The sequence below is a fragment of the Ochotona princeps genome, chromosome 5 (assembly GCF_030435755.1).
Source record: "Ochotona princeps isolate mOchPri1 chromosome 5, mOchPri1.hap1, whole genome shotgun sequence".
Taxonomy (NCBI): domain Eukaryota; kingdom Metazoa; phylum Chordata; class Mammalia; order Lagomorpha; family Ochotonidae; genus Ochotona; species Ochotona princeps.
The window spans coordinates 17018428-17306785 of NC_080836.1; the positions used below are offsets into that span (position 1 = coordinate 17018428).

The window sequence follows — 288358 nt, forward strand, 5'->3', positions numbered from 1 at the left end:
ATAGCATATAAAGCAGGCCAGGCTGTAACATCCACCTGCACATACAGAGGTCAAGACAGAGGGGCAGACCATGTCAGGTAAGGACCTAGCATCCACTGACACACATGTTCCTGTCAGTGAGTACATGAAACAGTTCTGGTTGTTGGCTAGGCCAGGCAAATCTGCTCCACTTGTCAGCAAATATGTGGGCTAGTTCCTCGCTGGGGGGAGGGGGCAGGGAGGAAGAGTTGTGGTGGTAGAGGGGGTAGGACCAGGCATGGCATGGCCAAACCTTAGCACACTAACATGTACAGGAGCAAGGATGGAGTGAGATTTATGTTTGGCTAGGCTATGACATCTACTGGCTTGCATGGGGGCAGACTGGGCAGGATTGGGCTACAATACCTGCCAGTGAGAACTGGGACTGGGGGTGGGCTGGGTTAAGCCAGTTTGGCAAAGGCCAATACAGGGGTGAACTATGCCAGACTGGATCAGAGCAACCACTGAGACGTGCAAGATATGTAACTAAGAGCCAGCATGGTCAGGGAACTAAGGGGACGCTCTGGCTGGGTCATGGTTCCCACTGATGAAGCGAGAGCTGGAATGGGACCAGCGAACGGGGCTGGACATGGCTGCAGTATACCTTGACATGGGTGTGGACTGGGTCTGGGCTGTGCCACACTGGGCTAGACTCCAGCACCTGCTTGTGCTCACAAGAGCCAGGGCGGGTGCTGGATGAGCTGGGCTAGGTGTTGGCTCCCATCAAATCACCTAAGAGCTGAGTCTGGGGGTGGGCCAGGCATGGCTGGGCTGAAACACCCAACAGTAAGAGCTGCAATGGGTGGGGGTGGACCAGTTGGGCAACACCACTGAACCTGCCAAGACAGGAAGTGAGACAAGTACCCACAGATGGACACAAGATCTGACACTGGGAGGAGACCTGATTAAGAAGCTTAGGGAACTCCTTTGTTGGGATGCAGTCCCTGCAGGTGAGCACAAGAATCTAGCCTGGGAGCAGCCCAGACCAAGTCAGGTTGCAGTACCTGCCAACATACATGTGGGTCAGGTCTGGGATCGGGCCAAGCTAGCCCAGTTCATAACACCTACTGGCAGATCTGAGAACAACGGCAGGGTGCAGGAAAGACAGGATTGGGCCACAACCCCAGCCAGTTCACATTAGGGTAGGGACTGGGGACCGTCTGGGCTGGGCTAAGCTGCAGCCCCTACTGGCAAATGCTGAGGTGGGGCAGGCCATCCCAGACTGGTCTACAATACCCACTAATACACGTGAGACCCAGGGGTGGCAAGTTATGAGCTCTGTGGGGGGCAGTGAGGACTGCCCTGCTGGGCCACTGCTCCCGCTGGTGAGCATGAGAACTGGAACAGATCAGGCTAGGCAGGGCTACAGAAAACCTTGGTCTGCTTGTAAAGTGGGTTAAAGGGAGACTTAAACTGGGCTAACCAATTGTATGCATTGATGCATGCATGAACTAGAGTAAGTGCAGGCTGGTCAGACTTGGCTGCAGTATCAGTTGACAAGTGCTAAAAATGGGAGCAAATCTTGTCAAGCTAGACTGTAGAACCATCTGGAAAGTACAAAATCTGGGACTGAGAGTGGGCCTTTTGGGGAAACTATGGGAACTTCTGATGGGCTGCAATTCCCACTGACGAGCACAGAAACCAGGGTTGGAGGTGAACCTAGCTGTACGGGCCTAAGTATGGGCTGGATAGTGGGGTCAGTTGGGCTAAGCTAGGCTGCAGCACCAATTGGTGTGTACACAAGTCGAGTGGGATGTGGGACAAACCAGACAAGTCTGCTGCACTTACCAGCAGGCAGAAGAACCAGGGCTGGGGGTGGGTCTGGTGGGGGTTATTTGGGGTTGCCCTGACTAGGCTGCAGCTCCCACTGATGTACATGAGGGCCAAGTGTATGGTTCCAGCATTGATTTGGGCCGCAGCATCCACTGATTTGCATAATACATGGGGCTGGAGACAGAATTGACCCAGCAACAGCAACCACCAGTGTGTGTGTGTGTGTGTGTGTAGGCTAATGTGGGTGACATACTAAGCCAGACCACATACTAGCTAACAAACACAGGAGTCAGGTCTGGGGTAACCTCAGGTGAGGTTGCCTTGGGGACCATCCCAGCTGAACCACTGGACTCAGAGCTCCACCCATGGGGAGAATCACAGGATTTTGGTCTGACCATGGAGTGCATGTGTCAGAGCTGTACCTCCTCAGTTGCTGAAGATGGTACAGTGGATGGCATGCCCAGATGCATGTGGGGAGTATGGCATTCCATGGGGCTTGCAGAGGCTATCTTGTACCATAGTAAAGAATGGCGGTGGGGGAGGGGCAGAACAAATTGGACAACTACCCCAGCCAAGCGTTGACAGCAGGTATCTAGATGAGTGGAGACTCTAAGATGGAGTATGTCAGCCAATGGGCCTTGGAAGGATTTCCTCATGCTTGGATCAATGAAATCAACAGCATTTCAGAACTATCAAAACGACTTGAGCAGTACTCTCAGAGCATGCTCCACATCAGGGACCCTGGGATGCCATCTTTCTCTTTCTTTTTTTTTTTTCTCATTTCACTGCACACACACACACACACACATACACTTCCCAGGTTTTTTTTCAACCCCTCTTGTACATATAGGCTAATGTTCACCTAAAATTTTTTTAAAAAAAAGTACCAGACCTCACACTGTCCATGCCAAGGCTGTCACCCGGATTTGTCTCTGGTCTGTTTCTGCTTCACATTCACCAGCCACACGTTTAACCCAGTCCCTACCTCCTCCTATAAGCTGTCCTCTGTTTTCCAGCCCCACACTGTTCCCCAGCCTGTGATGCCTTCTCTGCAAGCCCCTGTAAAAATCGTACTAACTTCCAGAACATGCTCACATGCCAGCTCCTGTCTGTGGCAGATTCCAGTCGCCTCTGTGACAATTAACTCCACTATGTTTCTGCAACATTTCCTCTTTTTTCTGTCCAAAATTTTCCAAAACATTGCCCGACACCAGAGGTAATTCTGGAAGCTTCTGAAGGCAGCCCCACAGCATGATGGTCCCACTTGAAGCACAGGGTTATGGCCAGTTGATGAATAGTAATACACCCCCACCTAATTGGCACATCTTCAGAGCATCGTTCCCAAGTTCTTCGCAACCTAAGGTTTCTGTGTTTAATGTTTCTAATTAACACTCTTACTGTATCAAAGGAATTTTTCAAGGAAAAGAAACAACAATTAGCCTTGGAAATGTTCACAGTTTGTTACTCTGTCCAGCACCATAAACACTGAGTTTTATTTTACTTTTTCCTGCTTTACAAGCCTTCTTGGTAAAATTTTGAAATCCTAAACCTCCTCCCCTAATGAATGGAAATGGCATAAGTAGTCATTTTTAAATTCTTCTTTCTTTGTTCCCTCTCTTTCCTCCAGGAAAGGCTACTGAAGGATTCGTAATCAAAGGCTTCCTCTCTCCTACATAATTCTTATTGGTTTCAAAGAATATGCTAGAACCTCCATATCTGGCAAACTTATCTTAACCTAGCTCCAAGTTCCAGAAACACCACCAGCAAACTTTTCAAAAGGGATTGTCTACGCCCTCCAATCCTGACTGTCACCACTTGCTCTCCGTTTTTGAATGAAGTTTAGATTTGTTTTTGCATTAGAAATATAGATCCACAGTGGAAAATTAGAAAACACAGATAAACTAAGGGGAAATAAAAAGTGTCCCTATGGGGGAACTGCCAAGCAAGTGAGAAAGAACATTTCTCAGCTCCACTCGCCATCAGTGAACACTTCTCACCGTTGATGCGTGGGACACGTCATTCCTGCCCATTTATGAAATTCACTAGACCACTTTCTGGCATGGTCCATAAAAAACTCATGTACACTCTTCTATACTCCTTCTCCCAGCAAGATTGAATGGCAAAGACAACAGTAACCTTGGATACCATGATTTGAAGAGGCAGAGTCAATATCAGTCTTGGTCTGTGAATCACCTCTGAAAATCATCCTGTGGATAAACAGCCAATGAAGAAACATCTATTCAAGAGAAGCTATGAAACCTCTGTAACAAATGTGAGGTTCTGTGATAGCTGAACCAAGATTACTCTTTTCATCTCCTTCCCTACCAAACCAGTGATGTGGAAACTTCATCACAGACATCTGTAGCCAGGAACACAGGGCAGCACCTCAACGATTCTCTTCCTGCCCTTAGCACTTTGTTGCCAAGGCCAAGCTGTCTTGGGCCATTTTCTGTTTTATGACAGAACATCAGAGAGTAGATAATTTATCAAGGACAAGGTTGTATTCCAACTCATGGTTCCAGAAATAAAAGAGCATGCCACTGAACTTTGCTTGCTCTATCGTGGAATAAATGAAGGGCAGCTTTTGTGCAACAGAGGAACCAACAAAAAGCTAAGGATGCCAAACTTGCTTTATAACTGCTCTCTCTGGCAGTAACAAATCCAGTCCCGCAAGCACCCCCTCCCAACCTTAACTCTTCCAAACTAACGACTTGCCTTCTGAACAAGACCTCGACATCTCTCAGCTTTGTTACATTAGGAAATCAAGCTTCAGCATGAGTTTTGATGGAGATAAACTATATAATCAAACCACAGTATAAGTTATAAAGGGTGGGCACTCGCTCCTTCCCAGTCCTCTGCCATAGAATGGAAGCTGTACCTTGGGTGTGGCACACTGAGAAAATCAGGGCTCGATAAGCCCTTGCCCTGACTCATGAAGCACCTAGGTGCCACACCCAATGCACAAATCCTAGAACAAAGATGTCATTCAAAGAAATGGTCGTCATTCCTGCCACGCCTAGATGCACAGCTCTGACTCAGATTTTTGCCTAGTGAGAGAAGCAGGTCAGAGAACAGATTATTCCCTAATCTCATTCAAAGAAATAGACTCCACTTGCAACAGAGCATGAAGAAGTTCAACCACAGTATATAATGAAGGTTGTAGTGGGGAAAGATTCAGGGATGTCATAAAGATACAGTTCAGAATTTTTTTGTGGACTGTATGCTAACTAGTTTCCGTGAGAGAAGTGAGAAATAGAGTGCATGGGGGGAACCCTCTGTGGGTCCGACCAAACCTTCACTCACCTCCCAAACTCCGTGGAAGCAGTATGACCTTGGCAACATGGCGGATTGGGAGGTCCCAGTCCTCAACCCACCACATGGACAGTAATTTACTAAGTGTCTGTTGGCATAAATAGCTCTGAGAGTACATCTTAGTATGATGAAGAAGCTGCAGCATCCATTGGAGCATAAAAGCTCACAGCAGAGCCCAGTACAGCAGCCTAGTGACTAAATCCTAGCCTTACACGCACTGGCATACTATATGGGCACTGGTTCCTATCCTGGCTGCTCCACTTCCCATCCATCTCCCTGCTTGTGGCCTGGGAAAGCAGTCAAGGACAGACCAAAGCCTTGGGACCCTGCACGCATGTGGGAGACTCAGAAGAAGTTCCTGGTTCTGGCTTCAGACCGGCTCAGCTCCAGCTTTTGTAGCCAGTTGGAGAGTGAACCAGCAGACAGAAGTCTTTCTGCATCTCCTTCTCTCTATATATCTGTCTTTCCAATAAAAAATAAAATAAAGCTTTTTTTGGAAAGGAAGTCAAGAATGAAGCCTCTTCATGTTTCTTCTGACACATGACTTGGGGCCGAGACACTGGGCTGAAGATACACCTCCGTATGAGTTGATGAACAAACTAGTGAACTAAAGAGTGACTAAATGGAACCTGTACTCCCAAATTCTGCCTGTAGAGTGAAAGCAAGCTTCAAAAGTGCTTAAGAACTCTGTGACCTTGGCTCTGGAACGTTAGAATTGAATGGAGATTTAGACTAGTGGAGGTACTGGCTTTGTACAGAGATCAGGACAGTCAAGGTACACCACAGGGATTTGCAAGCTTCTGTTCCAGTGATGTGATGCTTATCCAGTGGCCACAAGAAAACAATGCAGCTAAGACACACCATTTGTTATTTGTTTATTTATTTTTTTTACCAAATAAGCTCCCCAAAAAAGACCCAGGGAAAACAAATCCCCTGGAGAACAATGCACTATTAATCAGAAGCTTCGAGATGCAACCTGCTCAGGCAGCAGTGGAACCTCTTCTGCCATTTTATATTTCCTCTTTAATCAAACCCCTGGACGCCCCTGTTCTCCACGCACTGAGATTTAAAAGGCACTTTGATTAATGGACTTGATCAGTGTCCGCTCTTGTTGAACCTCAGTCCGCTCGTCTGTGTTTCACACCCACATTGCACCATCCCCTTTTATTACAAGAACTCAAGAAAGTGATGGCCTGCCAGACAGCTAAGTAATTTATGAAAAATATATTTTTGAAAGGAGAATGTATTAAAGCTTGAAAAGAACTCAGAGCCTGTTGCTATTTTAATTTTAACGAGGCTATGCAAATAATTAAATGTCAGGTCATATCGACACCATCAAATTTAGGAGAGTATAGATGGTATATAACCCCCCGAGGCCTAGAGAATATTAAATCAGATGTATCTGTGCCGTGAATCACACTTTGCTTTTGACACTCAACAACAGTATCGATTGGGTTAAAAATGAGCCAATTTCCAAAGACCTCTGCTTGCTACAAATGTTTCCATATATACCGTTCTTTCAAAAAAAAAAAAAAGATAAAGGGAAATCAAAATGAATTCATATATTTAAGCACTAAATCTCACCTTGGTCTTCCATCTTTCTTAAACCTCCGCCTCCCACGAGCCTATTTCAAATATTGACTTCGAGGAGAGGATGGATGAGAACAGCCAATATTCAGGGCCACGGTAATGGCTTCTGTTCCACCCACTCTCAGAAAGTTTAATGTGGATATTTACCTGAGCTTCGTTCATGGCTTTGCACACTTGAGTCTCATTTAGTCACCCCAATGCATGCTGTGTGTGGTTATAGTGTTCCGCATTCTAGATACGGTTGAGCGGTTGGCCTGGAATAGTAGTTATGTCTCTGTTAAAATTTACTTCAAGGTGACACTGACAAGCATAAGTGCTGGGCCCGGCGTGGTAGCCTAGTGGCTAAAGTCCTCGCCTTGCACATGCCAGGATCCCATATATGGACACCAGTTGCAATTCAGGCAGCTCCACTTCCCATCCAGCTCCCTGCTTGTGGCCTGGGAAAGCAGTTGAGGACAGCCCAAAACCTTGGGACCCTGCACCCTGAGAAAAACCTGGAGGAGACTGCTGGATCCTGGCTTCAGATGGGCTCAGCTCCAGCTATTGTGGCCACTTGGGGAGTGAACCAGTGAATGGAATTTATTTCTCTCTGCCTTTCCTTCTCTCTTGTAGATAAGACTTTCCAAGGAAAATAAATTTTACAAATCTTAAAAAAGCAGTCATACTTCATCATAGAAATTTCATGACCAATAAGATACTTAAGAAAGATAATAGACAATAAGAACAGAAAAATGTCTCTTTGTCCTTTTAAGTGGCTTAATTGCTGATTGAAGGAAATTCTTTCTAAAGAACGAATAACAGGTTACAGATGACAGCAGTTAAACAATGAGAACCAGTTTTGAAACCAGGTTGGTTATCTTGGCATCAATTCCAAGACTTGTCCTTTCATTGTGCATGGCAGACATCGCTAATCAATGACAGAATTACAGCATTCGGTCATCTATTCAATAAATATATATATATATGTATGTTGAGATCTTACATATCTGTGTCCTGAAAAGCATAGTTGAGGGGCCAGTGCTGTGCCACAGTAGGCTGTTTCTGCCTGTAGCGCCAACATCCCAAATGAACGCCAGTAGGTGTCCTGGTTAGGATTCCATACGCATGCCAGCTCATGTTTAACGGCCCCACTTCCCTTCCAGCTCCCTGCTTGTAGCCTGGGAAAACAGTAAGACCTACTCAAGCCCCTGGGTCATTACAACCATATGTGAGACCCAGAGGCTCCTGGCTCCTGGCTTTAGATCAACTATTGCAGCCATTAGGGGAGTGAACCAACAGATGGAAGATCTTTCTCTCTGTAAATCTGCCTTTCAACTAAAAATAAAATATCTTTTTTAAAAAGCATAACTGACAATTCAGTGGCCACGATAACATAAGTCTCTGCCCTCCTTGAAATTCCATTCTACTGGGAAGAAGGCATTGTCAAGAAACATGACATCAGACAGTGAACGGTGTGAGGAAGACCAGCTAGGAGCTAGGAGAAGGGATTAGAGTACGCCTTCCTCCTGCGGGCTGCCCTTCCCCACCCCAGCTGGGCCCTGGATATGGGAATAAATGCAGGAGTCCCGTCATTGCCTCACTTCCCAAATAGCTGGGACTGGTTCTAGCCGAAGCCAGAAGCTGGAAACTCACAAGGCCTCCCACATGGGTGGCAAGACAGTTTCTTGGGCCATCAGCACTGGTGGCTCCAAGAACCTCCATTAGCCGAAAACTGCCAGCCAGAGCTGAAGCCAAGCAAGAAGCCTGAGTCCTCCGATGAGGTAATGGCACCCTCACCAACATCTTCACCATCAGGCTAAGCTCGCATCGCTTCTAGTCTTCTTTCTAACTTTCAAAGTCTTCACTTCCTTATTGAGGAAATGAGATAGTTGATCCAATCATCCATAAAATTCACTTTAGATACTATGGTCAATAACTCCAACTAAACAGTGAAGCGAGGGTTAGATACCGGGAAGAGAGGGTGGATAGAGCACAGAGTGAGGTCATAGAACAGATAGGACAGAAATAAGACACAGCTATGGCTTCCTGGAAACGGAAGAGCCACAATCATCCCCTGGTTTTGCAAGCTGTGTCCTGTGCTGATCTCATCCTGAATCCTCCAATAAAAGCCCTCTAGTGTGAAAGTCTCAGTCCTACAATTGCTCAAAATCAACAACATCCCATGTGTCATCTGGAAACCTCAGAGCCACAAAGAGCTACACACAGGCCATTCTGAGTGCTGTGGGATAAAGGGGACAGGGTTATTGGGAATCCGGTGGGAAGATCCTGCCTGGCCATGGCGACTTGCTGACGGGAGAGCCAACAGGTTCTCAAGTTCCAGTGGAGAGAATTACAGGTTTGCACAGTCATAGTGGGTCTGAATAAAAACATAGGTATTTAAAGTGTTTCATATTTATGATTTTGCTTCACAGTGGTATTAAAAATCAGGCTCACATACACACATAAAAAGTTCCTTTTTCCCTTTCTGTGTTCAAGTCTGGGTCCTAAGCCTTAACACAATTACTTCTATGATACTGTGAGCCTGGATGATAAGCAACTGAAATTCATTATGCAGGTACAGAGTGCTTCAGGAACACCTTGTCTCCAGTCAGTGTGTGACTCCATCTGGAATTCACTCTGTCCCAGCCACACTGGCTTCCTGCTCCGTCCGCGTGTCTTCATGGGTCACCCCACTGCTGGGGAGTGCTGGCTTGGCTCTTGTAGTCTAGGAAGAGACTGGAGCAGCTTTTTGAGACCCTTAGGATTCCAGAACAGACCCATGGATATGCTGTTCCTCTCATTTTCCACGCACATAAGCAGTGATGTTTCTGTGACCCATGTCAGACCTCGGGGAGGGATGTGTATGTAGAAAGCTCCTCTCTGCAGAGAGAAGCACGGGGTATTAGACCAGCAGATGGACCCAACAACTGCTCATCAACTACATCACAGCCGCTGCCCATCCACCTGGAGCCACACGGGAAAGGGGTCAAACACCTGCTTCCTCCGGGAACCTACAGGAAGTGTCAGAGCAGACAATGTCTCTCCTACTTGGGTGTCACTTGTTCAAACAACAATTCACACGGCATGACTTTGACCTGGACACCGGAAAGCCTTGGGACTGGAGTCTACCAGCCAGGAAACTCAACAGTTTGAAACGGAGCACAGGGGGCAGGTGTCTGGCCTGGTTGGTTAAGACACCTGCACTCTACATCAGTGTCTGGATACACTCAGCTCCCCCTCCCGACTCCCACTTCCTACACATGCAGTCCTTGGAAGGCAGCATGTGATATCTCAAGGAATTGAGTCCTTGCAATTCTCCGGTAGCTCTAGATTGCCTCCCCAGGTCCTGACTTCAACTTGACCCAGTCCCAGGCATTTAGGGATGAATCAGTAGATGCATCTCTCTCTCTCTCTCTCTCTCTCTCTCTCTCTCTCCACTAAGAACCTGCTTAGTGAAGAAGCCTGGGTTTAAGATCCATCTCTGGCACTTACTACATGTGTAGTCTGACTTCAACTGACTTGACTGTATAACAGAATTAATGCCTACCCCACGGAGCAACTGTAAGAAACACAGCAGGCCAGCATGTGCATGAAGTTGTCCTGTGGGGAGCTGACTGATGTAACCCATGTAGAGTCTCCTTACGATTGCCGGGTAGCATGACCCACTACCATGAGGAGCTCATGGAATGTTCCAGTGAGGGATCACTGAAGTTACGCTGATAACACAGATGAACCTGCAGTCCTCTGGACCACCTAGTCCCTCCCTTTGCGACATAGCAACATCCTTACTGCTCTCCTAGGGAAATGACCCAAACTTCCATACAGAGACTGAACTGAGCTCAAAGTTCACCATCTGTGTAACTCTATAGCACATCTGGGATGGCCACCACTGGATGGGGCTACCTCCAAGACAGCAAAACACATCATCTATTCCCATTCACAAACTCAGTATGCATTTAAAGACAGCACCACAACAAACACCCCCACTGAACAGCAGTCGCCAATGAGAATCAGTTAAACCCCTCAAAATGGGGATTGAGGCAGCCCCTTTTCCCTAAGGTTGAGTCCCCAGCCCATATTGGTCGAATATCTTAGCATGTAAGTTATTCGATAAATACAGAACCTGGGAGACTAGGCTCTAGACATGACTCCTTTCGACCACTAGGGGGCAGCATGTATCTTCCAGTATAAACCATATTCAGGGACCCAGAACCCGGGAAGCTTCAACATCCCCACCTCCGCACCACACACGCCTCTCCAAACCAGCTGGTACTTGCATGCCAATGTCTGCCAAGGTTTCTTGGAGTCCCAGAAGAGGGAGACAGGTAGGAGAAAGTCATGCAATGTAAAGAATGTCCTTTATTCAGAGATAGCGTTTACTACTTTTTGTTATTAAATCCTGCTTTTAAAATGGATAATGGTACAAAAGAAAGAAACTTATCTGCACACAACACCAAGTCATGTGCAAAGCAAAGCACCAAGAGGGACGCGACATGCCTTCCTGCCTGACCAAATCTCTCAAGGATCCGATGGGTCTCTGCCATCTCCCTTATGCTCAAGTGTAAGTCCCAATAAACCTTGTCTAATGGTCTCTGGTCAATCTCTGCAGGTGAGCCCAAGAACCTGGGTTAGGGAGGAAAGCACTGGTAGCACTTACAACCTCCGAGAGGCCAGCTTGATATGTTGTGGGAACATGAAGGAACAAACACAGCAGCTGGTTCCACTCAGTTTTCTCAGATGCTCCAATGCCAAGATTGAACAAGGGATGACAGACAGCTGGTTGGGGGATACTAAGAAGGCTTCGTGAATGGGGCCTGGGACCACAGGTAGGTTCTTAACAAACATGAAGGGAAGGGCGTGCTTGACCCAAATCCAGTCTGATCTAACGCCCTAGTGGGAAGTAAGGGGCTGTGTCTTGGTTGTACAGGGCCCAGTTCAACATGCTCAGAACATGAGGCATGCAACAGCCCACAAGAGAAGGCACAAATGAGAGGCAGGAGGGCTGGTTGAGCAAGAGGGGGCAGTCTAGAGCCCCAGTAGCTGCAGCTGACTTCCTAAGCCACAGCTCCTTGTCCTTCCAGTGTGGACAACGGCCCTCACTCACTGGAGACTTGAAGAAAACAACGGGTGTGAAGCTCTCCTGTTCCAAGGACAGACCAAGGAGCCTAGAATTCCATTCTGCTCTTCCTGAGTGTTGGAGCTGTCATTTGCGTACCCCCAGAATGTGCACTAACATGATGTTGGATCGGAAACAGGGGTAAAGTACTCCGATATGGGTTGCAAGCGTCCTGTGTGCAATTGAAGGCACTATGTTGTCCTATCTGCACTTCAACTTACCTTTTAATTCCGAGTCCCGTGAAGATCCTTGTACTTGACTAGCCAAATGGGGCAAGGCAATTTAGTTAAAAGAAATATCAGGAATAAAGCATTTGTCATTTGGAAGGATTCTGCCGCCTCCTCAGATTGCCCAGTTCCCTGAGCATGTGTGAGGATCTAGCATCGTCCTCTGTGTGGAGAGGCCCTGAGCCAGGATGACCAGCGAGCTGTTTGATTGACTTCATGACCAGAGCTAAAAGCGGGAAAGGAGCTGTCCAACAAGGACAGGATTGTCATCCTGCTGGAAAATTTAGCTACCGCACTGGCCCCAGGGGACAAAGCAACTTGAGGAAAGAGACTGGCTCAGGGCTTAGAGTCTGAAAGGGTTGAACAGGTGGAGAAGTTTCTCTGTGTAGGTATCCTTTCCTGGGACCACTGGCTGTCACTGCAGAGCCTTCCTGCAGCACTGTGCAGAACCATAAGGCATGGGCAGCCATGGGAGATCAGCCCTGGGCATCCTGAGGGACACTGGTACCCAGGCCCTCCCGGAAGCCGGCCTCCTGGCCTTTTCCATGTCTCTTTTCCACTCATCTACAATTGTCTCCCCCACCACCAAAAAGACCCTTCATTTAAAAATCATAAAGGCTTATTTTTGCTTCTCTGAAAAGCAGAGCTATAGAGAAAGAGGATAAGAGAGAGTGAGAGAGCTTCCATCCACTGGCTCACCCCACAAAAGGCTGCAATGACCAATGCTGTGCCCGGTCAAAGCCAGGAGCACAGAGCCATCCTCTGCTGCTTTCCCAGGAGCACCAGCAGGGAGTCAGATTAGAAATGCATCAGCCAGGCCTCGAACTGGTACCAACATGGGATACCAGTACTGCAGGTGGCATCTTAACCCACCACTCCACAATGCTGGTCCCACAAAAGGACACTCTAAATAAAACCTGTTTCCTATTCTGGAGAATCAAAATGTTACAGGAACTTTCTCATATTAGCTCTTTTTTTTCCTTCTCCCTCTGACTGTAGCCAGTACAGGCATCTAATTCTATAGCTTATCTTTGGAGTGGGAAACCACTTTGGATTGCCACCGCCTGAAATCCAATTCCTGGTAAGAAGGTACCATCTGGTGGATGCTCGTGAAACTGCTTACATCCACTGTTTGAACTGGCAGCTCGCCTATCAGAACTTGCATGGAAATGTGACTCCAGTGACTGGCAAGAGTGCAGCATCCAGTAAGGGTTGATTCCGTTAGACACAGCACTCCATGTACCTGCAGCTCTTAGAAACAGTGACCGACATCAAGCAGTGTCTTCTGTTTGCAGTGTGTCTGTGTCACCATCAGTGTGAGTCCTTGTGCAACATCTCTGCCCTTCCTCTCTTGTTCCTCAGTGTCACGTACATCTACCCAATGTCACCTGTCTGTGAGGGTTGCCTCCTGGGAAGTTAGGGGAGCCATTCTTCATTCAAAGACTTAAGTTGCTCCACAGAGGACCCATTCATTCACCTGCAGAATCTTTTCCTTTTTAAATTTATTTATTTTTATTGGAAAGGCAGATTTACAGAGAGAGAGAGAGAGTAACAGAAAAAGATCTTTCATACACTGGTTCACTTCCCAAGTGGGTGCAACAGCCAGAGCTGAGCTGCTCCGAAGCCAGAAGCCAGGAGCTTCCCCTGAGTCTCCCACATGGGTGCAAGGGGGTCCACTGCCTTCCCAAGGCATAAACAGAAAACTGTATCAGAAGCGGATATGAACTGACACCCGTTTGGAATGCTGGCAAATTGAAGTTGGAGGATTAGCCCTCCCTTCTCCTACACACACACACACACACACACACACACACACACACACACACACACCGTTCTGCCATTGCCAACTGCTTTTCTCTGGAACTTGGCACTCTCAGTGGATGACTGGGTAGTCTGTATTGCCTGTGCAACAAGTGGCTCACCCACAGTTTCCTGAGCAGGGATCCCCTCCCACCTGGCTCTCCCGGGCCTTTAGCTCTTAGAAATCACCAATCAGTGTACCTGAAACTGTGGTGGACCCCTGCACTCAGCAGCAGGTGCTCCTGCTGGCTGGCTGCACAGGAAAGGAGCAAGCTGCAGACAGTGGTACTGGCTGGGGCAGAGTGTATGGGATAGACCCTTCTGCCTGAGCTCTGGAACATTCTGTGTCATCAAATTGCATTCTGGTCCCTGGATTTCATGAGTCATTGTATGTCATGACTATAGTGCTAACGCAGGCTCCAGGGTGTCGCACACATGCATACACACATGCACGCACACACACACACACAAACACACACACAGTCTGTCAGCAGACCCTGAAACCTTATAGCAGGCAGAGCTTACAGAAATAAAAGTCTCCCCAGATCCTCACCAAGGAGCACCGAGGACTACATCCCTACTGCCAAGGAGACCATGGGGAAATGGAGTGCCTTTGGAGACCAAGAACTCTGAGGTCAACCACCCCCATTTGGATCTACCACATGGGATGGAAGAAGCCCAGATCCTGCCTTGCAGGTTCCAAGGTCATCGGAACAACAACCAGGATCCCTGAGCGGTCCACAGAAACAGAAGAACAGTAAACTTCCTTCGGGACTAGGGAGAGGAGCTTCCTCTGGTCCTTGCCTGCTTCCAACTTTGGGTCCCCACCCCCTCTCGTAATAACCATCAGGAGCGCTCCAGAAACCCCTCAAAACAAACAAACAAACAAAAAATCTAGAATAGATAGAGAACAACAAGGAAAGCTTAGAACCAGACAGGAAACGGTCAGCGTGGATGCACTTATACCTCACTGGGTGGGACACAAAGATTAGTTACTCCTCACTGGGGTATGGAAGATTTCTCTGCACACCCCTCCTAAACATGCTCACCTAAACTGTTGACATATATCCTGTTAGAATTATAGAGTTAGACCACCCGAAAAACAGCCAGGTTCAGCGAAATCATGCTTCAATGCTATAAACTGCTGAAGACTAAAATTAAAATAGGCATGAGACAGCTGAATAGCAATCTAAGCCATTTTAAGGTGTATAGAATACGGTTGAATGTAAACCAAAATTGAAATGTCTATGAAGAAGTCACAGGTTGTGGTTGAGAACCTGCATTTTCCTATTAACATATTGGTTAATCAATACCATGTCAATTAATGCCATAATGTTGTAAATGGTTGGAAATATTATGTTGGGACTTTTAATTGATTGGAATGATACTGTGCCGGCTCTACCTTCAGACCAGAGATGGTCTCACCAAGAAACCATTGAACTTACCAGGACAATAAGATGCTGGACTTTATGCTTGGTAAATACCTCCAATGAAAGAATGTCAACTGAATCTGAACTATGGAAATGCAACAAGGTGGAGCAATCCGCCATGGGGGGAGGGTGTGGGGGCGGCGGGGGGGAATCCCAGTGCATAAAAAATGTATCACATAATGCAATGTAATTAGTTTTTTTTTTAAAAAAGGAAATGCAATAAAAATATATGTTTAAAGTCAAAAAAAAAAAGAAATAAAAGTCTCTTGTAAACAAAAACAGACTGAGGACTTCATGCTCTACATAGCATCTTCAGTCAGCGATGAGATAAAACAGCCTGCCTTGCACCTGTCTGAAGATTCTGGCAAGGGAGGCAGCTAAATCTCTTCCCCAGTGCGCGCGTGCACACACACACACACACACACACACACGGCAGCCTTTTTTTCATAGGAAAGATCATGGTGCAGGAAAAAAAATAGCTAGGTGTGTGAAGTACGGGATTAGGCAAAGGAGACCTGCTCCCTCCTGGAACTTTTGCAGAACAGAGGCAGATGAAAAGGAGAAACCTGGAGAGGCTCTCCACGATTGTGGCAAATGTGGCAGGTTCCTGGGGAAGCAGACAGCAGCAGAGTTTGGTGGGCAGGATGTTTACTGGGGAGTGCCCTGGGGGATCCACCCCTGTGGGAAGAACAGGAAAGAGGCAGGGATGTGGGTGGAGAGAAAAGTCCAGCTGAGATGCAGCCAAAAGCAGCCAAGGTCAAACCTGTGGGGAACTTTGCAGGCTCGTCCACATGAGGCTGCAAGCACCAGGCCTTTACCCTTCTGAATCCATCAGTCACTCAATGTGGGTCATACTATGAAGACCTCTACACTGAACTAGGAGCATCCCCATGGCTGTGAGCTGACAGGGGTCCGAGCACAGATGTGACAAGCCCCCTGCCAGCAGTTCTCCATCTGTAACAAACTCCTGGGCCTACAAGGTGGCGCTCTGCCGTGGGAGGGGCTTGTGTCCACAAGGAGATGGCATCTTTCTCCTCTCTCTTTCCTCTTGTCCTCGTTCGGTGGGAAATGGGTACTGACCTTCAGTGAAGGCAAATGAAACTGCCCCCTGAAAGACACGGACTCGGTAAGAACTGCGATGAACTCATCATATTCGTCTGGTTTCGAATTTTTTTCCCTACCTTTATTCTACAAGAGGCATCCGGGCCCAGCGGTGTGGTCTAGTGGCTAAAGTCCTCGCCTTGAATGCCCCGGGATCCCATTTGGTCGCCGGTTCTGATTCCTGCAGCTCCACTTCCCATCCAGCTCCCTGCTTGTGGCCTGGGAAAGCAGTCGAGGACGGCCCAAAGCTTTGGGACCCTGTACCCGTGTGGGAGACCCGGAAGAGGTTCCTGGTTCCCAGCTTTGGTTTGGCGCAGCACTGGCCATTGCGGCTCACTTGGGGAGTGAATCATCGGACGGAAGATCTTCCTCTCTGTCTCTCCTCCTCTCTGTATATCTGACTTCGTTATAAAAATAAATAAATCCTAAAAAAAAAAAAAAGAGGCGTTCAAAAAGATCATGGGGAGAGGGAATTAAAAGCTAATTTTCGTGTAAAACATTTTCAAATGCATGCACAGCTTTTGCGTCATATATATGTTTCCATGTGCTGCTGATGTATCCTCATACCGTTCAACTTTTTTGTTTGTTATCCTCTCTCCGTTTTCTCCGTGTTCTCCCACCTCCACTGCTGTGCATAAACAACAGACAGACTGGAAAGTAAACCACCCAGACTGCGATCGTTTAGCAGCCCAAGGCGTTATTCCCATTCCTGCTGCAGTCCCTCGGCTCACCGTAAGCGCAGTTCCACGCATTCCCCCTCCTCTGTACCGTCTCTATCACCCCCTGACCACAGCAGCCACACTGAGCAGCCAATGTCACCTCTGCTATGTCACTCCCTTGTTCGGGGTGCGCTATGTCCCCACACATGTCCAGTTCAAGGATAAGCAGTCCCGAAGAGCAGCGTAGATCAGAGAGAAAGGATGCAGGCCCTGCAGACCGGCTGTCTGCGTGACTTTGAGCCATCCCTTCTGCCTCTGTTTCTCCATCTGTCAAACAGCGGCAAGAACAACACAAACCCACCGTGTGGATTAGTCACTTAGTTACTGCACCTAAAGTGATTAGAACGGTGATAATAATGCTAGTAACATTAATAATTATAGTAAGCACTTGATCATCTTAGCACCAATACTACTTTCTGTATTCCTAAGGAGGACCAAACACCCAAGAACCTTGACGTTGAACAAATCATTTCCTGCTACAGCAGGGTGTCAGTCTCTGCTTCTTTACATCAAGGGTGTTGCCTCAATTTAAAGATCCTGCCTGTTCTCCCCACCTGCTGCAGGATGGAACTCCTCTCACCCTCGTCCCACCATGCCAGGTTTTCCATAAGGGCCAATCCTCTACCCGGTGGCTGTAACCCGGGGTCTCAATTCCATATCAACCTTTCTTCATCCTGTTGTATGACTAGAAGACGGGGCAGACTGAGGGGCTTTCATCATTGTGGGGGTCTTGTAGGACAAGAACAGGGGGTGGTCACTGAGCAAATCGATGTTGGGCACGGCCTGCTGTTGGCGGCTTTCCTGCTATTTGTCTTCCCATACTCTATCCCTCTGGAACTGTTGCTTCAGCTGAGGCCTTGGAAACACTGGCTGTTTCAATTTCCAGTTTAATTTGCCACCATCTGTCATGGCGGGTGAGTTTCCCAGAGGCCTGGAGCATACCTCCTCCCAGGAGTTTAGTTCCATGCCCCCATGCAACCTCAGGCAGAGGTAGTCACGCTACGAGAAAGGCCAAGATCATGATGGGAAGGGAGAGGGGGAGATGGAAGCTGGAAGGGGGAAGAACTGAGGCAGCCTCCAGCTTCCAAACTATTTGCCAAACCATTTTGCACTGAGAGAATGTTAGGGAGAGATTTCTAAGCATATGGAAAGCTAACATCCTTCCGGGGGGGAAAAGAAGTCTCTCATATAATAGTATTGATTCCTTCATGTATTAACACCTGTCCTGCCCACCACAGGTAGCTTAAAGCTAGATCATGGTGAAAGGAGGAACCAACAAAACATCTTCACATCCACAGGGGAACAAAAAGGAGGTGAGCAATGATATTTTTCTCCCAGACACACAAATGTTCAAACCTACAAGGTCTGGTGCCGTGGCTCAACAAGCCAATCCTCCACCTTCTAGCACCGGCATCCCATATGAGTGCCAGCTGGTGTCCAGGCTGCTCCACTTCCCATCCAGCTCCCTGCCTGTGGCCTGGGAAAGCAGTTGAGGACGACCCAAAGCCTTGGAACCCTGCACCCATGTGGGAGACGGTGGAGTTCTGTACTCCTGGCTTTGCCAGTTTGGGGAGTACACTGGGACATGAAAGAGCTTTCTTTCTGTCTCTCCTTCTCACTGTAAGTCTGCCTTTCCAATAAAAAAAAGAAAAGCCTGAAATGTTAAATCGATCACCACAATGTGAAGGAGCAAGGTGTCTTTGGAGCATCAGCCTTCATCTAGTAGATCATCAGATGAACCTACAGATTTTCATTTTGAGTACATTTGAAGCTGTTACATAGAGACACTGAGAACACTTACTAGGATTTTCAAGGGCTATAACATCTCTTTAAGAAGCAACCACCTGGACCTGGGGTGATGGCTCAGTGGCTAAAATACTCTCTTTGAAAGTGCCAAGATCCTATGCAGGCGCTGGTTCCTGTCCCCAGTTGCTCCACTTCCCATCTAACTCCCTTTTTGTGGCCTGGGAAAGCAGTCAAGGATGGCCCAAAGCCTTGGGACCCTGTACCTGAGTGGGAGACCTGGAAGAAGTCCCTGGTCCTTGCATTTTGGATCAGCTCAACTCCAGCCGTTGTGGCCACTTAGAGAGTGAAATCAGTGAACGGAAGATCTATCTCTCATTCTCTCTGACTTTCCAGTAAAAATAAATCTTTGAAAAATAAAAAGAGGTAACCACTTGTCTGACGATTTCAACCCTATAAAACCACAACAAATATCACAGAGGTCTGGCAACAGCATCAGGGCATCACTGTCTCCATCTATCACCAACTGCTGTGTGCCCAAAGGACACGGGATGATTCTAGCTCAAGTAAACCATATGCTCGCAAACACGGTATTAATTCTGACGCCAATTCAATCAGTTGGGAGTCCCTTTCGTGCTGCAGACAGCATTCTGAAAATGAATGCAAATAAGAGCTCTTCTAAATTCCAAGTCTGTCATTTCCCAGTTTGGCCTACTCAGCCAAAGCTAATCTTTCTTGTTAATGCCCTTTGGTTCTGTCCCTGATTAGTCTGATCAAAGGACATGGGCCCAGTTCTCTTGTGAACACGTACTAGTTTTGCTGCCATTTGGCACAAACACAACAGAGTCACATTGGATCCTGAGGGATGACCTCTACCAGCCAGCCTGGAGCCACTGGAAAAGGCTCCTCTCTACGGGTAGCGTGTGGTCCCTCATAAAGGTTAGTCCATCTGGCAGTTAAGGTGCTGCTTGGGAGGCCCACATTCTCTCTCAGAGGGCCCGGGGTCCAAGTCACAGCTCTGTTTTTTAATTCCACTCTCCTGTTAATGCCCGCCGTGGGAGACAGTAAGTGATGACTCACTTAGTTGAGTCTGCTGCTTGGAAAGGAGACTGGATTATATTCCCAGCCGTCCGCCTCAGCTTGATTCAGCCCCAGCTGCTGCAGGCATGTGAGGAGAGAATGAGAGAACAGGACATATCTCTTTCTGTTTCTTTTTTTCCCTCTCTCCCTCCCTCTCCACCTTTCACATGGATGAAATAAATGATCACAAAATACAAGTTTTATTGCAAGGTCTATCAGTAAAGAGACAGGAAGCAAAGTTCCAGTGTGTCTCTCCCACCCAGATCTGGGGCAGGTTTTACGGGTTCCTAGGCACAAGCTTAGGAAGCAGGAGCTGTGAAGGGGGTGGCTAACATTGGTTCTTTCTAGTAGACTTCTGAAAGGGCTCTAGCATTTCGGGTTCGGGTCAGGCTCTGGTCCCCTGGGTTCTGCAGGAAGGAGAGAGAGGTTAATAAAGGGTAAAAGCTTCCTCCTCTGCACGTGCACAGACTCTGAATCCAGGGCACCCACAGAGTTAGTCCAAAGCTGGTCTCCAGAACCCCTACACCACCTGCTATTGACAGAGCAGGGCCAGTTTGAGTAACACATCCCATTCTAAGAACTGGATGCATTCTCAAGCAAAGCTAGAAAAACAGCTAGCCAGAAATACCACTCCAGAAACAGTCAGGAGTCAGAGCCATGACACTCGAGCAGCAGACACCTAGGTCTGTAAAGCAGTGGTCCACAGCTGGGGCTGGGCAGTAAGGACAGCTGCAGAGCAACAGGCTGTCAACACCCCACAAGGACTTTCTTCTCAAAAATGTGGTTTTTCTCTTTTTCCTGGACACAGAGAAGCGTTGGGTTTGTCCCAAAACTGAGAGGATACCAAAAGAATATATCCTGAAGTTTGTATATCCATGCAACTTATCTTCCAGTCACAGGCCTGGGAAGCCTGAGTTGGGGATGTGGCAGGTGGATGAGATGGGGTTTGCAGATTCTTGGGGCTGCCACAGCACAGTAGTGAGTAAGTATTCCAGCTGCCTGCCCTAGCAGCTCACCACCAGTGGAGAAGTAAGGTCCTCAAAACTGGCCGTGGCAAACTGGCAGGTTCAGAATCCATTTTGGCAACAACATCTCAACAAAAAGACAGGACTGCAAGCTCCCCACCCTCCTCACCCCCACAGGGAAGACAGGTAGAACTGTGGACCTCTTAGCCTCATGTTGCTGGAGCAGCCCCACCTAACCTGACCTTGTGGGAGAAGGGCAGGAGTTCTAAGGACTTGAGAAAACCAATTAGATCACAAGATGGTGAATTACAATGGACTGAACAAAGAGGCTGCCCTGGTTGTAGGCAACTGCCTAGGTTGCCGTATACCTAAGGAAGTATTATACTACTGGGAAAAAAGTACCCAAGAGCTGGTAGGTATTCTGGACCTGGTTATTGCCAAATTTGTGTTAATTATACCAGTGTGCCAGCTTACTTATTATTCTTAATTTTTTAAGATAAATGGAGAAGGCAGGGTACTCCTGACTAGGACATGCCATCCAACTCCTAAGCTGGGGAGCTACAGATTGCTTGGGGAAAGAAGTATGGAGCCATATGGTGGGACCAGCGAGGGCATGTTTGACAGTGAAGAAATGATTTCTTCCACAGATGAGGCCACTGCACTCACAGGTAGGCAAGGGAGCTGAGATGGAGTGATTTAGAGTGAGGAAACTGGAGGGAATGATTGCGTCAGGCCAAGGCACACAAGGCATGAAGGAATGTGGGAGACCTGGGCTAGGCTAAATAGCATCATCCACCACCAGCTGGTGTTCGCAAAAGCTGGGGCTGGAGGGCATGCCTACCTAGGCTAGGCCACAGTCCCCTCCTGTGAGTGCCAGAGCATGGGGTGGGTCACATCAGGCTGGGCCGCAGCACCCACCAGAAGAACTGGATCTGAGGGCAGATTCTTGGGGGAATTGTGGGCTTGTCTGTGGGACTGTAGCTTCTACTGGTTTCTATGGTGAGCTGGAGGCGGGTAAAGCCAGGCTGGACCATAGACCTCATCTGACAGGAATCCACCTGATGCTCGTGGGGGCTGGGACTAGGAGAAGGGCCAACACGTTCAAGGGACAGGACTGAGGGCAGACTGCCAAGGAGGGACACTGACCCCACTGGCATGCGTGAGATTCAATCCTGAGAGTAGGCTTGATAGGGGAACTTGGAGAACTCTCACTAGTCTACAGCTCCCTCTGGAGAGCACAGGAGCCAGGGCTGAAGGTGGGCCAGACCACAACACCTACTGGCATGCAGAAGAGTCAGGACAGAATGTAGACCATGCCTGCTGGGCTGGGCTCCAACACTTGCCAGTGAGAGCTGGGATTGCAGGTGGGCCATACCAGCCTGAGCCAAAGCACCTTTCAGCACAAGCAAAACCTGGGGCTGCAACCAGGTCTGGCAGGAAACACTGGGGACTGTCCTGCTGTGCTGCAGCTCCCACTGGTGAATGCGAGAGCCAGGGCTGTGGTTTGACCAGGCTGGAAAAGCAGCAGCAGTCATTAGCATACATGTATGCTGGATCTAGGGATGGGCTAAACTGACATGGCCTGCAATGCCTGCTGGTGCTCATGAGAGCCAGAATAAGTGTAGGGCAGGCCAGGCTAGTCTGTGGTACTGCCAGGTCACATGAGAGCCAGGTCTATGAATAGGCCATGCTGAACTAGGTTGTAGCACCCATCAGTGAGAGCCAGAACAGGTGCAGGCCAATCATACTAGGCATGAATGAGAGTCAGGACAGGGGGCAGGCCAAGCCAGGTTGAGCTATAACACCTGCCAGTTCACCTGAGGGCTAGGAGTTGGCAAGCTGGGCTAGGCTACAGCACCAGCTGGCAAGTGCTGGGACTGGGGGCAAATCGTATCAGTCTGGACCACAGTACCCCCTGGCAGGCACAAGAAGCTGAGAATATGCCTGGCAGGGGAACTGTGGACACTCCTTTGCCAGGCTGTACCTATTACTGGTGAGCACCAGAACCAGGGCTGGGGGCAGGCCAGGTTGGACAAAGTAGCAGCAACTGTTGGCATACGTGAAGGCCAGGTCTGGGAGCAGGGCAGGCTGAACTAAGTCACAGCGCCTGTGGATGTGCATGAGCTCCAGATGGGATGTGGGCTAGGCTATGCTAGGCCAAATAGAGGCTGGAACACCCAAAAACCAGGGTGAAGGCCTGGTAGAGGTTATTGGGGATTGTCCCAACTAGGCCACAGCAACAGCTGGTATTCATAAGGACTGAGTCTTTGGTGGGCTGGTTGGGTTGGGCCACAGCACCCGTCATTTCATGTGAGTTATGGGGCTGAAGTGGAACTGACCAAGCAGTTGCTTTTACCAGTATATGCACTGGCTGGTGCAGTTAACAGACCATACCTCATCGTATACTGGCTGGCACACACAAGTTAACTTTGAGGTTACCCCAGATGAGTTTCTTGGTGGATTACCTGACTGGACCATTGGACTCAAACTCTGGCCACAGGGAAAATCACAGGCTGTGTATATAGTCCCATTTTGGAGTGCATGAATCAAGACCGGGCCTCCTCAGTTGCTGATACTTGTGCAGTGGACAGTATGCCCAGGTGTACATGGGGGACATAACGGACAGCTCATCTAGGTCAGCAGAGGACGTCAACCGCCTCATCAGAGAATGAAAAGTAGCGCAGGTTGGACAGTTCTCCTGGCCAAGCTCTGCAGTGTGTTCTTGAGTCTGTACATACACTTTAGTGGACTTTGTAAACCAGTAGACCTTGGAAAGATTTTCTCAACCCAGGACCAACAAAATGAACACCTCAGGGCTATTAAAACCACTTAAGTAACACCTCAGAACACTCTTTCTCACACAGGGTCTCTAGAGCCTCATCAAAGGACCATTCCCCATCCCTAGGTGCGGATGTTATTTGACAGTAAGGAGTGATCCTCTCCCCTTATTCCCTTGTAGACACAGGAGACCAAAAAAAAAAAAAAATTGTCACACCCACTTCCTCCATACCTGACCCTCTCCACTCTAATCAGAGGCCCACATGGGCATCAGCCCTCTCAACAAATAAACAGTGTTAAATAATAATAATAACAATAATAATAATAATAATAATAATAATAAACAGAGGAGCCTGGAACTTCCTCCTGATATCTTCATGAGCTGTGGGGGCTGGTAATAAAACTATTCCAGGGGCAGGCACTGTGGCATAGAGAGTAAAGCTGCTACCTGTGGTGCCAGCATCCCAGAAGTGAGTTGGTTCAAGTCCTGGCTATTCAATTTCCAATCCAGCTTCCTGCTAATTCACCTGGGAAAGCAGATATCCCACATCCTGGGGTCCCTGCATCCACATGGGAGATCTAGAAGCTTTGGGGCTCCTGACTTCAGGCCAGTCTGTTTTGTGGCAGCTGGAGGTACTACCGCTTCATCAAACTACTCAGAGGACAGGGACATCTGTGGACAGAAACACAGGGCAAGCCCCTGTTACCAGATCAAAGTGAAGTGGCATTAGTCAGGGGTCAAATTCCAGGCAATAGAGCTTCAGAATTGTGTTGCTGAGTGATCATGAACTAGGACAGGCTCTGTCAGTTATGAGAATGTCAACCTTATCATAGCCTTGTGTGAGCAACTTCCTGTTTCCATAGGTTGAGTGAACAGGTGAGCTCACTGCATACCTAAGCTTGGAGTATGCAAAAATGCCACTATTTATCAGTAGGTCAATGACAGAAAGCCATATTCAGCCACCGGGAGGCAAACACCTGCTTCTCCACCAATGTTCCATGAAAATGGTATGCGATCCATCAATTTCTTCAGCGGTTTTCCTGAATTACTTTAAAATCATGGTGTATTTCATCCTGCTTCAAGCGAAGTAGATGCACAAAGGTAAACATGCAAAGATTTGAAAAACAAATTGGATTGAGGAATTGTGCATTTGCTTCCTCTCATTTTCAACTGCAAACAGCATCTTGCGTTTCCTTCAAGTCAGTCTCACAGTTTATTGCCGCTCTCAGTTCCTGTGGGCCTATTTTCATGTCTAATGATACTCCTAATGGGGGTTTACTTGCCTTTGCCACACATTATGACAAACACAGCAATCCATTGACATTTAGGGGACCGCAGACAAATGGAGCTATGAAAGACTTCAATTGCACAGCGCCTCATTGCCTAGGGGTAATTGTGCTTTATTAAGCAGAGGCAGAGTTGTGACGAAGAGAGAACCACAGATAATACTAGGTTTCAAACTTGTGTTTTGAAGAAATGGTTAAGACAAAAGTCTGGTTGACCTAATGTGGAAAATATTATGGGACAGCATGCCCAATGCTGGCCATGACAATGAAAAGACATTAAGTGAAATTTAAGTAGGGACTCCACCCTCCAGGAAAAGCCATTTCTTTGTGGAAGAAAAATGTTTCTACATAGAACCATTAGAAGTGGCAAAAACAGGCAACAGTGCGAGAATATATGTGCGTTATGACTATATTATACAGACACATGCATGTGTAAATACACACACATATATACTTAAACTGAGAATTATCAAAACGGAAAAACTCATTACAGATCACTTTGGTCTCATGTCTGTAATCTCAAATATCAAATAAGATTTAAAAGGGTGACAAGTAATGCATTATCTGACTTTTTGAAGCATTGCTGAATAGTCAGGTAAAATCAGCTTCCTTATGCTTTAGTGCTTTACACAAAGAATGTTCTACCCTAGCCCAATCAGCCTGGTATATCCAAGGGAACACTACAGTGAGGGGAAAAAGATCAAGTTGACTGACCCATTACTATGAAGGACACTGCATATGCAAGATTTGTGCAAAGTAGAGATTTGAAGAAGGTGAAATCTATATAAATTGCCTTTTCATAGGCTCAGAATCAACAGAGCTATGTACCAGACCCTGTGTCCTCGGAAAGTCCCCTCTCTGCACTTTTTTTTTATTAGAAGCCACTTCTTTGTGTCAAAGTGAATTATATATAAAGTCAGATGTTTTGCTCATACTAACTTCAGAAAGCAAACATTCTGATAGTACATAGTTTTGAACAACAAAGCCTCTTAACAAGAAAGCTGTAGTCACTCATAGGACGTTGAGACTAGTTATAGGAGCCAGCATTGTGGCACAGTGGGTTAAGCCATAGTCTGAGATGTTAGCATCCCCTATCAGGGTGCTGATTCAAATTCCAGCTGCTCCAATTTCTGGTCCAGCTCCCTGCTAATGTTCTTGGGAAGATTGTAGAAAATGGACCCTTGCCACCAATGTGGGAGACTTGGGTAGAGTTTCAGGCTATTGCAACCATTTAGGGAGTGAGCCAGTGGAGGGCAGATTATTCTCTCTCTCTCTCTCTCCCTGCCTTTCAAGTATATTTTTAATTTTTTAAAAGATTTATTTTTATTGCAAAGTCAGATATAAAGAGAGGAAGAGAGACAGAGGAAGATCTTCTGTCCGACGATTCACTCCCCAAGTGAGCCGCAATGGCCGGTGCTGTGCCCATCCGAAGCCAGAAGCCAAGAGCTCTTCCAGGTCTCCCACGTGGGTACAGGGTCCCAAGGCTTTGGGCCGTCCTCAACTGCTTTCCTAGGCCACATGGGAAAGTGGAGCTGCCAGGATTAGAATCAGTGCCCATATGGGATCCTGGCATGTTCAAGGTGAGGACTTTAGCCACTAGGCCATGGCGCTGAGCCCAATACATTTTTTTAAATGACATGCTACAGTTGCCCCATGTCCTTGGAAGAAATATTGCTTCCTGTTACTTCTGTAGCTTGCCTTACCTGTATCTAATGAAGGCCAAAAATGATTGATGCTGTCTCTATCAGAACCAATCATTTTACTTTCTCACCTTGAAACACACACTGCCCTGTGCTGCGGGTTAGCATGTGCCATGGGTTAGGACTGTCTCCGTGCTGTGTCTCCCTACCCAGGGGTAGCATAATCTCACACCACTGAACTGACTTGGACTGCCAAGCAGAGCCAGAATTTCAGGTTTATCAAAGAAGGCACATTGAACCCAGGAAAAACTAAGGCCAGGCCAAGTCAAGCTGCAGAGGAGCTGCTCCTCTACAACAATCAAGTTTCTGTTGTAAAAGAGCTCCTACTTGCCCAGTTAAAGTCCTGCTACTCATCCTCAGCCACAGGAAACATTATTTTAACGGGTTTTCCATAGGAATCTATTCAGCAAAGCTGTACCTATAAAGGGAGTTATTCAAAGGATGCGACTTTGCACACAGGAGAGTTGCATGTGTAAATCCTGATCCAATGGTGTACTTTGGAAATTCAATATCCCAGACTTTGCTCTTTTCACAGATTCTGACACCATGCCTGTTCTGTCTTGTCCTCTCCTATGCACACATCACTTGCTTAAAAAGGCCTAGCCAGTTGTTTTTATTATTCAAATAATGTATGTTCAAATAATATCAGTTTAAGTCTGTCATCATTAAACAATCACATCCATTATAGAGAACATAATGCAACCACTTGTGCCAGAAAATTGTTGTTAACCCCGTAGTCCCCCTTAAGAAAAAGGCTTTTTGTGTCCCAGGAACACTTTCCACTTGATCTCAACAAGAAAGGTTAACACACTGCAAGGAGTTGTTTGTAAATGGTCTGGTGGATGAAAACCACAAAACAGATAATACAAAAAGCTGTTGTTCCCAAGACTGGCAGACACAAGGTCAGAATTCCTCTATGCATTTCATAATTCTGCAGGAAACTTACAGGATTTGGAGAACCCGACATGCCACTTCCCATCTGATAATGCAGTTCTGCTCGCCAGCGACGTGCCATCCAGAGTTCACCAGCCAACGTATTGATGACTGAATGAAATCTTTGATGACATGAAAACCATTATAAAGACCATTCCTTATGGAGTGTTAGACCTCAGCGTCTTGTTGATCAGGTAAAGCGGAATCGCCTCCATCTAATGGATGACACATCAGACACACACTCAGACGCAGCAGTGATGGCAAACTTTTCTTTTCCCAATGTTTGGACCACCTTAAAGCCAAGGTCTGCCACATCATAGAGCAACAGTCTCAGTCGGTACAATGTGAGGCAAAGGGAAAGCATGTAACATACTTTGGCCTTGTCAGAACAGTATATTATTTTCCAAATACTTAACAGCCTTTATTTGTATTAACCATGGGCAGCTTTTATCTCAGTCTGCAGTGATGTCCTCCAAACTCAAAGGAAGCCTTGAAGGGGGATGTTCTTTCAGTGCTAGCTTCAGGCGGCTGTTAAGTATTGAGTCCATTTTACAGACTTTCTAAGTTTACTGTGGAAAAAACACAGCACATGGAGGAAGGAACAATCTTGTATTTTCGGTAATGAGTAACTTCAGCTCATTTCTTTCCATTGTGATTTATGCTGTCACAGTCCACAACCATGAACCTAAGTAACCTGAACCATTTCCTTCTTCTGTGGTTCTCCATTCCTGAGTCCACAGACCTTCACCAGAGCTATGTGGAAATGGAAAATTACCTAGTCAGAAGACACAGTGCTCTTCCATGCAGGAGCTCACCTTAGAAAATATTTCAGGGGGGTTGGTGATGGTGCCCAGGTGTGTAAAGCCACTACCTGATGCCAGCATCCCACTTGGGGACTGGGTCATGACCTGGCTGCTCTGCTTCCAATCAAGTTCCCTACTCATCATGATGTGGAAAGCAGCAGAAGATGGCCAAAGTGTTTGGGTCCTTGCCACTCCATATGGGAGACCCGGATGAAACTCCTGGCATCTGGGAGCAAAACAAATGGAGGAAGATCTATCTCTCCCTCTCTCTGTAACTCTTTCTTAATAATAATAATAATAATAATAATAATACAACTTAAACAACAAACAGAAAAATCATTTCAAGATTTGGATACCAATGATCAGTTTTGTGTTGAAGTATTCACATAGCATCTGCAGGTTCAGCAAGGACTCAGTTTCACATGTTTGCCACACACTTTGCTCTAGATATGGAAGCAGTCTCCCCACATTTCTCTTGGCAAAGAACTAACTAATTTACATATATTATCCATGGGAGAATAATGGCATGGACTATGGGTATCTAAAATTATATCATGAATTAAAGATGATTATATGCCTATATACTTTAATATTGAAAAGGAGATTCATCTTAAGTTTCACTTTATTTTGCATTTAACTGCATCTTGTCAATTACCTGTGTCATTAAATACACACCAAAACCAACCTTAATGAAATGAAGAGAACAGGGGATGGTCATTGCGAGGCAGGGTGGGGGTCCAGAGGTGGAGCCAGGCTCGGACCAGAGAAAGCTCTCCTCCCTGGTCCCAAAGGACGTTTATTGTTCTTCTGTGTCTGCGGACCGCTCAGGGCTTCTGGTTGTCTTTCCGATGATGTTGGTTTCTGCACGGTAGTGTTTGGACTTCTTCCATCCCCTGCGGGAACTCCGGTTGGGGGTGGGTGACCTCAGAGTACTCGGCCTCCGAGGGCATGTGATGCTTTCTTCTACCCACAGTGCCGTTGCACCCTAGTAGGATGACAGATCAGTCGGGCAATGGGATCCTGGACCAGACTCTCTAAAACTGCAAACTAAATAAGCCTGTGCTCTCCATGAAGTTAGTTGTCCCATGTATTCCACTGTAGCAATTTAAACATAATACATTCCAGGACACAGAAAACACGTGCTCTTGCTTATTACTATACCCCCAGCACTTTGTGAACTTCTCTCGTAGCCAAAAAAACACCTTTACATTATTACAGTCAAGAGTAAACTACCAAATATGGCAAATGTGGGATCTAACTGAAATACCCTCATGTGTGGATTTGGGGTGGGGAGAGACATCTCGTGATGGATTGGAGGACTAAGCTGAAAATGCACACCTGTCGTTGCACCTCCTGCTAAAAGCCTCTGCAAACGTCACTGTCTTGGTCAGAAACGTTAAAGGCAAGTACTTCAACTTGAAAACTACCAATACTAAAGAATGAAAAATCATTTAAAACATTTTCTTCCTGCTACATTTAAAATTTTATTTGAAAGGTAGAGTTCCATAGTAGGATGAAAGGGAAGGAGGGTGAGAGAGGTATCTTCCATCCTCTGGTTCACTTCTCCAAATAGCTGCCACTGCTGAGGTTAAGCCAGGATCAAGCCAGGAGCCTGGAACTCTACCTGGATCTCCCACAAGGTGGCAGCAGCCCAAGTGTTACTGCTGTTTTCCCAGGTGCATTGGCAGAGAGCAGGATGAGAAAAGCAGCAGTGGGCACTCAGGTCACACATGATGTGGGAATTGCAGGGGCAGCTTGATGCCCTGCACCAAAATGCTGGACCCTGTTTGAGAATTCTTCTACTTAAGAGTTTAAGACATCTTTTCCTTCTCTTTGAGGGGGAAAAATACATCTTATTAATGCCCCCGAAGAACACGGTACAATTTAAACTTTTACAAAGGTGAAGAAAAATAGGAAAAACACATCCCTGTCCATCTGATATAACCATACCCCAGAGAAACACCAGTAGTATGTGAATCCAGACATAAAATTTCAAACGAAACTTCAACATGAGGTTTTCAAAACATATCTACAATTTAAGACCTGACTTTCTGAAGGACCATATAGCTAAATAAATACCAGGACAACCATAATCACACACACAAATTTGAATTTGTACCAAATATGTGACCTATTTTAAAAAGATACATAGTCCTGCCTGTATTCTAAGCATTCTTTTTAAGTATAGGAGTGGAAATTATTCCCACAAGTCCTCTTTTGATCCAGGTAATTTAACAAGTATTTGAGTATCTGCTATATGGTGAACATTGCACATTATCAAAAACTTACAGCAAAAAGCTTTCTTACAGAAAAAGGAAGAGAGAGGAGGAAAAGAGGGAGAAGATAGGATAGGAGGGCATAATCGCCTAGTGGCTAAATCCTCACCTTGCATGTGCAGGGATCCCATACAGGCACCAGTTTATGTCCTGACAGCCCCACTTCCCATCCAGCTCCCTGCTTGTGGCTTGGGAAAGCAGAAGAGGATGGCCTAAAGTCTTGGGACCCTGCACCAGAGTGGGAGATCCAGAAGCTCCTGGCTTTGGATTAGCTCAGCTTAGGCCAACGTGGCACTTGGGGAATGAAGCAGTAGATGGAAAATCTTAAAAATAAATCAATCTTAAGAAAAAAAGAGAGTGAAGGTAACTAATTCAGGAGTACCTCAGTGTGGTGGTTAAGATACGTGGGATGCCCAGAGCATTACTGGAGTGCCTGATTTTAGTTCCACTCTGCTCCAACACTCCAACTTGCTGCTAAGGTATACCCTGGTTGGCAGCAAGTACTTTGGTCCCTGCCACCCATATGGGAGATCTGGAGTTCTGGAATTCTGGTTTTGGTGGGCCCAGTTTCGGTTACTGGAGGTATCTGAGGAGTGAACCAGCAAATGACTTAAAAATTACAAACACAATACCCCTGAGAAGTTCAAAACTTTAAAAAGTATCTGAGAGGCAGAGAGAACATCAATCTTCCAGCACTCAATCCAAGTCTCCCCTATAAGTGCTAGACACCATCTGGGAAGGGCTGGTATTAGCAGAAAGATGGAGTCAGGAACTAAACCCAAATACGTCAATATGGGAGGTGAGTGTCTTAACCACTAAGCTCAATGCCTGTTCCTGATAAACCTCCTAATTGACAAAAAAATCCAGTCATATCACTAGAAAATGTAATGTTCAGTACTAATGAGATCTGAAATGATGCCAACTTAGCACCAATTTGCAGATAGATTATCAAAATGTGAAAGATTTCAAATATGCCCCTTGGTCTAGCCTAGAATATTTGAAACCCCGAAGATTATTCTGAATATGGCATTTTAGGAAATACTCTTTTTTATAAAATGCAAACCAATCTAAATAGACCCAGAGTGTTAGGGTCTTGTTATTACTTTAGCCTGGCAACTACAGTATCACCCATGACTTGGTCGTTTGGTACTTTCCTCTTCTAACATCAGGTCTCACGACAGAATGGGTCACAGGAGTTAGCATACATCAACAAATCAAATTTGACCACATCCCCCCTCACCCCAAAAGAAACTCAGTAAGTCAAATGCTATTCAGTGTAACCATAAAGAATTATTACCAGTAAGTCCTATTTTCCCATTACTTACATGGCCTTTGATCAAGTCACTGAAAATGTCTGAGCACATTCCCTTAACCATAAAATATGAGGTAGACCAAATCTGAACATTCCATGTTATTGATGCCTACTGTGTGCACATGCGACTACAATCTTAGAACTTAGTCACTGAGAATGACAGATATTCTACAAACTTATCTCTTCTGAAAACTAAAAGATCACCCTTCCTACAATTGTCAACCAGGCAAAACATCACTATTTACCCTCCTTTTACCAAAATCTTTGCCTTTCCCAGACAGATTTGGGTTGAGATTGATCTCAGCAGAAAGTGCCCTGTAAAGTGCTTTGGTCATGTCATACTGCACATGCTAATCCAACTATGCATATGCTACCCTAGGCACTGGTTCTGAAGACCCTGTTGTAGATCTCGCGCACACTCTTGGGAAAGGACGTAGGCTGCAGGTCCAGGATGAAAGCCTCAAGATAAACCCTCTAGGGATTGGCACAGTAGGTCTGCCGGCAGCCCCAACATCCCACAAGGGCACTAGTTCATGTCCCAGCTGCTTATAGCCTGGGAGAAAGCAGAGGCTCAAATCCTTGGACCCCTGCACCCATGTGGGAGACCGGAAGAAACTCCTGGCTTTAAATTGGCTCAGCTCTGGCCACTGCAGCCATTTGGAGAGTGAACCAGCTGAAGATTCCTCTCTTCCTTCTCTCTGTAAAATCTGCCTTTCAAATAAAATTAAATAAAGCTTTAATTAAAAAAATACGCTAAACAATCTTCCACATCAGTGGATGTTTTAAAAATGAGAGAAATTTTAATTGAGCATAACAAAATGAAAAGTTGAGACCGACACTCTGATATAGTGGGATAAGTCACTGCTTGCATGCTGGCACCCCATTATCAGTGCTGGTGTGAGCCCGGATGCTTCGTTTCCAATCCACCTCTCCTCTCTGGTACTGCACCTGGAAAAGCAGAGAAAGAAGGACCAAGTGCACAGGCCCCTGCCATCCACAGGGGAGACCCAGACAGAGCTCTGATTCCCAGCGTCTACCAGGCTGGGCCATCACAGCCACTTCAGGGTATTTCAATTATCATCATACAATGCTCCATCTCTGACGTGCAGTACACAATCATTTAAACAATGAAGATCTCAAAATAACTGAAAACCTTCACTGAAGTAAAAGAATTTTCCAGACTTCCAGCAGATTTAAAAAATTTAGTCAACGCAAATACGTACCTGACCCAAAACTATTTATTTTCAGGATTTGCCATGAAAGTTCTGCATTACATCTTGGTAAGAATTCTGTCATCATACTGAAGTAAGCTCTAAGACAGAGTCCAATTAGAGTGGGAAATGCCTCGTCTCTGAGCATATGCCAGTATTCTGGGTTGCATGTGGTGTAGTGAATAAACCCAGCAGCCACTGACACCAGGCACTAGGAGACTTCAGAGGATCCTCGAGAAGTCCTTGTGCACAGTGATGTGAACCCAGAAACCTCAGGGAGTGGGTTTGGGCCATGGAATTCGAGGCTGGACTTGAAGAACAGCAAAACACTCGGCTTTGTTAGTGACAGTGTGAAGAGGCATAGGATCCTTTATGATGATAGAAGCAAATTTTTAACAATACAAATAATTCCCTACTTCAAAAATTAAAAAAAAACCTTAACTTTGTAAGTGCTCTGGGTATTATCTTTAGAGTTAAGTGAAAGAATTAAGTTCCCAGGTATGCATGAAGGCATCTAAAAAGTTCATGGAAGACAACTTTAAAGATTAATTTATGTTAGTGCAAACAAACTTTGAAATCCATGAATACAAAGATACTCTCTGGAATTTCTCTGCAGAAAGTAGGTGAAATAAAGAACATTTCACCCTTACATTCCATGTTACTTCTGAATATATTTCCAGAAATATAAGGATGAACAGCTGTCTTGATTTGTTTATATAGCCTTAGAAACAAACTAACAAAGTATATTAGACATCTAAATCACCTTATCTATTATCAGAAAAAAATGATTACTTGCAGTACATTCTGTCGAACACTGTTTGAGCTTTAAAGTATAAAAGCCTGCTTTTACTTCTTAAAAACTAAGCACCAAGTTAGAAAACAATCAGCTCTTTGATTCTTATCCATTATCACTTCCCAACTAAAGTACTACCTATTAAAAAGGAAATGCAGCATATTTATTACTACAAATGTTCTACAGAAAAGGTTACATTCTTACGAACTACAAAAATTTATGTTACTCTAACATAACACCTTTATCTTGTAAACAAACTGAACTGCAGTCCAAAGCTGAAGGAACCATGCTATCACTTAGTACTACTACAATTAAAATTGAAGGCACGGGCTTGGCTACGTCTGGTCCTTTTTCAATGTACCCTGTTGAGGCTGCTCGACACTGAATTGTCACAAACCTACAACTGAAATTTGCATAAAGAGACGATCTATAATTACAAGAGGGAAATTAGGAAACAAGAGCATTACTTTTATTATATTATATTGTCCACTCCAAAAAAGCAAAGCAAAATGACGACCAGGAATTTGTGACATCAGTGTTTTCTTTTTTTCTCTATGTATGTATAATCTTGAAGATTTATGCCCTTCACGCTTTCACATCAAATAGTAAAGCATAACTCTGTACAAATATGGCCAGGATTGCAATCAAATGGCCTTGTAAGCCTGCCCTCATAGCTTCCTCACTTAAAACTCAATAATCCTAGGTGGACAGGATGTGCTTAGAACAATGTTAACAATATTCTACTGTGCAAGGGAAATGAAACCTTTACGGCCTAAGAGTGCAATTCTAGGCCAAACAATCTTCAAAATAGTACAGTTTGGGGAGATAGTGCCGTGGTATAGCAAGCCAATTGACTACCTGCAGTGCCAGCATCCCTTCTGGACACTGATTAGAGTCTGGCTGTTCTATTTCTGATCCAATAGTATTGGCATGGAAAAGCAGCAGAGGATGGTCCAAGTCCTTGGGCTCCTGCACCCATGTGAGAGACGCAGATGAAGTTCCTGCTTCATGGTTTTGGCCAGGCCCAGCCCCAGCCACTGAGGCCATTTGCAGAGTGAACCATTAGATGAAAGATGTCTCTGTCTCTCCCTCTTTCTCCACCTCTGACTTTCAAATAAATCAATCTTTAAAAAAAGGATTCATTATTTATTTCTATGTGCACAGAAAATTACAAGGACACATGAGATAATCCTAATCATGTATGTATTAATGTGAAAATTAAACAGGTGAGGGTGGGAGAGAAATTTACTTTCATTATTTAATCTTTGGTACTGTCTGAATGATTTTTTAAAATAATGTTCACGAAATATGTTTCCCAATGAAGAAAAAAAAAGTTTGATACTGTTATTACTATCATACAAATGTCTTTACTTCTATACAGGTAATATTGACAGAAATGACTAATAAAATGTTAAATAGCCAAATTAACTCTAAGTACAAACTAAAATTTATTTTTCAATTCTATTTTTATAAAAAAACAATAAAACTTTAATGTTCTATAATGGTATAACAACATTCTAACCCACGTAATTATCATAAATAACAGCTGTAAGTATTCACTGATATTACTGTTTACATTCTACAAAGCTAACACATCCTCCATTTTACCCTTCTATAAATAACTGGTAAAATTTTAAATTCACCAGAAATCTTCCACCATACACAGTACAGAAGATTTTATGAAACCTCCCTATTTCAATAGAAATGATACAAAAAACATACACAACGTAGAATTGTACTGCTTTTTGTAAAAAGAAAACATTAGATAAAGTAATTCAATTTTAATTTATTTTCATCATTTTTTCTTCATGATCCAGATATTTTAAAATGCAAAGAAAATTAAGTTTCCATGATATGTCAGGGACAGGCACTAAAAACAAAAACAAAAAAATTCAGACTGTAAATGAGTTATACAAATGAAAATATCAAATGGAGATCCAGTTATCAAAATGAATGCACTCAACATAGTAAAAGTTCACAATTTTTTGTACAGAGCACATAAAAAAGTCAGCTTGCTAACCAACTGTTGTGATTTAAAGAACTATTGCAGAAGTTTGAAGAAAATAGGTTTATTAATTAACTTATAAAGAGATTAAAGAGCTTGAAACAAGTATTAAAAAGAAGTTTGTGCCTTTATTAGAACTGTGTTGGGCTTTAAATATACCAATTTTGGTAATCAAATTATTATGGAATTTTTCTTTTATAAAGAAATGACACTACAGAACTGCAATACTGGTCCAACAGTCTTGTCTTTACTTTTCTTTTATAGTGAGAAACAGAATGCAGTAATCAAAAGCACTAGCAGGCATTAGTTAATCCAAGATAGAGCTTCGTAGTTCCAAAAGCACTTGCAAAGAAAACCACTGCTGGGGAGGGAAGGGAGAGGAGAGGGCAGCAATTTGTAATAACTGGAATCCCATGAGTTTGTTTCTCAAGTCTCATGAGGTTATTTTTTAAATTTATCCTTTACTTGGTCACGTTTTTCCTCAAATACTACAATTTTTCTTTGACTTTTTTCCTCAAAGTATAAAAAGTATGAAATATAAACAAGCTCTTGCATTGTACATTTAGAAATGTACAATTCAAGCATTATAGAGCTATCTACATACCGATAAATCCCATCAAATCTTGGATAATTCAATAATATACAAAATATCAGGGCACACAAATAACTAAAACCCACTTCTTTTTGTTACACATAAGATTCAAATATTCAATCTAAAGAAAAACACTTAATCATTTTGGCTCTCTTCTACATGTGCATGTTGATACACTTATTAAAATATTCCTGTATAATCATGTTTGGTCTTACTATTTCAAGTCAGGTTTAAAACCTCAAAATCAGCCATCCAGACAAAACAGGTCATCAGAAAGATTCTCTCTTCTCCACCTCCCTAACCCCAAGCACTATGAAGTCAATCTTATGACATGACACCGAACACTGGATTGTGGCGACAAATGCTAGGTCCAATTTCTTCATAATCCTTTTTGGTGTGGCACACTTGGTAGAACTCAGGCTGAAAACAAAAACAACCAAAAAAACAGTTTCATAAAGACAAAAAAAAAAAAACCTCACTTTTCAATATAGTTAAAAATGCATGCTTTAAACATTAAACCTAAATTTAAAATATTTAAGAATCTATTTATTGTACTTTAATAAAACAAGGAATTTTAGCAACCAAACTTAAAAGTCCACTATACATCTTTGTTAAAAAGAAGCAATCTACTCATTTCTTTCCCTAAGCCCAAAAAACTGTTTCTGAAAACAGACTCTGAAATTTTTAGCAATGGTTTGTTGAGTGTCAAATGTCTAACCTACTAATAATCTAATAAACCAACAATCTAAAGACACAGAATAAGCCTATCATGTGGGTCAACTATTCTTTATCACACCATACACATTTCTAGATCACCCTGACTGACTCAAGGTCTGATGAGTGTACAACACCACACTCTATTTTACCTCATTCTTAAAGGGAGAAGTTAAAAAATTGGTTATATGGCACAACAGAAGAAAACAACCTTTCACCATTCAATAATTCAGACAAAAACTCCTTTTACTACGACAAAATGCCAATATCTATTATGCCAATGCTATTAGACATCTTTTAATGGACTCCAGAATTTCGATTTGGAGACACAATTTTAGAATTTCATGGACTCAATTTAGGGAATCACACTATGTAATGAAACACAACTTTTATCTTAATGTGTTTAAATATCTACCAAAAAAAGAACAATGCTTTCTTTCTGATGACAATATTACCACAAGCTTATGAAAATTTTTCCTACAGATAAACTTAAAATATGGTATAAATGTTCATTCATTCAACAACTAGCAAGTTCAAAACATAAACATGAAACTGAAATGATTTTCAGTTTTCAAAATACTGTGCACACATTTTGCAATTTCTCATGTTGAATTTAAAGCATCTGTGTTGTTCTACAAATAGTGATATTCCTTTGTGCTAAAAACAAAAGAAATCAAAATTTGAGAAATAAGCTTCATCACACTCACCGTGGAAGCCAGCATTGATCCTCCAAACCAAACTGCATATCGCTGCATGTGGTGTGTAATGACTTGAACATCAATAGGTTTTGGCTGAAAAAAGGTAAAAAAAAAAAAATATATATATATATATATATATATATATATATATATATATATATATATACACATATATATATATATATCAATAGTAAGTTCAAATAACCATTTATATATTATTTACCCTTAAATATACAGACACAAAGATGATACTAATGCTATATACAAGTTAGCCTAAAAAATAAACAGCTAAGGTGGCTATAGAGAGGACTGGAACACTGTATAAGAAAATGGCCAGGACAGAACAGAATGCAAGGAAAGGAAACAATGAGTACACACTTTATACAGTTCTGGTTCTTAGAACCATGAAAATGTTTCACAAAATTAAACACAAATTACTTTTAAAATAGGGGACAGAATGTGATAAGACAAAGTAAAACAAGTTAATTGTATTTTAAACAGCATAACTTTGCTGAAATGAGGGAAGGGACAAGTACCTACTTGGGCACACAGTTTTGATGCTATACCCTCAGGCTGAAGATAAAAACTAAGCAAATATTGACAACTAGTCACAGTGGTGTATAGGAACATCTCTAAAACCATTATATACAAACTGCAAGACTGAGAAAAATTATACAAATATAAATAAATAAATATATATGTATATATGTGTGTGTATATATATATTATATATAGAGAGTGTGTTGATAACAGCAGTTGCACTATCAAAAAGCAGTACAAATATGGGAATTCTGGAACTGAAGGATGCATACATGCACACACTCTGGCTCTTCCAAGATGACCTAGACCCAGTATTCCTGAAGCAATCAACACATTCAGTGTCCCTATACTATAATATTCTCCACCAAAATGACTGCTTTAAAAAAATTGCTGATCCCAGGGTCAGAAAAGAAAAACTGTAAAATCATCCTAAAACATCTTGTTATACTCGGTAGTGTAGAAAGAATGGTGGGTCTACATCAGAAGTAGTCAAAAGTCACTTCAATGACTCCCACTAGCCAGATGTGAAAAAATACAGCATCACTTAATGCATTAACATATTATCACACAATAGTAATGACATAGTCCACGAAACAATGAGAAATCTAAAGTTTTTCTAAGTATTAATATATGAATGAGGGAAAGAAGGTGGCACTTCACAGGAAAATCAGACTAAAATGCATAAAAGGAATGATGGAATTTCTACAACACCACTGACTGCTACATTAGTATGTACTTCAGGGAACAATCACAATAGATGTTAAACCCAGCGGTTACAAGTTTGCTGAGAAACAGGATAAAGTCTGAAACTATCTTCCTGTAAGATTCTTAGTTAAATATAAAGGGAAAAAGAATAACTTTACAATAAAGAAACTGTCTTCCTGTAAGATTCTTATCTAAATATAAAGGGAAAAAGAATAACTTCACAATAAAGAAACCTAGCATACACTTTATTTTTTTTTTTGCTTTATTGCTGCTAATTTGTTTTTTTTTATTCATTGATTACATTGTATTATGTGATACAGCTTCGTTGTAGCATACACTTTAGTATGTATGTAACATAAGTTAATACACAGAAAAACTACATTTCTATTGATACACTACACTAAAAATGATACAACAGAAGATTCCCAGCTTCACCAAAGTGCATAATCTAAAATGAGTCACATGAAAGCAGTGCACAAACCCAAACTGAGAATATCCTACAACATAAGCAACCCAAATTAAAAACAACAAAAACCCTGTCACAGTCATGAAGGAACAAAACTTCCGAGTAACTGTTTCAGATTGGAGGAGCACAATAATTCAGACAGACCTGTGATCCTGTGCTGGATCCTGGACCACAAAGAAAAAAAGCCTGTATTTTGTTTACTTTTGTCGGTAGGGCATTAGTGATAATTGGTAAAATCTAATCTAGGTTCATAATCAGTATTATCAAAATGACTCTCAGTATAGAGAACTTAACATTATACTTGTAAAACTGTTTACTTCTGTTTTTGTAGGTAATCAGGAAGAGAGGTGAATGAATAAATAATGACTGGCGACAGATTCACTGTTTTGTAGGAAGCAGAGCATTAAAAATCAAGCAAACATTTCAAAAAAAGCCTATTATAACAGCAACTTACTGAAGTGCTGAAGTCAGGCCATTACAGTAACAGATCTTAAAACTTCTTTTTTTGTAATTATATTCCAAGGAGTAGTTTATTTAGATCTTATAAGGGTGAAGAACATCTGGCCTGCTGGCTGGGTGAGGCCTGAGAAATTATTTATCTGGCCCTGCCAAGACCACAGGACTCAAAATTTCATGAATCAGGGGCCAGCATTGTGACATGGTATGTCTTTATATGCAATGCTGACATCCCATATAGGCAATGGTTCATGTTCCAGATGCTCCACTTACACTCCTGCTTCCTGTTAAAGGCCTAAGAAAAGCAGTGGAAGATGGTCCAAGTGTATGGACCCTGTCATTCATGTGAAAGATCAAAAGAAGCTCCTGGCTTTGGCTGGGCCCAGAACTGGCCTTTGCAACCATTTGGGGAATGAACTAGTAAACGAAGTTTCTCTTTCTTTCTCTATGTAACTCTGGTTTTAAAATAAGTAAAATCTTATATTTGCAGCAGCACAATCCACAATAGCAAAGACATGGAAACAATCTAGATGTGCGTCCAAAGAGTGGTTAAAGAAACTGTGGTACATCTACTCCATGGAATAGTATTCAGCTATTAAGAAGACTGAAGTTATACTATTTACAACTAGGTGGTCCCAATTAGAGACCATTGTGCATTGTGCACAGTGAAATGAGTCAATCACAAAAGAACAAATACCATATGTTCTCTGTTATATAAGGAAACCAGCATGGAAAGCATAACTTCAAAAATCCAATCCATACTGTTTTTGTTTCGTTTTGGATGTATCCCATGTGTTTTGATGTTTTTTATTTCAGTTTTATTCCAAATACTCTCTTTTCTCTTGCTGAATTCATTGATGGCTCATGGATTATACAGTGGCATCATTTTTCCCAAAGGGGGGGAAACTGGCAAACCGGGTCCGGTGCAGTAGCCTAGTGACTCAAGCACTCGCCCTGCATACTCCAGGATACCAAATGGGTGCCAGTTCATATCCCAGCTGCCCTAAATCCCATCCAGTTCCCTGCTTGTGGCTTGGGAAAGCAGTTGAGGACGGCCCAAAGTCTTGGGACTCCGCACCTGCGTGGGAGACCTGGAAGAAGCCCCAAGCTCCTGGCTCCTGGATTTGAATTGGCTCAGCTTCAGCCATTGCGGCTACTTGGGGACTGAATCATCAGAGAGAAGATGATCTCTCTCTCTCTCTCTCCTGCTCTATGTATATCTCACTTTCCAATAAAAATAAATAAATCTTAAAAAGAAAAACTGACAAATCAAGAACAGACTGAATTTTAAGTTGGTATATTTCTTTTTTTTTTTTTTTTAAGAAGTCCATAGAGTCACTTTTCTGTGAAGGCGGCTGCGATTCCTTTTTTTTTTTTTTTAAAGATTTATTTATTTTTATTACAAAGTCAGATATAAGACAGGAGGAGAGACAGAGAGGAAGATCTCCCGTCGGATAATTCACTCCCCAAGTGAGCCGCAATGGCCGGTGCGTGCCGATCCAATGCCGGGAACCAGGAACCTCTTCCAGGTCTCCCACGCGGGTGCAGGGTCCCAATGCATTGGGCCGTCCTCGACTGCTTTCCCAGGCCACAAGCAGGGAGCTAGATGGGAAGTGGAGCTGCCGGGATTAGAACCGGCGCCCATATGGGATCCCGGGGCATTCAAGGCGAGGACTTTAGCTGCTAGGCCACGCCGCCGGGCCCAAGTTGGTATATTTCTAAATGCCCCTTGGTCAGATAAATTGCTCTCCACCCAATTAAGATAATGAAAACTCTTAGTTTCTGAAAACCATCAGCTGTCATGTAGCTGCTCAACAAGCAGCAAATTCTAGTGAGTTACATTTTACCTTTTAAAGTAATTTTACTTATCTCATTAGTCTTAGTTGTCCACTAACTTCATTCTTAGCAGTATTTTCTAAATAAAACGAAATATGCTTTTTTAGCAACTTATACTTTAAATCAAAGCTTTGCTTTAATAGTATTTAATAAACTAAAAAGTTGCTGAAAATTGGTCTCACATATGATATATATATATATATACACACACACATGATATACACATACATACACACATACATTAGATATCTGTTTTTAAAATTAGATTTTTTGGTATGAGGCTCAAATTTTCAGGATATCTAACAGAAAGATGATTTCATTTCACTACCTATTTGACTGCATAACTGAAGTCACTCTGTAGGAGTCGAATTGGCCTGTGGTAACAGATTAACCATTTAACAGCAACATCTTCCTAAACTCCTTTGTGGTCTTGCTATGATGGTCTTTAAAATTTGGTGTCCCTATAATAAATTTTGCTGCTATAATATGCCAAGAAAACTAGTAAGCTCTTTGTGAAATCAATAAAAATGTAAAAGACAAACAAAAAGACCACTCAGACTTTTAGAAATGCAGACAATAAGACTGGAATGACCCAAAATACCATGGATATGAAGCCATATCATTAGCCACGTTCCAGTAGAATAATTGATAGGTACTCTAAAAGTTGGCGAACATTTCTCATCCCCATTATAATAACCAGGGTACCCTTAACTTCCCCACCAATAATTTGGAAAACCAACCTTCAATCTACCACCGCTCAGTTCTTCACTTAATTTCAGCCTGGCATCTACAGTTCTTTTCAAATCTCTTTGTAAACGACGTCCAAAATCCCTGAACATGGTTGAACCTCCAGAGAGGACAATATTCTGCAGTAGTAGAGACAAACAAATCATGTTTATTTTCATAGCAAGAAAGATTTAAAGATCCAATAAATAGTTAATACTGAAATTCTATTTTATCACCTTTAAGACATTTAATATTCAATTATGAGTAGAAAATAAGCAGGTATTTTAAAAATGTAATCCTGAACAATTCTGCTATAAATACCTTGTAGAGAGGACGTCTGACATCAATAGGACAATTCTGAATTACTTCATCTACAACTTCTGAGATAGGTTGTGTAAAATCTGGATTAGCAAACTGAAAAATTAAATTATAGAGATCAGATCACAACTGACATCCAATCATAGCTTTCATTAATATATAACATGCATTTTACCCAAACTTTTTGAAGACCCCCACTCCAAACATTTTCAAATTTTATGCTTCAAAATAAACTTTTTATTTCCCATGAACTTTAAGAATATATTAAATATATTAATATATTAAAGTAAATATATTAAAACAAGGAATCTTTAAACAGAAGCACACATTTAAAAAACAAGGTTATGTACTGATGGGATATTGAAAAGGTGACCAGTCTTGCAGGAACATAATGCTATATTTCTGGAAACAATGGCTCAGAATTCACTACTTCAGCATTCTCAGTAACTTTAAAGAATATCTACTCTTAATGTGTATATTATATGACCATGGTATATGTATATGACAATATCATAACTACAATCCAACTACTTTGTAATAGCTACCACTCAAAGGAGTTATCTGTAGAAAAAACATGAATGATTCAGTATTTATTCATCTTTCAAAATGTGAACATTTTAGAAACATATATAAGAAAAAAGCAGGACTGGCTGCATGTTTACTTCCTTAGGAGAAAACAGAAAAGAGAATGAAAGATAAGTAGAGAAAAGTTCTCTACAGGATACTCATTCTAGATTTCTCCAAAAAACTCTCAATTGAGAGACATGCAGAAATATGAGAATGATTCTGGAGCAACAGGTACATGCATGTTATACAGATGGCTTAGAACAGATTTATTGAGTAGGTAGGGAGATTAAGCTGGAGGAAAAATACTTGGATAAAACAACTGCAGAACAAAAATAAGCTTACACATGATCTTTTTAAAACAAAATCAATGGGTAACACTAATACATATTAAAGAGGCTTTATGCAGATATTAAGGAAGACCTCCTTCCTTCCTGTTCATCAGTTTCCTAATCCATGCTGATAGAAAGTACAAAAAAATGCTAGTTTGGATAACTAAACTTGTATTTCACCTCTCTTGGGTTCTCATTTACAAATCAAATTGATCAAAAAAGATAGACAGGATCCCTTTATTTATTAAACTGATCTATAACTGAATTGGTAATCTTTAGCCTTAGACCAATTTTTTACAGTTATTGATTTTTAAATTATTGAATGCCTAGGTATGTGAGGCAAAATACATAAAATGTGTTAACTCAGATAAAGTAAAACACCACTAATAAAAGATTCTACTGATGTCTATGATAGTGAGAGAAAAGCTGCCAGCCAAAAACCAAGCTGAGGAATTTATATAACGAATTCTAAGAGGGACAGAGAAACAGCATAGAAATGTGGTGCACACTGAGCTGGAGAGACCAACCAACAAATACGCAGGCATGCTGGCACTGCAGGACTGAGGATCAGAGAGCTCAACTACGGTGCTAGCACCTCTCCATCCGTTTCATCCTGTCCTCACCCTATCCTGCCATCCTGCATTCCCTCCTGGGCAACTTTTTCTTGTTTGTCCCCCGCCCCCCATTACCAGGAAGCTGCACTGAAGCACTGGTACATCTTTTTCTTTTGACCTTCCTTCCCCTCCTTTCTCTTGTTAAAGTGAGACACAGTGGTAAGGTGTCATCTCAACAGTGACTGCTCCTTTTCTTTCTTCTTTTTAAAAAATTCACGTGAGACAGAGACGGGTGGAGCTCACTCCCCAAATGCTGACACCAGCTGGGAACTTAGTGTTGATGTCTGGAGCTCCACAAATAGGGTTTTAAAACAGAAACAATTACATTTTTCTATATGGAATTAGACCCTCTAGATTTCCTTCCAGGTTTTGTGTGGCTAAGCAGTGAATTGCAAGGTAAATACAAAGAAAATTAAGCAAATGGAACAAGGCAAAAGTATATGAAAAGGTGAAGTTTAAGAAAAGATGAAATCATACTGACTCAAGCATGAACAACAATCACAGGTATAATACCCTAATACTACTAATTTACCTAACAGCAATAAGTTAGTATGTGGAAGACTGTGAAGAAAGAAGTTAGATAAAAATTAATGAAGAGGAGGTTAACCAACTATTAAACATGGCCATATCAGTCTTTAGAAATCTAAGGTGATTACCAAGAACAATTGCTAACTAACAGCTAGTAGTTGCTTTGCAGAACACAAAGGAGAGGAGAGGGTTCTCGGATATTCAGCACTGTGCTGCAGCTGGCACAGCAGTTCCGACTGCAATACCAGTGTCCCATCCAGAGGACCCGGATTCGAGTCTTCACCCAACTTTCAATTCCGCCTTCCCACTAATGTAAACCCTGCAAGACAGTAGTGATGGCTCACATTCTTAGGACCTGGATGGAGTTCCCGGATCCGTGCTCCAGCCTGGCTCAGCCGCAGCCATTACAGGTGTTTAGTGGGTAAGTCAATGAATAGAATATCTCATTCTGTCTCTGCTACTCTAGCTTCCTCTTAAAGAACAACAACAACAAAGTATGTGCATACTTTGAGTTTTAAATTTAAAATCCGTCTAAATGCTAAAGCTCCAATATACTAATACAACCACCAGTCCTTATCTTTCTGTTACTCAACTCCTCTGCCCCAAATTTATAGCTACATACCAATTCACCATCTACAATCCCTGCCTGCATTTCTCACTATATGTAAGTAATTCAGCCTTCTGTATTTCCTCCTTCCTCCATGCTGTTAACAATCTAACATTTTTGCCTCATCAAAACCTTCTGTAGGGCAAAGGTCACAATCAAGTTTTGAGTACCTAACCTCTGCTGTGAATAGAGAATGGGTGTTCCTCTATTAATCAGACACTCCTAGTCACTTTCTCAATAATCAGAAGTCATTATTCTTCAGGAAGATTCCTCAAAAAGCTCATAGGAAACTAGGAAGAAAATATTCATCAATATAAAAAAATAAGCTAGTACTAAACTTTAAGGCTGGGAGTAGGATTAACATCAGTTAGAAAACAGTCCCCACCAGAGCAACATAAATTCTGCTAACTTGGAAGCAAGAGAAAACATCAAATTAATGGTGAAGCTTAAGTGCAAAAATAATGAAATTATTGGTGATGTATAAGGAGTTTATGAAGAGAACACGCCAAAGAAATCAGCAATTTACAAGTGGACAAGTCATTTAAAAGGGGACAAGAAAATGGTAAAGATAAAATCCACATCAGCAGATCAATTTGCAAAGAAAAAGCTAAATCTGTTCATGCCCTAATTTAAAAGGACCAATGACAGCAGCAACAAATAGCCAACACCACAGGCACCTCAACCAGATGAGTTCACACAGTTCTGACTGAACACTTTAAGGAGAGCAACTTGCTGCTCAGTAGAGCCAAAACTACTGCACAAAGATCAGTTACAGATTGGAGCTAAATTTTAAATGAAAATTTTAAACAAGTGAGATCAAGATCTTTGAAGCATTTTTTTCAAAGAACTGGAAAAGGAGATAAAGCAATCTCCCAGTATTCCTCAAAACACTATCAAGCTAATCAAAGCCATGTCTAACCAAGTGGAAGCAGTCCACTCAAAGCAAATGTGAATCAGCTAGGCCAAGATCATGGTTACACACTTTGGGAATGCTATAGGCATTTTGTAGGGAGGGTCAAATAATATCAGCTTATTATGACAGCATTTTGAGAGTTAGCCAAATATTTAGCAGAAAAATGTCCAGGAAAATTTAACCAAAATCCTTTCTACCTCAATATTCCTACTCATCCCTCTCATCAAACAGGGCAATCTGGCATATATTTCCTTGGAAAATCACCTTAAGTTACGATGTGGTTTCTTCTGACTTGTTTTGTCTCTCTTTTTTAATTGGAAAATGAGATATACAGAGAGCAGAGACAGGGAGGAAGAGCTTTCGTCCGATGATTCACTCCCCAAGTGACACAATGGCCAGAGCTATAATGATCTGAAGCCAGGAGCCGGGAGTTTCTTCCGGGTCTCCATGCAGGTGCAGGGTCCCAAGGCTTTGGGCCATCCTCGACTGCTTTCCCAGGCCACACACAGGGAGCGAGACGGGAAGTGGGGCTGCCAGAATTAGAACTGGTGATGATATGGGATCCCAGCATGTGCAAGGTGAGGACGTGAACCACTATGCTGTTGTGCCAGGCCCTTTTCTCCTACTCTTAAGAAAATAATTAAAGGAACCATTTTTCTTCAGATAAAAATGTGACAACAAAAAACAAAAACAAAAAACTTCCATGGGCATGATTAAATTTTCTAGGGCTTGCAATTCATTAGGGCTGAACCCAAAGGTAAATGGATGATAAGTGTCTTACGACAGTGTCTTTGACAGTGCTTATGAAACAACTTATTCTCTTTTAATTTCATTATCCACAAACTTTTTAAAGTCTTCTCATAAAACCCAATAAATAACTTCTCTCAATACATAAGCTTGATTCTACCTAATGAAAAAAAAAATACAAACCACAGACGATAAATTTCTTCAACTATTTCCCTACTCTCCTCCTTCTCAGCTGCATATCTACAACACATATTAGCTTTGAAATTTCCTGCACTGGAGCAACCCTTCTTTCAAAGAAAACCCTCAGCCTTATTCTTGTCATCAGCTTCTCTTTTGTTTTTAAGATTATTTAAATTGAAAGAATTAGAGGAAGAGAGAGAGCTGTGTGCTGGTTCATTGCAGGAGTAACCTGCTTTCCCAAGCACATAAGGAAGAGGAGCAGCCAGGACTCCCTGCACCCAAATGGATGCCAGGGCTGCAGCTGGTGGCATTACCCACTACACCGCAGTGCTGATTCCCGATGGACTTCGTACCAGCTCCCAGCAGCCACTACAGACTTTCACAAGTGAGCTCTAAACTTTCACTTCTGAGATACCAAGCTGCCCCATCACACCATTCTGCTGAAACTGCTCCCCTAGCCCACCAACAGCCCAGCTGCTCGAACACCTGAGCACTTCTCAGGTTTCTTCTATTGCAGTGCCAGTGAAGTAACCATCACAGCTTAACTGCCTTCTTTGAAACACTTACTTCTCAATTTTATTGCTACAATCCTCTGGAATTTTTTGTATTCTTATATTGAGCTTGTTTACTGTTTGCCCATCATGTTTATGTTTACCAAGACCTGATTTTTCACCTTCAGTCCACTCTACACCACTCCCTGTCCAATCTTTTTTTTGCCATGTATGTTGATGATTTTACACCCATCCTCACTGCAGTATACTTACCATAGTTAAAAACATAGAACCAAAGTGTTTGTTTCTAAATTTCTACAAATGCATATAATATAAGCTCATCTGTTTCTCCTCCCCTTCAGAATTCTTTTTGCAATAAATGGCATTTGTAGTTGCTCATGTTACAAGTTGTAACTATTTTTTCCCTGGCTCAAGGATTCAGCCTAGCCTAGCATCAGCTGAGGTGGCCACTTCCGGAGTGATAATCAGAGGAAGGAAGATCACTATGTTTCTCACACTCTGCTTTTCAAAACAAAAAGGTAAACAAACAGAAAAAAAATTTTTTTAAAGTGTCACTCAATATTTACTGAGTGAATAAACAATATGAAAAAATTAACTTCCTAGTCCTAGCATTTAATATCAGTTACCCATTAAGTTAAATTTCTGAACCCAAGAAGAATTTGCATAATTAATAGTAGACGTTTTGTTAATTTAATAGTTTTACGTTGCTAAAGTTTCATGTACATAGAAAATAACTGTGGTACTAGTCAAATATGCTATGGTCAACTAAAGCAAAGTTCTTGATATAATGTCATTTTATAGGAGATGGAAGTGGTGACTTTCTAGAATATTCCCCAAACGTTTTAGTCACATGATCATTAATTTTAAGGATCCTTTTCTTTGACTTACTCCTGATAAAACAAACATTAAAGAAACAAATTTCAGTGTCGCAAATCAAGACAGACACTAACAGTTTTGCCTGCTTCGACAAAAGCAAAATTCCCCTTGAAATATGAACATATTTTATTATACTAAAGAAAGTTATTGAGGTTCTCTCAGAAGATCTCCAAGTTGAGAGTTTCTGTCAAATATTTCAAAAACAATCCTATCCACTTAAAAAAAAATGCTTACCTCTGGATGAAAAAAGATTTCAGGTCCCAAGAATCTCTCATAACCAACATCAATGGAAAATTCTTTCTTAGAGATAGCATTGATTCCAGTATACTGCTTAATCCACTTTGAACCATCTGTGTCATACTTGTTAAATTCCTTTACTAAGTCTGGGCAGACATAACTATAGCGCTCCTAAAAAAAAAAAGCAAAAGCAGTTTTTCTTTTGTTTTGGGAAAGTAAACAAGGATGGCATATTATCAGTAAACTAGAGTTGAATGAAAAAGTATCATCAAAAAATAAGAACTCAGGAGAAAATTTCACATTAGGATATTGTCATATATTCAATACAAATCAATTGCTCCTCTACATATAAATTCTTATTCTACATATGGATAGAATTTAGCTTTGAAAAACTAAAGAATTGCTTTCTACTACTCGACACAATTTTCTTAAAACATTAGTGTTCTGTAACCTTTTCTACATAAAGAACTTTATGTCCCAGTAGGGAGAAAGCATAAATCATACAGAACTAAAAATATATAATGGTTGACACAACCATACAAACTAATTCTTAAACTTATCTGGAATAAATCAACCAGAGTCTAAATAGCAAAAAAAGGAAAAGGCTGAAAATGTAAATTATTCTACTTTACTATCATCTATATGGTTAAATTGTTCCAAATTCTGTTGTATATCCTAAGTAAAAATGTTCAACAGAAATATACTGTGTGGAGGAAGTCTGTCTTGGCAGTTAAGACGCCACTGGGGAAGCCCACAACCTGTGCCAGAGGACCTGGGCAAGTCTGAGCTGAGCTTCCAGTTCTGGCATCTCTGCTGCTTCTCCCGGGGTGCAGCAGAGGATGGCTTACCACACTGGACCCAGCCAGACCCAGACTGAGTTTCAGCCTCCTGGCTTTGGCCTGGCTTAACTCAGGTACTTCTGAGTACTTGGGTGGAGTGCCAGTGGTCAGAAGATTCTTTTCTGACCCTTCATTGCTTTCTAATAATGAAAAATGTAAACATTTATAAAATATATACATAATTCAAAATTCTGTAGGCTCCTAATTGCCAGCCTCTTCTTTCTTAAGAAAAATCAAGGACCCAGCATTTTGGTGTAGCAGGAAAAAGGCACTGCCTGCAATGCCAGCATCCCATATGGGCATCGAATTATGCCCCACCTACAGCATCTCCAATTCAGTTCTCTTTAAAGAAGAAAAAAAAATATTTAATTTTACTGGCAAGTCAGATTTACGGACAGAAAGAAATACAGAAAGATCTTCTGCTCACCAAGTGGCTTTAAAGGCCTGAGCTAAGCTGCTCAAAAGCCAGGAGCCATGAGTCAAGTTACAGTATCAGTTTCCCCGATTCTAAGACTTTCCCACCTGGACTGAGCCACACCACCAGGATTGCAGGGTCTCCAGCCTACAGCTAGGTGTCAGGTAACTTCTCAGGAATCAATTCTCTAATTAATGCCCTATCCTAATGCTTCTCTGGGGAACCCTAATGAATACACATTAAAGACTCTGTCCGAGATAGGTGCAATTAATAATAGTAATAATAGCAAATTATAAAGGGAAAATAATATGAAAAAATAGGCGACAATTTAATTTTATAATTTGAAGTATTCCTTCTCCAAAATCTTCAAAGTCTTCCTTGAAATAGATTTATATCTCTAGCACTGTTTTGTTTTTCAATTCCACAGATTACTCCAAGAAGTTGAAATGCTAATATGCACATTAATGTTTTTTAACATATTTAATTTTTATGCCAGAAAGTTACAGTACTTTGGGCAAACCCTTAGCAATTCCTTTCCTACCTAGGAAGGAGCCCTTTTGTCTTTATTCTTAGGCTTAGAAGCTATAAACATACAAAGAGAGGCAAATGAAGCTATGCCTAAAAGGCAGTAGTGGGAAGCAGCACTGTAGTTAATATAGAGTAAGCCACTGCTTGTGACACCAGCAAATGACATCAGAGTGCTAGCATGAGTGTTATCTGCTCTGCTTCCAATTCAACTATCTGTTAATATGTCTAGGAAGCCAGCAAAATAGTCCACGTATCTAGATCATGCCATTCATCTGAGAGATCAAGATGGAATTCCTGGTTCTGAGCTTTGCATTGGTCCAGACATGACTGCTGTAGCCATTTGGGAATAAACCAGTAAGTGGAAGACATTCTTTTTCTTTCGCTTCCAACTTTCAAATGAATGAATGAACAAGTCCTTTAAAAATAAAGCTAACTTAGTTTTTATATCTTCAAAATACAGATGCACTAAAATCCCTTAGTAATGGTGGTATATGATAAATCTGAAATAATGTTAGGTATTTTGATACTTTATATGAAGCACTAACATCATAAAGAGCTGTGCGGCATGAAAACAAACATGTATTATTACACTGTCTTCACATTTTTCATCTACTGCTATAACACCTGAGTCAAATACTGCCTCTATACACATACAACACAATGAATCAATTGCATCAAAATAATTTTTAACAAAGGAAAACTCTCAGGATTAAGATAAAGATTCACTGAAGAAACACAGACCCAAGCACATTCTCATTTTTATTAATAAACAGAAGAAACAATTCCAAAACTACATGTTAAAGTCATTTGATAAAATGCTTTTGTCAGTCCTCTCAAATATGAAACATAGACAGAATATGCAAAGAGTTGATTAATATCAGTAATTTATTCACAAGCAATATAAAGGAAAAAACAAAGGGAACTGATTTACAATTGGGAAACCAAAGACTATGCATTTTCTTAAGAATTGTTTTCATGAAAACATTTTAAATGTGACTTTTACTTTAACTAATAACATTTCTATCACCACTTTTACCTTCACTGCCTTAGCAGTTTCAAGCGATTGTTCTGGAGGGATTCCTACTTCTCGATCTCTCAGTAGTTGCTGAATAAAATATGTTATATCTCGTCCTGCGATTGGAATGTGTTTAATACAGCTGCCAATCACATACCCTTCAGCCTAGATGGGGAAAATAAAGGTCAAACATAATTTCAGTGTTTTGAAAATTAATACAATCTAAAAAAATTAATCATCAGTATCTCAAGATAGCACAGTGGTATTCTCAAATATTGCTTTACATCAGGAGAATGCTTTGTGTTTCTTGCAAGTTTAGTACTCACATTGTAAATAACACAGAACTTATAAATTGCAGATTATGGACAGAAATAGAAACTTAATTTATTCTCCCACTGTTAGCAGTTTACAACTATCACTGAAATTATCCAGTAACACAGGAATAATTTTAAAGGTTAAGAACAAAATGGTACACAGATTTGACAGCAAATAAGGTATTTTAAGGTTTTTTTATAATTTAAATTAAAACTCCAAACAATTCTACACTAAGAAATCTGACAATTAGCTCAGAGAGGCTTTAATTTTCCCAAAAAAGTAGGTAATTAATTACAAGACGGACACATTCCATGTACAATCGCAGTATCAAATAACTCAATTCTGCGGAATGGATTCATAAATTTACTGATCTGATTCAGAAGTGTAACAAATCCTGAGGCAAAATTAGAAATGTTACTGAAGATATCTTCATATGGCATTGATGCAGTATCAGAAATCAGTTATCCTTCTCAACCTGTCAATTTGTTTGCATTTTATTAATGAGTCAATTGAGATATTCAAACAATATAATCTACATCACAGGTGAATTTTGAGGTTTAAATGTGGATTTAAGGTTTGCAATTATTTTATGTACCAAGAAAGGAAAATAAGCTGTCAAAATATAAAAGGAGCTATCAAATGTTGAAGACATCCTAAATTCCATTATATTAAAACATCTCCCAAAGGCAAAATAAAACGCTCATGCAATGAAATTTTGCTTGGCAATAAAAATAAATGAAGCACTATATATGAATCTTGAAAAATGTTACGCTAAATATTAAAAAGTCAGCAGACCATGACATGTGATTCATCTACATGAAATGGATGGAACAAGCCAACAAAAAGCACGATAGTAGTTACCAGGAACAGAAGATAGAAGGGGGAGATGGGGAATGACTATTAATGGATATAGGATCTCTTTTCAGGGTAATGAAGGCATTCAAAATTGACTATGGTAATGGATGCACTTGTAAATATACTAAAAGCCAGTGAACTGAACATTCTAAATGGATGAGTAGTATGGCATATGAATTATTTCTTAATAAAGCTATTTCAGGGCCCGGCACCGTGGCCCAGCAGCTAAAGTCCTCGCCTTGAAAGCGCCAGAATCCCATATGGGCGCTGGTTCTAATCCTGGCAGCTTCACTTCCCATCCAGCTCCCTGCTTGTGGCCTGGGAAAGCAGTCGAGGACAGCCCAATTGGGACCCAGCACCCGTATGGAAGACCTGGAAGAAGTTCCTGGTACCTGGCTTTTGATCGCCACAGCACTGGCTGTTGCGGCTCACTTGGGGAGTGAATCATCGGACAGAAGATCTTCCTCTCTGTCTCTCCTCCTCTCTGTATATCTGACTTTGTAATAAGAATAAATAAATCTTTAAAAAAATAATAATAAAGCTATTTCAAAAACAATGGTTATGATCACAACTATTCCTGATATATCAGAAGAGAAGTAGAGGAACTAGGACTGTAATCCAATGCAGTCATCCTGAGGACGAAACTCTCAGCAGAATTACACAGAGGTCAGCTGAAATGAAACATGAGAATAACAAAGAACTAAAAATTCAAAATAACTTCTTTAAATACAATCATCAAGTAACAATCAACATGAATTCCAGTAATCATTAGGCAAAATTAAAACAGTTTGTCATCAAGAATTAGAAAGCATTAACAGAAAGAATGCTGCTTCTAACCAATGGTCTAATCTGACACAACTTTCCTTCTGCACTTCACTAAATATAAACTGTAAAGCACAATCATTAACTTAATACCCACAAGCTACTGAAGTTCATACACTTACAACTAATCATCATACAGTTAATACAGACACCAGTCACAAGTTCTGTTAAATAAAGGAAGGAGGACACCAAGTGGCTAATATGCCCACAAACATACATCCAACTAGAAAACAACTTATATTTAAGGAATGAGAGTGATAACATATTCCCTTTCCAGTTACCACAATTAATAATCTTCATTGTAGTGCAAACTTACACCCCAAAAATCTAAAATTTAATAATTTCAATAATTTAGGAAAAATACAAATGCAAAACAGCTAGAACTACATTATTTTAAGAGCTAGTACTTAGATTTTAAAACCAGTATTAATTTATGCAATTGACTTTTTAAAATGTAATATTCAGGCTTTGTTGAGTAATACTAAAACATCCTTACCACTGGAATGACATGAGTGACTCCATCTCCACTGTCTATTACCGTACCAGTCAATGTTCGCTCTCCTACTTGTCTTGAAGTCCAGGATGCAGCTAAGGCAAGAACAGCCTTGAAATATAAACATGACAAGCAAACAATGAAAACAAAAACAAAAAGTTAATATCCGTGGAAAGAAATTATCCAAAAAATAACTTTGTACAAATAATAAAATTGCTTACTTCCAACAGTTTATTAAGACAAATTTATAGTTTTGCTTTTGCTTTCAGAAGCACATATACATATCTTATACAAAGCTAAAAACCCACATAAAAATTAATACAATACATTATTGCTGGGCCCGGCGGCGTGGCCTAGCGGCTAGAGTCCTCGCCTTGAAAGTCCTGGGATCCCATATGGGTGCCAGTTCTAATCCCAGCTGCTCCACTTCCCATCCAGCTCCCTGCTTGTGGCCTAGGAAAGCAGTTGAGGACGGCCCAATGCATTGGGACCCTGCACCCGCGTGGGAGACCCGGAGGAGGTTCTAGGTTCCCGGCTTCGGATCAGCGTGCATCGGCCCGTTTCAGCTCACTTGGGGAGTGAATCATCGGATGGAAGATCTTCCTCTCTGTCTCTCCTCCTCTGTGTATATCTGGCTGTAATAAAATGAATAAATCTTTAAAAAAAAATACATTATTGCGCTAAATAGCTAGAACTTAAATTATATCCATAGGCACTGGTCAGCTACAAAGTTAGGTGAAAAGTACATAACCACTGAATAATCAGTTTACAGAAGGCTATAAACAAGTATCACTCCTTAAAAAAAATCAGCTTCAAATTATTTAATTGTGACATGTGTTTAGGACTGTGCATCAAGTAATTTAATAAGTGTAGACAACTCAGTGCACACTTTTCAAATACTACTACTGATTTGAATATGAAACAAAGTTGGTGAAAATAACACCTTTCAATAGAAAAAAAATGTGGCACATAAAATTGTTAAGCTTAAAACCTTAAGAAACTGACACGGTTTATTTTTTAAAAGCACTCATTTATTTGGAGGGTAGAGCTATAGAGAGAAATCTTGGATCTGTTGGTTCACTCCGCAGATGACGGCAATGGACAGGGTTAGTTCAGGTCAAAGCCAGGAGCTTCACCCACATCTCCCCTGTTGGTGCAGGTGTGCAGAGTGCTCGGTCCACAGGGAATTGGAGTGCCTTCGCAGGCCTAGAACTCTGAGGTCACCCACTCCCACTTGAATCTACCACATGGGATGGAAGAAGTCCAAATCCTGCCTTGCAGGATCCAAAGTCATTGGAAAGACAACCAGGAGCCCTGAGTGGTCCGCAGGAACAGAAGAACAGTAAACTTCCTTTGGGACCAGGGAGGAGAGCTTTGTCTGGTCCTTGCTTGGTTCCAACTTTGGGTGCCCACCCTCTCTCGCAATGACCATCAGGATCGCTCCAAAAACCCCTCAAAACAAACAAACAAACAAAAAATCTAGAATAGATAGAGAACAACAAGGAAAGCTTAGAATTAGATAGGAAACAGTCAGTGTGGATGCACTTATACCTCACTGGGTGGGACACAAAGATTAGTTACTCCTCACTAGCGTGTTGAAGATTTCTCTGCACACCCCTCCTAAAACTGTTCACCTAAACTGCTGACATATGTCTTGTTAGAGTTATAAGCCAGCCTAGACTACCCGAAAAACAGCCAGGTTCAACAAAATCATGCTTCAATGCTATTAACTGCTAAATACTAAAATTAGACATGAGACAGCTGAATAGTAATCTATAGCCATTTTAAGGCGTATAGAACCTAGTTGTATATAAAATAATTGAAATGTCAATGAAGAAGTCACAGGATGTGGTTCAGAACAGGCATTCTATTTTTTCCTTTTAACATATTGGTTACTCAATACCATATCAATTAATTCCATAACGTTATAAATTGTTACTGATGTTATGTCGGGGCTTTTAATTGATCGGGATGATACTCTGCTGGCTCTCCCTTCAGACCAGAGATGGTATCACCAAGAAACCGTTGAACTTATCTGGACAATAAGATGCTGGACTCTATGCTTGGTAGATGCTTGTAATGAAAGAATCTCAACTGAATTTGAACTGTGGTAATGCAAAAAGGTGGAGGAATCCACCGGGGCGGTGGGGAGGGCACTGGGAGGGGTGCGGGGAATCCCAGTGCCTATCAAACTGTGTCACATAATGCAATGTAATTAAAAAAAAAAAAAAAAAAAGAGTGCTCGGTCCATCTTCACTGTTTCCCCAGGCCATTAACAGACAGCTGGATCAGAAGCAGAGCAGACAGAAAGAGAACTGATGCCCTTATGGAGACTAGTAATACAAGTGGCCTAACCTGCCATAACAAAATGTCAGTCCCAACATACTTCAACTTTTTAAATAATCTAAGTTTATTATATAATCCAAGCCTCAAAGAAGGATATGAGCATTAATTTAAAACAGAGCTGGGCCCAGCACAGTAGTCTAGCGGCTAAAGTCTTCACCTTGTATGTGGTGCGATCCCATATGGGCGCCGGTTCTAATCCTGGCAGTGGCCCCGCTTCCCATTCAGCTCCCTGCCTGCGGCCTGGGAAAGTAATGGAGGATAGCCCAAAGTCTTGGGACCCTGTACCTGCATGGGAGACTTGGAAGAGTTCCTGGTTTCTGGCTTTGGATTGGCTCAGCTCCGATTGTCGCAACCACTTGGGGAGTGAATTAACGGATAAAAGATCTTCCTGACTCTCCTCCTCTCTGTATATCTGCCTTTCCAATTAAAAAAATAAATGAACCTTAAAAAAAAAAAAAGCTAGCCTGGCTTTATTTTACCTACCTGTAATATAATAATAGCTGAAAGGAACCCAGAAAGATATGTAAGATATCTTTCTAATTTTAATACATGTGCCACATAATTACTGTAAACTAAAGGAACTATACAGTATTTTGAAACTACTGCAATAGAAAATCCCATACTGACATGAGTCTTTAAAAAATCCTATCATGGAGCTGGCATGGTTGCACAGGTAGATTAAGTTCCCACTGTGATGCCAGCAACCCATATGTGCACCAATTCATGTCTCCATAGCTCCACTTCCAATCCATCTTCCTGCTAATGCCCCTAAGAAGGCAGTGGAAGATGGCTCAAGTATTTGGGTCCCTGCCACCCATGTGGGAGACCCAGATGGATTCTCAGCATCCTGGCTTTAGCCCTTTCAGAGGCAAAGTCAAATAAAAGGCAGTAAAGGCCAAGAAGGAAGTATGAAAAGATGTCCACAAAGTCACACACACACACACACACACACACACACACACACACACGGCCCTCCACATCAACCCATGTCTGGCAGCCCAAGTACTATGCCTGTGGTGGCAGCCCAAGAATCCACAGAAAAGAAGCGCCTCCACAAGAAACAAGTTTGATCAGTACACCATTATCAGGTTCACCCTGAGCACATGTTCGTTGCAGATGTCAAGGCCGACAAGCACCAGATCTAACAGGCTGTGAAGAAATATGGTTTGGATGGGGCCAAAGTCAATGCCCTCATTAGGCCTGATGGAGAGAAGAGCTATATATGTTCAAGTGTCTCCTGATAATGATACTCTGGATATAGTTAACAAAACCAGGATCATATAAACTGATTCCAGCTTGTTAATTCTAAAATTATGATTTTTCACCATTAAAACAAAAAAGGCAGATCACCTAGCAGGTATAGGTGTAGCAGTAAATATGCCACTTGGGATGGTAAAAATCCATATTAGAGGGCCTGGTTTCAATCTCGGCTTGCTTATAACTCCAAGTTGCTGCTAAGATGTACCTTGGAACCCGCAGGTGACGATTCAAATACTTGGGTCCCTGCCACACGACAGACTCAGACTGAATTCTGAACTACTGGATCTAGCCTGGCTCTACCCCTATGGATGGCATTTGGGGAATAAATTAGCAGACAGAAAATTCTCTGACTTCCAAATAAATCCAAAAATTTAAACGGAACCTATTATGTTTATAAATGTTACATTAAACATGGAAAGTTTTTTGCTATTGAAGCTGAATATCTGCCCAGTAATTATCACTCATCTGTGGTGTATAACCTGGTGTTAGAAAAACTTAAGTCTGATCCCAAGAAAATGCAGGCAGAGATTTCAGCTACCAATTGCGAAGCTAATTTAAAATCTAAATTGATTTTAAATCTTAGGATTTTATCTGTAAAAATTAGAACCAAACAAACCTACAATTAATAAATCATAAACTGACAGAGTATTTGTGTATGTTAGGCATTATATCTGTTGTAGAATTAATAAAAACGTAAGGGGCAGCTGTTGTGGAACAGTCATTTAAGCCATCTGTTAGGACCTGCGCATTCCTGAACTGGAAAGCCAGTTCAAGCCCTGGCTACACCACTTCTGATGCTCCTTCCTGTTAATGCATCCTAGGAAGAAGCCAAGAATGGTTCAAGTGACTCCTACCACCAATGCAGGGAACCCAGATGGAGTTCTGAGCTTACTGGTTCTAGTCTGGCACACTGCATTCATTATGGAGTGAACCAGCATATAGAAGCTTCTCCCCTCCACACTGCCTTTAAATTAGATGAAAATACTTTCTTGTTGTTTCTTAAAACCAGTAAAAGCTAAGTCCTGATACTAGCATGTAGGGAGAGAGATCTTCCCACATACATACACACACACACAATGTAGAAATTAAATAGAATAAAATATTACAGAAGGCACAAAGGAAAAAGGTCAAATACATGTAAAGGTAAGCCAATCAAAAAAGATTATGATACACATAATGATTACAAAGAATATGTGACCTGTGAAGGTCCTAGTATGAACATTCAATAAATATCCCCCCTCCCTTATCTCTGTCCCAGGAAAGCCCATTGGTTATTTAACATCCTTTAGCACTTTTATTTTCTGACAAACTATCTGTCAACTCCTCTAATACTGTTTCTACATTCTCAGTTCAGAAGAGAACTATGATACGTTTTGATCTTATGTTTTAAGCCCTTATGGAAAAAGAAAAATTTTCATGCATTAGGAACAAATAAAATCAGTTTAAAAGTAAGTCTAATTGAGATGAGTTTACCCCGTAGCACTGCTTTGGCAGTGTCCCACAAATTTTGGAATGTTGTGTCAGAGTTTTCATTTGTTTCCATAAATTTTTTTGATCTCATCTTTAATTTCTTCTCTGATCCATTGTTCGTTTAATAGCATATTGTTCAGCCTCCAAGAGTTTCTGTATTTCCTGGGGCATTTTGAATTGCTGATTTCCAGCTTCATTCCGTGGTGGTCTGAGAGGGTACATGGTATGATTCCTATCTTTTTGAAGTTATTTAGGTTTGCTTTGTGTCCTATCATGTGGTCGATCCTGGAGAAGGTGCCATGCACTGCTGAAAAAAATGCATAATCTGTGGCCTTAGGGTAAAAAATTCTATAAATGTCAACCAAGTCCAGTTGTTCTATTGTTTGTATGAGCTCTGTTGTTTCTTTGTTGAGTTTTTGTTTTGTTGATCTGTCTATTGTTGTTAGTGGGGTGTTAAGATCACCCACTATTATTGTGTGCATATCTATGTCTCCCCTTAAGTCCGTGAGTAATTGCTTCACGTAGCTAGGTGCGTTTGAATTTGGTGCATATATGTTCACAATGGTAATTACTTCCTGATGGATCAGTCCCTTCACCAATATATAATGTCCTTCCCTGTCCTTTTTGATGTGTGTCAGATTGAAGTCCACATCATCTGAAATTAAGACAGCTACCCCAGCCAATCCCAAAAGGTTAAATACCACATGTTTGCCTTAATTTAAGATGATATGATGTTATGTATAACATGTTATGTTTTGAATGTTATATGTTGTGTATAAAGTAAAATTGAAGTATAGGTGAGGTGGTCACAGAAGGTGGCTGGGAACTCGCATTTATCTTTAACATATTGGTTACTCATTACTATGTCAATTAATTCCATAATGATGTAAATTTTTGCTGATGGTATGTTGGAGCTTTTAATTGACTGGGATGATACTCTGCTGGCTCTGTTTTCAGACCAGAGAGGGTATACCTAAGAATCCGTTGAACTTGACTGGACAATAAGATGTTGGACTCTATGTTTGGTATACGCTTGCAATGGGGGAATCTCAACTGAACTTGAGCTGTGGTTATGCAACAAGGTGGAGGAATCCACCATGGTGGGAGGGTTTGGGGAGGGGTGCGGGGAACCCAAGTATCTACGTAACTGTGTCACATAATACAATGTAATTAATGAAGTTAAATAATAAATAATTAAAAAAAAAAAGTAAGTCTATATGGCATGGATTCACACATACCTTACTAGGTAGGACACAAAGATTAGTTACTCCTCACTAGGGTATTGAAGATTTCTCTGCACACCCCTCCTAAAACTGTTCTGCACTTCAACTGTTGACGTATGCCTTGTTAGAGTTATAAGACAGCTTAGACTATCCTAAAAACTGCCAAATTCAGCAAAATTATGCTTCAACACTCTAAACCGGTAAATACTGAAATGAAAATAGACACGAGACAGCTGAATAGTACTCTACAGCCATTTTAAAGTGTATAGAAGCTGGTTGTACATATGCTAAAATCGAAATGTCAAGGAAGTAGTCTCAGGAGATGGTTAAGAACTTGCATTTTGGCCCGGCGGCGTGGCCTAGCGGCTAAAGTCCTCGCCTTGAACGCGCCAGGATCCCATATGGGCACCAGTTCTAATCCCGGCAGCTCTACTTCCCATCCAGCTCCCTGCTTGTGGCCTGGGAAAGCAGTCGAGGACGGCCCAAAGCTTTGGGACCCTGCACCCGCGTGGGAGACCTGGAAGAGGTTCCTGGTTCCCGGCATTGGATTGGCGCAGCACCGGCTGTTTCAGCTCACTTGGGGAGTGAATCATCGGACGGAAGATCTTCCTCTCTGTCTTTTCTCCTCCTCTCTGTATATCTGACTTTGTAATAAACTGAATAAATCTTAAAACAAAAAAAAACTTACATTTTTTAACATATTGGTTACTCAATACCAGGTCAATTAATTCCATAATGTTGTAAATTGTTGTTGATGTTATGTTGGGGCTTCTAATTGATCGGGATGATATTCTGCCAGCTCTACCTTCAGACCAGAGATGGTATCCCCAGGAAACTGTTGAATTTATCTGGACAACAAGATGCTGGACTCTATGTTTGGTATATGCTAGATATGAAAGAATCTTGACTGAATTTGAACTATAATACCTGCAACAAGGTGGAGGAATCCACCGTGGGGGGAGCGCACGGGGAGGGATTGGGGGAACCTCAGAGCCTATGAAACTGTGTCACATAATGCAATGTAATCAATAATAATAATAAAAAAGACAAAAAAAAAGTAAGTCTATAAATTGTACTAAGGGACTATACTATTGTGACAAAGCAGAGGAAAATGGGGGGTAATGGGGAGGGAGAAAATGAGAGGAGGGATGAAAATCAAAGAGAAATACACAAAACTGTATTTTGGAAAACAATAAATTTTTTAAAATTTAAATCTTTTTTTGAATTTTAAGAATTAAGCTTAAATAAACTGAATTTGCTTACCTGCACAGCAATGTACAATCCTGGAACATTGAAAGACTCAAACATTATTTCAGCAGTATATTCCCTGTTTTCTGGAGTATTCAGTGGAGGTTCGGTCTATTGAGTAACAATTTTAAACAGACAACATCAGACTATTTTGAACTTTATAGGAAATTTTTTAAAGAGAAATAATTTTTCAAACACTATATTTAAGAAGCATTAAACAAAAAGTTATAAAGACCAAAGGAAATCATAGAGAATTCAAACAGATTTACACATACCACAAAGAAACTGAAACCTTGTATCATACTACACATAATTATTAAACATCAAGAAGGAAGGCAGGAGGAGGAATAAGGCAGAGGGAAAGGGTGAGGGAACCAATCCATCTTGTACATGTAGTAATGACTTTTAAGAGTTAAACTCTTCTGTTTCAGCTACATGACTGTCAATTTTACTTAGCAATCTCATAGGTTAGGTCACAACACATCCTACTGAGGCAACCATAAACTACATGTTTCACCTATACCTCATGATCCCTCAAACTGGTTTAAATAAACCCTGACACTGAGTAAGACTTCTGATCCTTACGAATCTGAAGTGACAATCCAATCCTTTGTAGTATCTCAAATCTGTTCATGTGAAATATGTGGGGAACTGGTGTGGCAGGCTTAGTGGCTAAATCTTTGCCTTGCATCCGCTGGGATCCCATACAGGTGCCAGTTCATATCCTGGCTTCTCCACTTCTCATTAAGCTCCCTGCATGAAGGCTTGGGAAATCAACAGAGGTTGGTCCAAAGCCTTGGGACCCTACACCCATGTGGGAGACCAGGAAGAAGCTCCTGGCTTTGAATCAGCTCAGCTCTGGTCGTTGCGACCACTTGGGGAGTGAAGATGGAAGATCTTCCTCTCTGTCTCTCCTCTTCCTATATATCTGCCTTTCCAATAAAAAAAAAAAAAAAAAAAAAAAAAATCTTAAAAAAGGAGACAAAAGTATTATGTGGAAAGCCAGAGAAAATGAAAATGACTTTTGATCTTGAATGCAATGATACTTTAAAAAGAGCAAAATTCACCAGAGTATAGGTGATAAAATCCGAATTCATTACAAATCAAGCCTTTATTACTGATTATTTCAAAAGCTATTACAAACTTAAGTACAATCTTTGGTAGTCCTACTCCTGTTATGCTTCAACTTACTTAGAAGAGTTCTGGAACTACAGTTGAGCAAAATAAATAACTGAGGCAGTTAAATTACAAACGCAAAAACTGCTAAAGTTTACATGGAAAAAAAAATCAGGTAATCATAAGTAAAATATACAAATAGCTAACAAGCTCATGAAAAGGTATTTAACATCCTTAAATATGAGGAAAAGGCCAATTAAGTAACAATTAAAACCACCAAAAGGGCTAAAATGAAAAAAGAGTGACACTCCAAATGTTGGATAGAAAGTAGTATCAATCAGATCATGTATTGTTGTTGGGTAAGAGGTACAATCCTTCAGAAAAAGTTCTGCCAAGTTTCCAACAAAAGAGCACTACCTTATTCTTAGATCTGCACATATATTTATAACAGAAATGAATATATATATATTCACAAAAATGCCTGTATGAGAATGTTCAGAACAACTGAAGTAGAACAGTGGAAAACATACAGCCCTGGTAATCCTCAACAGAAAAATGGATCCAGGGCCCAGTGCAGTGGCCTGGCGGCTAAAGTCCTCGCCTTGAATGTGCCAGGATCCCATATGGGCACTGGTTCTAATCCCGGCAGCTCCGTTTCCCATCCAGCTCCCTGACTGTGGCCTGGGAAAGCAGTCAAGGACGGCCCAAAGCCTTGGGACCCAACACCAGCATGGGAGACCTGGAGGAAGTTTCTGGCTCCTGACTGGATTGACGCAGCACCAGCCGTAGAAGTCACTTGGGGAGTGTATCAACGGACGGAAGATCTTCTCTGTCTCTCCTTCTCTCTGTATATCTGACTTTGCAATTAAAAAAAAAAAAATCTTAAACAAAAAAAAAGGGTAGGAAAAATGGATCCAGCGAGACACATGCGCTTAAGTACAGTTGATGGCTGTGAAAGGTAGTGTCAACAGCCACATCCCTGCTACAGCAGTAGAGCTGAGGAATTACCAGAGACACAATAAGTTTTCATTTTTTCTAGAAAGCAATTACCTGCACGGTCCAAAGTATCTGCTATCTGGTGCTCTGGAAGAGTTTGTCAACCCTCAGTCAAAATATAGAAATTGGTTCTCATTTGTGATTTTATGGTAAGTGAATGCAAGTTCATATAAAAACCAAAAAAGTTAAACACATGATGAACACTGGCTGATGACATGTATGCTGAAGTGTTTACGGATGGAGTGACTATCATCTATTACTTACTTTGTAGTGACACGGAAAATAAAATGGGATAAGATGGATTAAACACAGATGTTATAAAACAACCATAGTAAAATATTAATTGTTGATTCAATGTTTGGTTATGTGATCATTCACTGTAAAGTTCCTTTACCTTTATAGTACAGCCATAAATAACACACAGAATTAAAGTCTTAACTCAAATAAATGAAATACAGAATACTGGTTTATGTAAAAGTTGCAATATTACTATAATGTAGGAGAGTGGAAAGACATTTTGCGTTGAGAGAGAAAACACACAAGGGAAAAAAAAAGGTAATCGTCATTTTTCCCACCAGAAAATTAGTAGACAGTGCATAATATTTTTTAACAAACAAAATTAGAAGAAATGTGGTATTTAAATTTATCAGATATCACAATAACGTCTTAGAAATGGAAAAGCCTTTTCCTCTGGGGAATGTAAACCCAGGGCTGGGAGATGTAAGAAAAGGAAGTGCTGTTTTTTTTTTCAGTATTTATAAAGGTGGCTGATTTTCCAACAAATAAAAATGTACAGCTTTAATAAAAAGCTTAAAATTCTAACACTAACATTTTGTCATTAAAAATTACCAATGAAACAATAATCAAAATAGCTACTTTTAGAAAAAGGGAAGCAGCACAGTTTCCAACTTTTTTCAAAACACTACTTTCTTTATCAAAAAGATTACATTTTTATTAACAAAAACTCCTCTTTGGTGCTTATACTTTGCTGCTTCAACATACCACTATGCTACTAGTCTCAAAGACAATACAGCTTTACTAAAAAGTCTTAGTTACAGGACAATTTTAAAACAACACAGTATTCTCCAGCAACTATAGGTATGATGAAAATGTTCATTAGGTTTCTAACATGCCAAAAATTTCCCTGGCAAAGCTGTAATTTATACTTACCAACAAAAAATAATGGTCTTCAGGTTCTGCCCTTAAGTATTTAAAGATCACTTGTTCCATAAACCTTTCCATCAGGTCCCAATCTTCAACTATACCATGACGAATGGGCCACTATTAAAATTTAAAAAAAAAAAATCATTAATACAAAAAGTAAAACTAAAAAAAAAAAAACAAGGAATGTGACAGATCTATAACGGATGTTGGACAAGGATACACTTTCTTAGCTGTGACAATGATAATGTACTTACGTCTTTACAGAAATACGAAACCAAAGCAAATTTTCAAAAGGATTAATAAGATGTCAAAATGTTAAAAACCATTTAATACAAATTTAGCTTTTTCAGACTTTGTAAAATTTTGTAACAATGGAACAATTTAATTAAGTCCATGAAAATTATATCACAATTTTAATTTTTAATTTATGAGCTCATTAAAGTATTTGTGCTGCACCAAATATTTCTAAGAAAAGTTGCATAATTTTTACAGTGCCATGTTCCAAAAACTGTGTGCTAAGGATATATATTTGTAGAAATATACTTCCAAAACTGTGCCAAGGTTCCCTAATGTGCTTAAGAAAATTAGTAAGGATGTCAAAAGGTATTTAAAAATTTCCAGGGATACTTAAAATCAGTTGGCTACATGACTTACTGTATTAAGGTAGTTCAGTTTCAACATTAGAACACACTGTATTCCTTTCAATGACAGCATTTTTCTGAAAGGCAGTTTTGTGTACTACTGCTGCATATAGCACATAAAACAAAATCCAGGTAGAATTGTAAAGGTAGCAATGTTGAAGCTGATTCAGTCTTTCAACATCTGTGCAGTATAACAGGTAAAACCTTATTACTAATAATTATTCATTAATGAATTAAAAATATTTTCATTTCAATACATGTTTCATTGTTTTAAAACAGCTATTAACTTGCTTGGATTTACCTATTTAAGAAACAAAACCATTAAGTATGAATGTTTTTCAAGGAATACAATGTGGGCCCGGCGGCGTGGCCTAACAGCTAGAGTCCTCGCCTTGAACGCGCCAGAATCCCATATGGGCGCCGGTTCTAATCCCGGCAGCTCCACTTCCCATCCAGCTCCCTGCTTGTGGCCTGGGAAAGCAGTCGAGGACAGCCCAATGCTTTGGGACCCTGCACCCGCGTGGGAGACCCAGAGGAGGTTCCTGGTTCCTGGCTTCGGATTAGCGCAGCACCGGCCATTGTGGCTCACTTGGGGAGTGAACCATCATCGGATGGAAGATCTTCCTCTCTGTCTCTCCTCCTCTCTGTATATCTGACTTTGTAATAAAATAAATAAATCTTAAAAAAAAAAAGGAATACAAGGTATGTGTAGGGGCCAGTGCTATGACACAGCAAGTGAAACTACCACCTGCAACACGAACATTGCAGTTTGAGTTCCTGCAGCTCCACTTCCAATCCAGCTCCCTGTTAACACGCCTTGGTTCCTGCATCCATGTGGGAGACTATGAAGACGCTCCTGCCTCTGGCTTCAGTCTGACCAGTCCCCTAGCTGCTGTAGCCATTTGGGGAGTGAACCAGAGATGAAAGATCTCTCCCTTTCTGATTCTCTTCTCCCTTTCTCTAACATAGCTTCTCAAATAAACAGATCTTATAAAAAAAAGTATAAGCATATTCTGATGCTAAAAAAAATCCATGATTTATAGTTTTTTTTCTACATATATAACCAACATAAACATTTTAATTGCATTTTCCATGAACTTCTTAGTAGGTAGATGACAAGCAACTTGAAGAGAGCTAAATTGTAGACAAAGGAGTAGCTGATATTACCTGGAGAAAAATCTTCAATACAAGAACCCAGGATACTACCCAACAGTGCTAACATAAGTAGTGAACAAAGTAGTAGGAAGAACAAAGTAGCAGCAATGGGAGGAGGGAGAGAGCAAAGAATACAAATTAGGAAGAAAACCAACAGAGTAATAACAGGAAGATAAAACAATAATGATGAAAACTGTCATCGAGAACTAGATTTGACAGAAAGCATTTGAATCATCTCAGATCCAGTGAAAGGCTTGGTTTTAAAAGGAATAAGGCAATAAAATAAGTTTGTTGAAAACAGAAGGTAAAAGTAAAGAGTGTATAGCTCAGGTTTATAGCATTTGGAGCACTTGAAAATTATTTGAGATCAGAACTCTGAGCTCTTAACTCACTGACTTTATCACCTTGGATAACTTCTCCTTTCCATTTTAACCACTTTTATCATTAATGTCATCTCTATAACCCTGAACAGCAGACATGCTTCTCTATAATCACAACCTCTATCTGGTTAGCATACTCTACTACTTCATTATTCCTTTTTTGATCACAATCAAGATGATCACTTTACTAATTCCTAATTATTTCCCTACCATCACCACACAGTTTAGGTTTTATGCCCCATCACATCTCGCTACTTGTATTTCCTTTACCACCACTTCTAACCCAGAATGCAACTTAGCAGAACCCCTACCCTAAACTTGCCTAAATACAAAGCGCTAATTGAATAGAAGAAACAGATGTAACTGAGTTAATAACACTAAAATTTAAGTTCTTCCAGAGATGGTATCTAGAGGTGGTCAGAATCCAGCATCATACACCATTGTAGACTTTCATTCTGAAACTTCCTTTACAAGTGACCCCTTTGAAACCAAAGACAGCAAACGTGGGGTCCAGCCTCCTTGATGTCTCAGTTGCACTCCACATGGTCTATCATTCCTCCTTGTGCTAAAAATATTTTCCTTCACCCAACTTTGATGGTATGGTAGGTCAAGTGTCTTTCTACAGCAACAACATCCCATACAGACACAGATTCAAGTCCTAGCGCTCCACTTACGATGCAGCTCCCTGTTAATCACCTGGGAAAGTAGCAAATGGCCAAGTCCTTGGGCCTCCAGACCCATGTGGGAGACTGGAAGAAGCTCCTGGCTTTGGATCAGCTCCGCTCTGGCTACTGCAACCACTTGGGGTATAAACCAGTGGAAGGGAAGTTCTTTCTCCCTGCCTCTCTCCTTCACTCTGTAAATCCGATTTTCCAACAGAAATAAACAATTTTTTAAAAGCACCAATAAATGAAGGAAGGGAAGAAAATTTTTCAAAAGAATTGCAAATTAGACAAAAATCAATGTCCAAAAATAAGATAAACGTGTTTACTCTTAGATAAGTTGCTGTAATGTGTCAGTGGCAGTAAACCTAAGGAATGCTTTTGGGTCACTAGATCTGCTCTTTTCTCTTTAACTCTAATGGTTATAGTCACAAAGAAATTCTTCAAACTGTAAAATGAAAAATTGTATACTTTACTGTAATAACTTACACTTCAATGGAGAGGGATAAGAGTAAGGAAGGACAGTGGGAAAGAGAAAGAACAATATTTTCAGATACAGTAAGCTTTAAAATGGAAATAAGTGGCATAGGTTTGACTAACAATGGGCAGAAATGTCTACATGTGGCAATATGGAGGTAAGGGGGCCAATCTCTGAGGGCCTCAGAGAATGGATGTGCAGCAGTAAATAAAAAAACAGTACATAAAAAGAGGCAGGGTAAAAGTAACAAGGGAAAGGGACAAAGGATGAAGAAGTTGCTATTGTGAAGAGCTCAGGTATAAAAGCAAAATTGCAAAGCAAAATTTCAGAAAGTACAATCACTTAACAATTAGGTTTTTTTTAAAAGAAAAGTGATTTACTCACACAATCACAAAAACATACCTTTGTTGCATATGTAGGTTTTTCTATTGCTTCATCACCAATGAAGAAGTCTAGGTCATCAACACCTTTCATCACCCTCCTTTGAGCTTGGTCACCCACTTTTGCTGACTCCTTAATAGCAATACCTTTAAGGTAAGTTAATTGGAGATGTCAAAAACTTCATTTCATTCATACATAGCAAACTTTGAATCTATACTTGTACGTTATAAAGCATAATATGACTTAGGTAAACTTAAATCGCCAAATCAGGGGCTGGCTTTGTGGCGTAGATGGTAACACTATTGCCTACAATGCAAGAATCCCTTTTGGTTCCCTCAGGTTCCAGCTATTCCACTTCCAATCCAGCTCCCTTATAGTGGCCTTAATAAAGCAATGGAAGACGATGAGCCAGCGCTTGGGTGCCTTCCACCACATGGAACACACTGACAGAATTTCTGGATCCTAGCTTCAGCCCCACCCACCTGTGGTAACAGCAGATGGAAGATCAGTCTCTGGCAGAGGGAAGATCTTTCTCTCTCACACTCACATACCTTGCGCCTTATCTATTCCTCTTTAACTCTGCCTTTCCAATACATACATGCATACAAACACATTTTAGAAATAACTGAAAAGCTGCTAGAACAGTAGTTTTTTTTTTTGCATTTGAAAACTCTAAGATTAAAAATTTCTAAGTGAATTTTGTCACAGCCTTATAATGGGATTCATAAGTACTTGAACCATCAGATGCTACTTCCCAGGCACATTAGTAGAAGGCTGGATCAGAAGGGAAACAGCTGGGACTCAAACAGGCACTCTAATATGGGAGACAGGAATCCCAAGTGGTAACTTAATGTACTATATCACAACACCCTTCTAAGATCTATTTTTTAAAAAACGTTATTATTTTTATTGGGAAGGTAGGTAGACTCAGTGAAGGAGAGACAGAAAAATTTGTCCACTCGTTTACTCCCCAAGCGGCTGAGTAGCAGAATCTGAGCCGACCTGAAGCTAGAAGCCAGGAGCTTCTTCCAGGTCTCCCATGTAGGTGCAGGGGCCCAAGGCTTTGGGTCATCCTCTGCTGCTTTCCCAAGCCACAAGCAGAGAGCTGGATGAGAAGTGGAGCAGTTGTAACCAAATCCGGCACCCATGTGGGATCCTGGCACTTGCAAGGTGAGGATTTAGCCACTGAGTCATGTGCCGGGCCCATATCTATTTTTTATATATGAATAAAACTATAATTTCCACCAATTCCACATATACTTAATGGACAACCAGAAAGGAAAAACTAAAAACACTAACAAAAGATGAGAAAATATGCATAGTGAATTTTTTTTTCAGGTTTCCACCCTATTCACTATTATGGCCTAGTAATTTAAATGTAGTAAATATCTATTTAAAGCGTTACATCAGAAAAGATACCTTTATTCATAGATAAAATCCACCCTCATCTCCCTTAAATTTTCCAACAATCCAACATATAGCTACAGGGCTAAAAATTATGTATTTGTAATTGTAATAAATTTCTGAATCTTTCAACTTACAGCTGACTGGTCTTCATTTAAAATACTAAATACACCTAACTTGATCTGGCATTCAACTAATTTCACACACAAAAAAATAGTTAATATCCTTTAGAAGGAAACAATGTTAGTAACTTTCTCTTACAATTTATTTACAACATAAAGACCCATCTCAAGCAAAAGATACCTAGAATCATTACCACACAACAGAATTTAGAAGTTTACTAAACGACTACACTGTTGTGATAATTTAGGAGAAAAAAAATGGTGGGCAGGGAAAAGAGGAAGGGAGGAAGAAGAGATGGAGGGATGGGCTCCTATACTTATAAAAGTGCATCATGGAAAAATAATCTAGACACTGTAAGGAAGATTTCTGCCCTAGAAACAATGCTAACATTCATTTTCTACTTCGAAACCACAGTGTCGCTAAGTTTCTGTTGCTGTAAGAACAGAAACTGCAGCCTTAGGAAACTAATGAGAATACACCATAGTTTAACATTACATTAAAAACAGCTAATACCAAGTACTAGTCATTAGAAGAATCCACATCATGTCACCAAGTTCTTAAAACAGACCAAAAATTAAATGCAAAAAAACAGAAAACAAACCAGTTCTTCAATATAAATATGTATGAATAGGGAGCTATGATGATGAACTGAGAAGTTTCTGAGAATACCTACCCACACAGACAGCAACACAAAAGCTCAACACATAGCAAGCTGCCTTCACAAGAGCTATGGAAGCCAGGTGAGAAACCACAGTTCTTCATCTTCTTACAATTGTAAAAGTCAGTGCATACACCACCCCTCCCCCACTTCCTCACAAATGGAGACAAAGAGAGAAGATGCAAAGGAACTACAATAAAAGCAGAAAAAAAGTTAAAAAATGGGAACAAGACATTGTCTGCCACTTATTAAATCAAATGTCAATGGAATAAGTTCTCTAATTAAGAGACTGCATGAATTTAAAAATGGGACCCAAGGCAGCCATTGTGGCACAAACAGCTAAACCTGTTCTTGTGACATGAGCAGCATCCCTAATCAGAGTGCTAGTTCAAGTCCTATCTGCTCTGCCCCGACTCAGCTTCTAGTATTAGTCCGGGAAAACAGCAGATGACAGCTCAAGAACTTGGGCCTGTGGGAGACAAAGAAGGAGCTTTGGAATGGCTTTTCCCTGATCCAGTTCTGGCTGTTGCAGTCAACTGGGGAGTGAACCAGCAGATGAAGATCTGCCTCTCCTTCTGTCTCTAACACTTTTTCAAATAAATAAATTAAAAAAAAATGGACAAAAGAAAGTGGAATATAACTGTATACTGTTAACAAAAAATTCACTTGTAAGGACATACTCATTTTGAAGGACAGAGATAAAAAGTGAAAGGATGAAACAGGATATTCCATGCAACTGGAACTCGAAAGGAAGCAAAAAATAGCAATACTCTGGGCCCGGCGGCGTGGCCTAGCGGCTAAAGTCCTCGCCCCGGGATCCCATATGGGCGCCGGTTCTAATCCCGGCAGCTCCACTTCCCATCCAGCTCCCTGCTTGTGGCCTGGGAAAGCAGTCGAGGACGGCCCAATGCATTGGGACACTGCACCCGCATGGGAGACCTGGAAGAGGTTCCTGGTTACCAGCTTCGGATTGGCGCAGCACTGGCCATTGCGGCTCACTTGGGGAGTGAATCATCAGACAGAAGATCTTCCTCTCTGTCTCTCCTCCTCTCTGTATATCTGACTTTGTAATACTAAAATAAATCTTTAAAAAACAGCAATACTTTTATCAGACAAAATATTCTGAATCAAAAGCAATTTATAAAAAGAGATCAGGAAGGCTATTCTATAATGATAAAAGGTTCAATCTAGCAAGAGGAAATAACATTAAAAAAAAAAAAAGATTGTCTTCTTGAAAGAGTTACAAAGAGGGAAAAGAGAGAGAGGTTCCATCTGCTGGTTCATTCCCCAAATGGCTGCGACAGCCAGAGCGGGGCCTTTCTGAAGGTGGGAGCCAATTTCTTATTCTAGGTCTCCCACTTGAGTACAGGGGCCCAAGTTCTGGGTCATCATCCACTGCTTTTCCAAGGCATTCCAAGCAGAGAGCTGGATTGGAGTTGGAGCAGCAGGGACACAAACTGGCGCCCAGATGGAATGGTGCATCACAGGCGAAGATTAACTAACTACTGCGACCACCCTGAGGGAATGACATTTGTAAATATATATGCACCATGATGTAACCAACTACATAAAGCAGTAATAGTAGTTTTAAAAGAGGACAGTGGTGTGGCAAAGTGAGGAAAGCCAATAACTGCAATGTCAGTTCATGTCACAGAAGCCCCATTTTAACCCAGTTCCCTGCTAGTGGCCCGGGAAAGCAGCAAATCCTGACCCAGGTTTTGAGTCTTTGCCAATAATGTGGAGACTTCCAAGAAACTCCTGGCTCTTGCCTTCAGCCTAGCCATTGCACTTACCAGTGGCATCTGTCTGTCTCTCTTCCTAACTCCACATTTCCACTAATTCTGACTGTCAAAATAACTAAATTATTTTTTTAAGTTCCGACCCAAAACACATTCCAGCAAAAGGAATTTTAAGACTCCAGTTTCTGAAATAGACAATCTTCTAGATAGAAAAATCAACAAATAAACGGCAGAGATAAACTGCACACCACATCAAAGGGATCTTTCCATCCAACAATTACAGACTACACATTCTTCAACAGCACATGGAACGGATGTCAAGACAGATTATATCACAAGTTTTTAAATAGTCTAAACAAATTTAAAGGAACAGAAATCATAATGAGTATTTTTTTGAACTCAACACAATAAAACTAGAAATTACTGAGGAAAACATTATAAATCACACAAATTTGTGGAAGCTAAACAACCTACTCCTGAGCAACTAGTAGCTCAGAAAGAAATCAACGAGGATATTTCAAAGTTTCCTGAAACATACGACAATGAAAACACAACACCGCAACCTATGGATACAGCAAAAGCAGCACTGAGAGGCAACTTCAATCAGCGCCTATATCATAAAACAGAAACGTCTCCAACAAGTTACCACTGCACCTCAAGGAACTAAAGAACAAACCAAATCCAGAATTGGTAAAAGTAAAGAAAAAACAAAACTCAAGAGCACAAATGGCAGACTTAAAAATACATATCCACACATAAAACAATGGAACAAAGAACTGAAAAGAAAAAAAAATGGTAAGGTTCAAATACACAGAATTAGAGATAAAAATGAAGATGTAATCACTAACACCATGGAAATGTGGGACTGTTAAAAAAAAAGATTACTACGAACAATCATATGGCACTAATCTAGGAGAAATGATCAAATTCTTAAACACACATACCATCCCAAGGACACAAAATACCTAAAATGGTCCACACTGAGTGCAGGATACAATCAATAATGACTTAAAACAAACAAAAAATCTACCAGCAAGTGAAGAAAGGCTTGGGAGCAGAGGCTTCACTGCTCAATTTTACTAAATGTCTAACAATGAATTAATACCAACTCTTCTTAAATTACCTCAAAAAGCAAAAGAGGTAGATTTTAATAAACTCCTTATAGGACAACAGTACTTTGACACCAAAAGCAAACAAAAATGCAACAGGAAAAGAATTCTACAGGCCAGTATTCCTAATAAACAAATTTTTCTTTAAAAAAAAAAATTAGCAAACTCAACAGCACATTCAAAGTGATTCACCAGGGGCAAGTATAATTTCATCAAAGGGATGCAAGGATGGCTCAACAAATACAAGTCAATACATGTGATACACTGCATCAACAGAATGAAGGACAAAAAAAAACCAGTTATCTCAATAAACAGAGAAAACACATTCAGTAAAATTTAGCATATTTTTTTAAACAACAAAAACTCTGGGGCCCAGCACGCTGGCTAAAACCTCACTTGCAAATGCCAGGATCCCATATGAGCACTGAATCATGTCCCAGCTGTTGCACTGCCATCCTGCTCCCTACTTGTGACCTGGGAAAGCAGGGACCTTTGTCCCGTGTGGGACCCTGTACCCATGTGGGAGACCCGGAAGAAGCTCCTGGTTCCTAGCTTCAGATTGGTTCAGCTCCAGTCATTGTGACCATTTGGGGAGTGAACCAATGGATGAAGAGCTTTCTCTCTGTCTCTCCTTCTCTCTGCAAATCTGATCTACCTTTCCAATAAAAATAAACACATCTTTAAAAAATAAAACAAATACTGACAGAATTAGGTACAGCAACAATATCTCACACACACACACACACTATTAAATTCTATAGAATGGGGGAAACTGAAGCTTTTCTCTCTACAATCTAGAACAAGACATTTTCACCACTCTTAATCAGTAAGGTACTAAAGGCAAGAGAAATAAAGGCATCCAAACTGGGAAGAAACACATGAAATTGTGACTGTTTGCAGATGACATGATTTCGTAAGGTAAAAATTCCAAAAACTCTACAAAAAATTAATAGAACTAATAAATTCTGCAAGCTTGCAGGACAGAAAATTAAAATTAGTGTAACTATAAGCCAACAGAATCATCTGAGAAAAAATGAAGTACTCTCATTTCCAACAGCTAAAAAAAAAATACACTATAAATTTAAAGCAGTGAAAGATCTCAACAATAATAATTACAAATCACTGGTAAAACAAAGCGGATACAAACAAAGAAATCACATGTTCAAAAATTGGAAGAATAACTATCACTAACATGTTCATATTGGAGCACAAAAGGATTAAGTCACAGCTTGGGATGCCCAGATGCCGTTATCAGAATGCCAATAGAGTCCCCACTGCATTGTTTCCAATCAAGCTCTCTGCTAATGCATATTAGCAGACAGCAGGAGAGAGCTCAGTGCCTATGTCTCAAGCCACCCTCAAGGTGATTTCCTGGCTCTTGATGTCCAGCTCAGTACTGACCACTGCAAGCACAGGGAGTGAAGCAGATGCTACTTCCTCCACCCCACTGGGTGTCTCTCTCTTTCTCTTTCAGTCAGCAAACCTTTCAAGTAGATGAAAATAAATATATACTTTTTAAAAAAGTATTGCAAAAAAGAATTTATACACTCAAGGTAATCCTGATCAAAATGCCAATTACATTTATCAAAGAACTAGAAAAGACATTACTAACATTTATACGGAATCCAAAAAAAAAAAAAAAAACGTGAACAGCCAAAGCAATCTTTGGCAAAAAGAACAAAGGAGCATAACATTCCTGACTTTAAGCAACATGGTGAGGTCAAAACTGTTGTATACTGAGTAAAGCCTCTGCCCCTGGCACTGGTATTCTATATTGGTGCCAGTTCGAATTACAGCTGCTCTACTTCTAATACAGCTCCCTGCTAATGTGCCCGGAAAAGCAGAACAGTGCTCAGGCCCATGCACCCATGTGAGAGACCTGGAAGAAGCTCCTCATTCCCCAGCTTCAGAGTGATTCAGGTTCAGCAATTACAGCCATTCAGGAATGAAGCAGTAGACAGAAGACTGCTCTGTGTCTGATTCTTTCTAACTCTGCATTTCAAGTAAAACAAAACAGCATGGTATTGCCATAAAAACAGATCAACAGACCAAAAGAACACAATACATACGCTGAAAGTAAGCCCTCATTCATGGCCAACTGATCTTTGACACACTTGCTAAAAACATGCAAGGGGGAAATGGTAGTCTCTTTGATAGATGGTGTAGATAAAAAATGGATACCAATATTTACATGAACAAAATTAGGCCCATGTTATCATTTACAAAAAAAATAGCTCAAGATGGATTAAAGACCTAAATGTGAGACCTGACACTTTGAAACTGTTAGAAGAAACACTTTAGAACACTGAATGTGCAAGGATTTTCTGGCCAAGACACCAAAAGCACAGGCAATAAAAGTATAAATAGACAAATGGGATTTCATCAAATCCAAGAACTTTTGCACAGCAAAACAATTCAATCTACAGTGAAAATAACTCACAGAATGGGGAAAAAAATTGTTGTAAGTTAAACATCTAATAATGGGTTATTCTCCAGAAGTTGAATATATAAAGAACTCTGGGGTCATAATTGTAGTAAAGCAGATTAAGCTGCCACCTGCAACATGAGCATCCCATGTGAGTGCTGATTCAAGTGCAGGCTGTTCCCCTGATGCAGATCCCTGCTAATGTGCTTGGGAAAGCAGTGGATGATGCCTCCAGTTTGGGACCTGCCAATCCACAGGAAGATTGAGATAGAGTTCCAAGGCTCCTGTTTTTGGCTTAGTCCAGCCTCAGCCTAAGTGTCTATCAAATAATGAATGGATATAGAAAACATACGTATGTGGATAGAATATTACATAACCATAAAAGTCATCGAATCCTAGGGCAGGCATTGTAGCACAGTGGATGGAGCTGTCACAAGGGATGCCTGAATTTCAGAGTGTCAATTGAAGTCCCAGCCTTTCTACTTGCAACCCAGTTTCCTGGACTGAATTTTAATGCTACTATGAGGGTAGCAAATAATGGCTCAAGTACTAGGATTCCTGACAGCCACCTGAGATGCCCACATAGAAATCCTAGAGGGCACTAAAGCAACGAGCAGGGAGCCCCCAGAATTCTCTCTCCCCAGTAAATGCTTGGCAGGAGTGCCAACAAATGTTTTTAAAGAATTAAATCTTACAGAACATCAGAATTGATTACTACTTTTAATTACTACGAAAAAGATCATTCATTTCTGAGAGATGTTTAAATTGTGACTTAAAGAAATACTTACAGGAAGGGATGATGAACTGTGGTTCCGTGTTTCCAGCATATCCTAGCTTAGTATATCTGCAAACCAAAAAAAGAAAATTACAAGGACTTTACTAACAGCTCAACAATTACAAATTTAATTATTAGATTTCTATTTTATGAATCAAGATCCCACTAAAGGCAAATAATAAAGAAATGTTTCATAGTATAGGTTCGTGTAATATGATTCATAGTATAGGTTCATGTTTCTTGCAAAATAGTTTCAAAATTATACATGATCACAATTTTGGGAAATTCTGCTCCAAAATGTGCTACTGGCTGGCATTATTAGAAATTACATACATATAAATCAAATGGAAAATAAGCCAGTATGTTCAATTCACATTAGAGGTTATTTACTTGTATACATTTTTTTAAAAAAACTCGAAAATGTATTGCTAAATGAAAAATTCAAGGTATAGAATAATTTGTCAAGTAAGCTATATCTGTATAAAAGTAGGGGTAGTACTAGACACATATAAAAAATTTAATTGCACAGATACAAATGATTTCTGCAATACATAGCTGAAATACTGAAAAACCAGTAAATCTGGCTACCTTCAGGGAAAAGAAATGGTTAGGTAATAGAAACAACAAGGAGTCATTCTGTTATACACATTCCCGTAACACCTTAATATATGACCATGTAAATTTTAAAAAATTTTTATTGCTATTCTTATCAAAATGATGAAAACAATAACTATGGAGAAGGCCGTTGGCACAGGAATTAAGCTGCTGCTTGGGTCTCTCCCAACCCATGTCAGCGTGTCTGGGATCCAGTTCCAACTCTCTTCTCCATTCCAGCTTCCTATTAATATGCACTTTGGGAGGCAGCAAGTGATAGTTCAACTAGCTGGTACCTCACACCTACTTTGAAGACTGACTCCTTGGCTTTTAACTGGCATTGTCTGGCCCAGCTCTGGTTGGTGCAGTCAGCTGAGCAACGGTACATATGTGCATGGCGGGGGCATGTGTATCTGTGTCTCTCTGGCCACCTCTTTCACATAAAATCATTTAAGTTTTCTAATCAGAAGCCTGATTACAAACTATAAAGGTTGAGCTGTACAAGAAATGTGCTGGAGGCAACTTTAGAAGACAGCTGGAGACCTTCTGGCTATATAGAAAAAAACTTTTAATTGTGAGCAGGCTTTAAAGACAAGTAATTTATTTTCTATATTGAGACCCACTGATAAATAATAGGTAGGTAAACTGCTGTGGCATTACTGGACTCAAATAGCATCTGCAGAGTATTTTCTAATGTAAAAGGAAAAAAAAATACCTCTTTGGAAGATATTTAAGTTCTAAAACTAAGTTAAAGAATTATGCATGTCAAATGGATTAGATAATCACACATAAGAAAAAAAACAACCTTTTTGAAATGTTTTATTATTCTAACTAAATCCCTTCAAATATTCTGTAATGTCTATGTGAAAAAAAATTTAAAACCTTTCTTGTAGTTTTACATCAGAAGAAAAATAAAAGCCGATCCTAGCAAATTAATGTGCAAACTGAAGTACTTAGGATAAACTTAATGTACCCTAAAACACTTCCGATAAACTAATACAGAGATACACAGATCCTAGAATGGGTGTCCTGGTAAGAAAAAATTCACTCTTAAAAATAAATAATTCATCCAATAAAAATAAAAGTAAGTCTTTCAAAGAATGTTTCATCAACTGATAATTAGTAGTAAATCAAGCAGTTATCAAACTGAAAGAAACCATGGTGAAATGAAAACTAGGCAACCCATTCCTTTCTTTTCTCTTGTGGTGAACACTAATTCCTGTTTCTATTCTGAGGGACTCACCAATGATTAAGTCTTAGTCTAGGGCAAAACCAGACAGCTCTGTTCAAGGTGAAACCAACACTAACCTTTCATAGCTTTATGTGCTATCCTAACATATGGTCTATGTCCTGCCCCTATGAGCTTAAGTCAGAACTTACACATTTTGAATGATAAATAGCTTAGAATTGAGGCTTACAGCACAACTGAGGGGGTGACCTGCTACTCTGCCTCCTTTATTCACGGTTCCTTTTCTAAATTTAGGTGTTGAGCTTTCTAATTATGATCTATATCACAGCCTTTCAATAATTCCCTTTGTGTGTGTGTGTGTGTGTTTGCTTTATTAGCTGCAATAATTTTGTTGGTGTAGTCTATATGGCCTCAAGTCATGTCCCTCATTTCCACTTTTCAGAATCTTCTTACAAATTTTGAAGTTTATTCTTTTAAAGAACAGAAGTTTTATTTCTTGTTTTAACTTTCCTAACAGCAAGACAAAGTGGCACAAACTAGGGAAGTTATTCATACATTTTACAATGGCAATCAACAAATACCTTTACTCCATGGTAGCAACAATATTAAGAAGAACTTATGGGTGAAAAGACAGAGGACACAACAAGTCAGTCAACTATCTCAGCCATATGTTGGCAGTGAAAAACTGGGCAAACAGAGACCCTTAAGATGGACTATGTCAATCAGTGGATTCTTCAGCAACCTCATTATGCTTAGAATGGCAAGATTGGCAGCAATTCATAACTGCTGAACCATCAAAACCACTTGAGCAAGACCCTTGGAGCATACCCCACATCAGGGACCTGGGATGGGTGGGAGACTGGGTGGGGCTTCTCCCTTTATCCCAGATACATGGAAAAAAAAAAAAAACAACGTGGAAATAATAGTCTTACCCACTTTCCTGTAGCCCTTGAACCTTTTTGCCCTAATTAACTATGTAAAGATTATCAAATATAAAGAAAAAAAAAATTCATGGGTAAGAAGATATCATCCTTCAACAAGAACTTTCAAAACCAAAGAGCCATGAAGACCAAAAACAATAAAATTCTCAATCCGAATAAAAAAATTAATCCTCCAAATAACCCCCAAAAGTTCCTTTCCTTTCCTCTATCAATTTTATGTATTGAATATAAACAAAAAAACAAACAAAAACAAAACAAAACAAAACAAAATATAAGGTTTTCAATAGGGACCATAGAAGTTTTTACTGCAGTTCTGAGTGCGGAGGCTGGCACTGTGGGCATGGCCCGTAAAGCTGTCTGCACCTCAGATGGGTGCCAGTTCAAGTCCTGGCCACTTGCACTTTTGATCCAGCTCGCTGCTAATGGCAGAGCAAAGGAGTGGGAGTCAGCCCAAGTGGAAGTTTGTGGCATCAACTTGGCCCAGGGTTCATCACTGCTCCCATCTGTGCAGTGAAGCAGCAAATGAAGGATTTATGTCTTTTCCTCTTTCTGTATCCCTTTCCAAAAAAAAAAAAAAAAAAATTTTTTTTAAATGGAGGGATTTTTTTGAGAAAGTGAATCCAAATGAATTATATGGAGGTAAGAATCTCTTCTCTGTAATATTAAAATATATCTACTTCTTTGTGAGTAAAATACGTACTTGCTTTAATGGATAGAGCAATTATTTTCAGATTCAAGTGCCATATTTAAGTCACCTAAATTTAATGAAAAAACTTTGCTTTTTCAAGGGCATCTTTTTTTACTTTTTTGACTTTTCATTTGTGACTTACATTTATCAATGAGAGGAATGACTTTTTCATGTGTAAGTAGATTAATTTTCAAATTGCAGCGTCAAATATATATATGCCTTCATTTTCGAGTAGTATGTAACTACATAGTATACAATTAATGCAGCCTCAGCAATGAACAATATCAATATACTGATCCACTAAGACCTCCCTGCATTTTTCACATTTGTACTAAAAAGCAGTAATTGTAAAAATTGTTTTCAGTATGGATGTTTGAGATGAACACTCAAAAACTGCTCTTGTTGACTACAATACATCCCAAGCAGGAACAAGAGTAACTAGCTCTGAAATGAGACTGCAGGGGGTGGGGTGGGGCTCAAATTCTAGAACTACTATTTTAATTTCATCACCTTTAAAATAGGAATTATAGATAGTATCTATTTATTTGGATTTCTAAAAAAGTAGTAACTTCAGAAACAAAATTTATAAATGCATAAAGAGGTGTCTGCACTGTGGCTAAGCCCCGACCAGAGGCACCAGCATCCCATATGGATCTAGGCTGCTCCACTTCTGATCTGGCTCCCTGATAATGTGTTTGGGAAAGCAGCGGAGGATGGCCCAAGTCCTTGGGCCCCTGCATGCCCGTGGCAGATGAGGAAGAAGCATGTGGCTCCTAATTTTTCTATGTCTATCACTCTCTTTCAAATAAAATAAATAATAAAAAAATTTCACCCAAAAAGGTGTACAAAGAGGTTGAAATAGCTCATATGAATACATTCCATCTTTTTAAAGTGTTTTTTACTTGAAAGGCAGAGTGACAGAGAAAGAGGGAGAAACAGAGACATCTTCCTTCAACTGGCTCACTCCCTAGCTGGCTGCAACAGAGATGCAGATGACAGAGGTTAACACACCTAGGTCAAATTCTGCTGCCTTCCCAGGGGCATGAGCAGCGAGCTGGATCAGAAGCAAACCAGCCATGACACAGTACGGTCAATTTCAGTATTGACCCATTGACCCAATTATAGTATGGGTCATGTCACAGTATTAAGTGTCAATTTAACCCTCTGTGCTGCAACACTGACCCCATACACATTAATGCAATACAGCTTTAAAGAACTAAAATTTAATTATTTTACTTTTTGCTCTGACGTGTTAGCCTAGTGGCTAATGTCCTCAACTTGCATGCTGGGATCACACTGGCACCAGTTCATGTCCCAGGTGCTTCACTTCCCATCCAGCTCCCTGCTTGTGGCCTGGGAAAGCAGTGAGGATGGTCCAAAGCCTTGGGACCCTGCACCCATGTGGGAGACCCAGAGGAAGCTCCTGGCTCTGGCTTCGGATCAGCTTAGCTCTGGCCCACGCGGCCACTTGGGGAATGAACCAGTGGATGGGAGATCTTTCTCTCTGGCTCTCCTCCTCCTCTCTGTATATCTGCCTTTCCAATAAAAACACATTTTTCAAATCTTAAAAAAAATATTTAAATCTCTGAAACACTAAAAACATGTATTTTCGGGCCCGGCGGCGTGGCCTAGCGGCTAAAGTCCTCGCCTTGAATGCCCCGGGATCCCATATGGGCGCCGGTTCTAATCCCGGCAGCTCCACTTCCCATCCAGCTCCCTGCTTGTGGCCTGGGAAAGCAGTCGAGGATGGCCCAATGCATTGGGACACTGCACCCGTGTGGGAGACCCGGAAGAGGTTCCAGGTTCCCGGCATCAGATCGGCGCGCACCGGCCCGTTTCGGCTCACTTGGGGAGTGAATCATCAGACGGAAGATCTTCCTCTCTGTCTCTCCTCCTCTGTGTATATCTGGCTGTAATAAAATGAATAAATCTTTAAAAAAAAAAATGTATTTTCTCAGGAGAGGATTTATTTTACGAATGTAATTTTTCCTGATATCTTAGAGTGTAACACATACACAAAGAAATTAGTTTAATGACAATCTCACTTATGTTCTACAGGATGCCTATGCATTACAACAGAATATAAAAAAATCTGGATATGTGTGTTATATTAGGCCTCAGTACTATTTAAAATATAAGTAACAGACATTACGTTATTTTCCAATTCTTTTTATTTTCTTAAGTACACACTCATTTTTATTTATTAAAAGGCAGAGCAATGGAAATAGAGACAGATGGAGTGAGATTTACCTTCCATCCAGTTTCACTTCCAAAATGCACACAATAAGTGGGGCCAGTCAGTCCCAAACCTGCAGCCAGGAACTCTATGCAGGTCTCCAACACAGAGAGGAGGCATCAAGTATTTGAACCATCATCTGCCAACATGCCTGCTCTGGTCTTCCACATCTTAACCTCCCTTTTTAGCCTTTTCTTATCCTCTTCGCAACCTCTCATTCACACTAAATATTGAAAACACATGAATGCACCCTTCTCAACATCACTGCATTAATAAATGACAACAGCAAAAAAGACAGAATGCCTAAAGGAGGAATATTCAGCATCATTATAGATGAATACTCTTCTTAGAATGTATCAGGGTTGCCAGTTCCTATTGGTTCTCACACATGGGATTGAAGCAGCCCAGAACCCTCCTCATAGGGTTTGTTGATATAAGAGCAACAGCCAGGAGACCCGGGTGTTCCTCAGAGATAGAAGAATTGTAAATTTCCTTCTGGACTCAGGAGAGGAGCTTTCTCTGTCCTTACTTAGTTCCAACTTTGGCCCCCTATCCTCTCTTGCAATGACCATCAGGGTCACTCAGGAGCCCCAAAATTAGCTCACATAGACAAAGACTAATACAGAAAGCTTTGAACAGACAAGAAAGTCAGCTGGCCTATGACTGCTCAGCCTGTACCTTACTGGTCAGGCTCCAGACTTGGCTTTTCCTAGACCTCACTAGGTAGGATGCAGAGTTCAGTTATTCCTCACCAGCTAGATTATCAGAGATTTCTCTGTGCACCCGTCTAAGACAGTTCTACTCTTCAATTGTTAATACATGCTTTGTTAGAGTTATAAGTTTCTTTGATTATCCTAAAATGCATGAAGTCCTGTAAAATCTCACTTGTATCATGGTTGGGGACAAGAAATAGTAGGATAAAAGAATATGCAGATCAGGCCCGGCGCAGTAGCCTAGCAGCTAAAAGTCCTGGCTCGAAATGCACCGGTGTCCCATACAGGCACTGGTTTTAATCCCGACAGCTCCACTTCCCATCTAGCTCCCTGCTTGTGGCCTGGGAAAGCAGTCGAGGACGATCCAAAACCTTGGGACCCAGCACCCGCATGGGAGACCTGGAGGAGGTTCTAAGTTCCTGGCTTCAGATTGGCGCAGCACCAGCCATTGTGGTCACTTGGGGAGTAAACCATTGGACGGAAGATCTTCCTCTCTGTCTCTCCTCCTTTATGTATATCTGACTTTCCAATAAAAATAGATAAATCTTTTTTAAAAAAACTAACAACAACAAAAAGAGAACATGCAGATCAAACAAATTCAAGGAAATTTCTTTCCTGGTTGTATATAGCATGTCTGAAAAGAACTTTGAAAAAAAAAAAAAAAAACCCTAATATAATTTCACCAAATAATCCTTCTGAAAAATTAGATACTATCTTTTTTACGGTATTAGTTATTATGTGACAATTATGGTTTATGTTATAAAGTCCTACACAAAGTTATAAAACAAACAAATCACTATCCTATCGTAAAGAACCAAATCTAAAACAGTGATTCAATAACATAACTATATCTTGTATGGTTTAATAATAGTTCATGAATATTACAAGTGTTTGGTAAACTATTGTGCACATTTTTTTTTTAAGATTCGTTTTATTACAGCCAGATATACACAAAGGAGGAGAGACAGAGAGGAAGATCTTCCGTCTGATGATTCACTCCCCAAGTGAGCCGAAACGGGCCGGTGCGCGCCGATCTGATGCCGGGAACCTGGAACCTCTTCCGGGTCTCCCACACGGGTGCAGTGTCCCAATGCATTGGGCCATCCTCGACTGCTTTCCCAGGCCACAAGCAGGGAGCTGGATGGGAAGTGGAGCTGCCGGGATTAGAACCGGCGCCCATATGGGATCCCGGGGCATTCAAGGCGAGGACTTTAGCCGCTAGGCCACGCCGCCGGGCCCTATTGTGCACATTTTTGTAGCGTAAGTTTTAACTGCTTTGTTCTTGCTGTTTTATGCTTGTAGTTATAGATAAGTAATATCATTAAAAAAAAGAGGGGAGGATACAAGTTCTCCAAAAATTACGAGGGGGCACTCAAACGCTTTTCTTATAATGGAATCCTGTTCTAAGAAATATATTGTTTAGAGTCACATTTTAAAAATGCCCCTATTCTAACCATTTAGGTATTTCCACATACTGAGACACAAGGTGCAATCAAAATGCTGGACAAGGGGGTCCGGTGGCGTGGCCTAGCGGCTAAAGTCCTCGCCTTGAACGCGCCAGAATCCCACATGGGTGCCGGTTCTAATCCCAGCAGCCCCACTTCCCATCCAGCTCCTGCCTGTGGCCTGGGAAAGCAGTCGAGGACGGCCCAATGCTTTGGGACCCTGCACCTGCGTAGGAGACCCGGAAGAGGTTCCTGGCTCCTGGCTTTGGATTGGCTCAGCTCCGGTTATTGCGTTCACTTGGGGAGTCAATCATCGGATGTAAGATCTTCCTCTCTGTCTTTTCTCCTCTCCAATAAAAATAAATAAATGTTAAAAAAAAAAAAAAAGAAAAAAAATGCTGGACAAGGCATGTTACATTTAGCCCTACCTTGAGTTACATTCTCTTGCTGAAGGATTTTGCTCTTAGAAAGTAGACTGACACAATATAAGTCATGCCTCTTCACAGCCACATACATGCCCTCATTCTTCTGATGCTCAAGAAACTGGACCATGTAACCACAATGCTTTAAATGTTCTTTTCTACTTCAGTTCTCCCATTCTGTTAGATTTAATTTGATAAATTACTGTGATTCCCAAATTTTCACATTTACTTCTAAGTTTTTAACTTCCTCTAGGACATTTCCAATCACAGATCATCATTAATCATTATAACATCATTACAAACAAATTCTGATTCCACCCATTTTCTTAAAAATTAGAAGGCAGATTTACAGATTTCATCCACTGGTTCACTTCCCAAATGCTGAAACAGCTAGAGGGAGCTGAGCTGTTCCGAAGCCAGGAGCCATCTTCTCTGCTTTCCCAGGCCACAAGCAGGGAACTGGATCGGAAGTGGAGCAGCCAGGACATAACAGGTGCCTATATGGGATGCAGAACTTACAGGTGGAAGACTAGCCAGTTGAACCATTGTGTTGGCACTTTCTATTTTCTTAAAACTAATTCCATTACTGTCCCATCACTCAAGCTCACAATTTCGCAATCTTCATTGATACCTACTTATAATCCATCCTTCCTTCACAAGCTCTCAAATGAATAAACTACTACTGGAAAGAATTGTTCAGTGGTTCCACAGGGAAGTTAGGTATGCAGGGCCAAGAAATGCAAGAGACAAGAAACTAGGGCTACAACTATTTCATTCTCCATCATCTTATTTTGTAATCTTCAAAAGGAGGGGAGCAGTCAAGTAGGCTTGGTACTGTAGCACAGAAAATTAAGCTGCCACCTGCAACACCAGTAATCCATACGGGTATTGGTTCAATTCCCAGCTACTTCATTTTCAATCTAGCTCCCTGCTAATACACCTGGGAAAGCACAGGAAGATGGTACAAGTGTGTGGGGGTTGGGCATCCATTTGGGAGAACCAGATGAAACTCTCCGATCCTGGTTTCTGCTCAGCCATTACAGCAACATGAGGAGTGAACAAACAAGCCATACTTTGACCTTCAGATGAAATGCAAGTAAAAAGAATAGAGGGTTTCAAGTACACAAATCATACAGTTAGTACGTGGTGAAGGTTTACCTCAAAAAAACAGCTAACAGAAAAACCTTTTCTAGTCATTAGTTAACAATACAAAGGGAAGTACACACAAGGGGCTGGCAATGAGGCAGTGTGTGCTGGTTCAAATCCTGATGCTCTATCTCCAAACCAGCTTCCTGCTAACGCAACTAGGAAGACTAGGCGCCTGCCATTCACTGGAGACACTCAGATGGAGTTCTGGGCTCTTGGCTTCTTTCCAGACGTGGCTGTCACAGCCACATGGGCAGTGACCCAGTGTTGGAAAAGATGCATCTACACCTCTCTTTCCCTCTCTTTTTCTCTCTGTGGATGAAAGATATTTCTCTTTTTCTCTCTTAAATAAATCAATCTTAAACAAAAAGTAATCTTTTCCTAATATATATCTTCTACTCTATCTTCACCACCATTGCAAAACTTTTATGAGATTGTAATAGAGCATAACAAAAATTATCTAGGAAGTCTATTTAAATTGATATTCCTAGGCCCAACCCTTGAGATTCTGAACAAGAGATGTTTCTGATTATTCTTCATTCCTGCTCATTTAATCCTTCAAGAAAAATCTGAGTTCTTATTTTGCAATAAACCCCATAATTTCACCTCAAATATCTCATTTAGAACTGACCATAGAGCATTTCATTCTACCTATATTCCCAAAGTCCAATTTTCAATATTTCATTCCTCTAATGAAAAATGTATATCCATATCATGCAAGTATTTTTTGCAATCAGAGCTGCACTGACATACAAATGCTTGATACAAATGCTAGCTCCCTTTCACATTGTATATTTTAGTTCCACATCATGTTATTACATACCACTCAATTCATACTGGGGGGTAACAGTGCAATGTATCATGCTAAGAGGGTTAAATACAAAAAGCAGTCAGTCGTCCCTCTTGTCTCTGCAAATGATCTAGATACCCACCCAAATTCCTAAAAGGACAGCTCAAATCTGATACACAGGTTGCTTGACTTCTTAAACACAATTATCTTTCTGAAAAGTACACATCCTAACATTTGATTAAATGCAGTTGCCTATCATCCTGGTTTTTTTTGTTTGTTTGTTTTTTTAAATGATTTTAGCTTCTTCGGTTAAGGTTCTTGGAGGCAGACTGCAGTAAACATTTTCATTATAATTCCAAGAGTGCCTAGCCTGCTACTAAGTATGCAGTAGGTCTCAATTTGACAATTACTTTTTCTACCTGTGTAAGTCACTCTTACATCACTAATGATGTTTGTATGTTTATAACATTACAAAATAATTCTGGAAAAAAAAGTCAAACATATCTAAAATCGAAATATACCCAAGGGGCCACTCTCCACATGAGAGAGGTAGTACAGCAGCTTGGCTACATTTATTTGCTACAAAACCCTGGGCAGAGTAACTTCAAGTCTATAAAACAGACATTATACTTCTCAGATTAATGGAAAAGTTAGTAACATTCATAAAGCATTTAGCATAGGCTCTCACACATAGTTCTTGATAAAGGCCAGTTATTATTATTTCCTTAAAAACAGAATGTAGAGTATTTTTTCTAAAAAGTAACTTAAGGAAACTGACAAAAAACAAATAGCTCACTTACTCAAAAATAAAAGAACATGAGAAAATATCCTAATAACTCATATACTCAGAAATAAAAGGACAAGAAGATTTCTCTAAATCAAATTGGTATGGTGGACTTAATTTTTTGTAAGATTACTTTAAACAGGAATAAGCAGAGTTAACTTCAGCAAAAAAATAAATAAATAAAGCAAATGCTCATAGTTCTAAAAAAGGGCTCAGGGTTCCCTGAAGTTAATAAAACACAGAGCTCAAATACAAAACTTGGGTCCAAACAGCTACTCAAACTACCTGCTAATTAGATGACACTACAGGAATAATTTAAGTTCTCTATTGCTGTTTCTTACTTGTAAAATGAAGCAAAAATAGCTGTCACAGACCAAATAAGGTAGTGAAAAGCATGGCCAGCAGGTCTTCCACTAGTGGATCTTTCCCTTCTCTGCTTAAAAATAAAAATTCACAACAGTGTTTTACAGTAAGGCTGAAAAGTTCCCCAGACACAATATATATAGTAACTCAAGATCAATAGCGGTGCAGTCAAGATAAAAGGATGGCAGGAAAAAAAGATTTTCACTAAGTCTAAGAAATGACTTCTCAACAGGAGCACTTCTGTGCTATCTACTTTAAACAGCAAGCAAAACATAACCTAGCAAAGGATGAAGGATTTTAATGAATGAATTTTGGTTAACAAGATACTACGAATATTTCAGTCCCTACACTGTTTAGGGAAATAACATTATCATAAACATTATGAACAGAATTCATGTAAGAAACATGAACTTCCCACATAAACCATCCCCCATGCACCCAGCTCTTTCTCATTGCTCCCAAACAAGATCATCCTTCATCCACATAGATTCTGGAATGTAGCCACAGGATGAATTAAATAAAAACATTCACTGACTTCAACAAAATATTTATGCTAACATTTAAAGATTGCCAAGAAGCTTAAAGTCAATTAGGGAAATTCCTGAATTCACTCTGGATCTGAATACACCTTTTATAACAAGCTGTATTATCCTCTAGTCTAATAATCACCAGAAATAATTTGTTAATGCAGTTTTTAGAGTAGGAGGGAAAAGCAAAAGGAAAAATCACAAGTGAAGCTCTAGAACCAAGCTAGAACACAGCAGAAAGACATAAGCAGTTCTCTTATTAGACTTGCATGTTGCAAAAATTTAACTGAAAACATGCCAAAATACAAAACAATAAAAAAAAAGAAGCTATTTGGAATAACCTTGACTTTCACAAATATTACAGTTAAATTTTTTTTCAATGTTTTTTCATCAGTAGTAGAAAATTTGTTCTGTAATTCACTTTTAAACAACAAGCTCCATCAACCAGAAGCTACATGCTCAAATTTTATTCAACAATGTTTCTCCAAAGCAGAACAGAAATCATGAGGATATGGTGTAAATATGGAGAAAGTATTTCTAATTTTTTTTTAATTGGCGTTTCTGTTTATGACCTGAGTCTTGGTCATTTCTTTTTTAAGAAGATCTCTAATTTAAAATTTGGGGATGATGCTCCATGATTCCTAATTCTTACAGCACTGGGTGATTGATAACGGAAGACCACAAGTTTCAGAGATAGAGCTACTCTTTTGGTCACCTTTTGCTTAACATTCATAATGAAATGGAATGAGCAACCCGATTCAGGATATAATTTTTTACTTACACTGAGTAAATGTAGTTAAAAACTGACAAGACCAATACATAAACATAAAGTACAAAAATTTTATGTAGTTTGCATGGGGGTGGCACAATATTCTGGGACCCAAAACTTCCTGTTCAGGCCATATTTAAGAGATGTTTTTTAACTGACCCAACCTCAAGGACTTAACCTTTAACCTCTATATGCCAATAAAGATGAAAATTAACTTTCTAGAAGTTGCACATAATAGGCAGCTAGGCCAAAAAGCCTTCTGAGGACCAAAAAACCTCTTATCAGTCACGTTCCAATCTGAAGCATCCAATTAACAACTTCTCATGAGGTGAGACTGGCATATTGTAATAACTGAAAGAATAAAACAGAAATACCACAGGTATAGATTTAACCCCTCTCCTCACTCATAAAATCTGAAGTTGGCCTTTCAGAAAAGAGGTCATTTAAGGACAGTTAACCTCAATAAGATAACCTCATATACTAATTCAAAAATATCCAAAACTGTACCACAAATGGAAAGAAAGTGACATCCTATTTAGATTATTACCAAGATATTTATTAGGCTGACAATTACAACACTATTTTCATTGATAATCCAGTAACTTCTACAGCATTTAGCCATTCATGCTGCAGCAGTATTCGTCACTAGAAAAGTCCTACCCACTGAGGCCACATCTAATTTTAACACTGACCCTCAACACAAATTACTCAGCAATTAGAGTTAGGAAGAAATTTTTTTAAAAACACCAGTTCAGGGAAATGAGACCACATTAACAAGAAACTTAACTTAAATATGTACATATTACGTATGTATTGTGTATACATGTGTGTATTTCAAAGCTCAACGAGGTGAGTTCTTTCCAAGGAAAAATATCAACAATCAGTTGTTTCCTTCAGAAACTGTTCCTCTAGTATAAAATTATGAGAACGAGGACCACAGACACTTACATTGATTATTTAATGTTTAAATAAATTTCAATGAATTTAAACAGAAAGTCTACCTTATCCATTTGATTTAGAGAATGAGGGCAAGCCACATTTTAAGTAACAAGAGGGTGAAAAATAAAAGAGGGGGAAGAAAAGGTTAACAGCACTTCCTCCCCTCAAAACAAAATACAACTAAAGTGTTTTAGGGATCAACGAGATAGGTTGGCCAAAAAACCGAAAATCCCACTTTCAATACGTCACCATAAAACACATATTCTACCTTGAAATATAGGAAGTTGACTGGCTGTACCTTAACTCTCCTACACGTCTGTGATACAAAAGGAAAGACTCCTTGGAAGCCATGCTCTGTTTCCGTAAAGGGCACTGGAACTCCCTGCACATGAAGCACATTCCTCCATCCCCTCCACCTTCCCCCTTAAGCTCCCGTCAGCCAAGGGACCACCAGGTTGCCTTCCCAAGGTGCTGCCTTCCCTTCTCCCGCCCCTGTCCCACACACTGCGATCTAGCCCTGCCAAGGCAGTGTCTCTGAAACCTTGCTTAAATCTGAAAAGTTCTCATAAGATGTGTTCAGGTTGGAAACGAAAAACTACCTTATAAGGGTATAAAAGACTGAAAGCAGGAAGCGGCTTTGACAAAACTAAGGAAGTTGCAGCGCGCTTGCTCACTGGGGGGACTTTTCGGAGGCACCGAGAAGTAACCTATGACATTTATCTGTCTCATTTTAACATGGGACTGGACTCACCAGTCAGAACGCTGTGGGAGATGGAAATGGACCGGGAGTGGACACGAGGTGGGTGGTAGAGCGAAAAGCCCCGTCACGGCTTCCCATTCTTCCCTCTTCCCCACCCACACCCGGGGCAGTGTTGTCACAGCAGTCTTGCAAAACCCACAAGGAGAGCTTCTCTTTTTCTCGCTCGAGCCCCTGGGTCCCCTAAGCCCATGGGCAATTGAGGCAAGGAAGGGAAAGGAGGAAAAAAAAAAAGAAAGAAAGAAAAAAAGCCGGGTGGGCTGGGCAAGGCGACCACCGCTGGAGTGACCAGGCGACCGTCCCCACCTAGATCTCCTCGGGCGGCGCTGCGGGGAGGTCGCGAGGAGGACGCCACCCCCGGGGGTCCTCGCCCCGCGCCCCGGCCCCGGGCCCGCTCCCACGAGGGTGCAGAGAGGGGACGAGGGAGGCGCAGGCTGCGGGCCCCACCCCTTGCAAGCCGGCGGCGGTAGCTCGCCGCACCATTCATCTCCCGGCCTCCTTCCTCCCCCGCCATTTTCCTCCGTCCGCCTCAGTTTCCCCACCCCCGGCCGCCAGCCCACCCTTACCCTGTGCCACAGTCCACCACACAGGCCGGCAGCCGTCCCGCCATCTTCCTCCTCGCCTGCTGCTGCCGCTGCCGCCGTCTGCTCCGTGCTGATTGGGGCCAGGGATTGGCGGCAGGAGATGGGAGCTACAGACCATCCACGGGCTGGGCCGCCCTCTCCGTCCGGGGGGGAAGCTGGCAAGCCCAAGCAGTAGCAAGAAAGCAGCAGTCTCGGCCAGCGGCTACCACTTCCGCAACCCAAGCAGCCAGGCAGTCCCCGCCCTACCCCGCCGCGGCCTCCTCCCCCTCTGCTCTCTCCTCTCTTCCCTCCTCCTCGCTCCTGCCCCCACCCTACAACTTCTCCCCCCTTCACGCCGCCTTTCCTCAGGAAGCCAAGATGGCCGCCGGTGCCGACGCCCCGGCCGGGCCAGGCCCAGGCCCCGAGGCCCCCCCCTTCCGGCTCTGCGCGGGAGGGGCGAGCGAGCATGCGCAGTGAGGTGCGGCCGCGCGCCGCGGCTCCCGTCCAGTCAGCCACGGCGTCCGTTTCGGGTTTTCCAAAAAGGTGGGCACGGAGGAGGCAGCTCCAAGCCTTCATTCTCTCTCTTTTTTAAGCTTTTTTCGGTTCAACCCTTTGGTTTAGTTTTAGTTATTTCTGTGCGAGGTTGAGAAAAGAATGGGAGCACATCCTGCTGGCCAGGAATATCTCCAGTGCCCGGGGTGGGGGAGGAGAAGGGCCTAATTGGAAAACGTTGTTCGAGGCCTGCAGCCATAGTTGGAACTTGAGCGGCTGCTTTCGTGGGTGGGAAAGATCCCCGTGCGAACGTGGGTGCGCAGCCTGGAAGCACAGGAACAAAGGCGTGCACCGTGAGCCTTTTTTTGCTGCAAGGTTTTCTTCGGCTACCTTTGGACGTGGTTATCGGCCCCCTCCCCAAAAGCCAGGCCTCTGGCCACCAGGAGGGCAGACCTCCGAATTATTACAGGGAACATCCTTCACTCACGGCCTTTGGGGCTGCTAGCAAGCATTTCCTTCTAGAATTGTAAGATTCTGTAATCAGAATAACTACAAGGATTAAAGACCAAAATGCTTTTCTTTTCATTAAAAACTAAAGAGCCTGAAGCAAGAGATTCCAAGCTTTAGTGTGTGTGAAGCTCACCTTGGGAAGCCAGCTGAAACCCTTGGGTGAGCCACGCTCCTAGAGATTTCTGGTTAAATGGCCTGAGAATTTGCATTTTTAGCAAATTACTAGGTTTCCACTTGCAGAAGGAGGAAGATGCAAAGCCTTCCTCTCTCATACTTTTTTTCCCCCAGTCTATGCTGTACTGGTTTTACATGAGGCTAAAATTAAAATACTTCTCTTAAGAAAAAAAAATGTCTTATTCAGAAGATCATGCAGTGTAATGTGAAGCTGGCCTGGGGAGTAGAATAAGGGTTTTTCATTCATTCACTTGGCAGGAAAGTATTGCTCACCTACTCTATTCTGGCAGAGCCTGTGCTGACCTTGACTATTCAGTGTGTTGCAAAATAAACAAGATCTCTGCTCTGGGGGAGTTTGCAGGCAGATTGTGTTCAGGGCAATAGAAGGAAGAGAGCCAGGAACTGTGAGGAATGAGAGATTGGGAAAGGGATGGGAAAGGCTGCTCTGATGGAGTCGTTTAAAACTGAGGTTCTGGGGGCGTGGGGGGAAGGAGATGGGAGAAGGGATGGAGAGGAAGAGGAACCTCCAACCCCAGGCTGTGGGAACAACTAGAATCAAGATCCTGAAGCTAGAACAAGGGTGGCTTCTTCCTCAGAGTCAGAGATCAGGGTGGCCAAAGTGAAGTGAGCCAAGGAACGTTTTGAAGTTGACCCTAAAAGCAACTTGAGGCTATGATGTTCCATGGAGGGAGCCAGCCAACTGCTGTGGTTACCTTGTAGAGACTGGTCCAGCTGAGTGCAGAAGGAATCACGGCGTGTGCATGCTGGAGTGCAGGGATGGGAAGGCACGTGGACAAGCAACCACAGGGGATCCGATTCGTGCAGAAGCTCTCTGAGTGATACTGGAGAATCAAAAACAGACATGGCTCTTTCGGATACATTGATAATGGGGATTTGTTGCTGCCACTTCCGCTGTCAAGAAATCAGGAGCACGTTGGGGAGACATATACGGGAGGATTGCTATGTCATAAGAGACATTCTTGGTAGCAGTAGCATGAATGGTTTGTGTGTTTTATTTTTTTTTTTTTTCCAGCAACTTCAGGTAACAAGAGATCATACAAAAGGAACCCCAAGGACAGAGATTAGGACCTTGAAGAGTCACTCAGGAGAGCCCACATTGGCCTTTCAAAGTCATCACATCAAGGGTCAGAAACTTGAATGCTTTCAGGTCCAGACAGGTAATGCTACAAGATAAGGGAGCCATGGGTCAGGTATTGGAAATTTATCCCCAATATAATAGTAGGGAAAGATGAGACCGTTAAGCAATGCCCATACCAATTAATTAGTATTGTTGTCACAGGAGTGGATTCATTATTGTTACCATGAAAATGGGTTTATTGCAGAAGGGTGGGTCCCGCCTTCCCCAACCTGTGCTGCCTTCTGCCAGGGGATGATGTATCTGAAGCTCCTCACTAAATGCTGGCTAGGCAGTCTTGAACTTCCCAACTTCTAGAACTATGAGTAATGGAGCACTATTTTTTATAACATATCCAGTCCCTGGTATTCTGTTTCAACAACACAAACTAATGCAGTAATGAATTTCTGCAGCCTTATCTGACTTGTAGACCACCATTTGGTAACATTTACTTTGGTTGGTAGTATTGTGTGTTCTTCATATATGAAGCCAGGTCAGTACTAGCTGTTAACTTTTAGCTCATAGACATCTATCACAGTATCAAATAATGCACAGTGGCCTGTGTAAAGGCAGTCATTGTTGGAAGCATTTGGAAACTTCTAGCGTTTGTTGGAAATGGCATTTGAGCTTGTTCCTCATAATCTGTCTACTCAAAATTTGCTTTAGATTCCTTCCACTTCCTGTTTGCTACATGCAAAACTGGCCAGATACTGTTGTGGTACAGCCTTCCTGAGTTGCCAGGAACTTGCAGATACACGCTCCACCAAAGCACTTTTGCTCACCCTGTTTGCTTATGCACTGCTGCTCATCTTCTCCCAACACAGAAGCAGAGCATGTTACAGTTCCTGGGCCTCTCAGAGAGTATCTTGTTGGAAGTGAAAAGAAAGTCGATGTTGGACTACTCTGTATTATTCCTCCCTGACGTCAGCATTCTTTTGTTTCGGTTCAGGTCAACCAGATGCCTGGTTTTCATCCATCTCCATTCTTGATTCCCAACTTGTCAAATAGTTACGAGTCTCACAATATCCTTCCAGTAAGTATCCTTTGACCTAAGTTAGCCATGGCTGATCCCCATCATTTGCATTAAGTTTAAGACCTTTTTAAGTGTTATAAGATCCCAGAGAATTTAGATAACTCTCGCAGTATTGTAAAGAAATTAAGGAACAAAGTTCAGACAAAAACACAGCTTCAACCACATTTCAGAGCTCTTTCGATGTAATGCCACAAACATTGTTTCATTTTGACAGATGTACTAGTTACCAATCACCGTAAGATTGTCGAGGTTATTCCTGTACATTACAGCCCATTTAGCAAATGTCTTTGAATCTTAAAAAATGTCCAGGAAATTCATATGTCATTTGTTTTCCATTGTTTTAAAATGAGAACAGGGTGGGTGTTAAGGCGGGTTAAGATGTTTGAGACGCCTGCATCCCATATGGGAGCATTGTTACAAGTCCCAGCACCTCTGTTTCCCACTCAGCTTCCTGCTAACGCAGAAGGGAGAACATTGGATGCGGGGCCAAGTTTTGAGGGCTCTACTAACTGCATGGGAGATTTCCGTAAAGTTCTGGGCTCCTGGCTTCAATCTGGGCCACCTGGCTGTTATAGGCATTTGAGGAGTATCCAGCAGCCGGAAGATCGTCCTCACTGTCTCACTCTCACTCTTTCAGTCCCTTCCTCTCTGTCACTCTTCCTTTCAAATCTTTCAATAAGAAATGGTAAATATGTATATGTAAAAAGAATTCACTTCAGTAGTTACTACAACAATGACTATTTGCATATTGGCAGACCAATCAAACCCACAGAGAGCATTGATTAAGAACAGATAAGTATGGAGCTGGCATGGTAGCTTAGCACGCTAATCTTCTACCTGTAGCACTGATATCCCATATGGGTGCTGGGGCCCAACTGATTCACTTCAACTCCACTCCCTGCTATGGCCTGGGAAAGTACCAGAGGAGGCTTAGAACCTTTGTCCCCTGCACCCATGTGGGAGACCTAGCAGAAGCTTCTTGTTCCTGGTTTCAGATCAGATTATCTCTGGCTGTTGGGACCATTGGGGAGTGAACCAATGGATGAAAGATTTCTTTCTGTCCCTCCCTGTAACCCTGACTTTTCAAGTAAGATAAATAAATTGTTTTTTTAAGGGGGCATACAGATAACTATCAAAGAGCAATCACAAAATACAAGCATACAAACAAGAAGCCGAACCCTTGTGGTCAGAGTTGGGCTGTAAATCCTGACTTCTCCCTTCTCCAGTTGTATATTCTTGCACAGCTAACGTGGTAAGCCAGGACAGTAATGATTTTAGATTCAAGAGGCTTTGGAATTGAATTTGAATTCTTTCTTTCATTTACTCTGTTTATCTATCTATAAATCTGGCAGGGATATTGAACCTATACAGTTGTTATGAAGGTCAAGCGTTTTCTGCTCAAGGTAATGTTCGTTCTGGATAAAAGGACCCCAGCTCCAGCTGGGAGGAGAGCAGTCTGCCCTTCGGGGCTAGTGCAACCATCAGACACCAGACACATCCTGCCAGAGGGGAGCTCCGCAAAGTCTTGGCCTCCTACCTCTCCCCCACTGCCTGGCTTTGTCAAGATCACCAGCTTGTGCAGGGTGGAAATGTGTGATAACAGGGTTCAGACCAGACACCTCTGAAAAAAAACTTTTTAGGACTATCCTGAATAGCGGAATGATTTTAGTACAAATGGATTCAGAAGACGGTTTATTATAATGAAGTTACAATTTTTTTCATTACTCAAATATATAGACTTCAACATCCAAAAACTTTCCCTCCTCTGCAGATATTATATTGGTGTCCATGGGGTGCCATTGTACAAAACTCTATGGAAGCTTGCCTTCAAATTTACCTTCAGAACATTTTCTTTGAAGATTTATTCATTGATTTGAAAGAATTACAAAGAGAGGGCCCGACGCCATAGCCTAGTGGCTAAATCCTTGCCTTGCACATGCTGGGATCCCATATGGGCACTGGTTTGTGTCGCAGCTGTTCCACTTCCCATGCAGTTCTCTGCTTGTGGCCTGGCAAAGCAATAGAGGATGCCCAAAGCCTTAGGACCCTACACCTGCGTGGGAGATGCAGAGGAAGCTCCTGGCTCCTGGCTTTGGAGCTCAACTCTGTCCGTTGCTACCACTTGGGGAGTGAAACAACAAATGGAAAATCTTTCTGTATGTCTCTCCTTCTCTGTAAATCTGACTTTCCAATAAAAACAAATACATCTTTAAACAGAAAGAATTACAAGGAAAGAGGGAGAGACAGATTTAGGTCTTCCATCTGCTGGTTCATGGCCCACATAACTACACCGGCCAGGGCTGGGCCGGTTGAACCCTGGAACCAGGAACTCCATCTGGGTCTCCCAGGAGAGTGGCAAGGAACCAATGACCTGGGCCATCTTCTGCTATTTTTTAGGAACATAAGCAGGAAGAAGACATAAAAGTTGGGCAGCAGTGGCCATATGGGATGCTAGCATCACAGACACTAGCTTAACACACCGTACCGCAGAACCGGGACCCCATTACATCCCTTAAAATATCTCCATTGGCAGTTTATTTTGACCTTTGTGGGGTAGATTGAGTTTTTGGAATTGGACAAAATTAATTTCTTCAAGACCAATTTCAGTGAATAAAATGGCTGATCAGCTGGTCAGTTGCTACGTGACTATTAGTGAACCTGATTTTCATATGTAGCATCAACTGTTGTTATCATCATTTTAAAATGAAGTTCTAGAAAGATTTTATTGAAGTGGCACATTCTTTATTGCTGTCGCCTGAAAGTGTCCCATGAAGATTATGATGGTGGGGGTGGGGCCTTTGCTGGGTAATTAGGTTAAGAAGGTGGCACACCATTGAGTGCACTCAGGAACCTGATGGAAGGGAATCAGTAACCCTCCCTCACCCTTTCTGCCATAGGAGGACACAGCAAGAATTCATCCATTAACAAACCAGGAAGCAGGCCCATATGAGGCGTAGAACCTGTCTTCACACCTTAATTGCAGACTCCAGACTCCTGAATTATGAAAAATGACAGTCTGTTGCTTTTATAAACTGATGGTATTTTGTCACAGTAGCTTCACCTGAAAAAGAACTAAGGTGAAAATACTCATTATCGGGACAAGCACTTGGCACAGTAGTTAACTTGAGACATCCATATGTTCTGTCAGACTTTTGAGTTCATATTCAGATTAATTTTAGCTTTCTGCTCATATGCACTCTGGGAGGCAGGAGATGATGGCTCAGGTACTTGGGTGTCATCCTTGTGGGGAGATCCAGGTTGAGTATCTGAGTCCCAGCCTCCCCTTGTCCAGGATATTGCAGGTGCTTGGAAGTGAACCAACACATGGAAGATCTCTCTATGCATCTCTGTCTCTATCTTTCTCCCTGTCTCCAGACATTTTACAAAAGTAAAAATAAGTTGAAAACTTTTAAAATCCAGTCATCATGGAGCAGATGTCATGACTCAGCAGGTTAAGTCACCACTTGAGATGCCCACATTCTCTATTGGCGTTCCTGTTCAAGTCCAGCCTACACCACTTACAAAGCAGCTTCCTGCTAGCTCATCCTGGCAGGCCAAAGATAGTAACTAAAGTGCTTGGTCCTTTCATAGCGGGGAACCAGGCTGAGTTCTGGGCTCCTGCGTTTAGCCCTGGCTGCAGTGGGTAATCAGGAACTGAAGCAGCAGGTAGAAAATAACTCTCTCTCTCTCTCTCTCTCTCTCTCTATCTCTCTCTCTCTCTCTCTCTCTCTCTCTCTCTCTCTCTCTGCCTTTCCAGAGCATAAAAATACAAATACTGATGATCTTTTTAAGGTCAACTGAAAATATCATAGATATTTTAAATAAGGTGTGAGATTGTGTGAAGTAACCCTCTGGACCCCTCACGGCATGCCAAGAATAAATCCTTTATTTTAAATACAGCACTTCATTTGAATCTGTGTGAAAACAAATTGTAGCTGGAGTACAAATCTCCCTTGTACGGTAAAACTCACACTGCTTTCTGTGGCCTGAGTGTTGTGCTGTCCACCTGCCTGTCCAGCAGGTCTTCTCCCTGCCACCCGACGCATTAGCCGCTTCAGTCTTACCACTGCTGGTCACATACATCAAGCCATGGGCACTTTCTTTAGTTTTTTCTTGAATTGGTTATTGCCTCAAGGAAGCATTTTTTTACCCACCTACCCCGTCTGAAGTGGCCTGCCCCACTTTCTGACCTGCCTTGTTTGAATTCTCTCAGGAGAATGTCTTTGTTGGTTATCTGGCTCGTTTCTTAATCTACCGGTCAGAAAACAGTCTCACCAGAATATGAACAGACCCTGGCATAGAATAAGAGCTCAGTGATTATTGAACAAGTGAATACCTTGCGTTAAGTAGCAAATAAGAACTATGTGTATGTATTAGAGGAAAATTTAGAAAACATTTGTTCAGTTTTTCCTGTCTAAAGGTAATTTTTAACTATAACTTAGAAAAATATTGTAGAAGAGAAAAAATATCTCAAATTGATAAATGTACGGGAAAGTTCGGAATTCTGAGACTGTGAACCACCATACCATCCTGGAGCAATCATTATTAAAATTAAATAATAATAACTATAAAAATTGCAAATTCACATGCACAAGAAGGCATCAGAAATTTTGTGGCGAATCAAATAAAAAGCTAAGTGTATTTTAGTACAAAGAATGTTTAAATCTGTGTATAGATTGTTTTGTAATATGATTTTTCCATCAATGTTTTTTTTTCTTTTTTTTTTTTTTAAGATTTATTCGTTTTATTACAGCCAGATATACACAGAGGAGGAGAGACAGAGAGGAAGATCTTCCGTCCGATGATTCACTCTCCAAGTGAGCCGCAACGGGCCGGTGCGCGCCGATCCGATGCCGGGAACCAGGAACCTCTTCCAGGTCTCCCACGTGGGTGCAGGGTCCCAATGCATTGGGCCGTCCTCGACTGCTTTCCCAGGCCACAAGCAGGGAGCTGGATGGGAAGTGGAGCTGCCGGGATTAGAACTGGCGCCCATATGGGATCCCGGGGCTTTCAAGGCGAGGACTTTAGCCACTAGGCCACGGCCGCCGGGCCCTCCATCAATGTTTTGAAGCTCTCTCACTGTTAGACCTGAAAACCTCACTTTGATGACTCCTAAAGATATATAAAAAAAAAAAAAAAAAAACTGATGTCGAAGTGAGAGAGAAGGTTATGATCTTGAAGAGTTATTTTGAAAGGTCAGAAGATTTAGAAATTTTTCTTTTATTGCAAATTCTATTTCAGCCAGGTAAATCTCACAGAGATTTCTTTGCTCCAAAGGGCAAGTCTGGCTCTTAGGCTGCAAGGATTAGTCTCTTCCGTATGTCTGTATTCACCTTGAGGGAGTAGAGACTGATCGCTTCCCTTCCTCCTTACAGCACATTCAGATGCCCATGTGTCCAGCCAGAATTCATTTCTCAATCCCCGTAGCAGTTGGGTATGGCTGTGTGATCAAGTTCTGGCCAGTGGATCGTAAGTGTCGAAGTATTTGGGTAGAACTTGTGGAGAGTACCTTATCAGTTGACTCAGTTAGGAGATGCCTCAGTTTTTCCCCACCTGACTTTCTTCCTGCCTGAAACACAAATCAGCCAAATGGAACTTTTCAACCAATAGGCATCATGTCATGCAGAAGGTCAATGGAAAGGCCCTGGGACCGTTATGACCCTGCAGTGTCAAAAACCTTAGGATATTTAGCTCCAGAATTATTTTATTTGAGAAAAAAGAAAAACTCTTCATGGTTAAAACACTGAAGTTTGGCATTTAGATGCTGCTGTATCTAATTCTAATTGATAATATCATGATGTAATGGCAAGTGCAAAAAAGTTCATTGCTAAGTAGTATGCAAGCATTATAAACTTGAATATTAATTATTGATAGTCCAGTAACGTAGAAAGGTGGATTAGGGTCTGGCGCGATAGCATGATGGTTAAAGTCCTCGCCTCGCATGCGCCAGGATCCCATATGGGTGCCGGTTCTAATCTTGCCGGCCCTGCTTCCCATCCAGCTCCCTGCTTGTGGCTTGGGAAGGCAGTCAAGGACTGCCCAAAGCCTCGGTACCCTGTACCCATGTGGGAGACCTGGAAGAGATCCTGGCTCCTGGCTTCGGATTGGCTCAGCTCCAGCCGTTGTGGCCACTTGGGGAGTGAACCATTGGACGGAAGATCTTCCTCTCTGTTTCTCCTCCTCTTTGTATGTATATCCGCTTTTCCAATAAAAATAAAAATAAATTAAAAAAAAAAAGAAAGGTGGATTAGTGAAGATATAAATAGCAGAGAATGAAGAAGACACATGAACAGTCAAACCCATGCAGCAATGATGATAATATTACCAGATTGAGATCTTTCAGTTTTTCATATTAAATTTCTCCCAATGTTCCATTAAGAAAAATTTTTTCTTTCTTGCTGTGTGTAGGCTGTAGGGCACCAGACTGTGATCTTTGGAATATGATCTAATATTTGGAAAACTACACTGAAAGGGGTGGGGACAGAGATAAGGGAGGGATAAAGGAAGGAAAGGCGGGCCCTGTATGTATATGTTTATCTGTGGCATAAGCGTAGATCTGCCGTGGAAGATTGTGCACTAAGCAGTGGGAACCTAAAGAGATGAGATTGGACGGGAGTGTTATTAACTTTTCGTTACAAATGTATTGTTAAAATGAACATACATTACTGTTGTCACTTGAAGAAAATCCAGTGAGATAGAGAGGAAATTGCTGAGAAGTTGCACAGACTGAAATCCCAATGTATCTGTCACATCTTAAACATAGAATATTTATAAGGTGCTTCAGCCTGAACAAATGCAAGAAACATTCAGAATGGGCTGTGTGTCTAAGTATTAGTATCTGAAGCTTGAAAATACAGACATGAGAGGGAAGCTCAAACAGGAAGTCAGACATCAGCCTGTGAGCTTGCCAACTTGAGGAGAAAAAAACAATGTATTCCAGGAATTAGTATCTTGATTATTTTTCAAATAAAAAGAGAAAAAAAGGACAATCATGGTTCCTTCAGATTACAATATGGTCCTATGTATACATTTCATTTGGACTAGCTCCTATTAAAAACCATCTCTGCTTTGTAGAACAGCCTGGATTTTGAAACATCCATTACTTCTTTTTCCCCTACTCTGCCTCAGATATTGTCACTGTCTTCCACACATACATTTGAAAAATGTTCAGCCTTCTTGTTTGAGTCTAAAACTGTGCCAGTGGTCAAAGGCCTGATGAGAAGAAACTGAACTGAGTTGAGAATCTGTTTTCATCCAACACTTCTGTCTTCATTCCTTGCTGGCTTTGACACCTTGTGACGCTTCTCACATATCTGAAATAAGGGTTTTATTGTAGAAGAAGCTAACTATGGTAATATGATAGATTACAAATGATTGTACTTCCCTTATTTATCCAAAATGAAGGTTATTCAACTGTTTCCTACTTCCTTCCTTCACCCAAGCGGCTGACACAACCTGTCAACCTGTGCTGTTACAGCATTTGCTGAAGAAATTATAATCCTTAAATAGCAGCCAGTTGCCTAACAGCATATCAAATATTCTAGCTTGTTTCATAGAATAAGATTTTTCAGAAGGGACATATCTCCCTGGTTTAACAAATAGAGTAATGGCCATTCAAAGAGTGATTTAAGATCTCATAACAAAATAATATTCATAAAAACTAAAATCTGTATTGGAAACCCACATAATTCTAGAAAATAGCAAATTCAAAGATGTAGTAATGTCCCAGTGTCCAACATTCTTTTGATATTGATGAAAGAAAGCAAACTCAAGGATAAAAATAAAAATGAGTTTGTTTCTAACGAGTGGAGCCCAGGTAATTGTTAAATCTCAGGGATGAATTGGATTCAGGCATAACTGGATGCAAAGGTTCAAATATGTCATCAGCATCTCCCTTTGTGCTCTGACATTGGTGGCTACTGTGTTGGCTTCATTTTCAGGCGGTGTTACTCATGAGCTGCTAATCATGTTTTGTGTTCCAATGGTTGAGCAAATCCAGGGAAGTCCCAACAAAGATATAAAAACTAAATTTCATTGGCTGACTTGGGTCAGGTGTCCTTCCAGGCATAGCACTGGGTCTCCAATTGGCCATCCTTGAATCACATGTCCCATCCCTATCACTAACCCTTATCTTCCAAAAGAAACACATTAACAGAAGGGAAGGAATAAAAAAAAAATCATGTGCTATGTACATGTGTTTTAATGTCAGACTGTAAATGGTGAGAAAGACAAAGGAAAAATAAAAACACTGGACATCTGCCAAATACTGCATTAATCTAAATGTTTAATGATCCCATCAGTCCTGCGCTGGAAAAAGCAATCATTCTTTTTTTTTTTTTTTTCTACAGTGGCATGTGTTTATTTTAGTTTGTATTTCATCTCAGTTGCTGATGAGCATGAATTGGCTCTACTTAATATTTTAATGGAAGGTGTATAATTATTCAGCTCATCAAAAAAATAATGTCCTCATACACAACTAATTCTCTGTCATGGTGCAACTAGCTCCCTTTTCATTTATTTATTAATTTTATGTACCAGTTAAGAACCAGGATCAAAGTTGGATGCTGAGATTAAAGCTATGAGTCATTTGCAGTCCTGCCCCTTGAAGGAGTCAAAGTACGTTAAGGGAAAGAAAGGAGTGAAAACTAAAGTACACCACGAGAAGGCTGCAGAGGCAGAGGGGGACTCGGCAGGAGATCAGGGAGGACTTTAAAGAAGAGGACTGAGGGAATGCTTTCTAGGGTGGAAAAATTGGAGATGAAAGGCACCTCTGGAGAGAATAACAGGTGCAGTGACACCAGACTTTTAAAAAAAATGCTGGGTGTTTAAGACATAGGTAATGACTCTGAGTATGGCCTAGGGTGTGTGCCCAAGGAGACTGTGAATGGCATTGTGTACTTGGATTTTACCTTGCAGCTCCAAAACCCTGATCAAGAAAGAGCCATCAGGAGAAGCTATAAGGAATACAGATTGCCCCAGCTTGTACGTCTAGAAATTTGGTTTCAGGAAGGAGCTGTTTTAAAAACTTCCCCTTGTGTCTATGGAGCCTGTGAGACTTTGAGAGCCACTGTGTATAGAAAAAGGAGGAGCACATCATTGAGTACTGGGAAGGAGAGAAACCTGTTCTGGAAAGACAGCTCCTTTGCATCTGGGCAGTCTCAGTACGGCTAATCAAAACAGGAGACAAAGACAGTTGGGCCCTCAGCCATTAAAAAGAATGAAATTATACCCTTTGCAACTAGATGGTCCCAAGTAGAAACCGTTATGCTCAGTGAAATAAGTCAATCCCAAAAGAACATATACCGTATGTTCTTCCTGATATCAAGCAGCCTTCATGCACATTTTAAGATCAATAACCCTTTCCATACTGCCTTTGCTGCAACCCATGGTTTTTGATATTTTTGTTTTTATTTTCATTTCTTCCAAGTAGTTTCTTTCATCAAATTCTTCACTGACTCATAATCATACAATAACCAATAACATCATTTTATCCAAGAAGGTTTTGTGTTTTCTTTTTCATTTCTTCACCAACACATTGGTTATTCAGTAGCGTGCTACTTAACTCCATGGTGCTGTAAATCTTTTGTTTTAACTTAATTCCTGTTGTTGACTTTGTTTCATGGCTTCTCACTAAAGGGAATGTATAGTGATGGCATAACAGAGACTGTCATATCCAGATGTAAAGATACAATGCAGTAGGCATCTCTGCTTCCAGTTTCAAAGATGGACTCCCCATGAGATTGTTGGATATGTCTTGACAATATGATGCTGGACTGTCTGCCATTATCTGTACCAGCAATATCAGGACACACTTAAATAACAGAATGATAGACTTATGATTGCTTGCTATAACAATATGAGGAAAATCAGTCAGGGGGAGGGAATTGGGAGAGAGGGTAGGGAAATCCCAGGCCCTATGGAATTGTACCATAAAATTCAAAACATAAAAAAAAAGGGAATCTGGAAAATTGGTTTGAATAAATTTACATTCTTAGAAATACAGAAGTTGGCCAGTTAGATTGTATTTTTGTAAGCACTTGGGGAAAACATGTTTTCCTTTTGTGTTTTTATGATTTAGGAAATACTTAGATTTAAAATTATAAACTTTAATTAAAAAAAAAAAGATGGACTTGGCGTAGCAGCCTAGTGGCTGAAGTCCTCACCTTTAACATATCAGCATCCCATATGGGCGCCTGTTCTAATCCAGGCCACTCTGCTTCCCATCCAGCTCCCTGCATGTGGCCTGGGAAAGCAGTGAAGAATGGCCCAAAGCCTTGGGACCCTGCACCCACATAGGAGACCTGGGAGAAGCCCCTGGATCCTGGCTTAGGGTCGGGTCAGTTCCAGCCATTGCTGTCACTTGGGGAGTGGATCAGAGGATGGAAGATCTTCCTCTGTCTCTCCTTGCCTCGATATACCTGCCTTTCCCATAAAAAATAAATAAATCTTAAAAAATAAAAGACAGATGGGCTGCTTGGGCATTTTGGGGAGTAAATCATTGGATGGAAGAGTCTCTTTTTCTCTTTCTCTTTGAGTGTGTCTGTGTGTGTCACACTGCCTTTCCAACAAACTAAATCTTTATAAGAAAAAAAGAGAAGGCCTGCACCTGCACTGAGGCAGACTCAGAGGGACAGGAGAGGAGGCAGTGACTGCTCAGAGGCATCTCCAAGAAATGTGATTCACAGGACTGCATGGTCTGGTTGGTGTGGGAATGGGAAGTGGAGTAGATCCCAGCTCATGAAGGTGCCCTTGAGAACTGGAAGTGAATCGTTAGCCAGAGGTGTGGTGATTTGTACACTAGTGTAATGTTGGCTCAAGCAGGGAGACCAGGCTCACACTTGCCATGGGCAATGGGCCAAAGCTTAGGACTGAGCTAGCCAACTTTCAAAGGCCCAGATCTGGGAACACTGAAGTTGGAGATTGCTGGCCACCCCTTGCCTAGGGACACTGTGCCTTTGTGAGGTCTGTGGCTCCCTGCCAGTTACAATTTTTCGTAGCCCTGTTGTTAGGTTTTCTTCATATACGCAGCTTTCTGAAGCCAGAATGTATGGTTTATCAGAACCCGGCTTAACACCTACCTACACATATGTGGTACTCACTAACAACTTATAGGCGAGTGGATTTTATCTATTATCTAGATAATCACAATTACAGTAGCCTCATTATGTAAGCTAGTCCTTTGGCCTCATTTTTGTGGTAATTATATAAACGTGAATTTCTGTAATTTTATGTGCTTCTGTTATTACTTTCTAAAATGCACATTTTTCTGATGAATAAGAGAGTAAGCAAAATTCATTTCTTTCTTCCAAACATTAATAATTGCAAGATGACTGTATAATTAGTAAAACATTCTTCTCTTCTATATAGTAATTTAGATCTCAGCAAAAAGCATTTGATTAGGAAAAAATATTTAAAACTTTTCAATGGATTTAGTTAAAAACAAAGATAATTATCAGTATAGTTGTCTAAATAAGCTTATATGGATTCATAAAAATTATTTTTAAGGGGACTGTTATGATTACCTTTTTAAAATATTTATTTGTTTTTATTTGAGAGAAAGAGAGAGAGATTTCCTATCACTGGTTTACTTCCCAAATCCCTCAACAGTTAAGACTGGGTCAGACTGAAGCCAGGAACCAGGAACTGCATTTGGGTCTCCAAAATGGGTGGTAGCAACCACGCACTTGAGCCTTGAACCATCATCTGTTGTATTCCCAGGTATATTAACTGAAAGCTAGATCAGAAACAGGGTAGCTAGAACTTGAACCTGTACTCCATTATGCTGCATCCCTTTTTGGAGTGTCTGAGTTTGCTTCCCTACTTTGGCTCCTGATTCCAGCCTCCTGGTAATATACACACTGAGTAGCAGACAATGGCTCAACTACCTGGGTTCTTGTCACCTATGTGGGAAACCTGAATTGAGTGTCTTGTTCCTACTTTTGGCTTGGCCTAGCTCCAGCCACTTCAGGCATTTGAGGGTGAACTGAAAGAAGAGATGTCTCTCTTTCGCTCTTTCTCTCTTTAAAAAAAAAAAAAAAAATATATATATATTTTAAAACATTTAATGTTACACAGCAAAGAATTTGGAAAAAGCTAAAAACAAAATCTTTAGAATCTTATGCCTACATTTCATACTAGTTATTTAGAAGGAATTCCTGCATATGGATAATGAGTTATACCTCTATAAGCCTCATCTCTTTTTGTCACGTGTGTGTGTGTGTGTGTGTGCTCATCTCATTGATGGAGTCTGATTATCCTAAAAAGCTGTAACATCCTGTTTGCTCTGTTCCTCAAGAGACTTTTCAGCCTCTCTGCTTTTGGGTTATATGTGCTATGTATCAGCTCCATTCCAGTTTGACTGTTTGGTATGCAAAGTCTACTAGACTTTACTGGCCAGACTCTACCCCTACTTTTATTTCCTTAGCCATGCTCTGACCTTTTGTTGCCAAAAACTCAAAAAATGAGAACATCTTGCACCAGCTTTGCATTTGTCTCCTTGATCCCAGATCCGTTCATCCTTAGCCCTTCTGTTGCTGTGTCTGCAGGCCAGGAAGGTGCATTCTGCTAACTGCATTTCCTAGACTGATTTGCCCATGTCTGAAAGAAGTCATAACAATATAATACAAATTAAAAAGATAAAGCTGTAGTACAGGTAGAAGAATAAAACAGGAATCCAATGTACATTCCCCTCCCTCCTGACCCCTTTGATTCCAGCAACTTCAACGTGCCTATTCTTCCTCTGCAGTAAACTGTTCTTCCAGCCACAAGCAGTGATTCCCTGACTCTGTTAACCTACCTCCTCCATTAGACTCTTCAGCCTCAAAGCTAAATGATAAGGCTTCGTACTATTGCTGTTATATGAGATTTCCTCCTTTCCCTGTTTGGCTGTTGGATCTTCCTTGTTGGTGTGAAATGCCTCAACTGAACTCACTGACTTGGGCTCTGATTTCTTGCTAGACCCCATCTCAGACCATAGATGGAAATACCTGGTAGGTTGTTATGCAAAGAGCAAAATTGTTTTATAATTATAGAAATAATGTAAGTATTACCAGGATTACATTCAAGGAATGTCCAGTTGAAATGTAAAATAACTCATGAACATGTTATTAAAAGTATATAATACAATGGAAACAGAATCATTTAGATTTTCTTTAAAGCTACTTTCATTTAGTTCTTATCTTTGTTCTGTAGCGAACACCCATCAAAAGGGAAACCATGGGAATGGAGCAGAGTACAAAGAATGATGCCCACGCTGTACCCAAAATAGTTCCAAATGGATTTGCCTGCACAAAAAACCTTATAATCAGTACTCAGAGTAGGTAACAGAATGCATTGAACACTCACTTTCTCTGAAGACCACTGCTGCTCCCCCCAGAGCTTACTCACCCTCTGTCTCTCTCTGCTTTAATTTGGCATTCCTAAGACAGAGCAACATGCAGCAAGTCATATAAGTCATGTAAAAATCTTAGCTTATTACATAGAAAGTACAGGATCGCAGTCCATGACCTAAATGGCCTGAGCACAACCTGTCCTTTGAAAGAGGCTTTGAAGAATCAGATTTGTGTGTGCTTGTGAAAGGTTTAGGCTATAGTTGCAAGAACTTGGGAAACATTTACTTCATGACATCTAACTTTTAAACAAATCTTGTTTTGGTTTTCTGGGAGTAAAATAAGAAGCTACAGCAGAAGTTCATTTTGTTTAACCAGTGATGGACTGTGTATTCGGTTGCTACTACAACTTAATGTCCTGCATTAGATGACTTAAGTCACAGACATTTATTATCTACAATTTTAGGGCCTAGGAGTCCCAGGTCAAGGTGTGGATAGTTGTGGGGTTTTTTGTTGTTTTTTGTTTTTTGGTTTTTTTTCTGAGGACCGTGAAGGAGACTGCGTGCCATGCTCCTCCAGTTTTTGGTAGTTTGCTGGCAATCTTTGGACTTCCTGGGATTCCTTTGCATCACCTCTGCTTCTGACTGCATTGTCTCCTGTCTGTGCTTGTGCCTACATTTAATTATACTGAATTATGGCTTATCCCAATTATCATATTTTTTGATTACCTCTATAAAGAAGCCACAGTCAGAGGCACGGAGGGTTAAGACCTTCACAAATCATTTATGAAGGAGGATGCAATTCAACTAATAACAGGTAGCTTGGACTGAATGCTTAGCTTAGTATCTCAGAACTTTTTCTCCATGCTCACCTTATCATTTCCCTGTAACATCCCCTTTTTGTAGAACCTGCATGGTTAAGAAAATACCTGGTTGGGCCCGGCAGCGTGGCCTAGCGGCTAAAGTCCTCGCCTTCAACACCCCGGGATCCCATATGGGCGCCAGTTCTAATCCCGGCAACTCCACTTCCCATCCAGCTCCCTGCTTGTGGCCTGGGACAGCAGTCGAGGACGGCCCAATGTATTGGGACCCTGCACCCGAGTGGGCGACCCAGAAGAGGTTCCTGGTTCCCGGCTTCGGATCGGCGCAGCACTGGCCCATTGGACGGAAGATCTTCCTCTCTGTCTCTTCTCTCTGTATATCTGACTTTGTAATAAAATAAATAAATCTTTAATAAAAAAAAGAAAAAAAAAATACCTGGTAGATCCATTCACAATGAGATCTAACAGTGATCCAAAAGGTACAGAGCCATGAAAAGAAACTCATTAACTCTACTATGGGGACCTTGAAATGTATGCTTTTTATTTATTTTTTTTTAAAGATTTATTTATTTTTATTACAAAGTCAGATATACAGAGAGGAGAGACAGAGAGGAAGATCTTCCATCCGATGATTCACTCCCCAAGTGAGCGCAACGGCTGGTGCTACGCCGATCCGAAGCCAGGAACCAGGAACCTCCTCCACATGGGTGCAGGGTCCCAATGCATTGGGCCATCCTCGACTGCTTTCCCAGGCCACAAGTAGGGAGCTGGATGGGAAGTGGAGCTGCCGGGATCAGAACCGGCGACCAAATGGGATCCCGGGGCGTTCAAGTTGAGGACTTTAGCTGCCAGGCCATGCCGCCAGGCCCGAAATGTATGCTTTTTAACAAACACAAAGGATTGTATCCATTCTTAACTGTCACACACATGGTAGCAAAACTTGGGATTATGAGTAAAAGCTGAAGATGCAATCTTCGGTTTTCTTTGTAACTAGCATAAAAGATGTATTTTCTATGGATGGTAGAGATCCAGGCTGGTGACATAGTGATATGCATTCACAATTATCTCCTGATGACTGTAAATATCTTCTTCAGTGCCACTGAAAGATATAAATATTTCTGAATGGACTACGCACATGGTAGTTATTCACATATTATCATTGGTATTTCTTAAGTTGGTAAGAGACTATGCAATTAGCAAAATAGTTAAGTCATAAAAAGCAACATCGCTTTCTGTTTAGATCTATCTCCTCCAAATGTGCACTTAGGAGCCAATTTTGCATCCATAAAATTTATATATATAGTATAAATATATATAAAATGTAAATATATATTTATAAATTATATATAAGAAATACAGTAATATATAATATACACACATATATTTTTAGAATTATTTATGTAAAATGTGCATGAAAGGGAAAGAACAAGAAAGAGATCTTCCATCTGCTGGTGGTTCACTTTCTAAGCAACTACAACAGCTGTGGCTTGGCCAGGTCTCCAACATGGGTGGCAGAGTCCCAAGAACGTTGGCCATCTTCCACTGCTTTCCTAGACACATCAGCAGGCAGATGGATTGCAGGCAGAGAAGCAGCACTCAAACCAACACTCTCCTATGGAATGCCAGGTAGTATTACAGGTGGCAGCTTGATTTGCTGTGCTACAACACCAGCCCTAAATACGGTTCTTATCTCAAGAATGTAGGATATATTAGCACAACTCTCATATTTAAGGAAGACTTAGACGCTACAAACTAAATGACATGATAGTAACAATAGACTCCATGTGTTATGCTCTAAAATATGGCACATTATCATTATTCATGGTATGTAGTAATAAATTTACTCTGAACATTGAATTACTTCCAAAAGAAATACGAGGTTAGATTCCTAGGGCTGCTGTGTGGCACAAGAAGTTGAGCTAATCCCTGTAACCTAGGCATGTGTGAGCATTGATTCAAGTCCTGTCTCACTTTTGATCCAACTCCCTGCTAATGCATCTGAGAAAGCAACAAAAGATAGTTCAAGTACTCGGGCCCCTGCCACCCCACATGCAGACCCAGATCAAATTGCTGGCTGATGGTGGTTTTGGCCTCTTCCAGGCCAAGATGTAGCCATTTGTAGAGTGAACCAGAGAACTTGAATGATCTCTCTCTCTCTCTGTAACTCTCTTTCAAATAAATAAATAAATCTTACAAATAAACATTGACCACATAGCTATGTGAAACCTCATAGGACCCAAACATGTGCCCTTTGCTCCTTGCAAACTGCGGTGATTTCTGCTTTTTTAGTTTCTGCCTTTCTTGCTTGGCTGGGGGGCTGTGTGAACTCCAGGCCTGACAGCCTGTGTGACTTCTGACAGGTCACATAGGCAGAGCTTTCCTCAAGAAGGAGACCCATGGTGTGCTTTTTAGATAAGACTTGCTCACTACCCCACAGCCCACCAGGTTGTACCATTTGAAAGTTGCTTGCTTTAAACCCAGCAATATAAGCCTGCCAACTTGCTTTTAAAAAAAACTCAGCAGTTAGACTGACCAATCATGACTGTGGAATTGTGTGGAATTGGCCTAAAGTGCATAAAAACTGCTGTCCAAGCTTGGGGCTGCCCTTCCCCAGTCCCGCTGGGCTGGAGACGGCTGGGAGCCCAGGCTAGTCTGAACAAACGGCCCTTATGTGTTTGCATCAACTCCAGACTCCTGATATACCTGGGGATCTCAGAATCTGGGTACAACAGCCAGCAGAACATCTAGATGAAACGTATCTACCACATACATTTTCTTCTCAAGGCGCGTCACAGCCTTCTGTGCTTAGTAAAGCTATACAGATTGGGGGCCATTTTAGCTGGCAGAATCACTTGAGAAAGTGAAAATATGAAAAACGTGGTACTAAAGAGATGGCAGAAGGACAGTTGCATGCAGTAGGCAAAATGAAGCAAGAAGGCTTAATGTTGCTTTTTTCAAACTCAGCTGGAAATGGATATAATGAGCAACTTAGACTTTGCTCTCCTGCACATGTCTGCTAGTAATTGCAAAAGTGCCACACATACTGATTGGGGATTACAAAAACCTTAATGAGCAGGAGAATTCACGATTATGGGAGCCATGGATTAAGAGCACCACTTCTTCCTCCACTTGGCCTCCATGCCCATAAAACTAAAAAAAGGTGAGGGGAGTGGAATAGTGGGCTTCGTTGCTCAACAGAAAAGGAAGGCTGTTATGATTTTTGTTTTAGGTTATTAAATGTGAGACCTCAAAGACAGTTGGACAAGTGCAATTAATATCCAAGCTGTGTTACTAATTCTTTGAGTGACGTTAGGCAAACAGACTGAATTTCTGTGGGTCTTAACTTATAACTCATGAACTGACAGTCTAAGAACCACAAAATTTTATATATGAAAACACATAACATTTAATATATAGATTTCAAACTGATTTTGCAACCCACAAACTTTTAAATATGCTTAAATATCAGAAAAATAACATGTAAGCAGTAGGAATCTAGAGAGATGGGGAACATTGATAAGATGGGAGATTTTTGTACTTTTGGGGTTTTTTTTGTACCTCTTGATTTTTATACCTTTTGGTTTTTTTCAAGCATGAGAAAATATTTTAAAATGTTGAACTTTAAAAAGGACAAAGATGAGGAAAAAGAAGAACATGGTGGACAGATTTAAAAAGATTTATTTGTTTTTAATTATATATGTATGTATGTATGTATTGAGAGAGAGAAGGAGAGAACAGGAAATCTTCCATCTGTGGTTTACTCCTCATATGGCTACCACAGCCAGGGAAGGCCAGAGCAGTACAGAAGACCAAGTACAGGAGTCAGCAACTGCCGCCTTCCAGGCTGTGCATCAACAGGAAGCTGAGTCAGAACCAAAGTTTGAGGAGGGGTGGGAACAGTGCAGGAGGCTCAACAGGCTAATCCTATACAGGCACTGGCTCCCGTCCCAGCTACTCCAGTTCTGATCCAGCGCCCTTCTGATGGGAACGCATCAGAGGATGGCCCAAGGCATTGGGCCCCTGTAGCCATGTGGGAGACCTGGAAGAAGCTCCTGGCTCCCAGCTTTGGAGTGGCCCAGTGCGTCCATTTGGGGAGTGGAACCAGAGGATGGAAGATCTCCCTGTCTATCCCTTTTCTCTCTGTAATTCTTTCTAGCAGATTAGTTATTTTTTTAAATGAAACTGCTGTAGCTCCCCTCAGTCAGACCATTATTTTCTGTTAGGCAGGAGAGTGGTCTGGCACTTGCCTTCTGTACTCCAAGCCTTGAGTCCATTCCTGACATGAACTTGGACATTTGAAAACCTTCAGTTTGGGCCTCCCAAAGACTCTTCTCTTAAACTGTTCCCTTCTTGTGGTTTCAAAGTCTGCTTTGAAATGCAAAACAGGTCAAGAAACCATTTTGCTTTCTTTGGTTCCTTTTCGGAGACAATCAAGACGAAATAGCTGATCACGGAATCCCAAGGATGAGGAATAACAGGAAAGTACAGATGGGAGGGAAGGAAAACAGTAGTCGATGTTCAGAATACCAACCTGCTACATGCATTTGTTGATCTTTTCTCAATACAGATTCTCAGACTCCTAAACATGAGGGGTACCGAGGCGATTATTTAGAGAACTTGCTTAAAACACACAGATTCCTTTTTGTTTGGAGAACATCACTCTAGATCAGTGGAAACAAGCTAATCTACATGTTTACATTCATGTCCATTGGCAAGTAAGTAAATCTAAGTTAAAATCAGAAACTGTTTCAGGGGACGAAACTGGAATCTATTGTTCCATAGGGAGTTGGAACAGCTTTTTGTACAACCAAATCTCTATAACTCTATGGCTTCTGGGCTTTGTCTGTGAAACAGTTCTTTGAAACACGAGTGCTGGGCCATTATTTAACCAAGACCCTTGTAAGCCAGAGCTCCAGGAAAATGGCATAAAAGATCAGAGGAGAAGCAAGCCAACAGTGCTGCAAGGCTGCCTGTAAGCACCAAAAGAGAGGAAATAGGCCGGAAAACAGCATCATTAGAGGAGGTTTAAACTCCCTTGCTGATGTAACAGCAAAATATTCAAGATGTGACATTGTAAAAACTTGAATTTCTCGGATAGTAGTGGTTTGGATAAGGGAACAAACAAAAGGAAAGAAGAATAAAAGGAAAATAGCACAGTATGTTTGCAGACACACAGGGCAGGTGTAAGCGTACTTAAAAACATTCACGAATAAGTGGGGAAAGTAAGTTTAGTCTGGTGGAAAAATTTTGAAATTCATGTATAGTTTGTTCATAGTATGCATTTCCATGAAGTTTTTGAAAATCACACATACAATTTCAATTTTTTTGTATCAAAATAGTTTTATATTTTAATTCTACTTTCCCACAGAATTTTTTTTAAAGGCAACTCATATTTTATCAGATGCTATAAAGGTTAAAAAAAAACAATTTAGGAGAAAGGATTGATAAAATAGCAATTTGCCCTATTAGTCCAAGGAGAGTTGACAAGTTGAAGAAAAAGTGTGAGGGAATGGAAGAGGGATTTGCCAAAGCAGGAAGAACTGGTATGGCAACAGATGGAAAATCTACAAAAAACCAAAACACCAGTTGATTTTTTTTTTTTATGGACTTGTCTTATGGTGCAGCAGATTCCTCTAGCAGTACAAGTATCCCATTTCAGAGTGCTGGTTCAAGTCCTGTTTGCTTCACATCCGTGTGTCTGTTCCTTATCTGGGAAAGTAGCAGAAGATGGCCCAAGTACTTTGGACCCTTGGCACCCACAAGTGAGCCCCAGTGGAGAGTTCTGGGCTCCTGACTTGGTTTTCCTAGTTCTCGGCTCCAGCTCCGGCCCAGCCCCAAGTCTTGTAGCCATTTTGGGGATGGGAGATCTGCTTCTCTCTCTGTCTAACTGTCATATAGTATTAGGTTAACATAAAAAAAGTTTTATTTTTTTAGGTAAAAAATATTTCACTAGTTCAAAGTCTCTAGACATGTGATTTATGTTTAATTTAGATTGCATTTAAATTATCACATTTTTTTTAAGAAAAACTATCTTCAAAAATTGTATCCAATCTTCTTGACCACAGCTCAGGAAAGAGTAAGGAAACATCATATACTCGGAGAATTTCTTCTTCTGCAGGCTAATTTTATTCTCTAATTTTCATCCTGTCAAACAGAGAATAAACACCGCTTGTTTCTGCAACAAAGGAACAACTCTCATAACAGCTCCAGTTCTTAAAGAAGTAAAAATACCACCAAAGTTTTAAGTTTTTCTTATAAAAAAAACTTTCTTCTTTCATGAATAATCACTCACAGTTGTTCAACACTTCATACTTTTAAAACACTCTCAGATGTACTAAACCTCATGTGGGTTTCAGTGAATTTCAGCGTAAAGAGCATTTTGTACTGTTTTTTCCCTCCAGTACAGCCCCAACCCTGTGGTTAGTGTCTGATACCCTCAGTATGCTCAACCATTCACTGTTTTCTCTCTAATGTTTCCTTTCTCGTTCCTCCTCACCAGCAGGTATCTTGTGCTGTTGGTCCATTTTAGTGATCCTGACAGTTTGCTATACTTCCACCATAACGAACTAACCCAGGATCTGTAATACCTAGAAAAGGTCTGGATTGGGAAAACACCCAGCCTTCTATGCCATAGCTGCTGCCCAGATCATTCATTGGTGGTAAGAGCCACTGAGGCCCATTAAGGGTGTTGATGGGCTTTAGGAGCTCTCTACTGAGGTTGTAATACCAGAGGAGACCAAACTGTGAACTTTGGGCTTAACATTTAATAGCTGTGTGGCATCTGCTGTAAGTGGTGATACCCAGTTAACCTCATTTGGAAAGTTTCTAAGCACAGTAGAGTCCCTACTGTAGCAAGCACTAAATGAGTTTTCATTCCTCTCTCTTGCCTCATAAAAAGGAAAACAGTCAAGGCTGGAGTACAATCTTGATAGGTACCGGCAGGAACTTATGGAGCCTAAGTTAATTGTGTGCAAGACTTGCCTCTGACCAAGCTATCAACTTGTGAAACCACGGTATCTAACACCCAAGTGGATGACACCGTCCCCATTTGAACAGCTCATGAGATATCTGCATGCTTTAATCCCAAAATGTCCCATATGTGCAGAACAGACCACTTCAACAGCCCCCGGACTGTGCCAATCAGCATCGTTCAAGCGTTTGACTTTCCCAGTGTGGGAGAGTTGAAATGAGATGGCTTTAAGGAACCCTTTCTGTTCCAATATACATGTCTTCCTGTTCTCTGAGTGGACCAGCTTCCTAACTTGGCAGTAAAACATTTTTATATAGTCTCCCTAGTGGGTCTCTAATAGTTTATTTTCTTCTTTCACAACAAAGAATTTGTATGTCTCTGCTACAGTGGAAAAGGCATGTCAGTTATTCCCTTATGAGAGAAAATATAGGAAGGTCCCTGTGAACTTGACAGGATGGTTGTTCATTCTCTGTCCAAAGGGGACTGAGAAGGTAGGGGAAGGTTGCTTCACAGGGCGACTGATTTCTCCGTGGCTTGCAGTAGTTCTGTTTTCCATGAGATATACTCAGTATCTACATTGGCCAGACATTGCTAGTGATATGAAGATGAATGTTTTGGAGTGTATTGAACTTGACTCCTTGAACTCAGGCAGATGCTTACACTATGAAGTCTCATGCTTAAGGTTGATGAGCCCTTTTTTCTGAGCAGAGTATTTGCTTGAGGTCTCTATCAGCCTTTCTAAAGCTGTGCCTCCTTTACCTGTCTCTGATCCAAGGAGAAGGGCTTTATCTTGCTCACCTCTTAACAGGAACAAAGCTGGAGAAGTGTCACTCGATAAAAAACTGCTCAGTGAGGCTTAAGACTATTTTCTATGCTGTTCTGGTAAGCACCTTCCTTAGCTGCTGAAATTTATTTATGCATCATCCCTACCCCTTTTGTGGTGGGGCAGTCCTGGCTGATACTTACCTCACATCCCTTGTTATATGAGTATAGGCCACAAAAGCACTTTGCGAACTATAATGCAGCACACAAACATAAAGCATTGTTGCAATTACGTTAGAAACAGAAAACCATTAAAGAGTAAATTCCTTTTGTATGGAGTGTACCCACCCCTCTTGAACAGCGTTTGTGAGGACTACCATGTTCTTGTTCTGCTATTCTTTGTTGTCACAAACTCATGTGACTGGTGTGACTGCTGTGGGGCGCAGAGGAAACTTCTGTTCTTTAGGAGTACTCTTTATTTAAAAAAATGGGGAGCCAACATTTGGCTCAGCAGTTAAGATAACACTTTGAACACACAGACAAACCATATCAGAGTCCCTGGATTCAAGTTCTGACTCCACATCTGATTCTAGCTTCACGCTAATTTGCAACCTGGGGGGCTGGCAGCAGGTGAGAACTCAAGTAATTGGATCACTGCCACCCACAAGGGAGACCCAAATGAGGTTCTTGCCTCTGATCTTTGGCCTTGACCAACCACAGCTCTTGCGGGCATTTGGGGAGTAAATATGGTTGAAAATACTCTACCTGCTTTTTCAAGAAAATTTTAAAAAAATTTATAATGAACATACTAATTCTAGAAGCATATGTAATTTTTTTATTACCTGTGGATTTCTTTTTTATTTTGTGAATATCTCCAAATTAGAGCACCCCATATCTCCATGAGATGTACTGCATACCCACTAGGAAAGGCTTAAATATTAATGTGCAAGAAATAGCACTCAGTTATGTTGAGTCAACCATCTCTTATAGGTAACTTGTAACTCTCACAGTTACTTTCTTTTTAAATTTTTATTATTATATTGTGGTACCTGTGACACCATTCCTTAAGGGCATCAATGTGTGTTTTGGTTGCTCATCTTCCAGTCTAGTTTGCTGCAAATGCCCTGGGAAATGCAGTGGAAGACGACCCCAAATGCTTGAGTCCCTGCATCCAGGTGGGAGGACTGAATAAAGCTCCTGGCAAGCCCTGGCCATTGTGACTATCTGTGGAGTGAACCAGAAGATGAAAGATATTCTCTCTCTCTCTCTCTCTCTCTCTCTGTAATTCTTTCAAATAGAAAAAAACAGTTTAGAAAATTTTTTTGTGTGTTTTCTAATTTTTTAGCATGCCTTCCCTCTCCTGTTCATGCTGAGTGCTTCCTGTGCTTACATCTATAGTAGGTCTGGGACTAATAGGCACAAAAGTAAGCAATACTGAATTTGAATTCAGTAATTCTGATGAATTAATTTGGATGGATACTCATAGTTAATTTTTTAAATTGTTTACTCATTAATTTGAGAGATAGAGTGTTCCAGTCTGATGGTTCATTCTTTAAATGTCCTAACAGTTGAGGCTGCCCAAGCCCAAGTCTCCCATGTGCATAGTAGGAACCAATCACTCGAGTCATCACTGCTGCCTACTGGGATCTGTATTTGCAGGAAGCTCAAATTAGTAGCTTCAGTCAGGAATCAAACCAAACTATGATATGTGATGTGGCAGTCAACCAGCAGCTTAACACCAGACTGCCCTAAAAATGTGATAAACTTTAAATGTGGCATACAACTAAAATTAGAAAAACACTGTAAACATGTCATGCATATGCATAGTAGACAAAGGAGAATAACTTAGGAAAAGATATGAAGAAACAATAATTGCTGTATATAGGAATTATGGGTAAATACAAAAACTGATGGAAAAAGTTTAATCCTGTTTTGTAATAAAGAAAGTATCTCTGAATTTCTGTCTTCAAGCCATTATGCTTTCCTTTGCTCCCATTTGTGTCATTCTGTCTTTTCCTTGGTGACTCTCATTCTTTCTTTAGCGTGTGCATTAAACATCTGAAGTCAAGTAAGTTTTGTATTCTAGCTGTAAAATTCTTCCCAAGCTGAAATTGAGGTCAGCATGCAAACCCTTTTCCCTAAATTTCATTTCTGTGACGTATGATCTGTTATATTAATGTACCTCACTCTCCCTCTTTCTATCACTAATGACTATGGTGAGAACATACTACCAGATAACACCCTCTTCATTTGCCTCGATGACCCAACTGAAAATTTGTCTTGGTGCAAAATTAAAAATAGTCTGGTAGATTCCTTCATTTTGGTGTATCCCATGTTCCTTAAGCCACAAGCTTATCCTTTATTGCCTTTTTATGCTGTACTTTATGCCTTGTGAGTCATGCTCTGGAAACTTTCTGCTTGCTTTGCAGTAAGACATACAAAAATAGCTGATAAGTAAGGAAGGTGAGTGTTCACCAATTCGCAGTAGCTTCCAGTTTCTGTTTTAAAATGTCATTGTTATGTATAATGTGTATGGATGGCAAAGTGTGATCGAAGTATGAAGTCATGTGGTACAAAGATAAACACTGGATTAATGAGAAAGCTTTGGTATGTTAAACATTAAGGTGGAGAGAAATAGGGTCAACAGCACATGGGTTGTCGTGGATCAGCAATGGTTTCTGAGTTAGAATATTTCTTCAAAAATATTTATGTTGTTCATTTAAAATACGGAGTTATAGGGATGGAGAGAAAGAGAAAGAGAGGGAAAGAGCAAGCGCCTGAGAGAGAAAGATCATCCTACAACTGGCAAGGTGGACACAAGGAGCCAGGGACTTTGCATGGTTGGCAGGATCCAAGTCCTTGAGCCTCATCTGTTGTCCCCCAGGCTCTCATTAGGAAACTTAATCAGAAGCAAAGGAGCTGGGACTTACACCAGGCACTTTCACATGGGGTACTGACATCCCAAGAGGTGACTTCACCATTACAACATCCAACACCCAGTGCTTTCTTTTTTTTTTTTTAATTTTTTTTTTTTACCCAGTGCTTTCTTTCAAGGACAGAAAATGTGTTAACATTTTGGAAAGCTGAATGGTGGATTCATATGCATTCATTTGTGAGTTTCTGTTCTTCCCTGTGTGCATAAGTATTTCACAATTTAAAAAAATTAACTCACTAGCAAAAATTGCACATTTTGAAAACATGCAACATTTTTCTTCTGCTTTTTTAAAGTACGGATTGTACTTTCATTATGTATATTCGCCTTATTAAACAATACCAGAACTTCTTTCTCTCATCTAACTGTAACTTAATAGCTATTAATTTTCTCCTTTCTCTTTTCCCCACTTCTTCTATTTTTTAAAAAGATGTATTTATTTTTTATTGGAAAGTCAAATTTACAGAAAGAAGTAGAGACAGAGGAAGATCTGTCCACTAGTTCACTCCCCAAATGGCTGCAACAGCCAGAGCTTAGCTCATCTGAAGCCAGGAGCTTCTTCTGAGTCTCTCATTCGGCTGCGCTGGCCCAAGGACTTGAGCCATCCTGTGCTGGTTGGGACCAGGATCAGAATTGGAACAACTGGAACAAACGGGGACTCTAGTGCTGCAGGCTGGGTTCCCAGTGCATGCAAGGCAAGGATTTAACCACTGAGCCATTGAACCAGGCCTCCACCCCACCACCCATCTTTTTTGTTTGTTTGTTTGAGATTTATTTCTTTTTGTTGGAAAGGCAGATAAGATTTACAGAAAGAAGGAGAGACAGAGGGGCCCGGCAGCGTGGCCTGGCAGTTAAAGTCCTCGCCTTCAACACCCCGGGATCCCATATGGGCGCCGGTTCTAATCCCGGCAGCTCCACTTCCTATCCAGCTCCCTGCTTGTGGCCTGGGAAAGTAGTCGAGGACGGCCCAATGCATTGGGACCCTGCACCCGAGTGGGCGACCCAGAAGAGGTTCCTGGTTCCCGGCTTTGGATCGGCGCAGCACCGGCCATTGTGGCTCACTTGGGGAGTGAATCATCGGATGGAAGATCTTCCACTCTGTCTCTCCTCCTCTCTGTATATCTGACTTTGTAATAAACTGAATAAATCTTTTAAAAAAGAAAAAGGAGAGACAGAAAGACCTTCTCCCTTCTTCTCTGAGCAGTCTGATAACCAGCATTCTGCTCAACCTCTAAAAGATCAGTCTTTTTAGATTCTACTTGTGGAGGATGTCAGGCAGTCTTTTTCTTTCCATACTTGGCTTATCTCACTTAGCATGATAAGCTTCAGTTCTATCCATTGTTGTTGTGAATGACACGATTTCCACTGTGCATGTATACCACGTTTTCTTTATCCATTCATCAGTGGACTGTTTCCATTCTTTGATTTTCATTTCAAAAGTTTTTATTTAAGTCGCTGTTAAAGCTTAGTATTTTACTGTGCCAGTCATTTGAATGTTTTTATATGTACTATCAAAAACTTGGAGAAAAATGTGGTAACAGATTTTTGGAAGTGAAAAAGAAGGGGACCTATACAAAACAAAGCTGCAGTTTAATCTTAACTGTACATAAAATGAAGCTACATACTCATAAAAACTAAAGTTACAAGTTACAAAAGAAATATAGAGTAAATGAGTAGCATAAAATGACAACAGGGGAAGTAAAAATTATGAGATGTTCATGTTGGGAGGTGGGGGGAAATATGAAAGAACTACGTTCTCATCAGAACAGGAAGTCCACAGATAAAGTCTGTCTGTTAGATAAATAAAGAAGTGGTGATATGTCTATATTATTAGAGATAGGGAAGTAACCACCAGAAAAGTTTTTTTAAGATAAAAAAGCTCTTACGAGATTACACTTGGTTGAGAGTGTTGGGTAGAAGGCAAAGTTGTTAAGTAGTCAAAAGGTAACAGCAAAACACTTTTAGCTTTTGTAAGAAGCTTGACAGCATATTTGGCTTTTTAAAAAATATGTATTCATTTTCAAAGTCAGATTTTATATATTTTGTTTATTTGAATGATAGAGAAACAGAAAGAGATCTCCAATTCATTGGTTCATGTCCAAAATGCTCACTATAAGAGTACAGGTTGGAGTGGCGGCAGATGAAGCCAGTTTAGAAAGAGCACAAGATTCCATGATTATAGAAGTTTTATGTTTATATTTTCATGTTTACATATTTGGCATTGGTAAATTTTCCTTGTCCATTGGCAATTTTTATTCTCAGTTTATCTTTCTGAATTTCAATTTCGTGCACATTTGTTTTTTCTGTTTTTCTGTTGTGTTACACATGGTATGGAATTCTTATTAATTTATTGCATTCTCCTATAGGTTCTTTAAAATATTTATTTATTTATTTATTTATTTATTTATGTATTTAGCAAAGTGAAAGGACTCAGAGAAAGAATAAGAGAGAGAGATCTTCCATCCATTGCTTCGATCCTGAGCTCAGCACAAACATTCTGTGCCTATGTCTGGGCCAAGCTGAAGCAGGGAGCCAGGAACCCAGTCCAGCTCTCTCATGGAGGTGACACTGGCCTCAGCACTTGGGGCATTTTCTACTGCTTTGGGGATTTTTAGCAGAGAGCTGAATCAGAATTGGAGCAGCTGGGACTGGAACCTGAGTTCCATAAGCGGGGAGCTGGATGGGAAGTGGAGCTGCCGAGATTAGAACTGGCGCCCATATGGGATCCCGGGGCTTTCAAGGCGAGGGCATTAGATGCTAGGCCACCACACCAGGACCTAATCTATTTTCATACATTTTAACATTGTTGTTTCTTTTATGAAGAATTTCACCGTACTATGATTACAAAGCGTTTTGTGAACTTTATTCCTAATTGTTTTATAACTCACTTTTTATTTAGAAGTGTTTAAATTTTTAATCTTTATATGGCTTTAGCTTGGTATATGATATGAGAGATAACTAATATTAGTCTTCTCCTAATCAATAGCCATTTATTATAAGCTTTGTGAACAAATCTTTTTTATTTCATATATTAATCTTGTATAATACCTACATGGAATACTAAAATACACACACACACCCATACACACATACACGTACACACACGCACACCAATACAGAGAAAGAGAGCCTGTTGTCTAGTTTCCATTGACTTATTACCTGTTCCTAAACCAGTACCAGGCTATTACTTTTGTGTGAGTTTGGTAGAACAAATATCATCTTATTGCAATGTATTTAAAATAAACAGAAAAATCTCACATATAAGTAAATGAAACTTTCACCCAAAGATGCCAAAAGACTTGCTGAAACTCATCTAAAATTTAGAAGTAGAATTCTGAGACTAAATCCAATCCTTTTGGATTTGATCACATATTCCTTTTGTTTTACAGATTTTTATTAAGGACCTACCTACTGTAGGCCCATGGTTACTGCAGCTACCATAGACTGAGCAGTGAATGAAGCATAAACATCTATGTCCTCATGGAGTTAGCACACATTCAGCATTATTATTCCTTTTTAAAATGTATCCTCTGAATACTTCTGCTGAATTTCCTAATGTTTGAGAAACAAAATTTGGTTATTTAGCATAATTGGAAGACTTATAACTTCATTGTACTCTATATTTCACCACCTCTTTTTCTTGCAAATTTTTTTAACTCTTTAGTTTCATTTCTCTTTTTAAAAATGCAAAATGTTGTTGTCTATGGCCATACCACCCTGAACACGCCTGATCTCTTGGAAAAAATGCAAAATGGTTTCTCTTTATACGTTGGATTTCTAAAACTGCTGTGTAAAAGAATTTAAATGTTAAAGAGTATAGGATTTAGGAATAAAATTAGTTAAGGGAAAGTTAGGTCACGAATAAACTAGAAAATGCATATTTTACTTAGACATTTATTAAAATAAACACTCTATCTTGCACATAGTATGCATCCAGAATTAGTAATATTTTCCATTTATTATTGTTTCATTGGAGGAATTTCTCAGAACATCTCCTTTATGAAGCTTCAGTAAGAGAGGCATGGTTATTTCATTTTATAAATTTCAATATTCCTGATGAGTCTTTTTTCCCCTTCATGATAAAAATTAAATTGCAAACTGGAATTCACTGTCTTCTCGTAAAAAGAGCCCTAAGAAAAACAGTCTGCTAATTTCAAACCATGTGAAAACTTGCTACCAGTGGTTTCCAGTTAGTTCCTAAAATTGTGTTCTTTGTGGAATGGGGCCCTGCTGACTCAGCTGAATAAGAATGCAGTCAGGTAGGAGTGGAGCAATAGTGGAACATGGTTGCGGTTGACCCTATAAGGGTAAAAAGCAACTGAATCACTTATAAAGCTTGAGTGGAATCCATTCAGGAAGAAGCGTTTAATGAATCAGTGGTCAGAGAATAGCTACCAGTGGCCATTTGACTACCAAGATGGATATGGTACACCAGGACACTCTCGCGTTACCATTCCGGCTTTTGTAGGTGGAGCAGGGAGAAAATATTGCTCAGGGTACAACGGCTTGAATAATCTGACCGAACAAAATCTGTCCCATTGCTTGGCTGATGCTCTGACCCAGCCTGGCCTGGCCTTCCCCCAGTCGCTGCATTTGCCAGCAGATGTGCAGCATTCATTTGCTTCTGCCAAGATGACTGTCATGATCATAACGTTTGTGTCTCTTTTAGTTTCATATGTTAAAAGTGATGGTGATGGTATCAGGTATATCTTGGAGTGCAACTAAATCAGGAGCAGAATGATCCAGAATGGCAGTAGTGTTTTAGCAAATGAAACCTGAGGGAGTTGTTAGCCTTTTAGCCCTTTGGTGACGGTGCTCTGAGGTAGCTCTTTGGTCTTATGCTTCCCAGCCTCTGCAATTATGAACAATAAATTTCTGTTTATAAATGATCTGAGGTATTTTGTGATAGCAAGCCAGTCAGATTAAGACAATGTCCTAGGTCCTTGTTTTTTTGTTTGTTTGGTTGGTTGGTTGGTTGTTTTTTGCTACCTCACAGCCAAGGAGGCTTTCAGCTCCAAGAGGTTGTCACCCTCAGCATCTTGCATTAGGTGCTAGCAGGAAAGGTTCACCTACTAGGCTGATTAAGTCAATCTCTGCCAGCATGTCCCTTTGAATAATAGCAGCTCAACTGAAGAATAACCTCATCAGAGGAGTGGCATCCCATCCTTTTCTCCAGTGCACCCAACACCCAGGTTTGGAAGGAGTGATTATGTGGGCAAATATATCAGGGGAAATAAATCTTGAGGCCTTCCTGGAGTTCTGTCTACATCAGGGAGGTACCACCATTATCCTCATCTTATGGGTAGGGATCAAGGCACAGTCACAGTATGTTTATCTGGAGCAGAATGGAGAAATTTCTATTTTTTAATTTTATTTTTTAAAAGATTTTCTTTCTTTCTTTTTTTATTGCAAAGTCAGATATACAGAAAGGAGGAGAGACAGATAAGATGATCTTCTGTCCAATGATTCACTCCCCAAGTGACCGCGATGGCCAGAGCTGAGCTGATCTGAAGCCAGGAGCCAGGAGCCTCCTCCAGGTCTCCCATGCAGGTGCAGGGTCCCAAGGCCTTGGGCCATCCTTGACTGCCCTCCCAGGCCTCAAGCAGAGAGCTGGATAGGAAGTGGGGTCACCGGGGTTACCTCCAGTGCCCATATGGAATACCAGTATATGCAAGGTGAGGACTTGAGCCACTAAGCCACCGTGCCAGGCCCCAGGAATTTCTATTTTAAAACCAGTGATCAAGAATAGTGAAGCCCTTACTGGCAATTATTCATTGTTTAGAAATCAGTTACTGAATTATCTAATACCGCATATGGAAGCTGAATAGAACAGATACCTGTTTTATCAAAAAGAATTAGTGTTATTGTTATTGCAAACTTCCCCCTGCACCTTTTTTCTTTGCTTTTGGCATCATGCTCAAAAATTTAAAGTGTGGTACTTCAATTTCCAGAGAAAGATATATTTGGGAGGATAATGAGATTTGGGCAGAGTACAGTTTCAAAGTGCTAAAAGTGGACCCAGATTGAGTTTGTGACTCTCTTGACTTTGCTTGGCGCTGACTGTTTCGGACATTTGTGGAGAGTAAGCAAATGGACATAAAATCTCTCTCTTGGTGCCAACATGTGACACAGTGGGTAGAACCTCCACCTGCAGCACTGGCTCCATATGGGCACCGCTTTGAGTTCCAACTGCTTCAATTTCTATCTAGCTCCTTGCCAATGCACTTTGGAAAGCAGCATAGAAAGGCCCATGTCCTTGGGTCCCTGCACCCAAGTGGGAGACCCTGAAAAAGCTCCTGGATCCTGGTTGCAGATCAGACTAGCCATTGTGACCATTGGAGGAGTGAGTCAGTAGATGGAAGATCAGTTGATCCTTCCCTCCCTTCTTTGCTCTCTCTCCCTCCCCTTTGTAACTCTGCTTCTCTTTGAAGCAAAAGACCTCTTTTTTGCACCCAGTGTGTAGCCTAATAGCTTAAGTTCTTGCCTTTCATGTGCCAGAATCCCATATTGGCACTGCTTTGTGTCCTGGCTGATCCACCTCCCTTCCAGCTCCCTGGCTGTGGCCTGAGAAAGCAGTGGAGTGTGGCCCAAAGCCTTGGGACCCTGTACCTGTTTGGGAGATCCAGAAGAAGCTCCTGTTCATGGCTTTGGATCAATTTAGCTGCTATTGTGGTCATTTGGGGAGTGAACCAGCAGATGGAAGATCTTTCTGTCTCTCCTTCTCTCTGTAAATATGACTTTCCAATAAAAATAAATCTTTCTTAGAAAAGATCTCTTTCTCTCACTTCTGTCCCCTAACCCTTTCAAGTAAATAAATTAAGTAAATAAAACAAGCCTAATACTTTAGCACCATATACTAAACCTCCCCGATCATCTCATTTCTGCCCACAACACTGCCCCCATCCCTAGGTCTGTTTGCACAATTTCCTCCATTTGTCCAACATAATTGTCAGACTTCTACTGAGGTCTTCTTCATTAGCATACTTGAGACTGACTAACCCTCATATCTCTCCTGTTTTCCAAACCATCTTTCAGTTGAGAATTTACTGGACGCACCATGTCTCAAAAGCTAATGTTCATTGTTTATGTTACAAATATATTGATGGCTTTACATCACTGGCCAATGGTTGTCAGACTGCCTGGCGACGACTTTATCCCTAGGAAGCTCTGGACATCAGTAAACATAAAAACCTGAAAGCTTTACTCATTTCTACCCCTTCAAAAGAATGCAATGAAAGACATGCTCTTCGACCAAGGGAGAAATTGTATCAGAGAAGTCAAGTGTCTTTGGGCAGTTTGGCCGATAGAAGCAGTATCATTGTTACCAGAAACCTCAAGCCTGGTTAAATGTGATCTTGATCCAGGAAGATGTAATTTCTAAGACTGGGAACCTCAACCTAAATCAATTCATTGGATGATTTATTAAAATACAGATCACAGAATTCTATTGCCTAGAATATCTGTTGTATAAATCTAGGGGAAAGTTTGAGAATTTGCTTCCTAACAAGTTCCCAGATGATGGTGATGCTGCTGGCCCTGGATCACACTGAGAACCACTATTCTGGACAGAAAGGATAGGATAGTGAGTGTTAGCTCAAGACCTGGAGAATACTCTTTGGAAATAGTTATTTATTTGTTTCATTTGAAATTCACACATACACAAACAGAGAAAGACAGAGAAATAGACATTTCATACCCACTGGTTCACTTTCCTAGTGTTCCTAATAGCCAAGGCTGGGCAGGCCAAAACCAGGAATCAGGAACTCCATCCAGCTCTTCCGTATGAGGGGGAGCAGGGAACGCAAGTACTGGAACTATAACCTACTGTCTCCAAAAGGAGATTGTAACAGGAAAATATAATTGGAGCAAAATCAGCACTCAAATTAAGATACTCCCATGTGGGACTTAGGCATCCCAAGTGGTGGCTTAACAACTAAACCAAATGCCCATTATGGAAGAAACTTTTCTTTCTTCGTTTTTCTGTATTTATTTATATAAGATTTATTCATTTTTACAGAAAGAGGGAGAGATGGAAAGAAAGATGTTCCATCCACTGGTTCACTGCCAAAGTGACCAAAATGGATGGAGCTGAGCCAATCTAAAGCCAGGAGCCAGGAACTTCCTTCTGGTCCCCCACAAAGGTACATGGTCCCAAGGCTTTGGGCCATCTTCTACTGCTTTCCCAGGCCACAAGCAATGACCTGGATGGGAAGTAGAACAGCTGGGGCATGAACTGGCACCCATATGGGGTGCCAGCATGTTCAAGGTGGTGATTTAGTCACTGAGCCTTCACATCAGGCCCGGAAAAAAACTTTTCAAAGTAATTGTTATTCTCTAACTATGCAACTTACATTATCATGAATTTTCATGATTGGAAATAAGTAGACATTGGATGATCTCTCTTTGAGAATAATGTAAAATGAGTGTTTCAGTAAGCAATGGTGTCCTGCTCCAATGCATGAGCCAGGATTAATCTGGGCCAGTTGGTAGGGCAAAGACGTGGAGTTCTGCCAGCACAGAACCATCAGAAACAGAAGCTTAGGCACTTTGTAAAACAGGCTTGATATAACTTAGAAGAAACTTTTAAATCTTGTTAACAATGAATGGGAAATGAAAGCAGTAACTAGAGAGCAAAAATTAGAATGAGCCAGGAATAAATAAACTTGCATTACTATAGAAAGGATTATGTGGCTCATATTTAAAAGGTGGATAGAAATGAGAGGTCACAGCAGAAGGAGGGAAAAGCAAGGTAGTTCAAGAGGGTAATCCCCAAAGGATTAGCTGAATCCTGAACCTGCCCCTGTTCAACAAGTTGACTTGGATGGGTGTGTGGCAGTGGTGGCAGAAGAGGAGGACTGGGTGATGCAGAGGGATCTCTAAAGGAGATGAAGCCAGAAATTGTATCAGAATTACTCCTCAAAATGGTCGTCAGTGTTACCAATGGCAATTACTCGCATATCTCCTATTATGATTAGCAACTCAGAGTCACAAATAGTGGGAAGAGGACAAGAAATCATAATTCTCAGACCTTTCCCAGTTTGAAATTCATTGGCCCCAATGGACTCTACCAACATTTACATTAACTAGTTGTCTCTAAATCTGTTTAATGGCAGGCCTTGAACAACTCCACATGACTCCCTTGATGAGAATAAATCTATTTTTACAGGTAAGGCACCAAATGAACCAAGCACCTTCACTTTTACCTTTTCTCTACATTGAGCAATAAAGTGATGATTTGATTTTATTTTTAATTAAAAATAATTTTTAAAAATCTTTAAAACAAATGGTTTTAGTGCCATTGGATAGAGGCCAGCATTGTACCACTGAGTTAAGCCATGGTTTGTTCTGCCAGCATTCTACTGGAGCACTAATTAGGGTCAAGGTTACTCCATGTCCAATCAGGCTTTCTGCTCATGTGCCTGGGATTGCATAAGAAGATAGCCCAAGAATTTGGGCTTCTCCCCGCCACATGGTAGATCTGGATGAAGTTCCTGGCTTCAGCTTGGCCCAGATCTGGCAGTTGCTGCCATTTAGAGAGTAAACCAGTAGTTGGAACAGCCATATCTCTCTATTTCTCTCCCTCTCTCTCTCTCTCTCTGCCTTTTACTCTCCCTCTATATTTTTCTGCTAGTCTGTTTTTTCAAATAAATACACCTTAAAAAGAAAAATGGATACCTGTAAAAGGAGGTTTTGAAGACCTCCAGGCCAGGATTCAAATCCCGGTACTACCATTTAACTCATAGTAACTAACCTTGGTTGAGTTGTGTAACTTTTCTGAGTCTCATTTCCCTTATTAGTATACAGTAAAAAAAAAAAAAATCCAAGTTTGGAAGTAGTTGTAACTCCTTGAGGTTGTTGTTGCGTTCTTAGTTCCTGGCAATTAGTCATTGCTCCAAAACCAGTTATTGAATGATCTGATATCTCATAAGGAAACCAGATATAGCCCGAGTAACTATTTTATGAAAATGAATTAGTGTTAGTATTATTACAAGCTTTTCTCCCCACCCCGTCCCACCCCTTTTTCGCTTTTGGCATCATGCTCAAATACTGCACGTGTTGTACTTCAATTTCCAGAGAAAGGTAAATTTAGGAGGAGGTTGTGATTTGGGCAGAGGACAGTTGTGAGGTACTAAAAATGGACTTTATTTTGACTTATACATATAATAATTTCCACAAGAAAAATATATTCATGTGTTAAGTACTCAGAAACATTTAAAAACCGAGCTCAAAGCCACCCTCATGATCAACCTCATGAATGCTCAAACAGTCTGCTTAGGGGTTTATTTTTTATTTTTTCACTTATAATCAAACTTTCCCTCGTACACATGTATCAACCAAAGACACTTAGCTTTATATCTAACATATTTCTCTTTCTATTAAGTAAACCATCCTGAATTGCATAGCCTGTTCCTGCTGATGAAATCTGTATTTTCTTTCTTATTCTGCAGCTGTCCCGTTCACTATCTTCTGACAAAACCACTATCTTATCATGTTCTGAGCCTTCTAGCTTATCTTGTTTTGAAAGACTCTGGTTATGTCATTCCCTGCTCATCTGATGCACACATAGTGTGCTGTTGTATGCAACCTGGACATAGAGTGACTGCTTCACTCCTAGCTCCCCCTTTGGCAACCAACAGTCCCAAACTCTCTGCAGGGTCAATAGGACTCCATTTGGTCAATAGGACTCTCTTGACCTAGTACCCTCTTGTGGGAAGATATAACATCCTCACCTCTAGTGCACTTTCACAGTGGAGCCTGAGTTCAAATTGTGTCTCTTTTGCTTAACAATGCCCTTGAGTATCTATAGGAAATGTTCCTGTTGAATGTGGGAAGTTGCAGTTTTAATTTTAAATTAAAAAAAAAAAATTGAGTTAGCTTCAACTTTTTGCCTACAACAGTAGTTGCATCCAAAGAGCCATTTCCTCTTTTTATAACAAGTGCTTTCCAAATGTATACTGTTTTTCAAAGTTATCCATAACTGCTAATCAAATGTTTTTGAATGTTAATGTTTTGGCTTTTTTTAGCCACCTACTAAGATCTGTTGAATTCTACACTGGGATACCCTTTTGTTGACTCCCAGTGTTGATTTGGCTGAAAATATCATTAGTTTTTCCATTGCCATTATAGAATATACTGATATAATAGTTCATTTCCTTTGACTACTGCATCTTTGGTTGTGAATTACTTATTGGAAGAATTTCAGCAATTCTCACGAACATAGGTTGGTTGATTGATTTGTGAGGTGAGTATTGCATAGTGAAGACCTTTGCCTTTGAAATTAGACCTGAGTTTGAATTCTAGATTTGCTCTTTAGCATTTGTGTGGTTGCAGATTATGTTTTTTAAGTATTACTTTTTCACTTAGAAAATACAAAAAGTTAAAAAAAAAAAATCTGCCAGCATATGACAATTGTAAGAATTAAATGAGAAAATGATGCAGCTAAGAAAACAGAATTATTAGAAGTTATTAGAATTCATCCTGCTTCTCCTGTCAGTACACAAATCTGTGTATTTGTTTTACTCTCTATATATTTATGCATATAAGTTATTCCAATATGAGTTATAAGTTGCCAGTAGAAGCTAGGCATTTTTATGTTAGTCACTCAACCAACAAGTCTTTCTTTTTTTATGACTTTTTTAAAAAAGATTTTTTATTTTATTTTCATTGGAAAATCAGATATACAGAGAGGAGGAGAGTCAGAGAGGAAGATCTTCTGTCCATTGATTCACTCCCCAAGTAGCTGTAATGACCGGAGCTGGCCCATCTGAAGCCAGGGCCAGGAGCTTCATTCAGGTCTTCCATGCAGGTGCAGAATCACAAGGATTTGGGGCATCCTCAACTGCTTTCCTAGGCCACAAGCAAGGAGGTGGATGGGAAGCAGGGCAGCCAAGATAGAAAACAGCACCCGTATGGGATGCGGGCGTGTGCGAGATGAGGGCTTGAGCCACTTGGCTACCACGCTGGGCCTTTTTGTTGTTGTTTGTTTGAAGATTTTCTTGTTCTTTTTGTTGTTGTTGTAAAGTCAGATTTACAGAGAAGGAGAGACAGAGAGAAAGATATGTCAGCTGGTCCCCCAAGTGGCTGAAACAACCAGAGCTGACCCGATCCAAAGCCAGGAGTCAGGAACTTCTGGGTTTCCCACATGGGTGCCATGTCCCACGGCCTTGAGCCATCCTCAACTGCTTTCCCAGGCCACAGACAGTGAACTGGAAAACAGGTAGAGCAGTTGGGACATGAACTGTCACTCATTTGGGTTCCCAGCGAATGCAAGGTGAGGCTTTTACCACTAGGCTATCGTGCTGGCCCTCAACCAACAAGTCTTATTAAATATTCTAAATGTAGTACATTTAGATGGACAATAGATACATACGCAACAAAGAACTGTACATAATTAGAGGATGAAGGTACAAAATAGTTTACACACTAGTACCTCCCACCTGTTCCAAGCTGGAACACACCCAAGGGATGATGAGTCATAAGACACACCCAGTTAAGTTGGATTTCTAGTGTGCCAACAAATGCTGTATGTTCTCTTATTCTCAACAGGTTTGAAAGAGAGTATAGTGTTTGGATAGAGGTATCTCTGAATTGTTCCTTTTTTTTTTTTTTAAGTAGGTTATTAGTAAATTCCAGCAGTTTCATTTCTGTTGGGGACAAGTGATTTGGCTGAGCTTAGACACAGGGTTAATTATAAAGTAAAATATCTCCAGGACCAGGACAATAATTAATGAGGTAATCTGAATTTGAAAATCCATGAAAGTTATTGGGAAAAACCTGTGTATTAGTGTGCTCTGCCCCTTGCCCCCACACACATACACACTACATATGTGCCCACCCTTTCCTGCAAATTGCAGGAATAGCTCTGCCATCCACTAGTTTCTCAAAGGGCCCAGAAATCTGTTATTTTATGTGAAATCTCTTGATTTTAATTAATTCAAATAATTTTGCAATACGTCCACCAATTATAAAACCTAAAAGTTTATCATAAAACTTCCAGAGAAGATCCTTTTGACTGTATATATCCTTGTCTGAAAAAAACATTTTGAATTTGTAGCGTAGCTTATTCATGAATTATATGTGTATACACAAATCTATGAAGTAAATATTAATAATGCCATCTTCATTTCAGGAAGGGTACTTAGAATGAGTGCTCTAATATTTATTTCCCACAACTTATGGGAGGCTCCTGTGTGTGTGCAGCGCTTTGGAGACCATGGCCTGAATCCTGGATGTTCTGAAGATGAAGACCGGGGGACATACAGAAATGTAAGTTGGTCCTTCTCATCTGCTCTTTTTTCTTTTTTTTAAAGATTTATTCATTTTTATTGGAAAGCCGGATATACAGAGAGGAGGAGAGACAGAGTGGAAGATCTTCCATCCGATGTTTCACTCCCCAAGTGAGCCGCAACGGCTGGTGCTGCGCCAATCCGAAGCCGGGAACCTGGAACCTCTTCCAGGTCTCCCACGTGGGTGCAGGGTCCCAAAGCTTTGGGCCGTCCCCGACTACTTTCCCAGGCCACAAGCAGGGAGCTGGATGGGAAGTGGAGCTGCCGGGATTAGAACCGGCGCCCATATGGGATCCCGGGGTGTTGAAGGCGAGGACTTTAGCTGCCAGGCCACGGTGCTGGGCCCATCATCTGCTCTTTCACCACTGATACTCAAGTTCCAGTTCCCTTCCCCAAGGTAGCCAAGTATAAATAGTTGTAATTTTCTCTTCTATAAAATATAGCGGACCATTTGTTTCTCAGATGAGGCACTTGTTTGAAACCAGTCTGCATTTTTCATTGTATATTTCATTATTCAAAAGCAGCTTGTTCATTAATAACCAGTATGTACATTACAAGTCCCCGTTGTAAAGGGCTTGGGATCAACACAATAAGCAAGATCAATAAATATGACTGACAAATAACAGATTACTGAAGGGTACACGGTGATAAAAGCTATAAAGAAGAATAAATCAAGGCAAAGTGATAAGCAATGGTGAATAGATGGTGTGTGGGCAGGAAGGGTGCAGAGAAAGGCCCCAGAGAGGTCTTTCTGAAGAGGTAACGGTGAAACAGGTGAAACCTGAGAAGCCTGATAGGAGATATCTAGGAAACCTGCTACAGATGAGTTGCCTAGTCCCTAAGGCTGGCTCAAGCCCCAGCTGCTCCACTGCTGACCTAGATCCCTGCTAACAGGCCTGGGAAAGCTACAGAGGATGAGTCAAGTGATTAAGTTCCTACTGTCTGTGTAGGAGACCTGGGTGGAATTCCACGATCCTGGCTGCAGCCTCGCCCAGCTCTGCCATTGTGGCCATTTGGGACCATTTGGAAGATCTTTCTTTCATTATATGTGTGTCTCTGCCTCTCTAACTCTGCCTTTGTATTCTTTTCAAAAAATATTTATTTGTTTTTATTGAAAGGCAGATTTATAGAGAGAAGGAGATACAGAGAGGAAGATCTTCCATCCTCTGGTTCACTCCCCAAGCGGCCACAGTGGCTAGAGCTGAGCCAATCTGAAGCCAGAAGCCAGGGGCCTCTTCTAGCTTTCCCAAGCAGGTGCAGGGTCCCAAAGCTTTGGGCCATCCTCTACTGCTTTTCCAGGCCACAAGCAGGGAGCTGGATGGGAAGTGGAACAGCTAGGACGTGAACCGGCACCCATATGGGATCCCAGCGTATGCAAGGCGAGGATTTTGCTGCTAGGCCATTGTGCCAGGCCCTTAACTCTGCCTTAAAAAAAAAATTAAAAATACAGTGTTCTAGAACAAAATAACTGCAACATGTGTATGAGATCACATGGAGCTATGGTTATACAGCCGAGGAATTTGGGTTTATTCAATGTTTTTAAGAAATGAAAGAAAGAAATGAGAGAGAAAGAGAAGGAAAGGAAGAAAAGAAAAAAAAAGGAAGAAAAGGGGAAGGGAGGGGTGGATGGAAAAAGGAAGGAGGGAAAAAAGGAAAAAAGGGAAACCTTTTGAGAGTTTTGAATAGGAAAACAATGTGATTTGCTCATGGATTATTAGATGCTCCTGTGTCAGAGTGGGTGGTTTTCCTAAGGATGAGAGTGGTGGAGGGGTGAGATACTGTTGCAACTGGGACTCATCTCCAGGGCTGACCCAGGAGAGCTTGCTGAGCGCAAGCAAGCCTATCTTTATGTTTCTCAGACCCCTCCCCCACTTTTAAGTCACAAACAATAGATTACAGTCTCTTTTGTACCTTGCCGCTTCTTTTTCGTTCACATAAACATTACAGATTATTGCCTATCCGTCTGGATTCATGATGCTGTCCAATTTTTTACCTTTGTCTTTATTTTAATCTAAGTTTACCTGCAGATACTTTTAAACACAAATGGTTCCCTAAGGTTTACTGTGCAAAACGTCAGACCCTTGCTTCCTTTAACTTTCACTTCATTTTTTAAAAAAGATTTATTTACTTTTATTGGAAAGTCAGATTGACAGAGTGAAGGAAAGAAGGAGAGAAAGAGCGTCCATCGGTTGATTCACTCCGAAAGTAACTGCAATGGCCAGAGCTGAGCTGATCCGAAGCTAGGAGCCAGGAGCCAGGAGCTTCTTTCGTGTCTCCCATGCAGGTGCAGGGTCCCAAGTCTTTGGGGTTCCTCAACTGCCTTCCCAGGCCGCAAGCAGGGAGCTGGATGGGAAGTGGAGCAGCCAGGATAGGAACCGTTTGTTTCACCTAAGAATTGTGGCCCCATTTTCCTAGGCAACATCCTTGCATCATGACTTCCTGGTTTTCTAGTTTTTAAAGTGGCCTTTGATTTTTCATTCTGGAATAGGAGTGGAAGGTAGGACTCAATTCTCTGTTATCCTTCCTCCCCCATCAGTGTCACTCTCTTTACACCCCATCTTCCATTCTGGTTAAACCGTAATTTGGATCAGTCTAGTTTGGGCTTTTAGGGTTATTATAAAAAAATGTCCTTGGTCTACCGATTCACAAACAACAGAAAGGTAGTGCTACAAGTTCTGGAGGCTTGGAAGTTCAAGATCAAAATCAGCAGATTTGGTAGCTACTGAGAGTCCGCTCTTTATGGCTGGGCCTTTTTTGTGTCCTTGTGAAAGGGCAAACATGTTCCTTTAAACCTCTCCCCACTCCCTTTCACTCTTTTTTTTTTTTTTTTAAGATTTATTCCTTTATATGTAAGGCAGAGCTTCACAGAGAGAGAGAGAGAGATACCTCCCATGCACTGACTTACTCCCCAGATGACCCCAACAGCCAGCAGTGAGCCAGCCAAAACCAGGAGCTGAGAGCTTCTCCCAGGTCTCCCACCTGCTTGAGCCATCGTTCACTGCTTTTCCCAACCATTGGCACTGGTGATGGGTTGGAAGCGGGAGTAGCCAGTATTTGAACCAGCACCTGTGTGGGATGCCAGCATTGTAGGCAGTGGCTTTACCCACTGTGCAACAACACCAGCCCTCTTAAACCTGTTGATCGGTATACTTATCCCACCCATGAGGGCATAGCCCTTATGACCCTATCATCTCCCAAAGTTCCATCTCTAAAGCTACCACCTTAGGGATTAGGTTTCAATGTACGAATTTTGAAGGAGACAAAGAATATTTAAGTTTGACTGACCTATTTATAACTAAGTCAATATTATGGCTGAGTCTGTGGCAAACTACGTTGCTTTTATTTACTAAAAAATATTGTGTTATCCTCGCAGTTAATAACTGGTTTTCTCCCCTTATGTTAGTCATTTTTAGACAATGGTACTTCAAAAAATATATGGGAAAGTGAAATTAAAAGATAATCTGGGCCCGGCACCGTGGCCTAGAAGCTAAAGTCCTCACCTTGAAAGCCCCGGGATCTCATATGGGCGCTGGTTCTAATCCCAGCAACCCTGCTACCCATCCAGCTCCCTGCCTGTGGCCTGGGAATGTAGTCCAGTATGGCCCAAAGCCTTGGGACCCAGCACCCATGTGGGAGACCTGGAAGAGGATCTGGGTTCCTGGCTTCGGATTAGCACAGCACCAGTCGTTGTGGTCACTTGGGGAGTGAATCATTGGATGGAAGATATTTCTGTCTTTCCTGCTCTCTGTATATATCTAACTTTGCAATACAAATAAATAAATCTTTAAAAAAAGACAACCTTATATTGGTGTTAAACATTTAAATTATGCATATTTTTGTAATATGCATTTTCATGAACTTATATAAAGGTCTTTTCCATGTATCATGAATTCAATACAGAACTCTGGTAATTATCTAAACATTATATCAGTATATTCAGATACATCAGACACATTGTGCTAATTTCAGTCATATTTTTTATTGTTTGTTTTTTGTAAAGTTTATGTGAAAGGTAAAGAAATCACAGAAACACATTCAGGGGAAGGGTGGGCTGAGAGGGGAGAGGTGGGAGAGAGAACTTGCCCCTCCCCATTGCCTGACTTTTCCTGAGCCTGGGAAGGGGAGTGGTTACACAATACCACCACCAAGTCCCAGAGGAGGGGGAGTAGTACAACCTAGGGTACGATGATTTGATTGACAGGTAAGCTGACTGTATGCATAGGGCCAGAGAGCCATGGCTCCCCATTTGAGAGTCTAAGCTTGCTACCTGTCTGTCCCATTTCATTCCCTTCTGAGATATCCATCCCCTTACCCTTAAGGGTTGCTAGAAGATGTAGATTCCTCTCACCCTCTGTAGATACTTCCTATTGGTTAGGAGTATAGGCCTTGCACATCCTGGGTTTAGAAATCTCTCCCTATCTCATGTAACAGATCCATCTCATGAACCACACCAAGTCTAGCTGGTGCCAAAGGCTGCGTCCCTGTTTTACCATTACTCCTCTGAGAAACTGCTGGTCTTTTTTTTTTTTTTTTTTTTTTTTTTTTTTTTTTATCTTCCGAAGCAGCATACAAGAGCCTCATCTGCTCATCTGGTTCATAGGAGCATGCTGCCTCACCCTTTAAGTGCACCTGGGCATGATGCTCTCCCTTGCATGGGGCTTAGCATAGAAGACAGAACAACACGCATTCTGTTCTCTGGTCCGTGATCGGAGATCCTGTTGTGTCTGGGAGTGATGAGACATGAAAGCCCAGGTTTCTTGGTGATGCAAAGGTCACCAGTAGGTGTCCCTGAAGGACCCTGGACATAGGCCCTTGGCCTTGCATGGTTGCAATCACCTAAACTCAATCAAGTCCCTGGCCTGCTTTTCCCAGAGCGGTGCAGTGTTTCACAGTGCACATGGCCTACTCAGGACCCATCAGGTACATGGCCTATGAAGACCATCATCCCTGTCATGCACGTACACACACACACACACACACACACACACACACACACGGGACCTCAGCCCCAAACCCCTTGTCAAACTTGTGGACATAGCCTTCAGCCTTCCCCTCCCAGACTGACATGTTGGCATGCTGTGGGTACAGCATGAACCTATTAGAGTTTTCAGTTGGAGTCTTCTGAGGAGCTCTGAGATAGACAGAATATCAACAGTAACAGAAATGTCCTTTTCTGTGACCCCTTGCATTGTAACTTTGGATGTCTCTTCCCTTTGGTTCTGATCTGGACCATTTGACATGCTTTGGCTAATGAAAAGGTAGCTAACCAACACGACAGAGTAGAGGCATAAAGAGTCTTTGTGCCTGGGCTCTTGGGACCTGCTGTGATATGATAAGCCATGCCTCACTTCCTGGATGGTGAAACATTCACAACCTAATCACCCCTCTCCACCCATCAGCATCAAGATATTCATCAGGTATGAGAGTGAGGGCGTCTGGAGCAAGTCAGCCTCAGCTGGGGTGCAGCTGCACTAGTGAACCTAGATAAGACCTGCCACTAGACCTGCCAAGCAAAACTGGGTGCTAAATAGATGTTTTTAGTTTTGTTTTCCTTAAGCCATGGCATTTTGGGTTTGTTTGTTATGTATCTGATACAAGCAGCATGTAGATGAATTTGCACTGGGCTATCATCACCATCATGGATTATCTTCACTGCCATCCTCTGGCTATCCTTTGAGGTTTTTTTTTATATAGAATCTCCTGTTTCTAGTAACCCACATCTTCCTTTTGCCTGGATTTCTTCATTGACTTGCAAGGAATGGGTGAGAAATAAATTGTTTGAGCATTTGAAAAATATCTTCCTCTTATATTTGAATAATGGTTTTGTTAGGTAAAGAACTGCAGGTTGATTATATTCCTTTGGAATGTTGAAAGCCTTTCCTCCGTTGCTTTGTAGTCCAGTGCTCTCCACCAAAAGTTAAAAATTCATTTGTGTCAAGAATGGTGAGGCCAACACATGTTATCTGAAAAAAAAAAGCATGAAGCAAAATGTACTGCTTGCCATAGTGTGGGAGAGTTTGGTGGTGAGGCATAGCCTCTTCAAGCAGAACGCTCCACAAAGTTTGTTAGCATTTTGAAAAAGCAGGAGGTCAGGGGCTGGTGGACTTTGAATCAGTTGCCATTATCTTTAGAAACACTGAGATCTCACTAACTGATCAGCACTCAGAGTTGTGTTTATTGAAGTAAGTTCATCCTTTATTGGAACTTTTATAAGGAAGGCCCTGGTGCTGATCAGTTGGCTTGCAAAAAATATTCTTTGTTGGGAATTGTGTTGATCAATTAGATAGTTTAATTATGATAGATTTTAAACAGGTTAATAAAGGATGTCTCCAATTATAACTGCTTACAGTATTCCTTACCTCTATAAAAATACACAATAGCAAAAATAATTCAGTACTAACATGGTAAAGGGGAATACGTAATTATAAGTCAAGATTAATATACCTGGAATATTTTTCTATGCATTTGTGTGCCCTGGCTAAAACACACATTGTATAATAACTTTAGTAAGAAAATTCCCAAGCCTGTGTAAACTTGTGGGAGGGTTGTAGTCATGCATACGCTCACACTGAAGTCAGACAAGACAATGAGTACTATAGAATTCACAATTCAAGTTTTCACTCTGCACTGTAGTTCAAAATATGTAAACATATGCGTGAATTTCTTCAAATTGATCACTGTCCCCTGTTGTACCAAAAATTTGATACAGGCTTCTTAACAACTTGGAGCTAGAATAATCTGTTCCTTAATCATGTAATAAAACTGCACTGGAGGTAAGTTACAGCTGTTTTGTAAGTCAGTGTTATTCTATAACTAGAGTAATTTTTTCCAGAGTTCCACCCTCCTGCAGCCTTCTGGGGATGGCTTGCTCTCATGCCCAGAACCAACTCAGACAACAGCACACTGTAGCAGAGCAAACTAAAAATAAACAGGAAAGTACAGGTAGGTGCTTGCTTGGTCCAGTGGTTAGGATGCCTGCCAAGACAGCTGTGTGCACCACACTGGAGGACCTGAACTTTACTCTTGACTCTGACTATAGCTTCTTGCTAATGCAGACTATCGGAAACAGCAATGGTGACTCAAGTACTTGGTCTCTACCACTGACATCGGAGACCTGGATTGGACTTCCGGCTCCTGGCTTTGAACTAATCTCAGTTTTGGGGAGCATTTGGAGAATGAACCAGTGAATGAGTGTTCCCTCTTTGTCTCTCGAATGACTAAGCAAACAGGAAGGCATATGTAGCTAGCTATTCATTTCTCTCAGAAATGACTCCTAAGTCTCCGCCTGAAACTGTAATTGATTTGAAACTGTGTTGATTTTGGCTGGTTTTATCTCAGAAACAAAAACAAAATCAAATGGGTAATTATATGAGATGATAAATATGTTAATTTTGTTATTTTAGTCTTATGACTCTGTAACCTCTCCATTACAGGGTATTGCATATCTTAAGTATATTATGTAATGCAAATTATATGTACATATCATATCTAATGCATAGTATATATAGAGAGATTTTTTTTTTTTTAGAAGGACTCTTCCCTTGATTGCTCCACCTCTTGAAAATTACCTTTGGAGTTGGGAATTTGGTGTAGCTATTAAGTTGATGCTTAGGATGAACACATATCTTACCAGAGTGCCAGAGTCTGAGTCTCAGCTACTCTATTTTCATAGCAGCTTCCTGCTGATGCATATCCTGGGAGAAGGCAGAGGGTGATTCAAGTTGTCTTTGCCAACCCACATGGGAGACACAGGTAGACTTCTGGGCTACTGACTTTGGCCTGGTCCAGTGCTGGCTGTGGTGGGCATTTGGGGAGTGAACAGATGGAAGAGCTCTCTCTCTCTCTCTCTCTCTCTCTCCTCTTTCTTTCTCTCTTTCCACTTCAGATAAAATGAAAAGAAATTAAAACACTTTCCAAAAAAACAAAGTTGACTTGACTTTCCAGTAGTCTTTCCTCCCTTCCATTCTCTTCTCATTGCTTGGCAGTACTTGATAAGATAGCCCAGACCCTGTTTTCTGAAAGAAAATTATAAAGCAACTCACACAGACTGAGTTTCAATGGCAAAACTTCATTTCCCACCTCAAACCCAAACCTTTCCTCCCTCCTTTAACTGGATCCTAATGGTAATAATAATATATTCTGAATAATGATTTAGATATTATGCTTTGTACTTTGCATATATCGGAACTTTTTATTATCACAATGACTTTATGAAATTCAAGCTATTGTTTTCCTATGTTTACATACAAGAAAACTGAATTCCGAGAGTTCAGGTCATTTGCTCAAGGAACACACACTAGTCAGTGGTGGTCCTTGTTTGCAAGGACACCATCCATCCAGAACCCTAGGAATCAGCACAAATGTTTCTCTCTCTCTTTTTTCTCACATTCTCAATATCTTTGGCCAAATCACCACCATTTATTTATTGGATTATTTTAGATTTTATTTTATTTGGGTCCTATGTGATGGCTCAATTGGCTGATCCTCCCCTTGCAAGTGCCAGGATCCCGTATGTGTGCTGATTCGTGTCACAGCTACTTCAGTTTCCATCCAACTCCCTGCTGATGGCCTGGAAAGGCAGTGGAGTGTGATCCAAAACCTTGGGACCCTGCGCCTGCATGCGAGACCCCAGAATAAGCTCCTGGCTTCTGACTTTGGATCGAATCGCCTCAGCACTGGCTGTTACGGCCACATGGGGAGTGAACCAGTGGAGGGAGATCACTGCCTCTCTATTCTGAAAATAATACAATAAATAAATCTTTTTTAAAATTGCCTTATTTATATAAAGTGAACAAGTTTCTCTTATTTCACAGTATTGTTTTGTGGGCAAAGTGATATTTCCCTATCCACCCTCCTTCTTCCTTCTTTTCTTTTCTTTCTTTCTTTTTTCTTTACTTTTCTTTTTTTTTAAATTTTAACAGTGACATACTTTCAGTTCACTTATGAATCACAGGCTTAACACTCCATTACAGATGACCACCATTTTTTTGCCCATACCACTGTACCAGCCTTCCTGTTCTTTCTTTCTTTTTAAAAATATATATGTATGGGCCCGGCGGCGTGGCCTAGCGGCTAAAGTCCTCGCCTTGAAAGCCCCGGGATCCTATATGGGCGCCGGTTCTAATCCCGGCAGCCCTGCTTCCCATCCAGCTCCCTGCTTGTGGCCTGGGAAAGCAGTTGAGAATGGCCCAAAGCTTTGGGACCCTGCACCCGCGTGGGAGACCTGGAAGAGGTTCCTGGTCCCGGCATCGGATCGGCGCGTACCGGCCGTTGCAGCTCACTTGGGGAGTGAAACATCAGATGGAAGATCTTCCTCTCTGTCTCTCCTCCTCTCTGTATATCCGGCTTTCCAATAACAATAAAATCTTTAAAAAAAAAAAATATATATATATATATATATGTATGTATTTATTTGAAAGGCAGAGTTCTAGTAATATTGGTGTATTTTTTTTTCAAGATTTATTTTGTTTTCATTGGAAAGTCAGATATACAGAGAGGAGGAAAGAGAGAGAGAGAGGAAGATCTTCCGTCCGATGATTCATTCCCCAAGCGGCTGCAACGGCTGAAACTGAGCCAGTCTGAAGCCAGAAGCCAGGAACCTCTTCCAGGTCTCCCACGTGGGTGCAGGGTCCCAAAGCTTTGGGCCGTCCTCAACTGCTCTCCCAGGCCACAAGCAAGCAGGGAACTGGATGAGCAGCAGGGCTGCTGGGACTAGAACTGGTGTCCATATGGGATCCTGGTGTGCAAGGCAAGGACTTTAACCACTATGCTATCGCACTGGGCCCATATCGATGTATTAGAAGAGAGGAAAGACAAAGGAAGAGATTTTCCATCCAGTGAACCAGTGTTCACTCCCCAGACGGCCATAATTGCTGATGCTGTGCTGGGCTGAAACCAGGAGCCCAGATTTGTGGGTTCAGGGTCCCGAACACTTGGGCTATCTTTTGCTGCTTTCCTAGGCACACTAGCGGGAATTTGAATGAGAAGGGGAGCAGCTGGGGTTCAAACCGGTGCTGATAACGGATGCTAGCATCACAGGCAATAGCTTTACTTGCTATGCCACAGCTCTGGTCGCCCTCTTGCTATTTCTTTGAATGTTACTTTATGAAGAGTAGTTCATAAGGCACATGTTTTCCATTTATCCACAATTATAATGAGACATTTTTCACAAACCTCTTTTTCACTGACACCATGCAGACAAAATAATCATATAGATAAAAATTTATTTTTCTTGTGTGATAAAACAGTTAACAAACAAAATCTGCTGGACATATGTGACACACTACATACACATATAAATAGAGAATGTACAAAAAATTTGGAACATTTACAAAAATTGATTATATTCAATGCCCAAAGTTAATCTCAAAAATACCATAGTCATTATGTTATAGACCATATTATGTGATCACAATATAATAATAAATCAGTAATAAAGATAAATTAGTTAATCCCCTGTGCTGTTTTCCTCTTCTTCCAATAAGAGGGAACTACAACTCCCAGGGTGCCTTGACTCTGACCTCCTGGTAGACTCTGCAAGTGAGAAATGCTGACCACTGTGATGACCATAAAGTGGAGAGGGAGAGGAAAAGACAGAATGTTTGCCACCTTCTGTGGATAGCCACCCGTGGCTCACATTTCCGTTGGGCATTTTCCATTATTGGTCTTAACTCATTCCAGAGGGCTTCAGTTCAAAGCTCAAGACTACCTCCTTCCACTGTTGTTTCAGACCAAAAGCTTGTAGGGTTTCCTGATGTTGCTAGCAACTGTATTCTAACAGTGTGCTCAGCTTTTCCACTGCCTGTGGAATATTTCCTCTTAATAAATTCTCCTTTAGTTGAACACATTCACACACACACACACACACACACACACACACACACACCATGATTGATACAACCTTATACATCTGGAAATTATGTATAAAATTTCAAGAGAGTTTAAAAGTCTGTGATTGCTTTAAAAAATTTATTGGGTGACATGCTCACCTTTCCATTTGATTGTTGCTTATAGTTCAGACCTATCTTACCACCTAACCAAGGTCTGATTACTTTTTACTTATTGATCTGTTTATTTGGTGGAGTATTAAGCTCCTGATTGTAATACTAATTAAAAATATGTTATCTCAAAAACTGAAAAAGAAGGAAGGAAATTGAGAAAGGTAGAGGAAGAGAAGAAGAGAATGAAGGAGCAGGGAAAGGATGGGAAGAGAATATCATTATATTCTTAGAAGTGCACCCATGAACTACATTAAATCTTTTCATTTTGTATTATTACATTAAAAAGAAAAAATTTCAAGGGTCAATATGTAGAGAGAAGCAACATGAAATATATGACAACACTATGGAATGCAGATGGGATATGTGTTATAGAGAAAGTTCTGTTCCAAAAAACGAGTTCTGATTTTGAACCTCTGCCTGGATTATTTTCACTTCTTTGTGCTCCTTACCAACCTAACTTTCTTGCTTTCTTTCACCAACTCTGTATAATCCTTTGATTTTGAAGCTTCTCTAGTTTTTAAGTGCCTCCACCTATTCTGTCCTGTTACCCTTGAACAAGATACCTTCATCCCTTGTGCCTAGCTCCTTCACTTTATGTTGTTACGCATACTCTAAAATATCTCCCTTACCCTGACTCCTTTTATCACCTTCACTCCCATGTTTGTAGTTGTATCCTGGACATCTCCGCTTTGCATATTCAGAATACCAATTTTAACATAGCTCAATAAAATGCATCATCCTTCTCCTCACTCTCCAGAATTTGGTGCTCCTGATTCTGTTCCTGACCCTGTCACATTTCCAAGCACCCATCCTTGAAAACTCATATTTCACTGGGGGCTTTGGTTGTACCCCTTGTCTACTCTCATCTATTTTCAATTCTTTATTGCAAGCACAGAGCCAGACACATGACAGGTGTGCAATAAATATATTTTTGGATAAAAGACTCATCCTTTTCTAATCCCACATTTCTATTTTTGTTTTTTCTGTAATGGTCTGCCAGGCCCATTGTGATGAGTTCTCTTGGCCCTTCAGTAGTGGAAACATTGGGCAGGGATTCAACTCTGTTAAATTACAATGAATAATCTCAATGGTGTTTAATAAAAGCCAAATACATCCTAGTCAGCAAGAAAAGGAAGGCCTATTTGTGTTGTTAGTAATGCTGCTAACATCACTGAAACAGAAGGTGTCGAGCACATGAGCATTGGTAAGCAGAAAACACATCCAAGGTTAATCCCAGTGGAGTCCAATCAAGTTTGTTCACAATGCCTCCTTGTAGCAATTGTTTTGTTGCATTTAACTTCTCAAGAACCAAACCTAACCAACCTCTCGATTTCTTACAACCCCACAACTCTTCTTTAACTTCCCAGATTCAAAACATAAAAGCAATTACTGACTCTTTCCTCTCTCTATTATTCCTGGCTAACTTATTGAGACTCTTTCTTTAAAATCTTTATTTATATACTTGAAAGACACACAGAAAAACCTATCTGCTAGTTCATTCTCCCAAAGGCCCACAATAGCTAGGACTGGGTCAGGTGGAGACACGGAGCCAGGAATCCAAATTAGGTTTCCTATATGGGTTATAGGGACCCTCACTCTTGAGCCATCCTTGCTGCCACTCAGGATACATTCCAACAGGACTCTGGAATCAGAAATGGTGCCAAGACTGAAATCCAAGCATTGCAAAATGGGATGCAGGCATACTAAGTAGCAGCTTACCCACTGCACCAGATGTCCATCACCAATTTAGACCCCTTGGTGTTTCCCTCATCTCTTGTCTCCTTCCTCCTTGTCAGACGTAATGTATCAGGTGCTCAGGAAAACATACCCCTTCAGTTGGATCTCTTTGTCTCTATCTGCTCTTCTGGTGAGTCCTGCCCATGACCATCAGATTCCTCATCCTGATGTGACCTTTTATTTTGCAGTGACACCAGACCTGGCAGTGTGCAGTGATTTGCTTGGTGATGAAAGATCTTCCTCTCTGACTTTTCTCCTCTCTGTATATCTGCCTTTCCAATAAAAATAAATAATTTTTTAAAAAAAGGTTATTAGGACCAGTGTTGTTAAGAGGTAAAGCCTCTGCCTGAGATGCTACCATCCCATGTGGGCTTCAGTTTGAGACCTGGTTGCCCCACTGCTGATCCAGCTCCCTGGTAATGACCTAGGGAAACAGTGGAGGATAGCCCAAGGTCTTGGCCCCCCGTAATGATGTAGCAAACATGAAAGAAACTCCTGGCTTCTCACTCAGTCTAGCCCAGCATGACCATTTGGGGGAAGATATCTCTCTGATTCTCTTCACTCTCTGTAATTCTGCCTCTCAAATAAATGAAATAAATCTTAATTAACGAAGGTTCTTCAAGCTATAAAGTCCTCAGGTCCCCCATAATCTGAATTCACTTCTAAATCTAGATACTTCATTCTGTTCTTTTCTTTGGGAATTCTCTGATTGGTTAATGTTCCAAGTACTTGCTTTGTCTGTGTACCATGAGCTTCTTGCTGTGTTGTGCTGCATAAGTATAATAAGGTGGTTCAAAGGGTCATAGCTGGAGTTCACAAGTCTTATAGCCATAAATTGCCTCTGCCATTTCCTAGCTGTGTGCCAGATCCTAGCTCTGATTCCTCATCTGTTAAATGGAAATGGTTATGGTGATACAGTGCAACTTTTGGAGGCCCAAAGTAAGGAGACTATGAGTTGTATTTTGTGGCTGATTTGGTACAAAGACATATTATTCAGAGATGATTCTATACCTTCCTTTCTCTTTTGTTACTATGAAAAGAACTAGAATGTTGCGTGTCTTGAAGAGTGTTCCTGTGCCCAGGCATTGTGCCCCTGATTACAGTCCACATGAAGTCTGGTAAACAATAAATGAGACAATACACACAAATCCTTTGACCTGGTGCCAGGCACATAGTGAGTGCTCAGTGTTAGTCATCATCACTGTATGATTATGTACATCTTTTCTATATGTCACAATGAAAAATGGGATATTAATGTTTAATTAATTGATTTGAATGGAATGTATTTTACACTAAGCTCTTTGTAGTCATACCAGTTGGGCAACAGAGCTATCTCTTTCTTGCATAAGCATAGCGTGCTATCAAGTGCACCTGCTCTGGTTGCAGGTTTGGTGCTTTCCCTGCGTTTAAGAGGTAGTTATTACCTGCCAGGCTCAGACACTTTCAGGCTGCATTTCCCAACAGAAGTTCTTCTGGTCTTTGATTTTCTTCTCCCCCTCCACCTCCTCCTCCTTCTTCAAAAGAGAGTCATTTTCATCCACAGAAGCCTGCAATAATAAGGACTGGATTAGGTTAAAGTCAGGATTATCCAGGTCTCCCATAGGGGTGGCAGGGGCCAGAACACTTGAGCAGTCATACACTGCCTCCTAGGAACTTTAGTTAGCAGAAGCTGGATCAGAGGCAAAGGCCATCACTAGATCCTATACTGTGATATGAGATGCTGCGTCCCACACAGCAGATCAACTTTAGCTTTCTGCACCTCAAGGGCAGCTCACCTGCAGATGTTCTTAAACACCAACTTCCCAGACTCTGTCCAAAAAGTTTTGATTCAGTGGTTCTGGAGTGGATATGGAAAATACGTATTTTAAAAAATAATGTTTATCCTAAGGTAATTTTGATGAACAGTAAAATTTGTTGAAAACCACAATGGTAGGCATGCCAGTACACATCAGTAGTGTTTGGAAGAGCATGTGGTGGGCTTAGCTAATCACTTCCAAGACTCTGTAACACCCACCTAATCACTGTGATTTAAGATGGTGTGCCTTCTACACAAATGCAGCTTCAAGATGAACTCCTAGGCACTCCCTTCCCAACCTCCTTAGCAAAGTCATTCTAAAATAGCCAGCAAAGGAGATGCCATCCATATTATAGTTTTCTAGGAGCTTCCAGGATATTGATGAGCATAAAAAAAATCAGGAGAGCATGTTGTAAGGGCCTCATGGGCATTCTGGACATTCAGCATTCATTCTAGGGAGGAAGCTATCCCTACAGGCTGAGCTGCTGGAGGAGGCCTCAGACTGAAGACTGACTCGAACTGAATCATGGAAAAAGTAGGTGATGGAAAAAAAGAATTGACCACGGGTCAGGAAATCTAGGAATAAAACTAGCTTTGATGGGGGCCAGGGTTATGGCATAGTGAGTAAAGCTACCACCTGCAACCTGGAATTCCATGTGGGCACTGGTTTACAACTGCTCTGTTTCCTATTCAGTTGCTTGCTAATGGCCAGGGAAGGCAACAGAGGATGGTCCTAGCAGGTCCCTACCACCCACATAGGAGACCTGGGTGAAACTCCTGGCACTTGGCTTTGACCTGGCCCAGTTTTGTGGCCAACAGGGGAGTTGGAGAAATTGTTGGCTTTAGAGAGGAGATGGAATTGCTGGAGAGAGTGCAGGAGACATACTTACCTCCTTATGCCACTTTGTAGTGTGTGTGTGTATGTGTCTGTGTGTATGTTTATGTTTTGCAATAAACAGATATCACCTATTTAAAAATTAAAGAACAAAGGCAAAGAAGTGTTAGAGAGCCAATCCTAAGTCAACAGAAGGATGGGAACATTTGTTAATAACATAGGCATAAGCAGATGGAGAAGGAATTTGTACTGAACAATTCTCTAAATTTAGAATTAGTTTGATTTTTCCTCCCTCCCAAATAACAAAGGAGTAGAAAACTGGAGAAAGTCAGGCAAACAGGGTATGCTCAAAAACCTGCTTCCTGATTAAAGATGGTCCTGTGTTAATGGGGTGAGGATGATTTTATGACCCATTTCTACTTTTTGAAAAACTTTAGGCAAGGTGGTCAGTTTTATAGTCAGTTTTATGGTCAGTTTTTTAAAATAAAGTAGTCGTCAGGACCAGCGTGGTAGCCTAGCAGTGCAAGTCCTCAGCTTACACATGTCAGGATCCCTTATGGGGGCAGGTTCTAATCCCAGCAGCCCTGCTTCCCATTCAACTCCCTGCTTGTGGCCTGGGAAAGTAGTAGAGGACAGCCCAAAGTCTTGGGACCTCGTACCCATGTGGGAGACCCGGAAGAAGCTCCTGGTTCTGGCTTCGGATTAGCTCAGCTCTGGCTGTTGTGTGTGCTAGGGGAGTGAATCATCAGGTGGAAGATCTTCCTCCCTGTCTCTCCTCTTCTCTGTATATCTAACTTTCCAATAAAAATAAAATAAATTAATCTGCAAGAAGTTAATGGTAGTGATGCATCCATACTAGACTACGACTCAGCAATGAAAAGGAAGCATTAGTAGATACAACAACTTGCATGGATCATAAACATTGTGCTAGTATCCCAAGATTACATGCTGTAAGGTTTCATTTACATGACCGTCTCAGAGGCAAAGTTATGAGGAAGAAGGAAAATCAGTGATTTTCAGAGACCAGGAGTGGGTATCCCCACTTCTGGATATGGTAGTCCACCTTTACCTTTATAGGAGCCCAGTGGTCACACACTGGAAGGGCCCACCTTTGTAAAAGCAGAACACAAATAGACACCGATAGGTGGTCACAACATTCCAACTCACACTGTTTTTTGATTAAGACTCATAACACATCTCATGCGGATGTTCCAAAAGCAAGGAATCAGCAGCAGATTTGGAAAGGCAATTCAGCAAAGTTCCCTTCCCTAAACTGACTAAGCTACTTCTTGTCTCTCAAAGAAGAGAGGAAAATCAAGTCTAACAGGCCTTTCTGAAGCCAGGTGTGAAAAAACAGATGCCGTCTTTGTCCCTGATGATGACACTAAATAAGTATTTGCTTAATAAAGAAAAACAGTGATCCAGTGGGGTAAGTGCCTTTTGCTTAATGGTTCATGCGTCAGTATCCTGTTTTGCAGTACCTGAATCAAGGTTCTGGCTCCAAGCTTCTGATTTCAGCTTCCTGTAAGTGCGTACTTGGGGAGGAAGTGTTGATGGCTCAAGCTATTGGGTCCCTCTCAGCCATGTGGCAGACCCAGCAGTTGGTTCCCATATGCAGCCGGGCTAGCCCAGGGTTGCAAGTGGTTGAGGATGAGGAGGAATGAACCACTGGAAGGGAGTGCATTCTCTTTCCCTCCCTCCCCGTTCTCATTTCTTCCCTCCTTCCTCCATTTCTTTCTGTCTCTTTTTCTTTTTCAGACTCTCAAATACAAAAGATACATTTATTGGCATCAAATATTACACATCCTCCTCATATCTTTTCTAAAGCTTATTAAAAAGTATCCCTCTTTTGGGCCTGGCGTGATAGCGTAGTGGTTAAAGTCCTCACTTTGCATGTGCTGGGATCTCATATGGATGCTGGTTCTAATCCTGGAAGCTCCACTTGCCATCCAGCTCCCTGCTTGTGGCCTGAGAGAGCAGTTGAGGATGGCCCAAAGCCTTGGGACCCTGCACCCAATGTGGGAGACCTGGAAGAGCCTCTGGCTTCGGATTGGCTCAGCTCCAGCTGTTGCGACTGCTTGGGGACTGAACCATTGGACAGAAGATCTTCCTCTCTGTATATCTGCCTTTCCAATAAAAATAAATAAATCTTTTAAAAAAAAGTATCCCTCTTTTGAAAATGCTTCTTCAAGATGCAGGGTGGAGCAAAGCATTGACCTACCGTTCGTTTCTTCCCCCTGCTTGTGTTTGTCCTTGCATAGCCTATTTATCTTTCTGTTTGTCTCAGATTTCATCACAGAGAACCCTTAGGTGAGATGAGTTGACAATTCAGATCATCCTTCTACTTGGGAAGTAATCATCCCATAGAAAGAACAAGTATGGGAATTCCTTTGAAAGGAAGGGCTTTGGAATTATTAGTCTTGCTTGACTCTCACCACTGTGACCGTAAGTAAGCAACTAAACTTTTCTGTCCTTAGTTCATTCTCTGCTAGTTGTGGAGTTCAGTGAACTGGTGGTAACATTAAATGCAACTTTTCGTATAATGTGCTTGGTGCCAAGTCTGATGGTTAATATGTGTTCAGGAAGCGGGAACTATTTTCTTTTTTTTTTAAGATTCATTTTTATTTGAAAGTCTAGATCTGCATCGATCCGGAGCCAGGAGCCTCTTCTGGGTCTCCTACTTGGGTGCAGGATCCCAAAGCCTTAGACTGACCTCAACTGCTTTCCCAGACTGCAGGTGGGGAGCTGGATTGGAAACAGGGCCACCAGGATTAGAACCAGCACCCATATGAGATCCTGGGTTATACAAGGCGAGGACATTAGCCACTGGGATCAGTGGGAGCTATTTTCATGTGATATGTCACTGATGTCATTTTCATGTCACATAAAAGTATAGGAGTTCCATGAAGGCATTTAAATTCAGTTACTTTACTCTGCCTAGAGCGACCTACCACATACCCTTGCTAGGCTGATGTTCCGTTCCCTTAGGGGCTCTGTCAGCGTGCTAGTCAACCATGAGCGTTGGGGTGGGCGGGATGATGGTATTATTTGACTTCTCTGTTCTTAGAGACTGATAGTTTAAGATGTATGCTTCAGGGACCAGCAGGGCATTCTATTTGGGCACTGGTTTGGGCACTGTTGCTCCATTTCCAATGCAGTTTCAAACTTGTGTGCCTAAGAAAGCTGCTGAGGTGGCCCAAAGCCTTGGGCTGTTGCTCCCACATGGGAAACCTGGAAGAAGCTCCCATCAGCTGACTTTGGAATGGCCCAGCTCAGGCCATTACAGCCATTGGGAAGTGAACCAGCAGGTAGAAGATGTCTGTCTCTTTTGCACTCTTTCTGTAACCTTGGCTTTAAAATAAAATAAAAAAAAAGAATCTCTAAAAAAATATGTCCTTCATATTGGAGGAAGCCAATTCTTCAGTTGGGGCCTAGTGGGGATTCTTGGAGGCATGCCCTTGGAAGAGATTAAGTAATTGGTGACCATAGGGAGTCCAATGTACTATCTTTTCCTGCTGGTCCCAATAAGCCCCACCATTTCCATCTATCATCCACTAGGGGGCCCTCATCAGAACAAAGCTGATGTAGACACCAGGCCATTGAACCTCTAAATTGGGAGCTAAGTTGTCTTTTCCTCTTTATCATGTTAGCTGCCTCAGGCATTCTGTTACAATATTGCAAACTGACTAATAGAACTGATTAACTGACAAGACTAGGGTTGGTAATATACATTGACTGTTCATATTCATAGCGTGTGTTTTTAGCTGTTTTGCCTGTATATAGACCTCTGAGCATTCAAGGAAATGAGAGGTCAGTCTGAATGGGCGTCTGAGGACTGTTTTATGGATGGAGCAGGAATGAAGCTGGGTCTTTGTACAGCCAATATGCAACCTTGTGCTTTTCCTTTTTGCCTTCATGTGTTAAGCTACATCTGTTCTGACATTCTGGCAGCTGCTTCCATTCCTGAAGGTACAGAATTCACACACTGATCCCTTTCTAATGGAGTTCTACTTTACTTTGGATGCCACCACCAAATGTCTGCCTCCCTGTATGAATTCATCTTCTGTTTGTCCTTAGTAGTCTAGTTCACCTTTGGGAAGGGTTGTTTTTGTTTTCTTTAGATATCCCTAATTAGATTACAGCTCCCTAAAATACACTATTGTGATTCTATTTGTTGTTCAGATACCTTTGTGCAGTCCTAGTCATTGGGCTATCTGTGCAGTCACTGGTTTGATGTTTATCTGTCCTGTTAAGCTGTCTACAGTGCCTACAATCATATCTAACACACAATACATTCTCAGTTTATATTTAATGAGTGCTTTGCAGTAATGAAACCTTGGCACCTACAAAGACCTCAAAATCAGGATTATCAGAATTATCAGAACTCAAAACCTTCACAATCTTCCAGCTTCAGAAATGAAAAGCAGAAACAACTTCTTTGCTTCCCCATAGTCATCTCCAAATACTGCTGTAGCATTGTCTTTCCCCTCATTGCTTAACTTCTTGAGTGGAATATGTATATGTTCTACCCAGTCTTTGTCACTTCTCATTCATGATTTAGTGATGCCTGCCTTTACCTTCATGTTTTAATGAAATTAGGCTCCCTATGGCCACCAGTTACATCTTTGCAGCCAAATCAAGTCAGCATTTCTCCGTTTTGCACTTACACACTTTGGAGAATGCAGCGTCAGCTTTACTTACCCCTCTCTTTAGGGGTGCGCTTGACTTTTATGACCCATCCTCTGCCATTTCTCTCCCCGCACCCCAACTTTCTTGTTAGTCTTGTGTAAGCCAGTGTTCTCTCTGCTTATTCCTTAAATAATAGTGTCTCTATGATAGATGCTGTGCTTTTACACAATTTTTTGAAATGCCATCCATAATTATAGCCTCAATAAGAAGGTCTGCTTTTGTGATTTGCAAATTTATGCCTCCAGCTCAGCTTTGCATCTTAACCTCAGACCATCACCTCCATTTGGGCAGCTCCATTTGTGAAGCTTTCACTCCATGTTTTACAATTTGGACGCATTCATTTTACGTTTTACATTCCAATGTTGAAATTTGGGTACAAATAGTTTATATCAAGAGGTGTTCCAAGGGGATGGGAAACAAGGCTGGAGAAGATGGAAAGCCAAGAGAGGACATGTTAATAAACAGGTTATTGCTGTTGGTAAATGGGGCTGTCTCACTCACAATGAACTCTCGGAGGCACTAGGTGAAACACACTTCCTTTTTTTTTTTTTTTTTAAAGATTTATTCATTTTATTACAGCCAGATATACATAGAGGAGGAGAGACAGAGAGGAAGATCTTCCATCCGATGTTTCACTCCCCAAGTGAGCCGCAACGGACCGATGCGTGCCGATCCGAAGCCGGGAACCTGGAACCTCTTCCTGGTCTCCCACGCGGGTGCAGGGTCCCAAAGCTTTGGGCCGTCCTCAACTGCTTTCCCAGGCCACAAGCAGGGAGCTGGATGGGAAGTGGAGCTGCCGGGATTAGAACCGGCGCCCATATGGGATCCCGGGGTGTTGAAGGCGAGGACTTTAGCCGCTAGGCCACGCCGCCGGGCCCGAAACACACTTCTTAGCTGAGGCATTAAGGATGAGAAAACTAGGGTGTTTATTCCTCAAACCTCTCATGGTTGCTTGTCTACCTTGAGGCAGCGCCTTGATGCCAGTCTCACTCTTGGCCTGAGAATGACCTCAAGCAGAGGTGCAGAAGTTGTTTTTACATACCAGAGGTGTCTGCAGGCAACTTCAGCAGTAGGTCAAGGAGAGGTGAAGGGGTCATTGAGAGTATGTGCTACACATTTCAAACCAAAATGTTCCTAATAGAATTCAAACACTTTTGGGACAGCCCAGTATCATAGCAACTAATCCTCTGCTGCACTGACATTCCTTGTCAACACTAGTTCGTGTCCTGGCTGCCCCATTTCTGAGCTAGCTCCTTGCTTGTGACCTGGGAAAGCAGTAGAGGATGACTCAAGTCCTCGGGTCCCTGAATCCACAGGGAAACCTAGAAGAAGTTCCTGGCTCCTGGCTCCTGGCTTCAGATCAGCTCAGTTCTGCTGTTGTGGCCATTGGGGAGTGAAACAGCAGATGAAAGATTCTTTTCTGCATATTTCTTTCTCTCTGTAATTCTGCCTTTCAAATAAAAATAAATGAATCATTAAGTAATGATAATTATAATTTTTAAAAAGTAAAACCAAAACTTAACTTTCAGGTCTATGCCAGAAACTTGGCAATCTTGGTGTCATCCTGAGTGGCTCCCTTTCCACAGTATTCTTTTTTTTTTTTTTTAAAGATTTATATGTTTTATTGTAAAGTCAGATATACAGAGAGGAGGAGAGACAGGAAAATCTTCCATCCGATGATTCATTCCCCAAGTGAGCGCAATGGCCAGTGCTGTGTCAATCTGAAGCCAGAAGCAGGAACTTCCTCCAAGTCTCCCATGCAGGTGCAGGGTCCCAAGGCTTTGGGCCATCCTCGACTGCTTTCCCAGGCCACAAGCAGGGAGCTGGATGGGAAACAGGACTGCCAAGGATAGAACCAGCATTCATATGGGATCCTGGTGCGTTTAGGGCGAGGACTTTAGCTGCTAGGCCACTGTGCCCCCTCCCCCTGCTTTCCACAATATTCTTATCATCTCTGTCACCAAGTTCGACCTTTTCTGTCTCCTAAGCGTTTCTCAAATCCACCCAGCTTGTGCATTGCCCACACCTTAACTAGGCTACCAAACATCTCATGTGGAAGCCTACATAGCTCCCTCACTGGGCTTGCTGTCTCCTTTTTCCAGCTTTCACTCTCCTGATCCATCTGTAACAGAGCAAGCAGATCATAGGAACATAAATTCAATCATACCACTTCCCTCTGTGAACCATCCAATGACTTACTTCCCTTGGAGTAGAGGCCAACAGACTCTGATAGGTTTTTCTCTGGAGCTTGCATGACCTTGCACTTGCTTATCTCTTTAACCTCATTCTTTTATTTTTAAAAATGTGTTTACTTATTTGAAAGTCAGAATTACACACACACACACACTCACGCGCACGCGCGCACACACACACCCAGAAGCAGAGAAAGAGAGAGGCTTTCCATCTACTGGTTCATTCCCCAAATGACTGCGTAGCCAGAGTTGGGCCTGGCCAAAGCCAGGAACCTGGAGCTTTCTCTTGGTCTCCCATGTGAGTGCACTTGTGCTTTTTCTAGAGAGACAGTTCAGAAGTGAAGAACACAAGACTCAAACTGCCACACATAAGGGATGCTGGCACTGCAGGTGGCAACTTTTTCTGCTACATACACCACGGCCTTGGACCCTTATTTCTTTCCTATGCAAATGTTTCCTAAAATCCACGTTTCTTTTCCTTACTTAGACAACTTCCTTTTTACTTATAGGCTTTTAAATATACCCTATTTGCTCCAACCTCCTAGTTTTTGTTTTCATCTAAAACAACTACAGAAAGAGAGGGGAAGATATTATATTTGCTGGTTTACTCCCCAGATAGCCATAATGACCCTGGGCTGGGTAAAGCTGAGTCCAGGAGCAAAGAACTTCATCCAGTCTCCCACAGGAGTAGCAGGGGCCCAAACAATTGAGCCATCCTCGTTGCTTTTCCCAGACCACTAGCAGGGAGCTTGATGGGAAGTGGAACAGCCAGAACATGAATCAGTACCCACATGGGATGCTGGCATCCCAGGGGATTGCTTTATCTGCTATACCACAACCCCGGCTCCCAACCTCCGGGATTTTGTTCTGTCTTGCTTTAATTAAGACTTTTTATCCATGTGATCACAATGACAAGTCATTTCTTTCAGGCAGTCTTCCTTGGTATCTGTTATATGATTCCCATGGCACCTCGTCATGGTATCTCTCACACTGAATTTCAGATTATTTACCTGTCTAGTGCCCTTCCATGCACCCAGACTGAGAATTCTATTAAGTGAGGAGCTATGTCAATCTCAACCATTATTGTAAAACACCCATATTGACTGAGCAAGAAAAAGAAAATATCTCTACCCTCTGGTAGACTCAATAAAAATGTAAATTTGGCTGGCTGTTGATTCTTTCCTAAATGCATGAAATCTGAGAGTTCAAAGCAGTTTTTATATCTTGAATACCACATAGCAAAGAAAGGCCTCTCTTTGAAGTCAGAATGAGTCTTGTTAATCCAAATACCCCAGGGGCAGGGGAAAATGCTCTATCAGTAGACATCCCTTCCACCTGCTGCTGGAACAATTTGTCACCGCTCTGAAGAGTATCCAAAAAGATATGTTTCCCGGAAAATCAAACCAATGAACTTTCCAGAGTCCCCACTTTCAGTAACCCAGTACAGTCGGTCTATTCATCTTTCTGGTCATGATATTTTTTCTCCTCAATGCTCTCAATTCATTTTCCGTCGCTGACATGCAATCCAGAAATAATAGAGGTTGATCTAGTATAACTCATATCCCAAAAGGGAAAATGCCAACACCCTGAAAGAAAAGCTCTGAATTAAGTATTCCCCAAAATAAGTCTCAGCAAGTTGGGGGGTAGGTGGGGTGTGACATGCTTATTCAGTTATGAATAATAGTTCTTTTTGTTATTCATAATAAATATTGCTCCTCTATGCAAAGGGTTAAGTTTGAAAACATACCTCAAGCACGGTCTTTGAAATTATATCCTAGGTTCCAAATGTGAAAATTGTTTGTACTTTTCTAATAAACTCCCACTTGGAGGTCCATAGAACTCGCCTTGTGGTTTGAAAATCCTACACTCCTTCTATTTTGCCAGTGTGAATAGTACATGATCAGATTACAGTGACATGATATATTTATTATTGTGGCCACTGGATTTCAGGGTATATTAGTACCTCTTTCATTACTGTAACAAAATACCCAAGGCAGCTGCTTGTGAGGAAAATGGGTTTATTGTACTCAAAGTTTTGGTGGCTGGAAGTCTAAGTTCAGGTAGCTTGTGGGTAAGCCTCTGGTGAGAGCCTAATGCTACTCTGGATGCATATAAAAGTATGTGCAGGAGCAAGAGGTCATATAGTATAACAGGAAGCCAGAGAATGATTCAGAAACTGAACTTGTTTTCTATCTGCTTGCTCTTGTGAGAGTCCATGGGTCTTTTCAGAGGGTAGTCTCCCTAACGGCCACTGACCCACCACTTTTCGTCATCATGCTTACGAATAAGTTTTGAGCACGTTAAACTTTGGCAGGGGGTAGGTGGGGTGGAGGGACATGCTCAAACCATATCTGACAGTAACAAATTGAACAGTCAGTCTCTGTTCATCTTCTGAGTTCAAAATCATTTGAAAGGTAAATGCTAAAATTTAACAATTGGAGATTAAAATACCTAGTTCTTTTACTAAAATGGCGGTTTGGAGATTAAACTATAGAGTTTAGCCAAAATTATGTTCCATAATAACACCCCCTGAATTGGTCCTACTGGTCACAAATTTATGCTTTCTTAAATTCCTTGCCTATTTTGCATGTAGTTAGTTATTTGATCAACAGACAGAGCTGCTATCCATTGCCTCATTTCCCCAAAGCCTGGGACAGCTGGTGAGGCTGCAATGCAGGAACTCAATGTTTCTTCCATGTGAGTGACAGGGACTCAATCTCTTGGGCCATCATCTGCTGCCTCCCAAGGTCTGCTTTAGCCGGAAACTGGAATTGGGAGCTAGAAACAGCCAGAGCCATGTATCAAACCTGGATACTCTTGATACAGGATGCAGGTGACTTAACCAGCAGGCCTAACAGTTGCCCCATTCCAAACTTTAGTCCTCCCTACTTCAAGATCAGATTATGACACAGAAGGTTTACCTCGTGGAGACGTGAAATGAGAGTTCTTGAGGAGAGGTGGGGCAGAGAAATAATCATGCAATGTGTATAAGATGAACATGCTCACTTGCTTCTCTCCACTCTCTAGTCTTAAGTAACTTTTCAAAATGACCAGCACTGTAGTTACTATATTCATGTAATGTGACAGCTGGACTAGGAGATAGAGTTTAGAACCATTTATTTTCAAAAACAAAACAAACCAAAAAAAGGGTCCTATACTGTTGGATGGTGAGAAACAAGTTTAAATAAAGCCAGGTCTGAAAAAAATAGGTTCATCTGAACTCTAAGAGTTTACCTAACAAGTCACCAAAGGACATCTGAATAGAGGGATTTAAAAGAGAAAAAGCCCTATTTTTCCTCTTCTCATTTGTTTTCCCCTGCTGCTGGCTTGCTTACATCCCAAAGAAGGATATTTAACACAATTCACTGAAGCTTAGAACCTTATTGTAGTTTCATTATGGAAGTTTTAAGGATGTTGGCTTTGGCTTTAAGCTGATGACCAAGGAGCATATTGGGACACCATTAAATCTGAGTGGTTTTAAGCAACAGGAGAAGCACTATTCAGTGACATCTTGGAAAAAACAACTAATCCTATGACTGTCATGTGGGATTTATCAAATGAGTAACAAACATGTGTTTGACTTGCAAAGCATAACATGCCTTTAGACTCTGCCAATTTGATTTTTCTCTTTCTCTCTTCCTTTTATAGGAAATCAGAATGGAGGAATTGATAGCTGGAGATATAGATGATAGATGTTTTGGTAGATACACAGGAAGGAAGGGAAGAGGGAAGGAAAGAAGGAAAAAAGAAGGAAGGGCAGTCTCCTCCTTTAAACAAGTTTAGAGGCTATATAGTGAACTGAGTCATTTTTGGCCAAATGCCTTTTTTATGTGTAATAGCTAAGAAGCCACAGGCTCATCATGTGAAAAGGAAGAGAATGGCATTGCATGTAAAATCATAATTATCCTCTTTGCATAAATCTTAGACAAAAACCTTTGATATGATGTTACTGTTGTCATTGTGCTTCAACTCCTCCCGGGACATCATCACTTGGATGAACTGCACAGAAGCTAAGAAAGAAGCTGTCAGGGTAGGCCTGCATCACTCATGTTGCCATTGAAATTCTTCCTTTTGTGCAAATCTTTTCTACAACAATTTGTTCATTTCCTTTACAGCTTCTTATTTGGTATCAAGGAATCCAAAAAATACATTGCAAAGTATTTTCATTTCAGGTGGGCAGGTTTTTTTTTTTTTTTTTTTTTGTTCCTGAAACTGAAAGTATTAGTGTTTCTTTTTGCAAAAGAAAAACATATCTGAGTATAGAATGTTCCTAAACATTGGTAGCTGGTGGTAAAAAGATGTTATTTCTTACCTGGGTAATATGAGTAGTTTATTTTTGATGGATAGTGCACATTTCCTTTCATATTAAATCCTTCATTCTGGTATATCATATTTTAATTTGGATATAGTTTATTAATGCTATAAAATAAATGTTTCAGGATCTCTTCTAGTCAGAGAGGCACCTAGAAACTTGAAAGCCTCCTTCATTAATGAACATTTTTTATTCAAAGTTTTCATTTCACATTGGATTCTATGATATACTTGGTTTCTACTAATTAGCAAGCTTCCTATTTGTAGTATATGTGTTGCTACAATTTCCATCATTGCGTTGGTGCTTGAGTGAGATGGAATACCACTGTTGGAATGAATTTTTGGTGCTCTTAAACTTGAATTATGATTTTCCACTTTGAGTTGTCTCTGGAATCTGTTTATTCTCCCAGAGTAAATTATAATGGCAGTTAGCCCTAGTGTGCCAGGGAAAATATGGGAGTTTATGTTTCTGTAATGAAAGCAGTTCTAGTCATTTCTGCCCACTCTAACCTGTAGATCAGAAGAATCAATAAAGAGAGTTGCTTTCCATGGTCCATTTACTTTATCCAGGGTGAGTAATCATCTCAGTGTACCTAGTACTGTGGAGGTTATTGGGACTTGAAACTTTCAGGGCTAAAACAGTACTGTTCTGAGCAAACCTGTACAAGTTGCTGATTGGTTGGTCCTTATGTCTGAAAGACTGCAGATCCTTGATGGAGAGCGTTCAGAGGTCGGAGCACCATCATGGGAGTGCTGTGGCTGTTCAAATGCAACTCGCTGGTTCCAGGTCTGACTGAGAGTGATGCAGGAAGAGCTTTTCTATTTGAGGCCCCTACAGAGTCTTTCCTGAAAACTTTCTTGAACTACTGCTGTGCTGCTGCTAAGGAATTTATTCTTGGTCTTAGAGTCTGAGCTTATAGATTCAATTGTTTGCATTTCCCCTGTAAGGCTTTGATAGATTTGCTAAAAGGAAAAAAAATTATGTTCTCTCCATTTATTTATTTAACAAGAGCTATCTTCCTTTTTCTTTTGTAACAGCTATATTGAGCCATATTTTGCATGCCATACAAATCTACTCATTTAAAATGTACAAATCATTTTAGAATACTTTCATTACAATAATTGAAAACAAAAATGTATTTTAACACCAAATTTAAATAGATGTATTTCAAATGCACATAGAAAATATACAATTCAATGGTTTTCAGTGTATTCAGAGTTAAACAACTATCACCACAATCTAAGATGAGAACGCGTATTCAGCAGCCTCAAAAGAAATCCTACACCCACGAGAACCACTCACTACTCCCTTCCTCCAACCCTGACAAGCCCTAATTTATTTTCCCACTTCATTGCTCTGCCTGTTCTGTTCATTTCATAACCATGGAGTCACAAAACATGTGATCTTTTGTGAGTGGTTTATTTCAATTAACGTAAAGTTTCTTTTTAATTTTAACATTTATTTATTATTTATTTTCAAAAGAGACATAGAGAAAGAATCTTCCATCCACTAGTTTCCCCTCCAGATGTCATCAACAGTCAGTGCTAGGCCAAACTGAATCCAGGACCTAGGAGCTTCATCTGGGTTTTGCATGTGGGTGGCAAGGGTCAAATACTTGGGCCATTCTCTGCTGCTTTTTTCAGACCATTGCCAGGGAGTTGGATTGGAAGTAAATCTGCCATGACACGATTCAATACCCATCTGAATACCAGTGTCAAAAGTGGTGGCTTGGGGCCCGGCACGATAGTGTAGTGGTTTAAGTCCTCGCCTTGAACGTGGCAGGATCCCATATAGACGCCAGTTCATATCCCGGCAGCCCCACTTCCCATCCACCTCCTTTTCTGTGGCCTGGGAATGCAGTTGAGGATGGCCCAAAAGCGTTGGGACCCTGCACCCGCATGGGAGACCCGGAAGAAGCTCCCGGCTCCTGGCTTCGGATTGGCTCAGCTGCAGCCGTTGCTTGGGGAGTGAATCATCAGACGGAAGATCTTTCTCTCTGTCTCTCCTCCTCTCTGTATATCTGCCTTTGCAATAAAAATAAATAAATCTTTAAAAAAAAAAGAAAGTGGTGGCTTCACCCAAAACACCACAACATAGGCTCTGACAAAAGGTTTTCAACACTCATCCATGCAGTATCTGGCATTAATATTTTATCCCTTTGACAACGGAATGATATTTGATTTTATACATATATTGTATTTTATTTATATACTCATCTATTAGTAGAAATGTTGAATATTTCTAATTTTTAGTTATTTAGAGTAATGATAGGACAAATGTTGTGGCACAGTGAATTAAGCCACTGCTTGTGAAGCCCTGATTCCCTAATAGAGTGCTTGGTTTGAGTCTTGGTTATTCCATTTTTTAAAGGTTTATTTGCTTTTATTGGAAAGGCAGATTTGTAGAAAAAGAAGGCGAGGCAGAGAGAGCTTCTGTTCACTGGTTCACTCCCCAAAGGGTCTCAACAGCCAGCCTGGGTATTGAAGGCATCTGGGGAATGACCCAGTAAATGCAAGTACATATTTTCTCTGCTTTTGAAATAGAATGAAACTAAATAGACACATTTTTAACAAAAGAAATAAACCTTGTTTATAACATTCCCGATTGATGCTGCTTTGTCATGGCAGCCCAACTGAGTAAGATGTGAGTATATGGATAAAAGAATATCAGCTTTATCTGAAACTTTATTGTAATAACTATTTTGGCATTTCAAATAATACTGTGATTCAACAATCTATAATTGAATTTTAAAATCAAGGTGATGAAGAATCAAGATGGCGGAATAGGGTAAGGACACGTTTATACAGACGGAAAAACATTTAACCAGGATGAAGCAGAGAGGACATATTTCAGGAAATAGGAGAGGACAGAACAACAGCAGAGGGGTACCTGGAGACTGACAGATACAGGAAAGCAGTGGACACAACAGTGTGGTGTTGCAGAGACTGATATTCCAGCAGTGCGATCTGAACTCCACAGCAGCCGGAACTCCATCAGCAACCAGGTGGGAAGGGACTTTCACTGGGAGCTTGGGAGGTGAACCCAAAGAACTGTCCATTCTGCTGGTCCGTTTGATTTGACCAAGAGCAGAGACAGAGCAGCAGATCTCAGACGGGCAGTGCGAGAACAGAGTGGATTTCACAATCCAGTCAGCCCCCTAGAGCTGAATTGGGCGCCATTTTACATAAGGAGGAAAGGGCGAGGGAGAGGACTGAGCATGCGCTGAGCTGGGAGTGAGCTCATTTCTGTCTGAGTGAACTGCAACGACGTACATTCTACTTGTTCCACTCAGGGCAGGTCTGGGATAGCCCTCGGATCTGACGGCCAGCAGATCAAGAACCTTAGTGGTTGTATGGCAGGCGCCATTTTGGGCACTGTGGCAATAGCTTTGGGACTGCAGGGGACAACAGTGAACTGCGCATGTGCTGATCTCACGAGAACTCGCTGAGGTCCGTGATTGCACTGGTCGCACAGGAAAATAATACTGACTGTGTCATCGTACAGGTCAAAATAGGTCCGTGTGGCACCCAGACCTAATGTCCAACAGGTTCCGACAAGATCAGCGCCACCAACAACCTAATTATATAGGACACCTGGTGTCTCTCTATTCCTGGGACCTGCTCCAACCGAAAGTGGGAGAAAGGTTGCAGAGACAATGGTGCAGCCTCAGGACGGTATCACAGGAGGTGGTGAGTGGTGAGCCAAGAGCTGGGGCTTTGGAGACCACTGTGGAAATCTGACATAAGAACCCAGACCTGGAACTAGCTGGAGGTTGTGGTACGAGTGGCTGCAAGAAAAGTTGTGTACCAACCGCAATAAGTAAAATCGCATTGTAGATCTGTGGGTGACACAGCTTAGAAACCTACCCCAAGGAGAAGACTCTGCTAACCAGAAGTACAATGATCAATAGCAAAAGAAGAGACAAAAGCACAATGAACATTGCTGAAAACTCTCCTGCAAGGGAGCAAAACCCTATGCCAATCTCAGAGTTAACTGAGGAAGACATCGAGAAAATGGGGCACACAGAATCCATAAGACTCATTTTAAAGATTCTGATCAACAATGAGAAGCTCATGCAAGAGTTAAAAGAATTTAAGGAAGCAATAAAGCAAATCAAGGCTGGTATATCAGAAATTAAGAACACAGTAGAGCAAATTAAGAGTACGTGGAGAGTCTCCAAAATAGAATGAATCAAGCAGAAGAAAGAATCTCAGAATTGGAAGGTATTTCCTGTCACTAGGGGGAAGCAAACAAAAAGCTGGAGGCAGAGCTGGAGCAGGCCAAAAAAAGTATTCAAGAATTGAAAGACACTATTAAGAGGCCAAATCTAAGAGTTATGGGAGTCCCAGAAGGTGCAGAAAGAGAAGCTGAGTTTGCAAATGTATTTAATGAAATAATAAAGGAAAATTTCCCTAATCTAGAGGAAGAATTGAGAAACAAGTTCCAGGAGGGGCACAGAACTCCCAACAGGGTTGACCAAAAGCGATCTTCACCATGACATATGATAATCAAGCTCTCTTCAACTGAACATAAGGAAAAGATCCTTAAATGTGCACGTGAAAAAAATCAATTGAAATATAAAGGAAAGCCAATTAAGCTCACAGGAGATCTCTCACAGGAAACTCTACAGGCAAGAAGAGAATGGAGTGACATATTCCAGATTCTAAAAGAAAAAAATTTTCAGCCCAGGATAACATATCCAGCAAAGCTTTCTTTTGTCTTTGAAAATGAAATAAAATTCTTACACAGTCAAGAAAAGTTAAAAGAATTTGCCTCTTCCAAACCTGCCCTACAAATGATACTTCAAGTTTTTCTCTTGGCAGAGAAGAAGAATAGCACCTACCCAAACCAACGGCAAACGGGAAGAACATCCCAGTAAAATGACAACAGAAGACTAAACCAATGAACAACCCATTCCTAAAATGACAGGACCAACGTAACACCCATGTATATTAAACTCAGAATGTAAATGGCTTAAGCTTAATCAAACATCATAGAGTAGTACACTTGATTTAAAAACAAAACTCATCTGCTTATTGTCTGGAGGAGACATACTTCAACAAAGATTAGCGGAAACTATATCACATGGGTTTTGTTATTCTCTGTTAGTTTCATCACTTCAAAACACTTCCTTCGGATTAAATCATTCAATGACTCGTATGTCATATGGTAGCATCATTTTCTTTTTTTTTTTTAAGATTTATTTTATTTTTATTACAAAGTCAGATATACTGAGAGGAGGAGAGATAGAGAGGAAGTGGAGCGCCGGGATTAGAACCAGCGGCCATATGGGATCAAGGCGAGGACCTTAGCCACTAGGCCACGCTGCCGAGCCCAAGGTAGCATCATTTTCTTCAAGAAGGTTCTTAATTTTCATTTCTTCAGCTACACATTAGTCATTTAATAGCATGTTATTTAACTTCTTGGTGTTGTTAATTTCTTTTTTCTTCCTGTTGTTGATTTTGTTTTGTGGCTCTTCATTTAAGGGGATGTATAGTAGCTGTGTAATGGAGACTGTCATATCTAATAACATGTCATTTAACTTCAGGCATTGTAAATTTCTATTTGTTGATTTTGTATTGTGACTTTTCAGTTAAGGGGATGTACAGTAGTTGTGTAATGGAGACTGTCATATCTAGTAACATGTCATTTAACTTCATGGCATTGTAAATTTCCTCTTTTCTTTCTATTGTTGATTTTGAAACATGACTCTTCATTTAAGGGGATGTACAGTAGCTGTGAAATGGAGACTAACATTCAGATGTGAGGATGCAGTGTGGTATGCATTTCTGCTTCCAGACAAAGATGGACTTACAATGAAACTGTTTACTATGTGTTAACAATAGGATCTGGACTCTCTGCCATTGTCCAGGCCCGCAATGATAGACATATGACTGAGTATGAAGAACTATATGTTAGTAATGATATAGCGGAACTGGGGGGGGAGGGAACTGGGGAGGGGATAAGGGAATATGAACCTGTACTATAAAATAGTAACGATAATAACAAAATGTACAAAAAAAGGGAAAAAAATCAAGGTGACATCCCAAGAATCTATTAAATATATTAATTTAAATTTAGCAGATTTATTAATTTATTTAAAACATTTTCTGAGTGCCTGATGTGTACCAGATATTTTTCTACGTGCTGAATATACAGCAGGGAAAACCAAAGGCCAAATGCTGGGCCTTGTGTAGCTAATTGTTCAGAGTTCAGCTAAGCTGATGTAGAGGGCTGTCAGGGTAGCCCATTAAAGCAACAAGCCAAGATGAAAATAAGAGTGAGAGTGAAACCTTTGACCACTTACGATGCTAACAGCAAGAGTGTAAAGCTAGAAAAAGCTCTTACTGCCCTGTTTCTTTTTTCTTCTTGAACTCGCACAGTGATTGAGGTTTGGGTGAATCAGTAGATGCGGAGGCCCCTGTACAAAAGATTGACAGATTTATAGATGGGGGGGAGGAGGGATGGGGGTGGAAATATCCTATGTTCTGAGTCATAGTGGGAAAAATATCTTCAGGGTTCCCTCCTCCTCCAGTAAGGAAATGTCAATGGAAGCCTGATGGGGCCCTCTACCAAGGCTCAGAGGAATGAAGGGCCAGGGGTAGGAAAGTATGTGTGTGAGGGGTGTGAATGCCCGAGGTGAGGGGCTGAGTCCTTCACGGCACCCCCCATTTAAGACCCATTGAGTACTGGCTGTGTCCCAAATCTGGATGGGGAAGACAGTATTGTGAGGCCAGCAAGAAGTTTAAGAAGTTTACCCAGGATGCTAACTCAACACTGACATTATGGACAATAAGCAGACAAGGAGACTAAATACTTTGTTATGTCTTTGTATTAGTGGTTAAGTGCCAAAAAAGAAAGGAAGGGAAAAGGGAAAATAGAAGGAAGGCTGAAAGGAAGGGGTGGGTGTTTGGTTTAGCTGTTAAGATCCCTGCATCGCCCATTGGAGTTGCTGGGTTTGATGACCAGCCGTGGCTGCTAACTCCAGCTTCCTGCTAATGAAGATAACCCTGGCAAGCAGCAGAGATGGCTCATGAAGATTCCTACCAGCCACCTGGATTGAGTTCCTGGCTGCCAGGTTTGGCCCAAACAAGCTGTTGTCCTTCACAGATATTTGGGGAGGGTTCAGTGTACAGAAGCTTCCCCTATCTGTCTCTCTCTAATTAGTTGTAATTCCTAAAGGAGAAAGAGGAAAAGCAGGAAAGAGGATAGGGAGTAAACAAGCATTTGGTGTTGCAGTTTGACAGTGTTTTTAGCCAAGAACAGGTAAAAATTTTAAAAATAAAATTTAAAAAAAGTTTCACTTGAAACATGGCATTTGGTAAGTACTTGAAGAATTGATCCTGACAGACACCAGAAGAGTAAGTCAGACCCAACAGTGGAAGGTAGAGATTACCTGAAGTGGAAATCTAAGGGAGGCAGCTCATCTGTCCGGAGTGCTGGGAACACAGGGAGAGGAGCAAGCTATGGGGTTGTGGAGACAGGTTCTGTGGGGCCTTGTGGCCTCTACTCGGATTTGGGACTTTTTGTTTGGGTGAGACTGGAAGCCTGCAGAGATTCTAATCACAGGAATGACATGACCTGATTCTATCTGCCCCCTTGAGGACAGAAGAGGGATAAGGGTATGGTAAGGGCCTCAGCTGGGGAGACCTGTAGGAGGCTGCTGCAGTGACCCAGGAATGAGGCGACGTTTGCCTTGGGCCAAGGAGCTAGGGTGGGATGTTGAATATGTTTGTCATGTTGTGCTCCCCTCTCATGCATTCCAAACATATTTGAATGTATCTGAAACTGGAAAGGAGTAGTATCTTAGGATTGCTGTCAGGCCAATGGCCCTTGTGACAGATATCGCTTAGTTAGTTGAAATCTGTGATAATGCTGTTGGGTTCGAGGGGGATTGCCAGCACTAATCCATAGATGGAGATTTGTTGTGGTAAATTCAGATTGTATGCATTTATATATCAAAGATTAATACCTCTGCTCAGTAATACTTCTTCACTCACTCACTTTGCTTAATACAATCAGCCCTCCAAATCCAGGACCTTGCATCCTCAGATTCTACTAATTGGGGGTCAAAAATATTCAGAAAAAACTATCTGCTCCGAACATATATGACCTTTTCTCTTGACATTACTTCCTAAGCAATGCAGAGTAACAACTATTCACACAACATTGGCATTGTCTAAGGTATCTAGAGATGATTTAAAGTAGCTGGAGGAAATACATAGGTTACATACCAAGTATTACGTCATTTTATGTACTTTTTAAAGGATATACTGATTTATTTGGAAAGCAGAGTTATAGAGAGAAAGAGGAAGAGACAGACAAAGAGAAGTCTTTCAAACTCTGGTGTACTCCCCAAATGACCAGATCTGCCAGAGCTGGGCCAGTCTGAAGATAGGAGCTTCTGGGTCTCCCACGTGGGTGCAGGTTTCCAAGGCTTTGGGCTGTGCTCAGCTGCTTAATCAGGTGCATTAGTTGGGAGTTGGATGGGGAGTGGAGCAGCTGGATTTCAAATTAGCACCCAGATCAGATTTAGGCTCCACAGGGAGTTGCTTTACCCCACTATGCCAGAGCTATGCATTTTATGTAAGCGATATGAGCAGCCTCAAATTCTGGTATTTGCGGTGGGATCCTGAAATCAACCCCTTAATGACACCAAGAGATGACCTTATTAGGGTCATCATGGTTTTGTACCTGGGCATTCACTTTCTCTAAATTTGTTCAGCATTTCAGTTTTCCCCTCAAATAAGCATTATAGACTGGTGTCAGAGCTGTCCTGAAAATGAAGGTTAATAATGTATGTATGCTTCCAATGCTGTGTGGTAGCTACAGAATTTATACCTAACTTGACAGCTTCACCAGAGGGCCTTACAGTCTGCCTCGCACCTCCAGCCCTATTTCCCATTTTCCTTAACTTGTACTTTCTCCCTAAGCCGAATTGAACGGTTTCTTTGAGATCAGGACTTGTCTGAACTGTATCTTTTCTGTTTTTTTCTCCCACTCATTAGTCTCTAGGAGCCAACTCAGCTGTCTTCTCTTTCTGTGAAAGCTTTTGACCATCAAGAAGATTAATTTTTTATCTGTGCACAAAACATGCTGCATGAAAAGGTAGCTCATCTTCTTGCCCTTTTTTCTCTTCCAGGAGTGCGGTATGCTGGGGAATCTCATTCATTTTTGCCTCCCTTGAACATAGTGATATACTTGGCACAGAACACTCATACAATATTTGTAAGAGCCTGTTTTTATGGCATTGGATTTGATGAGCCACCATGCCCTCTTCTGCAAAATGTACATAATAATAGTCCCTGCCTCAGAGAGGTGTTTCAGATTTAATTAAAATAAATACAACATAAATACTCAAATGTTTGTTCTTCTATTAATGACAGGTGTGTGTGTCATAGCCAAGATATGGAATCAACTCAGGTATTCATCAACAACTGAATAGGTAAAACAAAAGGAGCTTGAGGCCAAAAAGGAGACTGAATGGTTAATTATCTTTATTTAATATGCACAAATTATATACATTTACTAACTGTCACACTGTTCTTCATACACACACACACACACATATACACAATTCTGGCTAATCCATTTTTTGTTATTTAAAAATGGGCATTTGGCACTTGGGAAACCTCTGTCCTATATCAAGATACCTGGGTTTGAATCCTAGCTCTACTTCCACTTCTAACTTCCTGTTGAGGTCTACTCTGGAGGACAGCAGGTGATGGTTTTAAGTACTTGAGTCCCTGATGCTTGTATGAAAGGGCTGGATTACTTTAATTTGGCCTGGCCAAGTAATGATGTGCATTTGGGGGTGAACTTGTGGATTTTGATCTCTCTCTGCTTTTCAAATAAACATAATTTAAAACTTAAAGTGTTTTTACATTTAAACAGATGGAAATGCTAACTAATCAGTCTCCACATCAAACCCATGTTGACTTATCACAATGAATTCCATAAACTAAACAATTCAATGTAAATTCAATGTTTATTCTTTAAAAAATTATATCCTATTAGATATAATACTGCTAGTATGTTTTTAATAATCATAATGTATTTCCAGCTTATCTGAAAATACTTATATTTATTACTAAACTTCAGAGCACAAACTATCCCATTACAGACACTTTTTCTGTGCTCAATGTGAAATTAAAAAGCAGTGCAAAGAGAAGTTAACCCCATTTCGTTTTTCTCTTGGTGATATGATGCTGAGATATATGATCATTTGAAGATTCTAAATATAGTGCTTTGATGACCCAAAACTCTTCTCAACTGTCTCTTTTTTTTCTAATAGCGTCTGAAAAAGTACTCCCAGGAGTATTAGAGCTCTCGATGTCAAAGTTTATACAGCTTCCAGTGGAGTGTTGCATTTTAACACATAAACTTTATCTCTGCTAATGTCTGGTCTTCCTAGGTCATGATAAATGCATCATTTGGTTATTTGTTTAGTCTTTTTTCTAAGATGGAGATAAATGATTTAACATACAGGTCAAGTTGCTAAAACAGACATAATTTGAGTCTTTATCTCTGACTAAGGGGAGGAGGAATGTTTGATTTAGCAATGAAGATGTCCACAATAGAGTGCCTGGCTTAGATCACTTCCTCTGCCTCCTTTTAATCCATACATTCCAAGGTTACTTCCAAGGTGATGGCTCAAGTACTTAGGTCTCTGCACTCACATGGGAAAGCCAAGTGGAATTCTGGCCTCTTAACTTTTGCCAGGTGTAGTCCCAGCTGTTGCTGCCATTTGAGAAATAAACCAAATGTGAGAGGTGTAGCATGTCTCTGTCTCCTTGTCTTTCAAATCAGTAAAAATTAAAATTTTGCAAAGTGTCTGAATAAGACTTTGCTGCGTCTAGTATGTATGACTTGGAAATTTTTGTAATTGCTTTGCTGACATAGATGAATGCTGTGGTTTGCATGTTTGTCTGTTCCAAAACTCATGCTGAAATGTAACCGCCACTGTGGCAGGGTCTTTTTTAAAGATTGATTTGTTTTATTAGAAAGTCAGATATACAGAAAGAAGGAGACAAAGAGGAAGATCTTCCATCTACTGATTCACTCCCCAAGTGGCTGCAACTGCCATAGCTGAGCTGACCCAAAGCAGGAGCCAGGAGCCAGGAGCCAGGAGCCTCTTTCCAGGTCTCCCACATGGGTGCAGGGATTAGAACAGGCATCCATGTAGGATCCTAGTGTGTACAAGGTGAGGAATTTAGCTGCGAGGCTGCCATGCTACACCCCACTGTGGCAGTTTTAAGGGGTGGGAACTTGGAAGAACTGATGAGGCCGTGCAGGCTTTGCCCTCATGGGTGGGGTTGATGCCATTATAAAAGGGTAAGTTCAGCTTTACTGTGTCTTTCACTCCCTTCTCTCTCCCACTCTCCTCTGCATTTTCTTGCCCCTCTTCTTCTTCCTCCCGTCATGTGATAGTGCAGTAAGACAACCTGGTGCTAACTCCTTGGTAGTGGACTTCCCACTCTCCAGAACTGTGAGTCTGAACTCTTGGTTATTAACCATTTTGCAGTGCTGTGATCAGGGTATGGTTCAAGTGTTTTCCCCAAAGTTCCATTTTTGGAAGACTGGTGCTTAGTGTGATGATGTGAGAGGCAATAGAACCTTGAGTGTTGAGCCTATAGGAAGTGGTTATATCTCTGGGGTCATTATCTCCTTAAGGTACTCATATAGTTGTTGTGGGCTTCCAGGTGGTTCTCATTGTAAAATGAGACCACGTCGTGTATCCAACTCCCTCTTCACATGGATGGTTCATTTTCTGCTTTTCTGCCATCTTTTGATGGGAGCCAGAGCAGGAGGGGCTGTTTGGAACACCACAGGGTGTAATAAGATGGAAGAAAGAAGACAAATTCAACATTACACAGAATGCATTTGGTGGGAGGGCTCACAGGTAGAAGTATGGTCTTGGGCAGCTGCATGATCACTGATCTCCATGTTCCCAGTCAGTAATAGGAGGTTTAAAAGGTTTAGCTGTACCAAGGTGGTTCATGGCTAACCTAAATACACTTGGACTTTCTCAAGAAATACTATCACTATAGACATTAGATAAGGGGTGTTTCAGCAATGCCAATCTGACAGGTCACCTTAATTACTTTTGTTCAACCTGTTGTAGAGTTTGAAATGACTGTCAGAATAAGTAAAGGGCAAGATGGTAGTTACATCCAAACTGGGTGCTCTCACATCAAGTTGAACTCCTATGGACCTCATTAAATACCAAATGCTTGTGGCCAGGCTGCTCAAGCTTGAACTTTCTGCCTGTGAAACTGTGAGCCAAATGTTCTAGTTTGAAGATGTACAGTCTCAGATGTTCCTTATAGCAACAGATTAAAAGCATTCTGATATAGCAACACAAATAGTCTAAGATAATGAATTTTAATACATGATTACAAGATCTAATACATGATTACAAGAGTTTAATTAAAGCTTTGCTAGAAGGGTGAGAATTTGGCCTAGTGGTTAAGACATCAGTTCCAAAGCCCACATCCCGTATTGGAATACCTGAATTTGATAGCAGGCTCTGCATCCTGACTCCAGCTTCCTAATAGGGGGTCTAGGAGCTAGTGTGATAATTAAACTAATTGAGTCCCTCCCACGCATGTAGGAGACATGGGCTGTGTTCCTGGCTATTAGATTCTGTGCTGTTCAGCCCTGGGTCATGGTAGGCATTTGGGGAGTGAACCAATGGATAGGAGTGCACTCTCTTTCTCTCTCTTTCCATTAATTCTTCTTGATGAATGCAGTGTTGTTTTTGATAGTTGAAGTGGCTCCCTTTCACTTTTTTTTCTCATTTAGAGCATTCAGAAACTGTAGCATTTGTTGAAAAAGTGAGTGATGGATAAATGTATTCTTTTCTAGTCGGTGTCGTCAATTTGTGATGTAAAGTATGGTAGAGGACTTTTTCTCCCCTTTCCTTTTCTTCTTGCTGATGGCCTTGACTGATGCTTCATGGGAAATAGAAGCAAATAGCGACATTCTCATTTCCCTAGCATGCTGGATTGGGACCCACTGTGTCTTTTATTTTGCCATTCCATGAGAAAGTGCCCTTGCTCCTAGCTGAAAGGTCAAGCCTTCTCTTGCGCCCTGAATCTCATTCCCTGTTACTTTCTCAAGGATTTTTTTTAGAGATCTATTATTTATTTTTATTCAAAAGTTAGATTAGCAGAGAAAAGGAGAGATAGAGAAAAAGATCTTCCATCTGCTGATTCACTCCTCATTGGCTGCAACAGATGGAGCTGAGCTGATCCAAAGCCAGGAGCCAGGAGCTTCTTCCAGGTCTCCCACACATGTGCAGAGTCCCAAGGCTTTGGGCCGTCCTCGACCGCTTTCCCAGGTCACAAACAGGGAGCTGGATGGGAAATGGAGCAGCTGGGATATGAACTGGTGCCCATATGGGATCCTGGTGCATGTAAGGTAAGGTCTTTTAGCCACCAAACTACTGCACTGGGCCCCCTTCTCAAGGACTTAATTTCTGTAGCTACGCCCTTCTCTCGTGCACCATTGATTCTGCTCTTTCTAGGGAATTGTTTTCATCAACAACCAAGCCTGTTCTTGACCTCCCATTCCTGTGTAGCTGCTGCCAAGTTATTTTGCTTTCTCATGGCAAAAGCTTCTCAGATGAATGACTTTCCATGTTTTATTTCCTCCACCCATTGCTATTAGACTTTTGTCCTCCCCCTATATCTGAACCCTTGAAACGATTCTTCGGTGACCTCCATGTCACTAAATGAAATAATACCTTTCTACTTTCCTCTTGCTCAACTTATTTGTTCCAAATGAATACCTCTTACCTCTTGAGACTCTCCTTTCCAATGCCCCCCCCAACTTCCTGTTTTTTTTTTTTTTTTCTGTCAGTGCCTATTCCATTGACTGTAGACTGGTAACTCCCAAATGTACACATCCAAATGTAACCACTTAGAGTTCTTTCTATTCTAATACTACTTGGCACCCACCCCCTCTTTGAATGTCTATTATGATCAGCTTTCAGTGTAAATGAACACAATAGACTACCCTTATGCACGGTTTTGCTTTTTACAATTTCAGTTACCTTGTGTTCCACAGTGGTCTGAAGAATTCCAGAGATAAACTTGTCATAAATGTTAACTTGCATGCCCTTCTCAGCACTATAATGAAATTATTCTCTTGTCCCATTCTATCTGTAACACAGTACCATTGAATCATCTCAGCTATCAGATCAGATCACTGTCATGGTAATGCTGTGCTTGATTCAAGTGGCCCTGACATTACAATAATGGTCCGAAAGTGCAAGAAAGAGTAGACCAAAGAAGCAATAAGATACTTTATTTAAGTGGAAAGGTAAAAAAACAATAAAATATGTTGAAAGAGATATTGAGAGACTGCATTCACTTAATTTTTAATAGAGTGCATTAATATAATTGTCTTATTTGTCATTGTGAATCTCTCATCATCATACATTTATAATTTTGGTAAGTATGGATAAGTCATGTACAGAAAAAAAGCACAGTTTATACAGGTATGTGCTCTTCACTATCTGAGGTTTCAAGCATCAAAAGTTCTGGAGGGGTATCTCCTGTGAATGTGAGAGGACTACCCTACCAGTCTACCATACTGCTACTATCCTCTGTGACTGATACTTTCTTCCTTTTATTTTTCTTTGCTGCCCCTTCCTTTAAATCAGCCACCTGTGGATTGGGTCTCTTGATGATGTTTTAGCATCTAATAGGCTTCCTTCATAGTAATTATCATACCTACAAACAGGCAATCAGATGTGTGAGTAGGTTTAATGTCAGTCTTGCTTCCTAGGCCTCTAAGACTCCTGAAACCAGAGATTAGCTATGTTGTTTACTGTAACTTCAGGACCCTACAAATTGCCTAGCACATATTGGAAACTCAGTAAATATTTTTAGAAGAAAAAAGTAGATGTTCTACATTGTTTTTCATTGTTATGTAAACTTGTTTTAACTAGTTATAATCTAGTTAATTCTTCTTGCTGTATGTGTGGACAATTTCCTATTTTTCACTATCTTAAAGTGATTCTGTGATGAGCATCTCCACAGCTAAATCTTCTGCACATGTTTATTCATGAATTCAAAAAAAAATTGCTCGTCACTGATTTTATAATAATCTGCAAATGTGACCATCATTAACTCCTCCCTTCCCTATATAAGCAAGCCACTCAGCCATCATCAGGCTACCTTTGAATGCCTTGTTTTGAATTTTAGTGCCTTGCCTTGCTTTGGCCTTTAGAATGTGATGGAAATAGGGTCAACAGATGAAATTCAAGGTGCCTCTGTATTGTTTTGCTCTTTAATATGAAATACTTAATTTGGTTTTCATCTCTAGCTCCTGACGCTGAACTCCGAAAGCCCTTATTTATAGAGGTGAAAGGGACATGTTTTGTTATTCACAACAAGTGCCTTCTAACTACATCAAAGTTTATGTTAGTGAGCTGACAAAGGGTTGTCAGTGGAATGAACCATGTGATAGAGGGTTGGAACTTGTAGTTCCACCTCTCAGCCTCCAGAAGGAAGAGAGGGGCTGGAAATTGCCCCTGTGGAAATTGCCAACAATTTTATTAATAATGCTTTGGTGATATAATGAAGCTTCCATAAAACCTCTAAATGGCTGAGTTCCAAAAGCTTCCAGGCTGACTGATGAATACGTGGAGATGCTGAGAAAATAGTGATCCCAGAGAGGGCATGAAAACGCACCATCCTACTTCCTTAAGGTGGTAGTTGGTGACTTTAAGATTATTCTTTTGTAATAAAGCTGAAAAAGTATGTGAAGTTTTCCTGGTTTAATGAGTCATTCTAGAAAGCTATTGAATCTGAGGATGGGGTTGTAGAAAGGTCTAATTAGTAACCAAGTCAGGACAGCATAGTTACCCACTACTTGTGATTGATAATTGAATTTTGGGACAGTGTGTGGTGTTGGTATGGTTTGGTGAAACTGAATTCTTAATTGGTGGGATTAAAGCTAACTTTGGCCCATTAGTATCAAAATTGAGTTGAACTGTAGGATGTCCTGTTGGTGTTCTCCAAGAATTAGGGAATTAGTTGTTGTCAGAAGTGTTGTAGGAAAAGTAATAGTTTCTTCCCCTTTTCAATTAAATTTGAAGATTGAATCAGTAGAGAAAGTGATAAATTTGTTTATATGAAATTGAAATGTAACTGAGCATCTGTGTTATTGCTTGATAATCTAACAACACTACTAGGAGTGCTGACAGGAGTCCAGTTACTGGATTAGCCTTTAAGAAGGTTGGTAGTTTTGCCTTTACCCTCTGGAATCCAGCTGTCATTTTGTTAAGAACATTGGACTAGACTGATGGATAAAGACAGACCACCTAGAAAAATCATACAGGAGGAGATATCTTTTTGAATTTTCTAGCTCCAACTGTAATAGAACATTCCTAAAACTATTGGGAGTAGTTACCACCCTACCGCATTCCCAAACTGGTCTGTTTGTTTAGTATCTATTTGGAGATAAAAAGAAAAGTAGTTTATTTGCAATGCACAGAGCAAGGAGTAAGAAAGCCTGTACTCAATTCCCAGATTCCCCAAGGAATTAAAGGCAATGAATCTTTAAAGTGTTGGTTGAGCAGTACATGATCAACCACTCTATGGATCTCTAGTTAAGCCACAGTGTACATTATCTTCCTTTAATTGGTCGTTGATCAGGGCCAATGTGTTTCCTTTCAAAATGCAGAGTTGTGTCCCAGTCTGTTTGGGTCTTAGGGTAGGTTGGGTGTTATTTGGTTTCATTAGTGATTGTGAGTTTCTGTAAAGCTTTCGGAATGCAGACTAACATTGAGATGGATTGTTAGGGGAAATTTCAGTCTTTATGGTTCTGGCTTTACCCTTCTGCTAATTCCTTAACTTAGGAATTATTTTTTGAAGAAGAACAACAGGTTAAGCGAGAGATAATGGGAGCTGATGCAATCTATATCAAAGGCACTTGGGGTAGGGGATTAACTTCATAAAAAATCCACAGGCTCAGGAAATCTGGCTTAGGGGGATGGGGTCTTTAAACTATATTGTGAGGATCAAGAGCCCAGGCTGGGCTGGGACAGACCGCAGCTAGACTTTGTTCCGATTCTTGCCATGACAAGATAGAGAGCAGAAAAGTAATATTTAAATAAAAGGCAAAGGAATAGTGTGGACAGGCTAAAGAGAGACTGCCTGCACCCAGACTGGGGTCATCCTTTTATAGGATAGAAGTGCTGCTCTGGGTGTGACTGCAGGGCAAGTGGGAGTCTCCCAGAAGATGTCCCAGCATGTAGAGCAGCACAGACAGAGAGATTTAGCTGCACAATGAGGAGTTGGTTTGCTGAGTCTTCAGCCATGTTGAATCAGCATAGAAGATGCTGATGGGATTTGAGAAGAGCCTGTGGCTTGGGTATTGGAGGTTCTCAGCTGCTGTCCCTTCCTGACTGCCTACCTTGCCACATCAGAGTATCTGATGAAACACGCTAGATTGATTTTAGAAAGATTACAAATGTGTTCTTCCTGCCATTGGAGTGAGGGCTTTTTGTGGTTTTCTTAGCTCTTTCACTGCATTGCAGGCCTGGTGGTATGATATCTGGGGAGTAGGGAGAAGCAGAAAGTAGTTTACAAAAAGACCCCATTGCAGGGAGACAGAACCAGAGAAGCTGCAGCTACATCAGGACACAGTGTATTGAACTTCAAGTCTGACACTTTAATGGGATGAGATTTCTTGCTGTCTTGGGAGGGGATGAACACATTTTGTATATGGGAAGAATGTAATTTGTGGAGGTCATCATAAATTATAATGGTTACAGGTCTTTGTCAACTTCATGAAGAGACAGTCCATTTCCTCTCCCACACTGATTCTGGGTCATTCTTTGTAACTTGCTTGGACAAACAGAATATAATAGAAGCAATGATGTGTGTGTGTGTGTGTGTGTGTGTGTGTGTGTGTGTGTGACTTTCAAGAATGGTGTTCTGGGAAACCAACTTTTGAAAAACAGTTAAAAAAATATAAGTAGCTTGTGATTCCATTCCCATGATTTTTTAAAAATTGTTTTTAAATTTCTTAAATTGAAAGGCAGAAAAAGAAAGAGAGTGAGAGAGACAAAAAGGGAGAGAGATCTTCCATGTTCTGTTTTTCCGGTTCCGTCACTAAGTGATTTCTCAACAGTCAGAACTGGATCAGACTGAAGCCAGAAGCCAGAGACTTCACCCAGGTCTTCCACGTGGTGGCATCAGTGCAAACACCTGCCCCAACACCATTATCTCTTGTCTTTCTTAGTACATTAACAGGGAGGAGGACTACAAACCAGAGGACCAGGAAGTTGCTTACCTGAATGTGGAGGTGAATGGTGTAGATGAAGAAAAGCAAGAGGGTAATGGGGAAGACTTTGATAAACAAGAGAAGGAGGAGGAAAGTATAGAAGGGAAAGAAGGGGGAATCAGTGGAAGAAACAGATTTTGTGTTAAGATTAGATGAGAATGAAGAGTGGAATGAAAATGATGCAGAAAGTAGGGATGTAAAAAGATAAAGAAATAGATGATAAGGGGGGTGATGATTAAGAACAGCCCAATTCACTCCCCTCCCCCTGCCTATAAAAAAAAAAAAAAAGCCTGTTCTATACTGGTTAGACCTCCTCATATAAAGCCCAGGATATCCACCCACCAAACGGCCCGAGAATAGTTCCTGTGAGATCCCACCTTACTTCACTTAGTCTATTATGGCGGTAATCCACCACCACGCTTGGGGTCCTTCCATTCAATGCAACTGTCAAGAGTCGTGGGGTCTTGTGCAAAACTCTGTGATTGTTGAGCCAGCATTGCCTGGTTACCAGTCACACCCAGACTGCAACAACATTTTTTTCTCTGTGTTTTAAAGATTTATTTTGTTTAGGTGAAAGTGTTACTGAGAGGAAGAGAGAGAGAGAAAAGGGGAAAATATATCTTCCAGATGGCTGCAATGGCCTAAACTGTGCAAGACTGAAGTCAGGAGCCAGGATTTCATCTGGGTCTCCCAAGTAGATTCAGGGGTCCAAGGTCTTGAACCATCTTCCACTGCTTTCCCAAGATCATTAACAGGAAACTAGATTAGAAGTGGAGCAGCTGGGACTCTGGCATACCTATGGGATGCCAGCATTCCGGTCCGAGGCTTTACCTGCAGACCACAGTGCTGGCTCCAACATTTTTGCTTTTTGTACAGCAAAGAAGCTTTGTATATAAAATCTTGGAGTGAGTATTGGAGCACAGGGGTGTAGCTGCTGCTTGGAATATCTGCATCCCATACAAGACCAAGTGCCTTGGATTGAGTCTCACCTCTGCTTGTACTCAACTTTCTGGTAACACACACTTTGGAAGACAACAGTTGGTGGCTCAGGTACTTGCGCCCCTGTTGCGCATGTGGGAAAGACCCAGATGGGGTTCCCAGCTTCTGGTTTCAGCCTTAGCCGAGCTCTAATTATTGCGGGAATTTGTAAAGTGAATCAGCAGATGGAAGATCTTTTTCTCTATCAATCTGTCTTGCAAATAAATAAAAACAAACAAACTTAAAAAAATACCATCTTACCACTAAAAATTATTTCCAAGTGAGAAGTTAAAAGAAGTTTTAAAGCTCCATAATGTAATAGGCTTATGTGTTCTAGGAATGCTATTCCTTCAGTTCTACTTATTTCTCTGGAGAAATAGACAGTTTTGAATTAGGTGATGATTTTAGGACCTTATCCCATGAAGCTGAAATAGAAGCAAGTGAAAATCTAAGCTGGAATCATCTCAAAAAGAAATCTCTTTCTCCTGAGACAAGCCACAAGCAAAGCCCAAATGTACTTCCTTTAAGTTTGTAACAGTGGAGTGGGGGCAGTAAAGCCTTATGGTTCTGTAGTCTCTTATGGACAAACATGTGATTAAAGGCCTGACTGTTAAGTGTGGAATCTGGAGGCGAAGTCCCCAGGTGGGGCTTTGGTTTCCCTCCAAGAGGTAGAAGCATAAGTGCCTGAATCCAAATGTTGCAGGCACAATCATAAATCTTTCTTGGAAACTTGGCTCTTGCCCATGCAGGAGACAAAGGGTTTCCCCTTTGTGCTTTTGTGTATTCCTCTCCCACCGCAGCAAGTGTCTGAGAGATGGAAGAGCGGATTAATGTCTTATGACTTCACATTCCTCTGTAAGTTTCTTTGCAAATAAAATTGATTTTTTTATGGGCTTCACAGTCGTACAAGAAATTCCAATAATTCAAATTCTGTTTCAGGTTTTACAGTTTCTGTTGTTTTTTTCCCCTCTATTTAGAGGATGTATCTTGAAACATGAAGATACACTCCCTGCTGTCTCATTTCATAGAACAACTTCTTCTCCACATTCAGCAGCCGTTGAATAAACAACGCAGTTGCATTTCACAGAAATTTGAATTAGCAAATGTGAGAGGAAACATACTATTGAAGTCTCCCTTTATGCACACAAGTTGAAATAATATAAATTTCCCACAATAACGTGTGTTTATTTTGCATTAAATAGTAAGTCTGACAGAAGAAATGTAGTACAATGGTCCAGATTTATGTGCAGAGAAAATATTTGTTGCATTCCATTTATTCTTGGGGGGATCTTTGGAATAATGCGCATTTTGAATTTTGTGAGACTTTCAAAAGTATTTCCCAGAGTGGTGCTCAAGTAGCATGGATGATCCAACTCCCCAACCGAGATTCCATTTGATTAGCATTAATTCAATGATTGCTAATGGTGTGAGTTATAGATTGCCTACTCCTGTGCCAGGTGCTTGCTGTGTTTCCATGTGCTCAACAGTGTGTAGATTTATGAGACAGGCATTGTTCATGTTATTTCCATTCTATCTGTGAGAAGTCTCATGTTTGGCAAATTTGGAGATTTCTTTCTCCATAAATTCTGAGGTATTTTGTGAACTAATTCAGTATTAGACGTTTATATGTTTCTCTCAGTGATTTCGGTGCTGCAGAAAGAGAGTGAGGTCTTTGATTCTTGATCGTGGCTTTTCAAATGTTAAATTTTGGTCGGCTACTTGGGTCCTGGATCATTCAAATAAATTTTAGAAAAGCAGGTAAATCTATGTTTGGGATTAGTCAGAAATAGAGTAGCTACTTCACCCCCCCCTTTTTCTGTGCATGCTGGAAATTTCCCATATAATTATTCACATTCTTTTTTGAGATAGTCTTGTATACCTCTTCTATAAACATCAATGTTTCATCAACATTTTCCTCTTCGTAGGCATGGTTTATATTAACTATATCATGGGGGGATGTTGTGCGGTGGTTTTTATTTTGTAACTTTTTTATGTTGGAGTTAAAAAACAGTAAATCTATTAATAGAGGGTGCTTTGGTTCCTTCCTGCCATGTGAGGCATCCCATGACCTATGATGTAATCTCCATCACTAAATCCTTCAATTCAGGGAGACAAAACAGCCTGGGACAGGGAACTAAATCGTTTTAATGTCTTTCAGTCTTTGGATGCAGTTCAGCACCTGGAATGAAGAAAGATGAGCTGAACTGGAAATGGGACTTTCAAACTCCATTCCACTTACATTTTCTATCCGGGAAAGTGTGGCCACACCCACAAATTCCTGTGAACTAAAGCCATCAAGTCTTGCTTCATAACTGAAAATCTTTACAAGATTGTCATGAATTATTTTTTCATATTTTAGTGTTTTATCTATTTTTATAATTATTTTTATTTTGATGATTTTTACATAGTTGATTAGGGTGATAAGGGTCAAGGGCTACAGGAAGGTGGGTGAGATCACTATTTCCACATTCTCTTTTTTCCCTTCCTGTATCTGGGAGAAGGAGGGAGACAAGGGGAGAAGCCACACCCAGCTTCCCAAATGCTTCTGCACCCTTGGATGGAGGACAGCCACCTGACACCACCCCAGGGTCTCCGGGGGGGGGGGGGTCATGCTCTGAGGGTCCTGCTCATGAGGTTTCCATAGTTCAACAGTTCTGTATTTTGCTGATCTTGCCACTCCAAGCACAATGAAATCTCTCTAGACTCCACAGGCTAACATAATCCGACTTAGAGATGCTGCTTGCCAAGGTATTCACTGCCAACACTTGGCTGGAGTAGTTGATCGATTTGTTCTGTCCTCAATCTTCTGCTATGGTACCAGGTGTCTTCTGCAGGTTCCAGTGTACTGCCATATCCTCCATGTGCTTCTGGATATGCTGTCCAGTGCTTCATCTAAGCCACTGAGGAGACCCAGCTTTGACACATGCATTCCACGGTCAGACCAAGGAACCTGCAATTTTCTCCATGGTTGGACTTCTGCGTCCAGTGGTTCAGTTGGGGGGATTCCCATAGAAAATTAATCTCAGGTGATTCCTGACCTGATTCTCGTGTGTGCATACCAGTACAGAGTATGGCACAATCCGTCACCCAAATTGGCCTTTGTGCACACTGTTAGTTGCAATTGCTGGGTCAGTTGTCTCCAGCCTGTCTTCTACACAAACTAATGCATATTGCAGCCCAGTCTGATCCTGCCCATTGCACACTTGCTCCCCATGCATACCAATGGAAGCTGTAGCTTACTAGGAGTGACTTATAATAACCCCCACCAGGCCTGGCCCCTGCCCTGGTTCCCGTGCTTGCCAGAATGGACAGCAGACTGGTCCAGTCTGCCCCATATCCCATTCAGCTTTAATACATGTCAATGGGCATTGAAGCTTAGTTCAACCCAACCAGCCCCACTATCCGGCCCACATACGTGCCGGCAGGTGCCACTCTGTCTATCCATGCCTACCCCAGTTCTGGTTCTCATGCTCACCAGTTTAAGTGGCAACCCAAGAGGGAAGTGCCAACTGTTTCCCTACTGGGTCCACTCCCACTCCTAGATCTTGCACTCTCCAGGTGGTTCTGCAGTTTAACTTGACAGAATTAGCCCCACATGCAAGCATCTGCCAGCTGATGCTATGGCAAAGCCCAACCAACCTACACCCACTCTGACTTATGCATGCACCAGTAGGAACAGTCAACCCAGTCTGGCTGCCCCTGATCCAGTTCACGTGAGGCCAACAGGTGTTGTATCCCTACCTAGCCTGGTCTGTTCTCGTCCCAACTCTCACACTCACCAGTGGGAGTGGTGATCAAGCAGGGGAGCTCCCCTAGCAAATTTACTTCCCTACCTGCTAGGTCTCACGTGTGCTCGTTGGGTGCTGTGGCCCAGTCTGACATGGCCTGCCTCACCTTGACATTTGTCAATGGGTGCTGTCGCCTGGCAGGACCAGACCCACCTCCAATTCCATCTCATGCTGGTAAGGCTACAGCCTAGCCCAGCCCAGCAGGCCTCTAGTCCTGGCCCTGCTGTGAACTAGCTTGTGTTCCGGTCCAGCCTAGCCTGACCCACACTCCATTCTGGTGCTCAGATTTCATGATTAATTTTCGTTAACAATTTTCAGTGAGGAAGCTTCATGAAGGTAGGAACATTATCATAGAAGAATGTCTAACTTACAGGAGACATTTGATTATTTTTGAATGACTGAATGATTCAGTAATTGAGACTTCATGAAAGAAGCTTCCACATAAATTTAATGGGAGAAATAGGGACTAAAAAAGTAGAAGGAGCACAGGAAGAAGAGCCTGGAGGACTGGGTCCAACTTTCAGCAAAAGCCTCAAATGGGGAAGTGTGTAACCTTTGGCAGGTTCCTAAATATCACCAAAGCCTCTCACAATCCTCTCCACATTCTACGTTCTGATTAAGGTCTTTTGACAGTAACTAAAGTTCTAAAAGATGAATTACTGAAGAGACCAATGCTGTGACATGGTGGGTTCACACTGATAGCTGCAATGCTGCTGGCTATCCCACATTGTAGCATCAGTTTGAATCTCAGCTGTTCAGCTTTTAATCCAGTTCCCTGTATTGCCCTGGGAAGACAGCAGAAGATGGTTCAAGAGCCTGGACCCCTGCCACCCACATGGGAGACCTGAAAGGAGTTCTTGGCTTCTGACTTTTGCTTGGTCTAGTCCTGGCCATTGGGGCCATCTAAGTAGTGAACCATCAGCAGATGGACAATCCTCCACTCTCTGCCTTTCAAATGAACAAATACATACATAACCTTTTAAAAATGGTTAGTTAATGGAATACTCACATGCATTCTAAAAACATTTATTCATTTATTTTATTGGGAGAAAGAGACAAACAGAGAAAGCTCCAATCTGTTTTTTTTTCACTCCCTCAAATACAAGCAATAACCAGGCCTGGGCCAGGTGAATGTGAAGAGTTTGAAATTCAATCTAGGTCTTCTGTGTGGGTCTCAGGGATGTAACTACTTCAGCCATCACTTCTGCTCCCCAGGGTGCACATTAGCAGAAAGCCAGAGTCAGAAGCAGAGCCAAAACTCAAACATGGACACTCTGATATGGGGTTTGTGTGTCCCAAGTCTTCTTAGGCCAAATACTTGCCCCTAATTTGTGCATTTTTAGAGTCTGTTTATCTGAAAGGTCATAGGTTATACATCAGCATATTTTTTAACTAAAGTAGTAATGCCAATGATACACACTGTGGATGTGGTGGCTGTTTCATGCCTAGTTTATGTTCTATTAATGTGACTTGTTACATAAATCATGAAAGCTTTTCTTCTCCTACATATTTCCCTGGACACATCTGCATTTATTTTTGTACCCATGTATCTACTTTAAACAATTTTACAGTGTTCATTTGCTAAGGTAAGGGTTGCTTTTAAAGGAGGTTCATTATTGTTTGACAGGTGTATCCAAAGGGAGAGAGTTGGCAAGATTTACCCTACTCATCAAAGAATCAAACCCTGACATTCAGACTGCCTATCTGGAATTGGAGTCACACTTGTCCAGCAGCCAAAGGAAAACAATCACCTCCTTGAGAGTCAGCATTTTCTTATCTTCATTATCACATATTCTGAAAGTGCTAAGGTAAAGAACAAGCTGAATCGTGTTGCAGGAGAGGCCCCGAGTGCTTATTCTGCTGTAAGCTTGGCGGATGAGGGAACTGGAGTTCTTCATATCTGAACCTCCAGTTTCAGCTTTGTCCAACCAGTGCATGTACAGGTAAATAAGACCGCTCTTTGAGTTTGTTCCTTCTTTCATTTTAGGCATCACCCATTCTGAGCAAGATTGTATTCTGGTCAATGGTTTCCAAATTTATCTGTAATTTCAGAAACGGTAAAATGCAGGATATACACTTTCTATCTCAAACCCATCCTCACATGTATACACATGTGAGTATGAACACACAGATACGCACTCACCTGAACATAGAAATTAAATTTCTTGGACATAATGTTTATCCTAACAACATTCAAGTCATCTGCTACTTTTTTTAATGGTGTGTTGTTTTTTTTAAAAAAAATATGATGACTATGATGGGTCACTTAGTTTTAGGACCCTCTCCAGTGGCCTGATAGAAGGGGAAAAAACTTTTCTACATAATTTCAAGGGATTTCAAGAAATTCAGAGGGAAATTAGGAGCCTTTACTGAGAAAATGCACTGAATTAGCAGCAGAAACCCAAGCAACTCTCAACAGTGGTACAGTGGGACAGTGGTACAGTGGGACATTGGGACAGTGGGACAGTGGGACAATGGAGCAATTCCAAATGCAATAGAATTAGGTGGACCCAATCTCATACCAACGACAAAAATTAACCCAAATGTGGAAGGGGTAGAATTGTTAAACTTCTTGAAGAAAACAGACATCAATCTTCATGACCTTGAATTAGGCAGTGATTTCTTGGGTGAGACACATAGAAAATCAGGAAGAAAAAAACAGATTATTCAGGAGGAATTCTTCAAACTGCAACATTTTAATGCTTCAAAAGGCAGCATCAACTACAGAACAGGAAAGACTTTTTCAAGTTATTTGTGAAAGAAGATATAGGTGTCTAGAAAATATGAAGAACTCTTACAACTTAACAAAAAGACAAACAATTACAAAATGGACTAAAATCTGCACAGACACCTCAGACATTCTTCAGTGTTTGAGAAAAGAAGGAAGGAAAGATAGTAAGAAGGGAGAAAGAGGAAAGGAAAGAAGAGCAGGCAGGAGAGACTGAGAGAAGCAAAGGAAGACAGAAAGAGGGGGTGATTATTTCTTGGGACTTGTGAGCAATAGGGTTTTTTAACTTATTACAATTATTATGGTACAATTCTATAGGGTCTGGGATTTCCCTACCCCCTCCCCAAATTCCCACCCACTCCAACTGATTTTACCCCACATCTTCACAGCATTATATTCCTTAATTAGCCGTCATAAGCACATCAGTCTGTCAATTATGTCCTGACATTGCTGGTACAGATAATGTCAGACAGTCCAGCATCCTAAGTAATGGGTATTTTTTTTAATATCAGGAATCAAACATGGGAGACATGACCAAGTGCGTTTCAGGATCAGTGTCACAGGTAACTTGTTACCACAGTCTCCAACTAGGGGATGATAACCTAGTTACTTCAACAAATAAAGGAAACGGAGTCCCAAAACATGTAATGTCTGTCTCAAGATATATATTTGATTTCTTTTTTAAAAGGGTTTATTTATTTATTTATTTATTTATTTATTTATTTATTTAAAAGGTAGAATTACAGGGAGAAGGACAGGAAAAGACAGAGACATCTTCCATTTGCTGCTTCATTCACCAGATGGCTGCAACAGGCAGAGCTGGGCCTGTCTAAAGCCAGGAACCAGGAACATCAACCAGGTCTCCCAGAAATGTGCAGGGGTGCAAACTCTTGGTCAATCTTTTGCTGCTTTCCTAGGCACATTAGCAGGGAACTGGGTTGGAAGTGAAGCTACTGGGATTCAAATCAGTACCCATACAGAATGCTGACCCTGCAGGAGGCAGCTTTACCCACTGTATCACAGCTCCAGCCCCCTGTTTATTTAATTTCAGACAAGCTAGAATTAGTTCAAGAATTAAATGATTCAGGGCCTGGCGGCGTGGTCTAGCAGCTAAAGTCCTCTCCTTGAATGCGCTGGGATCCCATATGGGCACCGGTTCTAATCCTGGCAGCTCCACTTCCCATCCAGCTCCCTGCTTGTGGCCTGGGAAAGCAGTCGAGGATGGCCCAATGCTTTGGGACCCTGCACGCATGTGGGAGACCTGGAGGAAGTTCCTGCTCCTGGCTTCGGATCAGCACAGCACCAGCCATTGCGCTCACTTGGGGAGTGAATCATCAGATGGATGATCTTCCTCTCTATCTCTCCTCCTCTCTGCATATCTGACTTTGTAATAAAAATAAATAAATCTTTTTAAAAATGACTTATAAAAAAGAATTAAATAATTCATTAAATATTACACTAAGAGAAAGTATAGAGAAATGAGGGACAACGAAGCAGGAATTAGGGACAAGTTAAAGACACAAAACATACTTTGCCATAGTGACCATAGATCTCCTGGACACAGGCATGGGATTTGCAGTGTTAAGATTAGAATAATCCACAATGATGTCAGGTTAGGACCATTGAATGGACCCTGTGGGTGCTGGTTAATTAAAAAAAATAGGTATAAAAGACCTGGTGTTCTGTTAGTGTCGTCTGTAATTCTCTTCAGAAGCAAGTGAATGTGGGAATGATTTCCTCCTGGTGTACTAAACATCTCCCACTCATATTTCTCTACTACCACAAAATAGCAGGCATCCTCATTTTGTGGTTTGGGAGAAAGCCTGATCTGTAAAGCAATTACAACTTTCCTCCCGAATTATTAAAAAAAAAAAGTCAAATGGGGATGTTTGGTAGCTCAACAAGCTAATACTCCAACTTGCAGTGCCAGCATCCCATATAAGCGCTGCTTTGTATCTGGCTGTTCTACTTCTGATCCATTTCCCTGTTAATGGCATGGAAAAGTCACAGAGGATGGATCAAGTCTTTGAGTCTCTGCAACAACATGGGAGACACAGAAAAACTTTTGGTTTTAGATCAGTTCAGCTGCAGCCATTGAGGCCATTTGGGGAGTGAACCAGCAGTTTGAAGATATTTTTTTCTGTCTCTCCTTCTCTCTGTAAATCTGCCTTGCCAATAACAATAAATAAATATTTTAAACAGATGATTGAGCAGGACACTATTGAAAAAGTTTGGTGACTAAACAGAAGAGTAAGCCTACCACAAAAAAAGTCACAGAGAGAGGTGAATGTGTGATGACTTCTATTCTTCTTTGATTGTTGTAGGTTATCTCTTAGTAACCTGTCACAATCTTGAACCTAGTTATAATATCATCATTAATTATAATATAGAGCAGGAAATACAGCTTTTTGGTTGGCACAATATCATTAATAAAATCTTGGTTCCATTGGAAAGGAAGACAGAATGCATATTCAGTAGGTGATTACCAACCAATTTCATCTCCTATTTTTAAAAATGATGGCTTTAAAATGATGGAATATACCAGAGGGGCTAGAATTAAAGATTTTTAAATAAAATATTCATATATTTCTTTTTTCAAAGCTTTTTAAAGTATATGGGATATCACTTCTAATACTGTAGAGAACTGCAAGGTGGTGAAGCTTATTTCAGAAACTACTATAGAAACTGATGATCCTAACCGTTCTATGTGGTATGTTGGATGGCAACTTTCAGAGAGGATGAAACTAAAAGTATCTTCCTCAGTCTTATATAGCTAAGAGCTCTGATTCGTTCTCTAATTTGGCTACTTCAGTGCAGGCTGAGTACATTGTGGGAATCTCCCATGAAGGACGTTGCTAGTATTGGGATGGGGAGGGAAGTTGGTATGGGCAAGCATGGCACCAATGTCACAGTAATCTGTGTTCTCCAAACTCTTCTACCTATGAGTAGAGCTGGAATCTCCACACCTACTGTTGCTATTTTACAGACGTCATATGGCTTTGCAATCCTCAGTAGGATTTCTGAAGTGTAACTATTTGGTAGGTATGGGCATTCGATTGTATGATTAGCATTGTTAGTGGCCTGTCCTCTGTATATTTATGCAGAAAGTGAGAGAAAGAAGAGTTGTCCGCAATGCCCATGTCACCGTGTACCCCGAGTTGAGCGGAGGGACTAGGGTTACAAAAAGGACAACACACAGTGGGTCATTCTTGTAAAGAGAATGCCATTTATTTGAGGTTAGCCTGCCTCTTTTATAGTCTTCCTAGTTCCTCCCAGTATTTTCCCCGATTCTCTAGCAACTCCTAAGCTCCCCTGGGGGCATCTTAAAAAGGGGGAAGCAGGGAAGAGGGAACTGGCTGTCAAGCCAGGGGCTAAATGTATCAGGCCAAGATTGCCCATCCTGTTACCCCTAGAGAAACAAGCTAAGCTGTGGAGTTAACCCTTGTGAGACCAGGGCCGACAAAGAGTCAGATTATTTAGAGTTGTGAACTACTTAATAACAGACACACACATAAAAAAGTGAAAATAAGTGTCTACCCAGAGTTTAGGGAAATTGAAATTGTTAATGTTTTACATACTCGAATGCTACAACAGTCTTATTTTCATTCATTTATTCAATTGAGTTGAGACTGTGTTCATAAGCAGGTCTGGCATAAAGATATAAAAAGAAGTCAGTCATGATACTATGCCTTAAGAAAAGATGTGGTTATTGAAGCATATTAATTTTGCATTGAAAAATACATAACTGTTTCCCTGGAAAGACTGCACTAATAAAACTCTTTTGAACTTTTTACGCCATGTAATCAAGTTGAGATTTTGGTGTATTAGGTACTGAAAACATTTTATAGATCACTGTAATGATTGACAATATTTCAAATATAAGATGTCTACAAATTGAAATTATATAACAGGGCATCTCAAAGTGCTCACAGAGTGGGATGAAAATATAAGTTTATCTTGGAGTGAAGTTTTGAAATCCATGTATATGTTTCTTATAATAGATATTTCCATGAACTTTTTAACATTCCTTGTGTATGAGTATATAGGAAAAATTATGCAATAATATTCTCAGGAAATGAAATATTCTCCTTCAAAACAAAGTGACTTATTATCTAGTTGTATTTGTTTAGATTCTTCCAACTTTTAGCATAAGTAAAATATATTGCAAGCAAAATGTCTAGTATCAGAAGTGTCTCTGGAATTTTCTCTTTCATATTACATAAACTTTGTGTAAAACATAACTAAATTGCTAATATTTTTTAATTTTTAAAATTTTTTCTAAAAATTCATTTGTGAGACATCTACTGATTCTCTCCTCAAATCCTGCGGTGACTGGGCTGGGCTGAAGCCAGAACAAGGATCTGGGAACACAATCTAAAATCTCTCATATGGCTCAAGTAGCTGTGTCCATCCACTTCCTCAAAGGGTCTGCAGATCAGGAATCAGGAGCCAAAGTTGTGGCTGAGTCTAAGCGGGTATTAACTTCTAACAAAATGCCCATTCTCTACCTTTAATTTTTTTTTAATGTTTATTAGCAATACAGAGAAATAGAGACAGACAGATCTTCTAATCATTGGCTCACTCCTCACACACCTGCACCAGTTGGGGCTGGGCCAAGCCAAGGGAGTCAGCAACTCCATCCAGATCTCCCATGTGGGTGGCAGGGGCCTAAGTGCTTGAGCCATTATCTGTGCCTCTAAGGGTATGCATTACCCAGAAGCTGGATTAGAAGGGGAGACAGGAATCACTGCCAGGCATTCTGATATGGGAATGTAGGAGTCTCAAGTGGGAGCTTACCCGAGGGTTACAATACCTACCCCTGAGTTGCCTTTGTATTTGACCAATTATGGTTTTTTTTTTTTTATTATAAACACTACTCTGAATCTTACTCATATGGTTCTATCCTTTGCTGATATGACTGACCCTCGTGAAGTTGGTCTTGAACCTTTTTGACGTTATCACAGACATTTTTGATGGTTTCCTTGCTTCAATATGACCATGTATTCCAGATCTGAAAGTAGCCATTCAACACTTAATCTTATAACTAATGGATAGATCCAATGGTGGAGGGTCATGTTATTTTTTACTATATCTGAAAAGAGTTTTCATGTAGTTGTTGAAAGGGAAAGTAATTTTGTTGCTCGGACAAGTTCTGCATAAAAATATGCTTTAAAATATTCAATTGCTTAACCTAGTACTATATTTGGTTTTTCTATACTTTCTTATGAAATTCATATTTGATGAGGACTGAGTTGAGAGAGAGATCTCTGTCACAATGTATGTCAGCTTTCATTACTCTTTAATATGCATATTTTTTAAAAGGCAAAATTACAGAAACTGGAAGCGGGTTGGAGAGGAAGAGAGAGAATATTGATCTTTTATACAGTGGTTCACCTCTCAGGTGGCCAAAATATCTGAGGTTGGGCCAGGCAGAATCCAGAAGCTTCATCTAGGTCTTCCACATGGGTGGCAGGGGCCCAAACAGTTGGGCCATCTTCCACCTGTTTTTCCCTGAATCTTATCTGGGAGTCAGTTAAGAAGTGGAGCATCCGAACATGAGTTGTGCTCATCTTGGAAGCTAGCATTACAGGCAACAGTTCGATACAGGTATCATAATGCCAATTCCATCCCTCTTTAATGCAACACCCCACTGTGGATAACAAGTGCCAGAAATTATCTATAACTTTGGACAAAACTTTGTGAAAAGAGCCGCATCGCTCCTGTAATTGTGTGTATTTAAGGGATGACTCAGTTCAACTAGTACTACCTAACCAGTAGCTTTGAGTTAAAGCAATCAGTTGGGTTCTATGAAATGCTAAATAAATAGATGAGAAATAGAAAAGCACACTCCCTCCTTACACAATTCAAGATGGAGCAATAAGACACACAAGAATAATTAATTATTATGCATGACATGTAATTATGTGTTCACGCAAGTGCTACTAATACAGCTGTACGATTTCAGAGGCGAGATGAATTAGCTTGGCATGGTCTGTGGTGGATTAATGGTGGATTTGTTCCTTGATCCAAACCCTGAAGAATGAATGCCATTTCCATGGGCAGCAGAAAGGAGTGAAAAAATATGTGAGCAGTTATAAACCTGGGTCTGAAAATTATATGCAAGACAATTGAAAGGCCACCCTGGTTTAGAGGGTTCTGGTTGGGAAACCAGGCTGATACATATGGAACACATAGGCTGAACATAGTTTCTTGGCAAGTTGAAATGTGAGGCTCCAGGGATTAGATCTGACAACAGCATCTGTGCCCTTCATCTCAGCTGGCAAGGTCTTTGCTGTTAACCAGTAGCTAGAAAATGTATTTCGGGAAAAAGTCCAGGAGTATGATTAAAGTTGAAAAAGGACAGAGTTTGGAGTGGAAAAGGCAAAGCATGCAGAATAGAGATTTAAGTGAGTAGCAAGGAGAAGGAGCAAGTAAACTCAGAGAGGAGAATCCATTTATTTATTGAAAACCTCTATGTGTAAGGGATGTGTTAGGCACTGAGGGCAGAGACTGACACCATCCCTTAAAGAACTGTTAATGTTGTGAATAATTGAAGAACAATCAATATTTGGATGCGGCTGTCTTAATAATTTAGTCCTTAAGAGTAGAATTTCAGACAAAGTGATAGCCCAGGAGAGAAGGTATTCTTTGTCACAGTCGCGTCTGCTATCACCTTAGATAATCTTATGTGTTCATACACTTATTCTGCTGCCAATGTGAAATGCCAATGCTGTAAAAGGAATGTCTCTCCCAAACTCTCACTTTCTCTGACTTTTCGTATCTCCAGTCTTTGAAGGATGCTAGGAGGAGAAGGGAGCCATAACAGTGAGAGTTCTGGAAAGTTGAGGATAATGACTCTAATGCATTTACTGTAGGCTAACTGCTGTGGAGAAGGGAAGCTGTATGAAAAATTGTCAGAGAGCATTTACCAGCCATTCCATCCAGCAGTAAATGTTCCTTGCGCTCCTGTACTTTAGGCCTGGATCCAGGTGCTGGAAATGCAGTAAACAACCAGACGGAAAGAGTCTCTGCCTCATTCATTGAATGGTTGCTCTGATGATAAAACAGATGTATGCACTACGTTTTGAATGAGTGATAAGAAGAATGGTTAAAATGTATACAGCAAGGCAGAATTAAAAGTAGTGGGATGATATGTGTGTGTAAGGGATGGTGCAGTAACCTAGGCAGACTGGATTGAGGAAAACTTCTCTAAGGAGATAGTGTCAGAACACTGCAGAAACAGTGGAAGAAGAAGTAATGGCAGGTGCAAAGGTGGAGGCAGCGAGAGCTGGGAATGATGCAGGAAGAGCAGAAAACTAGTGTGTCTGGAGTCTTGTGAGCTGGGGTTAAGCAGAAGCAGAGGAAGGTACGGATCAGTATACTCTTGCCCCAGGGAGAAACTGCAATAAGAAAAATGTGATGGTTTTGAGAACAGCAAATAAACCATCTGATTCCCTAGTTTTAGAAAGTCTTTCTCCTCCTCCTCCTCCTGTGACAAGTGGCTGGATGCAAGCAGTATTTTGTAAGCATAGCTGGAAGCACTTGATGTAATTAAATATGGACGAAGAAATGAATAAAGAATGATCCTTCCCTACCTCAAGATGAATGATAGATGCATTTACTGAGGTGATTAAAGGCTGCTGAAGCATTGGGCTTGGTACTCACTAAAGATTTGTTACATGAGCAGATGAATCAATGAATTAATGAAATTCTAAAGTTGAGCTGTGATGAAGATAAATTGTTATTTCCTCTCTATTATGAGACAATAAGAATTTATAATAGTGTCAAGTCATTTTAGACTTCAGTGGAGTATCTAGAGTTTCAAGGACTGGGGACAAAGAAAACTGTGAACAAATAGAGTAATTAGAAATCCCATAGCACAAAAAATTCAAACAATGAGTTGAAGAGAAGTAGGACCAGGTGGCAAGTCAAAATGCTTTCAGAGCTTTAGATAAGGGATAGAAAAATAATAATGTAGGTTTCCCCACCCCCACACCAAAGCCCTAGACTTTTGCTTTGACCATATTCTTCCATTGAAGAATTCCAGAGAGAATGGATAAGTGCAATTTTTTCTTTCCTTGACAGTATAGGGATAATCTACTAGATGTGGTCCTGTCAGCTGGAACATGGAGCTAGACTCTCCCCATCTGAGCTGTACAGGCTATCATTCCAAATGTAGCCCTGGCATGTGTTACTGAGTAACAAAGTCATGGTTAATGGCATTCTTCCACCTCACACAGGGACCTTTCTATAGCCACATCAGTAAATCATGCTTATTGTAGGTGGCAAAGCACTAATTTCCATACCAGGAAACCTTCACTCTGTGCTGTAGGCACTGAAGCAACTACTCAGCCTAAGTTAATTTTTCCCGTAGTGCTTTAGGCCTATATGCAATTCTGATCTTCTTTATTTTGAAAAAAATCAGATTTACAGAACTGTCAACAAATGTCTAATAAACTTTTCCAACTCTTACTCTAGATTTTCCAATTGTTTTATAAGTGTGGACACATGTAGTTAAAAAATACACATATTTGGGTCTGGCACGGTAGCCTAGCGGCTAAAGTCCTCACCTTGAATGTGCCAGGATCCCATATGGGTGCTGATTCTAATCCCAGCAACCCCGCTACCCATCCAGCTCCCTGCTTGTGGCCTGGGAAAGCAGTTGAGGACTGCCCAATGCATTGGGACACTGCACCCACGTGGGAGACCTGGAAGAAGTTCCTGGATCCTGGCTTCAGATTGGCATAGCACCAGCTGTTGTGGTCACTTGGGGAGTGAATCATCAGATGGAAGATCTTCCTCTCTGTCTCTCCTCCTCTCTGTATATCTGCCTTTCCAATAAAAATAAATCTTTTTTTTAAAATGGCACATATTATTACCACTGTTATAATTGCTGAACTTTTAAAAAATGGTACAAATCATATCTTTCCCCCTTTTTTTCTGTATCTCCTGTGACCAGTGATGTTTTCTTATATAACCACAAAACATCAATCAAATGCATTTGACTTGAGTTCCTCAGTATCGTGTGGTATACAGTCCATATTCAAGTTATAGTAATTTTTTCTTCAAAATCTTTAAAGCTTTGTATTTTAATTAACAAGTAAAATTATATCTTTTAATTGTGCACATTATTTTAAAATAGATATGTAGTGTAGAATGAGTAAGTAAAGTTAATGTTTGCCTTACTTTACACCCTTACCATTTGTGTGTGTGACAAGAATACTCGAAACTCTACTCTTAGCAATTTTGAGGAATACAATGCATTGTTATTAACCGTAGTGCCCATATTGTACAAAATATCTCAAATTTATTTCTCTTAACTGAAATTTTGTATCCTTCAACCAAGATCATAAAAATCCCTGGGCACTAGTAACCATCATTATACTGATTGTATAAGCTCATATTTTTAGATTCCACAAATAAGTATCCTCTTGGTTCATCCATATGCCACAATGGCAAAATTTTCTTCTTTTTAAAGGATGACTAATATCCCACCCCTTATTATCTGTTGATACTTATATTGATTCTATATCTTGACTAGTGTGAATAATGCAGCCAGATGGGAGTGCAGACATACTGAGTTAATTTCCTTTGACTTTATATCCAACTGGGTGATTGCTCAATTATGTCATTTCTGTTTTTATTTTTTAGACACTTTAATACTACTTCTCATAATGGCTGTACTAAATTTTTTTACTTTATTTTTTATTTCTATTGGAAAGTCAGATATACAGAGAGAAGGAGAGACAGAGAGGAAGATCTTCCATCTCTGATTCACTCCCCAAGTAACTGCAGTGCTCAGTGCTGTGCCAATCTGAAGCCAGGAGCCCAGAGTCTCTTCTGGGTCTCTCACACAAGTGCAGGGTCCCAAAGCTTTGGGCCATCCTCGACTGCTTTCCCAGGCCACAAGCAGAGAGCTGGATGGGAAGCAGGACCACCAGTATTAGAATCGGCACCCATATGAGATCCCGGTACATTCAAGGTGAGGACTTTAACCACTAGGCTACTGCGCCAGGCCCTGTACTAATTTTTTTTGTAAATATTTCTTTTATTTATATGAAAGGCAAAGTCACAGAGAAAGAGGGAAATATATATAGAGAGACTCATCTGTTGGTTCACTCCCCAAATGGCTGCCATAGCTGGGCTGGTGCAGACTAAGTCCAGGATCCAGGAACTGCATCTGGGCTCCTATGTAGATGGCAGGGGCAACGCACTGCATCATCTGCTGCTGGGTTCCCAGAGGCACTAGCTGGGAGCTGCGTTTGAAGCAAACCAGCTGGGACTTGAACAGCCTTCAGTATGAGATGCTGGTGTTACAGCTGGCAGTTTAACACTGTCATCCATACTGGCTGCAATTGTACCACTTTTTAAAAATTATTTTATTTTTGATGTTGTGTACATATTTGAGAAGGATATATGCCCATGTGGACCATTGATTAGGATAGGGAGGGTTGAGGTGGGGGGGGGAAGGTGGGTGGAACAAATGCTTCCTATTTTTTTCCCTTTTTCTCTTGTATTCATGGGGCAGGAAGGAGTAGGGGTCAGTCACAGTTGCCAAACAATATCAGAACTTGGGGATGGGGATGGACACTTGATGTCATCCTAGAAACCCTGGCGTGAAGAATGTTCCAAGAATACTGCTTAAGTGATTTCAATAGTTCCAAGTCGTTGTTGGTTTCATTGCTCTACGGCTGAGGAAATCTTTCCAAGGTCCATTGACTGACATAGTGCACTTTAGTGCATCTACTTAGCCAGACACTTGCTGTCAAAGCTTGGCCAGGAGAGTTGTCCAACCTGTTCTGCCCTCCATCCTCTGATGTGGTATTCAACATCCTCTGAAAGCCTCAATGCATGGACTGTCATGTCGCCCAGGGATCAGGAAGTGAGGAGGCCCAGTCCCAATTCATTCCCTGTAGCCAGAGTTTTGAGTCCAGTGCTCCAGTCGGGGAGGGGGGTCCCCAAGAAACCTCATCTGAGGTGACTTCAGACCTTTGTATCATTTTTCCTTAGGGCCATCACACTATATTTTCATCTTATACCATGCCTATTGCTCCCTTCCCTTCTCCCTATGCTCTCATATGCCTTTACATTAAGCCTTCTGCACTCCTCTATCTTTTGATGATTGATTTTGACATTTGAGATATTTTTGTTAACCTCAAACACTTTATTTTTAACTTGATATTTTATTGTTTTGTGAGATAACATTTTTAATTCACTTCATCGCCAAAGGCTTAAAATATTCTACTAAATAAAAATCAGGCACTTCGTTTTAATTGAGAATTGCTGGTGAGTGAATTCTTCAGGGAGAATTTACTGTTCAGCAAATGTGTGAATAATGTATTTCCATTCAATGATCAAAGTGTCTCATACCTCAGCACTACTGAAATTTGAGTCTGGATAATTCTTTGTTGTCGGTACTGGTCCTTGTCTTACAGGATATTTAGAGACATTCCCTGGTTCTGTCTTGCTGGATTCCGAAGTATCTTCCCCTTTTGTGAGAACCAAAAGATGTCTGCAGATGTTGCCAACTGTCATTTAGAAGAAATATCAGCCCACTGAGCCACATTAGATTGAGCTTCTCCTAGACAAGCATGATTTCTGATGTACTGATTACTGTATCTGGCTGAGAGCATGTACATAACACAGAATGAATCAATGAATCAAAACATAATATTTCTGCTAATTTTCTCAGAATTAGATGTTTTGTGCTGAATTGTACCCGCTAAAAACTGATCCAGTGGCAGGGAAATGGTGCCGTGGCACAGGAGGCTAAGCTTCCATCTACAGTGCTGACATGCCGTGTGGACACTAGTTTGAGTCCTTCCTGCTATAATTCTGATTCAGGTCCCTGTTTATGGTCTGGCAAAGCAATAGTGGATAACTCAAAGTCCTTGGGCCCCTGCACCCATAAGGAAGGTCCAGAAGACGTTCCTGGCTCCTGTCTTTGGATTAACCCAGTTTGGGCCACTATGACCATCTAGGAAGTGTACCAGCATATGGAAAATCTCTCTCTGTCTCTCTTTGTCTCTATAGCACAAATTTTCAAATAATAAAATAAAATTTAAAAATTGGCACAGAGATTGAATGAAGCAAGGTTGGGTTACCCCATGTAACATGCATAATTAAACTGCATTTAAGCCAAAAGTCTCAAACCATGGTTAGTGGATCATAAAGCTGCACCAGGTAAATGCTGCGTTCTTTGCAATTAGTTTCATCCAACTTCTTCTCATCATTTATTTAAGGAAAAAGGTTCTTGACAGTTTACATCTGGCAGGGAAGGTTGTGGGATGAAAGCAACTGTAACACCTCACCTGGGAAAGCCTCTGTGGAATGTATGACAAGGGCTGCTTTTTATGGCCCTGGCAGAGTGACAAGACTTCATCTGTGAGAGAAGTTTCCATCATGCTGAACTGTTGGGACTCCATCTGAGCTGCAACTGGGGCACATTATGATCATCTTTCAACTTGTTTATTTTTACCAGGAAATGGAGGCATTGAACATTCTGTGTGTAAAGTCTCATTGAAAATTCTAAATCTGTGGTTGGATGCCAGCGTGGGGTAGGCTATGCCATATGTGGAAACAAGATATATGGGAACTCTGCTTCTGCACTCAGTGTTGCTATCCACCTAAAACTGCTGTAAAGTCTATTGAAAAAACTGTAACATATACCAAAATATCAATGCTAACTTTAGTAGACTACAGGGATCAGATTTTTCATTTAATGACCTCAAAAGTCACATTGTTTTAGTGATAACAGCTACTTTAAAGAGGCATTTAATGATATAATCTCCTGGCAGAGTGAGATGCTGATCACACACACCTACTTTTAAAAATGGCTCTTTTGTATTTTAACTAAACTGCAGTTCAAATATTTCTGGATAATTTAGATTTTACAAGTCTTATCTCTTCAAGTATAGCCTAATGCCATCTACATACACAATAAATTAACAAGAGAAATGAGACAAAATGGGTGTAAATTAAGGACATTTCCAACAGGATCTGAACAGCATCTTTGGTTAGTGTACTCTATCATTAGTTATTAGTTCCTGATTCACCTATTTCTCAGATTGCAGCAACCATGTACTAATTTTTTTTTTTGTAAGATGTATTTATTTAAAAGGCAGGGTGAAAGAGAGGAGAAAAAAGAGACCCTTCATTTACTGATTCATTCCCTTAATGACTGTAACAGCCATTTCTGGGCCAGGCTGAAGCTAGGAGCTTGATGGTCATACAAGAGAACAGTAATAAATATACTTTGATCAACTACCATGTGCGGTCTTATGATAAGGAACAATCTTTTCTAACTTATAATTTGATCTATAACTATAAAATTTTGTTTTTCAGAGGTACTGCTATTTAGTGTTACAAACTTATAGTATGTTTGGTGTAGTAAATGATATTTCTGCTAGGACAAACCTGTATTACAACAGTTTTGAAAGAATATCCCGTTTTTCTTTTTTTTAAAAAAAGCCCTTCAAACATATTTTTAAAATTATGAAATCATTAATCTTGGCTATGACTATGTCTTTTGGGAACATCAAGAGATAAAGCAGGCCCTTGATGATTAGCCTGAAGAAAAGGTTCCAGTCACTTGAGAAAAATTCTCAGGGAGTGTAAGTTTGGCTGCAGAAGCAGCCCCCCTCCAAGCATATCCTCTGCAGGAAACATGACTCAGTCGGCTAGAAGCAAGGTGGAAAAGTGAGATGCTTATTTTCTATAGTTATAGAGGCTCCTGAGAATAAAGCAGGCAAAATAGAGCACAAGTCTATATGAAGAGCTTCTAGTTATTAAGAAATGAGCTCAGCTATTTGTGTCAAACATAAAATTCTCCCTTTTGCTAGGATTCCTAATAGCAGTACGCGGAATCTTTTCTTGAACTAAAATAATTTTCTGGAACTAAATATGGCTTTCACAAATCGCATGGGGACTGGACTGAAGAAACATCTCTAACATGAACTGCAAAGAACAGACAGCTCACAGCAACATCTCCACACGGATGTCCCCTGCTCACAATATCGGTTTGCTCAGGCGTTCAGGTGACTACATGCTTCAGAGAAGCAGCCATCCCTCTGCTTTCAGTGGCTGTTCTCCCATCTACATATAAACTTAATGCTGGATCTCATATTCTAAAACATCTTCTCTTCCACTGATCTCTGGGGTCCTTACATATTCCATCAATGTGCCCCAAAACTCAAAAAACATAACATTAGCCTGTCAAAACGAGCATTTCAGTATCAACCACCACCTCCATTTGGCTTCAAAACATTTTTGGCACTCCAAAAGGAAGTTAAGCCCGTTGAACATCACTGTGTTCCTCCTCTTACTCCTCAAAATCCTCATTTTATATTCTTTGAAGATTTACCCATTCCGGGCCCGGCGTGGTGGCCTAGCAGCTGAAGTCCTCGCCTTGAACGCGCCAGGATCCCATATGGGCTCCGGTTCTAATCCTGGCAGCTCTACTTCCCATCCAGCTCCCTACTTGTGGCCTGGGAAAGCAGTCAAGGATGCCTCAAAGCTTTGGGACCCTGCACCCGTGTGGGAGACCTGGAGGAGGTTCCAGGTTCCTGGCTTCAGATCGGCACGGCACTGGCCGTTGCACTCACCTGGGGAGTGAATCAGTAGATGGAAGATCTTCCTCTCTGTCTCTCCTCCTCTGTATATCTGACTTTGTAATAAAAATAAATAAATCTTTAAAAAAAAAGTTTTACCTATTCTGAAATTTTCATGTAAATGGAATCATATGATTTTTCACATTTGGCCTCTTTGTTTTAGTGCAATGTTTTTCATGTACTTCCATGCCCTAGCATGTCAGTACTTAATTCCTTTCTGTGCTTGAATAATATTTCACCATACATACTCAAACTAACTGAAGGAAAATAGATGCCTCTTAAAGTTTTGTTTTTGTTTTTGTTTTTAAGATTAGGAGAAAGAAAAAAGAAGCCAGAGGAGCCAAATCAGGACTGTAAGGGAAATATTTAGCAATTTCTCATAAATACTTGCAAAATCAGCCCTGTTTGCTCAGAGAATGGAATACATGATGGTGGAGAAGGACTCTGGTTTTCCAGGTGTTTTTCTGCTAAAATTTTAGCCAGTTTTCTCCATGTACTCTTATAAAAAGCAGATGTGATCATTCTTTTTTATTTTTAAAGATTTATTTATTTTATTGGAAAGTCAGATATATAAAGAGGAGGAGAGACAGAGAGGAAGATCTTCTGTCCACTGATTCACTCCCTAAGTGGCTGCAATGGCCAGAACTGTGCTGTTCCAAAGCCAGAAGCCCAGAGCTTCTTCTGGGTCTCCCATGTGGGTGCAGGGTTCCAAGGTTTTGGACCTTCCTTGACAGCTTTCCCAGGCCACGTGCAAGGAGCTGGATGGAAAGCAGGGCCACTGGGATAGGAACTGGCACCCATATGGGATCCTGACACATGCAAGGTGAGAACTTTAGCCACTAGGCTACTGTGCTGGGCCCAGGTATGAACATTCTTTTTTACTTTTTTTTTAAGATTTATTTATTTTTATTGCAAAGTCAGATATACAGAGAGGAGGAGAGACAGAGAGGAAGATCTTCCATCTGATGATTCACTCCCCAAATGACCACAATGGCCAGTGCTGTGCTGATTCAAAACCAGGATCCAGGAACTTCCTCCAGGTCTCCCATGAGGGTTGAGGGTCCAAGGCTGTGGGTCATCCTCGACTGCTGTCCCAGGCCACAAGCAGGGAACTGGATGGAAAGTGGAGCTGCCAGGATTAGAACCGGCGCCCATATGGGATCCCGGGGTGCATTCAAGGTGAGGACTTTAGCCACTAGACCACGCAGCCGGGCCCAGATATGAACATTCTAAGGTTGTCTAGAAAGTCACCAAGTAAAATGCCTTGAGCTTCCCAACGGCTGTCACCATGAATTTTGTACTCAAGTGTTCTACTTGTGTTTTGACTGGAGAAGTTCCACCTGTTGGTACCTATTTTTTTGTGCTTTGTTTTGAGGGTCAGCCTGGGAAAACCATGTTTTATTTCCTATTACAATTCTGAGAAAAAATGATTCAGGATCTTGATCCTCCTGTTGAAAAGTTCCAATAGAAACGACTCTTCTTCATTGTTACTATGGGCAGAACAGAACTGATATGTATCACGCATGAGGTTTGGCTCACTTTAACTTTTCAGTGATAATTGTGCAAATTGAACCAGTCAAGACTGTCTTTGTTGTTGGCTATTTCTGCTGCAAACTGTATTCCTCTTTAGCTGGGTCATGAACATGATTAACTCTTTTTTTAACAAGTGCATATAGATAATTTGCCACAGTGGCCTTCATCTTCAATTTCATTTGGTTCCTTCTTATTTTTTTTTAAAGATTTATTTAGTTATTTGAAAACCAAAGTTATAGAGATCAGGATAGACAGAGAGATGTCTTTCAAACTGCTAGTTCAACCCCCAAATTTCATTTAAGTCAAAGTGGGGCTGGTCTGAAGCCAGGAGCCAAGAACATCATCGTGGTCTCCCATGTGGGTACAAGAACCCAAGCACTTGGTCCATCTCCTGCTGCCTTCCTGGGCACATTAGCAAAGAGATCAAAAATGGAGCCGCTTGGACTTGTACCAGTACACATATGGAATGCCAGCATTGCAGGAGGTGGATTCACTCACTATGCCACAGCGCCAGTCCCAATTTAATCTTTTCTCAAAATGAATTATCCATTTATAAAATTATTCCTTTGAGGCGTTGCCCCCATATATTTTTCATAAGATGCCATTGACTTCACCATTCTTCCACTCAGGTTTCCCTATAAATTCTGGTGTTTGTGTGTTTTACATTTTAGTAGAATTTGCATTGCCCTGATAGGGCTCTTTTGTCAAATTAGACCCTGTTGAGATACATTAAAACAGTTAACATGAGCTTATCTGGGTGCAAGAACCTTCTGGAATCCATGCCTGTTGTTCATGTCACTTATTTTCCATGAACATTTTGAGTGTAATGTTACTCGTTACACTGATTCCCAGGATCTTCAGTTGTTCAGTGACCGACTAAGTGGCTGCTATCACTTGTGAAGCTTACATTGACAAATTCAGTTTATATGCTTATGCAATTCCATTCCTTTACAAATCTTTTTGGAGGCCCTCCCTATTCTATTCATTAGAAGTAAGTTATAAGTAATCATTCCTGAATAGACCCATGAATTAGTTATTGCTAAATTAGCCAAATTAGGATGTATCAATTTGTGAATTTGGTGAAGAGCTAATTGTGGACACCTTCATTTCTGCATAACTGCAAGTCTGAGGGCCCGGTGTGGTGGCCTAGTGGCTAAAGTCCTCGCCTCGAACGCACCGGGATCCCATATGGGCGCCGGTTCTAATCCCGGCAGCTCCACTTCCCATCCAGCTCCCTGCTTGTGGCCTGGGAAAGCAGTCGAGGACGGCCCAATGCTTTGGGACACTGCACCCGCGTGGGAGACCCGGAAGAGGTTCCAGGTTCCCGGCATCGGATCGGCGCGCATCGGCCCGTTGTGGCTCACTTGGGGAGTGAAACATCGGATGGAAGATCTTCCTCTCTGTCTCTCCTTCTCTCTGTATATCCGGCTTTCCAATAATAATAAATCTTTAAAAAAAAAATAACTGCAAGTCTGAGAGGCATTCAGAATTAACTATAAATGACAGGAAACTAACAACTGATAGCACATTAAGACTGAGATTTTGCTGAAAAGTTATTCATCCTGAGAAGCAAAATTGTAACCTTGTAAGGAAATGTTGGTCCTTGGTTAAAAAAAAAAATTGCTTTACTCTCATCCCTGGCATCTCAGCCTCACTGATGACTAATTGACAAAGGACAGTAGCAGAGGATTGCTAATTTTGAAAATTTTCTAAGACACTGAGGAATACATATTCAGTGGAAGAACACAACACAAAACTTGAAATGGGCTGGACCTGGCACAATAGTCTAGCTGCTAAAGTCCTCGCCTTGTACCTGCTGGGATCCCATATAGGCGCCGATTCTAATCCCAGTGGCCCCATCCAGCTCCTTGCTTGAGGTCTGGGAAAGCAATCAAAGACTGCCAAAAACCTTGGGACCCTGCACCCATGAGGGAGGCCATGGCGGGTGCTTTGGGAGTGAATCAGTGGACGGAAGATCTTCCTCTCAGTCTCTCCTCCTCTCTGTATATCTGACATCACAATAAAAAGATAAAATAAATCTTAAAAAACATGAAATGGAAATCAAACCAGCTTGCCAAGCTCCATGATATTTGCGGTGGTGTCCAGAGGTAGATACTAGATCGAAGAAGTCACTGGCTTTGCTGAGGAAGTAAAGGGCTGGATGCACATCCGCCCATATTCCTGTCAGCATTACTCACAATAGCTGAAAGACAGAGTAACCCAAATACTCAGTAATGGACAGATAAACGTTGTGCAGCATGCAAGAGGAATTCAAAAAGTTTATGGAAAATAGCATTGAAATGTGTTTATTTTGGTTCAGAAAAATTCTGAAATCCATTCCGTTATTTTTTTTTCACAATACCATTTTTTTCATGAGTTTTCTCAAGTGAATCTGACTTTGTTAGGGCACAGAGGGAAAACATTATTTTCTTCTTTTTTTAACCTCGCCTGTTTGTTGCATTAAATATATATAAATATATACATACATATTCCAGTACAAAAATAGAAAGCATCTTGCTCAGCTTTTTGAAATCCTATTGGGTATTAGAAAGTCTACTTTAGCTTAATAAATATTACAACTCCTCATGCCTTTCAATTTAAGCTCTATCCAACTGCCAGCATGAGCTGGCGGCAAGCTTGAAAGCCTGTCAGTGGAAGGGAAGCATGACTTCCCTAGGTAGGGACTAGGATAGACGGAGGAAAGGTAAGAAGCATGGTCTTGACTGGTTTCGGTATATTCTGGCATTTGTGTCATCTGGGAAAGGGACAGTAGCGTTGCTTGAATTTGTCTGGACTCCCTCACAAGAGCTATTAGTCAAATACACCAGGCAGTTTGTAAGCTGCTTGTTAAATCCAGCCATAATTACATATTTAAATTATCCAAATAAACTTAAAATTAAATAAGAATATTAGTCATAAAGGCACTAAGTACTCATTATTTCCTAATTATGTAGCTACATTTTTACTGTTATCTGTATTCTCCTCTTGAATTTATTTACACTTGTGGCCTCTGTATGGAGGGAATACTTCATCAGGGTGTCATGCTGTGCATCTTTTTCCAGTTCCACATTCAGGAATACCTCATGAGAAGCCTGCAGTTGGCCATGGCAGGAGAGTTGGGAATCACAGAACCATACTGCAGAAATGGGAGATACCACAAATCTGGGCTCTATTTCCTAAAGATCTGCTTGTTAATTCCCTATCAGAACACCATGTGCGGATCTGTGTTCTCAGGAACATCTGTGTTGGAAGACAGAGTATGCTCCAAATTCAGATCTTTGTTTTCATGGAGCTCATCTGCTGGGAACCATATTTCCTGTAGTTCCCCTGACATGGTTCCTGATTTATTAATCTAGCATATTCTCCCATAGTGGTAAAGTGTTAGGGGAACTGTATGCCTTGAGGCAGCCCTAAAAGATAGAATCCCTTTCGAGAAATCTAATACAATGCCTTTCAATGGGAGCCACTTCTGTTGCATGAGAAATTCACCTTCATTTACTTTTCCATTAACATCTTTCTTCATCTTGCTGTAACAGCAGCAAAATCTCTGTAGGATCCAATCACATCCTCTTCCAGATACAAGTCTGCTTTTGTGTTCCTTAAACTCAAGAGAAAATATGCTGGGTTAGGAGTTAAGCCACCACTTGAGAAACATATTATATTGGAGTGCCTGTTGAATCTTGGTGATTTTACTTCTGACCCAGCACGCTGCCATTGCACATGAGAGGGAGAAGACAGTGGCTTAAGTGCTTGGGTTTCTGTCACCCGTTTGAGAGCCAGGGGTGGAGTTACTGGCTCCTGGCATCGGCATGGTCCAGTCTTCTGTTGCAGCCATTTAGCAGTGAACTAGTGGATGAAAGATCTGTCTCAGTAACTCTGCTTTTAAAGAAATGAAATATATATATATATATATATATTAAAAAGAATAAATAAATAATATATATATATTAAAAAGAAAGAAAACATGTATTAAGATCTTTAAATGCTCTTTTGAAATGCCCATCTTCCCTTTTGTCTGACTTGAGAAAGGAAGCTTTCCAGGTCCGTAAGTAATTGGGGATATTTCAGAAGGTGCAGAAAGAGAAGCTGAGTTTGCAAATGTATTTAATGAAATAATGAAGGAAAATTTCCCTAATCTGGAGAAAGAATTGGGAAACAGGTTCCAGGAGGGGCACAGAACTCCCAACAGGCTTGATCAAAAGCGATCTTCACCACGACATATGATCATCAAGCTCTCTTCAATTGAACATAAGGAAAAGATCCTTAAATGTGCACGTGAAAAAAATCAACTGACATATAAAGGAATGCCAATTAAGCTCACAGGAGATCTCTCACAGGAAACTCTACAGGCAAGAAGAGAATGAGTGACATATTCCAGATTCTAAAAGAAAAAAATTTTCGGCCCAGGATAACATATCCAGCAAAGCTTTCTTTTGTCTTTGAAAATGAAATAAAATTCTTACACAGTCAAGAAAAGCTAAAGGAATTTGCCTCTTCCAAACCTGCCCTACAAGGGATACTTAAAGATGTTCTCTAAACAGAGAAGAGGAATAGCACCTACCCAAACCAACGGCAAACAGGAAGAACATCCCAGTAAAATGACAACAGAAGACTAAACCAATGAACAACCCATTCCTAAAATGACAGGACCCACGTAACACCCATGTATATTAAACTCTGAATGTAAATGGCTTAAGGTCAATCAAACGTCATAGATTAGTACACTTGATTAAAAATCAAAACCCATCTTTTTATTGTCTGGAGGAGACTCACTTCAACAAAGATCAGCAGAAACTATATTGCATGGGTTTTGTTGTTTTCTGTCAGTTTCATCTCTTCAAAACACTTCCTTCGGATTAAATCATTCAATGACTCGTAAATCATGCAGTGGCATCATTCTCTTCAAGAAGGTTCTTGATTTTCATTTCTTCAGGTACACATTAGTCATTTAATAACATGTTATTTAACTTCTTGATGTTGTTAATTTCTTTTTTCTCCCAGATGTTGATTTTGTTTTGTGGCTCTTCATTTAAGGGGATGTATAGTAGCTGTGTAATGGAGACTGTCATATCTAGTAACATGTCATTTAACTTCAGGCATTGTAAATTTCTATTTTTCTTTTCATTGTTGATTTTGTATCACAACTTTTCATTTAAGGGAATGTACAGTAGTTGTGTAATGGAGGCTGTCATATCTAGTAACATGTCATTTAACTTCATGGCATTGTAAGTTTCTATTTTTCTTTCTATTGTTGATTTTGAATCATGACTTTTCATTTAAGGGGATGCATGGTAGCTGTGAAATGGAGACTAACATTCAGATGTGAGGATGTAGTGTGGCATGCATTTCTACTTTCAGACAAAGATGGACTTACAATGAAACTGTTTACTATGTGTTGACAATAGGATTCTGGACTCTCTGCCATTGTCCAGGCCCGCAATGATGGACATATGACTGAGTATGAAGAACTTTATGTTAGTAATGATATAGCGGAACTGGGTGGGGGGAGGGAACTGGGGAGGGGATAAGGGAATATGAAACTGTATTATAAAATAATAACAATAATAAAAAATGTATTAAAAAGTAATTGGGTATATTTACATAAAGTGAGAATGTTCTTCAAGTAAATTCACACTCTTCCATTTTTTCAACTCTTCTCATGGTGGCGGCTTCTGCTTCTGCTGCTGCTGCTGCTGCTTCTTCTTCTTCTTCTTCTTTTTCTCTCATGGCTTCTTAATCCACAGATACAGCTTTGCTAGGACAGGCGTGCTGATGGTAAAACTGAGTTAGGTCACCCCTATGGAAGAATCCCATATGGACTGTCTAAAATCTTACGTGGCACTTGTAGTCTTGGCTCATTTGTTCTGAGTTATGCAACTCTTTGTTCAAATCAGGAAACAGCAGGGAGTCACAGTTGACAAGATGTTCCATTTATCATAGTTTCCGTCTTTTTTAATCTAATTTTCTTAAAAAATTTTTTTCTCTTTTGGAGTTTGAAGCAATTCAGGCTATGCAAAGGCCATAGGGCTGAGGAAGGACCCCAGAGACCATCAGCAATGGGCAAGGTTGTTTATAAACAACTAGGAACAGAAAGGAGATCAGGGGTTTATATATATGATAAAAGGGACAGAAGTTTTATTGGGTTGGTGTTACCAGGTGTCAGGAGCAGAGTTCATAGGAAATGAATGAAAAAGTCAGAGGCTGAGATCTGAAGCTCATGTTGGGAGCTGGGTGTAGTGTCAGTATACTCCTCAGTACCATGCTGTAGTCTGCTGATATGGGCCACTCAGCTGGCAGGGGACTGGGTCATCTGGTTGTGGGTACAGCGTGGACAATAACAGGGCCATTTTAAGTTGTTTAGAGCCAATCAGAAAAGCCTTTTATTATCCACTTTCCTACCCAGGATGCCTCTAATAGCAAGAAAGGAAGTGAAAACTGAGTGGGACCATTTTCAAAATGACCACCCATTTGGTGTCCAGCATGGTACAGGCTGCTCAGAAGACACAAGAGAGGTGCCTTTAAACTTAGCATCTTCTATGATGGCATACATGTGCTCTGTTCAGAAAGTCAGTTTTTCTTTTTGTAATTTATTTTTTATTTTCAATATTTCTAAAGTTATTTTATTATTATCATTAGATGATACAGTTCCATAGGATCTGGGATTTCCCCTACCCCCACTGCAAACTCCCCCCTCCACACACACACGCTAAGTAAACCCATATCATTACAACATCAGAGTTCCTCATAAAGTCATATGTCCATCATTGCGGACATGGACAATGGCAGAGTCCAGCATCACATTGTCAAGACATGTCCAAAGTTTCATTAGGAGTCCATCCTCGACCCGAAAGTAGAGATGCAGACTGCACCATATCCTCACATCTGGACATGATAGTCTCCTGTACACAGTCACTGTCATTCTCTCAAGTGAAAAGCCTCAAAACAAAATCAACAACAGGAAGAAAAACAGAAGTTTACAACTGCATGAAGGTAAACATGCCACAGGATGTGATAGTCTCAATTACAGTTACTATACATTCCCTTAAATGAAAAGCCACAAAACAAAATCAGTAACAAGAAGAAAAACAATATACAACACCATGAAGTTAAATAACATGCTGCTGAATGACTAATGTGTTGCTAAACAAATGAACAACAAAATCAAGAACTTTCTTGAAGAAAATGATGCTACTGTATCAACAATGAGTCAGTGAAAATTTTAATAAGAAAAAGAAATGAAACTAAATACATCAATATCCATGAGATAGAGTTCCCGCTGATCTTTGTTGATGAGATGTATCTTCTGTAGGCAACAAATAGATGGGTTATGTGTTTTTAATACAGTCTACTAACCTATGATGTTTGATGAGTTTAATCCATTTATATTCAGGGTTAATATGACTAGGTGGTAATTTTGTTCTGTCATTTAGCAATGAGTTGTTTATTGATTTAGTCTTCTGTTATTATTTTACTGGGATGTTCTTAACATTTACCTTTGGTTTTGGTGGGAGCTATTCCTTTTCTCAGTCAAGAGAACATCGTTAAGAGAACATGTTTGTAGAGTAGGTTTGGAAGTAGGTTTTATTTTAAGATTGATTTATTTTATTGGAAAGGCAGATGTACAGAGAGGAGGAGAGACAGAGAGGAAGGTCTTCTGTCCGATGATTCACTCCCCAAGTAGCCGCAACGGCTGGTGCTGAAGCCGATCTGAAGCCGATCTGAAGCCAGGAGCCAGGAGCTTCTTCTGGGTCTCCCACGTGGATGCAGGGTCCCAAGGCTTTGGGCCGTCCTCGACTGCTGTCCCAGGCCACATGCAGGGAGCTGGATGGGAAGTGGAGCTGCTGTGATATGAACCAGCACCCGTACGGGATCCTGCTGTGTTCAAGGCAAGGACCTTAACCATTATGCTATCACACCGAGCCTGAGACATATTCTTTTAACTTTTCCTTACTGTGGAAAAATTTTGTTTTGTATTCAAAGACAAAGGAAAGCTTTGTTGGGTATCTTATCCTGGGCCGGCAATTTTTTTGCTTTTAGAATCAGGAACATGTCACTCCATTCTCTTCTGGCCCGTAATTTCCTGTGAGAGGTCAGCTGTGAATGTAATTGCCATTCCTCCAAATGTCCCCTGGATCTTTTTTTTCCACAAGCATATTTAAGGATCTTTTCCTTATGTTCGATTGAAGATAGCTTGATTATCATGTGTTGTGGTGAAGGTTGCTTTTAGTCCACCCTGTTAGGAGTTCCGTGCCCCTCCTGGATATTGTTTTCCAATTTTTCTGCAGATTAGGGTACATTTCCTTTATTATTTCATTAAATACATTTTTAAACCCAGCTTCTCTTTTTGTATCCTCTGGAACTCCCATAATTCTTATATTTGGCCTTTTAATAGTGTCTCTTAATTCTTGAATACTTTTTTAAGCTTGATCTAGTTCTGCTTCTAGCTTTTTGATTGTTTCCCCATTGTGACCAAAAATATCTTCCAATTCTGACATTCATTCTTCTGCTTCCTTCATTTAATTATGGAGACTTTTCATTGAATTTTCTCTATTGCATCTTTCATTTCCAGTAATTTGGTTTAATTTTGTTTCAGTGTTGCTCTTTCCTAAATGACATATTCCTTAAATTCCTGCATGTGCTTCTCGTTGTTCATAAGAAGCTTTATAACAAGTGTTTTGAATTCTGTGTCCCCATTTTCTCAATGTATTCCCCAGTTAACTCTGAGGTTGTCAAAGGCTTTTGTTCCTTTGCAGCAGAGTCTTCAGTAATATCATTGTGCTTCTGTCTCTTTTGCTCTTGGTCATTGTACTTCTAGTTAGCAGATTCTCCTCGTTAGGGCAGGTTTCTAAGCTGTGTCACCCACAGGTCTACAATTCGATTTTACTTATTACAGTTGGTACACGGCTCTTTGTTTGCAGTCACTTGTGCTACTCCCTTCAGTGAGTTCCAGGTCTGGGTTCTTATGTTAGACTTCTACCATGGTCTCTGTAGCCCCAGGTCCTGGCTCACCAGTCTCCACCTCCTGTGACACCGTGCTGTTGTTGTACCATTGTTGTCTGTACAGTGTTTCTCCCACTTCCAGTTCCAGCAGTTCCCAGGATTAAGGAGATACCAGGTATCCTAAATAGCTAGATTGTTAGTGGTGTTGATCTTGGCGGAACCTGCTGGCCATTAAGTCAAAGGACCACATGGACCTATCTTGAGTTGTTAAGATGCCAAAGTTGGAATTGTTTTCCCTGTGCACCAATGCAATGCCCTGAGCTCAGTGAGTTCGCTCCCATCTCAGCACACATGCGGTTCACTTTGTGCCTGCAGTGTCAAAGCCTTTGCCACACAGTATGGAATGGTGCCTGATGTGTCATTCCTGGAGTTCTTTGGCCATTAGGTCTGGGAGCCACTTGGACCTATTTTGGGGTACAATCTGTAAGTTGCCATGTTGTTGCAATTCACTGAGCCAGAAATGAGTTCACTCCCAGCTTAGTGCATACATGGTGTTGTCCCATAGCTATTGCGTCCCTACACAAGACGGCGCCTGATTAGGCTCTAGTGGGGGGTTTGGGCTATGAAATCCACCCTGTTTTTGCATCACTTGTTTGGGATTTGCTGCTCTGTTTCTGCTCCTGCTCAAATCAAACAAAGCAGCAGGACAGGGAGTTCTTTGTCTGGGTTCACCTCCTGAGTTCTCGATTAACCCCCCCTTCCCACCTGGTTGCTGGTGGAGTTTGGGCTTCCAGTGCAGTTCAGATCGCTGCTGGCTGAATGCTGCTGGACTGTGTGGTCATTGCAAACACCATCCTGTTATTTCCACTGCTTTCCTGAGTCCTCCAGTCTCTAGGTACTCCTCTGCCGTCAGTCTGTCCTCTCCTATTTGGAATGTGCCCTCTCTGTTTCACCCTGGCTAATGTTTCTCCATCTGTTTATATGTGTCCTTACCCTATTACGCCATCTTGATTCTCCCAGTCAATTTTTTCTTATAGTATGATATCCATGGAAGCAGGTCCCTACCTAATGTGGTGCTCTCACAATCTCATAACACAATAGATATGTGGATGTTCAATAATTTTTGATTCACTGAAGTGTTTCTCTCTTAATTAAAAATCTTTAGGTTCTCATTTTATATTGATTAGAACTCCTAGATGTCTTGTTACAGTTCTAGAGCACATGTCAATAGCCCCAGAACTCACCTGACCTGATTTCCTATTGCTTTTCTACATAACACACTGTACTTTGCCAAACCAGTTTTATAATTTGTCTTTAGACACACCTTTTTTTCTCTTGGCCATATTTTACTGTCTTAGCAAAAATATCTACTCTTCCCTTACCAAAATTCTCCCCACCATTAAAATCAAGCTCAGTCTCTGAGTTTTCCAAAGTTTTCTTCAACTATAGCTATCTGAACACTTCATACACTCAGATCTCTGTTCCATGCCATAAATAAGTGGGCACCAACCTCTAAGTGCACTTTCATCTAGCACTGCACAGAGATGGCTAGTCTGTAGATACATAGAACTGTCATTTACATCTCCGGACATTTTGCTGCTTCACCTTGCCACAGGAAGCTATGAAATCTAGCACTCAATTGCATACAACAACCTTTAATACCTTAGGTATCTTAGAACCTCCCAGGTTTATGGCCTCCATAATAGCACATAATTTACCTATAAAATGTACTCAGGTCCAAACTGGAAAGTCTCTTATATATCTATACTTAAAGACTTAAAAATTGTGAAGCTTAGTTTAACTGTACCTTAGATAGTCACAAAATCAAGTGCTTATTCAGCTGAGTGCCTGGAAGTCTGGTAGATATTTCAGAGAATACAATGATATGCAGTGCACTGTTGTGAGAGACTAAATGTATACATGGACAATATTCAGAGCATATATAAAAACAGAACTCTGACCTACAACCAGTTCAGAAAAGTAACCACCATCTCGGAAGCCAGCCATTCCAAATAGCCAGGACTTATCAACAGCTGCAGTGTCCTTAGTTTTTGTCCCACTGCCAACTTTGAACCACCAAAGTCAAATCTGCAACAGGCCCTAACCGATCACATAGATGTGTTGCATCTAGGTAACCTGCCTCCATCTTCCCTTCACCAACAACCTGCAGTCAGAGTTAGAGGGCGCATATATTTCATCTTTTCTACTATCCAGCTATTTTATTGCCCTGAGTGCCCTTGAGTCAATGCTGAACATGAGTGACTATGCCTATCTGCCACAGCAAGTTTTCAGACTGGTTGTGGGACCCTCACGGACATCAAAATCCTGTGATGCTCGAGTCCCTTATTTAAATTAGCGCAGTATTTGACTGTAACTCTTGCAATACACCCACATGCTTTGAATCATGTCTGGATTACTCATAATACCTAATACAATGTAAATGCTATGTAAATAGCTATTATACTATATTATAGGATTTAGGGAATGAAGACATGAAGTCTGGACATGTTCAGTGAAGCTGTACTTGCCCCCAATAAATAAAGAACCTTCAGCCATAGAGAGTTGACTGAAAACAGCTTTGTTGGTCTCAGTTGAGGGCTGTTAATTTCTACTCGTGGAATGTACAGGTTATAGATGGCTTTGACTGCTAACTTAGAAACCTAAATCTTAGACAAAGTCAATTGTAGTTTTATTAGGACTTGGAAGTGAACTGTGGTTTCTAAGCCTGGTTTCCAGGACTGGTAATGAGTGATTGCATTGTACACACACACACACACACACACACACACACACACTCTGCTTTCTTACTCATTTTGTAGTGTATATCCTTGACAAATTGTGTTCTCTGGAGTATATTTTGAGGAATTTAAGAACATATATATTTATTTTTTATTTGAAATTCAAAATTACACAGAGAGAACACACACACACACACACACACACAGAATCTCCCATTTGTTAGTTCACACACAAATGGCCACAGCTAGGCTGGTCTAAAGCTGTCAGAAGTTTCTCCTAGGTCTGCCATGTGGTTGCAGGAGCTAAAGCACTTGGGCCATCTTCCATTGTTTTCTCACGATATTAGCAGGCAGCTGGATGAGAAGTGGGGTACCTGGGACTTGAACCAGTGCCCATAGGGGATGCTGTTGCTACACGTGAAGGCAATGGTATCAGACCCTAGGGGAATTTTTTTTTTGAAGGTGTCAGAATTATCACCTGGTAAGTTGTAAGGATTTACAATGAAGAGATTTTGCAGGAACTTACAAGTGATCAACTTTGAAGAGTAAAAAGAAGATGAATAATAATAATTAAAAAAAAAGCTTAGGACTTTTTAGACCAGGAAAATGGTCTAAAAGGAGACTTGCGAGAGGAATTAGGTATAAGTTAAAAGTCAAGATACAGAAGTAATTTCAATTACTTCAGAAGTAATTTCACCGCTGCCTGCCAACTCTGCTAGGTGCTAAAAACTGAGGATGTAGTGGACAACTGAGCCAACCTCACCAACCCTGGGCAGCTCAGGAAGCAGAACTCGGCTTCCCTGACTCTTTAGAAGGGAGACACACTAGTGCTAGAATAATTTGATTAATGTTTGCAACCGGGTTACCCCTAAGTAGTAATTACAAGTACATGGCTATTGTTCTATTCCACACAATTTGCTAGAATTAATGACTTACTATAAATACTTGATGGCAACAGTTTGAGAACCGCCAAGACCAACATTTACTGTTGCTGCTGTTTTACTAGTCCTATAAATATACATTTGACTTCTATGAAACGATTCATCCTTAAAGTTACCTCCCTCCCATAATTTCATTGTGCAACGAAGATGTCAAAAACGCATTTGTGGAAGCTGGCTTTGTGACAAAGGAAGTTAGGCGCAGGCCTGCAGTGCCGGCATCTCCAAGGGGCGGTCCCAACCAATCTACTTTGGATCCAGCTCCCAGCTGATGGCCAGGCAAAGCACTGCCAGTGACCCAAGCGCCTGCGTCCCTGCATCCCTAGGGGAGACATGGAAGAGGCTGCTGGCTCCCCCAGTCCCAATGCAACCATCGTGGGAGTGAAACCAGTGGATGAAAATCTGTCTTTCCTGTCCCTCCCTTCTTCTCTTTCTCTGTAACTCTGCCTTTCAAATAAAATGCACGAATCCTCTAAAAAATGCATTTCTGGTAGTCAATACTAGTTATATTACAGGAATCCAGCTAATGCGTGTTCTGTATGCCATGAAGTAATCCAAATCCTCGACATTTGTAGTTGCACGTAATCTAGCCCTGCACACAAATATTTTTTCAGACGAGGAACCTGAAATGTGCAGGAGACAGGTATTCTGCCTTACACAGAGCAGTTTCTAAGAACCAAAAGCATTCCCAAGCCGCTTTGCTAGTCGTCCCGTCTCTGAGAATAAAGTCATCCAGGGAGCTGCGGGCGTTGCAGCCAGGGCGGGGCTGCCTGCATGCCCTGTCACTTCCCCAGCCCGTCGCGCTCTCCTTCCCACTCATGCAGGCTTCGCTCTTCCCCACCCCGCCTCAGCCTACGTCCTTTCCTCCCATCCCCGCTCCGGGACGCATCTCCTCCTAGGGTGCGGCGCCCCGGCCTCTGCTTCCTGCCGCCATGTCACCGTGCACACGCACTCCCCGCCGTGCGCCGTCGCCGCGACGTGACGTGCCGCCGGGGCGGACCGGGGGCGGGGCCGGCCGAGGGGGCGGGGCCGGAGCCGGAGCCAGGGCCGAGCCTCGGGGCGTCCTGCGGCCGTGGCTGCTGCTCCGCTTGGTGCCCGGGAGTCGGGGGAGACGAGGCGTCGCGCGGCCTGGCCCTGTGCGGCACGCATGGCGGGTGCAGGGACGGCTGAGTGAGTCTCGGAGGCCGCGGCCGTGGCGCTGGGCGGCGGCGGGGCCGGGCCGGGTCCGCTCATGGTGCCGCCACGACGCCATCGCGGGGCAGGGAAGCCAGGTGAGACCGTGAGGGCAGGGCCCCGAGGCCGGACACGAGCGGCCGCACCTCGCAGCGGTCGGCGTCAGGGGCCACCGAGAGCCCGGGTCTCCCGGGACCGGCTGGCGGGGCCGTCTGAACTCGCTCGGGGAGCTTTACCTTGCGCTCATGGCAGGCGCCGCCGACTCAACTTTTTATTTTCCACTCCCTTCCTCCACCGCACCCCGCCCCCAAAAGGAGAAGGAACTCCTGTTTAGCAGCTGGTTCCTGCCCTCCTCAAGGACTGCTTGGGTGTGAAATAGCTTAGACGTCTTGACAGGGCTTGGGAAGTGGGGTGGGGGCGTTGGAGGAGCCTTTTTCCGAACCACGGAAACGCTTTGGGACAGGTGCTCTCCAGACCCGCTGCAGATTGCTTCCTCTCCGGTCACCGAATTCCAGCCCTGGAGGCTCGGAGGCAGCTCAGGACACCTGTACAAACGGGGCGGGGGCGCGTGTCTGGACCCTGGCTTTGCGAGTGAATTACTCTGGAAGGAGACACGGGTGCAGTTGTGTTATTTGTGAGCGTCGGAGCTGCTGTCTTCCAGGAGCTGCGTGCTCTTCAATAAACTGCCTGTTGAGCACTGCTGTCCTCCTGCGGTGCGCCCGAGACAGCCTGGGGACAAGGTGTCCATGACACTGAACACGGTGGGGGGTTACATTTCTGTGTGCAGGTGAGGGGTGAGCGACTGGGGGCGGGGGTGCATCGTGTGCGTTGACTGCTAAGCTTCTCTCTGTGGTTTCCAGGTGCGCTGCGTTCTTCACCTCCCTGGTTGTCAGGCCTTGCTTTTGAAGATCTCGGACAGGCCCTTAAAACAAGGTACATTCCAGGCGCTGGATGCCTTTGTGATTTTGTTTTTCCTACTGAACGTTAGCTCACACATGTCACGTGCTTTGATCGCACGCCTTTCCTCGTTGTCCAATGCTTGTTTTCCCAAAGACCTCTCTAAATGAGATCTCTATTTTCTGAAACCCAGACTCCAAATGGTGTGCGTATTTATCATGAACCGCATGAACTCGCAGAACAGCGGCTTCACTCAGCGCCGGCGGTTGGCCCTCGGGATCGTTATTCTGCTGCTGGTGGATGTGATATGGGTGGCCTCTTCGGAACTCACTTCGGTATGCACCTCTTGTTCACTGGTGGCCTCACATGAGAACAACACTGTTTCTGTTAACCCACAGTCATTGCAGCCATTCTTCTACTGCTTACTGAAAACAGTATTTTAAATATTGAGCAATCATTTTTTTCTTTTGCCATGGATTAGTATCAGTGTAAGTTACAACTAGTTTCATACAGTCGTTGGGTGTGTTTGCTTAAAGATGTGTTTATTTGAAAGACAGAGACAGAGGGAGAGGGAGGAAGAGACAGATCTGCCTGCTGGTTCACTGCCCTGTATGGTAGGGTGAGCTAAGCAAAACCCAGAAGCTCCATCCGGGTGGTAGTTGGCAGGGTCCCCAAGCATGAGGGGCAGCTTGCCTGCTTCCCTGGTGTGTTGACAGGGAGCTGGATCAGAAGCAGGATGGGCAGAACTTGAACCAGCACTCATGGAATGCAGCCACCACAGGCAGGGGTTTCACGTGCTATGCCACGGCCCTGCGCCCGGTATAGTCTTATCATATCTTTCAGCAAGGGTTTTTTGTTAGAAAGAAATCCATGTTAGTCTTCGAATGTGTTTCTGTTTTGTTTTTTCGAAATTCAGTTTTTTTTCTCTGCAAATATTGCTCTTTATAAAAAGATATCAACTTTTATGTTCAAAGCTGACTACATTTTGATGCGTGATGTATTTGTAAGAGAAAGTTCCAAAAAAGAGCTAAGATTTGTAAAAATGAATTTAAATGTCAAGCAGTTAGATGCTATAAGTCTTCTGAGGTCATATATAAATGCTTGACATGGACATCATATCCTCTGAAGAAATTATTTTCTTAGCTTCTCCGGAATACCATTGGCCATTTTTACTTTTCAACTCATCTACAGTCTTCTTTTAGATTAATTTAGCATTCTGTAATTTTTTTGCTCAAAGAAATAATATTAGTGGAGAACAAAGCTTCTTATTTAGCAAGGCAGAGATAGACGGAGAGAAGACCCCAATCTGCTGATTCATTCCCCAGATATCCTTGATGTCCAGGGCTGGACTGGGTAGGGCTTGGGATCTGGGAACTCAAGTCTGCAGTGAGTGGGGGAGATGATGACTTGGGATATCACTGCTGCTCTGCAGGGCTGATACCTGAAGCCAGGGCCAAATAGCCACTGCAGGTACTCTGACGCTCTTAACCACTAGGTGAAATGCATGCCCCCAAACATATGTTAAATTTTAGTTTTAAATATCCTCTTTTATTTGATAGTAAAAGAAGTAAAATCTGCTATCAAAAAGCTGTTTATAACTTTGCCATACAAAACGCCTACTACTTCAGTCTGATACACTCAGCAAACCTTTCACATAAATTATACACTTCAAAAATAAAATTAATATTTTTCATTTGGGGATTTTCTAACGTGTAAAGTAAACAATAGTTAAATATATCTCCAGATGTTCTTTGCCTAACAATGATCAAATTTTGCCAGGTCAAAGCTGGGAGCTGGAGTTTGTTCTGGGCCTCTCACATGGTGGCAGCCCAAACCCTTGGACCATCTTCTGCTGTTTTTCCTAGGCTGTTTGCAGGGAGCTGGATTGAAGCTGGACCGGCCAGGACATCAGTGCCCGAGGGGATGCCAGTGTCGCAGCACGTGGCTGTTACCTGCTACACCTTGAGGCTGGCCCCCAATTTTTTTTTTATTGTATTTTATTTTGATTATCTTTCATTTTACCAGAAAGGCAGGGAGACAGATGGAGATCTTTCATCTGCTGCTTTCCTCCCCACACATCCACGGTCACCAGTGTTGACCACCTCACAGCCAGCAGTCCAGAACCCCATCCAGGTCTCCTGCATTGGTCGCAAGCACTCATATACCTGAACTATCACCTGCCGCTTCGTACAGTGTGCACCCGTAGGAAGCCGGATTGGAAGCTGAGTGGTAGCTGGGATTCTGATGTGGAATGCAGTGTCTCACGCAGTGTTCCAATCACTGGCTCAAATCCTTGCTCCTCCTGTAATACTTTAAAGCAAATCATATCTACATAATTTCTTTCCTATCTACCTCAGACTGACTAGAACTTCTATTTTTAAACTCATGTCTCTTGTCATTACCATCTAACAAAATTAATTATAGTTCCTTAAAATTGTCTAACATCTAGGTCATATTCATACTGGTGTTTTTGTAAAGGCCTTTTTTCCCCCAGGTTTACTTTTGCAGATCTAAACGGAGTTCACATGTTGCATTTATTCTATCTATTCGATCTTGGAGGTCATTTTTTTACTTAACTGTTGCCCCCTGTTGCAGGTTTTTTTTTTTTTTTTTTCCATGCTATTGGTTTGTTGCAGAAGCGAGTTTGTTTTTTTCCTGTAGGATGTGTATCACACATCCTGGGTTTCTCTGATTGGCTCCTTGAGGTGCCATTTCACTTTTTCTTATTTGCTGAAAAAATGGTAGTTAGATATAAAGCATTTGTATAGGTTCTGATTTTAGAAGAAATACCTTGGTGATTCCTTTGTTTTTGTTATTGTCTAATAACAAACTTCTCGTCATGCTTTAGGCAGTTATTAATTGAATACCTATGGGATTAGTGTCCTGGAATTTCCGTAAGCGACTTCTTCAGTGATGATTTTTCTGAGTGGTTTTTTTTTTTTTTTTTTTGGATGATTATTTGTTTCTTTTGAAGAGAAAAGGGCAGAGAGAGCGAGAGTCTTCTATCTGCTGGATCTTCCCCCCAGGTGGCTACAATGGCCAGTGTCAGGCCAGAGCCAGGAGCTTCATCCAGATCTCTCATTTGAGTACAGGGGCCCAAGCGCTTGAGTCTTCTGCTGCTCCTTTTCCATTTCCTCAGCAGGGAGCCGGATCAGAGCATACACACTGTCCGTATGGGATGTCAGCGTCACAAGCAGTGGCTTTACCTGCAGTGCCACAGCAGGCAGCCTCTAGCTGGACCGACCAACCAACCTTCTTTCCTTCCTTCCTTTCTTCCTTCTTTCTCTATTTTTCCCCCTGATTTCCCCCATATTATTGCAGTAGTATAGTCCTTCTTAGACAGTCATATGTCCATCATCCTGCTGTTCAAGTGTAACCTTACATTGTAGGTATGGACAATGGCAGAGAGTCCAACCTTTAGTTAACTTATAAGCAAAAAATATGATAGGCCCTCTACTGTAATAAAAAACATGATCTTAGGGAAAAAAAATGAAACTTCTATTGACTACGAAGTGATAAGCTAGGTTTTTTTTTCCTTTTTTTAATTCCATGATACAGTACCATAGGCTCTGGGATTTCCCTTGCTCCATCCCCAAATCCCTTCCCCTCTGAATTCCCCCATGTCATTACAATAGTGTAGTCCTTCGCAATCAGCCGTAAGTTCATTATTCTGCTGTTTAAGTGTATCCTGACGTAGGCTAAGAGCATTTTATAACCACTACTTAGCTATCTTGAAAATATGATTCATGTAAGGAAAGTTGGATAAATTGGTTATGTTCCCTTTGTTTATATTAGATTAGAATTAGCTAACAGCTTCCAGTAGTAACTGCTGTGGAATTTTTAATTGTCGTTATAAATTCAGATTTTTCATACGTCACCTATTTGATATGTTTCAAATCATTGCATTACTTTTTTTTTTTTTTTTTTTTTTTTACTGTTCAAGTTGTTCTGGCTTTAACCTGTGGTAGCCCCTTCAGATTGGTTCTGGGGTACTATCCATATGACTTCACGAATCATGAACCTCTTATTTTGCTTTCTGGCACAAGGTGCCCCCAGGCTCATCTTGTACATTTTTGGCCCCACACCTGGATTTGGTCATTTCTTCTAGGGGCCATACCTTGTTGTGGTGCCAGATGGCACAGCCTGCTGTCTGATCCTGGAGTTGTTTATTCCTGCTGGGTTGTCAGTTCTTCTAAGCCTTTTCAGTGCACAGAACTAGAAGGCTTTTTGTTGTTTGTTTTGTTTTTCCCCATGAAACAAAAAAATCTTCAGTGTCAATTGATATTTTCAACTTAAATGAAGCATGTAGTTTGTTTTCTATAACTTCCCCATAACATTAAATTTCAGATGGCTTTCTTTAGACACTTTTCTGTTTCCTTTCCTTCCTTCAGGCTTTTCTCTCTCTTTGGACTGACTGCTTCTTCAGCCATCCCCGCACAGATAGCCAGTCTGTCAAGCAATGTGCCTGACGTTCAAACGCTGACCCTGAACCCCTGTCCTGGGACTCAGCATGCTATGCTAGATTCTCTTCTTTGTGTCTGCTTTATTAGATTTTAGACTTCTCAAAGGCAGGAAACCTGTCTCATTTTTCTTTAGCCCTTAGCTAAGATACTGTTGTTAAGTAGATTTGCAATGAATATTGAGCAAAACTTTTTTTTTGAAGGTTATTGCTACTTTGTTTACTGATATTATTGTTTATATGCCAGGCAAAGGAAATACTCAGAAGTGAATCAAGATTGTTTTTATAATCCCTTTTGACCTTTCCCACCTCAATGAATTACTTTTGAAAATCATATAATGGCTTTATTTTATTGGAGATGAGTAATAAGGTTTAAAGTCATCTTAGAGTTGTCTGTGTAACTTTTCTCCTCCACAGTATGTTTTTACTCAGTACAACAAGCCATTCTTCAGCACCTTTGCAAAAACATCCATGTTCGTTCTTTACCTGGTGGGCTTTATTATTTGGAAGCCATGGAGGCAGCAGTGTACAAGAGGATTTCGAGGCAAGCATGCTACATTTGTAAGTTTTTAGTTTTATTTTTTGGGGAGGTATATTATTTTTTAAAGTTTAAATATGTTTTAATTTTTTAAAGGATATTCAGATATCAAGTTGTTCAATCAAGTGAGTGAGAGTAGAATTTAAGAAAAGTCTACCTTAGATAAAAAACTGCTTTTGTCCAAAGATTTTAATTCGGTCTTCTGATTAATGTGGCATTAAATATCTTGTGAAAAGTCAAGAGTGCATAATCACTTTCTTTCCCCTACCCTGTGACAGAAATGGAATTGTTTAAAGTTGTTGAATTAGCTCACATCAACCGATGTGGAGAGAAAGACCAAAGTAAAGACAAAGAAGAATAGCTTGTCTTTGGTTATTTGCAGATTTGATGTCAAATAATTAGCAACAAAATTGATTATAGAAATAGTTCAAGATTTTATGTAATAATGAAAATAGTATATTTTGGGATTTATTTCAGATGTTATATTGTTTAGTTTAATATACTGTTTAATTCACAGTGTCAAAAAAGGATATTTTACAAAGTGATGTGCCTTCCTTAGAGAAATAGAAACTTGGCAGTTTTTGAGAATGAAGAAAATGAAATTGTCCCCAGTATTAATCCTTTCTGAAAATTCTGTCTCTTGGGAAAATGTATACATTCTCAAAATGACCATTTAAACTCTTTTTTTAATTATTATTATTTATTATTTTTAATTCATTAATTACATTGTATTATGTGACACAGTTTCATAGGTACTTGGGTTCTCCCCACCCCTCCCCAAACCCTCCCACCATGGTGGATTCCTCCACCTTGTTGCATAACCACAGCTCAAGTTCAGTTGAGATTCCCCCATTGCAAGCATATACCAAACATAGAGTCCAGCATCTTATTGTCCAGTCAAGTTCAACGGCTTCTTAGGTATACCCTCTCTGGTCTGAAGACAGAGCCAGCAGAGTATCATCCCAGTCAATTGAAAGCTCCAACATACCATCAGCAAAAATTTACATCATTATGGAATTAATTGACATAGTAATGAGTAACCAATATGTTAAAAGTAAATGCGAGTTCCTAGCCACCTTCTGTGACCACCTCACTTACATTTCAATTTTAATTTATACACAACATATAACATTCATAACATAACATGTTATACATAACATTTAAACTCTTTTAGTGGTGTTAAACATGGTCACTGTACTATGCAGCCATGACTACCATCCATCTCCAGGACTTTTTCATCATCCCAAAGAAATACTGTCCCCTTTAAATAAAAAACCTTGACCTCCTCCCCACCAGCTGCTGGTCACCTCTGTATTTCTTTGTTCTTTTCTTTTGTGCGTACTAGCTTTTGTGGGTCAAAATATTTCGGATCTATTTTTTTGAGAAATATGCTTGTTGGATTTTTTGCCTGGGGTTTCTCAATAACTGTTTAGATATGAAGCCTGAAAAACTGCACTCTTTGCTACACAAATTCAACTTTACCAAAATATGAGTATATGTATTTTTGCCTTGCAAGAGTAATGCCGGGCCCAGCACCGTGGCCTAGCGGCTAAAGTCCTCGCCTTGAAAGCCCCGGGATCCCATATGGGCGCCGGTTCTAATCCCGGCAGCTCCACTTCCCATCCAGCTCCCTGCTTGTGGCCTGGGAAAGCAGTCGAGGACGGCCCAAAGCTTTGGGACCCTGCACCCGCGTGGGAGACCTGGAAGAGGTTCCTGGTCCCGGCATCGGTTTGGCACATACCGGCCCGTTGCAGCTCACTTGGGGAGTGAAACATCGGATGGAAGATCTTCCTCTCTGTCTCTCCTCCTCTCTGTATATCCGGCTTTCCAATAACAATAAAATCTTTAAAAAAAAAAAAAGAGTAATGCCTAGATATGATAGAAACGCGCATACGGTGAAGAGCTGCTTGTGGGAGTTCTTTATATGTTTATTAATATATGTGCAGAAGATGCAGAGGAAGAGAAAGAAGAAAGTAGTAAATTTTACTGTTCAAGAAACAGCCGGGGATAATGATAAGATATACTGTGGTATTCTTGTAAGCTTAAAAATTTTAATAGTGATAAATGTTAATTATGGTAATAGGAGGAATAAGAATAATCTATCCATATTCCCACTGTTTTAAGATTATTACAAATATTTGATACTATATGATCCTATATATTTTGGTTCTATTAAAAATATGTGTAGCATAAATAGGTTTATAATTTTCTAGCCTAGTTTTATTTTTCACCCAACAGCATATCATGAAAAACTTGTAGGTGAAAAAGTAATATTTCTTATCTTTTCCTGTTTTATTTAACTTTTGACAAATTTTTTCTATTTTTGCTTTTGGTATAAATAAATAGGAATATCCTTGTATTTATGTAGTTACTTATTTAAATTTCTAAAATCATGTTGGTAAATAAAATATTTTTTAAGTTTTTGATTCTTATTTCTGAATCATCATCTGCAATACTTGTATCAATTCATATCTTTATTAGTGTTATGTAAAACTGAACCCTTACCAAAACTCCTGTTATTCTCCAGTTTAACAGGTGAATAATATAATAGCAACTTGCTGAATCTGCGTATTTTTAGTTGCTTCTTCATATCTGTTGGACACCAGAATTCTTTTATGATCCCTGTCCTACCCATTTTTCTATGAGCTATACACAAGAGCATGGTCTCTGGTGTTTGGATATTGTTTAGTCACTAGTGTTATGACCTTGGGCAGATTATTTGGCCTCTTCAGACTTTCAGCCAGGGCAGCTAGGAGTAGAAAATGAAATCATACTCATATAGCATTAGGGTGGTCCTCAACACTTGATCCAGTTCCTGGGATCCATTTAGGGAGTTTGTGAGGTCAGAACTGTTTTCATGTTGATACCGACATGCTATTTGTTTTTCAGGCTTTCCAGTATTATAAATGTTATTAGAGTTACGTAAAAATTGTAAGCCTTGATATTAGAACGGTTACTCAGTCTCAGTTTCTTCGTCAGTTAAATGAAGATTATAAAACCTAGCTTTCATGTTTTAATACTTAGCATTAGCTGGAGTTATATTAGTCATAATTATACTCCTATAGGTATGCTTTGGATTTTTGTTCTATTTTAAATTTTTATTTACTATTTATTTTGATTTATATTGTTTGTTATGATGTAGTTTTGTAGATATAGGGATTCCTCTCTCCACTTCCATTTCTTCCTTCAATTCTCTTCCCACTGTTCTCTTCCATATTATTACAGTAGTATAGTCCTTTAGCAATAGTTACAAGTCCAACGTTCTGTTGTTTAAGTTTGTCTTAGCATAGTAGATACAGGCAATGGTAGGAAGTCTAGTATCCTATTGTCAAGTATGTTTAACAGTTTCATTGAGAGTCCTCCTTTCAGTAGTAGAGATGCTTACTGCAACATATCCTCACTTTCTGATATGCTAGTTTCCATTATATAGTTCATCTGTGAGAATATATTTATATGTTTACCTGTTTATCTACTTGGGTTGGATTTTGCATGAGTGTTGCTTTATATGAGAGAAAACATTATATTTCTCCTTTGGAATTGGCTTGTTTCACTGTTTTATTCTTTTCAGCTGTGTCTGACCAATCCTGCCTTTGAGTTTAATTGAATTGTGTTTTGTTATCTGTATTTAGTTTGCAGATGCTGAAAGTTATTTTGCTGCTTGCACAACAGATACAGCTATGAATAGTTCTTTGGTAAGTTTTATCAGCAGTGGAGTATATGGACTTGAGCCATCTTGCAGGAAGAACTCAAAACATCTTTAATGGCACTATGGTTATAGTAGGAATTATAGCTTAATGTTGCATGCCCTCCAAGAAGCTTGTTGTTTAGTACTGTCTTCCTTCCTTTCTTCCTTCTCAGGGTGAACTGGGGCTTGCGAATAAGCAGTTTGGCTACCTCTAGGGAGAAAGGGGAAGGGTAAACTAGTTAAGGAGTATCAAGTATCAGCTTGGTGACGTCATTGGCAGTAGGTGTTTTACTTTTCCTTTGTTTGCTTCTTAGAACGATGATTGACTCTGGTATAGTTAAGGCTGTACTGTGGAGAGTGTAGAGAAGGTGTCCTTTTCTTTCCTCTGGAATCTCAAGTATTGCCAAGGTGGCTTATTATCAACTGTCTCTGCCGGTCGGAGACAAGAATTGAGATGGCAGCCTACTCTTTTGACTAGTTTTATTCCTTGCTGTTACCTGTGGCATGATTCTACAAAATTATGCTAGTCCAAGTACTATAATGAAAAGTTCAGTATAACAAAGAGGCTAACTAGGTCTGTTTCTAGACTCTATTGTCTATTTACTAAACATTTGACATTGTCAGTGTTCAACACCCAAGGGTTAAAACTCAAGAGACATAAAAAACTCTTCTCTGTTAATTTTTAAGAAGCAGTCTTGTTGGAGAAGTGTACTTTAAAATTAGATCACCCCTAGAACATTTGGAAAAGGGATTAGTCATTTAGAACCACCCAAAAATACAGACCTTTTAGAGAACAGTTAGACAAACCAGCCTTCCATTTCTGCTGTGTACCATTGAGTGGTATATTTTTGGAGGGGAATTAAAAAAAATTTACTCGGGCTTGGCAGCGTGGCCTAGTGGCTAAGGTCCTCGCCTTGATCCCATATGGCCGCTGGTTCTAATCCCGGCAGCTCCACTTCCTCTCTATCTCTCCTCCTCTCAGTATATCTGACTTTGTAATAAAAATAAAATAAATCTTAAAAAAAAAAAAAAAAAATTTACTCATTTTTTTAAAAAGATTTGTGTGTTGTTTGTTGCCTTCCAGAGTGAACCTCTGTATGTTCCTGTGAAGTTTCATGATCTTCCGAGTGGAAAACCTGAGGGCACAAGCGTCGATACTGAAAAAAGTAAGCAAAACTTGCAGTCCCAATCTCAGAAAGGGCTGGGAGGGTTGGCTTCATTCGGCCTCCACCTGTGGTTTTCTGCACTGACTGGGATTCCCAGCCACATGTGTTGGGTCATCTTCCAGTCTTCTACAAGTTTCAGTAGACTGTGAATCTGACAAATATAATTATTTTTGTATTGAATCAAGCAGAAATCCAAGTACCAAAAATCAATCTCTGTGTTTTCATCATAAATATATTTTTTTTAAATGAGCGGTGTCCTCTTTAGTATGCTTTTATAGACCCTTATAGCAAATAGGTGAATTTTGCTGATTCTATGAATTTATTAAAGCTTGCTGTCTTCAGAATAAGGCACAGGATTTAGCCACAATTTTTCTCACAAGGGATGAACCTATCCAAGAATGGTCTGCATGCCTGCATAAGAAAATAATTCACTTAAATTTGGTATTCATGAAGAAAAAATCCAAAGTTTAATTATAATTGCTAAAATAATACTTACACTGAATTCCTGAATCAGGCAGTTTACACATTTTAAGATGACCTGTTTGAATATTGGTCTCATAACCTTGAAAGCATTTTCATAGATGAAACCATATTTCCTGTTCACTGTTTGAAGTAGGAATAGATGTCCTAGGTAATAACATAACTCTGGTTTTCTTTGATCATAGGTGAATTAATATACATTTCTCATTAAAAATGAGTTTTGTTGTTAAGTTTTACTGATTACAGTGGGAAGCATTTATTGATTTTTTTTGCTATGCTTTCCTTTTCAGCTCCCAAAAAGTCTCGTGTAAGGTTCAGTAATATCATGGAGATCCGACAGCTTCCATCAAGCCATGCGTTAGAAGCAAAGTTGTCTCGCATGTCATATCCTACTGTGAAAGAACAAGAATCCATATTGAAAACTGTGGGGAAATTGACTGCAACTCAAGTAGCAAAAATCAGCTTTTTTTTTTGCTTTGTGGTAGGTCATTTCTTAACTAGGCTTGGAATTTGAATGTGACTGTATATAACAATATCATATAAAAGTGTAAGACTTTTAGACTGTTAATTGTGACTTTAAACTCTTTTAAACTACTGTCTGGCATCATTAGGGAGTATCAAAGTTAATGGGTGCTTGGCATGCCTCCAAGAATTATAATTTTAAAAATTCTACAAACATAAGACTATAGATGCACAAGCACAGTTGAAGAAGTTTTTCAGAATGTGATGTTGTCCTAGAGTTAGATTAACGTGTAGCGTTAGATTAACGAGTAGAGTTAGATTACCGAGTAGAGTTATATTCCTCATGCTCTAAAATATGAGGGGCTGGTAATAATCCAAGTAAGAGTTCACTATATATATTAATTTATTCAGATTATGTGTTTTCTGCAGTTTTATATGAAATTATGTAATGTTTAAATGTTATTTTAGCAAGTCCAGTAAATATTTCTACAGCATTTGCTATGATTTTTTTTTCAATAAGATTATTTATCTGAAAGGCAGAGTAATAGAGGTGGACAGAGAGGAATCTTTCATCTGCTGGCTCATTCCCCAAAAGGCCGCAACAGTCAGGGCTGGACCAGGCCTAAGTTGGTGGCCATAACTCTATTTGGAGTTAGATCTCTCTCTGTCTCTCTCTGTCTCTCTCTCTCGGCAAAATGAGTGTATGAAAGAAAATTAAATTCAGAGTTGGCCAGCTGCTGTTGCAAACACAGAGCAAGTACATGACAGGGAGCCCCTCCCCCAGATCTTGCACATGGGTGACAGAGACCTAAATGCTGTTGGTTGGTTTTTTTTTTTGTTTTTTTTTTTTACTTTTTTTTGTTATTTATTATTGTTAATTCATTAATTACATTGTATTATGTGACACAGTTTCATAGGTACTTGGGTTCTCCCCACCCCTCCCCAAACCCTCCCACCATGGTGGATTCCTCCACCTTGTTGCATAACCACAGCTCAAGTTCAGTTGAGATTCCCCCATTGCAAGCATATACCAAACATAGAGTCCAGCATCTTATTGTCCAGTCAAGTTCAACGGCTTCTTAGGTATACCCTCTCTGGTCTGAAGACAGAGCGGGCAGAGTATCATCCCAGTCAATTAAAAGCTCCAACATACCATCAGCAAAAATTTACATCATTATGGAATTAATTGACATAGTAATGAGTAACCAATATGTTAAAAGTAAATGCGAGTTCTTAACCACCTTCTGTGAGGTTGGTTTTTTTAAAAAAACTTATTTTACTTATTTGAAAGGTGGAGTTACAGAGAACAAGAGGGAAACAGAGCTATCTTCCATCCACTGGTTCACTCCCAAAATGGCCTCAGTAACTGTGACTGAGCCAGGCTGAAGCCCTGGGTGCAATGTTTCGAGCACTTAGGCCATCCTCTGCTGCTTTCCCAGGCACATTAGAAGGGACCCGGAAGGGTTGATGCAGTGGCATACCAGTCTAATCTTCCACCTGCAGTACCAGCATTCCCACATGTGTACTGTTCTTGTCTCAGCTGCTCCACTTCCAGTCCAGCTTCTAGCTCATGACTGGGAAAGCAGTGGAGGATGACCCAAGTCCTTGGGACCCTGCACCCACATGGGAGACCCGGAAGAGGCTCTGCACTCCTGGCTTCAGAATAGCTCAGTTCCAGCTGTTGCAGCCTCTTTGAGAGTGAACCAACAGACAGAAGATCTTCTCTGTCCCTCCTCCTCTCTGTATGTTTGACTTTGCAATAAAAAGTTAAATAAATCTTCAAAAAAATGATAACTAAGGGCAAACTCTGCCTCCTGTCTAGCACTTTCACCTACAGACAGATTGTAACTTATTGCTGTTTATGTTTAGCATAACCCACCTTACCAGTTGCTACCTCGTTTTACTGTTTAGATAGGCAAGAGAAATTATCTTGGAAATCAGATGCAGTTCAGTTCAGATGGAATCAAAATCATGTTGACGCAATTTCACTGCAGCTTCAGTCTCGATTATAGACTGGAGATCGCTAGATTCTTGGCTATCTGCTACCTCTGATAGTACCTGTGTGTCATAATACTTGGTGGTGAACTCTGAGAGATCAAGGCGTGTCCCTCTTCAGAGAGAAGACAGTCTTCAGTGGAATTTGGAAGTCAGTCTGTAAGTAACAGGGTCACCAAAAAATTAGCCTGGCTGCTTACTTCAGTTGACCCAGCCATCCCATTCTTAGTACATGCATTAGTAACAGTCCAACCTACGGTTTGTGCTAGAATGCTCAGAATAACATTGTCTCAAATAGTATAAAAATATCCAGCCACAAAAGATGAAATTATGGTGTGAAATAAATGAACTTTCCATCAGCCTCTTGATGATTAAAAGAAGGTTGTATTTCCTATTTCTTAAATCAAAGTAGGCACAGGATTGTTAATAGAATAATATTACAATCTTGATGAGCAAAAGACAAAGAAGAGATATAAAACCCTAATCATAGCTGTAAAGTTTCCTTCAATGGGTCCAAAATTATGAGAACGCTTTGGCTTGTGTCCCCAAACTGAGAATTGGATAAATGATGAGATGAATAGTTGCCAATAAACTCACAGTTATTATTAGACCTTTCTAAATTTCTGAAGTGAATACAGATTTTATCAATTTACCTAGCTAAATAGTTGTATCTCCCCACATGGGTACATTTGTTTTAATAGAGTTTTTATTGCGCTGTTCATCTGTACATGTTTAATGTATGAGGTTTTTTTTTCCCCAGTTTAAATCTGATCTAAATAAACTTCCTAGCATGCTAAGAGCCCCTGATTAAAAGCAAAGTTTAAAGTTTGATACTTGATTTTTCTTTTCATTTAGAAGAATTCAGTGTCTATAAAACTGTATCACATAATGCAATGTAATTAATTAAAAAAAAAGAAGTCAAGCCAGCTTTCAACAAACATTTGTTACTTTAGTAAAGGAAATTGGATAGCAGGAATGTTAACTCTGATTGTAAACATTTGTCCTTATTTTTTTTTCCAGTGCAAAACAGCTTATAAATTCTTTCATTTTAACAGTGTTCAGGAGAGAAAGGAGAGCACTATAATTGTTATGAAAGATATAGACATGTGTTTTAATAAGTTTCATTTTGCTTTCTTTTTAGTGGTTTTTGGCAAATTTGTCTTATCAGGAAGCACTTTCAGACACACAAGTTGCTATCGTTAATATTTTGTCTTCAACTTCTGGTAAGAAATTTGTTTTCAAACCTGTGTAAGTGATATGTGTCTATTTTCTGATGTATATATACACACATATTTATGTATATACATACAGGCATTATATATTTTTTTCATTGTTAGAAGCTTTTACATTAATTTGGGGAGACAATGTATTTTAGCTGTTTAATTTTTATATTCTTCTTGCCTTAGTCTTGTACTATTTATGCTTTTCAGATACTTTACAGAATTATTTTTATGTGACAGTATATTAAAATTATACAGGTGGTTCTTTATTTTGTAGTTGTAGTTATCTTTCCCTGAATATATCCTTTCCAAAGATGTTTTTTATAGACCCTCTGGCTAAATGTAACAGCTTCTTTGAGAACTATAATTTAACCCATGTTAAGGTGTTTTATTTTTAAAATTGAATCACTTTCCAACTCTGGAAGATAAAAGAAGTATTTTTGAAGTGATAAAAATAATCTCAGCACATACACTTGAATATGATGAAGTCAGAGTGTTATTCTGAAGGCTTTTTGTAACTCTTTTGTTAGTTTAAAATAAATAGAACTCTGATCTGTATTGTTAAAATAAATGTGGTTTAGTATAGATGTCTGACTTTGAGCATTTTAGGCTAGATAACTGCAGTCTTAGTCATTTAAAAATGATTAAAAAAATAATGTGAAAGCAGGTGGATATCTTCATGTACCTTGTTTTCATCCTTTTCTCCCCATAGGTCTGTTTACCTTAATTCTTGCTGCAGTGTTTCCAAGCAACAGTGGAGATAGATTTACCCTCTCAAAATTATTAGCTGTAATTTTAAGGTAAGACCATTAGTGTATCTGTAGTATAATAAGTAGTTCGCTCTGCTTAAAACTGCAATATTAAAAAATAGTCATAGTAATTTATATTTTTTTTGGGGGGGAGAAGTCTAAAATATTGTTTATTTATTAATTATTTTTTATATCATTTTATGGCACAGTTTCATAGGCAATTGTTTAATGATATACAAAGACAGATGAGGATAATGAAGGCTCTAGGTGGACATTGTGCTAATCAGTCCTGTGCCAGGCACTGGAGCAGTTTTCCCAAGCTTCTTGAGCAGGGTGACTATAGGGAAGAGTTCCCAAGCATCTTGGATTCCCACTCTTGTAAATTCACACTTAGTATTGTGCTGCTGGTCTCATTTCCTTTTCCTGAGACAGATTTTGGTTTTGATTTCTCCTTGTACTTTTTTCCTGGAAATGTAACATTCAGTTTGCCGTAATTCTTTAATTGTCTAGGCCCTAGTGATCATCTAGTTAGTTGCTGTATAATTTCTTTAGCAGCTTTGTGCTGCCATGCACCACCAGTATTGTGTTAAAACTGCAGTTCAGTCTTTATTTGTATCCGATTGTGTGTTTGTTTGCTTTGCTTTCTTTCTGGGTATTTAATGCACAGGGACCCAAAGCCTTAGCACAAGGTTTTGCCCCTAGCAGTCAAAAATGATATGTTGTTTTGATAAAGATGTTCTTGTTAGGAAAAAACCACAAATCAGAGCGGTGCTGGGATGGTTTAATGGAGAGAGTTGTGCTTCTTGGCTGTGAGAGTTGGAATTGAATCATAGCTCTGCTTTTTGAGCCTGAGCAGTTCCCTTAAATTCTCAGGGGGGAAATTATTGGCCTTATCTGCTTTTGCCACCTTGTTTTAAAATTGATGGTGGCATTTATAAAGTGACTCTCATAGAGACTGCTACTGGTAGCTCTAATTGATGCATGTTTCTCATTTTTGGATTTAAGTGTAAATTGACTGATAGTTTCAGTGAGTTCTGGGTGACCTACCTGACTTAAATAATTTCAAGTTTCTGATACTAGGGATTTGATCTTTTATATGATTGGATAATACTTTAACCTATCGTATTTTCACATTAGGGAAATAAAGTACATTTGTTTGGGCAAGTGAACTTTTATTCAGCTTTATTCAAGCATGTTTCCCTTTCTAGCTTTTTCTTCATAATGTCTTAATAAAGAAGGATATAGATATGAAATTCTGAGTTTTAAATATTTTGCCAGATTCTGTTACTCCTTCTCACAGTAGGTCTAGAACAAGGACTGACCAACTGAGGCAGGTTTACTGTCAGTTTTTTGTTAATGATGTTTTCTTGAAATAAGTACCCTAATCTGCATACTGGCTATGCAGCTTTAGCACAACAGTGAAGTTTAATTGTAAAAGAGACCATGTGGCCAGTAAGTCTAAATTTTTTAGCTTCTCCTTAAGAAATGTTTGCCCAGTGGTGTACAAAAACTACCTAGATCTTCTGTGTTCTTAAAATGTCATATTAAACACTATTTAATAATTTGTGATGAATAAAGCTTAAATGATAACATTCGATTTCTGAAGTTCTAAAAACAATTTGACATTGTAACCATCTTGAAGACAATCTGATCAGCTAAGAAATCTCATTTCAATGAGATTGTATGGTCAATGAGATAGTGGGCTCCAACTTCCCTGGAATCTAATTCCAATTCTGTCATTACTAGTTTTGAGAGCTTGGACAAGTTTCTTACCTCTGCCAGTTTCCTCATATATATGTTGGAGTAGTTAGTAGAATTTGTCGTGTAGGATTGTCAAAAGGATTACATTTATTAAAACTTATAAAGTGTGTGAGACAATTCCTGTTATGTAACAGATGTTCAGTATATTTAGCAATCATTATTTTCCAGAGGGAAATAAAACCTCTTATGTTGTTGACGTGCAAAACATGACTGAATCTGATTTGTTTAAAAGATTATTGAATCCAGAACTGTGATTATTTAATTGAAGGGTAATGAATATGTAATGTAAGGATTGTGTTTGACTTATGACATCATTTCACAAGGAAAGATCATTTCTTAATACCCTCTACCACTGTCACGTGGTCATTTTGGTCAGTAGGTGAGACAATTGAACCTTTTTAAAATTAGAAATATTCAATCTGAAAATTATATACACCTTAAGAAGATGTGTAGAAATAGAAGGATAATGTAAGCTCCATGAACACAAGAGCTATCTGCATCTCATTCACTCACATTAGATACCCAAAATACTGATTGTATTCTTAGTTTAGTCCTATTTTTACCCATTAAAATAATGGGATTAGTGGAATTATTTCAGTAAGGATAGCTTTACTTTTAACTTAGGTTTTGCCAGTAAACAAGGATAGTTTCAGTGCTGTCTGTGTTGGCTTAATATATTTATATCTCCAAACGTAAGACTGCTGGAGGAATGAAAAGTTGGTTGATTTTTCTCCAGTTGAAGGGCAATAGTGCTTAAAAATGTTGAACTCTGGAGTCAAGTTGGTCTTGGTCCACTGACTTTGCCAATTTGTGTGTAGTTTCCTCACTTAAAATGTGTGGATGACCCTAATAATGCTTCTCATGTGGGGCAGTATTGTACATTTTATGTTAAATTAGTTAATAGAAATACAACACTATGCTTTACTGATAACATTGTTAGTTCTTATTAATGAAATCATGAAATACTTCAATAGCTGTACCTAAAGTGAGATTAGTCTTGATCATTTACAAATAATTTGTCTGTATAATTAGCCTCTTAAGGAATTTATCATTTACCTTATCAGTAACAGCTAGTTATTCTTACAGCATTGGAGGTGTTGTGCTGGTAAACCTATCAGGATCTGAAAAGTCTGCTGGAAGAGATACAATAGGTAAATACCTAACTATACTCTCCTTGTTGGGGCAGAGAAGTACGTTTTACGTATTTTTTTTAGAGCATGTGAACTAAACACATTTTTAAAAAGCCTTTTCCTTTGGAAATAATGTAAAAAACAATTCAAAAATACTTAATAGAGTTCTCATAGAGCCTTCATCCATGTTCTGAAGTTGTTAATAATTCATCCAATGACGGTTATAAATATCAGGAATTAACATTGATTGATTTAAATAGTAATATCCTGCCTACAGGCCTTTACACATTTTCCTATTATTTCTGTTGATGTTTCATTTAGTTGTTACGGCTCTGTGGTTTTCTGTAATCTGGGGTTGTGTCTAGGTCTGTTTTTGTCTTTTAGGATGCTGACACTTTAGAAGGATACAGCCTAATTATTTGTAGAATAGCTCTCACTTGAGTTTGCCTGAATTCCTCATGGTGAACTTGAAGTTGTGTACTTTTGCTAAGAATGTGTTTCCTTATCTGATCAGTGCATTGTACCAGAAGGCACATGGTGTTGATTTGACCTGCTGCTACAGGTATTAATGCCAACTTGGTTTCTGCCAGGTTGCTCCAGAGTAAGATTACTGTTTTTTTCCTTTGTAGGTAATAAGCTTGGTGTGGAGAGATACTTTGAGACTAGACAAATACTCTGTTGCAATCATACTTCCACCCACCAATTTTGTTATGCATTCTTGATTCTTGTCTGAAACAGTTTCATCTATGATAAACAAATTTGGTCTCAGGCTTAGGCTTAATAAAACAAAGGTAATCAGAGCCTAGTTAATTGATTTCCTTTGGATAATTTATTTAGATATTTGAAGTTTTTTTTTTAAGATTTATTTATTTTTATTGCAAAGTCAGATATATAAATACAGAGGAGGAGAGACAGAGAAATATCTTCTATCTGATGGTTCACTCCCAAATGACTGCAGCAGCCGGTGCTGCGCCTATCCAAAGCCAGGAGTCAGGAGCTCTTCCAGGTCTGCCACATGGATGCAGGGTCCCAAGGCTTTGGGCCATCCTCAACTGCTTTCCTAGGCCACAAGCAGGGAGCTGGATGGGAAGCGGGGCTGCTGGGATTAGAACCGGCGAACGTATGGGATCCTGGCTCATGCAGAGTGAGGACTTTAGCCACTAGGCCATGACGCCGGGCCCAGGTATTTGAAGTTTGTTGAATAAAACAATGCTGTGCCTTGAATTGCCTCATCTTTTTCTCAAAAGCAGTCAGTTTTTATAAGGTTCATGGAAAGTAGAATTAAAACATAATGCAAAAATTTCCATGAACTTTCTGAAACCCTTTGCATATAAAATAATGTATACAGATACAAAGGTATTTTATGCTAGTTGTGAAAAATTTAATAAAAACTGTGTGTTTGAGCTTGGCATGGTAGCCTAGTGGCGAAAGTCCTAGCCTTGCATATGCCAGGATCCCATATGTGCGCTGGTACTAGTCCCCACTGCTGCTTCCCATCCAGCTCCCTGCTTGTGGCCTGGGAAAGCAGTTGAGGACAGCCCAAGGCTTTGGGACCCTGCATTCACGTGGGAGACGTGGAAGAAGCTTCTGGCTCCTGGCCTCAGATTGGCTCAGCACTGGCCATTGCAGCCTCTAGGGGAGTGAACCAGCCGAAGGAAGATCTTTCTCTCTGTCTCTCTTCCTGTCTATGTATATGCTTTTCCAATAAAAACAGATAAATCTTTTAAAAAAATGTGAGTTTATTTTGGTGCAGTTTTTTGGAAGTCCATGCATTTTTTATAATATGTATCTTTTTACATTATGAACAAATAAATTAACTTTAAATACCATTTCCTATTAAAGCACTTCATGTAATTTTTAGGTGTTTAAATATTGCTTTATTTTAAACGATTTTTTTTTTTTTTGAAAGGCAAAATTGACAGAGGAGAGACAGGGAGAGAGGGAGATCGTTTATCCAAATGCTGCAGTGGCAGGGGCTGGGCCAGGCCAGAGCCAGAAACCTGGAACTGCATAAAGGTCTTCCATCTCAGTGACCCAAGCACTTCTTCCACATTCTCAGCTTTCCCAGGAGCACTAGCACGGAGCTGGATCGGAAGTGGGGCAGCTGGGACTTGAAGTGACCCACCTCCATGGGATGCCAGTTTGCAGGGAACAGCTTAATTTGCTGTGCTCAGCACTAGACCCAAGAGATTTGTTGATAGGCTTTCCTTTTTCTTTTTAAAAAGGGTTTAGAGATAATTTTAAAAAACCCCAATAGATTTAGTAGAACAATTGTCTTTAGAATAATTAACTAAAGTATTGAATACTCTTGTTTTTTTTTTGAAATAGTGTCTGGTATTAAACCTGAAATAAGTATATATTGGATGTTTTTATGACTAGGTTCCTTAGGTCATTATCTTGGTTTTTACAGGTTCTATTTGGTCCCTTGCTGGAGCCATGCTGTATGCCGTTTATATTGTTATGATTAAGAGAAAAGTAGACAGAGAAGACAAGCTGGATATCCCAATGTTCTTTGGTAAGAATATATTTAACTTGAGGCTATTCAGATGATGAACTTAGGGCTTAGGTTTTAATGTTGAGTAGTTTTTAATGTTTCTGATGTTGAGAAAGAGGCCTTTCTCCCCCTCCATATGAGTGCTTAAAAACATTTAAAGATTATGAACTAATCTCTGTGTTTTTCTTTTACCTTGTCCTGAGCAATTGTACACTCCGTAAGGATATCCATTCCCTTCAGTGATAAGGTAGAGAAACTAACTCCTAAAGCCTATCTGGCATTTGTATCTTCAGCCTGGGCCTCAGATATTTTCCTTATTGGTAGACCAAATTATGTCCATGTGAAAGTTTACTCCTTGTTGGAAGTATATAACATGTAGAATACTGTTCCAATGTGTATGTCTGAATTTTCATTAAAAATGGCAGTATATTTAAAGGCTTTCCATTTGCCTTTTATCCTTAAAGCGCAGATTTTTTTTTCAACATTGATTCTCAAATTACTCAGATATGATTTTCAATCCAAGTTCGATTTGGTAAACAAAATAACTTAATATGACTTCCATATTTTCTTTGTCTAAAATCAGGTCAAAAAAGAATATGCATTATCTGTAGGATTACTGAAGAAAACACAGTGACAAGATAGCACCAAAAGTTACCTGAGTGTCCATGGGGAAGGAAGCCTGGTGATAAGATATCAGAATGTAGCTGATGGCAAATTAGGAGACCAGGAGTGCATTATAAGTTCCTTTGATTTATACTTTCCTGAAAAAATGCAAGATACTGGCCTGAAAGAGAGGTTCCAAACTCAGGTTTAGTGAATAGGAAGGATTTGGGCCAAGAGCAAGTGGAGTTTCACTTAGGGGTCTGATTCTTGGACTTTTTTTTTTTCCTTCTTTTCTGGAATAGCCTAACTATTGGGCTTTTGCTATTATGATTTGATTTGTAGAAAGGACTTCTTCACTAAAAATAGTTTAAATACCAGCACCTCAAGATTTACAATAAAACATTTGAGAAGTCACAGATTGGAGTGACTGCTGAAGTTCCTTTTTATTATGTTATTCTAGAGTATACATTAAAAATAAAGACTAGGAAAATGTTATGGTGAGAGAGAGGTGGTGAGGGAGTGGGGGAATTGATCTTCTCTCCACAAATGGCCTCAACAGCCAGCGTTGGACCAGACCAAGGCCAAGAGCCAGGAGCTTCTTCCAAATTTCCTTTGGGCTGTCCTCTGCTGGTGTCCTTGCCACATTAACAGGAGCTTAATCCAATGTAGGACAGTCCTAGCTCCAAGCTGCCACTTGTGAGGGGAACATTCCACGTTGGAGTGCTGGTTCAAGTCTTTGCTTCCTGCTAATAAACCAGGGAAGGCAGTGGCTGACAATCCACCTACTTGGGCGCTGCCATTCCTGTGGAAACATGAATAGATTTCCTGGCTCCTGACTTCAGCACGGCCCAGACCCAGCTGTTGCAGTCATCTCGGAACTGAACCAGCAAATGAAAGATATCTGATTCTCTCTCCTCCACCCCACTCTCATTGTGTGCTTGTGTGTGTGTGTGTGTGTGTATCTGGGTGTATGTCTGTGTCCCTACTTTTATCACTCTTTCAAATAAGTAAATATTTTTAAATGATAATTTTTATGACATCTTATTTTGGAGTCATAGAAAATTTACCTGGAATGCAGTAAAACGAGCATTATAGGTGGATGGTTGGCTAAAGGTTAATTTACTTTAACTAAGGAGGACACACATAAACCTAGATTAGTTCTTTTCATTAGTGATGTAAGGGAAGCCAGTTATCAGTTTGTTATCAGTTTGTTCCTACAGTAGCAGGATTTGGGGAAGTTAGGTTTGGAATGTGGAGGTTCTTCAGACAAGGGAATGTGAATTTCACTTTAGGGAAGTATAGGAAGGTATGTAGCACAAGATTCTGGAAGTGCTGGGCAATAATGAAGTGATTCGGTAATGTGTTTGCAGTTCCAGAGGGTGTTAATTTATTTATCCCAGAGGGATCTCACATTTATAGTTCAAAGACCAGAAAATAAGTTTAATTCTTTTTCTTGTTTTTAAGATTTTATTTATTTTTAGTAATTATTTGAAAGGCAGGAAGAAAGAGAGAAAGTGAGTCTGAAGCCAGAACCCGGGATGCCATCTAAGTCTTCCACGTGGGTGTCAGGGTTCCCAATACTTTCTTCCACTGCTTTCCTAGGCACAGCACTAAGGGGTGCTGGATTGGAAGCAGAGCAGCTTTGGCTGGAACGCCAACCATTCAGTGTGAGATGGCAGTGTCAAAGGTGTTCGTTCAACCTGCTGTGCTGTAATACCCATCTCAGATTTAATCCTTGATAAAGCCAGGTTGTGTTGTAATTAGAACACTGTTCTAATGTTATATAAGCATTTTAGATCATGAATCCATTTTGTATATGGGTCTTTATTAAATATTTTTTTCCTTTTTATGACTAAGTATTTTTAGGTTGGAGTCTGTAAAGCAAGATATGAGGATTTGGTGTGGGTGTTTTATTGGTGTAAGAGGTGCTGTGAAGGAAAAAATGGCTGGGAGTAAAGGAAGCAGGACAGAGAAAAAGAAAGAGCTGTATGTCCCAAGTACAGCTTGACCTAGTTATGGCAGATGTGAGGTGAGGTCTGAAGAGGAATAGGTCACATGACTAGTCACCCCTCAGGGCCAGGAGGGCCAGCAGGTGCATCACCAGTCACAAGTCATTGGCAATTGGAATGGCTGGGAAAGGCAACTTTGTTCTGTTCTTCAAAGACAGCTTTTCAGAGTTAGGGTGACAGTGAGTCTTTAGAGAGTGGTATTCAGCCTTGCTCAGAAGGTTTAAATAGGCTCCTAAATACTAACCCATTTCTTAGTTAATGTCGTGAATGTTAAATATATATGTACTATCATTTAATTTTCTCCGAAGGAACCTCTATAGTTAAATTCATGGATCTAAGAGTAGACCTGTGACATAAAACTATGTGAAAACTACAATCAAAATTACTATTAAAATGTATGCTTTTTTTGTAGTCTTTATATCACATGTGTGTAGTCATATGTAAGTTTCATTTCTATGATAAGGACAGCTAACCTTTATTAAGGGTTTACTCTGGGTCAGCTACCATGCTATATTTTATGTGTTTCTTCCAGATTCCCAGCAATCTAATATTGTAACTAGTGAAGTTTAGAAGAGGGTCTTCATGTTGCAGAAGGTTTACACTTCTACTGAATGGTAGCATTGGGGCTGGAACTCAAGATGATCAGACTGTGGAACAGACTAGCATTACAAGTTTAGTCTTTCTGTGTTAGCAGTCCTTTTACACTTAGGTCATGTATTGAATAACGTACAGAGTCTTCAAAAAATTCATGGAAAACACATATTAAGACAAACTGTGCATAGATTGCAAAATGTTATTCACCAGAATAAAATTATCTTTTAATTGCTATGAGCTTGGTGAGTTGTTCTCATGTATGTAATCACCAACTAGCTTTTGAATGTTGGGAAGGCAGGAACTAAGAATCAGGTCTTCTGTGGAATCTCCTTTCATTGCAAAGTTCTAGGACATTATATTTTTAGTAGATAAAGTTCAGAAGATTTTTTAATTGTTTTATGACACATGTTGATAGGCACTGGGTTCTCCCTACTCCCTCCACAAATTCCCTCCTTTCCCCTCTGTTCTCCCTTCCAGTCTTACAATGATTATCTTTCTTGCATTTTCACAAGTCCATCATGCAGCCACTCTGAGGTGTCTCCCTACAGTGTAGGAGATTATCAGCCATTTCGCTGTGAGTCCATCCTTGTACTGCATGCATGAGGACATACTTCTGTTTCTACCTATGAACATGATTTCTGCTACACTTCCATTATGCATCCCCTTAGCTACAGTTCACCACAGGGAAAAAAACGGTGCGTCTTCATCCCCAGGACGTTGATGAACATGTAACAAAGGTGTCAGAGTGATGCTAGGAAATAAATTTTTAAAAATTAGTTTAAGGGGTTTGTTCCACAGTAGTTGCTCTCACATAGAGGGTAGTAGGATTTCAGACTAGATGATCACCATTTTCTTCATGCAGTTTTTCCTCATGTTGAGCTAGCTAGTGACAGGACTAACTTCACAACAAACCAATAGAAGTTCCAGTTGAGGAAACTTGTTGGAACTCTTGGTTTAAAATTTAGTGTTTTCGAATTATAGACATATAGGCTTGGAAAATTGAAATAAATCATAGTTTTAATTTGTGTTTCCTCCATTTCTGTTTAGGTTTTGTAGGTTTATTTAATCTGTTGCTCTTATGGCCTGGTTTCTTTTTGCTTCATTATACTGGATTTGAAGATTTTGAGTTTCCAAATAAAGTAGTATGGATGTGCATTATCGTTAATGGCCTTATTGGTACGGTTCTCTCAGAGTTCCTGTGGTTGTGGTATGTACTGTTTATTCTCATTTGTTGACTTTCAAATAGTTTAGGTACTATTTTTCTGTCTTTTGACAGACCTTTCTCTGCACCCCCCAACACACACATACCCGTACACACACTTCTGCATGCCCACTGGGTACGTACACACTAGGTAGTGCTTTGTACACACAGGGAACTCAGTAAATAATCGAAATGTTCAACATTTTGTACAAGTTTATAGAAATGTAAGTATGATGCAAGTGAATATAATCCTTATCTAACAGACATCTGAATTTATGAGATGTGTATGTCAACTATGAATTAATTCTAAATGAAAGTCTGTGAAATATTGCTTACTTAAAAGATTCTTTGGAATATCTAGTGGTAAGTAGGTTTTTTGTTTGTTTTAAATAGTACTATTTTCAAGACTTTTGATAATGATTAGTTTGAATTGTTAAAATATAATATGAAATACGTATCAGTATGTAGTAATCTTAATTGGAACACAATATCATGTGTGGAGTGTAAGAAACTTTTTAACTGTAGAGCTTTATACTAAATCCTATTTCATATGTAATAGGAACTTAAAAAGAAAATTCAAATTGTGCTTAAACTCCAATTGAGACAATTGACTAGCTTTCCCTTGCAAAAGACTGCAGCAGAAATCTTATTTTCAATGAAATCTTAATATTCCTCTCACACCATGCCAGTTAGCAAAGTAGCTACTTATTATGCTGCATAATCATTTCATTTTATGTAATACTTAAAGATTTACTTTACATTGTGCTAATTTACATTTTCCTTTGGTGATCTGAATTTCCTTTGATATCTCAATTCATTATTCATTCACTTTTTCCTCTTTTATTACATGCATTTTAAATGCTTATTTTTTTTCATCCTGAAATATTTATAGGTATCAAAAAAGGCTCAGACATAAGCTGAATAGGAAAAAACTGGGTTATAGCAAACAAGGCAGATATCCAGGAATATATGCTATATTTGGAGGGGAAAGGAGAACTTTACTTGGTCCCTGAACCAGCCAATGAGTGGTAGAAAACACTATTTCAACTCTCCTAAGTCAAGCCTGTTTTAGATACTTGAATGGTATTTTGTCAAGAAATGGCCTTTAGTAAGGCAGTATTGCTAACTTTAATATGGTGAACTAGAGTTTATTTACCTGTAATCTTCATGGGTTTTTGGTTCTAATGATAGGCATTATGATTTTATCTCAGAATGCATTTTCTTATAGATCCAAATTGTTACTCTATAAATGATTTTTCTGTCTATGTATCATACAATATTTTCCTTCAGCTAAACAATATTAGATGCAGATGGATATTTCACAATTTGATATCAGTACTGATTAGCGGAAAAAAATGGCTTTTATTTAGGAGAGTACAAAATTTCAACAAAAGTTGAAAATTACGGTGAGCAAGTCTTGAGAATAGCATAAAATACTTTGAACCTTTTAACTTACATATTTAGAATTTTTAAATGTAAACTTTGAGAATCATCTTAAATTTTATCTTTAGCTTAGCATAGAGTCTTTGTTCAATGTTCTTTGGTTCTTTTATTTTTTTTAATGTAGAAATATGTAATTTTTTTTAGGGGCTGCTTTCTTACCTCATCATTGATAGGCACACTTGCACTAAGCCTTACAATACCTCTGTCCATTATAGCTGACATATGTATGCAAAAGGTAAGCCAATCTACTTATTAAATATTTTAAGCATATTAAAAGAAATCAAAGAATATGTCTCAATTGTAAGGGATACAAACATGGATAATACTCAATGCATTCTCTCCCAAAGTGTTCTATATACATAGAAGTATAAAAAGTATCAAAGATATGGATAGTTTCCTAGCTTTTTTGCTTCCTTTTTTTTCCTAGATTTTTAAGAGCAATATCTTTAGATGTGGTTTGCCAATATATGAGCTTATTGTTGTCTGAATGTTCTTGTATAAGTTGGGCCAGAACAGGGAGAACATTTTATCACGTAAGTCCTAGTCTTTTGATTTCAAGGATAAGCTCCAGAGGCTCCTTGCCATCACGTTCATGCTAATGTAGATATGAACAGCACATGAAGTTTTCTTTCTCCATGAATGCTCGTCTCTGTCTGGATTCAGGAGAGGATGTGTTCCTTCCCTCAGCTGGGAAGCCCTGGTCTGCACATGGGGCTGTTGTGATAAGCACTGGTGATGGTAACATCAAAGAGACAGACCCAGGACTCCGCCAGCTGTTAGGAAGGAAGGGGCGGGTTGACAGGGTGACGGGAGGAAAGAGGTGTGCCTTTGCCCACTGCTGGAAGATGGAGTGCAGCCAGTCAGCTTCAAGTTCAGGGTTTTCAATCCCTGTGCTAAGGAACAACAATGTGTGTGTTTGTGTGTTTAGTATCAGCTAAAAGAAGAAATACTTGAAAGTCCAAAGGCTTATAATGCATGCAAGCAGTAGTTGGGCTTTATAGCTGTTTTTTGGCCTTTGTGTAGTTTTGAAGAATAAAGACAAAGTGTTTTCAATAATAGTATGTTTAATTTTTAAAAAGTTTTGTGTTCATATTTAACTTTGTTTCAAGGAGTGTGATTGTATAATAAAGTATACATAGCACTGAAATGACATATCCTTAAATTCTTTTTCTAAAAAAAGAGTTTTTTTCATTTGTTTATTTGAAAGCGTTAACAGAGAGAGAGGAAAAGACACAGAAGGCTCTCTCATCCACTGGTTGCTTCATTCTCCAAATGTCCACACAGCAGGTCTGGGCCAGTCCAAAACCAGGAGCCAGCAACTGCATTTGGGTTTGCCACATGAGTGGCAGGAACACTTGAGCCATGTGCTAAATCCAGAGTGCAGAGTAGGACCCAGAATTGTGATCCATTGCTGTGCTTTGTCTGCATCCCATGTGGATGCCAGTTTGAGTCCCTGCTGCTCCACTTCTGATCCAGCTTCTTGTTACTGGACCTGAGAAAGCAGTGGAAGACAACACATGTGATTGTGTCCCTGTTCCCATGTGGGAAGCCTGGATAGAGCTCCTGGCTCAACTCTAGTTGTTGTTTTATAGAGTTTTATTTATTTTTATTAGAAAGGAAGATTTACAGATATAAGGAGAGACAGAGAGAAAGATCTTCTGTCTGCTGATTTACTCCCCAAGTGGCCACAACTGAGAGGATGCAAAGCCAGGAGCCAGAGGCTTCTTCTGGGTCTCCCACGTGAGTACAGGATTTCAAGGCTTTGGACCTTGCTCAACTGCTTTCCTAGGCCACAAGCAGGGAGCTAGAAGGGAAGTGGAGCAGCCAGGACCGAACTGGTGCCTACAGGAGATCCCAGCATATGCAAGGGTGAGGACTTTAGCTACTAGGCTGCTGTGCTGGGCCCCCAACCCAAGTTATTACAACCATTTATGCAATGAACCAGTGGAATGTAAACTCATGATTTCTCTCTCTCTTGCTCTCTGTATCTCTTTTCTACTCTTTCTCTGCAGAGTAGGGTCCAGCTTTGTGGGATTGAGTTCCTGATTGATATCCCCTACCAGAGTGTGGGTTTGAGACTTAGAAGCTTGTTTCCCTCCAGCATACTGCTAATATTCCTGGGAAGGGTAGGAAGTGAGCCCTCTGTGTGAGACCCTGAGACCATCAGAGAAGACCTGGCTGGGGCCTCCTGGCCGACTGTGTAACCTGCAGTGACAGTGTCTGCCTCCATCAGGAGAATCTTTGATAGATTTTAATATTTTCCAGGTCCTTCCCTGACTCAGGATAGTAATTCTGCTCATCAACCAAAATGGTTATGTTACAGAGAAAGCACTGTGTATTTTGAGATTCTGAATAGACTGCTGTGGAAACCAGTTTTACTGCATTGATTTAAAAGCAGTGTTATTTTTTTTAAAAGGCTAACTTTAGGGAATTTTTAAAGAAAAAAAGTGACCTAGTTTCATTAAATGATTTTATAGTTTGTTTAATCAAATGTTTTAAGTTGAAACAAAAAGATTAAAAAAGGGGGGAAATATATGTTAAGTGTAATTGTTTAGAAAAATTAACAAATTAGTCTTTCTGAATTGTTTTAACCTCTAGAATTGCACAACCAATTAAAGGAGCAGACTGGGCCCTTGGTGGGGATTGAGGGCAGGGAGACTGTGGGATAAGTAGCAGGGTATACCTAGAGCTGTGTTAGAAACGTGGTAAGAAAAATCCTCTACTTTGATAGATCGTTTTTGGTTTTATTATCCTACCACATTTACATATGATTTCTGAATTTTTAAACACTTATTACAATTATTGCTGTTGGCGCTAACTGGCTATTTTAGTCTAAAAGTATTTGACCCCTAATGGAAGTATATCTCATAGATTCAAATTTATATTCAGGTATATTCAGGAATTAGAAATAATTTTTATTTACTTCGAGATTCTCCATTTCCTGACTTGATTTAATTATTTTCAAGGGATTATTGATGATCAAAATGGAAATTTTAGAGACAACACATAAATAACTGAGGTGGAGAGCATGAGACTTGCTTTTAGAAGTCATCCCGTGTTTTATCTACCTTCATAAATTTTTATTTATTAAAAGCTCAAGAGTCAGAGCTCCAATCTGATGGTTCACTCCCCCAAATACCTGCAGTGACTGAGTCTGCCTGGATGTAACCTGGTCTCTCTTATGGAGGTACTGGGTTATTATCTCATTCTGAACTGCCCTCAATTTCAAGGGTCTTAGAGGAGATAAAGTTTTGCAAAATTTTGCTTGCTTTTAATTCTGCCTTACCAAAGTACTCTAAGGTAACGTGATATCAACACAGCTGTGATGTATTTCAGAAGGTTAGTGTTTTGAAGGTGAGGTCAGGAGCTGAAGGGGAGGAGGCCGGCAGGACAGGCGGGAGGAAACGATGATGTGAGAACAGGTGATCTGGTTTTCAGGCCACACTGCCAGGGACGTGAAAGCTGTCTTGGCTTTTCATTAGCTGATTTTCCAAGCAAAAAGCATTGGTCGTTATTTAGGCAAACTGAAGTTCTGGGTTCTTATATTTAATAATAATAGTGGTGTCATTAATAATATATTGTCATTGCTGGACATTATCCTCAATATTTAACATTTCTGTTAGTTTTCCTAAACACGAAAGTTAAAATTGAACAGGAAACTTTCCTCAGTGGTAATTGCCAAAGTGATTTTTTTTTTTAAATTTTATTTTTAGGTGCAGTTTTCTTGGCTGTTTTTTGCAGGAGCTATCCCAGTATTTTTTTCATTTTTTATTGCAACTCTCCTTTGTCATTATAATAATTGGGATCCTGTGATGGTAGGAATCAGAAGAATTTTTGCCTTTATTTGCAGAAAACATCGAATTCAGAGGTAGGTTGATCTCCATTGTAGATTTTAAAAAACTGTTTGCTAAGTAAAAAATTAGTTCACTGTGAAGAATTACTGAAACATCGTACGTGGTCTCTGCATTATGCTAGATAAAAATAATTTGCTAAGATCCTTTGGGTAATAATTTTTTTCATTGCTACATTTCAGAGAAAGTGTTTTGATTTACAGGTAAGAGTAGAATATTTTTAATGTGGCTACAATGTTATTTAAATACAGAACATTTTTATTGATTTGGAAATGATTCAAAATGGAATAATACAATTGCCTCAATATTTCTTTATTCCTTTGTTTTTAAAAGAGGAAGTTTTTGATATTTTTCTGTAAAGTACTTGAAAAAGATTAAGAAATCTTGGCCTGTGTCAGCTCTGTCAGTAGCTAACATCCAACCTCGCAGGCTCAGCCAGAATAGACCACTTTTAAGCTTCCCCTACAACCTTAAAATTGCCCTGAACTGTTATTGCTTTTTCTTCCCTCCAACCCCTGAAGAGTTCCAGAAGACAGTGAACAGTGTGAGAGCCTCATTCCTATGCATGGTGTGTCACAGGACGATGGAGCTAGCTAGCTGTTGCCTAGAGCCCAGGTTTGTATGAAACTGGCATTAGTGTAGCATGAGATTCTTATTCTTGTGATACAGAATTGGTTTTCCATAATTGGTTATTTGAGAACCAATGTCACCTAAAGGCTGAGGGTGTAGTCTCTGGATTCAAAGTGCCTTGGCTTCCAGTCCAGTGTCTCTAACTGGGATGCGATGCAAGATCCTGTCCATTCCCCTTTTCTCCTCTCCTCTTCTCACCTCTTCTTTCCTCTTATCTTCTCCCTCCCCATCCTATCGCCTCTTCTCCTTCCTTCCAGATTTATTATTATTATTAATTAATTATTTATTGGAAGGCAGAGTACAGAGAAAATGGGAAACAGAGAAACATCTTTTATCTGCTGGATCAACCCCCTAGTCATTTTAATAGCTAGGGCTGGGCCAGACTGAAGCCTGGAATCTGAAACTCCACCAAAGTTTCCAACATGGGTGACAGGAGATCGAGCACTTGGGCCATATTCCACTGCTTTCCCAGGCATATGAGCAGGGAGATGGTTCGGAGGCGCAACAGCCAGGACTTTAACTGGGGCTCATACAGGATACCAGCATTATCAGTGCCACAAGACCTGCCCTGTATTTGAGATTCTTAATCTCTTTGTTGTTTTGCTGTTGTTGTTTTTAAGATTTATTCTTGTGGAAGTCAAGAGTAACAGAGGGATATAGGAAAGGAGAAAGAAAATCTTCCATTGATGGCTTATTCCCCAGATAATACAATAGCCCAATCTGGGCCAGTCCACAGCCAGGAACCAGACCTCTGTCTGGTCTCCTCCATGAGAACAGAGACCGAGTATGTGGGTTACCTTCTGTTGCCTTCCAAGGCACCTTAGCAGGAGTGCTGAAAGCAAATGGAACATTGGGGATTTGATCAGCCCTCCAGTAGGAGATGCAGCATTAACAGCAGTAAGCTAACTCACTGCCAGACAATAGCAATCTTTTTTTTTTTTAAGACTGTATTTTTGAAAGACAGAATGACAGAGATTTGGAGAGACAGAAAAAGAGATCTTCCTTCCACTCCCACTTCCCAGATGGTCACAATGGCCAAGACTGGGCCTGCTGCTCGAGTCATCACGGGTGCCTCCCAGGATGTGTGTTAGTAGGAAGCTGAAATCAGAAGTTAACGTGGTAGAGTAACCCAGGTACTTCCAGACTGCATGTTGGCTTCCCAGGCAGTATTTTCATCAGTGCCTCAAGTGCCTTCTCCTGTTTTGTTTTGATTAAGAGAAAAAATCCATTTATTGTTTTTTTAGTGAGATTTTGAGGAAAGAGTAAAGCCAAGTGTGTGTTTATTTGTAATTTTTAAATTTAAAAATTTGGTAAGTATGTTGTGGTGCAGTGGGTCTTAACCTACCACTTTGGGGTGTCTGCATCCCATATCCGAATGTGTGGAGCCAAGTCCCACCCCCCATTTCCTATCCAACTTCCTGCTGATGTACCTTGGGGAAAGCAGGCAATTTCCCAAATACTTGGCTGCTTCTCCCCCATGTGGTAGACCAGATGGAGTTCCAGGCTTTGGCCTGTCTTGCTCATTATTGCAGGCATTTGGGGAATAAACCAGCAGTTACAAGGTTTTTCTTTTCACTCTGCCTTTCTAGTCACCATAAACACTATTATTATTTGTTTTAAATTATTTATTACGTTGGATTATGTGACACAGTTTCATAGGCTCTGGGATTCCCCCATCCCCTGCCTGTGCCCTCCCCCCATGGTGGATTCCTCCACCTTGTTGCAGTATTACAGTTCAAATTAAGTTGAGATTCTTTCGTTGCAAACATATACCAAGCATAGAGTCCAGCTACTTATTGTCCAGATGGGTTGAACAAACTAGTTTCTAGGGGAGACCATCTCTGGTCTGAAGGCAGAGCTGGCAGAATATCATCCCGAACAATTAGAAGCCCCAGCACAGCATCAACAACAATTTACAACATTATGGAATTAATTGACATGGTATTGAGTAATCAATACGTTATAACAGTGCAAGTTCTTAACCACATCCTGTGACTACTTCATTGACCCTTCAGTTTTTGTTTGTACACAGAACCAGCTGCTATACATCTTAAAGTGGCTATCGGGTACTATTCAGCTGTCTCGTGTCTGTTTTCATCTTAGTATTTAGCAGTTTATAGTGTTGACGCATAATTTTGCTGAACTTGGTAGATTTTAGGATAATCTAAACTGCCTTACAAATCTAACAAGCCTTTGTCTACAGTTGAGGTGCAGAACAGTTTTAGGAGGGGTGTGCAGAGAAATCTTCCACCCCCTAGTGAGGAGTAACTAATCTTTGTGTCCTATCTAGTAAGGTATATGTGGATCCATGCTGATCGGTTCCTGTTTGGTTCTAAGCTTTCTTTGTATTTCTCTGACTATTCTATGTTTTTTTGAGGGGGGGTTCCGGAGCGACCCTGATGGTCATTGCAAGCGAGGGTGGGGATCCAAAGTTGGAACCAAGTAAGGACCAGGAGAAGCTTCTCTCCCTAATCCCGAAGGAAGTTTGCTGTTCTTCTGTTTCTGCAGATCTCTCAGGGTTCCTGGCTATTATGACCTTGGGTCTTGTGAAGAAGGATTTGGGCTTCTTCCATCCCATGTGGTAGATCCAGACGGGGCAGGGTAACCTCGGAGTTCTCAGCCTCCGAAAGCACTCCAATTCCCCGTGTTTTCCTTGGCTGTTGGGATGTAGTCCTTGGTGCCCATACTGATAGTCCTTGGTGAGGATCCGAGTCTTCAGGGTTGGGATACAAACCGCCTCCTGTCTACCTGCTCCACTCTGGGGTCCCCCCTGTTTTGTGCATATGACCTCCTATTAAGAGATTGTCAGGATCGCTCCTGGTTCCCCTTATATGTCTTTGTAATTTAACTATTGTTTAATGCTGATTCTAGTCTGTTGTCTATGAATTACCTGTTATGTTTCTGATAGGTTATACTTTACGTCTTCCACACACATTCTAAGGAGATGGAAGACTTCTCTGCCCTCCCGCCCTGTTTGCGAGTAGCTTAGGGTCTTAAGAGTATATTAGGTTTTACAGTTCTTTGATATTGAACATAAGCAAACTGCTTATGTTCAACACTATTTTTAAAGCTGTTTAATGCTGTAATTGTATGGCGTCTTCCCATAGCATGCTGTTCATTATTGCCATACTCACACTCAAACCTACCCCTGCCTAGGCAAGGTTTCAAGATGTCTGGAAGTGAGAGCTGGACAAAGGAGGCAGAGTGAAGACTGAAGACAGTGAGAGTAGTGGAGCAGTGCTGAGCAGAACAGGTTGGACAGGAGTCTTTGTCACCATATGTGTAATAGTTGGAGCCTACCAGAATAAAGTAAGCTATTACGACACTGTGTTGAAGCACTCACAGTATTGCATGTCAGCCTTTGACACTGGTGTAGAAATCAAAATCCAAAGCTATGGAAATTGTAATATAATTACATCTTTATTTTTGTTTCTAGCTTGCTCGGGGAACATTATGCGGTGAAGAGACAATCTCTGGCAAGTTTTTGTAGAAAAATGCTTCAGTGCCTAGTCTGAAAAATGACAGTTTCAGTTCTTTGAAACTCTAAAATATATTTTCCTCATATCTGTTTTCTTCATTTTCGTAATGAAGTACCTTGCTGTGTAGCTGGGTCACATGTCACGGAGTGATAGGACGTTGGAGTCCACAGTCCATCCACAGGACCAACCTGCCTTACACAACCAGGAAGTTAGTCAGCTGGTGAAATCAGTTCAACTAATCACGGAAGAAAATCCTAATGTTCTGGAGACCTTATTTTCCATTTGTCAGACGCTGGACTGAACTACAAAAATATTTTCAAGAAAGCATTTGTGTAGATCGATGTTTCTGGCAGGAAAAATGCTGAAGTAAGCTGGCTGTTATAGGTACGGATTATCTTTTAGTTTTGTAAAATATTGCCAATTAACTACACACAAAAAATTGTCTAGTTTATGCATCAAGTATGTTCATGCAAATTTGATTGAACTTGAAAGAGAATAAATGTTTGAACAGATCTGGTTCACTTACACTACATAGACCGTATTATCTTTCCATAGCATTAGGTGCCTTGCGTTTTAAATCTGTGACAAACCATGACAAATTTTTTAATGTCATATGAAGAATTACGTATTTCTAAAGGTTGTATTGTTGTAAATTTAATTGACAAAGCTCTGTTTAATTTAGAGTTTTGAAGAAATATTCTCTCTTCAATTAAGACATTTTCATAATGGAATGATTTAAATTGAAGTCATAAAGAGTATTAAAATAAAATGTTTATATATGTGTATTGTGGATGTATCAAGTGATTTCTAATTAGTTTTTTTTCTAAATTAATGCCAAATTACTCCAGAGCTGGACACCTCTTTTCTTTAAATGACTTAAGTTTTCCTGAATGAAGTTTTCATGGTTAATAGGTCCAAGAAGATAAGCAAGAGGAAATTCTCCTTGGAAAATACCTATGATTTTTTACTCTAGTAGGATTAAATATAAAATATTGCCACCATTCACCTTGACTGTGCCGCGTGTGATGTGACTGCTCTGGGAGGCGCCTCGCTACCCATCACTGTTCCTGTGTCCCAGGACTCAGTTTTTTAGTTAATCAGAATCCATTCTCTTGTCAGGTTTGATGAGAACGATTTAGTTCTCTTAAAAATTTCTCAAAGATTCTGATTTTTAAAAAACATTTATTTTATTTTTATTGGATAGTCAGATATACAGAGAAGAGGAGAGAGAGAGAGAAAGATCTTCTGTCGGTTCATATACTCCCCACGTGGCCACAACAGCCAGAGCTGAGCCAATCCAAAGCCAGGAACTAGGAACCTCTTCCAGTTCTCCCACGTATGTGCAGGATCCCACAGCTTTGGACCATCTCTACTGCTCTCCCAGGCCACAGGCAGGGAGCTGGAAAGGAAGTGAAGCAGCCGGGACATGAACCTGTACCCATATGGGATCCCAGTGCATGCAAGGCAAGGATTTAGCCACTGAGCCATCATGCCAGGCCCCTTATTTATGTTCTTAAAATCGGCTTAGTGTTACTACTGGAAATCTATTATGAAATTTAGTTTTCTTTCTACTTAAACCTAAGACCTTCTGTATATCATAATAATTTGAAAGATTGTACATGGTAATCTTGAATTTGACATGGTGGAGGTATGTTAAGAATGTGAACGTACTGAAGGCAAGTGTGATCGAAATCGGTGACTTAGACGCTTCTTCCCTCTGTGTTTGCCGTTTGACCATTCACCGAGACTGAGCAACTTGCAGAGCAAAATGTGGAACAGTGAGGATGAAACTTACATTGTAAATTATCCCGTAAGTGTGGCAGGAAAAGAGGCTGACCTCGGGAGGTTTTGGTTGCTCCTGGGCTCTGTGCTCACATCACAGGAATTCTGGAAGCAGTAATCCTCAACATGCTGACTAGATCTCCAGTGGGACTTTTACTAGGCTAGTGTATTTTAATCGAAGAACAACTTCTTTGGAAGGTAGCAAAAGTTAAACTGGCCCAGGGAAGAGTATGAATTTACACAGCATCGGTCTGCCGGTCTGCCTACCTGTTAACCTTTCCTCTCAGGATGTATTGATCTGCATGGTGGTTGTTCTGAATGGTGTAATCGGGTGGAGTGAAAATTGCAACTTTCCATGCTGCACCTCTGTAATAAAGGGCATCAGCTCTTAAGAGATGAAGTGCTGGGCTCCTTCCCATCCGGACCTCCCGGAACTAACTAGACGGCAGACCCTTGGCAAAGGCGGGGAGAGGTTCTGTACCAGCATGCGCTCGTGTCCTTCCTCTCTCTTACTGAACCTGAAGACGCAAGTAAGCACTCTTTGAAATCTTGTTTTCTGTTTTTTATATTCCTGTCCATATCACTGGAGGGAGTCCTGCTTAGGTAAACATCAGAATCTCAGGGTCAATGAAACTGAAGTGAGGCAGCCTCACACTGCTTGTATTGGTGGGAGGCTAGGGAGAGGCAGAGCTTAGAAAAGCCAGTAGGAACATATAACACATTGATCCTTATCCCTTTAGATAAGTTTTGATTTTTTCTCTCTCTCTCTCTTTTTTTTTCTTTGCAATGGTGACTCTTCCAGTTTGACTTAATTAATTCCTTCTGTTACACTGATTTTCCCCTTGGCAGCCGAGTTTCTGTAGAAGCTGAGCTCACAAGGTTAAGTGTGAATATTCTCAGAGGGATGCAGCCTTGTTGCAGGAAGAATGCTAATGCCCACTTTAAAATCAATCATGCAGAGCCAATTTGGGCTTGCAAAGTATGATCCTGGAAGCCAAGTTTGCTGGTAAGGCTCTGTGGGAAGGCCACACTGCTAATCCTCACTGTGCTGCCCGAGGAGACAGACATGTCTCTAATGAAGGATTAAGAAGGAATTCATTAGAAAATAGTATTTCCACTACCTTATTAGCAAATAAATGTTTCATTTTGAACAATTCTGGTTGACTCCTTTCTCTCTAATCCCTGCTTGAAATGTTCTTTATTGCTCAATATTTTAGGAAGAATTCACAGAAGTTAAGGGATAAATAATTATCTGTGTGACACCTATAGATTTGCCTTTTGTGAAGATTGATTTGTTTTTATTTGAGAGGCAGATTTACAGAGAAAAGGAGTGACAGAGAGATAGGAGAGACAGAGATCCTGCATCTGCTGGTTCGCTGCTGAAATGGTTCCAGCAGCTGCAACTGGGCCAGGAGTTCCTTCTGCTTTCCCAGGCCTTAATCAGGGAGCTGGATTGAAAGTGGAATATCCAGGACACTGACAGCCATATGAGATGCTGGCACCACAGGCAAAAGGTTAGATTGCTATGCCACAGTGCCAGTCCCGCAAGTTAACTTCTGTAGCAAGCATGCTGTTATCTGATTTCTTGTTACTAGAGATATGACATTTGAGAGATGTTCAGTCTACAGAATTTGAAGTTAGGATTGTATTGTAATCTGCGTCATATCTCCAGAATTCTGTTCTGAATAATTGAGATACAGTTTTTACCTAGATTTGCAGTTTTTCTTCAGTTATCTTTTCATTAGGGGAGGTGTTTGGGACAGCACTTTGTTGCCACTTGGTGGGCATATATCCCATATTGCAGCACCCGTTTCAAGTCCTGGCTCCTCTGCTTCTGATCTGGCTTCCTGGCAACAGCACACATTCTGGGAAGCAACAGATCAAGGCTCAGACACTTGGGTCTCTGCCATTCACATGTGAGACCCAGGTGGAATTCTGGGTTCCTAACTTCCACCCAGCCCAGCCTGGCTGTTGAGGACGTTCCGAGAGTGGACCAGCAGATGGAAAACCTCTTTTTACTTGAGAGTTAGAGATGGAGTTCCTATCCACCAAGTGCCCTCAGTGGCTTGAGCCAGGAACAAGGACATGAAGCCCACATGAAGCCGTTTTACTTGAGTCATCCCCCCTCTCCCCAGCCCTGGTGATATACACTGACGGGTGGCTGGAGTCAGGAACGAGCTGGGAATGGAACCCAAGCATTCGAATGTGTGATGTGTGATGTGGGCATCTTAACGTTGGGCCGTAACTTATGCAACACTTAGGTTGTTTTAATGTCACATCTCCGTCAACCTCATCTGCCTATTCAAGAATCAATAAGACAGTGCTTCAGAGTTGTACCTATGTGCACAGAAAACTTTCCTTTAAACTTTAAAAACTTTAAAACTAGGCACAAAAGGGAGCAGTCATGATAAATTAAAGCGTATAATGACTCCTGGGAAAGTTCGTTATTTTGCTGTCTGGAGTAAAGATTGCATGACAACTGAAATTTTAATCTTTAATTTTTAAGATTTTTTTTGAAAGATTTATGGAGAGGCATACACACACACACACAGAGAAATCTTCATTGATTGACTCCCCAAATGGCCACAATGGCTGAAGTTGGGCAAATCTGAAGCCAGGAGCCAGAAGCTTCTTCCTGGTCTGCTCCTTGGGTTCGAGGTGTAAGGACTTGGGCCTTCTCTCAGTGCCTTCCTAGATACATTAGGAGACAGCTGGATGAGAAGTGGAGCAGCAGGGACTCAAATCAGTGCTTTTATGGAATTGTGGTGCTACAGCTGGAGTCTTTTCCTGCTACACCACAATGCCAACCCCTAAATCTTTGTTCTTTCTTTTTAAGATTTATCTGTTTAATTGAAAGGCAGAGTGACAGAGAAGAGACTGAGATCTGCCATCCACCAATTCCTTTCCCAGAAGGCTGGGCCAGGCTGAAGCCAGGTATCAGGAACTCCATCCAAGTCTCCTGAGTGGGTGGCAGTTACCCCGAGTACTTGAACCATCTTGCCCTGCTTTTCCCAGGCACATCAGTAGAACGCCGGAATGGAAGTGGGGCAGCCAGGATTAAAATCAGCACTCTGCGGAAGGATGCAGGGTGGCAAGCAGCAGCTTCTCCGACTGCAAGGTCATGCCTCTGAAAAAATAGCTTTTACATTATGTTCATCCTGAATTTTTGGCTGTCTTAAAAAAATGGCTTAAATATCAGAAAAACTATTTCTAATCGCAGTTTGTTTAAACAAAGCTTTTCTCCATTTTCCTATATTCATTGTATATCAACAGAATAGCAAATAATAAAATCATGAATATGTATTAAGAAAAAAATTGCCTGTGAAGAGAAGGTTGTGCTTCTCTCGTGTATTTTGCTGAAATATTGCTGTGAAATTGCATCATATCCAGTGCGTGCATGCCACAGGTGTGGTGACACAGAAGTGATTTTGGTTTTGAATTAGGGCTCTGGTACAGGGACACGCCCATAAGGATGTTTCCCTTGTGATATTGTAAACCGGAAAATGGGAAACTTCCAAATTGGGATTTTTAACGTGTTGCTTCACAGTATTTTTAATTTTACCTATGATTTCTTTGTGAACAATTACTTTTGTTAGCTGCCAGCTTTTGCCCTCAAATGCTAACCGTCCAGCATGTCTTACCTTGGTTTTCCTACTTTGTTTTTAATTAGGACAGAACATGACAAACCTTAGAGTACCCACTCATATCTGGGTCTTTGGAAGGCAGGCATGGGATTTCTGTATCAATAGTCATTTTTGCCACTAGGTGAATACAATTCTTGATAGGCTTACTGCTGATCTCTGCGTGCTAGGAATTTATCTTTTAATTACTTATTTTTAAATTAATTTTAAACATGGTCATGGCTCTTTTAAGGTGTTTATGTGTTTGTAAGCTAAAGACAGAGAGTTCTCATACATAGATTTACTCACCAAATGCCCAGGCCTCCTACCTGACTGCCAGGACGCTAACCATTTGTGCCCTCACCCATTTGTGCTTCCCAGGGTGTGCGGGAAGCTGGCCTGCAAGACAGGCACGCCAGGGATGCAGACGGTCCAGGAAGCATCCTAACTGCGGTGCCAGGCACCCACCCCTCAGTGGGTGTCCAGTGTCAGACCGTGTGACATTGAAAGCCAAATTCTATGAAAGCCTATCTTTGTCATTATCATTCTGGAATACTATGTAACACGGCAAATTATTTTGACTTTTGCAGTAGCATAATGTAAAATCATAGGAAATAATTGTGTGTGCAACTTCCAAGTAGAGCTCTGCTTGTCTCTGTAGCTCTGCCTTTCAAATAGAAATAAAATTAACCGTAAAAAAAAAAAAAAAAGGTTACTACTGTGACTCACCCTGGAGTTTGTGAGTTTTTGGGGCAGAGGGCCTCAGAATTTGCTTTTCTAGCAAGTGTGTAGGATAACACTGTTGCTCATCCCAGCACCGCCCTGTGGATCATTACTCTGCAAGAGCATTCACTTGGAAGCCGGATTCCCCCTGCTCCGCACTGCAGATTGATTTTGGTGGAAATTACTTATCGTGGAGACTACATTTCCTACCTGTTAAATGGAAGTCAATGCTATCTTCCAGAGACTAAGAAAGGAGATAGTAAGAGAGATCTTCAAAAAGTCCACAGTAAATGCATAGTATGAAAAACTGTGGATTTTAGGATTTTTTTTTTTACGTTAAAATAAATTTGCCCTTCCTGATTTCTTATGAACTGTGCAATACACTTGTATAATGGGTGTGCCCAGAACCTCTGGGTGCTTGCAAAATGCTTATTTCCTTAGTTTAAAGTGAAGAACTGAACTCAGTGTTTCTCATGGTTCCTATTCTGATTCCAGGGGCCAACACTGTGGCATAGTGGGTGAAGCTGTTGTCTGCCATGCTGGTATTCTATATGGGCACTGGTTCATGTCCAGGTGCTCCACTTCTCATCCAGCTCCCTGCTGCTGAACCTGGAAAAGCAGAGGAAGGCCCAGAGCTTGGGCCCTTGTACCTTCATGGGTGGTCCAGATGAAGCTCCTGGCTCCTAGCTCCGGCCTGAGACAACCAGTGGATAGAAGTGCTCTCTCTCTCTCTCTCTTTCTCTCTCTCTCTCTTTTTCTCTGTCAGCCCTCACCCCCACTTCCCTGCTTCTCTGCAACTCTGCCTTTCATACAAACAAATCTATTTTAAAGTCTGTGATTCTGAGAGTTGTGCAGTGGAGGGACAATGCCACACACTGTTAATGCTTGCTACTTTGTAAAGAGGGTTGCACAGGCTCCCTACCATTTTGTTTTTGTTTTTGTCATTTTTAGTGTCTAGATTCTCAGCCTTCAGTTACAGGAGTAAAGCCAAGCTTCAGAAATTATATTTGAATATACTTTCGAGTTCAAGACAGTTTTCAGAGGTTCAGTATATCAAGCAGATTAGTTAACTTTTCTGCTTCTCCACTCCATTGCTTCCCAAGAAGCTTAATGTTTGTTAAAAATATGTAGTTTCCATTACCAGCTTGGTTTCCAGGTAGCAGCCAATCATATTTGAGACAAATCCAAGCTAAAATTATAAACATATTATTTAATACAGTATTTAATAATTATCCAGTGTTTATTTAAATGATCACTGGAATCTTCAATATTGTGAATTTGTAATCTTAGGAACTGGGATTACTAAAACACTGAATTAAAAGACCCTTACATTTTTAATTAATTCCAATTTTTTAAAAAATACAAAATGGTGCTTATGTTCCTTTCCCAGCCACCCAGATCTTCAGTACTGTATATGACCTACTTAAACAGTGAGTGGTATATTTAGCTAGTTGGTTGGGATTCAGAGATGAGGGATTTGGGTGAAGCTTTTTGTCATCTCCTGATTATTGACTGCCAGTGGCTGAAGGCTGAGTCCCCGGGGTCCAGGCGGGAGGACTTGCCCCAGGTGTGGGATACTGCAGCAGCATTTTGAATGCCTGAGTTCAGAACCTACAGCGAGGGCTGGGCGTTTAGTGTCAAGGTTGAGCTGCTGCTTGGGATGTCCAAGCGTCTAGGTTAATTCCGGTTCCGCTTCTGATTCCAGCTTCCTGCTAATGTGCATCATGGGCCTGCAAGTGATGGCTCGGGCATTTGGCCCTTGCCACGCCCACGTGCGAATGCTTGATCGACTTCCTGGCTCCAGCTTCAACCTGGACTCCCCGTTGGCCATTGCAGCCGTGTAGGGAATAAATCAACAGGCGGGACACCTCCATCTGTCTGTCTGTCTCCCTTTTAAATAAACAAATAAAACCATCAAGGTAACTTCTGCAGTTAGCATTGATTTAAGAAAAAAAGAGCTGAGAGGCAAATGAAGAATGCCAGGAGGTCATTGATAATACTAACGTCCTTTATCAGTATAGCATGAAGTATGTGAATGTGACCCAAAACAATCAGATGACCGCCAGGATACGATGCAGGGTAAACGCTCAGCAGCATAATCTACAGTGAGTCTAAGCATTCGAGTAAGGATCAGAGGGGAGGCAGTGAGATGGTGTGGGACCAGCCGTGCATGTCTTCGTAGTCATCCTGGTAAAAATTTTATGAAAGGTTTTTTGTATGTGCCTGTTTTGGAAGCATCTCAGATGTTACAGTATATTCTTTTTTTTTAAATTTTTTATTGTATTTTTGTTGATAATCTTTACATAGTTAATTACGGTTAAAAAAAAAAGTTCAGGGGGTAGAGGGAAGTGGGCAACAGTACTATGTCCATATTGTTTCCATCATGTATCTGAGGTAAAGGGGAACGTTGATGGAGAAGCCCCCCCCAGTTTCCCACCCACCCCAAGTCCCAGATGTGGGGCATGCTCTGAGATCCTTGCTCAAATGGTTTTAATAGTTCTCCAGTTATGAATTGCTGCCAGTTTCACTCGATGAGGTCGTCCACTGATTGACACAGTCCATCATAGAGTCTTCATTTGCCCAATATTTCGCTGCCAACGTATAGCTGAGGTGGTTGATTGACTTGCTCTGTCCTTTGTCTTTTCTTGGCTAGGGTTCTGAGTCCTGCAGTTTGACTGGGGAGATCTCCAAAGAAACTTTGAGGTATTCCCAGACCAGATTCTTGTATGTTCTAGCAAGCACAGGGCCCGGCACAGTCCGTCACCACGATCAGCTGGTGGTTTCAATTGCTGGGTTGGTTCTGTTTTCAGTCCTGACTTCCACTGGAACCAATGGGTGTTGCAGTCCAGCCTGGTTCTGCCCAGCACACACTCGGCCCTTGCATCAACCAGTGAGAGCTGCAGCCTAGTCGGGGCGACCCACAATAACCCCCACCAGGCCCGCCCCCTACCCTGGTTTGCCAGTATGTATAGCAGACTAGTCCAGTCTGTCCCACATCCCATTTGGCTCTTGTACTTGTCAGTGGGTATTAAAGCTTAGTTCCATCTAACCAACTCAACTCTCCAGCCCTCACGGATGTTGTTGAGTGCCTCTCTGTCTAGCCACCCCAGCCCCCGTCTTAGTTTTCATGCCCTCCCGCGGGAGTAGTGACCCAAGAGGGGGGAACCCACTATTTCCCTCCCAGGTCTCTCTCAGTCCCTGTTTATGCGCTCTTTGGGTGGTTCTGTGATTTGACTTGACAGAATTAGTCCTCAGTGCCAGCTTCTGCCAGTTGATGCTGCGGCTAAGCCCAAACATCCCTCACCCACTCTAATTTATGCTTGCACCAGCAGGAATAATCCGCCTAGCCTGGCTTTTCCCTGATCTAGTCCACATGCAGCGCACAGGTGTTGCAGCCTTGCTTAGTCTGGTCTGTCCCCATCCCAGCTCAAGCTCTCCAGTGGGAGTAGCTGTCTGGCAAGGGGACCAGCCCCTTAATCCCCCCGCTGGCTCTGCCCCTCCCTTCCTGGATCTCGCGCGTGCTGGTTGGGTGCTGCACTCATATCCAGTACAGGCAACCTCACCCTAGCGTTCCATAGTGTGCACTGGTTTTGTCGCGACCAGTCCCGGCTCGACCCACACTCTGTTCTGGTGTTCGGATTTACCAGTGTATGACATGAACTGATTCAGCCTGGTCTGCCCCTGACCCATGCCAAATGTATGCCAGTGGGAAACTTTCCAAGGCCTATTCTGGGCTGTTTCCTATCATGCCTCTTGCACCTACCTGCAGGGACTGTGTCCTGCCAGAGGAGTTGCCCAGGCTCCTCCATCAGAACCTCTCCCAATGCCAGATTTTGCGCCTACCAGGGGGTCCTTGAGCCAGCCCTATTCAGTTCACCTCATGTCCTAGCAGGAACAGTGGCTTTTCCTGGCTTGCTTTCACCCCGTTCTGGTTCTTGTTGTTGGATGTTTCAGCCCAGCCACGGCTCGTCCATACCCACATAGAGCTCACACAAGGCTCAGTATGGGGTTGAGACCCAGCCTAGTCAGTCCCACATCCACCCTGGTTCTCCAGGACACCAGACGGTGTTGGGGTCTGGCCTGGCCTGGTGCATCCAATCCCAGCCCACACTAGTGCCTCGGGAGACTGCAACTGTTTCCTAGATAGAATGCAACCCCATTCCAGCCCATGTGCCCCTTGGTGGGAACCTCAACCCAGTTAAGGTGTCCCCTTACCTCCCCAACTGGGCCTGTTCCTAGCCATAGATCATGCGCCTGCCAGTGGTTGCTCTGACTCAGCTTGTCTCAGTCCCTCACTTGTCCTGGCCTCTGCCTTAGACAGTGTGGCTTAGTGTCCTTGACTCAAGTAGACCAGTAGGTGCAAGAGCATGGCTTGGCATGACCTGTGCTCCATGCTGGTTTCTAGTTTTGCTTGTAGGCTAAGGTTTGCTCAGTCCTGCCCAGTACATTCTGTTCCGTTACCAATTTCTTCAAAGGAAGAGTTACCGCCATTGGGAATGTTAAGGATTGACTGAGATCCCAGAAGCACAGTGGGATCAACCTGGAGCTACCTAAGCAGTGATTCAGACAACCAATACCCCAGAGCTCCCTGGCCGGGTGGCCAGCAGGCAGAGCCTGGCACCACATGGTGCACTGGTCGCCCTAGGGGAGGCCGAGGACTTGTTCACTGCCTTGCGGCAGTGTCTTTGGCATGAGCCCCCAGCATTGGGTCCGACCCAGGAGGGGCACCCCCCACAGCCGCCACACTGTGAGGAGCGGCACTTGCTCCCAAACCCAAGGCCCGAACCCCTCCCAAACTCACCCAGCCACCAGATATTAGCAGCTGGGTGGAGCTAGGAATTTTAACCCAGTTCCCAAGTTCCCTTATGGCGCACTTACCCTGAGGAAAGAGCTCTCTTGGGTCCTGGGGGAGGCCAAGGACTTGTTCACTGCCTTGCGGCAGTGTCTTTGGCGTGAGCCCCAGCATCGGGTCCGATCCGGCAGGGGCACCCCCCCACAGCTGCCACACTGTGAGGAGCGGCACTTGCCCCCGAATCCCAAGGCCCTTACAGTATATTCTTAGTACCTTTTGGCCAATCAATGAAAGCCCAAGGTCTCAAATGTCAGCCTTTGTAGATTTCCTTACGATAAGTGTGCATTGGGTCTGGTGTGGTAGCCTAGTGGCTGAAGTCCTCACTTTGCACACGCCAGGATCCCATATGGGCACCAGTTCTAATCCCTGCTGCCCCACTTCCCATCCAGCTCCCTGCTGGTGGCTTGGGAAAGCAGTTGAGCACTGCCCAAAGTCTTGGCTTCCTGCACCCACGTGGGAGACCCAAAAGAGCTCCTGGCTCCTGGCTACAGATCGGCTCAGCACCTGCTGTTGTGGTCACCTGGGTAGTGAATCATTGGACGGAAGATCTTCCTCTCTGTCTCTCCTCCTCTCTGTATATCTGACTTTGCAATAAAAATAAAATAAATCTTAAAAAAAATGTAAGTCTGCATCATTCTGATCAAGTCACAGCATTTTGGTTCTATCTGTGCTGATAATAAACAGCCATGTGCGCAAAGCGTGAGAAAAAGTGGCAGTTGGTATGGGAAAAAGTCAGTTCAGTTACCTGACCCAGATGGTCAGATGGAGTTACTGAGCACTTGAGAAAGATGAAACATTCATGGTGAATTAAGGAAGTAGTGTTTAAGGTACATTTTTCCTTGGTACAAATAATTTAATGTACATTTTTACTTCATTTGCATTATAAAAGTTGGTACTTTTATTCATTCCTCCATCTAGTTTATAAAATGAATATTTTCACATTGTGGAACATTTAAATTTTAAACATGGTTATAAAATTATTTCTAATTGCTGTTTATATTGTTAATGATTTAGGGCCAAAATTATCCTGGTTTTGGATGCAATTTAAAATTGCTTATTTTTAGTCTACATAATTTGGGAAACGCTATATTATAGTATATGAGTAGCATGTGTCAATTATTTTACTTTATAACTTATATAAAATCATTCGTATAAAATACGCATTATGTATTTTCCAGCGCCACGAAAAATACTTGAAAATTTCAAATCTATCCTGTGCAAATAAGGATTTTCTTTGTTTTTTTTTTTTTTTAAGATTTATTTATTTTTATTGGAAAGGCAGATTGACAGAGAAAAGGAGAGACAAAGATATTCTATCCGTTGGTTCACTCCCCAAATGACTGCAACAGCCAGAGCTGACCCTGTTCAAATCCAGGAGCCAGGAGCTTCTTCTGGGTCTCCCACGTGGGTGCAGGGTCCCAAGGCTTTGGGCCGTCCTCTGCTACTTTTTGCAACCACAAGTAGGTAGCTGGAAGGGTAGTGGAGCATCTGGGACTCGAACCAGTGCCCATATTGGATCCCAACACTTGTGGGAGTGGGGGTGGGGGAGGGGTGTTAGCCTGTTGAGCCATCTCACTGGGGCTAAGGATTTTACTGAAGCCATTCCTTGCATTTTCTTTTCCTTTCATGCCTTGGTCTCTAGTGTGTGGCTCAGCTGTGTGACGGTGCAGCTCTCCCAGGGGCACACATTGTTCAGCCTGGAACGAGCAAAGGTTAACCTCAGTGAGTGCATATCACACGTATTAAAGTCTGAAACCAACATACATGCAAAATTTTCGAATAATTTGTCTTGGGAAGGGGCCTGTAGAAACACATAGGAGATTACGTTCCTTCTTGAGATGGGCCCTTCCCGTGTGTTCCCCCCGCCAGAGCTGCAGTAGGTCATGATTTTGTTGAATAAGTACAGAAGTTACGAAAGTCAAAATAACTACTTGTGAGTATTTTAACAGACAAACTAAAACGCCGTAGCTCGGGTATTCGGAGAGCTGAGCCAAAAAGACTGGAGAACTTAGCAACAGCGGGAAGCTAGTGCTGCCCCCTGGCGGACAGGGCAGGAGGTGCTCACCAGGCCCGAGGCCAGGCACGTCTGGGCAGGAAGCAGAACCGCAGGGAGCTGGAGCGTCCCAGGGACACAGCTGGAGACCAGCAGAGGAGGGCAGCAAGGTTCTGTCTTTCCTTTCTGCCACTCCCTCTCGTAGGCAGGATATGACAGGGAGCCAGAGTGGACATGCAGTGGTGGCTGTCGGCTACCGGAGTTAGAGCAGAGCAGTTCAAACTCAGAGTGGGCGGGCACAAGGCTTGCAACTGGGTCCTGTGTCGTATGGACAGCATTGATCTTCACCCACAGGACCACAGCGTGTTAAGATGTCCCAGGACAGGGAAGATTCTAGATGCGAGCTTTGGTTTGTCCATCTCAAGTGCATGGCAGAAAGTGGAGTGAGGGGAACGAGCTGCTCTTGTGTTTGTCAATCCTCTCCCTCCTGCCCTCCACCCCGTCTCCTTCCCTTCCCTTTTCCTCTGCCCTACAAACGGGGCTAACGACAGAAGTGAAGGGTAGTATTGCTTCTTTAAAATCAAACTTCACTGTGGAGCATGAACATTGCTTTTTAGGGACTGAAAACAGCCGAGACATCCAGGCAGGTGTGTTCAGCGAAAAGAGGGAGTGAGCAACTGGGAGAGGATGACTTTCAGGAGACGGTGTCCTCACAGCCTCTGTCTGAAGACTTGAGAAGTCCTCCTTCGTCGACTGATCCCTTTGAAAACTTGTGGAGTCTGGAGTCTTTGGGTTAGAATGGTACAGTCCTGCCGTGAGGCCAGTTATTTCTCCTGGACCTCCCTAGGTGTCGGGCTCCTTCAGGGAGAAAACATTCTCCCTTCATGGGAATGTGCAGCAACAGAGCGAGCGAGATCCCCCATCCACTGGCGTACCCACCGAAGGCCCGGAACTGCCAGAACTGGGCCAGGCCAGACCCAGGGCCCAGGGCAGACACTCAGACACTTGAGGGGTCACATGCCACACTCCAGGATGCAGTGGCATTAGCAGAAAGCTGGGCAGGGAGCGGGGCACGCGGAGGGAGCAGCACTCAAGCTGGCGCTGGAATATGCTCTACAGGCATCCCAGCTGACACTCTACCTGATGCACCCCAGAAGCAGCTCAATCCAGCTTGTTTGATGGGCTCAAATTTTCCTTGCAAAAGCCATAGACCAGGTGTGTTGACTCAGTGACTAAAATCCTCACTTTGCATGATCCGGGATCCCATATGGGCACTAGTTCATGTCCCTGCTTCTCCACTTCCCATCCAGCTTCCGGCCTGGGAAAGCTGCTGAGGGCGGCCCAAAGTCTTGGAATCCTGCACCCACATGGGAGACCTGGAAGAAGCTCCTGGCTTCTGGCTTTGGATCGGCTCAGCTCTAGGCATTGCAGCCAGTTGGGGAATGAACCAGCTGATAGAAGATTTTTCTTTCTGTAAATCTGCCTTTCCAATAAAAATAAACATTAAAACACACACACACACACACATACCAGTATTATTGTCAGTGCTTATCTTGCGCAAGATGAATATAACAGGTATTCCAAAGTTAGACAAACACCAATTCCCTGATTGAATAATTTAGAAGATGTATTTCAGCAGGTTCCCATCCCACTGTTACAGTGAAATAGTCCTCTTCCCCAGCGGGGTGTGCGATACTCAATGGCTTAGGTCAGCAAGGAACGAGGACTGCGTGTCTGCCTGCTTTGCATTTGGGAGTGCCTGGCTTCATCTGGGCTCCAGTTCCTGGTTCCAGGGATGGCTGAAGGAGCGGGGCGCCTGCCAGCCCTGTGCGAGATTGGGATTGGGTTTCTCACTCCCAGTTTTGGGCAAACCCAGTCCCAGTTGCCGCTAGTATTTTGAGCAGAAGGCTCAAATTATTTTATTTCCAATAAAATAAGTAAATCTTCTAAAAAAGAAGTTTAAAAGATTCAAGGACACACATCTTCTTGCCGTGAGCTTTCTGAAGCACTCTCGAAGTCGCAGAGGCACTTCCCCCCATAGAGTATGGATTAGAAAAAACAAAACAACAGTGAAGTGACTGACAGAAGGTCAGGAATCTTTATGTATTTTTGTGCTGTTTTGATTTTTAGAGAAATGAATGTTTTCCTCCTGAATAAAGGAGGAGGCTGAACGGATAATATGTTTTCTTAGGCGCAGGTGGCAGCTTTGCAATTCTCTGGCAAGCGAACATGTGTCCCTAATATGTACAAAGTAGTTTTACCTTCAGCTTATAGTAAAGCATCACACAGCACAACACTGATACGTAACTCAAAAATAGTGTCTCCTGTCCTTTGAAAATTACATCCAGAAAAAGCTGAAAAGGCTGTGTAATCACTGCCAGAATGTCTTTGAGGACATTGTGTTAATAGAAGCTGGAGGAGGTGGCCAAGGGGGTAGGTGCTATTCACCGACAGTAAGGACTGCTTGTGGGGAGAAGTTGTGTGGGCAACATGCGTACTTTAAACAAAACAAAAAGAAAGATGTATTTTTTCCTGAAAGGTAGAGTTACAGAGAAAAGAGGAGAGACAGAGAGCAGAGAGAACTTCCATTTGCTAGTTTGCTCCCACCCCAAATGGGGTGAATGCCAGAGCTGGACAAGACCAAAGCCAGAAGCCTAGAACTCCATCCAGGATCCCCCCATGGGTGGCAGGGGCCCAGGCATTTGGGCCATCTTCCCCTGCTTTCCCCTGGACCGTGAACACAGAACTGGATTGGAAGTGGAGCACTCAGGACTCAAGCCGGCGCTCAGATGAGATGCCAGCATCTCATCTCATATGCCCGGGGTGCATATTTCAAAAAAATGTTTCTTTTTCGTGTTCCTGAAAGGCAGAACTAAAGTTCAAGGCAGAGAACACACTTTCCCTGGCAGCTCCACTCTCTGAATGCCTACAGCAGCCAGGGCTCTGCTAGGCCAAGGTCAGGAGCCTAGAACTCTGTCAGAGGCTCAGCTGCCTTCCTGGCTGTAACGCAAGCAGAGCAGCTAGGGTGCAACTCTGCGATAGCACACAGGGGTCCCACGCAGCACCGTAACCTGCTGTGGTGCTGTGTTGCATTCCCATGCAGTGAAAGTTTGACAGCGAAGCAGTTGGCTGTGCTAACTGGCCAGCAGTGTCTGTCCGAGATGCCACATCCCATGACTGACCCATGCCATCAAGGACATGCCATGTTGGTCCCACAAGCAAATCACCTAATGTGTTTCCCAGAATGTAGGTGTGCCATTGCCAAGGGATGCCTCGGCCAAGTCACACCACAGCACGGTAACATAGCACTCTCCAAATCACAGAAGCACCACAAACTCATTTCTCCCCAGGATGAGGAAGCAGAAATTTCTGGCTGATATAAGAGAACATGGCACAACTTCTCTGTTGCAAAGAAGGTTAACTTGTAGAGTAAGCAGCCATCCAAGAAATATTGACCAAATAAATAAATGAATTAAAAAAAAAAAAAATCACAAGGCAAGTTGGTTTCGGATCAGGACAGCAGGGGGCGCTATTGCTGCACATATGCTGACGTGGCCTCCCAGATCAGTAATGCTCCTGTGGAATAGGATATTAACCCAACCTACAGCGCAGCGTTTTGGGTTCTTTATTATTTTCATAGCCGTGAACCTTCACAGAATGAACCTTAAAAGTTTCTCTTTAATTATTAAGGCATATAGTATTTTTTTTGAACTTTCAATTCCTATAGTCAAAAAGAAATTAATTCTACAGTGTGTAAGGGAATTATTACCCCTTACTGACTTCACTTGAGGCATAGAGTGGAGATTAGGACAGACAGGAGAAAAGTTCCAGAAAAGAGAAAAGTCCGTTTGTCAGTGTAACTCCTTGAAGTGGAACTGCTGAGTCCCAGGGTCTGCTTTAGCAGAGTGGGAGCTGGGACTCAAACCCAGGTACTCCAGAGTGGCAGGTGGGCATACTCACTGGAGCCCAAGCCTTGGCCTCAAGCCCACTGTTGTCTCAATTTATGTTTGCATGAACAACGCAAACCTGCCACATAAGCCACTCTCAGGAGAAGTGTGGAATTTGCGGGCCATCTTTTTCTTACGGAACGACAGGCACTTATCCGTATTTAAATCCCATCTTTTCCTTCTTCCCCTCCGTGGACTGTGAGCTCAATGTGCATATCCTTTGTCTCTGACTTACTGATTGGCAGAGTCTGTTTGTAGATCAGTCACAGGATCAGTTAGCGACAGAGGCATGCGCAGCGTGCTTTGTCCAACGGCGTGCGTGATGAATGGGCCTGGAGCACTGCCTGTTCACCCAGCCACGCAACTTGTCCACACACACTTAAAGGGATTGCTTCATTTCTTTTCATCAGAAAATTTTAAAGTTTATTTATTTGAAAGGCAGAACCATGAGGCATGAGGAGAGAGAGATCTTCCCCTGAGTATTTAATTTAATTTTTAAAATTTTTCATGATGTTCACTTAGCTGATCAGGGTGGGAAGGATAGAGGGTTAGGGAAAAGTGGGTGAAATCATTGTTTCCAAATTTGCTATTTCTTCTTGTTTCTGATGGAAAGGAAGAGTTAAAGGGGGAAACCACACCCAGCTTCCTGAATGTCCCAGGACCCAGGGATGGGGAGCCACCACCTGATACCAACCCAGGGTCCCGGGCGCTGAGAGGTCTGCCCAAGTGGTTTGAGTAGTACTTAAATGCTATCAATTTTGCCCATCCAAGGATGATGCATCCCTCCTAGTGTCCACTGGCTGACATAGTCAACCTCAAGTCTCCATTCACCCAGAGTGTTGCTGCCATCATTTGGCTGAGATAGTTGTCCAATGTGTTCTATTCTTCTGCTACAGTACCCAATGGGTTGCCGTATTCTCCATGTGCTTCAGGCTCTGCATTCAGAGCACTGAGGGGGGCATATTCTTGCAGGCAAGTCCAAGGACCCAGGCCAGGCAACCCAAGTCCACCAGATCCCCCACTCCCTGGGCTCACAAACCTGGTACTCACTGCACAGGTGGGCCAAGAGACCTAAGCAAGGTGACCCGAGCCCCACCAGATCTCCCACTCCCAGGGCTCACAAAACCAGCACCCACCTTGCAGGTAGACCCAAGGACCCCCGCCAGTCAACCCGAGACCCACCAGATCCCCTAGCCCCCAGGGCTCACGGATAGGGCACCCACCTCACAGGCGGGCACAGAAACCCGAGCCAGGCAACCTGAACCCTGCCAGATCCCCCAACCCCTAGGGCTCATGAACCCGGCACCCATCTCACAGGCAAGCACAGCGACCCAGGATAGGCGGCGTGAGCCCCACCAGATCCCCAACCCCTGGGGATGTCGAACTTGGCACCCATCTCGCAGATGGGCCCAGGACCCAGGCCAGGCAACCTGAACCCTGCCAAATCCCTGCCCCTTGGTCTCACAAACCCAGCACCCACCTAGTAAGCGGGCTCCAGGACCCGGGCAAGGCAACCCAAACTCCACTGGATCCCCTACCCCTAGGGCTCACAAAGTCAGCACCCAATGACCCCAGGTTGGCATGGCTCGCCTCACCTCAGCATCCACTATTGTACTGTGCAGCCTAGTTCAGTCTAGTCTGCCCCCAGGTTCCAGCTCTTGTTGGTGGGTGCTGCAGCCTAGTCCAGCCCAGCCTGATCCCTGTCCCCGCCCTAACATGAACTGGCTGGTGTTGCAGTCCCACCTGGCTCTTAATGCACCCTGTCCCAGTTCTCATATATGCCAATGGGTGTTGTGAATTGGCCAGCCTGGTCTGTCCCCGTACCTGACCCACATGTATGCCAGCGGGTACTGTAACCTGGCATGGTCTGGGTTTCTCCTTGCTTTGATTCTGGAGCTGACCTGCAGGGACTGCATCCTGATGAAGGCATTTCCCAAGCTCCTCTATCAGATCTCCTCCTAGTGGCTGTACTCACACACTGCAGTGGGTCCTTGGTTCAGGTTTACTCTGTCTACCTCCTGTCTTGGCAGGAACAGTGGCCTTGCTCAACCAGCTCACACCTATTCTGGTCCGTACTGTTGAGTGTTGCAACCCAGAGTGATGGCTCATTTTATATGTCACCTTGAGTGGGCCATAGACTGCCCTGAAGATTGGATAAACATTTGCTGGGACTCAGGGTGGAGGGAAGGGCTTGTTTCTTAGGATGTTTCCTAAGGAATTCCCATTTGAGTTGGTGGTTTGCAGAAAGTAGGTGGCCATTTGCAGTGTAGGTGGGTACCACCAGTGCACTAAGGGCCAGGACAGAACCAGGGCAGACTCTGCTTGGATCAGCTGTGCGTCACACCTTGCAGTGCGCCATCACTCTTCTCCCTGCCTCAGCACTCCAAGTGCACAGGCCTTTATACCTGGAACGGCGTCTGCACCACCACTGCTCCAGCTCTCAGACCTTTGAACTTTCCCACCAGCCTCCCAGGGGATGCAACTGGGAGGTGGGTCATCCTGGAATTTAGCTTTCACCATCAGTAATCCAAGCCATAGCTTTTAATAAAAGCACAAGAAAATCTTGTTGATCAAGAATCTTTGGAAAATCCTGATTAAACCATGTTTTTATGAAAATCATGTTTTAGGGGTTGGTGTGGTGACAAAGCAAACTAACCTTCTAGCTGGTGGCTCTGGCATTCCATATGGGTTGTGGTCCATGGTCCCAGCTACTCCTCTTCTGACCCATCTTTCTATTGATGGCCTTGGAAAGCAGTGAAAGATGGCCCAAGTCCTTGGAACCCTTTACCCATAGGAGAGACCTAAAGAGGCTCCTGGCTCCCAGTTTTGGATCAGCAGAGATCTGGCTATTGGAGGCCTCCTTCCTTCCTTCCTTTCTTCCTTCCTTCCTTCCTTCCTTCCTTCCTTCCTTCCTTCCTTCCTTCCTTCCTTCCTTCCTTCCTCTCTTGTCCAGCAGCACCAGAGCTATTATGCAAATGAAGGCCAGTGTCAGCAGCACAGCCACAAGAAGTTCCATTGTGAAAACTGGGAGTGAGCGTCAGACAGCAGTATGGCCTGCAAACCTGCCCTGTTGTACCTGTTCTGTGGTTGGTGTGAGACACGACATTCATCATCACTTCTGCTTCAACTGGAAGCACAATCAAATTTTCTACTTAATTTTTAACTGTCCAATTACTAAACTCTCATTAGGTCGGTTTTGTGAAACTGCTTTTCATTCTCTTGAGTGTCAAAAACTTAGGCTGAAAACATTTCTTCCATCCGTGTCTACAGAAATCACTAAAACGTAGCTAGGTTGTTCTTGGCAGAGTTAAGAGCTTCCTTTTCATTTTTGCAGAAGGCTTAAAAGGGAGATTAAAGGAATTCAAGTGTGATCTCCTGCTCGTTGCTGGATTCCTTTTATCTTTGTTAAGAGACCACAAAACCTCTTGATGAAAATCTCCAGGGACATGAGCTCACCTCTGCCGAAGAGAAGTCTGTCTCTCTGGCTTAAAGCACAGCCTTGCACTCCGCTGCTGTTTGCTTCCTTAAGAGCTTGGTGTGGCCCCCACTGAGCAAGGCTGATTCAAGCCGGTCACATACAGGGAGTGGGCTCTGTTCATCCCAGGAGCCACTGACGATCTGAGCATGCGCTCTGGGATGCTGACCACAGCTGCCATGGAGTCTTCATGCTTCCATGGTCAGTGCATTCAGTCTCGTGCATTGCTGCTAGATTGATCCCAAATCAGCTTTATTTTGATCCATCATTTGTTGAAACATTAACAGGGGACTTCTTGCTTATTAAGCCATGCCATGCTAAGGATTTTTGGTTTTTTCCCACAAGCCGCCTCCGATTGATCCATGACTTCTGCCTCTTTCCCAACAAAACAATCATGCTTTGGCTAAGACAAACTTAAAAATGGTCCTGCAGCTTAACTAATTCTTCCTTGCTTCTGGAAGCTTTCCAAATTCGGCCTTGTAAAATTTATGCTGCCTTCTCCCAAACCATACTTTTTGCGTGGTTTTAAAGATTCACTTTTATAGGGCCGGTGTGATGACTCGACAGGCCAATCCTCTGCCTGCAAGCACAAGCATCCCATATGGGTGCCAGTTCATGTCCTGGAGGCTCCACTTCCCATCTAGCTTCCTGCTTATGCACTAGGAAAGCAACAGAGGATGGTTCAGGTCCTTGGGCCCCTCTACCCATGTGAGAGACACGGAAGAATTTCCTGGCTCCTGGCTTTGGATTGGCTCAATTCTGGCTGTTGTGGGTATTCGGGGAGTGAACCAGCACATGGAAGATCCATCTTTCTTTCCTCTCTGTAGATATGTTTTTCCAATAACAATAAAGAAAACTTTAAAAAAGAATTAAAAAGAGTCGGCCCTGCACAGTGGCCTAGCGGCTAAAGTCCTCACCTTGAATGTGCCAGGATTCCATATGGGTGCCATTTCCAATGCCAGCAGCTCCACTTCCCATCCAGCTCCCTGCCTGTGGCCTGGGAAAACAGTCGAGGACTACCCAAAGCCTTGGGACCCTGCACCCACGTGGGAGACCGGAAGAGGTCCTGGCTCCTGGCTTTGGATCGGCGTAGCACCAGCCGTTGTGGTCACTTGGGAAGTGAATCATTGGATGGAAGATCTTCCTCTCTGTGTATCTGCCTTTCCAATAAAAATGAATCTTCAAAAAAAAAAATTAAAAAGAGTCATCTGTCTCCCAAAGCTCATCCTGAATAACATCGATCTTGATCATGTGTCATGCATTTTAACTGAGCTGAGGACCTCTTAGGTCAGGTCTCCCAGAAAATAGGGATTGCATGTAAAAAGCTTATGAGGAATGCTCTCAGTACAATGTCTGAGAGGAAGGAGGGAGTAAGGGTTGGCTGTGGGGGAAGTCTGAACTGTGGTGTAGTTGTTGCAGAGGCTTCTGCCAACACATAGGGCATGCTAGAGCTGGGGTGGCCTGGTGACCTGGCCTCCACGAGGTGAGAAACAGACGTGGGCTTGCCCAGAGCAGAGCACGACCATGAGCAGGCAGTTTCCTTTTGCCAGGAACAGATTCTAGGGACAAGCCAGCTGTGGGCCTTCGAGAGACCCTGGATCCTCAGCTCCGAGGAGGATTCTAGGTGACAATCATTGACAAGACACTGAGCCACCTAGCTTGTGCTGATCTGGATGTGCATTGAATCAGGTAATGACTGTGCATCTCCTGGGAAGAACCACTGACCCACCCCTCGGAACTGGCTCTGTGGGCCCAGCATTGCGGGAGTTCTTCACTGCCTCACATAGCACTTTCTACTGAGTGGGACAGGTGGGTCCAGGCCAACTAGTTGAACAGGGCTGAACATTGGCATGCTACTAACATCACTTATGCCTTGCAAGTGAGAAAAAAAGCTTTGTCCTGGCTGTTGCACTTCCTGTCCAGTTCCGTACTTGAGCAGAGGATGGCTCAAGTACTTGGGTCCTTGCACTCACTTGGGAGACCTGGAAGAAGCCTCTGGATCCTGGCTTTGGATCAGCTCAGCTCTGCCTGTTGCGACCCTTTGGGGAGTAAACTGGCAGACGGAACATTTTTCTCTCTGTTCCTCCTTCTCTTTGCAAATCTGCCTTTCCAACAAAGAGTAATAATTCCTTCTAAAAAAAATGTCGGATGTCAGATGAAACCCAGCCTGGTGTGTGTGCTGGCATGGCACATCCCTAAGTACCTTCCCATCTGGGATGCTGGGATGCACTGAGCAGTGTCTTCTTCGGGCCTGGTTTGAAAGTTTGAGTTAGGAGGAGAGAGGGTGAAGATGAACAGCTCTCAGTGCACCACTTCTGTGTGCTTCCTCCTGCCCTGCTGAGCCTGGGAGATGATGGGGACCATAAAGACTGGCTAATTACTTCAATTGCCTCTTCTTGGTGGGAACAAACTTTTTCCAGTGTCGTTGCCTGGCCTTATTTAGTTTTATTGCTGGAGTCCCGCTGTTAGCTGGGATGAACAGAATGTATTATCACAGTGTGCAAGTGTAATGCTTTTGTTTATGTTTTCCCTGACAAACAGGGTGACTTCAGTTTGACATAGCCTGGATTTCTACAGGGTCAGGTCTGGGAAGCCCATGACATCCCCCTCACTTCCCCTTCTAACTGTCCCCTTTCCCCATTTTGTTCTGTTGGATCCTACTAATACAGAAATGAAAACCAAGCATGAAACCATCCTACTCATTAACATACAGCTTCTATAATTGCTTGAAACTATCTCATATTTATAAAAAAGTTGCCCATATAGTACAAAGAGCATTCTGCGCTCTGTACCTTGTGAGAGCCAGGTGCCCACAATGCAACACTGCTCTAAAAATTGGTATTTTCTACAATGAAGGGCATTTTCTTGCATAGTAAGAATACAACCATGAACACTGGGAAACAGACACACTGCCACCATCCAAGCGATGTTCCTTCAATTGTTCTATTCACATACTTATAGCAAAAATAAATTCAGTTCAAATTATGCATTAGTGTAGACTAACTGAGAATTAGCCGACTATATTGAAAACATCTTTAAAACCTAAGCGGAATTTGGCCAAACTTCTTCTTTCAGGCCCAGTCCCACCTTCTCCTGGTCTCCCACATTCCAAGGGCAGGAGCTAAGGATGCTGGTATTGTGGCTCAGTGGGTCAAGCCACAGCTTGCAAAAACTGGATTCCCATGTCAGATCACCTATTCGAGTCTAAGCTGTTGTACTTCCTATTCAGCTTCCTGGGAAAGTAGCAGGGCTTGTTCAAGGGCTTGGGCTCCTGATAACCACATGGGAGATATGGCAGGAATTCCCCAGCTTTGTCCTAGCCATCCTGTGGTCATTTGGGGAGTGAACCAAGAGATGCAAGAATCTATTTCTGTCTGCTGTTTCCCAGGTGCATTAGCAGCAAGCTGGATTGCAAAGATAAGATATGACTTGATTCCAGGTACTTTGATGTGGACCACTCATGCGCTCCAGCAGCCACTTAACCTGTCAATCTCACTCCTATAAATTACATTTTTTATTACTCTGTGTTGGTTACCACAGGTCAAAAAAACATGGTATTTGTCTTAAGGGGACTGATTTGTTTCACTAAACATAATGCTTTTTGATTGCAAACATTTTATTGCAAAGGACAGAGTTTCATTCTTTTTTTATGGCAGAGTAGTATGTGTGTGTGTGCGATATTTTATCCAGTCATCAGGTGTTGGACATCTGGGTTGATTCCACATATTAGTTATTACTAATTGCTCTGCAATAAATATGGATATACAAATAACTCAATTGCTGATTCCATTTTGTTCAGGAAAATTCCCAGGAGTGGGATGGCTGGGTCATACAGATCTATTTCAGACTTCTGTGATATTCATTGCTGTATTTCCATTTTCATCTCTGGCTTTATTGACTTACATCTTCTTCCTCCTCATTTTCTTTTGTTAGTTGGATTAGTGTGTCATTTTTAAAATAATTATTTTCAAAAAACAATTCACTGATTTTACGTATTTTTGTTTTAATTTTGTTTATTATTTCTTCTTTAGTTTTAATTACTTCTTTGTTTTACTTTATTGTAGTTTTTCTAGATTCATGAGCTGTATCGTCCATCTCTTTTCCTGGGTGTAGTAGCAGGGAGCTGGGTCGGAAATGAAGCAGCCAGGAAGTGAACTGGCACCATAGGGAAGCTGGCATTGCAGGCAGAGGCTTAACCTGCACACCAAAACTCCAGTCCCAGCATGTTCCTTCTATTCACAATGAAGCAATGATGAATTTTATTAATTGCCTTTCCCATGCCCAATTAGATGATTCTATGGTTTGTTTTGTTCTTCATTCTGTTGATATGGTATACCACATGTGAGGACTTCCACATACTGAACCATTGTTATTGCACTGGAATGAATATAACTTGATCCCGGTGAATGATGTTTTCAGTGTGTTGTTGAATTCAATTTGCTAATGTTTTCTTGATTATTTTTGCATCTATTGCATCACAGGACATTGACTTTCGGACTGTCTCTAAAGCCTCTATGTGATTTATTTGTCTGCTGGGTTCTTTCTTTCCCTCTACCAGCTTTAGATTTGATTTTTTCTTGTTTTTCTCATTCCTTGATGATCACTGAAAAAGTTGTGTGCTCATGTTTTTTTAGATATTTTTGTTTCATTTTTGATGCAGGCTTTGACTGCTATATACCTTCCTCTTTTTTTTTAATTTTGAATTTTATAGTACAATTCCTTGGAGTGTGAGATTTCCCTCCCCCCACCAAACTCCCACCCCCAACTGATTTTCCCCATATTGTTACAATAGTATAGTTGTTCATGATACCTTCCTCTTAGTATAGCTCTTTATGCATCTCACAGGTTTTTGTATGTTTTGTTTCCATTTTCATCCATTTCAAGAACTATTTCAATTTCTTTTTTGATTTCTCTCTTGATCCATTGACTGTTCAAGAGTATGCTGCTTAATTTCCATGTATTTGTGTAGCTTCCAAAGTTTTTCTTGTTACTGAATCCTAGCTTTATAGCATTTTGTTCAGAAAAAAATGTCAATCTGATTTGTATTCTTTTAAATATTTTGTTGAGACATGTTTTGTGACATACCGAGCGATCTTCCTGTAAGATGTTCAACGTGTTGTTGAGAAAAATGTGGGCTGAAATCACCACAGATGTCTATTGGTTTTTCCAGAAAATAGATAGATAGATAGATAGATAGATAGATAGACAGACAGATAGATTGATCTTTAAAGTGTGGATGCTAAAAAAGATTTATTTAATCTTTATTGGAAAGACAGATATACCAAGAGAAGGAGATACAGAGAGAAAAGATCTTCCACCCGCTGATTCACTCCCCAAGTGATCAAAACGGCTGGAGCTAAGCTGATCTGAAACCAGGAACCAGGAGCTTCTTCTGGGTCTCCCAAATGGGTGCAGGGTCCCACGGATTTGGGCAGTCCTCTACTGCTTTGCCAGGGTACAAACAGGGAGCTAGATGGGAAGTGGAGCAGCCATGACGTGAACTGATGCCTGTGTGAGATCCTGGTGGATTCAAGGCAAGGACTTTTCTGCTAGGCTAGCAAGCCAAGCCCTAGTGATTATATATTTTTAGTCATCACAGTTAAGTTATAAATGGCTTGCATGCCATGTTTGTAATAATAGAGTGTTTTGAAGTTGTTGATAGTTACTCTAACCAGTGAGTTATCTACCTCCTGATACTCTTCTCCTGTTGTCTTCTTTCTGTATGAATAGCTCTCTTTAGCATATTTTACAACACAGGTCTGCTGTTGCAAAATTCTCTCAGCTTTTGTTTGGGAATTTTTTTTTATCTGTGTTTCAAATCTGAAGGATGGTTTTGGTGAATACAGTATGCTAGCCTGGTATCTTTTTTTCCCGTGAGCACTATGAAAATCTCACCTCACTTTCTCTGACCCGTAAGGTTGTTGCTAAAAAGTCTGCAGTCAGGTGAATTGGGATCCTTTTATGTGTTATTTACATCCTTTATCTTGTAGCGCTGAGAATATTCTCTTTGTCTTTAGCCTTGGAGAGCCTGACTATGGTATATGTTCCAGTAGACTTGGCTGAGTTTATTCTGATCAATGACCATTGATCTTCCTGTGCCTGGATTGTTGTATCTTTTTCTACATTTGGGAAATATTCTTTTTTTTCCCCTTCACCATAAGATTGATTTTCTTTCTTTTTTAACATTTATTTTATTTTGATAATGTTTACATAGTTAAGAAGGATGCATGCCCACATGGACCATGGATTAGGGTGGGGAGGGTTGAGGAATAGGGGAAAGTGGATGAGACAACTATTTCCGATCTCATTTTTTTCTTTCTGAATCTGGGGAATGTGGGGAGAGAAGGAGGGAGGGCCATTCCTAGTAGCTCAAACACATCAGTACCTGGGGATGGTGGATGGCCACCTGCTGTTATCCCAAGGTCCCTGATATGGAGCATGTTGCAAGTGTAATGCTTAAGTAGTCTTGATATTTCTGAGATGCTGTTGGCTTCATTGCTCCAAGGCTGAGGATATCCTTCTAAGGTCCATTAGCTGATACAGTTCACCTCACCCAGATGCTTGCTGTCAAAGCTTGGCCAGGAAGGTTATCCAATTTATTCTGCCCTCCTTGGTACTAGAGGTCTTTTTAAGGCCTCAGTGAACTGGTTGTCATGTCCTCCATGTACAACTGAACACTCTGTCTACTGCACAGGCTTGAACAACAGTGCAGACCCAGTTCCAACACATGCACTCCATGATCAGACCACAGATCTTGTGACCTTCTCTGTGATTAGAGTGCTGAGTCCAGTAGTCCAGTTGGGGAGTCCCCAAAGGAACCTTACCAGAGGTGACCCCAGACCTGACTCCTGTGTGTGCCAGCCAGGGCAGAGTATGGTTCAGTCTGTCACCCATATCAGCCTACACACACTGATAGTTGTAGTCATCTGGTCAGTTCTATCTCTGGCTCCGTCTCTTACACAAATCAGATACTGAAGCCCAGGCCTGCCCTGCTCACCACACTCTTGGCCATCACACATACCAGAGGGATCTGCAGCCTAGTCAGAGTGATCCTAGAAACTTCCACCAGGCCCTCTCCCTGTTCTGGTTGCTGTACTTGCCAGTATGTGCAGCAGACTGGTCCAGTCTGTCCTATATCCCATTCGGCTCTTGTTCACGTTAGCCTAGCTCAGCCTGACCAACTATGGGCAGGCACACCCTGCCTCCTCCCAGCCATGGCTTTCATGTGTTCTGGTAGATGGGAGTTGACACCAACAAACCCAGCTCAGGTCTCCCACGTGGGTGGGTGTATTGGTTTGGCCCTGAAAGGTCCTCCAGTTTCCCTCCTTGAAACTACCTGGTCTCAGCCCCCTCATTTACCTGCAAGTGCAGAAGCCTGGTGGAAGCCCCAGGATGTCACTCTGTACCTGTCACATTTCTCCTCAACAGTCCTCCCTCCCATACATCCCCAGATCTTCTTCCCTCAGCAATCCACAGTCCCCATACCCTCAAGAACACAGACCCCCAAGCCCAGTCATCCAGTGGTAGGTTGTGCCACCCTGGGTCCCTGCCTGTCTGTCCAGGGCCCCAGACCCCATCTTCTGGTGTGTTGGCATCTGCTCCCTGCATATCTTTAAAAAAAAAAAAAGAATAGGCAATTATGCTGATGCACTAATTGGTATTATTAACCAGGAACAGAACTCCTGGCAGCTGGTAGCTGCTTTTCTCCCAGAAGTATGACATTTGCTTAGGTACAACGCAATCTAGACAGTTGCCTATAGCTGCGGGAGAAATATTCTTCCAGGATCTCTTTGAATTTGCTTTCTGCACCTTTCATATTTTCAAATCCCTCTTGAATCCCAACAACCCAAATGTTTGCTTTTCTTCATGCTATTCCATATTTCCCCTACACGTCCTCATTTGTCTTGATTCCTTTCTGTTTGCTGTCCTGCAGCGATGGACTTGGTGCACGGAGCCGATAATAACACGTGCGGACTACTTACTGATGGTCAAAAGCCAAAGTTTATTAATAGCATCAGACTTTTCAAAGAATGTTGTCATGTAGTCATCCAGGGAGGAGATCTTGAACCATTTACACCTCAACAGCAAGAGACAGTCCCCCAATATACAACTTGGTGCTCTTGTTCCTCTAGGTCCTTTATGTAAACCCGCAAACCAGGAGTCTCCTGTTCGTTCATCTCCTTATTAACTACTCCCGGGGCCTCGCAGAGGAGATTCAGCCGGCTCTGTCTCCCTCAAACGCCACGAGTCTCAGTGTGCTTCTACACCTTTCTCTACTCCAACTGTTTATTTTCAAATAATTTAGTTTGGAGCACATGGATGACTTCTTGTATTTTGTTTGTTCTGCTACTGGTTGCCTGATATAATATTTTAATTTTGCTTTCCATTGAAGGATTTCCACTGGATTTTTAAAATTTCTTTATGTTCTCTCAATTTTCTTTGAGTTTCCTTTCCACAGTCATTTTGAAATCTTCATCTGAGCATTTGGGAATTTCAACTCCTAGATGATTCAACTCTGGAAGTTTGGCTTTTTTTAGGAGGGCCATGGTTTCCTGGAAGTTCTAAGTTCCTAGGAATTCTAAGTCTGCTGATGTTCTATCAAGCCATGGACTGCTTCTCTTATTGCAACACTAAACAGCACCCTCTGCCATGAGGTACCCCATGTTTACCCCATGTTGATGTGAAATGACTGATTCAATCTTTAAATCCACTTAAAATATTTATTTGTTTTTATTGGAAACTCAGAGCTTCAGGAAAAAGGAGAGATACATAGAGATCTTCTACTCACTGGTTCACTACCCACATGGCAGGAATGGCCAAAGTTGGGCTGGTCTGAAGCTGTGAGCCAGGAGTTCAATGTGAGTAGAGAGGCCCAACGCCTTTCCCAGGTCATAAATAGGGAGCTTATTGTAAGCAGAGCAGCTAACACCCATGTGGGATGCTGATGCCACAGATGGTAGCCCTAGTGTGCTACACCATCATGTTAGCTCCCTGATTCAGTCTTATAATACTCCCCAAACTCAGATTTTTCCCAAGTCTGTATTTGATGTGCTGTGCAGTATGACCCAGAGGAGTGCCCAGGGATAATTTGTCCTTACAATTTTCTCTATAGACCTGCAATAGGTATAGATTTTGTGGCTTTTGGCTACAAATGCCATAATGCTAGAATCTGGACTCCTCCAGTCTCCAAGGGTGGACTGCCTGGCTATAGGACCAAAGCATACCCTACTGTGGCCTTTCTGTGACTGAGATGGGCCCACTGCCCAATACCCCCCCACTAGCCATTGCTGATACTATTTGAGCCATAAGACTGAATAAGCAGGAACATGGTTGGGCATGGAACCAGGATGAGAGGCTCTGTCTAGGGGCACTGACCTGGGGCCAGGTACCCTTAGTATCTGCTCAATGATGGGTTTTATCAACCTAGTGCCTCTTCCAGTACCAGTCCTGTGATTCCTAGGGGTTGGCCTCAGGATAAGAAGGATTGCTAAATGCAGCCTGTTGGCTCCTCAGAGAGGCAGCACTGGGTGTATCCTTGTGGGGCTCTCAGTCACCACGCCCTGTGCAATCTTGGTTGTGCACACCAGGCCTCTAAACAGCTGTAATGATACACCCCAAAGCAAATCTGCCTCACCAGTGTACAGGAGTCCACCTGATAGACTGTGGTGAGTCTTTAGAGTGTCCAGACACTTGCTCTAGGCAGAAGCTGTTAGGATCTGCCCAGCATTAGCCTTTATCAGTCCAGCACTGAGTCTCAAAATACAGCCCAACAGCCCAATGGCTCCTTTCTATATGCCCGAGGCTGGAAAAAAGTAAAAAAAAAAAAAAAAAAAAAAAAAAAAGCCATTTTATGGCCACCCAGACTAGCCCCAAGCTGGTTACACAGTCACAGGTCCCTGTAAAGTCCCTGGGTTGTCTACCCAGTTCAGCAGAGACCAACAGAGACCAAAGAACTTCACAGTTCCATCCTTCCCTTCCCCTCCCCCCTGCCCCAACCCTTGAAAGTCTCTGACGCTGGTAAGTCTAGCAACTCAGTCTTTGCGCACTGGCCAAAGACTAGAGGCTTTTGATCTATATCAGATGCTGGGTCCCGACAAGGCAGGCCCAGCTCCAGGGTCCAAAGTGTGGGCCTAGGCTCCCTCAACTGGCCTTTCCCTGCAGCTGGAGTTTCTCTTCTGTCAACGCTTGAAAGAGGAGTGACAGAAGCCACCTGATTGTGCAGCCTCCAAATATTGAGTCCACAGCAGTGGACCTGAGAGGCTGGGGAGAATCACATTCAACCGAGTTGTTTTGCAGAGTCTAGGACTGGGCTTCCCTCCCTCAACCAGGCAGCTCCTCGGAGCTCTAGGGGAAAGGTGGTGACATGGGAAACTTGTCCCTTCTTTCTTTTTTTTTTTTATTTAAAGATTTATTTATTTTTATTGAAAGGCAGATATACAGAGAGGAGGAGAGATAGAGAGGAAGATCTTCCATCCGATGGTTCACTCCCCAAGTTGCCGCAACAGCTGGAGCTGAGCCAATCCGAAGCCAGGAGCCAGGACCTCTTCCAGGTCTCCCACATGGGGGCAGGGTCCCAAGGCTTTGGGTAGTCCTCAACTGCTTTCCCCGGCCACAGCAGGGAGCTGGATGGGAAGTGGGGCCACCGGGATTAGAACCAATATGAGATCCCGGGCATGCAAGGCGAGGACTTTAACTACCACGCTATCGCGCCGGGCTCATCCATCTTTCTTTTTTTATTCTATGTGATTTTTTTCTTATAGTTACAGTACAGCAAGGTGTTGTGTTCTCTCATCTGGCTTCCACAGCTCTTGGGAAGTTGACTTCGTGTTGTATGGCCTCTCACTCAGCCACCATCTTGGTTCTGGTCTCTCTAATTTCTTACCGAGTCAGCTTTGATAACTTTCATCTCTCTAGGGATTTATACATATTTCAGTGATGTTGTGTAATGTACTGGCTTGAAGTGTTTCATAGTATTCCTTTCAATTGTTTCACTTTCTATAGAGGCAGTAGTGACATCCCTTTCTCATGCCTGTCTTGGATTATTCATGACTTACTTTGTGTGAATCTGTTGAAATTTTTATCATCTTTTCAAGAATCAAAATTCGTTTGTGTCAGTGTTTTCCCTATCCTGCTTATTTATTGATTTTCATTCTGAGCTTTTTTGTTCCTTTCCATTGTTTACTTTGGGCTTGACACATTCTTTCTCTACCTTTTTGAAGTGCAAACTTACATTACTGATCACAAACCTTCCTGCTTCCTAGCTTAAGTATCGGGAGCTGTAGGTTTTCTCCTGGGCACTGCGTTGCGTAAATGCATATACTTTAGTGTGTTTGGTTTGGCTTTGATTTTCTTAGAAGTATTTTGTAATTGATCTTATGACTTCTTTAACCATGGTTGCTTGAAAATATTTGTCTCATGTGTTTGAGAGTTTCTCAAGTTTCCTTTTGCTGATTTCCAGTTTAGTACAAGGACAGCATACGTATTTCATATAACTTCAGTCCTTTGTTTGTAAAGACTACGACCTACCTTGGAATCTAGTCTAGAAACTCCTCCACGTAGACTTGGAAAGATTGTGGTAAGGTGAGCATTCCAATATGTTAAGGAGGTAAAGTTGGTTGATTTCTGTTCAAGTTTCTAATTTCATTTTCTGCTTGCTTCTTCTATTACTGAGAGATGTGATGTGAAATCTCCAGCTGAAATGACTGAACTGTCTGCTTTCTTCCTATAATTGTGTGTTTGCTGCATAGTTGTTATCAAATGCATACACATTTATAATTGTTACATCTTTCTGATATTTGATATTTTTGCTATTGTGGAATTTCACTGTGTATCTTTAGTAATATTTTTTATTGTAAATCCTGCTTTTTCCTGATATCTCTCTATTAAAATCATCTGCATGATGGGTATTTCTTCCCAGCCTTTTACTTTCATTTGATTGTGTCTTTGAGTTAATAGCATTTTTTTAAAAAAACAGCATGTAGTTGGAACTTGCTTTTTTTTTTTAAATTCAAGTGATCATGAATGCCTTTTGATTGAAGGGTTTTGATCCCTCACACTTTAATAAATCATTGATGGCATTTTAGAAAACCCCAACTTACATAAACTAGCTACCACAGGTAGCTGAGGACCAGAAGCTAAAGAAACCGCACAGACACAAGAAGACACAAAGGGTAATTCACTGGGAAGTTTGCAGACAGAAGCATGGTCTCAGGCAGCTTGAGATGATGGATTCTGGCGCGCCAGGCCAGTAGCACTGGTTTATATGTTAAACCAGACAAAAGGGCCCCCAGGGTAACCTAAATGCGCCTGGAATTTTTCAAGAAACCTTAAAAGTACAGATATTCGATGAAGGACATTCCAAGGCCTGGCCTGAAATGCAGGACCAGCACAGCAGTTTATCTCAATGACTTTATTTGTCCCATAAGTTTTGGGACAACCATTGGAGTCACCTGGAGGTAAACACAGCCTTGATGTCCCAAATGGCTGTGAGCTGACCAAGCTGAATCCCTACAATGTCATTTGGACTATTTGTTTGTCTTTTTTCTTTTTGTGTCTCTTTCGCCCCATCTCTGTTCTTCTTTTGTTGCTGTCTGTTGTGATAAGCAAATCTTTTTGTTAAAAAAAAAAAGTGACATTTTAACTACTAATTTATTTCTTAATTATTTTAAATTGTAATTTTCTTAGTGATGGTTTTATGGGTCACAACCTGTATCTTAACTTTTTGCAAGGTACTTCAGTTTATTATAAGTATTCTCGGTAAAATCGAACAACTGATTTTTTTTTTTCAAATAAACTTCCATTGTTTCCCTGCGTCACATGCTTTATATCCAAATGTCATGATTTCACCAGCACAGTGCTGCTTTATGCAGTCACTTCTTTAAACAAATTCATGCAATAAATATCTACTTAGGCAGTCTTATGTTTACTTACGTATTTATCATTTTCAGTGCTTTTCATTCCTTTCTGTAGGTTTCTATTGTCTTTTGTTCTTCAGAAAGGATTCTTGTATTGGCCCAACTCCAAGTTCACTGTTTTCTTCTTCTTCTTCTTCTTCTTCTGTCATGTCTATTCTCAAGCTCATTATTCTTTCTGGTTGTTGCATTTTTTCAGTTCTTTAATTTGGTTCTTTTATTTATTCGGATTTCTTGTTTTTGTTGTTGCATTTTTTTTCAATTCTTTTAGCATAGTCTCCCTTCATTTCTCGTGCACATTTATAATTGCAGCTTTATAACACCTTTGCCATTTCCAACATCTGAATGCAATGAGAATCACTTTCTCCTGACTGCTTTTATTCCAGAATATGAGTTCTATTTCCATTAATTTGTATGTTTTATGTATTTTTTGAAAATTGATATTTTAGATAATATATTGTAGCAAATCTAGATTCTTATGTTTTTTTTTTTAATTTCTGTGCATTTTTGTACTTAAATTATGGAATCTGTCTCTTTAACAGTTTATGGTTACGGTCACTGGTATCTTTGCTCACTTTCCTTTTTTCTGGCAGTTATTTAAAATCTATTTTTTTAGCCTGAGTTTCCTAGCTGGCTTTTCTGTGCCTGCATGGTCAAATCAATGACTTGGGCAGAGACTGTGCTCGGGTATCTTGCATCTGTAACCCTTCCACCCTCTGCCGGTGGATCTGTGTCCTGGCTGGGGGGTGTGTTCAATATTGTGTGGTTTCCCCAAGCTCAGCTTTGGTTTTCACTTTATCTCAAGCTGTCCTGAGTGTCACCCACATGCAGTTTTGCAAACAGCAAAGGCTGCTGTCTAGCCCTTCTAAGACTTTTCCATTTGCAGGGTCTCGCCATACACTCTCAGTGGGTCCATCACTTGCTGTAATGAAGAGAGTGGTCCGCTGACACTGACATGAACTGACAACACTGCTGTGAGGGTCTGTGCTCTGTGTCCACAGGAATTCTTTCCCCAGGCAGCTGGGAGGATGATTTTGTTGGTCAGCCTTGCTTACTGAGCTGGGGTGGAGCTCAGAGCTCCTTGAGCCGGAAGCTCCGACTCCTGCTGATTATACATGGGCTTTGAATGGATTCTCATTAACCAACACTTTTTACTTGATCATTTGCTTTTGTGTAATTTCTAATTCTAAAACTGCAGTTTTAACGATGTTCTAGTTGCTGCAACGAAGAGGATTCACCAACCTCTTCTGGCCACCTCCTCCGGGTGTTTATTTATTCATTTTTTATGTTTGTTTTTGCTTGTTTCAATCCTTTCCTCTTACGGAATTTTAATTTTGTCTCTGATTTTGAGATGGGGATTAACTTCATTGTTTCCTCCAATAGACAATTTCCTAAATTACCGTTGGGTTATTGAACCCATCCCTAGCCTCACCCTGTACCTATGGTGACATTATTGTCATCAGAGAATAAGAGTGTGTTTATTGGTGCAACTGTGGATGAAAATGGCAGGTTAGTCCTCAAAGTAAAAATGAATCAAAATAAGCTGAACATATCTGCTCAGTGCAGTGGCTAAGATTAATCTGTGGAAAACTTCCCAGAAATTATTAATGTTGACGCTATTTGTGATTGTGTTGTGTCTGAATTTGGATCATTTGTGACTCTATATACTTCCCTGTGACATCCTGTCTCCACCTTTTAGGGCTTCTAATCCAAGCTGAATATTTTGATTTTAGCTTCTCTGTCTCTGTTGTATACGTGATCATAAGTGGGAGCCTTCTATAAAGTGGATTTATACCCTTGGAAAGGAGATGCCAAAGAATGAACCCCTCACCCCGTTCCTTGTGTGCTTATGACCTACGACCCAGGGAGCAGGGGCTCACTGGACACCAGATCTGCCAGGGTCTTAGTGTTGGACTTGCCAGCTTTCAGGTTTCTAAGAAATAAATTTATGTTGCTTTCACGTCACCCAGTGTCTGGGAATTTGTTACAGCAGTGAGAACAGGCTAAGACAGTGCAACTGGCAAATAAAAGGCAAATCAACTTTTGGGGGACTTGTTTTTATAACAATGCCCATTACTGGATCATTGAAGGATGATGTTTGTAACAGTTCTTTGTTCACCCTGAGCCCTCTAAAACCCTTGGAGTCAACAAGAACATGTGTCCTATATGGACCTGGGCTTATTCATCTATCGGGCATGTAGGCCTATGTCTGAAATAACAGGAGACAATGTATAAAAAATGTACCATCTATGACATATATTCAATAAATGACAGTCATTCATAGCATTATTGTTAGAATTTATCATATGATTTTTATTTTCAGATATGGTCAATATAAACTCATTTTTAAGTACATCAGCCAGTCCTCAGTGAAATGTTAGGCTTCAGTTTCTGACTCCAACAAGCCAAGGCCCAGACAGACCCTAGTGGGAGGTCACCGCAGGCAGCATTGCTACACTGAGAGTTCAGCTCTGCCTGGGAGCATCAATTGATATTTGCCAGTTGGCTGCCTATGCTGTGGAATGTTTCTGGGTTGTATCATAGGCTTGCTAATAGAAGGAATCTTCTATGCTGTTTATTTGGGCTGGAAGAATGTCTATGCCTGCTGACATGGACAACTTTTCAGGGCTGGCATGCAGGCTTTTGAGATGTGAGTCCAACCTCATCACTTTCTATTTTCTTCAATAAGATTTAATTATTTATTTGAAAGGCAATATGACAGTGGTAAAGAGAGAAACTCACACACACAAAGAGATTGTCCTCTCACAGGCTCACTCCCTAGACAATCACCCAGAACATTGTAAATGCTACCTGATGGCATTATTCAAACAGTATAGCAGCATCCATTAATGGCTTCTGTTTTAGAGGCTTTGCGTAAGGATTAAGAGAAATATAGATACAGATATAGATATTTAAAATGCTTGGTACATAATAGACTTTTAATAATTGGTATAGAGTAAGATGTAAATTGCAATGAATATGGTTGTTTAATGGGTTTCTTTAAGTGTAATTCTCTATTTAGAGTTAAGAATCTTGGATCTAGCTCTAATTAGTTGTGTGCTCATGAACAAATCAGCCTAAACCTATTTTCTCACTTGAAAAATAGATATTTAGCAAAAGGACAAGACATCTCTTTATATATATATATATATATATATATATATATTTTTTTTTTTTTTTTTTAAAAAAAGGAAGCTTTCTTATGCTTCACAGGTTGGAACTTCGGGATACCAGAGAATCCTCCAGAAGCTCAGCCATTAGATTAATACTAACAAGTTAGGGTCGTTAAACTGGTGAAAAACGAATTTGGTAAAAACGAGAATATAAGCAAAGTGGTTTATGCATAGCTGAGTTCATTCCTTGAGCTCCAGTTGCTGTACACCTGAGTCCTGGAAAAAAGTGCTCTTCTGAGCTCCTCCAAAAGGGATTTCTGATGGAGTCTGTCTGACATCTGTCTGACATCTACACATCCAGCATACGCGGAATTAACTGCAACCTTTCCTCCTGGTATAAAAGAAACAGCAAATACATCATCTTTCACCTTGTTTACAACAATATTAAACAGCAGTGTAAACCTACCTGCTGTTGTAATGTTTTAAAAAAAATTAAGAAAAACACCTTTTTGTTGGTCAAAAGATTAAACTTTCCCTGAAAGTAATGTTTCTCCTAATTAAAAAGTTATTAATAACCTACTCTTCAAAGCACTTATTTTAAGTATTGGTATATGGTTGTGTGGAAATGGGTGTGGAGAGGTTGGTAAATGAGAAAGTTTTACTTTGGGGATTTTGAAAGCAATGCTGTGGAATGGATTATCTAGTGCCTTAACCTGCACATCCAGTCTTCAGGATTCCTTTATTTGTTTTGGTGCGTTCAGGGCCTGGCCCACAGCAGCTGCTGAGAAATTTACTGAAAAATAATTAAGGGCTGGAAGTTGTGGGGCTACAGGTGGAGCTGCCGTTCGGACTGCCTTCCCATTATTTTGGAGTGTTGGTTAGAATCCCAGTTACCTCACTTTTTATCTTACTCCATATATATATATATATATATATATATATATATATATATACACACACACACACACACACACACACACACACACACACACACACATCCTATATGAGGAGTGGGGGAAATAGTCATGAAGAAAAGAGACAAATTCTGTACTTCACTTAGTTAATCTAAGTGGGTGATGGTAGAGGTTGAGGAAAGACATTTTCAGCATCTACCATTGAATCAATTCTTTCTGTCCTGTTTCTCTTCCCTAACGTACTGATAGGAAGGTCGTATCTCCATCTTCTGAGAAAATAGAAAGCTAGAGAGAGTGACAACCTTTGTCAAGCTCCCATATTCATATAGGGTCCTAAGGATGCAACTCCACTTCTGTCTGTCTTCAGAGCAACCGACATCTAAACTACCCAGACTTGGGGCTGGCACAATGTGGCACAGAGAGTCAAGCTCTTCTTTGTGAT

General features: G+C 41.3%; 2 protein-coding genes and 1 long non-coding RNA gene across 5 annotated transcripts; 2 read left to right on the forward strand and 1 right to left on the reverse strand.

Moving 5' to 3' along the window:
* Positions 1-35712: 35712 nt before the first annotated feature.
* On the reverse strand, positions 35713-92388 carry ACTR3 (actin related protein 3). Its single transcript, XM_004589353.4, has 12 exons — positions 92017-92388; positions 77161-77216; positions 68936-69060; positions 65224-65334; positions 61957-62052; positions 54398-54505; positions 51931-52074; positions 49110-49283; positions 43006-43098; positions 42699-42824; positions 37965-38048; positions 35713-36963 (listed from the first exon to the last, which is right to left on the reverse strand). The coding sequence occupies exons 1-12, from the start codon at positions 92058-92060 to the stop codon at positions 36868-36870; spliced, it is 1257 nt and encodes a 418-aa protein (XP_004589410.1). The 5' UTR covers positions 92061-92388; the 3' UTR covers positions 35713-36867.
* On the forward strand, positions 91350-199957 carry LOC131480355 (uncharacterized). Of its 3 annotated transcripts, XR_009245428.1 has the most exons (6): positions 91350-91492; positions 94223-94367; positions 95274-95357; positions 133299-133435; positions 198052-198193; positions 199280-199957. It is a non-coding gene; the product is annotated as an uncharacterized LOC131480355 (long non-coding RNA). The 3 variants fall into 3 exon arrangements; XR_009245426.1 differs by lacking the exon at positions 199280-199957 and having other exon boundaries at positions 91356-91492; positions 198052-198572; XR_009245427.1 differs by lacking the exons at positions 91350-91492; positions 199280-199957 and adding an exon at positions 92919-93174 and having other exon boundaries at positions 198052-198572.
* Positions 199958-215613: 15656 nt separating this feature from the next.
* SLC35F5 (solute carrier family 35 member F5) lies at positions 215614-251371 on the forward strand. The gene is made up of 16 exons (XM_058664405.1): positions 215614-215838; positions 216601-216673; positions 216831-216972; positions 221514-221657; positions 225264-225326; positions 226404-226485; positions 227256-227446; positions 230564-230645; positions 231355-231442; positions 234239-234303; positions 236693-236797; positions 241030-241189; positions 242771-242861; positions 246340-246494; positions 246999-247092; positions 250544-251371. The coding sequence occupies exons 1-15, from the start codon at positions 215799-215801 to the stop codon at positions 247072-247074; spliced, it is 1557 nt and encodes a 518-aa protein (XP_058520388.1). The 5' UTR covers positions 215614-215798; the 3' UTR covers positions 247075-247092; positions 250544-251371.
* The last annotated feature ends 36987 nt before the right edge of the window (positions 251372-288358 follow it).

Coding starts and splice junctions, on each gene's coding strand:
- ACTR3 (XM_004589353.4), bottom strand. CDS start 92,060: ATGGCGGGACGGCTGCCGGCCTGTGTGGTGGACTGTGGCACAGG. Junction 77,217..92,016: donor GTGGTGGACTGTGGCACAGG/GTAAGGGTGGGC, acceptor TTTGGTTTGCAG/ATATACTAAGCTAGGATATG. Junction 62,053..65,223: donor AAGACCATTATTTTTTGTTG/GTAAGTATAAAT, acceptor GTTACTCAATAG/ACCGAACCTCCACTGAATAC.
- SLC35F5 (XM_058664405.1), top strand. CDS start 215,799: ATGGTGCCGCCACGACGCCATCGCGGGGCAGGGAAGCCAG. Junction 215,839..216,600: donor TCGCGGGGCAGGGAAGCCAG/GTGAGACCGTGA, acceptor TGTGGTTTCCAG/GTGCGCTGCGTTCTTCACCT. Junction 234,304..236,692: donor TGCTGGAAGAGATACAATAG/GTAAATACCTAA, acceptor TGGTTTTTACAG/GTTCTATTTGGTCCCTTGCT.